Raw genomic sequence first — 271223 nt, forward strand, 5'->3', positions numbered from 1 at the left:
GCTCTCTGATTTTTTTGGTTCAATTAGAAACTAAACAAAAGACTTTCTGCTCTGCCCGACGTGTTGGGAAGTCAGACCTGAATAGAATCTTTTTCTCAGCTGCTGTTAACACTCTGAGCTCTGCATACTTCTTTTCTTCCTGTCCATCAACATCACCATCCAGGTGTGATGCTGATTTTTTACACTAATAATACCTCCACAATATGCTGTTGTTGAGGTGTGATGGAATAGCTTAATTAGCAGAACTGCAGTGTCTTTTGTGGCTGTTATGGAATGAAAAAAGGGCTTCTAATATTTCACATACAGTGCTGCCATTATGTGATGATGCTATGTCTTGGATAGAGGGGATGATACATAGCTGGGCTTTTAGTTCAGATTTATCTTGGAGACAGCTGAAAAGCACCTTATTGAACTATAAGTCTGATCAAGTTAGTCATGCTGCTATGCTTCTGTGAATTTAAAAAATATATAATAGAAAATTGTAAGTATTCTTAAATCTGACATTTTGAAGCTTGGGATGGTTCAATGTCTGACCTATGATTCTAGAAAGTGATATGGAAAAAGGCTTACTGATATTATAATCCAGCCTCATGACACATAAGTGCTTGTTTCCAGAATGAGTGGTGTGCTGATAAAACAGCCAGACTAGTTAACAAGATGAGATATTTGAGTCACATGTCCTCAAAAGGACTCCAGTGTTGAGAGTAAAATTATTTCCCACTTGTCATTTTGCTTTGCTTGATTAATAACGGAGCTTTAGCAAATCATTTTAATGAGGTTTATATCACAGAGAGACGTGTGTGGAGCATGCAGCAGTGTGTATCCAAAACAAACAGGGATTCTGTGTGAAAGAGGAAGAATCAAATGTGCCCCACTGAAGCGAGGATGCAGATTGGTTTTGTTCTTTCCGTTCTTGGCAAATTTTGCAGAGGCATTGATGCAGATGTTACCACTGAAGCCCAGCAAGAACAATGGGCTGTCAACCTGTCCCACCACCACAGCCCCCCCCTGCCCTGAAGTCCCAATCATTAGCCAGTCCTTAGACACACCTGACGCCTGTGTGATGGAGCTCTGTCATCTGAGAGTCAGCTGAAGCCTGTCATCAGCCACGATAATGCTGGGTCTCGTGTCTCGTTTTTCCACAGTCCTTCTTACCACAGTGAGGTTGTTCATCGCTTTGGGAACATGTTTGGTTGCCTCCCTTATATGTCCGCTTGAGGCTTCATCTGATTTAGCTACACAAGCACGTTCCCTTCAAAGCTTGTTAAGATTTTGCATGCACACTAATGAGGTAAATGGATGGCTTTTGTTTTCTCAGTTTCAACTTCCCTCGAAGTGCTCTCATGACTTATACAGGAGCTGTTGTAGAAATCAGCCTTGAGCATTTAATCAAATTTCTAACTCTACAGAGTGATCAATTTTACCTGCAATATTTATCTGCCACACAAGCTTAGACCCTCACATAATCACACACATGGCAGCACAATGAAATAAGTACGGCTGTTGTTTATTTTTTTTTTCAAAAACCAAACAGCTCCCCTAACGTCCTGGCTCCAGCTCCGGAGCCTCATCCAGTCTTGAAATCCTTGTACCACGCATGGAGCTTTAGCTTGGTGTGGACTTAAATACTGCTCAAAAATAAATAAATAAAGGGAACACTAAAATAACACCTCCTAGATCACATTGAATGAAATATTCCAGTTGAAAATCTTCATTCATTACATAGTGGAATACATTGCGAACAACAACAAAAAAAATAAATAAAGATGATCAATGTAAATCAAAACTATCCCATGCAGGTCTACTCAACATAAAAGTAGAAAATCACATTACAGGCTGATCCCCGTTACAACACCTGGGCACGCTCCTGATGAGGTGGTGGACGTTCACCTGAGGGATCTCCTCTGTGGTCAGCACCTGCAGAACCTCTCCTTTATAGGGCTTGTCTTGACAACTGCCTCTCATTTCCACCTGTTGTCTGTTCTATGTGCAACAGCAGCTGAAACTGATTCACAATCAGTGTTGATCCTAATTAGACAGGCTGATTTCACAGACGTGTGACTGACTTGGAGGTTCAGTACAGAGACCTAAATGGATTCACTTTTTCTTTTTAGGCTAAAGTCTGGTTCTCCTGTCTGGTTGGAGAACCAGGAGGCAGACCTAGATGAAACTGATCCTCTGCATCACTATATAGGATGTGAAATTGAAATTGGCATATCACTATATTGTAACACAACAACATGACAGTTACACAACCACATTAAGAAAAGAATATAAACACATTAAAAATGCTAAAAGTCAATTTATTAGTAGACACTCATCAGCCAGAAATAACCGTCTGAAAAATGTCTTCCTGAAATACACCATTTGATTGGCAGTGTAAAATAAGGCAAAGGGCTTAAGATAATCTTTTATACATGTTTGCACCAACAATAAACTGTTATACATTCACTTGTTACTGTAATTATACTTTTGATAAGTCTGTCCGTACACCCACATACCAAGAAAATTTGATTAGCTCGGAGGGTCGGGGGTTGGGTTGGGGGACCGACAGGGTGTTTAATAAGAGGAATACTCATTATAATGCAATAGCTTTGGTCAGATTTTGGCTACACCTACATAGAATCTGACCACAACCCTAAACAAAGGTTAGATTCTGGATTTGCAAAAGCTGACACAATACTGACAAAGGTTCATACAATTACCATCACTGCAAAAAGATAATACCACCAAAATATTAAAGGTCTTTAAATAATAGGAATTTCCCTTTTGTTCCCATTGGCATATGCATCTCTTTATAAATCATTTCACTCAACATAAAAGACAATTCCAGTGAGCTGCAGTGTGAGTGTTTGAACAACAACTCCCATAAATAACTTGTTTTAATTTACATTTCAGCTTGTTTGTTTAGTTTTGGTTGATTGAAGACATAGTTCATGTTGGTTTGCACAAACAGCTTAAACTATGACCCAAGGCAATATGAACAGTTACTTGCAGAGACCAAAATAGCCAATTGAAAATTTACATTACATTAGTCCAACTGATGGCACTGTTTCTTTTGCTTCATAATAAACATATAAACATATAGTATGTTAGACATGTTGAATCATAACAACTTGTATTTGTTTCACATTTAACAATTTATGATTAGGTATATTATGTGGTTTGATCTTCACAAAGCTTCATGGTTTGACAGCTGGCTAGTATAATGTATGTTTAAAGAAAATGCAGGAAAAATCTAATTTTAAACATCTTATTTAGTACCACACGCATGCACATAGCAGACTGGCTATGTGTAAAAATGTTGCCTTTCAGGATGAGTAACTAGATTGAACGCAGCTCATCTGTACAGGGTCTGTTTACCTGTCAGAAGTAATAACAGGTCACGAATAGGTAATCAAAGAGCTAATTTCCAAAATTATATAATTTTTAATTACCACAATCTTTCCATATGTCCAAAGCACCAAGTCTTATCAATCGATCAGTCAAATATTGTGCCTTTTAAGTTTTTGCATTGATTTGTGTGTTTGACTTGAATTCAGCTGGTGGACATTTTGTTTTAGAAAGTAACTCTTGAGTTACACAACACTCTACACTTGTTTTACTGAAAGAACAATATGACATCAAAAAGGAAATTAAAGTACCTTCACTAAGAAGCACTGAATATATATATATATATATATATGTATGTTTTAGAAATACATAAAAAAATATATAGTCATCTGAATGCCCATTATACAATTTTACACAGTAGAAGTCAGCAAAAAGCCTATATAGTGGTGGTGTAGAATAGATGTGATACATACAGGAAAGGGTGTACAATGGTTGCTGATAGTGTGAGAACTGGCAGCTGTTTAGGTAGTGTAGTGAAGTCTGGGCACACTGTATTCTCAACCTTGCTGGAAATAGACAAATCATACACTTTAGAAAACATCACTTTTATAACTAGATTTAGACATGTGTTGTGTTTTTCTTTAGCTTGTTATCATTAGGAGAGAAAGCCATGAAGAGATTTCTGAATGGCTGTAATACCAACAGGCAAGAGAGATACTGGCAGCAACAGTTTGTACCGTGGATGTCCTGCATCTAACAGCTGAAGTAAAGACTTCTAATGATGGGGGGCCTACATCATTAATAATACATCATGTATTAGACCAAAGCACAAACCTACCCGACAAAGTTAGAAGTATAAAAATGCTACAATAAGTGCACACAGCTTCTAGGTGGGCAGCACTTGACACATTTTAAAGAATATTTATAGTGTTTCATTTTGTTATAGTTTGTATTTAGTAAAGCCATTCACATCGAATATCTGTATTAGTATGCACTGATACATAGAGGTATACTGACGCCTAACTGGCTGTAAGTCAAATTGTAAGTGCAAATATTTAAATCAAATATAAAGAAAATCAAATAAAAGAAAAGAGTTCATTCAAACAAACTGAGCTTACTTTTCCTTACTGTAAAGAAAAGTGGTAGGGCTTCATCATACATTTTTATGTTTTTTGCAAAATTTAGGAATGTTATTTTTAATATTGGTGCCAAATTTAAACATAAAACATTTGCAAGTACTACTTGACTCACAGTAAGGCATATTTTAAAGCCTGTTGAACGATAAACTTTTGTAGAAGCATAACTTTTACCATTTTAAATGTTTTGCTCACTATTTCTTAGTGATGGATAACTACTTTGCATTAAGGACAATTTAGATAGTATTTGACACAACAGCACATAAACTGCGATAACCCACAGCAGTCAAAAAATGAATTTCATCCGGTAAAAATGTCATAAAAAGCAGCTTTGTCATGTTCAGAGGAAAGTTTTCTCTTTCCGATCCCAATGCATGTGTGAGTGTGTGAGTGAGCATCTTAAGTTTGTCATAGTAGAGCTATGGATGCTGTGGAATGTGGCTGTGAATCAAGAAGCATGAAAGAGTTATTCAATATAAATCTTTAAAAGGCTTGGAGTAGTTAAACATCAGATAGTCCATGTAGTAGAAGTCATATACTCGTTGCCTTGACACATTGTTGACTTGTGAAAAGTAGTTTTCTGTGATCTGCATAGAGGTTCTCTTGTCTTTTGGGTTCCTATCCTTAAAAGTTGGAACCTTCAGCTTGGGTGGTGCCCCAATCAGTCGCAAGAGAAAGTTGGACTCTTCCTCCATGTTCTCAAACTTGCCAATAAAGTCGTAGTCTATGAGACAAGGGTGGCAAAGCTGGTTTGCTTGCTCCCAGTGGATGTCCATCCCCACGGGCCGGTGGACATCTAATAAGTATTGGACAAATTCATTAAATGTGACGCCATTGCCTGTATTCAAGGATGCAGGTGATGGATTCTTCCTGTATTTGGAGATGATAGGTTTCCCAAACAGGCCATGGTAGTATGGGTTGGGATTTTCAAACTTGTCCCTGTAGGCTGACACTATCCTCTCCAAAGGCTCACGCACAAACATGACTTTGGTGTAGGTTTGCAGACGATGCCTGATTCCCTCTTGGTTAAAGCTATCAAGCGTCTTGATAAGGTTGCTGTAGTGGACTGTGTCATGTTTAATGCTCTCAGTGTTGGAGGCGTGGCCTGCCAGTACAAATAGCGTCCTCTTCCAGTTGGAGCAACCTGCCTTTGGGACCTGACAATACAACAGCTTGTACTTGTCCTCCACATAGAGGTATTTCACATGATGGTGTGTGATGGTCTTTGAGATGTTGCTTTTGTACTTAGTACAGATTTCCTTCATCAGTTTCTTGCGTGCTTCTAAGATACTGGAAAGCCTTCTCCAACTCTCAGGAGAAAAAAAGTGTGAGGCACCAGAAGAGGAATCTGAGGATGTAGAGGAGGATGAAGATGAAGAAGAAACTGGGGATAAGGAAACACTACTTTTGTTGTGATGAACTGGGGGACTAGTTTTCAAAAGTTTGCGTTGTCTCTTGGAGACATGAAGGGATCCCATGTCCTGCTCTGGAGACACAGGGGTCGCTGTCTGTTTGTTCTTTTCAAAGTGTGGGAACTGCATTGGAGGGATCGGGCTGGACAGCATGCCTTTGGTGGTCTGGAGGTCCTGATAATTGTCAGTTTTGCCTCTGTCACGGTCCTGAGTTGAAAGAGTCTGTAAAACAAGCAACAAGACATGTTCAACAAGCGTTTTACTTATAGTAGGTAAATCTGGGCTATGCTACAAAATAACATCACATGTCCTAAATGGGCCACTTGATGGTGCTGTTTCACTGCACCTTAACAAGTTCTAAATGTAAATGTCACACAGTGCCCCGTGCCATCCATGACCTATCAATAAACGGAGCTGTAATACTATAAATGTCCTATAAACACTTAATGGGGAATCTAAATTAGAATCATCTACTTCCTGATTACCATCAGATGATGCCCAGGGCTATCATGCATTCTGACATTTTATTTCAATTAAATGTTGTAATGACATCATAAAGCCAATGGACTGGATGTATAATTTCAATTTTACAACGTACAAGGTGATGAGACCATCATAAATCTTGGTTCACGTCCTTCCTGTCTTAAATTGCTAAATTCTTTCATCTGCAGGGACGTCTGAAGGGGCAAAAAAAGAAAAGAAAAAGGATTGGATCCTCCCTGTCTGTTTAATGTGCGAGGCAAGCGCGCAGCAAAAACCTATACACCAGACATCACGTTCATCAGGGTCTGCAGCAATCTCATTGGTGCTGATTTTCACAGCAGAGGAGGGAGTCAGCAGGGGTCAGTTGGGAGAACATACAGTATGAGTATGTGTCTGACATAATAAGACCTTCACTGCATCTTTTTATTGTAATAATCAGATGTTATTATAATTGTGTATGAGTTCTTCTGTTAATATTTGCTTTAGTAAACTTTACTTTTGAAGGTATGCCTCTGTGTTAGTGAAAATAACAAAGAAAATTCTATTGTTGTCAAATAAAAAACTCACTCTGAGGAAGCTTTCCTGGTTCAACTGGGATAGTTTATACTTACTAAACTAAGCCTCAGTCTGACTGACTGAATGCCCAGTGTGAGGTCACACAGATGCTATCAGACAAGCTGAGAAGTACAAGACTGACAATCAGTTTTTTTGCAATAGATAACAGGTGGAAGAAACCTGCGGCTCTGTGTTTTGGGAGAAATGGAGTAAACACGTACCTCTCTGGACTGCCGTGGAGTGCTTCCCAGCTTCATGCCTGGGGAGAGAGAAAAGAACAGACAAGGAAATCAGCACTAAAGTAAACAACGTGTATTTTTGTTCTTGTTACAAGAGAGTTTGGTGTCTCAGATGCACGGAGGCTCCAATAACTCAATGCTTCCATCACTTAGCATGCCAATTCACCGATACTCTACTAGTTCATAGACGGAGGACAAGTCTATCTGCTCTGTCAGTGTAATGAGCTGCCACTGCAGGAAAAGTTGGTAAATGACTTGTGATGCCAATAGTAAGCACCAGTGATGAGACGGGGTGCAAAGAAACAAAATAAAGTAAGACAGAGCTCACAATCCAGCAAATATTATTAATAGAACCAGAAAACAAAATAATGAAAAACAGAAAGATATAGTTTGTTGAACTTCAAGTATAGCAGGAGTGGTGGAGGATTCAGATTTTTTGGCAACATTGGGGAAAGGTGCTATGTATTGGCAGATGTGCAGCAGCAGGACAGACAATGTGTTTAGTGGTCTGTCTCCTGGTAGACATCTCCTTTCCTTAGGTCGCCCCATCTAGCTGATATGTAATCAGGCTGACAGCTCTGAGTGGGGCTGCATGGCTGCTGATGGGGGGAGCGAAGACACCTCTGCTTGAGTGGCTTGTCACTTCCAATTTAAGGATGGAAGTGATAGGAACCTGCAAAAGGAGGGTGGGGGGTGGGGGGCTGTAGATGCAGGCCACAACCTTCCCTAAGTGATGAGATGCGCAGAGCCCCATCTCACACTTAAACACGCCTCAGTGGGGAGGGAATAAAACATGTTGCCCAGATGCTATGTTGTTTTAGATTAGTATGCGCTAGAGAGCCTCTCTTTTGCTGTCTGTGTCTGTGTGTTGGATCTTTGCCTCCATTCTTTTGAACAAGAGACACTGAAGGAACAAGCAGAGGAGGATGAAGAGAAGAAGAGTGTGCTAAAGAGCTGGCATGTGACATTTTCTAAACCTGTTAGGGTGCTGCTCCGCTCTCTGATCTTCGCCCTAATTATAGCCATCACAACTAAATCCCCCACCCTAACAATCACCCCAACCCTAACCCAAAGCTTTCCTACAAAGATAGCTATGCAAAGCACACACACACACACACAGACACCATGGCCAGAAACATAACCAAGCTTAACAATAGCAAAGGGCTGTGATGAAGCAGGAAAACCCCCTCATAGCCCTAACAGTGTTGGCATGACACATGCTTAGTTATGGATCTTGAAACCTTTACTAAAGTGGTAACTTCAGTAAGAATGCATAAAGTTTTGAAAGATTTAATTAGTTGTTTATAAAAAGTGTTTTGTTTAAGACAGCTGTAAAGTCAATACATCTTCATTAGCACCTTCAAGCTGAGTCAAAGCATTTAATTGTGCTTTTTTGCTGAACAACCGACAAAATCCAGGATTAAAATAGATGATGCGGTAGTGTGTTCAACATTTGATTGTATGTTATGCAGAGGCTTTAGTAACAGTAATAATATACATGGAACAAGCCTTAATGTAAAGCTCTGGGCATTGATCTTGGCACATAGCAAACCCTGTTGTCTTCAGTGTGTCTGTCGTGTAAAAGTTGTTTTAAAATTGAATCTGACATGACTTGATTTGATTTAATAGATCTGAGCTTTAACATCTGTTACAAATAGGGTTCGAATTTTGGCTCTGAAAATGCAATTCTCTTTCAAGTGGGGGAGGCTAAATTACATTTCATGAGAGAAACATTTTTTTTTCCATGACGGTATAAAGTGAAAACAAGTAATATAACAATGTAAACTGAATTTCAGGGGAATTTGTAAACATCATTTATCTCTGTAGTATCTGTTTGGTTGAGGGTAATAGTTGCTGTTTGATTGCAATTTCACACTCAGTCAATTCTGCTCAGTATAAGTATGCTATTGATTTTCAGTGCTGTGCAGTGAAACAGTGATAAATTGTTGAGAATGAAGGTTCATCCTGTATGTTGCAGAAAAATGAAACCTGGTAACTTCACATAACATTTTCCCAAATTAATACAGAATCGGAATACTTCTTATCTGGTATTATTTGGCACTAGTGAAAAAAGGTTTATACTGTATCTAATATGCTGCTCTGTAGCTTTAAACATGTCTGTACAAAAGAGATTAAAGATAATGTAGTAGAAGGATAATAGTCAATAAAGCTGTCTGTTTATTACAAACAGATATTAGATGTCAATTTCTGTACTTTTGCTGTTTAAGTTTTAAAGTGTTCCAGTAAACGAATCAGCATAAAAAAATATACAGATCAAAAGAAAGCAACAGAAGGCTGTTCAGGCTTGCTTTGATTCTCAGGGTTTTCACTCTAATTTTGCTGATGATGGAAGCTGATTTAAAAGCAGAATCTGCTTTTAAGCATTGTCCTCTGATGCCCTCTAAAATAACCTTGAGCAACCACCTCTCTCTCAGACACAAAGCCATTGAATATTCATGCAGACGACCCAGCATTACTGCAAGGATCCACATAAGCAAGGGCCACATCATTAGTGGATCCATTATCCTCCTTCTCTCACAAAGATCCTTGTACAATCTAACCGAGACATACATCAAACATAATTTTTTTCCCTGCCACTGCCACTGAGGAGCAGCAAAGGACAAAAACAATGTGAAATAATGAGCTTGTTAAGTGAAGGATTGTGGCCCAATGTTCTCAGAGAACTTGTTTAATGGCTGTTTTTAACTAGGAGGATGCTAGAAGCCAGACAAGGCGTGTCCTCTTCCAGCCCACTATTCAGACTAGGCAGTCATGCTGCGCCACCATAAACCTTTCATTAGTCATTCAGCACAGTGAGCCAGTGTGACCCCAACCAGCTGCACTCCCCTCTCTCCCAACAAACCACCCACACCTGCACACGCGCTCCTCCTCCTCCTCTTCTTGCCTCTGTGTGGAAATACTAGGCTCTGGCATGCCAGTGTGATTTGTCAGAGGAAAAAACACTTGAGAATGGAGGTATTAGGCTTTGAGCTGTGGTCCATTGATGTTTTAACTTGTTTTGGTATGAGATAAAACAGTGTTTCAGTTGGAAACCCTCCATGACTGGGCTAGAGAGAGAGCAGCTGCTGGAGAGAAGGAGGAGGTGATGGGTGAGCAACCGGTGATTGGATTTGCAGAGACTCAAATGCAGACCATCAATGTGTATTATCATCTAAAGACTTGGCTGTTAAAAGAAAGGCTTAGAAGTCCTAACACATTGGATGTCTACTGAAAGTATATGTTTGGCCAAGATCAAATCAGTTTTGTTTTGGCCAGTGACAATAAGTGAATGAAGCTAAATAAGGACATTAGGAATATGTTTCTTTCATTAAACGTTTTATTAATATTCACAATATAAAAATCTTTTTAACAACTCTTATTCTAGTATGTGCCTCCGAATAGTGCATGTCTGGTGGGATTACAAAAAGAAGTGGTCCTTGGTAGAACTCACACAATACAGTTGACGGTTGACATCTTAAACTCTAAGCTACAATCGAAGAATAACTTCATAGTCATCACACTTCTCTTTAATATGGTACTTGGTATGGTAAGCTGTATTTTATTCAATTTCAAGGAAATGCTTTTGTAGTTTCACTTATACAGGTTAAACTGTTCCTGAAAAGAAAACAGTAAATTTCAGTGCCTGACAGTCAAAAACATTTCCTGAAATTTGGCACAAAGCTTATCTGCTTATAAATCTGTGGATGGAACAGGAGTGTTGGGTGATAAATCTCAGGGTTGTTTGGAGTTGTTACTTCTGTGTGTGAGCAGCCCTTTCCACCCAGGTGAGCTAACATAAATCTCCTGGGTGTGTAATGTATGACTTTGTGTTGTTACTGTTGTTTTTCATATAATGTGGTATTACAGCTTCTACTCTGTTTACAAGTGTATCTATCTAAATATTGCCCTACTTCCAGATGGTCTGTCTGGCATTTCAAATGTTCCCCAGCCCCGTGATGGAGCATAGCGCCATGAGCAAGATGTGCCACCCAAGGGTTCTGCTGTGCCTAAGCCCAAATACCTTCCTTACACAGGCCAACTGACAAAGTCTCAATATTGGTGTTTTCATGGTGATGGCTCTCTAGTCTGTTTGTTTTTTTTTATTTGTTTCAAGCACTGGGTAATTACAGGCTGCTGGTGTAATAGTAGGTCTGCATTGCTGATGACGCCCATTTTAAAGTTGATAAAGCAGACTTGATGATATTATATGAGCCTGAGATGAGTGAAGAGAAATAATGACATACAATGGTGACACATCCATGAGTGCTGCATGTGCAGTTGAATGAGAAAATAGTGAATGGAAGATTTTTTTTTTAGTAAAATAAAAAAGCAGGATGTATTCACTAGCTCTCTGATCTCTCCTCCTAAAGCCCATCATAACAGACTTCTGACCTCTTCAGTGCAATTTCTTTTTATAGAGCCTCAGAGGCAGTGCATGAGGATTTAAGGAGTGAAATCCATAAATTACATGATGTCCATATGGCCACGCGTGGGCTCCCCTTCCACCTTTGACCCTGAGTCAAGGTCAACTGTTGGAAAGGCTTGTAAATCACAAAGGATATGCTTTCTCATTAGTTGAAATTCAAATGAAAAACAGGACACTTGCTGCATTCCCTCGCCACATTAAATCATCGTGCCTTCCTCCATGCACCATAAATAACACATGGTTTGTCTCATAATTGTCTGTGGCAGAGCACAGGCCAAGCATACAAAGACGACATCAACATTCAGCGAGATGAAAACTGAGCTCAGCGGAAGACTATTTATGATGTGAGGCTGTGGTGCTGCATTAACACCTTTGCACTATTTTCGGAGCGTTTCCTGCTCTGAGGCAGTGCAGCTGCTCAGCTCATGTTTTATCACTTTGATCGTCTCTGTTAAGTGTCAGTTTATGAATGGGTTAAATGATCTTTATTGCAAAGTATTATGTTGGATTAAATGTTCATATTTGGCAAGATATAATTTGAAAATGTTTAATTTGCTCATTGATGTATTGGGAACACCTCAAGGCTAAAGTTAAGACAGAATCTACTCTATCATAGAATAACTAAATGATGAAATTAAGGCAATTCTTTATTTGAAATTGACATAAAGTATAGTGCTTTAAGAATGGGCCAAGGAAGTGTGATACTGCACATTATGATAAAGACAAGCTGCCTCTGTGGGACATTAATGTAGGTAGCTATAATAATCTGCCCGATGTTTTAATTTGCTCTAGTCGTTGGCTGCTCTTTCTATGCAATCTTCAAATTCTTCCTCCAGTCTTCTCTCATGCTGGTAACTTTGGCACAGCACACAGCAGGAGGGGAAATAATGAATGAGGCAGAAAGGATGCTGCAGAAACGGGGTATCAAATATGGCACTGATTAGCATTATGACAATTCTTTTTTGACAACAATTTATTCTCTAAGCCAATCCTACTTATAATTTCAAGGTTAGAAGATGCAAAGGCTTCAGAGGCCACATTTCCATGGAAACAGAGAGTCAGTGAGTATGTGGGGGTGTGGTGGGAGGCGGCTTGTTTTTTTATACCACACAGAGGACAGGAGCCTGAATGTGGAGGGCTGTGTAAACAAATGCTACCTGTCAGCTGTGAGCTCAGGGTTAAGTGAATTATCTTGGCTGAGACAAGGTGTGAGAGAGGCTTTAATTGGCACAAATCTTATTTAGATGCTGCAGAGCTCTTGACCTATAGGTGCAGAGTACACACACTGCAGTACTCACTGAGTAAACTCCCTTGCTGATTTCAGTAGAAAGCCTTTCTGATACAAAAAATACACAAGAATAGGAGATTTCGTAAAGCTTTTAGTGAAAATTTGCAGGTGGCACTACTGTGTGCTGGCCTGGGACTGGCATAGACACCGCAGGATTACAAAAAAAAAAGGTTTCAGATGATGACAAGAGGACAGTGATGTGCTCTCATGTATCTGAAGCCTGGTAAGTGAGTGAACTGTTCAAAGGGGGAGAGAAGACACACTGACTGTAAAGAGTGTCAGTTCTAACAAACTTTACAGACAGGTGTATGAACAAAGTGGTCTCTGAAATACATGGATACAGCCAAGATGATCTGACAATGACATACATGTTAGAATAGTTACTATAAAAATGCTGCAATACTAGACAGAATAACACATGGCTCTATAAAAACTGACTATTTTCCCTTACTGCATCTAAGACTGCACACTGTCACAAAGTATTTAAAATGTACATATGACACACCCATTCATGACCTGCTCATTAACTCTCAATTGGCAAATGAAAATTATTATTTTCTTCTTGCACCTCAAGGTCTCAGAAGCAAAAGCAGCTCCTCCACAAGAAAAAAAACAATGTATAGCCTTCATTTATAGTCTACATACCAGTGGCAAGTACTGTCAGTGTCAATTTCACACACGTCATCTGTAAATATAGTACCACAGTACAGCCACAAATGTATCTATGAAAGTGTATTTTCTCTGAGTGCAGTATCACAAACAGAAACAAATATCTAAAATTTGACAAATTGCTCTCTCCACTCATATTTGCTTGAAATAACCTCCTACTGCCCTCACATGGAAAGCAAGCACAATTGTAACAGATTGACACTCTATTGCCACTTTACTCTCCTACTCCCTTTTATAAAGCCCTTACAGCAAGCCCTGCATCAGCAGAAAGCTTTATTTCTCTTAGCCACACCACGTTACACACAAATAAATAAAAAATTCCAAAAGATTTTTTTTTTGAAACTTGCTTTTTTGGCTGATATAAGCAATGTTTCCTACGGTGTAACATGGACAGCTCCTGGTGCTGAAATCAGGGCTAGCAGATGAAAATAAAAGTGACAACATGTGATTAAACAATACAACATCTGTTTGAGTAAAACACAGGTGTTTCTGGACTTGCTCCAAAAAAGCAAACTGCATTATCTTATCATAAAAACACACGATAAACAGAGAAACAAAGTAACAGTATTTTCAGGTATGTGATTTGTAAACACTCCGGGCATTTCTGTCATCCTCCAGTTTTCACAACCTGACACATCTTATTTTATTTTTTTACTTGAGAACAACCTGATGGAGAAAGGGCACTGGCTCTGGCTGTACCGTCTGAACAAAAACTTCAGAGCATAATTGCATATCCCTTATACTGATTTTTTTTTTTTTTTTACAATGCCATTTAAGGATTTGTGCACTGGCCTTTTGGAGGGATTAAAGGAGCTGTTTGATGACCTCCTTTAATTCTTTTTTCCCTCTCAGTTTTTTTTATTTCTTCTACATTAAGGTTATTGCTAAATCCTTTTATCATGACCTGTTGGTACACTGGTGGTGCGCTGAGGTGCCGTGATCAGATGCTGCTATGTCTTCGTTAAGCCTCTGTGCTCCCCTGTTCACCTCCATTTGTGGTGAGATTGGGAAGTGGAATTGGCCCTGTCACTGTTTACTCTGGCCTCTCATTTGAGTTAGCTTCACGTTCTCTTACACACCCCTTGTTTTCCTGTCAAAGCACTACTGATTACAGCTGGGAATGATGAGTCCAGACATGTGAGTAAAGCACAGGGACCGTGCCTGAATACCAAGTGAATAGTTAGGGGACCGCCTTGACACCTTGGTAGATCAACAGCTTCAGCACACACCTTCTGCCTACCGTTCATATCAGTCCTGCACATGGACAGATGAAATCAAAATCGATCTGGAACAACCAAGATGATATTAATTATAGTTTGAGTGTCATATACGGCTGTTATACAGAATATAATAAAATGATATGAATTATAATGTAGCCTGTAGAAAGCTGGGTAGGCTCCAGCCCCCTGTGACTCAAGCGGGTTCAGAAGATGGATGGATAATTATAATATATTCATCTTAATAACCTTATTCTGGGGATTTATTTATGACTATAAACTCAGAAATAGAACCATAACAGCAGTACAACACACAACATACAGGTCACAGGTAGGTCATGACTATTCAAATGTGATCAATAGGCAATGTGGCAATCGGAATAAAAGCCAATACTCCTGTATAATCCAGTCACTGGAGTTGGAGTTTAAATACCTCAGATTGATTAGATGTCATAAGAAAACATACATTATGAGCTGTGAATAACAGGAGCAGCATTTGAGCCGATGCCAACAAAAAAATCCTATTTCTCTGCCGGTGGCCTTGAAACCATGCATTCTTTGCATGCCTGCCAGCTCACCTCTGGGCTCTGGCCACATTCCAGGCCTTCCTATGAACTCCTGGTTAGCCTCAAGCACGTTCCCGTTTTGTTCTTACTAGCCTCTGGTCTCGCCTCTGTTTTCCTCCACATTATCACTCCTGCCCCCTCATGATGGTCCTGTACTCCATCCTTCCCCAAGTATCTTATCTCTTCTGTTCTCTCCCCTCCACTCCGCTCCGCTCTTCTCCGGTGCATCACCTCTGCCCTTCAGTCTCCAACCTATAATTTCCTCCAGCTCTTGTCTGTGCCCTCTGTTTTGCTCCCCAGCTACATTTATAAGCAACCAGCTAAACAACAGAAAATAGCACAGAACAAAACAACATTTGTACTATCACAGCCTCTGTGACTACAGCAGGTTTTTTATGCATTGAGATCTACACAGTAGAAAAGGACAGGATGAAAATAACAACAATAAAGGTTGCTTTCTTGGATGCATTTTTCAGAGAGACCTGTAGTCTCACGGTGCTTCGAACGGCTGGGCTCTGACAGGCAGTGAAGTGTATGTGAACATCTAAACAGAACGACACTTACTGAACCCCTCTACAACCTTGTGCTAATGAGGGGAGTATGTGCGTCTTGGTGTGTGTGCGCGCGAAAGCAACAAAAGGTTGTCACATTGACTGACACTCCCTTATGCCTGAAATAACTCTTACACACGTCAGGTGGCTGTTGCACCAAGGTCCCCCAGGCTCAGGTGTCATTTATGAAACAAAACTTGTTTTTGCTGCAGTTTACATGCTGCTGACTATAAGTGCATTCATATTGCAGAGAAAACTAAACTAGAATAAAGACAAGAATGCTGGATCAATATACTCACAATGGACATGATCAAAAAATTACCTGAAATATACTAAGGACTAGTTTATACTCTGTATACAAGGTCCTGGTATGTTTTCACAATAAGTGAATCATTGTTTTTTGTCACAGAAACACTAAATAATCCACATTTCCAGACACTCACAACACAACACTCAGGTTTGCTTTTCCAGGGGAGGGATCCACAGTTGCAGCATTTCACAACACCTGTCTGAGCATCTGCTTATTGCTGCCTACAGTCTACTGAACCAATAAGCAGAGGTGAAAAGAGCCACCCTGTCATGAGCATGAGTCTGAATTGACAGGAAAACATTGCAGACTAAACCACAAAGGGTGCACAAATTCAGTTTGCAAGCATTTTCATGTATATATTTTTTTTGCCTTGTATATGAAACTCCAGGTCAGGTATTCATAAACTACAGCCCTGGTTAGAAAGGGCTTCAATCCCACAGCTCTCCCGTACTCTGAGTCTGTCTGATTACCTGGCTTCAGCATTTAATATGCTCATTGAGCCCTGGGCCCTCCCTCGTTCTGCTATCTCAGACTCCTTTCTTCTCCCTGTCAGGGAAAATGCCAGAGAGGTGCAGTGAGAGCTGTGCTCTGCTCCCAGCGCTGGTAATTTGACAGTGAGCAGAGAGGGTGCAGAATAATTGGAATAGCATTTATGTGTCAATGTGACACTGACGAAGAGAGCTCAACATTTAACGTGTCCAACTGGAATTGGAGGAAAAGCAGTACGTCACAGATGCCTGGAATAGATTTCACAAGTTGTCTAGCTAAAGAAGCAGCGGGTTAATCAGACAAACTAGACATCTGGCCTTTTGTCAGAGCTGTTTGTGTCTGAGGCTCTGGGAGAGCAGACTGGAGCAATAGCAAATGATTTTTTTGGGCCAAACTGTGGTCTTGTGAACAACAAGCCAATGCTGCCCAGGGCTGAGGCTTGCTGATGGTTTTAATTGGACGCAACTCAGTGGGGCAGATGCATACAGAGACAAATGGTTGATATGACTGGCAGCTTTCGGAGAATGATATTTTTTTAGAGAGCCAATCCCACTGTTATCAGCAGATGTAAGAAGTGTAACAGCAAGCAAAAAGCAGTAAGATGATAAGACTGGCAGGTTTCACACAACTGATTTAATTGGTTCCTTTCATTGAACAGCATAGATTCACAGCTTCCAGAGTGAAAAACAGTGAATCATCCTATTAGTAGATGACACACGAGAAAACAGCAAGAGCCTGTTCCATGGGGGGAAGAAGGGGAACAATGCAGTTTGGACAATAGAGGCTGGCATGTTGAGGAGACGCTGAGACATATTAATCTATCAGAGCTTACGTTTGTGTGCCAGTGACAGTGAGACATCTCTACAGCGAATGCTGACTGTGAGAGAAATCACGTCAAGAGAAAGAAGACACGACTGCTGATGGTGTTGGGTAGCCAGTGAGGACGACTTTTTGTCCCTCCTGTTTGGCTCTCGTACTGGCTGTGGCTGCCAGTCTCAGAACAGAACAGTGTAATGAGCAGGATTACCAAGGGAGACTGGCAGGAATAGTATGGTATCAAAGGAAATCCAGTCAGTGAGGGATATTCAGACAGCCTTCCCATTCTTTTATTCATTGCCTGTGCGCCCAGAGTGACTCAGCTCACTCTCCTGCTGTCAAACCCTGTCATTATCCATTAGTGTGTTTCTGCCTCGCCGGGGACCGCCCACTGCTGCTGCTGGCATGTGTTGCGAGTAGGTGCTCACGCGTTTGTGTGTAAGTGTATGAAACTTCATGAGCAGGTGCATGTGGATATTAAATATCACGTATCAAAACTCATGCATATAATACATATGTATGAGTGCTGATATGTGTTTGTGTGTTCATCGCACTTTTTTGAGATTATAGAGCTTGCCTGGGAGGTTCCTGGCAGTGGGCAGGTTTTCTGCCACGACTGTTGTAGCCATGGTAATGCCTTGTTAAGCAGTGTGAGTTTGATAAGCAGTAACAAAGCCTCCATTAAGATCACTCAGAGAGATAGTAAAGACAGATCGCTTATTGAGCAAGAGGAGAGGATGCGCTGCGTGTGTTTTTATACATGTGTTACTGCCATATACAAGATATATGTATACAAACAAATATGTAGGTTCACTTTACAACCACAGTGCTTATTGGTCATAATAATTTCCCTTTTCCCTTGGAGAGACATCTTTGTCTTACATTATTAACAGTTTGTTTGTTTTTTGTAGGGGAAACAAGCATTTCAAGTAGAAACTTGCAGCTAATAATAATGTTTCATTGTTATTAGAGATGGTATTAGCCATACAAACATTAGTCTTTTTATGAATAAATCTACATCTTTGTATGTTCAGGTAGCCTGATGAGCGCTGCTTGCACAAAAAATTGAAACCAAATGAACTCATTTTTTCAATTTTCTATGTGATTAGTAAGGAAAAACCCACCCCAATCAAATCACAGAGCTGTGAAATAACCAACATCAAATAAAATTTGAAAGCAATTTATCATCATTATTTTCATCATTAGGCATAGCTATTAGAAATTAGCTACATGCAGTCTATATGTGCTTTTCTGAATTCATTAAACTTTCAAAATTTCTTTTAAAGGTCCAGGACAGACCAGACCAGGGGTCGGGAACCTTTTTGGCTGAGAGAGCCATGAACACCGGATATTTTTAAATGTAATTCCGTGAGAGCCATACAATATGTTTAAAACTAAAAATACGTAATAAGTAAATGTGTGTATTTTATGTAATTTCAACACTTTTAAAGTACAATAAGATGATGAGTATTTCTTACCATTAATGCGACTTCTGGCACTGCATGGTTTTGCTGATGGCTTTGTAATCTGGTTGATAAGTGGTGAGATTCAGCTTCATGCAGGCGTTGAGACTTCCATCCGTTAAACGTGATCGTAGGTTGGTCTTAATGTTCTTTAGATGTGAGAAAGACTGCTCACATGCATACGTAGAGCCAAACATTGTCAGCACAGCAATACTCACACGCTGCAGTGCGTGGTATGTGACGGGAAGCGCGTTCCATGTTTTGACAATCAGCTGGTCTGCGGGTTGAAGTTTTTTCATTTCTGACCACCTGTGTTGGCTCGCCAACTCTGCTTGCTGTCGGGCAAGTCTTTCCAAATCTTCATTCAGTGACTTGAACTTATTCACCCACATGTCTGAGGCCTTCAGGTCAGCAGCTTGTAGCTCAAAATCTCTGACGGAGACACCGGGGATGTAACTCAGGTCAGCGCTGTCCACTGCACACTCGTGTGGATGGGTGATGAACTTAAAAAGACGAGTGCGCTCACGAAATTGTCCAAAGCGCGCTTTGAATGACTGCAGGAGATTAGATGTGAAGCCTGCTAGCTGCTGAAGATCAAGATGTTGAGCAGGGTCATTTGCTGTGCATGCATCTTTAAACTCTCCCAGTTTTTCAAAGTGTAGTAAGCGACCAGTTTCAATGTCGGCGATGAAGAGTTCTAGCTTGTTTTCAAATGCAAACACTGCTTGTTGCAGGGATAAGATTGTATTTCCAACGCCTTGCATTTTCACATTGAGCTGGTTTAGATGTTCAGTCATGTCCACGAGATAGTAGAACTTCAGGAGCCACGCAGTGTCAGCTAACTCGGGATGCTCGACATTTTTCAATTCAAGAAAAGTCCGGATTTCGCTCAGACAAGCCGCAAAACGGCTGAGCACCCTCCCCCTTGACAACCAACGCACGTTGCTGTGCAGAAGCAGACCAGGATAATTATTCCCAACTTCATCCAGCAGTGTTTTAAACTGGCGATCATTTAAAGCTCGGGCAACAATAAAGTTGACCACCCGAACGACCAGCGACATCACGTCACCAAGCTGCTCCCCACACATCTGAGCACAAAGCGCCTCCTGATGTAGAATGCAGTGAAAACTTAGGATGCATCTCTTTTCATGTTCACGAAGAAGCGCTACGAATCCTCTGTTTTTCCCCACCATACACGGAGCACCATCAGTACACACCGAAACAAGTTTATCCATCGGTAGATTTTTTTCTTTAACAAACTCAGTGAAGGAGTTGAATAAATCCTCCCCTCTTGTAGTCCCTTTCATAGGCAAAACAGCAAGACTTTCCTCATGAAGTGTGTCACCAACAACATACCTTGCAATCACACTGAACTGGGATAAATTGCTTACGTCTGTTGACTCATCCAAAGCGAGAGAAAAAAACGGTGCCGCATTTATGTCCTTCACTTGCATTGCCTCAATTTGATTAGACATCATGATGGTACGATCATGAACAGTTCTTGCCGACAGAGGCATGTCTTTTATCCGTTTAATTATCTTGTCTTTATTCGAAAAGTCGTCAAAAAGTTCATTGGCAACATCAAGCATGAATGCTTTGGCATACTCCCCATCTGTGAATGGCTTTCCATTTTTCACAATTGCTAAAGCGGCAACAAAGCTAGCCGAATTCCAGTCACCTTGTTGGGTCCAAACACGGAGTTGCTGCTGACTAGCTTGTACTCTTGATAGTAGCTCTTGGCATGCTTTCTTCCTACTGTCCCCCGCAGGATATTTCGATGCAAATGTAGCATGGCGTGTGTCGAAGTGCCGCTTTATATTTGACCGTTTCATAGATGCAATTTTATCATTGCATATTAGACACACCGCAGAACCTGCTCTCTCCACAAAGGCAAATTCCTCTGTCCATTCCTGCTGAAAAGTACGATACTCTTCGTCTTTTTTTCTTTTAGTCATCTTCTCAAAGGGTTTCTAAAATTAGTTAGCTGACAACCTGATTAAAACGAGGGAAATTTACGTCCTGATCTCACGACAGGCCGTTGTGTGGACCCTTTTTGCACATGCGCATATCAGCCGCTATTTTCGACAGCAAAATACGGCAACCCCACTTGAACAGTGTCTCTGCCTCATCTGCGTTGCCTATGCAAATTATAGATAAATAGACACAACAACATGTTTGTTTGCCACGTTCCCACTGAAATTACTGCGAACCGGCCTTCTAGTCGCCGGTTCGCGCATGCGCAAAGGATTTGTCTGCGAGCCAGATGCAGCCATCAAAAGAGCCACATCTGGCTCGCGAGCCATAGGTTCCCGACCTCTGGACCAGACTGTCACAACTTTGTAAGGCAAAGTACGTAAGGACAACACGAGCAAAGAAAAAACAACACAATAGAACAACTAGTATAGTCAGCAGCAACAGAGTGTATGGAGATAGTTGAGTAGTGAATGTGATGGATGGCACAAAGGATACAAAGACATGTGGGAGAGAAGAGCTTCACTCTGACCAAGCCCCAAGGACCAACAACTGTCCTGAAGATCTTTAACCTCCTGCTGCATTGTAGAACTAGTGTAGAGACATGATAAGCAGGCAAGCATCAGACTAGAAACAGGAGCGAAACACAAACAACTTGTAAGTTCTGAGATCATTCAGAGGCTGATCTGGACACAAGCCCACAGGCACTCTCTCATACACATGGCAGTGTTGGTGCATCTGTTTTTTTCTTATTTGCAAATGCTGCAAATGCTCATAATATCATTTGTAGAATGAAAACATCAAAACTTTTTCTTGCTTGTCAGCCAATACAAGGCACAGCTGAAATTCTCCATTGGCGACTGCCATTCAGCAGTTTTTTTTTCATTATAAATGTCACCTTTTGGAGGGTAGCTGTCCACATGCTGAGGAGGGCATATCACTGCCTGCTTTTACCAATGTCACACACACACACACCTTGAGATTTCTGCAAAGTCAGTTTGGTGAAATTGTTCCAGCTTTGCACAATCAAACATTTTATCGTGCTGTAGAGCAAAAAACTGGGATTCATCAGGAAATGCACTTATGAGAGTTCTCATGTTTTCATGTGTAACTTCTGGTGTGAATGTATGGCAGTGTGTGTGTGTGTGTGTGTGTGTACATGATAAGGAGGCTAAGGAGGCTGGTCCTTAGGCGTTGCTCCTCTTTTCTCTCTCCTCAGCTGTGTTCCCTGAGGAGGGCAGGCAACGGGCCAGAACTGCCGAGCTGGTAGAGATTCAGATAAGATGGACAGAGAGGGAGAGGAGGATATGTACACGAGTGCATGTGAGTGCACATGAAAATGAGGGTGGGAGGGCTAACATATATCTTGCGAAGTGCGAAATCAGATGAGTGAAGGACATTAAAAAGATAGAAAACAATATGCATAAGAGAGAAGAAAGGCATGATGTCAAACACTGTAATAATTGTTTCATGCCAGAATTCTTTGGGGCCGTCTGCCAGCTGGGTCCACCTGTAGGGAATGTTTGCTTTGGCCACATGTCAACACCACACCAGAGATGAGGTAATGAAATGAATACTTTTTCAGTGTGATTACTCTTTCTGTAATTTTTAGTCAGCTTGCTTACTTCCAGGAATAAAGTGGGGAGTGTGTCGCCTGCAGAGTTCTTAGCTGAACCTGTCTGATGTTTTTGTCTAACCTGCTGAAAACGTCTGTCTACCATAGGCTAACATTAAACAACTAGACTGATAATTACTGTCATCCCCTAACTGAAATCACCTAAGAGTACATAAAAAGTATGCCAGCTGTGGAATTCCTAGGCATTTGGTATTGTTATTTTATAGAAGCTATTTGTTTCAAAATAGTAACTGTTAAGTTCAGAATTAAAAACTTCATCTTAGAAAAACGACAGAGTAAAATACTATCAGCCTGGCTCCTAATTCCAAACTACAAACATATAAGCAACTACACACAATAGTACAAAAGAATGTCTACACTTGAATAGGCAGAGAAATATTGTAAAGCTTCCTTCAGTGACATTATTAATGTACAGAACCTAAGAGGACAGAGCTGTGACAGTAAAAGAGACCAGCCTAAAAGAGCTGGTGTCAGATTCAGAGTGGGAGGCAATTTACTGAAAATGCTGTATACTATCAAAAAAAAAGGGTACACATCGTCTTATAAAATGATTCAGTGCCTTGCAATTTTGTTTGTCACAGTGTGTCCCCTAAAGAGGCAGAGAAAGAGAAATCTGCCAATTTATACTTCAGCTGTACAAGAAGAAAAGTGTCCTGCGATCACTATCACTTATTATTAATATTATCCATCTGTGTAGACTATATTTAAAACAACAAGCTGCATTGAGGACAATGCAGGCATATCACCTTTAGAATGTAAGAAATTTACAGGCTAACCACAGTAGATGTCTTCAGGATGAGTGTCTGCCTTCACTTCTCAGCTTAAGAGAGGCTTTTCTGCTGGTAAACTGTAAAGGACCGTGGCCGTGATGGACAGCTGAGCTTCACCATGTGTTACTGTGTGTTGTAAAAAGTGTACATTTTAACACTTCAGCTCCATGCCCAGTCATCTTAGGTTAAAACTATGTAGCTTTCTCAGCAGCGGTATTGTGCTGCTTGCTGTTTGATGTTGCTGACCTAAAACTTTAAGCTTATTTTATCATTTCACTCACAGCATCAGTAAAATGATGAAATGAAAAAGTGAAAGTAGCTGTTCCTTCCCCCTGCTGTGGCCGCCTGCCTCTATGCCACACTCTTTGTCTTGTTTTGTAGAGTTGTGCTATGAGACTGTGCTGCAGAACTTTGGTTGGTTTCTATACTCTCAGAGGGTCGATCGACTGACAGCTCTGATGTTGCATGAAAAGCAGGTTCGACTGATGAGGGCTCCGGCCGAGCGGGAGTTTGGCCGGCGGTGCGTTGCAAGAGTGCTGGCACTATGGGAGATCTCTGTTATTGAATGGGACTCACTTTGAACTCAGAGCCTTGCTCAGTGCCTGACAATGGACTTATAACAAATGTACCAGTTCCTCAGTTTGTGCAATGTCGACAGCCAGGACAGAAACCCTGGTGGGCTGTACAGGGGGCGTGGGGCGTAAACAAAAAAAAAAGGAAGACAATGAAATGAGAGAACTAGCAAAAAAAAAACATGACAACAAGAGGCACAGTAAGAGAAACAGAGATGATAAAACAACAAAAGAAAGAAACAAGCACAAGGCATAGAAAGAAAGTGAGTGGATTGCAGCGGTGCAATATGTGACCTAAATATGACAATGAAAAAAAAAACTAGAAGAGTGGGTAGAGATGAGACAATCTCACAGGCCTCTCACTGTAATTATTCATGAACTGTGGTCACTCATTCATATCATGGAGAACCTGTTAACCACATGCTGATCTGTCATCAGTTACACCTGCTTTCTGCTGTTTTAATGATCACTGAACTGATCTCACTCTACATTTGGTTTCACTTTTTATATTGCATCTTACATGTAAAGTTTACAGTATCTATGTTTCAGCATTGCTATTAGAACATATTCAGGTATGTCTCGCGTTGCATCCTCTTATATTGGTATAGTAGATTGCATTCTGGATTGCATGTGTTATTATAATTTTATCAGAGGTATTAGCTGTTGTTTATTTTGTATGTAGTTTATGATTTGTGATATGAAATAAGCTGGAAGTATTACAGCATGGCTTGAAGATTCAGCTCATGCCTATGCATCAGGGATCTCTTATACTATTAATCTGCCTTTAAACTGTGCAGTGCCAGTCTAATAGAGAGCTTTCGGTGTCGTATGTAAGTGAACACCAGAATGTGGATGACATCAGGTACCAAGAAGATGGACTGTCAGCGAGGTGATTGACAGACCTGTAGGAAACAGCAGCTGAAAACCAAAAGGAAACTCACCGAGAAGAGACACGAGGCAGTGAACCACCTTACAAGCCATCCTGCCTAATGATGGCGTCCCACAAACCCACATACCAGGATAGATCAGCCTTGCGTCATGTCTGCACAGCATTATAAACGACAGATACTTAAAAGCTTATTATAGGCCAAGCTGTTGGGCATGCCTTGATGGCTCAGAGGTTCTCCTGGCAGAGATCAGTCATGTAATGAATAAATGACATGCTTAACCAATCCACAGAAATATTACTATGTAGGATTAATACTAGAAAGAAAGGGAGAGGGTTTATAAAAGTGGAACAGCCCTTTGCATATGAAGAACAATGGCAGGCAAGTTACAATAATGGCTGTCAGACAGCAGCAATGAACAGGTGAGATTATGAGCTAATGTGATAATGTTATTCCCCATGGCCAATTTTTATATTCAAAAGAACTTAAGCAGCTAAAGTATGACAGGGCTGTAGCCTTAATTCCTGCCATTAATCATCACAATGCTCCCACAGAAAATGTGGGGGAATTCTATCAGTGTTTCAGTGCAAGGGTCAGCCGAAGCCAGCAGGGCTCCTCAGCTGTCGTTTCCCCTTTCATGCATTGTGTTTCTTAGCTGGCTTAGTAAATACACATTAACAAAAGCGGAATTACTGTGGAAAGGGTCATTAAAGAGACTGATAGGGAGTTATAACAGTGACAGTTAACAGGGGGTTTCAGTGTCTTACAGGCTGTTTGCTTTGGTCATGGTTGGCTGCTTTACCTTTAATTATTTAGGGACAGAAGAGTGTTGTGTTTTAAGAGAATGCAAGTGCTTCACCTTCATTTGGTACAAAATGTATTGGCATATTAACTTAAGGGCTTCTTATCATTAGCATTGCTTCTTTTTTTCCCTTTCTTGCCTTTATTGTTTTATGCACAGTAGAATTGATGATGTTGAAACTATTTAAATTATCTCTAAACTGCGCTATGCCTTTAATTTCCCCTTTGCCATCCATCTCTATCCTTCCTACTATGGAGAGTATCTTCGAACTGAGATAAAACTGGCAGTCAGGGAGGAGACAGGAAGTTTTCAGTGTTATTTGGCCTAGGTTGCACCCTTCAACCCCCCCATAGTGCGGTGTAGTAATTGCACCGCCTGCCAGCATGGAACGAGTGCCTCCTGTTGAGTGTTTCCATCATTTTGAAGGTTATGGCACTTTGATGTAGCACAAGCTGCCTCATTTGAATATGTAATGCCATCTCCTGCTATAAGGTGGCTCTGCACCATGCATGAAACACTGTAATAATAAACCAACATGGAATTCAAGCACGCTATGCCTTATCTAAAGTGGTAAAAAGTGAACTACAATAAGACTTTAACCAAATGCTCTTAGTTTTGCTAAAATTGTAGTGTTGGTGCTTACGCCTACAGCATGGCTACACAGTGACTAAAAAAAAAAATAAAAAAGTAATGGTCCAATATAAACTCCAGCCTTGTGGGTGAAAACCCAATGTGTTTGCAAACTTAAATGAACTTTATTGTCTGCTACAGCAAATGCAATTGATATAGGACATGCATGAAGCTACAGTGAACAGCTATGGAAATAAGTATTATGAAAATAAGCAGCTATAACAGTACCATAAAGTGTATGTGTTCATTGTCACAGTCCATGACTGTGTATCTGTCAGGCATATTATACATCTAGAGCAGTGATACCCCCCATCAAAGGTGCAGCATCACCTTAACAAGTCAGAGAGTCTTACTTTGGAGTAAATGTGAACGTGCAGCACTGAATGACACAAATGATTTGGTTTCACTACACAATCCAGATTCCAAATTCAAACTAATTACTACTGTTGCACATAGCTCACATTCAGCGTGTGTTCAGTGTCAGTCCATAGGGTGTCCTTCTGTCATACAGAGGCCTATAATCCACAAGATTAAAGGCAACTGTACACCTGCTAATTATCCTTAATTGCAAATGAAACCTGCAAGGCATCATTTATTACAACTGGATATACGCTGGAGCTTAATTCAGATGTTTCAGCCTGTGACAAACAATACATGGGGGAGACGCTCTCCTTATTCATCACCTATTCATATTTTAGTTCCAAATCTCCTTGCTCCCAAATTTTATCATTAGAGGTGATCCTGAGAGACTTTTTTCTGTATGCAGGAATAAGGTCATGAATGAAAAAAAATGAAAGCTGCCCAGAAGTTGCTCTAAAACAAGAAATTTAAGATAGACATGGGGAAATCGATCAATTTCCCAACTGCAAATATCTAAGCACTAATCATTTCTTTCTTTCTAGAATTTTCTTGGTTTCCCTTGTATGTCTGTTACCTTTTTTCATTGATAGAGAAGAAAAGTTGATATCCATCTAACTTTTGCCCCACCATCAAAAGAAAAGAGTAATTCCCATGGGAAGAAGCATGGACAGACTGTGTCACTATCAAAAGACACTGAACACATTATGGGCTTCTCTTTATTTTCTCTTTGCTTTGTCTGATGAAATGCGAGACAGATAAGAGGATGATATTACCATTGGCAAGCTGTCTCAAAGTTGATGGACAGCTTTTGATATTGGTGGTTTTGAATAAAATGAATCACTTTATCTTTTTAGGAGACAGCAGTGTGGGCTGTACTGTCCTGATGTCTTCACTGGTCACATGTTCATTGCAATTGCAGTCATTTAGCTGCTGTGCAAGTTAAGAGCACATTACAGTGAGCACAGTAATGAAATAAGCTTCTGTTCCTACATCACCAGTATGACAGTACTGTGTGCCAACATGAGCTTGTTTGAGTTCTGAGTTTGATAGAAGCAGCCAGAAGGAGCCGTGTAGGAGGAGTGATATGGATGAGTTTGTGGAGGGGAGTGACAGGGCAGGCTGCAGCTTTTTGGACGTTTACCAAGGAGTGAAAACCTTTAACAGTCCAACAGTGGACACCAGAGACTTATTCCAGTGTGAAACCACTTTAGTAAGCTACTAACATACATATCAGGAGCAGAAACATATGCGAGGACACAAATTCCAAAATACGCTGAGTGCACTATGGGGACTGAATCTCTCTACAACATGAGAAAGCAATAAAAATCAGTGAGAGTGATGCCAAAACAAGGATCACAGCCCTTTCAGAGTCCATATCCTGCAGCTCCGAGTGCTGGAAAAGGTCAGCTCTGTTTTTACCAGAGGCGGCTGGAACTGGATTGAATCCAAAGCAACTGGTGTGGAGAGTGCTGGTGGAAGGGCGAATCATCCTGACCTGGCAACAACCCCTGCCGTGTGGGCGCCGCTCACAGTTTCTGGCCAGTTTCTTTTCTTCCATTTCTGTGTTTGCTTCTGTTCACAGCTCCTGCTGTTTAATATGCACAAAAATGCACGTGCACGTACACACAAAGGAAGCCATCTGCTGCGAGATGAATCACTAGAGTGATAATTCTGGATTCACCTCCTGGTCATCTTTTTTTTGAATTTCTTGCAAAAAAAAATCATTCATAATAAATAGAGGGAAAAACAGAAGAAGAAAGGATGACTGATCTGCATTGCAACATTGCAGTGGGAGTGGCCGATGGGCCTTTGGGTGATACTGACATTTCGCCACAGTAGAGGATTCACACCGCTGCTCTCACACTCCTGTTGTAAAGGGCTTTTAAGAAGAGGAGCATATTGTGGTGTGGTAGAATAAATGCCACCCACAAAAGCCACTGTTTACCTATTTTCTCTTATGGCAAGTTAAAAGGGCTTTCAAGCATTCATAAACACCCCCTCAATAACAAAAGGCTGAAGTCATCGTCTCCACCACCTCACAGAGGGCCCTAATGGCCGTAAGGCTGGCATATAAACAGGCTGGAAGATGGGCATTGATGAAACCCCATTGAGTGACAAGGTCCATTTTAGTTCTATGCAAACTTCCCTTATTAAGGAAATGTTAATAAATAACTACAGAACAGTCAGACTTGGATCAGCACCACCAAATCAATAGTTCTCACAAGTCAATGAAATCTGACAGATCCTGAATGATAATGAAGCAGCAGTGTTTTGCCTTGAAATACTTTGTCACTACAAAGTAAATGCCATCCCTGTCACAAAGCCAGCAGCCAAGGAAAGAATCTCTGCAGCACATGTTACATTTCTTTCCACTTTAAGCATATTATTGCAGTGTTAATGCAGCTACATGCATTTGTAATTACCCGTAGATAATTGAAGTCTTAAATGTTTTCATTCTGAGGCAAAAATGGAATTTCCAGAGAACACGGTCATGGTGCAGAAAATTAGACATTAATACCAAGATATTAAAGCGAAATTGAATTTCACATAAAATGTATAAAGTTACAGTATATGCCTTCACTTTCTGGGTTACGCCTGTCAAACCCTGATGAAAGGCCACAAAGTTAAAGGATCCACAAAAGAGAGTCTGTCGTCTTCAGAAATAATTTCAGCTCATCCCTCTTTGCCCACACAGGTTTTCAATGAAACTGCTGACAGGCAAATATCAGCATTAGACTGACACAGGAGAGCATTTGATTATACGCAGTCTCAGAGGACCAAGAAGCATGTGGGTTTACTTGTGTCTGTGTGTGTTTGCTTGTATGTGAAGACTCAAGAGGCATGCTGAGGGTCCCGTGCGAGGCAACCCATGCGAAGCCATGCTTCATTTACTCTGCGTCATGCCAAAACCTGGGGCAGATCTGATACAGAGGATAGTGTTTTAGAACCCCAATAGCATGCAATTTATTTGACACCACGGCTAATCTGAATGCTCCATCTTATTCCGAAGTGTTATCTGTTAAAGCACTGCATCTGTTCTTAGCTGTGGTGTGTTAAGGCCTAGTGCGCACGATAAATCGCCACCTTCTGCGAGCAGGAGATGGATTATAGCGCTTTCATGGGGAGAAAATCACCTACATTAGCAAAACGAAAGGCCACCGTCATATACAATGAACCCAGCCCCCCATAAAACGGAACTAATTCCAGAGGGAGCTGTGTGCGTTATATAGTGGAAATAAGAAAGAACAAAGGGAGAAAAGACGGAGCTGATGACTGTAAGATCCCATAAGAATAAAAAATTAATCATCACAGCAAAAATATTTCCTGTCAAGTTCAGGCAAGACACAGCAATGACACTGTAATCTCATCTAAACCTGGTATGGTCATTACTTTGAGCTGGCAGGCTGCAGCAAAACATTGAAAAGAGTCTAAAATAATAAAGCTATTAAATTTAAATAACATACGTTATGGTTACATTAATCTAAAATTAATTTCATTAGAATATCTTTTCATGAAAACAGGCCACTTTCTATCTTTAGCTGTTCATCATGTTTTGTTGTTGGAGACAGAGATTAGAAGTATACAGATGAAAAGATAAGAAAAATAAATGTAAATTCAACATGATGTGATTAAACTGCATGCAAATTACAGGAGGACTGATAGAGTGCCAAGCTCACTGATGAATTAAATGCAATGTAATTAAACTAGTAATATCATCTTTTTAATGATTGCTTACATTTCAAAATCTTTAACACATTCGCATACATGTTCGTGTTTAATCAATGTGTCCGAGTTTGTTTTTTCTCTCCTCTGCAGCAACAAATAATGCTTTTTTTTTGCGTGTTTCCTTGCTGCTCCCGCAGGCATGTGCATGTGAGTGTGGTTGTGCTGTGTGAGAGGTAAAGCCTGTGTTATTGGGCAGCAGCCCTCCAGCTCTCAGCTCTGTGTGTATACAGTCAGAGCAGTGGGACAGACTGAGATTGCCACCACCTGCGGCTCAGCTGGGAGCTGCTGCAGAATGAGAGGTGAGGAAAAAAAGAAGAAGAGATTTGGTATTGGAGAAGAGCTAAGGGGAGGGAGGTGTAAGAGGAGTACATAATTACATGGCAGGGCAGAAGCTCATCTCGACGTACTCAGAGAACCTCCCTCCTTTTTTCTGCAGGGCACACACCCTGGCCAACCCCCCATCCCTGCTTCACCTCCTTTGTGTCTTCATTTAGAAGAAAACAATCCATCAGACAAAGGTCAGTGTACCCCCACATTCACCACACCAGGTACACACAGTAACAAGTCTAAGAAGCAGAAAGAAGGACCAAGCACATTTTTCAACAGAATGAATACATAAAAACTGATAATTGTTACTTCTTATCTAGCCCTGTAGCTCTCAATCTGAAAGAATAGCTGAAATACACACGATTATAAAATAAAAAAGCAGTAAAAAGCAGCATCCAGGTTCTTTCTAATGAAACTGCCTGCCTGCAGACCTGCCCAGGCAAAGTTGGACCTGCCACTGAGCGGCTGCACACAACTTACCAATCAATGGATCCTATCCTGTTTGACAAATGAAATGAGAGTCTGCTGATTCCCAGTCACAGCGAGAAAATTGATTCTATTTGTGTGATTTCCCAAAGCTGTACAACTGCTATCAACAGTCTATTGAGACTGCAACAGGAGTGAAATGAGACAGCCAAACAAAGGAAATTAGTACCTTACAGAACTATCAAGCCAAAATCAGTATTCAGTGCTCACATAAGGTTTTCTACGGTTATATTCTGCTAAGGATTGTGTACGAAAAGCATGACGTGTTCATCGTTTTCTTATAGAATGCTTTTTATGCTGATTTCTCTAATACAAAGAAAATATATTGAAGTAAACAATCAATCTACTACATAAAAGAAGCTCAGTGTATATCGGCTTTTTATGTTAAAAACAGCTATTCTTCGTATTGAAATGGGATCAAGACAAGCTTGGATCTTAAATGTCAATTCGTTGAGCTACTGTGCAGCAGAAACCAATAAATAATCCTCAAAATGAAAGAAAATAACCTGAAAAGATCACACCGTTTTTATTATGAATTTCCAAAGCAATACGTTATTGTTATTAAAATCCACTGGTCCACAGAGAGTACTTCATATCTCTCCAAAGAGCTGTTTTAATATCCCTGTAATTTAATATCCACAGCAGGATTCATTTTTATCTCACAGTGCTCCCTGCAACTCACATTCAGTGCAGCAAATGTAGATGTAGTGCATTAAATGACACTCCTGAATGATAATTTCATGGCAATGATATGAGGATATCTTTCTCTCTCTTACAAGGATGGGTAATGATTCATATTTGCCGTCCAATCTCTGTAAAAATTACATGGGAAAGTAACCATTTGGCATAATAGTTTTATAAGTTCTGCGGATTTTCCCCAACAGAAGGTCAACAACCCATTTGATTTAATGGGGTTTTAATTCCAACTCCAGACTATTTACATCAGGCTTATTTATACATCACTAGTTTTTAGTAAGACTGAGTCTGGAGCAAGCTCTGTCCATGGATTGTAATGCTAATATGTTTTGTGATTACTGAGGTTTAGAATTAGTTACCGACTTGTGTGAAGTTGAGGACGTTTTCAGATGAACACTTGACTTTCACAGTTTTCTGTTTTACTTGTGGTACTCACTCTTATTGAGGAAGACTTTGACAAACTTAGTCATGTTTTCATCACATGACTACTCATTGTATTTATTTCCTGAAGAATTACATGAAGCTCTTTGTGAATAAACACATGCTCCCAGCCATGTTTGTCATGATGGTTGCAAAAAGAGTGGAGAAACTTCAGAGCATTCTATATGTTTTGCCGGTGCATTGAGCACAAACATTTTATAGTATTATAGCTTGTTGTGTACATACAGGAACACTGTGTATAATAATTCTTACATTACTCCAGTTTCCATTTAAACTACTGCTGCTGTTTAATCTCTAATTCAGTGGCAAATGGGAGCTAAAGTCAATTATCTAGTTTTACTATGGATTTCTGTGCAAGGTGAAAGACAGAAAACATTGCTGACTCTCTTTCTCCTCCAACACAGTGCATATTGGTGCAGGGTGTCTTATTAAGAGATGTTTGGGAAAGATGCTTTGGGAGAGTATGTTTCAATTATTGACAGGGAGGGACCAGATACAACTTATAAATGCCAGGAATGAAAGCAGAGCTGAGTGTAAGTCTTTGTGAGCTGTGTTGATTGGCTGATTTTATCAGTGTCATGTATCAGTAAAGAGAGAGTGCTGGGGTAACAGTTATTATATTCAAACACAAAGCTGTATGTAAGGCTTTTTTTATACATGTTGAAGAGAAAAGTGAACTGCTCGACCAATGCTGATCAATTTCTGACAGCTCAGATTTGAGGCTATTGCATGAAAATCTAACAAAGCAACTGAAGTGTAGGACACTGTATATTTTATATGATCTTCATTTCTGCACGATCTGAAAACCCTGGAGGGGCAGTTTGTGAAATTATTTTGTGTGAGACAGTTTCCAAACCAATTCAAAAACAATTAATTACTTTGCATAACTTGCATATAATTACATACAATAAGTAATGCTCTATTTAATCTGTAACCATAACTGTGCTGAAGAAAGTGAGTTATCATCATCCTCTGCCAAACCAGAGGTGGTCAGAATCTTTTCCCTCCCCAGCGGTGCTCATCTCAGCATTAGGAACAGCTCCTTACCCTCACACGGTGATTACCAGGCTGGATATCTCATTAGATCACACAACACAGCACTAAGCAGCTCTCCGCACTGACGGCCCAATAAGGTGCTCAGTCAAGCGGTCTGCATGCCACTCAACTCACATCCCAGATGCTGCCCAACACTGTCAGTCCATTAATGGGAGACAGCAGCATGTTCAGTGATTAGGCTGGGTAATGGGGAGTGACTGCCTCTCGAGCATCGCCATGGTTTGTTGGGGGGTGGCATCGTCGGAGGACACTGACAGACCTGCTTTCTGCATGTGACGAATGGCCCAGGCAGTGGTGGACATGTGCTTCACCTTCTGAAGAATGAAGAGCTGTACAGACTCTCACTTCTCTTATGTGAAGGTGGTGGTGTGGATTAGCATGAGAGTCGGTGAATCATTTCCTGACTTTTGGCATAGCCACTCAGGAGTCTCCGGGGGGACAGCAAAGCCTGTATTATAGTGGAGATGCTCACAGAACCCAGCTGCTAATAAAATAAGAGCTCCTCTGAGCTTATGCTCACTCTGGGTTTAAGTAAAAAGTATTTGCAGACAGACATAAGAAGCAGAGTACCGTATATAGCTTTAGTTTGTGGGCAGCAGAGCATTCTTTAAAATAAACTCTGATTCACTTCCTACTTTCAAACTTGTTTTATAGATAACTTACTGACCAGAGTGTCTAGAAAGGTGGTACATGTAGGAGGCAGACTGAGAGACATATTACTGGGGGATAAAGTAAGGTTTAAATGGTGTGAATTAAAACAGCATGGAGGAGAACTGAGTGGAGTCCTGACCAATTTAACTGCACCTACAAATGAACTGGGCTGGTAATAAATGAAACGTTAACTCAATCAGCATTCTCATTTTATGTAGGCAGCACTATTTCAAATCTGTAAGGATGACTCAAAACAACTGACCTGAAGAGCTATTTATTGTCAGTGGCTGTGTACCACAGTGAGTCTTTTTACATTGCTTGAAGTTTTCTAATAAAGTCTGCTTTATTATTTAATTGAACTTTAATATAAAAATAGTGGAGTACATCTCTCTGGAAACTCAGACAAAGTAAGGTATTGGTAAAAATATTTCATATTTATTTTTCCTTAATATACAATTGGGAATACTTTTATATTGCCCAATGTGGACATGAGCAGAGTGCCACAAGAGCAGATGTTGCCACTTGGACTACACTTATTCTGCATCATGGTTTTTAAAGAAAACATACTTACATTTTGCCCTGTACAGAGTGGAAGTAGTGTCTATCCCAGCTCTGTCATAACCAGTCACCTCTACTGAGTTCTTTATAAGACCTGTCATAACATGGCACACCATGGCCTAGCAGTCATATCTTATCATAGTGTGCAATGGAGCACGCTATGATGATTTAGTGAGCATCCATTAGTTTAGATTACATCTCTACTCCATGAAGTCAGAGCACTTCTCTACAGTCGTACCTGTGCCTTATTATTATCGCCCATTTCCATTATACAGTGCACAGCATTGCATGGCTTATCCTAGAGCCCCATCAGTTACACAGGGCAGCAGCAACATATTAATTTATACATTAATAAAACATTTGCAAAGACTCAGCATTTTTGATGCCAACCTGAGCTGGAGGTTAGACAATGACAATATAATGTGTGATCAATGATGTGATCATGGAACAGACTATAACAGCATCTTTCTATTTTGATGCCATTTTAAATTACAGATCATTTAAAATGTAACTTAATACATTTCAGACACAAGTATAAACAGGGACAGAAATTTTCAGGATGATTAAAAATGTATTTTGAGCCAACATAGAAAGTAGTCTAAACCTACCAGACACTTCACTGAGCCTCCCTAAGGCTGTGCTAGATTTTTTTTCTGTCCATGTGCTTTTTCTTTTCATACTGAAAAAGAACCACTGAATGGATCTGTATGCAGCACTTGTTTCTGAAATGACTCTGCCTTAAAATTCTTTTTTTTGACAAACTATAGACAGCAGCTTTTGTGATGAAGTTGCAGCTAAGGTTTCCAGTTGGTTTGTATTGAAACAGCGGTCACAGCTAAACCTTCCCACAGATCATTTTATACCAGATGGGGGTTTGCCAGCAAATCCTTATACAGGCTGGTTGTTGGATAATATCTATACTTATGATATGACTTCCTCTGTTGTGAATGTCACACTGTCTCACTAGCACATCTAGAGGTCATAACATGAGGTCACAGTCAGATTTAGCATGCAGTAAATGTCTATGTAAAGAAGTTTAGGTAGCATATTTTTACATTCAAATCTTAACTTTTTAGTTTTTTAGGACTTTGTAAAACACACATTTTCCATACAGGGAAAACAGCTTACAATAAAATTTGTGCTAAACATGAGCCTTATGAAGTTCTGTGGAGTATAGGGTTTCAAAATGTTTGGGCAGAGTCTTTTCACTTCAAATGTGCCCATCAGTGCCAAAACATTATCATTTAACTGCATATATTCTCTGAATAACTACAATAATAATCATTTTTCTAGGGCAGGTTTTGAATACACCTCCACAGGTTCTGCTGTGATGCTGTGCTGCCCAGCCCTCCGAGCCGTTACCTCCTCTGAGGGCTTGCCTTCTGTTCACTGGTACTGTTTGTTTCCCACTCCAGGCTCAACGATGAGCTGCCAACTGCTCGTCCTCTGCTTCTCCCTCCCTCCTCAATCTCCTACATTAGCTTCCTGTGCTGGATGAAGGCCCAGTGTTTCCAAGCTTAAATAATGTGCATTTCTCTCTTGCATCCCTGCTTCTGAAACAGGAGCAGGCTCCTCACCTGGAGACTGACGAGTCCTTTCAGTCTGTTCCATCCAGGCAAACTGCAGCCTCGCTGCTGCTTTATTTACCATCCCCTTAAATTATTCAGGACAATTTAGCCTTGCTTCAGTCAGTTGGAGAAAATGACAAGCTATATTATAAGCTAGGATGCCCTCAAAAACCTGATGAATAATACACTGTAAAAGGAATTAATCTCTTTAAATAAACATTTGTGTGATTCATTTGGAGCATGCACGGTGGAGCAAAAAAACAAACATGTCTCACAGTGGCTGTCCTCTCCAAAGCTATTACATCTTTGAGAGCAATCATAGCCCGAGGAGCTAAATTGTTTGGTCAGTGAGGAAGCTAATATCCTGGTGTAAGACAGTAGACTGAGCTGCAAGCTGAAAAATGTGATTCTTAGTTTTTATCACCTATATTAGTCCCTCTGTGTGGCCTCCATGCTAATTAATATTGCATAAGGTGTACACTCTCAGAGAAGCAGCTCATTGTCTTGGATTCATCAGCTTTATATTGCGAGTTCTGACTTAGTTAGAAATGCATGCAATGGGATTAGATGCATAATTCAACCTCATTCATTTTATTATTTCAGGTAAAAGATGAATTCTTTATTACATGCCCTCCAGCTTTGAAACACAAGTCTCCTCCCCAAATAGCTAAAATGTACTGCGTGGTCCCATTTCTTTAAAACCTATCTCCCAGGGAGCTGTTAAAGAGGCAGCACTCTCCATCTGTCACTCAGTGCGAGCAGAGCAGGAAAATTCCTCAGTGTTGATTGTGCCTTGATAAATATGTCATCAGCTGTCCATCCTTTCCTTCCCTGCCATCCAATTTATTTTACTTGTAATTGATTACTTGCTCTTCTGCACCGTATGAGTTTAATATTACAGTTTGGGATTTTCCGCTGCACCCCGTGAAACCCCTATTCACTTTGCATTAACTCACAGCTGTGACTCATAAACAAACTCTCGGAAGCATTCGTAGCGGAAGTAGCGCTGACCTCATTTCCTCACTTCACTAGTGAGAAGTTTTACACTTCTGCCCCCTCCATCGACACCACTAATACCAACTCCAGCACAACCATCTTATCAGGAAGTCGTTAACTCCAGCACCTACTTCTCTAACAAGCCTGAGCTACCAGGACAACTGGTTCAATGGTGCTGTGTTTTTACAGAGTAAATAAAGGGTCTGCTATAAATAGACCTTTAGTCAACCTTGCAGCTTTGTGGGTCACTTGCTGCTTCTATTGATCATAGAAATTACTGGAAATATTTTGCTGGGAAGGACAAGATCCTATACTCATTGTGGAGTGGTGAAGTCCCCTATGTGTTAAACCTGGCAACATAAGACAATGACGACTTCCTAGCCTTCCCAGAATGTCCATACTGTGGGACTCTAAAGGTGAATGGATAGCAGGCCGAAGGACAAAACTGAAATAATCAAATTAAAGCGGACGTGGTAATGTACAACAACCTGACCTTGACAATTTCACAGAATGATAATTCCCCACACAGGTGTGAACTGCTGAGCTGGCTGAACAGCACAGACAGAACAGAACTCAGTGGTCCTTTGTGCCTGGGAGTAATAGGATTGGTTGCACTGCATATATCAAAGTAATCTGACAACAGAAAAAAATATGATTGATGCAATCTTCTTAGGGTCCATTTTCAGGTTGAAAGAAAAGCTCTTTTGGCCATCAAGTACTGAGATGAGCTTTTTCTCATGTTCCTTGCATTTATTTCTCCTGACTGACAAACTTTTTATGGAGATGTAGAACTGGAACCCTGAGTCGCTTCCCTTTAAGCCCTCTGGTAACACAGAAGAGAAAAGCATTTTGTTCTTTTCATTGTTCTCTCAGTGAAGCTCCTGCCTCCTGATGTTGAGCTTTTATTGCTATGTTAACTGTGTGGGTTGGAAGTTTTGGAAGTAGAAACTCTAAAATTACCATGTTGCAATGGGGTTACTTCACCTACAACACCAACCAACAGTGCACGGTGAGTATACAGCCATCATCAAACTGGGCCTTCATTTTAGGTTATCTCCTAATTGCTTTTATCAAAATCGTTTCAGTATAGGGCATTATAATCATCTGCAATCATTCTCACCCATCCACAAACTGCAGATGCAGGCACACTGTTGAAGACCATCTGTTTCAAATCCTTTTTTTTCTCTCTCTCTTCTATTTGCAGGTATCTCTTATCCCTTGTACTGAATTAATGCAGCACTGCACACAGCAGACTGAGGCATGGAGGCCTGTTGGTGAGCCACTGGATTCAAGAATAAGTGAATACAGGCCAGAGGCACCTGCCAATGGATGGCAGTCAAAGAAAAAGACAAACTTTGATTTAAACTTTGTTACTAAATCCACATACGTCCTCAAAGTGTGTTTACCCGAAAATGCCAACAAACACCATATGTTACAGTAGCTTTCCTTCTGTGCACTGATAAAAAAGGAGCTTTTACGATAATAGGGGAAGGAAGTCATAATGTATGAAACTGGCAAATCATATTACAGTTGCCATGGTATATACTGAATGAGGACCTGGGGAAAACTATATAAAAAAGGGTCTGTGGGTGTTGGGTATATCCTTCTGGCACAACTTCAGAAGCTGTATTTTACTTATTGTAATCTGTTATTGGATGCTGCCTGATATTTCACCTTGTGGAGAGGGCTTACTAGACCTATATCATTATATCATTTTTTAACACCAATTTTTTTTTTTTATTTTAAATGCTTCATTTAAGTCTTATGGACAAAGAATTTACAGTTTTTGAGTGGCAGAAGAAGGAATGCATTTATGCACTAATATAAGGTGATGATCACATGTTTTGGATAGACAAAGCCTGCAGACAGTCAGAGGTCAAAACTCTGGAAACCCTTTGGGAATCTTGCACATCATGCTTTTATCCCTGTAGTGCAGAGTCTCACTTCACCCTGCCAGGCAAAAAGCCCTTCACATTGTAGATGACTGGTTGGCATGACGACTTTGTCAATTTGTGCCCTTCAGATCAGACAGAAACATCATGCTGTATATTTTGAGTTGGAAGAGGTTTTTATGCAGTCAGTGGGAGGCGACCTGATTAATGATAGACAGCTGCTTTATCAAACCACTGCCCAAGTATCAAAGTTGTGGGAAAGAAAGAAAGTCAGACTATTTGCAAACTGTACCCAGTGCCTCAGCAACAGGTATGAGGGGCTAAACTTTTAGTGTGTTTTATACTGAAACACACACACTTAATGGGAGCCACTGAAAAAATGATGAAGCTGTCGGTTTAGATACTGTCTCAATTTCATTTAATGCACTTTCATGAACACTGAATTGGACCAATTACGCCAAAATGTTTCTGACAGTAAACACAGTGCACCGTGCAGAAGGTGTTTATTTAGATGAAAACAGACGATGCACCTGCCTCCGCTGCAGGCATTTGGCTGAGACGACAAAAGAAATCCCCGAACTGGGCTTGCAATCCAAATGGAAATGAACCCTCCAAGATGTGTATGATGTGTGCAGCAGCGCGGCATGGGAATCAGAGGAGATTATGAGGGTTGCTTGTCTTATCATCTTCTGTTTACAAGGAGAGAAGCTCTCATTTTGTATGCTGCTGATTGAAGGGCATGAAAACTGACAGAACAGATAGACAAGCCAAGACTCTACTCATGAGCCTCAATTCTCTCAGAAACTGCTGACAAAGAGGCCCTAAAGAACAATATCAGGCTGCAACAATACCTAAATGCAACAGATATTTTATTGAAAAAAGAAGCTTTGTTCTGATAAACCATTTTTCTACAAATTAGAGTCTATTTTATGTCACCGAAGACTTCCTATAGTGACCTTAAAAGGAAGTCTTTTCTCCTTTGTATCCTTTTCTGTTTGTCCCTCTGGCTGTTCGCCTCTTGGGAAGAAAATGCTCAGGAATAAACACAATGGTCTCATGTGCACCCAATTATATCTCATGATTTTTGCATCTTGTGTGCTTTTCTGACAGATCAGTTAAGCTGGGGAAACTATGCCCTGGTTCCTTAGCGACTCCCAATCGGCTGTCCCTGCATCTTATGTGTGTTATGTCTGACACTAAAATAATTACAGAGGCGTAAACTGAAAAGGGCAGTTTGGCCCTCAAGGCACATTGGCCTCATAACAGCCATATTAGATGTGTATCTAATGACATGAACACTTGGCAGTGGGATCAGGGTGTAACTTGCCCTGACAAGTGCATGCATTCCTGTGCTTATTGTAAATGGATCAACCTCAAGCATTAAGACATATGATGCTTTTAAGTGTTAACAGTGATAAAAAGGAGTGGGCAGTTATATGTCTTCATGTTTATCTATTACACATTTATGTCAAAAAAGCTGATTAAAGAACTATGTGGTGACCTTAAAGGCAGAAGCAGTAAACGTGTGAATAAGTGTGTACAACTGAATAAAATGGCTTTTACTGAATCTTTAGAGTAGATATATGCTCCAGAAGAGGACGATGAATTGGTTAGCCTGTTGCCACCTTGACCTAACTATGAATAATATAATAAGAACTCCACATTTAGTGTGAAGGGCAACCTGCAGCGGTACTATCCATCACATCCTCTGTTAAAACACAGACTGTCCCTCATCAAGTCATTGTGTAAATTATTCCTGCTGGCTCACAATTCGAAGCAGATGTGCTGGTCATAGCTGAAGTATTTCCAAAGTAATCCAAAAGATTTTTGACTTTCGCAAACTTGAAAAAAAAAAACATGCAGGAATAATACAGATTTTAGCATATGTCATTGGAAAAAAAGAGGCAGAAAACACACAATGACTGTTAATTAACCTTCATTTTCATAACAGGCTCTAGCCATGCACATACTGAATAATAAAAGCTCCATGTAATGCAAATGATCTCCAGTAAAACCTCTTCAGTTCATCACAGCCACACTAGATGATGCCAAGATCCAATTCACAAGTTGAGAAATGGTGGTAAAACATAACGCTTCCTTCTCTCTGCCTGAAAGTTGAGCTCGAAAGCTGACATGAACACATCCTTTCAAGTTTCTCATGTAAGCAGACCGGGGCTGCTCCAACAAAGCATGCTGTTCTATGAATTTGAATATAAATACACAAGGGAGACAACGCGGCACAAGCCACGATGCCGGGAGAAGAACTAATATGATGTTCTCCAAGGTTTATACAGCCTGACTCTCGATAAAATAGGCGGATCCTACAAGAAATATATATTTTTCCGGATAGCAGTGGAAAGTAACTCTTCTGAAGCCTGTCTGTCCTGTGTTTTAATCCTTTAACTGTGAAGGTAGGGTGCGGTGCAGAGCAGTTTTACAGTTATTTTGTCGTGTTCAACACCACGCTCCTCCTTCACAGAATGAGCTGGTAGTTACCCTGGATTTCCCAAGAGATGCCTGCTGCACAATACATGCTATACATGTGTTTCAATCAGCACAGCTCAGTTGTGAGTTTTGACAGCTGGGGAACCTGGTGTTAGCCTCTTGCTGCTGCCCCTCTGTTATAACCATTAAGTGGTGAGATTAGGGAAATGTAAGTAAGTCCTCAGTGGTTACCAGTGCATGCTGGGGAAGGGTTCTGCATGACCCGAAACATGTTAACTCCCAGCGTGGAATGGTATAGTTCCTGTGTGGTGCTGGTGCCTCATTAGCAAAATAAAAAGCCTTATGACTATCAGGAAGGCCCAAACATTATATTTTTAATAAAAAGTATATACAACTGTATAAGTACATGCATTTTATTTTTATCTACCAAACTAGTGCTGTAACAGTGCTGTTCTGTTAGAACATTCTGAACATTTCTGTAAGCCTCTTGTTGGTATAAGTTTGCACCTCTGACAAAACTTTTGCTGCTTATCACTTTTCTGTCAGACTTGCTGTAATGCAGTTGCAAATTACGATACCTTGAGCGAAATGATATAACAGACACTTGTCGCACAGGCAAGATATTCAACTATTTTTCTTTGCAGGAAAGAGATTCTATTTTCCTCCTCTTCAGTAATTTGTTAATATCTCATCCACAGGCAAGAATTGGCATATTGCATGTCAGTTTTGTGCAGTGTGGCGCCTTGGCGACCCATGATTCACTGGTGAGTCATGCAACATGAGCTGTGAGGCTTATTCAACCATTCCAATGAGATGTGTTATATTTTCTCCTCATTAGTACACACTGTTAAAGGAACTGAAAAGCAGTATCTGAAACATCAGGAGATGAAGATGTCCAAGGGTTACAGCGAGTGGGCTGAAAATAAGTTGTTTACTTTTTCTTAGTTAGGCTAGAGAAAAAAAAATATCTGCAATTTTCCAGAGGCACTATAATGATCCAGGTGCAGAGCGTGTCTGTCCTTTTCCCAATGGCTAAATATTGACTGAGCTTGGTTGCAGCAGATGGGCTGAACGGTGAATGCAGGCTGTGCTGGAAGGATTGAGTGAGTGTACGAGTGACATCTGGTCTTTCCTGTGCCCAGTGGACCTGGTTGCTACATCAAGCTGCCTCATTAGAACTAGCTGGGGCTTTAGGAGCATTCTGCCACTCAAGCCACTGCTCTAGTGCTCCCCATCAAATCCCTCATTTGCCACTGAGCCAAGACTGAAGGACCATATAATATGTTGTGTCGACAAGTTCTGCTCATCCTCTGCTTTCCCTGCATTCTGCCGGGGTCACCTATTCGCACTTCAGGTGATTTCATTTTTCCAGGAGAGAATTATGATGTGGTCGCTGTCCAAAACGTGAGCGTTCAACCTCAGCTCGCAGCTGGCTTTGCAGCAAAGCTTCCTGACCATCAGGATGTGGTATTTCAACTGACACTGAAAATAACAGACCTGCTTGCACACTTGATTTAGCTGTTTTTGTCTTTGTATAATTGAACTTTAACTGCTCATTCATCAAATGGTAACATGCCAAGCACCAATGATGATCCCACATCAATTATAATTTAACCTCACAGGCATGATGCAAATATCTGACTGCCTGTGGAACTATTTTTGCTGGTGTCAGCTTTTCAGGCTGACTTCTTATTTAGGGTCACTCACCTCAAATGCAAATTTTTCCATCTCAAACATTCAGTTAATTTGAAGCTTGTCTTGATAATACTAATCATATCCATTTAAGTGTGTCTAAAATTCACATTTGGCCTTAAAACTCAATGATTTTAACAAACACAAAACAGTTGCATAAATCTGCTTAATTCCACTCTGAGAAAAGTGTCATCTATTTCTCTGGCAGTGGAGAGTGCTCATCTCTGTGGCCCTCTCCTCTGCTGGTGGAGGTGGCTGAACTGGGCTCCGGTTCAGCAGCTCAACTCGCCTCTCCTCAGGGCTGCAATCATCTGTGGCAGCATCTACTTATCACAGAGGGCTGTTTGGATTACAACACCATGTTTAATGGCCAGCTGCCATATGATGAATATCATAATCTACAACACAAGCGGCGCTACACATTCTGTGTGCCCTCACTGAGCAATGTCTTGCTGATTTCTTGCTGAGAGACCTTCCTCTCTGTGGGCACCTCAATCCCACCATACAATACAAATTACCCTGGGAAATACAGAAAAAAGAGAGGAAGAAAAGAAAAGGAGGAACCAAATAACCTGGATACAAATGGTACTATAGTATTTTAGGCTCTTTCCCATACAGCCCGGGCAATCTGCAGTATTACTCAATAAAAAAAGCAAAAAAAAAAGCATTGCTGATGTTCACTGCATTCTACTGAAATACAATATCCCCCAAATCAATCATTAATAACCAATACAATTCACTAGGGGTGTGCTTTATTTGGGGCTTTCTTTGAAATAAATAGAATCATCAAGCTGTGACAGAGCAGGCAAGTCATTTGCAGTAAGCTTCAAAGTAGCTGGAGCAAATGGAAGGTGTGGCACACATCACATTTTCTCATTTCAGCCCCCAGCTTCAATCAGGATGCCGAACTTGTGACACAATGAAAAGGGTTTTTAGGCTCAAAGCAACAATGACACAATATAAATCGATGCAATTCAATAACCCCGCCGTGAATTCCACCTTTGTAAAGTGTATGGTTTTTACTGAGTGTGTCAGAGAGCTGTCAATTCAGCACAGACAGAGCCTTGTTTTTAAGGTGTGTCCCAGTGTCTAGAAAGGTCTTTTAAATGTTTCATCTTGCTCATATGATATTAATGCGTGTATGCAGCCAGACTGACATGGTTTACCTATCACTGGGCTGTACTGACAACAGATCAGGACAGATGCTGATGTTACAGTTAAAAAAAATAAAAACCTTTTCGTGTTTTTTTTTTCAATGTATTTTTGCAAAATTAGTAACATTATATGGCTACTTTCTGGTAGCCGATGGCATATTTTTCATGCATCAGCAGTCTATAGGGATGTCTATGAGAAGCCATTTGATTGCTTGCAGTTAGTGTACGACAGGAAGAAAGATGGCTCATCGCAAAATACACCTGCCAAGTGCCTGCTCTTTTCAAACAGTTTCCAAGGACTTCACTGATGGTTCTGGGTAAACAATGAATTTGACAAGGTTATGTCCATTTACCGTCAGACTCTGCCTCCAGACTCTGCCTCCTAATAGTGCCCGTTAGATATATCTAACGGGCACTATTAGGAGATATAGTTAGATATATCTAACGGGCACTATTAGTCGATTATGCTACACATTTAGGGTCATGTTACAGTGTTAAATGCTAGCTAGATAGTCAGAAATATAGGGCTAAATACAGGCATAAACAGTCCTTCACTGGCACTACACAATGTGAAATAATATTAAACACAAAAGACAAGTGACATGACTTGACATGTTACTAAAGACAGCAATTAACATGTGAATGCAGGTGTTCCTCAGTCAGAGAATCTGTGTCCCTTCACAGTTTCTCTCCTTTCCACTTCCATCTCCTGCTCTCTATCCTTTGCCATCCTTTCAGTGCACTTATTTTATGTCACTCAGGATAAAAGCTAAATAGCTGATATGAATAATTCAGATCTGTTGTTTTGTTTTTGGACATGGCATTCTTCTAAATTCTCAGTGCAAAATGAGTCTTGACTCGTGACCTGAATCTAGCTTTAATTCATTCATTTTTAGCCAATAAACTGATTTTAAAAGATCCCAGTGTATATCATTGTGCTTATGTTTTTATGTTTTCATGATGTCCAATATAGCAATTTTTTTAATATATCACCTTTTACAATCAGAATTGTCTCTAGGTGCTTTACAGAAACCCAGAGCCTGAACCCCGGAGCAAGCAGTGGCAAGAAGAAACTCCCAGGACCTGGCTTATAAGGGGGGACCCTCCTGCTGTTAGCCAGCCGGGTAGAGGAGGAGAGGAAGAGGCAGACAGGACAAAGAGGATGAAAGAGAGAGAGAGAGAGAGGAACAAAGATGCAGCAATCATCCAACATCACAGCACAGACATGGCAGGTTGTTGTAATCCTATTGCTGAAAAACAATGTATTGTATTTATTTCTATTTTAGCCGATATGTTGTTAAATTTAATTATACTAGCACTGTTTTTAATGGTGGGCTGCAGTCCTACAGAAGCAGCAGATCAGCATGTAAGACAGCGACTCTGCCTTCCGGCCTTGACCCTGGGTTGTCAGGGAGTTGGTTGGTTGTCTAATAAACTTGGCCACATTGCTAGAAAAAGGAGCCACACCACCCCAGGTGGGATGAATACTGTCTTTCCTAATAAGACCATGTTTTCCCCAGAAAGTCTCATTTATCTATTAAGGCCACTTCATTTGTTGGACACCACCAGGACAACCAGCAATGGAGCGATGACATGTGGCTAAACATATCATCACACTTCAGGTTGGTGAGGGGGCCAGAAAATGCATGCTGAAGGCTAACTAACACAATGACCCTTCACATGAAGTTCAACATGCTTAAAACAAGTTCAACACGAAGTATAAATCGGTCTCAATGGAAGAAAATAGAATCCTCTTTTCAAGTGGAGCATTGAGACTGTTGTGGTAAAATATGGCAGAGTTTATTTAAATATTAATGATAACACTGAATTATTCTTGTACATATCTTTCTGATATATTTTTATATCTATCTACACATTTGTGGCATGCATGTCAATGTGAAACATCCAGTAACATAACATTTTCTGAGATTTACAAAAAAAAAAAGCTCAGTCGATCAACCGATGAAAAAAAAGAAAAATAACATGGCATGGCCAGTGGCGGTCAATCCATTTAATTCAACACTGTCCCAAGAGCTGCAGGGCAGCTGCTGCTTGAATGCACGATCTTATGGGGTGCTAAGATGTGTCTGGGCACTATATTAACAGGGAGAGGGCTCCTGCCTGATGGAATATTGATAAAATGTTTTTTGTTTGCCGCACATTGCTCAGAGAGTTGACGGCTCACTGCACTAAATCATAAAGCCCACTTGGGCGTAGTGCAGAGTCAATAACCAGTCCTTTTTCTATTCTGGGAACGCACTCAGTTTCTGGGAGGTTGTCCAATGAAGAAACACTGGTGTTGAAAGAGTCTAGGAACAGTTCTACTTAGTGCTGCTCTGTGTTATACAGGTCTGTCTTGATAGTCTGACCTAGCATGACGAATGACTTTGTAAAAAGTGATAGGTAGCCATCATATGTATGCTGTGTTTTCAGAACTTCGTGCACCTGTGGCCTGTGCATCATAAGGTCATGCTCTGTCTGCACTTACTGCTTTCATCTAATGAATCTCTGCACCTCTATACCACCAGGGTGATGCCTGTAAATGTCACTGTATTTACTAAATAAAGTGATCCTGGCTCTGACATTGCTGTATGGTCCTACTTTGAACAGCCGATACGTATATCAGAGAAACCCAAATATATTTTGGTCCAACACTCAGTGATTTGACAGTTATTGTAAATGCTTGTAGTTTTTTTCTACGAGAGCTAGTGACATGTATTTTTGGAGTGAATGAAATGTTTTCCTCTGCATGGTGACAGGTGGGTTGGTAGAGCATGCTGGATCTCTGGCAGGCTGTGCACCAGCAGCAGCAGCGGCAGCGGCAGCTCCAACATCGAGGCTGAGAGCAGGAGATGGCCTGCCAGGGGAGGTGATGATGCCAAGAGCTCTTGTATCATTACAAAGCCTCTGCTTCCACTATGAATTATACACTAGGTGTTTAAATCTTAACTCTGCTGTTTCCACTCGTATCAAAAGCTGCATGAGTGAATTGCCATGCTCATATTCATGGACATTCATCCATTTAGAACATAATATTTTGGCATGATGTGGTAAATTACTAAAATGAATCAATGAAAAGCCTGGAGAATCCTTACATTATTAACGGTGGTATATGCATGGATAATTCTTTAGGTGGGTGTTTATTATGGAGAGATTATGCATGTGTCAGTGAGTAATAAACAAGTGCATAATCTGTATGTATGATGCACAGATGAGATGAATAGCTCCGTTTAGAAACTGCCTCAGAAGGAAAGTTCCAAAACAGCATTACACCATGAAGCAGAGGTGACGCTGAGTATATTTAGACTATTTGCATCGTGATAACTCATAAAGCAGGAGATCATTTCCCTGCCAAACACAGTGAAACAGAGGTCCCTGATCGATGTGAGGTGCGTCTGCCTGTGCACGCTGATTGTTGGACTGGATGTTGAGACAGTGTCTCGAGGGGGGAAGAGCATGTGATAGCTGTGATGTGTTTATTTTTAGAGTACAATGAGTCTAATTGGTAAATTGGTCTAATGATTGATTCACTATGAGTTCGGTGTCGTCTGTCTTGACTCTGTTGTGAGGGATGTCTTGAAATAGCAGAGTTGACAGCAAGGAGAAGGAGCAGCCAATACTTTTCTCTGAGAGCATGATCCTCCGATTAACTGTCCAGAGACTTTAGCCCCACTGTAAGCAATTAGACCCATCAAGGTTATGGCCCAGTCTGGCTGTCACCAGGCTGGGTTAAAACCTGATGATGAAGGTTTTCTATTTCAACACCCACTGATTACAATCTCAGGTTTTTTATTTCATGTTTTTATCACATTTACTTTGATCCATTACCTCATCCGACAGCTGATGTGAGGCTGTTTAACAATGTGGTCCATAATAATAGAAAGTATAATACAATAATATAAAATTATATAAAGTGCACATCCTCGGGGATCCAAAAGTACAGATGGGCCAGATTTATCAAAGCTAGGCCTTGTTCTTTGTTTTTTTATGTCAATGTAATTAAGCATGCCCTTTGCAGCTGATTCAGGTTAGACGTCTAAATTTAATAACCATACATGGCCGATGATCATAGCAATCAAATTTTTCTACACAAGTGTTGTTTCAACAAATGGGGTTATTCCTCTCCATGGCAGAGAGCAGCCCATTACAAGATTTGATGGGCACAAATAAATCAAGACTTTATGCATAACAGTATTCCACCTCATGCAGAGGACCTAGCTCAGGGGTCTATCTGCTTCCTGGCTTCAGGTTTGAAATTCAATTACCCACTGCCCTGGGTAGCTGCTTGCTGGAAGCAAATCATGGATCTGAGGTAAGGTTTAATGGATTTGAAATATAATTTAGCTCTGCCTTGGCTCCTTAGAGACAGGTCACCATTACCTATAACCACATTAGAGGTAATCAAAGATTCTCCTGAATTTGTTACCTTGGCTTCCAGCGAGCACCTTCAGTGTTCTATTTTTGCCCAAGCTCTGATGCATTTAAAGGGCAAGCTACTGCATGCATGGGCATACATCATGGATATGATGTACATTTATTGTCAAAACCCACATTAGTATCTGTCTGTTGTGAGTGTCATATAACACTGCCACATCATCAAGGACCAGATTCATTAATAACAAACATTCAAATAAATGTTTATTTCTTCATAACTAAAACACTTAAAAGCTATTGTGCATGGCTTATATACAACAAGTAAACATAGTCTGGCTCAAGCTGCCTGCTCTTTACTCTAATTGCACATTGTAGCTTATTGCTTGGCCTTTCTTCAAAAAGAACTTTTTTTTCAACAGACAGAGCTTCCCCTCCTCAGACACCTGTTATTAATTCTCTCCTGTTTAATCAGAGACCTGGGAGGTAGCAGCCGCTCCTCAGGCTGTGAGGATGACAAATGAATTGCCAGGTTAGAAAAATGGACTCAAATTCATCCTCGCCTGGAATTTGTGTTCACATCCATGCATTGTTCTTCCTCAAGGATAATGGATGGCATGAAGGAGGATTTTGAAGGTGTGGCACAGAATTACAATAAATAGTTAATGTTGCAAAAAGTCACCCATTACGGGCTCAATGGCAGCTCAGCTGTTTGGAAATAGCTTTCTGCAGCTAGCACCAGAAAAGTAAGGTATAGGAAACAATCTGAAGAATTTATAGGTAAAGTATATATCCTTTTTTTAGGCCATTTAAGGCTTTCTTTTGCATATAAATAGGACTGATCCTAATAAGATTTTCAGTCCTTTTGCTTGGCTGTCTCTCCTCCATCCACAAAGCCACCTGGAAATGTCACTGCTGCTGTCTCCCATACAAATACAATCACTTCTTCATGGAGCATGTAAGGGTAAGAAGCAGGAGGTCACATTTCACATGTACCGCACTGCTGCATGTCTATATGTGATCAACCACTGAGGCTGCCTGCCCTATAATCTGTTGTCAGAGCAATCCAACAGAATGTATTTCATTTATGTAGTCTTGCATCAGTGTTCTTAATTCATTAATCATTAATATTAGTCATTAGTATTACACAGTGGCTGAATGAATATGCATAAAGACAGAACATGCTCCCAAGCTTACATTATAGGCTAAAGAATTGTTCCAGTAGAAAAAAAGTTTTCTAGGGTGCAAAAGTATTTACTCAGCATTGCGTCATCAAAAAGGAGCAGTAGCCCCGCTAAATCCTTGAATGGCTGCTCTTTCAAGTGTCAGAGAAGGGAAGGCATGTTTTTCTCTTGTCAACTGCCATTCGATACAGGGCAGAAAGGAGGTGACCTTGCTCTTGCAAGAAGTACTCCCTACCTTCTTTTAGCTTTAAACAAGCTTTGTGGAATGATGTCAGCTACAGCTGTGATTTTTTTTTAATGTTTTTCTCACGATTTTTCTTTGCTTCTGCAAAGTGTGAACACATAGGGCTTTGTTTTGGTTTATAAAACAAGGGTATGAAAGAGCTTATTATTACTAACTTGCTGGTTTTTTTTTAGATTTTAACAAGCAATTAATTCTTAGCACCAATATGTCTGGTGAAGTTCAATAAAAGTTGCATATGTTATTAAAAGGACACACAGTTGTAGTGTTAAACATTTTTCCAATAAAAAAAGTATAAAAATCTGTTTCCGTTTTGTATTTCAAGGGGTGCATCGTTGGTATTAGTTCATTTGAGACTCAAACAGATCTGAATATTACAACACCCTCTCAGATCATCACATATGAGTGAAGGCAGATTGTTCCATGCTGATTAAGACTGCTCCATGTCACATGACACAGTTGGGGTTAAGTTTGCTATAATAATGGGCATGCAGCACAGTACACCCTGCATATCTATGTTGCTACAATTATGAACCAAACTTTTCAGATGCTTTAAAAATATAGGAAAACATTTAAGGTTCTTAAATAAGATTGACTCACAGATGCCAACGTCCACAGTTTGAGTGTCGTTGATTAGTGTTTAACTGTCTGATAGTTCTGCACCACATGCAGTCATAAATACAGCAATGAGCATTTAAATGGATAAAAACAAAGACAGTCTTGTGAAACTTATGTGGATCCTGCTGTTTGAACATCCAAACAGCTGCTGTTGTCTGTTTATTGACAATACGCTCCTATAATGTAATACAGACAGTGAAATGTGCTGAATTACACATGTTCCAGACGTCATTCAAAGTCCTTGACAGACAGAAAGGACTGCTGTCTAGGATATCCAGTACATAGGCTTAAGAGCATTTTCTAAAAGCATCTGTTAGGGGGACATTTTTAGCAGCGTCATAAAATATTGTATTTCTGAATTAGGCATATGTTTGTCCGTCTTTGCCTGCTTTTCTGGAACAGTAGTCCTGACGAATTGGATTTCTGTCCTCAGAGCTATCAGCCTTTGATGTGACAGTGACCAAAGGAGTCAGTCATCATGTGTACGAATGAAGTGAAAAGCTCTCATGCTGCAGGCCTTAAAGGTTTCAGCCATTCCTCAATGTCTTTCTGGACTTCTAATGCAGCAGTGCGCTTAAGGCACAAGTTAAAGCCTTCAACCCTTGCTCTAGAAAACTGATACCATTATCTCTGTAACTGAAGCTGACGGGAAAAACAGCAAATTAATTGAGTTTTTTTCTTTTAATGAGCTCAAGTGTTAAGTCAGTTTTAAGCATCTGGCTGAAACAAGATAACATTTTGTAACAGAAAGGCTCATTACTTCCCCTTTTAATGAGACTAAGGGTCTAGAAACCTAATTTAAAATATATATATATATATACGATGACTATGTGATGGAAAGGGAATGTTGAAAAAACAGGTGCAAATATGTATTGTGTAGTATGGTGGGATTTGCAGTGATTTCAAAGCGTTTTCATTAGTTTTATAATTTTTTATATTGTGAAGCAGCCCACAGTCAGGTAGTAATCTGACTGCTTTGTGCTATGTCTACACACATTTGTGGATAATCACGATGGGCTAGTGGGCTGGTGAGTAAGGCCTGTGTGGTTGTCTATCCTTTAGCTATTCGATCACTGTGGGAGGGCGGCACTGAGGCAGAACTAATCAATGCCACAAGGCTATAAACAAATAATTAAAGGGGAGGAGAAATGTCTGAATGTCTGTGATTTGAAGAAGGGTCTGCCAGAGAGACAATGAAATAACAGAAAATGAATCAGTGTCTTGGTATCAGACTTTTTTTGTTTAATATCATAAAAACAAAATCGGCAACATTGTATAAGTCACCCAAGACAGGCTCAAGAAAAACAGAAAGTTAAGGGCTGATGTGAAACTGACAAAACTATGAACAGATCCAGGGTCAAGCCACCCTCAGTGACATGTTTCAAATAAGTAGATTCTAACATGGCCTGGCCTGGCCAGTACAATTTCTCCTCCTCAAAGAACAAACTGGAGGCCCAGACTCAGAAACCTTAAATTCTGTTTGAGAAGTCTGGGAGATTGAAACAATTTATCCCAGACTTGTATTGTTTTATGAGGTCACAGCGAGGCCCTGGATTTAGCTCCACACTGATGGGGTCATTGAGGCATTGCAGTAGACAGATAGACATATTCAGCAAGCCACAAATGGAGCTTTTATCCACAGAATTTTTTTTTTCCACAAAAAAGAACAGATGCCCTTTGCACACCTCCAAACCGAATCATGTATTTCTCAGAGTAAGAATAAAAAATGAAGCACTGATGAAGATGGATTTCACAGAACTGAAATTCCATGCAGTAGTGAACAGTAGTGAATGCACTATTCGACTGGCAAAATGATGTGGCACAAGTTAGCTTTTATTGCATATCCACTAATCATGTATCCATGCAACAAATAGATCTTTGATCTCTTAGATCAGTATCTATCTTTTTATGTGCATTTTTCTTATGTCTTGGTCCATTTTACTAAGAGATAGATGTATTAAGAAGTGTGTATGAAGTCTGCTTACATTTTACAAATTCACCCTCCTCTCAAAAAACAATCAATCTTGTTAATACACAAACACAATCCTTTAGCATATTAAAGTTTAATGCTATATCTTTTTGTCTTACCTCATCAAATTCTTCCACAAAGACTCCTATTGACTGCATATAAATCAATTTAAAAGATTAGCTTTCATTAAAAACCTTATGAAGACACTGGTCTGTCACCAGGCATCGATCCTTCAACACAAAGAGCATTGTACTTCAATTCAATTCAGTATCAGCAGTCTGTACTCTGTTCCACACATACCCACAATTGGGTGTGTGTGTAGATGCTGAGGTACACGCTCAAGCTTAGGTCAACATGAGGTGGGGTTGGTAAGAGCCGGATTACACTCAGGTCTTTCTGCATGGCTCTGAGCCGTGGGAGGCTGACCCTGATAAATCACAGACGGTGAGGCAGCGTGGCCGTATATCGTAGAGACAACTCATGGTATGGGCTTCAATTTATGTGGGAAGACTGCTCCAGTTGAGAGTGTGAGATGGAAGCCAAACAGGCGGACCATGCAACCCGCCCGTCTCAGCAGAGCAGCGGCAACAAACAAGCCTGGCGCCTCTCATGTTACAGAGTGATCTCGACAATACACTGGCAGCTGATGTGTCATGTTGCTGCCCTGCAAAAATCAAAGACGGTCTTATGAATGCAATAAACAAGCCGCGGGTGGAGAGGGGGGGTTTGGAGGGAGGTTCAAAAGGATGCCACTGTGACTGGACAGAGATAGGAGTGGGGTTTGTCCCTGCTGAGTTTCTGATGTTCATCTGACTTCAAATAAATCACACAGCAAAAAACAAGTGACTGCTTCAGCTTTCTTTTATCCTCATAGCATGACGGTGTTCAAGCTACAACACCATCCACTGAATTACTCTTGTAGGTTTGCATGAGGAATCATGTTTTATCCATGTTCAATTGTACGGTGGGTGATAGATCATTGTTTTCTTTGTTGTTTTTGTGTAGCACAGGTAATTGCTATAAAAGTCAGACACGGTGAGGTGCGTTATGTTCTTTGCATTTAAATGCATCTTTCTATAACACAAGGAGCAAATAATTGCAGTGTGGAAGATCCAGCTGTCTGTCTTCTATTCAAAGATTCCACTGGAGGTGGTCAAAAATTCGATACAGAGAAGTCTCAGCTCCAACCATCCTCTGAGGGTGTTGGTTAACAGAGTCGATATTCGGCTTCATCATCACAAAGATTTTAGTCAGTTATGCTTTACTTGAAAAGTTCAAATGATTGGTACATACTGTTCCAGATGTGTTGGTGCACAAACTGGATCAGATTACACTCGACAAATCAAAATCAATACAGCCAGTGCAACAAAAAGTAGTGTCTCATTCAAGGGGAGATCTGATCGCTGTCTCCATTCTCAAAGACGAACCTCTCCAATTCCTGTTACAACACTCTGCTGTGGTTTGATTCATAATGTGAATGATTGAGCTTCTAGAGCCAGCCTGCTTCTAAGCAGCCTTTAAATTCCCATGAACCATATATATTTCTAAGGTTACTTTCATGTAGCCGCTCACAAACAGATTCATTACATGTCTTGTGCAACCACCTTAAAATAGAAAACAATTCACAAAAATGTCCTCCTCCAGCAAGCCAAATTCCTCTAGGGGAAAAACAATAGCCTTCATATCTTCAAACAAATGCAAGTATGCAAGCTCTGCTGAAATGTTTTCTGCTATGCTGCACTGTGCATAGGGATGTACTTTGCATATCTATTATGCAGTTTCTCTGTGAACATGCAACCTTGTGGAACTCATCCGAAATCTGCTTCATATTCGTCTTTTGAAATCAATATTCAGCTTGTTGCTGTTTTCAAGTCTGCCAACGACAACTGCCTCCAGGCACCCAAATCATAGGGCACTTGTGTGAGGAAGAGCTTTACTAATACTTGTATTACTAAACTCTTACAAAGAACAATAAGGGACCTCTAAGTTTAGTCTTAGCCAGCTAACCCTTGCTTTGCTTTAAGTGATGCTTGTCTGACTGTGAAATTTTCAAAACACTCATCTGGTTTATCATTAGGTAGTGAATAACGCTACCCTTTTAAAGCGTTCAAAGCATTATAAGTAGGGTGAAAGCACTGGTAGTAATAAAACTTGGGCTTACCTGTCAGGTATCAGCAGAAACAGATGGTTTGGTGGCCGCACATAAAGAGAGGGAACAAACAGGAAACAAGTTAGTCATGTGTTATACAAAATTGACCTTGTTCAGAACAAAGTGTTGCATAATGAGTAGTAGATGGAAATATATTCAGATAGTTGGGTTAGTTTTGGGATATATATATATATTTTTTTTTAACTTTTATGGTCTGGATATAGCTGTAGTGACCAGAAGGTCAGCTTATGTAAGTCCATAGACAGAAAACAGCTGGCTCTGTCAACAGATGATTTAATTCATAGTCATGACCCACTGCATTAATTAGCAACCCAGAAAACATAGCAACCCCAAAAATGTATATCTCTTTATTGAGCAACCAACATGTTCAGGCCAACCTAAAGTAAGCTTTAGATGTACTGGTAAGTAGACTTGAATAAACCATTAGATAAACTCGAGTAGCGCTAAAGTACACCACCCTTAGCTTTGTAATCTAGTCACTCAAACTCGGCGAGGTGGTCTGAAAGGTATTTGACTACATGTGTAGAATAAGCATTGATGTGCGCTGATATAGTCAGAAAATGCATCAACACTTCAGAATGTTGGTTGTTTTAGTGCTACTGTGAGACCATTTTATGAAAAAATGTTTCTAAAAATAGTTAAAAACTTCAAATTACACATTGCAATTCAATGCAATGTCATCATTACAGGCAGTGTTGCATTCTGCCTTTTCTCACACATACATGCATGCGTGCCTGGAATGTGTGGTTTTTCTCTCTCACTCTGTCCATGTGTCTGTAAATGCATGCATATGTGAGCAGAGAGCTTCAACAGAACAGGAAAAATGCATTAAAATCACACTCCAAAGCACATACTGTGCTCTCAGCATCTGGCAGCTGGACACAGCAGAAGGTGAGCAGGAACTTAACCTCGTTCACCATGAAACAGAGAAATCTCCAGGGCCCGTTCAAGAGAATCTCAAGACAATCCCTGCAGACTCGCTTTCATCCCTAAAAGCTATTTCTCAACCCCCTACTGTCTAATTAATGCAAGACCCACATCCTGTGTTCCTCTATTAGCCAGTGTCTCCCTGTTTTGCCCACAGCCTTCAGCCCTGCGGCCTCAGTGCGGACCGCCCTTGGCCTCCAAGCTCCCTCTGAGGGTACGGTTGCCTTCCCCAAGGCAACATCGCCTGTAATCAATGTGGGGAAAAATGAGGGGGACCTGTTTCATAATCATATGAGCTTAGAGAAATTACAAATGTTTTACAAATTGACCAACTGCTGATTGCAGTCAACACAAATGGTGACATTAGAGTTAAATGAACGCTATAGGTCAATAAGAAATAAATAATTTCATTGTTTTAACACAGCTTTCATGTCATTATCCTGTTTAGTCTCAACAGCCTGTGTTGCTGCTTTATAATGAATTGTGGGTGATTTAATTAATTATACAGTAATATTAAATAAAACATTAGGGAAATTATATTTTATTGAATTAAGTCTTCACCTTGGCAATTAATCTACATTTATTATGGCCTGGCCTGTTTAAATTATGAAAATCACTAGTAGTGGATGCACTATAAACCTCTCACACATGTGTACAGTATCCTAGGCGGAAACATTATGCTAATGGGAGAGGATGTTCCTATAATTAACTTTCTTCTGTTAGTATCTCTTAAAAAAAGAGCACAAACATTTAAAGCTTTTGGCGAGAGTAAACAGTAAAGGCTTTAAAAAACTATGGCTAAGGGGTAAAAACTATATTAAGACCTTTCAGGCAAGAACATTGTCTTACACTATTAAAGAAAGACTGCTGTGAAAACACCTGGGGTGCTGTTGCTCACAGCACGTGTTCGTAACCATCATGTTCTCACTCTGATCCTGGTGTCAAATGGTCATTCTATTCCAACCTTGTCACCATTGTTCCCCCAGCTCTGCTTCTGGTCTATAAGGTGTAATGCATTAGCACATCATCAACGAAAATAAAATAGCAAAAAAATAAAAGTTGGACTTTTACAATAGAAGAAAATTGTTAATCAGCTCACATTGACTCATTGCCTTTCACACTGCAAATCAGATACGGCTGCATTTGCTAGAAAATATAATTATTTTTTGAACTGGTAATGAAACAAAGCAGACCATCTATCATCTATAATTACCCACAATCAATGAGGTTTCACCTTAAATATTTAATTACACAGATATTAGCATTGTAGTAATGGATTTCCGGTCTTATATAAACAGATCAGTGCAGGCTGAAATACCATGTGCAAATACCTTTCAGTGCTCGCCTTGAACTGCTGAGAGTAGCACAGGTGGGACTGACAATTCAGATGTCAGATAAGCTGTCGATCACAGAGCAGTGGACTGAATTGAAATGCAAACCTATATGGTAGAAGCGTGTGCAGTGATGTTACGATGAGGCATTTGGAATAAAGGTGTCCATCAAATCACAAATGTTATACAGCGCAGCAAATTTCCAACCTTTCCTGTGGGGTTAAAAAATTAGCATACTGTAATAGCCCATAGACATGTTCTAGTTTAATAGGAAGAGATCATGCTCTGTAATTATTAAAATGCAAAAATTCACTCATTTTTTTGTCTTTGTATAATTCATTTTAACCTCAACAAGCTGATTTGCAGTGTCATCTGGTTGTTTAACAAGAAATATGCATTAGAGCTAAGGTTCATTGATCCTCTGACAGCATAACTGATGCAGGGCATGTCTAAACACAGACACTGGACAAAAGTGGAGACAGGGACAAACAAATATGACCTAATATTTCATGTACAGGGTAAAAGTTTCTGCCTGTTAATCAGCTGAGGATCACAGAAAATCAGAAACCCACTAATTCTCACTATGCCCAATAAGTAATTTCAGCTAATTCTGATATATTCCTCATAGACACAAGAGGCAGTTAATTAATTAGAGCCAATAGTTGCAGTTTATGCTCAGCACAATTAGTCTGGCACTCTTGGTTTATTGTTGAAAATGTGAAATTGGTTTAGGGATGAAGAGTGTTCATGCAAAGATGTGATGAGCCCTTGGCCCCCCAGACACATACATACACACCTGGCTAATATAAATACAGCAGGACTGCTTGTTTTAGTTTGATCAGATTTGCTGGAGTCACTGTCAGACTAACAAATGGTCCACAGAGAAAAGAATTGTTGCACCTGTTGGTGAACCATGTGGGCACAGGTGTTTTCTCATGGGCTGGGATCTATATCACAGTGGACGTTCTACAATTATGCATGTTACAGATGACATGAAGGACCTGATCTGATCTGTTCTTTAATTAAACCATGCAAGTAGTGTAAAACCTGCATTGGATCATATGAGACAAATGTATACAGCTGAGATATTTAAGCTGTGATCAGACCTCCAGTTTCAGAAATGAAATATCTGTCATAAAGACATCATAGACAACAGAGACATGATTACACTATCTCTTATGAAATCGTTTATGGCAGCGAAAGCATTCATTTCATAATGATTGATTCATGTAATAAATTAGTAACAATATCACTCAGAATTCAACATAATATTCATGCAGATGAATTAGGCATGTTCCTATTAAGCAGTCACAGGAACGTGAATCACTGTACATATATCCCTGCAGATATTCAGTTACACATGAACATGAAAAAACAAACAGCTCAGGTATATTTTAAGGCAACAGAGAAGTTCGGTAAGCTTTATATAACAAAACAATCACATCATGTGCTATCTTTGGTGTCATAGGTGAGCATATCACCAGCAATCATAACTTATTGCATATTTAATATTCTCCTAGTTTATCATCTTATTCATCACTGTGCTGTTAACTGTGTGCTAACTGCTAGTTTCAAGAAATGGAGCATTTCTGAGCTGTAATTACAAGATGCCTGCAATTATTAGGACTGCATGCCCACCATGTTTCTGCTTTTATCGTTTATTTGAGAGGCTGTTTATTAACTAAAGAGATCTTTCATACAATTAATGTGTCACAGGTGAACTTTCATTCATTCTGTGTCTGGTTTTTCAGCATCAAGGGCTTAGCTCGGTCAAAGCTCACTACTTCTTATATAGATGATACTTGTAACTTGATTTTCTCATTACAGAAACTACCAACACATTTTCAAACCTTAAAGTGAATATTTATGTTCATCAGGAAATTTATTTTTCTGCATCCACAACAAAATCCATAACCAAAATTGCTTCCTTGTTGCATATCTTTCACCAGCGAATCATGACTTTCAGTCTTTCAGACTTTCAAGCTCCCATTTTTACCAATCTACTGTAACTGTGGCAAAACCTAACAATTCATCTGGGAAGGGCAGAAGTGCAGCTCATTATGTGAATGTTGCCACGCTCCTGATCAGTCAGAAAAAAATAATTAGGCATTATATTAGCCGGTGTCATATCTTGTGAGAGACTGAAGCCATCCAGTTGGGATCGATTGCACTCACTTTGTGTGGAGAAAAGTAATAAACATAATTATGCTTTTTGCTGCTTTTTGAATTGAAACCACACAGTGTGACTGAATGGGCTGTGTATATGCTCTCAAGCAGAACGCCTTGCCAATTACCACAAATCATAGTCAGCTGGCTCTCTTCCTCCTTTAATAAGACTCAAAACTTTCCTCTGCTTAGCATCGTTGAGCATGGCCCCTTCAACACTTCCATCTAATGTCATGCTCATTAGAATATAAATTGGTTTATGATTACTACCTGCAACTTCGTAACTGGACCTACTGATAATGATTTGGCCAGGGACAGAGAAGAAAAAAGGCAGCATAGCCTGTCATTAATACCTTAGCTTTTTCTTGAACCATTTGTGTGTGTGTGTGTGTGTGTCTCTTTTGTGCTAATGAAAAAAATTAATAAACAAACTGTATCAGTTTCCCCTTTAGTTATGAATGAAGGTGTCAAATGTAATCTGCATGTAGAAATACCAGGGCCATGCAGTAACCTAGCTCAGCAAACTGCTCAGTGGTACTGTCACTGGTAATGGTCAATTTCCATTACTATTACAAAGAAATGGATTATAATGTTTTTTCTGTTGTCATTGTAGAAAGCTGCATGGTGACAGATGTGGTGTTTGAATTCAGTCACACACATAGTGGCAATTTTTTACAGTATGTTGTGAATTATACCACATTTGAAGCTCATCTGCACAGAAATGAATGCTGCACGGTGACTGGCAGTATGAGGAGATTGAAATGTATAATTAGCTTTGCAGATAAAGAAACCAAAAGTTTGGGTTCTTTCCTGTTTTATTTTACTTCACCTTCTGTCCTCACATTTTTGTTGTTGTTGTGTCTCCCCTGCTTCGTGTATTCTGTGTTGAGCATTCTTTCTCACATATTTTAGCTAAAATGTCCTGGTAGATTGTTAGAATTTCGTTGTAAATACTAACTATTTAGTTGTATTTCTGGATTTAGTCTTAGCCCTGAGATACCTCTGCTGTTCTTGTATTTTTGTATTTTGTGCTTTGGGTCCTGCTGAGAACAATTAGCCTTAAATTCATCAGTTTGTTTTTACGGGTAAATCCCTTTTCCCCTGCAACAGACCCCACAAATGAACATATAAAACCAGGGATTAGCTGTCACTTTCATTCCACTGAATTTCCGTCAGATATTTGAAAGCTACAAGAAATAAAAAAATCTATGAATTCAATGATGACAACCGAGTGTTAAGTAGCCACAACAAATCCAGTTTTCCAGCTGTGATTCACTGTTCTTAAGAATGATTGGGAGCTATTTTTCAATGGCACGCTTCCGCTCTGGTGTCAGATACATGGAAACACAGCTCCAGATCAGAGGACAGACAGTCTGAGCCTTCAGACCTCCTCCCACTCCCATACATGAGCAGCCAACATGTGACACAGACGTACTGATCCCTGTCACAGGCAGAGGATCCCGCTATATTAAAGCCTGATTGATTTCAATATCCTGCCACACACAGAGCTTGACATTTCTATTGAATTAAAAAGTGGGACTTTAATTAATTCACATACCCGCTCGGCTTAATAATACTCTCTTCCATCTTCAACACATTGAATTTAATCGAGCATGACTCATTGGAAATGTGAAATGGATGTTTGGTTCAAATAAGCATTCTTGGAGAGAACAATAAATCTGCCTAATGGACTTTAACACAACTGCCAGGCTTGTAATGTCTTATTTTGTCTATGTACTATAGAAAGTGGTGTGGTTATAGTTTGAGTTCATCACAATGAAACTACAAATGATGGCTACCGTCATCAATGATTTTGAGTTGTTTTTCATTTATTCAGTATATGTGTTTTGGTTTGCTCTTTGCAGGTGAAAAGTATATTAAATACTGTGCCATTTACAATGCACTCTGAAACAAGGGGTTTCTAAGGATAATCTAAGAGACCATAGGAAACATCTAAGATACAATAAATTTAGGATCATATTGATGTAGCAAATTCCTGTACATTGTGGCTACATTCAAGGAAAAGTTAAAAGGTCACAATATGATAATAACAATAAGGTCATAAATGTAAATTATCTCCAGGTATGAGTGCTACGTCCCCCATTAACCACTCTGCATCCAGATATCACATGATAAGACCAGGACCTGAAAATTACATTACATACAACTGTTCATGACTGCTGTGTATGATAATAACAGATGGCATGAATGTGGACACGTACGCAGATTAAATTACATGTCCATATACATATTACATACCATATACATCATCATTCTCCATAATTCCTGCAAAGTTGAATAAAAAGTCGATTCAATCACTACATTGATTAAACTGCATAAAACAATTTGTTTTATGTAGTTTCCACTATATAAACTTAAAGCCAGCGCTTTCTTATATGTATCCTGATTTAAAGCTCACATTACTGGTTAGGTGACATTTTTTTTTTCTTCAGTGGAAATATGTTTTCTATCAGAGTGTGCATGTTCTGAATAAATAAGAAGGGCATGGCCTGAAAGCCTTCCCCTTGATGAAGATGTGGCCTTCACATATCCAAGGCTGGTAGGAAGCCCACAACTCTTGTGTAGAGCAGAAGTGATGCTGAAAGAAACCTTGAGTGTGTCGTCTACTTAAGGACCGATTCAGCTCTGTTCATACTAAGGGGCCGCTATCACCCCGTTGCTGCAGAACAGATCTACCACGGTACAATTAAACCATGACTTTATCTGCAAAGCCCCGTCACAGCGACACAGAGTGATTGGAGTTTGTTGTCTTGACAACACACCTCATCAGATAATCCTGTCATGCAAGCAGATCATATGTATAAAACATGTGATGTGGAATTATGTAGATTTGTAAGAGTTAGTGTGCAGCAGTGCTCATGGAGAGTAATATACCGTTGTGTCTCAAAGGCTTAAATTTTGTCATTAATAAATCACCATTAAAGACATTTTGACACCTTTCACAGCAGGCAAAATAAGCAAGAAAAATAAAGCGACTGCAAGAGGAAATCATATAATCCATCTTGTGCTTTCAGTTTGGTCTAGCATGGTTCTATAGCTGTCTAACTTAATTTCCAACAAAATCGAAGAAAGCATTTCCAGCAGACTGGCAGGTTACACATCATAAGAAGCGGTATTTGGAGAAAAAAAATATATAAAACACAGCATTCAAATACAGCTATGGTACAGAGGTGTACAGAGGAGGCTTGAGGTGCAGTAAGGTTCAGCCGACCACGATAACGGTTGCCTGAATTAAATGAGCTGCGTCAAACAAACAATGCTGAACTATAAAAGAGAGATTCACCAGCATGAAAAAAATGACCACAGCAAACATACAAGACAGCACTTCATGGCCGTGTGGTGGAATTAATGGTATTGCCCGTGTTTTCTTCTTCTTCTTCTTTTTATTTATTTGAAAAGCCTGTCATAAAATAAACACAGCTTCTGGCTGTGCCTCATAAACCTCCCCTATGGTGATGGCAGACCTTTTGACAGAAATGCCCAATCAAAGCAGCAATGGGTCAATGTGGAGATGTTCCAGGAGTGTGAGTTATGGCTGAGTTCAGAGTGTTACTTTAATGGGGCTGCAAGCAGCAGCTATAAAAGCTTTGGCAGCTTGTTGGCTCTGCGGGCACCATTCATGTGTATCTCTTGGTTGATACAAACCTTATATACGCTCTCTGGATGGTGGCTATATCTGTAACATAGTGTCCTAACTCCAGGGGACTTTTTAATACTGAAGCTGGATAATGACTTCTAGTTCTGCTACTTGTGGCTATAAGACACAGAGAGACAGTTAATTTTTTTGTGGCAGCATTAAGTAATGCTGAAAGACTATGGTTTATATCTCCAAACATGAGGTAGGTAAGTACCAAATGTAGAGGTGTCACAGCCCATAACAAAATGGCACTGCTGTTTTGCCGTGTAGAAAAGGCACATCATTTGGAGTTTGATGAATGAACTCCCTCTCCCAGAGCTCCTCTCACACCCACAACATGCTGCTATGAATTAAACTTGACACCTTTCCCCACGTAATTTCTCTCCAGATGGCACCCTGCCCAACATTTTGAAAGTTAACAAATAAAAAAAAAACTAATGCATTATTTTACTTTGAAAAAGAGTAAGTGGTAATACAGAAGCAGAGTTTGTATAATTAGTTTTCCTTGACCCCCGAAAACAACAGACTATTATCCTCTCAGCGGTTGGCACCTTGCTGCCTTCGTGTTTTACGTTGCAATCACCAGCCAGTCCTGAAACCCACTGCTTAAAGCTTTCAGTATGCACGGACAGTCGGCCTAACATCTTCATCGTGAGATAATGTGCTTCATGTTTATTCCGCCCAGCGTTAAAGCTCATTTGATAATAAATTCATCACCATCATGTTCTCGCACTGCTTCCTTTAGAGGCCTCATTCCATCAGAGTAAAAGCAGCAGTAAATTGGTTTGCAGGTTAACAGAAACTCTGACAGCCTCGAACTGACCACACAAACAGAATGCACGCTTTATGCCTTCACACAGAACATAATGGAAAAAGACAGCCCCATAAACTCAAAAACTCAGAATGGCTGCTTTTATTTTCTCATCCACAGATAAACTCTTCCAGTCATGTCATCACATGTCATTAAATCTTTTAGTTTTCTTCCTGGCACAATAGACACGTTCAGCAGGATTCTAATTACTGAGACGGAGACCCTTTCTTTGCTGAAATATTGGAAGACACACAAGCGCAGGGAGGGTTGATGGGTGTCAATCCACTCAATAGCTGTTACTGTAATAGACTGGTAAAAGAGAGCTGAGGGTGGGGGGTGGGGGGGGGGGGGGGGGGGTGGGGGGCTCCTGAGTCATTTGACATGCAAATTAAATAAAATGTAATAGCTGCAGACTCACAAGAGATCACAATCTGCAGCTCTGTGATGTGAACCAATATCTCAACATACACTGCTATTAGTCTATAGACAAAACTATAATTGATGTGATTTCCCAAATGATTCTTCCACTAGTGTCACTGACGGAAATGAATCAGATGCACTAATAAGGGTCATGTATGGGGTGGCATGGATCCTTGATAGTGTGTAATTGCCTACACTTGTGGTTCAGTTTTATTTTCCTCCTCAGGTTAGAGCTGACATACAACACTCAAAGCAGAATAGTTTGTATAACAGTGTACTTTGGAAAAAAAAAACAAGATGTGAAAATTTCATGTGGTTTGCATGTTTATCTACAGAGTGAGCGCAAACTTAATTTAGCATCAGCAAATGTAAGGAAATAGCTTATTGCTATGCAAAGAGAACTGAGCAGATTCCTAAGAAAACAGGTCAACATCTAAAACTGTCACCATTAAAACACATAAATGAGACAGAAATAAATCAAATATCTCTTAAATTTATCATAATTTTATTCTCTGTAATTAAATATTACATTTATTTTATTCATGTGTCACTCCATATAATAGGCCTCATACACGTCTTTAAATAATGAGCCATTCCTCTAAATACAGAATCTTGACCCAATAATCATAATGGGTCAAGATTCCTCCACCTCCACCTACCCTTACCCCACAGTAAGCAGGGCCAGTTGCCTACAATATGCTTTATTGCTACATTATAGTCATTTGCTTTGGAGCTACAAAACGACACCTTTAAGCTGCAAAGCCTGAAATGTCCAATTGCAGTTTACAAAACACCTCTTGTGTTCACACCTCAATTTTGCAAGCCCAGACAATGCTGCAGAGGAGCAGGTGCACATGTGAACATAAGAGAGTCCCTGTAACCATAGAAACTCTCTTTCTCGCTGCTGACAGACGAGACAGAGAGAGGAGACATTCAGAGCTAAGTGGGCTATGGGCTGATGTTTGCACAGCATATTAAGATTAATGATTCATGGGCAAATAAAGTGCACTTTTATTTATCAGATATGTGGTTATTACCATACAGGACACTTGTTTTATGTTCCTTCCGTGGTATGTAATCCAATATCAGAGCTAACTGCACAAACTTGACTTTTGGCTTATTAATGATTGACCAAATCACACGTATATGAAATTACAGATTTGGACAGAGGAGGTGCCAGGCTGCAGCTGAATGATTACTTTGATGATGATTACTACCCAGGCTCAGTCAAAATTGCCTGTAAGGGGTTAATATTGTAGGTCTTAATTTGTATTATGATAACATGATTGCCCAACGATCATCACACACAATAGCTGCTATAGTCTTTGAAGACTGTGTATGCAAATATTGTTCATCTGCAGCCAACATTTTTGTTATAATAACATTTTAAATGCACCAGAAATGCTTCAAGATTTTGCAGCACGTTAAGGTTGTCACTCCTCTCTCACTCTCTGTTCCAGTGACTTCTCCTTAGGCTTGTTGCGTCTCTTTATCGCAGAGCGCCCCTCTGTTCTTGCTGTCTCTAAGACCTCGCTGTGGAGTTCTCCCTCAGACAACATCACACAGCTGCCAAGATAAACTTGGGGACTGGTAGATAAAAAGGCAACACAAGCTATTTAGGAGTCACAGAAGCCTCGGTTGCACCAGATAAAGTGACGTTACTGTTGCAACATGGGATGTTATATATAAGGGAACTGTGGTGTCACTAGTTGTGTTTCAGTTATGCAGAGCACACAGCTAGCCAGGTTTGTTTAATTTGTATGTAATAGATTAAGTGAATGAAACAGTTTTGGATTCAATTTGATGTGAAAATTGATCTTGAAAAAAAAAATCTTATTGCTCAACTGCTGTCAAGCTGAGCCAAAGCTCTGAATCATTGTGCAGTGTTTAGTTAACTGATTGAGAAATTATTTCTTTGCTAATTTATTTGAATGCTGTGCCTAATTAAAACTGACATTTGATTGAGTACATCGTAAAATTGCTACAATGGGGAAATGCATATTTTTAAATGTATTTGAAAAGGAAAATAAGCTTCAACAGTTCACCTACTAAAATCAACTATGCTGCAATGATAAAAAGATAAATGCACACTATGAATATTACATGGGGTCTATCATAAATCATCAGCAATAAAGACACGTCCAGACCAAAAAAACAATTAGCAGCATGGAGAATAAATGCAGCCTGATCCATGTATTCAAAGTGCATTTGCACAAAGTCACCCGAGGGTTACTGCATATGTACCAGTTGTGAATCCCCAGGCTCATATTTGCTAATCGAGTGAAAAAAAAAGAGAGAAAGGAAAAAAAGTTTGGCTTGTTAGTTGTGGATGATTTGATTAATGGCCACCCTTTCCAGTCCGCTTCTCCCATGATGCATGTCAACCTGGAGGGGATACTTGCTTGTCTCATAACATACTGCTTGGAAATTGTAGGTGTGTGCTAAACTGATATTTGCATTAGCATACTAACAAGCACCATTACAGTGTATGTGCTTGTGGATGGTCACAAACAGTGAAGCACAACGTGTTTTTTGCTGAATCCTGAAGATGAGGGTAATGAATTGTGTTCCGCATATGGCACATTGATAAACTCACTTTATACCATTAATCAGCAGCAGAGGGGAATGGGAGAGTCTTGGGAATGTGCTTTGATTGACAGGCTAATTTAGTCAGAGGAACAGCTTTTCTTGCAATGAATATAGCTCTGCTTACATGGGCTAATTAAAGGTGGCCACTGCGCAGGGGAGACTTTCTCAGAGATTTGAGGGGTTGGATCAGTTTTCATGGAATTACATTTCTGTGGTAGGATCAGGTTTGAAAGGCAGCATGAGCAAGACAAAGGAAGTGGAAGACTTATAGTACAGTCAGATGCTTTCTGGTCAGTGACTGCTGTAGGGCAGCTGCCTTGCTTGAATTGTTTGGCTTGTGAGGGATTATTGCTTGTTATGATAGCCTACATAAAGCTGATGGTACTCTGTGATTATCTCACTCTGAGTCTCTTCCTCCTCTTATATCCGTAGCACTAAGATGGCATTAGACATCAGCCTTGCCTTCTCAAAATATCTTATATGCTGCCTCCACTTTGATTCTTTTTTTTTCTGAGAGCAATTCTTCTTTTCTATTAGCATCTCATCTGGCCTTACACATTGAATTTTCTCACTTCACATTTGTGTGCCAAGCAGCGCTTCTGCTTGAATAGCAGAATAATCCAATCAGCGAGGAGCATTTCAGACCCAAGACATCTGACCTCTGCTGAGGAGGGGATCTTGCCAAAGAGCGTTCTATTTCAGATAATAATTCTCTGCTTTGTTTATAGATCCTCATTTCTGCTCTGTGCTACAATCTCATTTGTTTTTTTTTTGTTTTGTTTTTTTTCAGTAGCAATGTGCAAGACATTGGGGAAATTTAATGGAAAATTCATTGAACCTTCGATATTATTAAATAAACACCTCGAGGTGGAGAGCACTTACATTGTGGGTGTCTGCATGTGGCTGCCAATGCAGGGTATGGCCTCATTCTTGCAAGTTGATTTAACCAATCTAAAAAAAAAAATTAAAAAATGACAAAAAGAAAAGTACAGATGATCATTGTTTATCTTTGTTTATCTATTATATGAATATCATATGGTTGAAATGTCTTCATCTGAAACCTTGTATTTGTTTTTATGTATTTTTAGTTAGTGATTAAAAGAATAATCATTTGAAATTTTATAAAACTGACAAAAAAAAAGAAAAATTAAAATGGATAGGTCAAACTCCCAGATATATGTGTTTTTATGCTGTGGGGGTGTAATACTCCATTGGTGGCAGCATTATCTCTGTTATATTGTGCAATGACTCGAAGCTCTCAGATGTAATCTCAAGGATCCCTCTGCTAGGCTCTCTTAAGAGACTTAGCCAACAGCTGTCTACTGCCGTTTGCCTTTCTGCTGTCTTCCCCAGTCTTTGCTCTTACCTGTCCACACTGAAGCACTCTCTGTGCCTGCCCCTAACCCACGAGTCTTCCCTTTGACATTTATAAAATTAAATGCAACTGTGCAGTAGATTACCACATCTGATGGTGTGTGGCAGGAGCAGACAGACAGAGCAGATAGATAGAGGTGTCGCAGAACATTTTGTACTTTTAGGCAAAATCCAACACAAATAACAGAATACAATTTGGAGCTGAGATTCGGTGTAAAAGACAGAATCAGAATCAGACAGCTTTGTGACTCTTGATAAGCTGATGGCAGAGCCCTCAATGCCTCATGAGGTACTTGGTACTGAAAAAAAAAAACTAATGTGAAACCACATATGGTCTTGTGGCTGTACAGCACCCTTTGATTGTTACATGACATTATGCTTGTGTAACATGTTTTAGGGATCTGCCTATAACAAGAAACCTTGCAGGCAGCACTGCTGTGTATTTGCGTCTTTTGTTGTTAAGTCACATTATGCCCGTACAAAATTATGCAAGTAGTACAAGTCAGAATATTAATGAGGTATTATTTCTGACTGCTGGTAAGGACACTGAAACACACTGTAGGAAAGGCTAATTAGAAGAACATGATAAGTTATGGTTTGATGGGTTTTCAGCCCCCACAGTGCTCATAGTATAAATCTTATTTACCAGTTGTCTCCAGAAGCTTTTTAGCTTTGAGCATATAGTGTGTTTAGTCTACTATCACACAATACAGATGAAGTCCTGTTGAAGTATGTTGAGCAGAATAAATTGCCCATCCTTTATTCTGTAACTGTATTGTTGATGGCAAAGAAGTGTCCTATAGTAGGCAACAAGTAAAGCAGTACTTATGCGTTGGCGTGGTTATGGTAGAGAAAGTGGAGTCAAAGATCTATGACTAAAGATGAAAACAGAGAGTAATATTCATAGCGCTCTACATCATTCAGTAGCTTGAGTGAAACTTCTGCCATAGTAACATAATCCAAGGCCTCCAGATTTAGTAAAAGGACACGACACCTGAATCTTTCATTAAATGAAGGCTTATTTCATTATTTAGGAGGTGTTATTTTCTGCCTCAGTTCACAGGCTAAATGCCAACTGGCAACTCCAAGGCCTTTTAAATGAGTCAAATTTTGGTCCCATCTGCCCCGCTGGTTGCCTTATCCTTCCCTGCAAGTGGGTGGGAAGACTGGATAATGCAGCCTGCCTGCAAGGTGCAGACTGGCTTCTGCTGTGTCATCTGTCTCCCCCCACCCCCCCCTTTAAGCAGCCCAATCACCTGTGCCAATGCCATGGTCTCAGCTGTATGCAGACCTTTACAGCCACAGGTGGGACCATTTTAATTGGAGCACTTGCTGTATTGGTCATAGTGTCATTAGGAAACGTATACGTCCCTGACAGAGATGTATCAGCTGCACTGCTGGGGCTGTCGGAAGTGGTTTATGAGCAGGTATGAGATTGCTACAGTGCTGGACCCAAAGAGATTTTAATTAGAAACAAAAAAGTCCTTTATAAGCTTACAACAGTGCCCTCACCCAGCTGCTTGGGTGGCATGTTATCAGCTTCGTGACTCACGTAATAGTTTGAACTGTTCACATTTGCACAGAATAAATTTACCATGAATGCATGAAGTGGTCTGCACTGGAGTTACTATAGGAAATGAATGTACAGTACACTTTGTGAATAAAGTGATAAACTAAAGAGATAGCCTTAGCAGATAGAATAACCCTGCTCTTTCTAAACGACATGGAAGCACATCATGTACCTCTGTATTTTGGATGTCAGGAGAGTGAGGGGCTGCAGATTCATAAACTCTTAAAATAGAAAGCACCATTACACACATCTCCAACTGCTGAGGGATCATTTGAATAATGTAGCTGGTTACATTATTATCCGTTTCATTCATTATTGACTAGTGGAGTGGTTCTGTTCCTATTACAGAGGGATAACACTTCATCGTATGAAACCCTCCATTTGCAGAGCTGGGCCCTGGCATAACACTGTGCATTGTCTCAGAGGAGGAAACTGTTAAATCTGTAGAGCAGAAATCCTCTCCATAGAAAGTCTGCTTCAAAATAAACAAAAACAGGCATTTTACTTAATTTTTTTTGAATGACTCAGTAAATAGATGTCTGCTGAGGAATGAAGCCACTTCATTACTTATCAGGGGGTTTGAGCATTAAGCAAAGGAATAAGAAAAGGCGCCACAAGCATATAACATAACATCTGTTGACATCCACTGCTGAGTGAAATTTGACCACAGTGTGCATTTACAAAAAATAAATAAATACAAATAAACAGTTTTTGTTGTTTGTGGTCCAATCTGCTAGTCTACAGAGCAAGTTAATGAAGTGATGTAAATTTCTGAATGAATTAAAAAGTTTGGCACCTGCCTGTATTGCTTTCCTCATGGGCAATGTGATCTCTTGTTAAAACTCTCCACTTTGCCAGATGTCCTGTTGTATAGAGCTATGACTTTATTATGCTCTGAAAGTGCAATGAGACCCAGGTGTTCTCTACACATGACATTTACTGATTGGATTGGAGGAATATCACAATTAATGTGTAAGGGTAGGAGAGATCTTAACTTATTATTTCTTGTGATATTGTATTGATTGTTTCCATTGTCAATGAAGGCAAAGTAGGGGGTCAACCATAGGGCAGGAGCCGCCGGAGTTGCATTGTCTTCACTTTATTCAGCACAGGGTCAATATTATATGAATATCTGCACGCCACATGATCCATTATATAAATGGAAGTTTTACACAAGCACTTGTTGGTGGTGAAATACATTTTAGATTGGTGTCAATATTGCCATGAATTACCTCTGCATACAGGTCTGCAGCAGGGCGCAGAATGAAAATGAATCAGGCAAGGCGAGGAGGACAACCACAGAATTAATGACAACTGTGCAGTGGTAGCCTATAGAAACCTGGAGAATGTGTAAGCTGTTGATCCAAAGCAACAAATGTAATGGTTACACAACAAAACACGAAACGCCCTTTAATTTGCTGGGCTTTAATGTTGGTAAGCATGTAAGAGGTACATACAGTATATGTGTGGGGTGTGGAAGTCATAAAGGCAAAAAAAACAAAAAACTAATAGAGTCAATTTTTTTTTATAATAACAGCAAATGAATTGTGTGATGTTTCATTTGCTTAGGCTTAGGACATATTTGTGGGTTAACAGACACTTTCACAACATTACACACATTTTAGAGGGCAAAACTTGTCCATCAGTCTCATCTCCGATTTTCACCTGCCATGGTGGCTACCAAGACACATCCCCCAGCAACATGTTTTACTATAATTCACTATAACTACAACTACAGATGGGCACCAGATACATGCACGCTGGTCAGTGACACTACAAAAATAATTACTGATCTTACTTTGTTTAGAAGAGACATGAAGTTACCTGAAATCAATCTGTATCCACTGGTATAAACACAAACAGCCACAATGAGCTTAAATAAGTCCACATATGAGGTATATCAAGAAATTTATTCCAAAAACTGGCATGTACTTGAAGTGACTAATAATGACAGAAGATAGCAGCACAAAGGTAAAAAAGCAAAACAAAACTCTGATGGGAAAAAAATTCAAATCTCTTTGTTGAATTCTGTTGAGATGTGTACTTGTTATACAAGCGACTAGAAAACATTAGGAATCTCATGATTACTGAGCCTTCTTTGCAACTTCTGCTGTGGACTCACATGTAAGACAGGGTTGCCACAATGTTATTTTATTTTTTTTTCTCTGTGATAGCAGACACCACTCAAATTAAGAAAAACAACAGCATACACCATTTCAAAGTTGGATTTACAGCCTAAACTAAGATGCACGGTATAATTTCACAACCTAAGTGTTAATGGGTAAAGTACTACTCTCATGCCACCTGGCAGCAAACAGTATACATGATTACTTCAAACCTCAAAAGCACAAACAAGCTCCACAAAACTGTAATACAGACACAAGGTCCAAATCTGCATTTGGTCTGCAGTGGCTGCAGAGTCTTTGTAACAGCCTTTTAGAACTTGTTTCAAAGCTTTGCTTGAATCCTGTGTGTGAATTAGTGGGGTCCCTGTCGGCTTTTCTTAGGAAGTAATCAGAAGCAAAATGAATCAGCTGTATAATTAGAGTAATTAAGAAAGCATGGGGCAGGCAGTGTTTTGGATGCCATGAACCACTAAGCACAGTCCCTGGGAGGTAATTACATGTATACAGTACCAATCTGAGCTTTGTTCAAGGTTTTGCTACACTGGCCTTGAATTGTATATGAGTAGCATGTGCATACAGGAGGACATAATGTACTGCAGAAACAAAAACATGACTTCAAAGGCAAGAAATCATAAATCATCAATTGCAGCATGTCTGTAATGAGAAACAGCACAAGTTAAACTGTCTGAAAGGCTTCAATGACAATTTGTTTCGCATGTATTGTTTGGATTTTTTTGTTTTTTGATAGAACAAAATATTTCTGGGTGTGTATGAGCTGAGGGAAGGATTATTTGCTAGAACATAAAAGCTAAATGAAAGAAAAAATATGAATCTACTACTGCATTGAATAGGGCCTTCATCTCATCGAATGACCTTGCTGCATTGTTGTATCAGTGATGTGCCTACCTACACTGTAAAACTGCAGTTTGTAAAAAAGAGAAGTGCTAATTTTTATCTCCACTTGTGAAACCTGTCTACTGGGCTTACACTATCAGGGCTACACCTGGTGACCAGACCTGGCATGACACTGATTAGATGTTTTCCAGATCTCTGCACCAATGATCCAGTTGTGTGTGTAAAAAACACACACACTGGCACTGTCACAAAATCATTGACATTCTGTCCTACAAAGCCCGTCACACACCATCCCATAGATCATAGTCAAAAAAAGGAACATAAACGCACACATTAGAAAAGGAGCCATCCGTTCCTTCCCTGTCAATTAAAGTGTCTTAGCTTGGCACTGCATGTCAGACCTCTGACACATATCAAATTTTAAGTGAAGCTTCCACAAAGTTAATGCCAATTATGGCAGACATTAAATATTACAAATAGTCTCAGAGATACTTTTGAAAAAGCTTTGAGGGAAGAAGGTTAAAAAGTCAGCGCTTGTTTCTTCACAGATTACCCGCTGACTTGTAATACTGCGGTGAATAAGGGCTGCAGTTAATGTTGCACTGCTTGGGCAATTTCATAATGTCTATTCTTTCTCACAAATTACTTTTCAGTGCCTTGCCACGGGAGTCACATCACACTTTGTGTTCCACTGAGTCAATAACAGGAAATATGGTAAACCTTAATTCCTCACTTTATTTCTAAGGCGTGCTTGGCTGCTACAGGCGGGGACATGTTTGATGTGATTTGTGAGCAATTACAATGAAAGCCAATTGCACAATAATGCACAGACATTTATTGATGAATATGTGGATGTCTGACCAGCAAACAGTTAACTTTGGCACTAATTTCCAAAGTGATGTAAGGCAAACCTGGGGAATATCCATCAGGCTCACTGCCCCCAAACTGTATTATGTTTGTACTTGAGAGAAGGAAGAAACACTAAGAATCTAGCTCGGTCCTTCTGCCATGGTTATTAGCATGCTGTATAATATATATATATATATATATATATATATATATATATATTTTTGCAAAATAAACCTCTGATTAGAGGGTACGCTAAGTTGGGTATAATGAGAATTTCATTAAAAAACAATAAAACTATGAAAATCTATCTTCCTTGATACTAGAAATGCCTGTGGCCTTACAGTGTGCTTTAATAACAGCTGTTACCGGACAATGTTCTTAAATATTACCTTGAGAAATCTAATTATTTCCCACTTAATTATCATCACATTCCATTTGGTGGATGACTGGGAGGAAGCTGTGATACAGGGAGATAGTATCAATACTGGAATTGCATTCTAACAGGATCCTCACTCACTTAACAAGCGAATGATCCCAATGCATTTTAGATACTGTAATTAATCATTTACATACTCTAGGTGCCACCTGATAGGTCATCCTGCTGTGCATTCCCTGTGCTCTTCTCATTAAAATGCTAATCTAAACTGCTGACCCACCCCGCTGCTGAGGAAGACTCCTCATAATGACTCTCCTTCTCGTTTCGTCATGCCCCCTTAAGACCTCCATAACAGTAGGTGCCATGGGCCGAAAACAGAGAACTTTCCCACTGAACGAAAACACTCTGAGCCTGTGGTAGATATTCATTTATTCCAATGTGCTCCCTGGTGCTGCTGTGGAAATGCAGGCCTCATTACCCAAATGTGATTTTTAAAATAGCCATTTCCCCTCGCTTCACCTAACTTATATGCTATACAACATAGGTGAGTGATATTGGTTGAGAGGGGTGTAACCCAAGAGATTATGGTTATGAACTGCTGAAGATTCATTTGTCTGTGGGTACAATAACAGACTAGGATGTGTGACGAGGAGAGATGAAGTGAGAAGCACCTGAGGCTCTTTGAGCCAATGTCATTACTCAGGTGGATTTAGAAACCTGGTACGATTAAGGACACAGGGTGTATGACACAGAAATGTGTTAAAGTAGCACACATAGATGATTCTATATAAAAACCGACTGAACAGGTGGGATAGATATACCACACACTGCAGATGTTTTCCTGAAATAGCCACTTGAAACTCCAGAACCAAACTAGCTGACACCTGCTGTTTTACCCACCAATCCGACCTATTGATCATATAATTATAGAAAGCAGCGTCATTATGTTTGCGTAAGGGTAAATTCTCTAAATGACATAACGTGTTGCATGAAGAACTAAACCTAAAAACAAAGGAGTTTGTGTACAATGTGTTGTATTTCCTCCTCCTCCTGTATGTAAATGTATTCATGTTTTAAACAATGAAGTGCATATTTTAGCCTGCTAACTATCACTCTGAATTAAAAAAACATTCTAGCTGATGGATATAAAAGTACATTGTGATAATGGAGTGGTTATTTTCACTAAGCACTGTGCGTAAACAGGGCACATAAGAACACACATGAATGGGCGGCTGCACAGCAAACCATGCATGCTGGCATCACAAGCCAGAGGAAGGCTTCCCTTGACTGGTATGGACACGGCTATATGGACTAAAAATATTCACACACTCACAGTTCACTGCATACCACTTCACTCTGGGTCACATTGGGATGTATGTTTTTTTTTTTTTTTTTTTCAAATGAGAACTGTAATGTATTTTAATTTGTTAGCTTTATAAATAAATAAATAAATTACAAACTGAGTAATTAGCATGCTGTTGATTTCCAAGTGTTTGCAGCAAGCAGTCAATCAGATGGCTGTTTGTATTTTCATGAAACTCATAAACAAACTATAAACAACAACAACAACATCAAAATAATGTTATGTTACATCTCGGAGGTATCAAACACCCTGTCGTCATGTTGATACTAAAATAAAAGCGTGCCTTTTAAAATGTGTGTCCTGCCACACTGAAGGATACCGAGAATGACTGATGACAGTGATGAATAGGACGATGTTACGGGTGACAGACATCAAACTGATGGATACGACTGATGACTCTGCTTAAAGGAACTGATAAATGGTCTGTTTATGTCATGTCAAGTAGAAAAGTGTCCGGCCTCTTTTGTTCTGATTTTGAGCTGTTTACTACTACACTTAAATGTGTTTTCATCTGGGCTGCGTACAATTTCAAACAGCTTCAAGTACATCATCTCAGTTGTACAATGTATTGGAGTTTATTCAACCGTATATGTTTTGGTTTGGTTACAGTACATTTTACCTTCTAAGCAGAATTCACATTTCAGCTTCACAGTAGAATATGTTGTATTGTAACAAATGTATTTTGTGTGATTTTTAGTGCCAGCGCAAAAGCATGAGTAAGGTCAAAATTTGCCCTGAGCAGATTGAGTTCACACTGTGCAGTGCATGTCTGTTACACATCTCAACCTGAGGATGCCTTTTGTTTTCTGTCTGGGAGTCTTAAAGCTACTGCTTGGGGAAAGGAAAACAAGTGTACTGTTCTTTACTTGTATTTTGGATTATACTCACACAAACACACACACAAAATATCTGAACTGCTGGAGAAAGCCCAGACAGCATGATGATAATTAATACATTTCTCAGTTTCATAGAGCCTCAGAAGACACATTTCTCAGTGGCAGCAGACAGCATGAACCAAGAAATACTTTGTGTATTTGCCAAGGAATAAATGTTCATTAAATATGCTAGAATCTTAACGACAGGGGTTCAGAATATTGCAACATCATATAGGAGTAGAATAGGAGACGTACTGATCAGCAGAGCGTAAAACACACAAGCAGAAGATACTGTTTCATGACTACAGAATGTAAAAATAGACACACATATTACTACACGTGTGCTGCCTACTTCATAAAAACTCTCCTATTTGATTGCACTAAGCGCAAAAAGGCCCATTTATTCTTGCATAGGGAAGAGCTCTGCTTCTGCCTGGGATATAAAAATAGACTTTCATTAATACGGTCCATGACAATATTATTCACGTCAAACCTCCTACTGAGTGGAGGAGAGGACTGAAGCAGCTTGTCGTATTCAGAAAACATATTCTACTGTAGCTGCTCTCCGATTGAGCCACTCTCCAGCAAACAAATGGCTGCAATAACTGCAGGCCTCCAACACAATAGTGTCTTTTACAGAGACAGAGAGGAATCAAATAAATGGAGCAAACTGACTGGACATAATATGTCGCTATAAAAACCAATATTAGATGCTGCTATATACACTGTAACCCCTGGCTCTGAATTAGAAAGGGTGTTGGGTCTGTTGTATCTATATCATTACAATCCTGTTTTAAGTTCACAGAGAAACTTAAAAACAGGTTCACAGTAGTTTCAAAATTAGTGTACAGGAAGCTGAAACTGCATTATTGGGAGGATATGTTGGGAAACCTCTGAAAAGCTTCTATGTATGTCCCATAATGCACTTAATTCATGTTTTTTTTTAAACAAGTTCTAAATTCAGCCCACCACAAGTAAAAATGTGACTTTTAAATATAAAAAATAAAAAATGACATTTTTTGTATATACTGGGGGGAAAATAAAAGTTTAAAATAAAGTAAATAAGACCCAATTAAAACCTAAGCACAAAAGAAAGAAGATTCAATAATACAAATGTCAAGAAAGCCCAAAGCGGATCCAAGAAATCCCCTCTATCTCCGCTTGGAAAGAATGAGTATTTATCATTGTCTCTGTGGCACCTTACGTATTGTCCTCTTAACTTCAGGAGGACTGATAATGCAGGCATGATTTATCACTGGTCAGCAGAGAGGCTACTGATCCCTGAAAGAGGTTTGCATTATGCATTATTCAGAACTTTTTTTTTCCTAATCTGCCACTTTAGGATTACAGGGGGAAATGCTCAGTCAGTTTTTCAAAGATTTACTACAAAAGTGCTTTTTGCTTTCCACTTTGTTTAATTTGTGTTATAGAAGTATAGAAGTGGAGATGCCATAAAATATTCTTGCCACAAACAAAGAAAAATAGAATAAAAACAAAGGAAAGTGTCACCTCACACGGTGATGGCTGTTACACATGTGAAAAGATAAACTTATGGCAGAATTATCACGATAACCCGGGCAACGTTTCGTCTCCTGACACATCCTAAGCTCCCATCCCTGAAATCTTTTTTTTTATTGTGCCAATAATGTTAACAGCTGTAACAAGCGCGAGTCCAATCGATCAGGCTGTGTTATGAGAGGCTTGCTGCAGTTGCTCGTGAGCATCCATCGACCAGCAATGGAGTGAGAGGAGCCATGTGTTAATGAGGTGAGTAATTAAAGAGGGGGATATTGAGCCCGCTGACCCTTCTAGCCCTGATGAGCGGGGGGAACACAGAGACCATGAGGCCAAATTATGCTAAGACCACTCATTAGATGAGCTTGGCTACGCAGGGAGGCCTCACCCATTCTTCACGCTCCCTTTGCCCTACATCCAGCACTGACCTCCACAGACTGAGACAATTATTATTTTAGGGTAACCATGTGTTTCTTTCTCTCGAAGAGGCTTGGCTGGGCGTGCAAAAAGTGTCAAGACAGAAGAGAATCATAAGATAAGAGAACAGAAAAAAACAGAGAGGACCACGATTCAGAGGGAGGCAAGCACGGATAACTACTGGAACAAAGAACTCACCCACAACCTCTGCCAAGGGGAGGAAAGAGACTTTGTTAATGTCAGTAAACACCTAATGACTAAGGATAAAGAAAATAAACCTTAGAAGTGAGATATGTAAAGGTCACCAGTTAATAACCAGCGTGTCCCAATTATTTGCTATCAAAAGTCCACTGCTGTGGCCAAAACTACAAAAACACTTTCTGAGCTACAGTGCAGAGGACTATGTAAGAGGAAGAGGCCACCACTACTGAGAATCATGCAGTCAGTGAGGATAGTGGGTGAATTTGTAACGTTATCACAAATCCTTGGCCCACACATGGGCAGGAGAGGGCTGGGTACAAACTCATGGCCTCAAAGCTAAACAAAAAAACAAAACACCAACAGCATATTATAACAAAAACAGTGACTGCTTTGTTATTGACAGCACTGTTACTGTGTGAATACACACATATCATGGAGCTTAGCAAAAGTTTAATCAGAGCTATATGTCTCACTTCCTGGGTCATTCACTCCTCCCTCTTCCCTATTAGCTGTCTCCTTCCCTCCTTTTCATACTTGCTTTTACTCTCTCTCTCTCTCCCTCTCTCTCCCCTATCTATCACTCTAGTCAGCTGGTTAATAGAAGCACCTCAATTCAGGGTAAAATTTAAAACATGTCTTCTCTGATCGTTCTTTTCAGATCGAACCCTCAGCACTCCTCCACCCCAGGCACCACCAGTCAGAAGCCCAGGCCAGGTCGGCTTCGGATCCTCCCTTTCATCTAGCTCCTTTCCACACCACCAGGTCTAGACCCGAATTTGGTTTGTCGGCTTCACCTCCCCTTCTTTCTCCCTTCTCAAATGATGTCACTTCAGCGAAAACGCGAAAAAAAAACACATTTTATTGTACTTAATCGAATAAATTTGCATGTGCTTGTAACTTGGTCTGTCCTGATTGAAATGCATACTAGCACATTGCCTCAGGTTATCTGCATTTAACCTCACTTTGCTTTCTGGGTGTTTGTTTTTTGGCACAAGGAAATATTGCAGCCCCCTTCCTCTGCTTTCTCACCTCCTTATCCTGTCAGCAACAAATTATCACTCCCACGACAGTACCATGCAACACATTTACACAATGCTTGTCTACCACCCAGCTGACCAAAGACTCAGTTTTGGTCAGCACATTTAAACCTATACTCTTGCAGACCTAAGATAACATTTGAAACCTGTAAAGGACCAAAACATGACACATTATAATTGAAACATGGCATAATCACTGGAAATTACCCTCTAATTTGTTGAAGCACTTGTTCAAAATTACCAGTGTAATGTTTTATCAGTCAGCTCTGTTACAGTGATTAAATCACCTGTGGGCAAAAATCTAGACAGGAGTACATGAAAGATGCTTTTTTTTTGTCCTCTAGGCATCACTCTAAAACAAAAGAGCCAAAAGAGCATCCTTTGCTGTAGATAACATTGATAACATTGTCTGCTCGTGGACAGTGACAGATAGGATGGGGTAAAGCTCAATAATATAAAGTGTTGTATTGTTCAGATGGCACCCGGGTGAGGAGAAGAAATATATTTTATATGTTTTGCCTTCATTAACTCTGAGCCATGCTTTTTTAGCACCACATTCATCAAATGACTTTGGGAACTATGCAATTATAACTTGCCACAATGAGTTTGTAATTTGTATTTTTTTTTTTTAATTATTAGGACCTTTTGTCTCACTTTGATGAAATATAAAATGTCGTCTCCAGCTAAAATAAATCTCTCCAATGCCATTTATTCTGTAAACTGGCACAATATCAGTGGATTTACCCTGAGAATAATAATAAAAAAAAATAATGACTCTGACATTTTCATATCACCAAGGTTATTAGTAAGAAGAGCCAGAATAGAGGCGTCTCTGCATATCTTATCCTATGGTCATCACCTGTATTATGGGACAGCATTGTACTCCCTGTTAAAAACGTAAATAGACAAGCCTACCAAATCGGCTGTTCAAATTTGAACATGGTAATCATCTCTCTGATGTGCTAATTGGCACAGAGTCACTCCAAACATGACAGGGGTGTAACTGAAAAGGAGCCAGGTAAACCTTTTTCTTTGAACCAAATGCTGATTTATTCCTGTCTTCAAATATTACAGAATACAAATTAGGAATTCTATAATGGCATCTGGAAAAAAAAGCTTATTACCTGCAGTGTTATTCTTCTTAAATGCACTGAGGCATAAAATCAGGATATTCAGAGTGCATGTGTATTTCTGTATTTCTGTAGGTGTTTGTGTGCTTAAAATCTCATTTTCAGAATATTTTAAGCCTCTGCTAAAAAAATCTATAAAGCCAGTCTATAAATAATGAAGTTAAAAAAAAAAAAATCATCCCCTCCCAAATGTATGATTCCATCATTTGTTAGTAGAAAAAAAAATGCATTAACACCTGACAACACAAGAACATCAACGTGCAGGTTTCCACCCACGCTCGTACTATTTCTGTTAAACATACAATGGGTGTACATCCAGTTAGACGTAGAAATGTCAGGATTCGACACAATTTTCCCTTTATAGTAAAGCAGTATACCAACTGTGAAAGATAAGTTAAATGGTTAAGTTTAATAAGTTATTTTTCTTTTTTTATCACTATAATAATTACTGTATGTGCCTTAGTGCAGGATCAAGGGTCAGGCATTTTTTCCTTCAGCAAATGTTCAAGAAACCACTGGCATTTGTTCAATATGAAATGTTTTGTATTCTATAAATATTGACAAATATTAATCCTTTTTTACTTTTCTGCAGGAGGTTAATAACACTCTAGTGCCAGCGCCGTTTATTTACACTTACCGAGCTAAAAGCTTTGTGAAACAGCTAAAAGTTGAGGTCAGGAGGTGGCAAAATAAATCCATATGAAAACATTGGCACTCTAAAAACTAACCAATTTCATTGTTGGTACTATATCCACAAGGAGGTTTAGTCTTGAATCCTTCAGCACAGCCATTCATCATGTGTCATCCACATTTGTCAGCATGGTGCAAAGCTCAATACAGTCCCTCCAAGGGTGTTACTGTGAAGATGATAGTGGCAGAATCTAGGTGTCCAGATGGAGCAGCTGTTGGAGTTTTCCTGACTTGAGTAGCTCTGATTACACAAATGAATCCAGTGATGCCTCTGAACTTTCCACAGTCAACACATCCCTCTTATTCCTGCACCACACAGTGCTGCTCCATCAAACACCCCCACACAGACACACTCATTGCCGACATCAGGGTCTGCTTTTCTCCCCACCCCATTTTTTTTCTGTTTATAAGATAAGAAGGACAAAGCTCAAACCAGGAGACGCTGCACGGCAGGTCTCTTTCCTCAAACATCCCACGCTTGTCTCCATGCAGAGATGGCCTAAAACTGACATCAACAACAGGAGCCTCATTAATCTTTATAGCAGCTCCAGTCAGACTTTCCTTCTTCTCTTTGTCTGTCTGCTAGGTGGTATATTCTCTTGAGAGCACTATTCAACATCTTGGAGGTGCAGCGCGTTGTCACAGCAAAAAGATTCTGCAAGGGGTGGGGAGCAGATGAAAGGCAAACAGGGCATGCATTTGAATATAACCTATGTGAAGACATTTACGGAATTAACAGCTTAAGCAGCTGTGAAATCTCCTCTTTATATTTGCAACACCTGCTTTCGTGACCCTGCATGCTGCAGTGCAGCTTATGCTGTTAATGCAGAGAGTTTGTGTCCTCAGCCTGCTGTCAACACAGAGACAATGTATGCACGCACCACGAGGGTCTGCCTCGTGTGAATAGCTGGACTTTGTATGAACAGTTAAAAAAAACCCTGCATTTTCTATTGTCACCGTTTTTATTGCAGTAAAATCTGTCTTGTTCCAAAGATATTAAACACACACAAAAGGGCACTGAGAAGGTATAATCGAGGCGATGCCCCAATTCTGTCAAAATGTTGCTTCACTGAGTCCTCCCAGCTTTTTCTGTGGTGCTTTGTTGCCTGGGCTCGCCTGCAAGAATCAATCAGCTCTATGATGGCCCGTGCCACTGTCTGTGTGTTACTGTGGCAGCATTAGCAAAATACTCCTTTTTTTCTAACTAGCTAACAATTTAGCTGATGTGCCCTAACAAATTCAATTACAGAGGTGCTGATAATTAGCCAGACTATAATGACCAGAGTGCTGATGGAAAAATGAAAAGCTCTCATGCAAAAAGTCATACATTTTAATGACATTTTGTGTCATAATACACCTGTTTTAAATAAAATGTTTCCATGTCCAGGCTTAAATTTTCAATATTTATATTTATATATTGTTTAGCCATTTAGCTTTTTCCAAGGTCATCAACTGATCTCCAACTTTTTTTTTTCTCTGAGAATTCATGGGAGTTCTCAATCAGAGAAGACATTAATGTGTGAACTACAACAGCCTGGGGGGTGTGAAAAAAAAAACACAAAACAGAACTTTTTTCCATAAGCGTGAGTAGAATTCTTATTCTTAGTTAAGGTTTACAAGCTGTGACCTGGCTCCAATCTTGGTGGCAGATCCAAATGTCTCCAGGAGCAAAATGACAAAGATTAACTGTCCCTTGGAGCTTGAAGGCTCATAATTAATGCTGCCTCACTTCCCTCTGTGCCTCTGCTGGGAGGAGGATTGACACTGAATTGATAGAGTTGCCATTTAAGGGTCAGTCATACCATGAAGCGGCAGACGGTGCCAGAAACATCTACGTCAAGTTTGAGCCTATATTAATGTTAGCCACATAAAACAACACAAATGTTTCTGTTGAACTTTTTAAACACTGTAAAGAAGATCTAAAATCATCAGTTAATACTTATAATAATACTTATATAAGGCAGCATATTTATGATGAATTACGTAGCTGTTTTTATTCTTATATCTTTTTAGCATTACATTGCAATGAATCAGTCAGTCAGTGCTCGCTTTGACAGGCCTTTGGTAGAGCCTTTGAATGTGGTGTTGGTTCTGCTGGCTGAAGGCTGAAGGAAACCCACTGAGTGGTTCCAGTCTCTGTGTGGAGTACAGTGCAGTAAACAGCCTTAGAAAAAGGGAGGCTTTGAAAGCTCCCTCCTACCTCTGAGTGGGATCTGCAAATCCTTCCATTGAAGTGGGCTTATTTCTTAACAGCGCTCCTACAATTTTGTATGGATCCTCCAGAATCCTCTTTGCACATAAACACCCACAATAGAGTTGACAAAAAAGAGGAAATGTTCCGTCATAAAATATAGTCTGATTCATAATCAATAAAAGGGGGCGTGAAAGGTTGGGTTCTATTTTCTGTGCCAATAAGCCAGTGACCAGTGAGACATGCTGCACAGAAAAATGGGGTAAGTGTATCAATTTCAGTGGAGGTGGACAAATCCCCCCACGACAAAAGAGCAATTGGAAATGAAAGACAATACTGTATCCATGGAGGTTGAGTCCTTTAGCCTCTGCCTAACCTAAGTCGCTCCTCAAACAGGCAGTGTTGTGCTGTTGAAGACAAAAGAGCTCAAAGACTTTTAGAGATATCAGGAAATAAACAGCAGAGGATCTATGTCTAATTCTCTTTTACACCAATCTCTGAGAAAATTGGAAATGGGTAGTGAGCAATTTTTCTTGATGTAATTTAATGGCCTGTACCTGTTATAGGCTCTGTATAGTGCAGTAATACACAATGAACAAAAATGGTTCTCACTCAGGGAAACAGCTTGCAAACTGTCTGGCAGCTGTCTGAAAGCCTTTCAATTTTCTGTAAGAGCTGCATTAAAAGGTCCTAGCACACTGTATAAAGTAGGAAATAGACAACAAAAAAGGGGAGAAAAACACAGATAAACTTATAATTCTTAAAATTTAATTTAAATCAAAATAAATGTTAAAAAAATAGTCTTTTTAACTACAATAGGTTCTAATTTTTTGTACTTAAAATGAAAGTTTTTTTATGTGTCAAATGTAAATGTATATATATATATGCTGAGGGCCATACAACAGACAAAGCTTTGGAACAGAGATAAGGTGGAACTGCTAATGTTATGTATTCATGAGCACTACATTAAATTTTAACTTAATCTTAGACAATATCTGTGTCTAAAAGAGAAGTTGGATTGAGTGAATGAACACATGCAGTGTGAGTGAAACCTAAAATACAAGAATGTAAAATTAATCCAACAAGACAAGCAACAGGAACTTCAGTCTGCATCCATTCCATTCTCTGTCCTATCGGTTTCACTTACGCCACCCATTGACACAGACGCACTTATTAGCAGACCAGCGACATAGCCTGGAGGCAGGAAATTGACTTTTTTTGTTCAAGGCCAGGCTCATTGTGTCAGATATTTGCCAACAGGGCTGCTGCGACTGTTTGATGTAGTGCCACCATGAGTCTGGAATTTTGAATATCTGTTTAATGTAAACCTAATACTTTTTGTACAGACCGCTGTGGTCCCTAGATGTTGAATCATAATGGCTTTAAGGATGCCCTGGAAGTAGTGGATTGGTGGTCAATGTGCCCCTCAGGATGACTTTGGCCAAAATTTCAATTACATGCTTTTATCATTATTAATTAGTTGTTACTTCTACAGAAATGTCCAGCAGCTTGGGTATTCAGGTGACAAATCTCACATGCCATAACAGGCACTAATTCAAAGGTAATATGGGTCAGCATTACTGTAAATCAACATACACATGGTTTGCCAAATCTTGTTTACACCTGCAGTGGTAATATTTCAATAATATTGTGATCCTTTGTGTTCGCAAACATCCTGATAACCGGTGTTGTCAAGTAACAAAGTACAAATGATTTGTAACCTTACTTAAGTAGAATTTTGGGGTATTTCTACTTTACTCCACTATTTATTTTTCTGCATACTATTCATCACATCCTCATGCAAATATCTGTACTTTCTACTAATTTTGAAAACAGTCCTGTTCCCCGGGTGTGGGTTGATCCCGGGCCATTTAGAAAATGCTTTCATGTTCATCTCATCTTTCCTCACAGTGCTCCAAAGATCTTTTGTAACACAGCTGTCCCACTCTCTCATTCCGTGTTTTGTAAAAAGTAGCTCGTCAGCCAAAAAAGTGTGAGCACCCCTTATTTAGACCTGTTTTGGAATTCTGGTTGTTTAAAATAGCACCCAAGCTGTAGCAAACAAACAGGCCTAGAAACAAGAACGACATGCCCACACACAGTGTAGTGACTGACGGCATTAAACAAACCTAGTGGCTAAATTTAGTAACTATTGTATTTTGAGCTGAATAATAAAATACAATGGGAAGGTACTCCAGTGTTCCTGATCAATGTTGTTACATCACTAGTCCTCACAGACTCATGCTACTTAAGCAGCTAAGCTTAGGAAGGCTTTTACATTCAACAAGAGTTTAAAAAGATGCCTTCAATATGTAGTCGTACAGTTGGTCATCATATCTTCACTGTAACATTTGTTGATGGCACACTGTTTTAAAGTAGTTACTTTTATATTTATATTTTGTTCTTTTATACTGTGAAGTATTTTTCAAACCTTCAACTTTTACTGAATTATTAAATTTAAACCTCTGTATCTATACTTCCAGTTGAGTACTTAACCTAGAGAGCGCCACACATTTAACCATATTTGTTAGCATGCATTAGCATATAGCTCGGTTTAAACTCTTACAATCTGTAATATACAAACAAAGCCCTTAAAGTAATTGTCTTTTGTTTGTGCTTCTATAGACATGTGCCACAAGATCCATCAGCTGTTGATAAAACAAAACCAAGCTGCACAGAGTGACTCCAATGTATCCAAAATAGCACCAGGTCAAAGTCATTCCTCTGTCACTCAGCTGGATAGAAAACAACAAAGAGTATCTATTTCGTATCATATGACTTATGTTTCAGGATCAATAGCCCCATATCCCCATGGGAGCCCTACCCAACTCCCACCCTCGCCAGTACTGGTTTGAAATCAACGTGTAAACAGCCTGGAATAGCTCCTGTGTGACTAATTCCTTCCGTCTGCCATAGCTACTGAGATCATAAGTGGCTTTTTGTACGGACCAGAAAATTAGATTCTTTACCCTATTAGAGACACAAACCCCATGCAGATCTGACATACAAAAATCTGGCTTGTCAATATAAATAGCTAATGTGATCAAAGATGGCCCTGCATGTTTTATTAGCCATCTGGCAGCTCCGTTGGGTAATTTAAAAGCAATCTTGGAGTTGTAACATTTGAATGAAACAAACAGAGAGGGGGTGTCGGGGCATAAGGTTGATGGGAGACAGAAAGATACACTAGGTGCAGGCAATTAGCTGCATACCAATCCCCTTGTTAAAAGCCTGGATAATACCCAGTTTGGATTGATTTACTGGCTGCAGCTTGGTGACAGCTCCCATCTCGCAGTCTCACTGCCCACTGAAGTGTGCATTAAGACTTAGTGTTGGCAGCAATATGGCTTTTACATTTAACAATCTGTGCCCAGACAGAGTGGAAGAGCTCAAGAGACATGTTGAGAGAGGGGAACCTCCCATCACTTGTCAGCATTGTCAGGGGCAATTCCTTATTATCCCCAGTCTATTGGCTTCTATTCATGTCATTTATCATTCCCATCATCCATTCCTTGTGGCCCACATGGAGGTCTGGGGGTGTTGGGGGGGTGGTGGTGGTGGTATGTATATAAATACTGTTGCAAATTGGCTCAGTATGGATGCCTTTGCTGCATACCTCTTTGTTTGGTGTTAGACAGAGGTGGCTCTTATGTGTCTGCCAGCAGGGCCACTGCTCTCTCCATCAATGGCATGCCATTCAGGAGATAAGCATCAGCTGGCAGCCCACTCCACTGACACCACCACTTCCTCCAGAAGTCAGCAGATTACATTTTAGAAGTTGACAGCTTGTTATCACTTTGGATAGCAGGAGGGCTTAATCTTTTGTTCTTTTCTGTCTGGGGGAGGGCTGGAGAGTCACCGGCTCAGGCCACTGATTCCACTGACTTCCCTCCTTGTGCCCTCTGCAGTGACACACATAGTGAATAGGCCACTCTCTCCTCAGCTCTTTTCATCTTTCTCTAAGAGTGCCTGCACTTTGTAGAGGGATTACAGTGATGGAAGCCTCAGCAGTGCACAATGATATCCATTCAACATGTCTCCCTGGCAGACAGGGGATGGGTTAAGTCTGATTTGATAATGGGACGCTGGCTTCAGTCTGCAGGGACAGATCACCGCTCCTAAAGCAGGGCTTGTCCTTTGGGAACAATCATGTGGAATCCCTCTCAGAATAATATCTTTGACCGTAATAGGGGAGGAGAACGGCACAATTCTTGTACAATATTATAGCTAGAGTGTTGAAAAGAAGGCTTTTCCTTATTTACAGCAAAGCAATTTTTCTGCAGACAAATTAAGTTTACAGACAAAGGTAAAGGAAGTAGGTTTTTCTGAAACTTTGAGTTCCAAAAGCTCTAATAAAACTAGTTTTTGTCCTCGATATTTTATTTGGTCAACAAGTTTAGACTGCAATCTATTCAATGGTGCAGGTAAAAGACTTAATTTTGGTAGCACAGATGTCTTATTGCCACTTACCTAAGACAAAATACAGGGACAGACACAAGTCCCTTTTCTGTTTAAGGACCTTACACAAAAAATTTGAGTCTTGATGTCTCATTCTATAAAACTTTATTATTATTAGCTGACCTGTTTTAAATGAAAATAAAACATATACAGTCTTGTTGTCTATCTTGCATAGGCTATATATATATACATATTGAATTCACAATAACTTTAGCAACCTTGAACATTGGCATTTATGATCACGGCTTCTCTTTTGAAGCTGCAAGATGTCTCCTTGGTGAGAGCTCTGCGGTTATATAACCTCTGTTTCTCCTCCCACTCTCTCTTTGTATGTCTCTTCCTGTCTATAGCATTCACAGTCTGCTTGCAGGATGGCTACAAAGCTCAAACTTGCAAGCTTTGTTTGGGAGGCTTTTCACTTTTCTGACGTGTTTTCAGGGGTAAAGATGAGCTTTCTGACATGAACATTATGTTTGATATGAACAGACTCATATGGAGGCAGTGGCATTAGAAAAAAATCATTCTGCTTATGCAACACATCAGTGTTGTCTGATAAAATTAACTCTACAGGCCAAGTTTTATACTGCCTGAAGGCAGACAGGCATGGAGGTAGATGGTAACATCACAAAACTTCAGTAAAGATTAAATGTTCTTAAAAAACACTGAAGCATGTACAGAGGATTGGTTAATTATATATTCCACAGACTTGAGTAGGAACTCTAATCACTGAGACTACATGTTAGAAAAAGACAGGTAAGACCTTGAGGGGATGAAAAGTCCTAGTATGTATGATAAATTAACTTAATAACTTCCCTGTTCCCAAATGTCTAAGGGAAAGTGTAAAAAGAGGTATGGTACAGGTATCGCAGTATCTATTGTCGCAATGGTAAATTACACTCAGATTCTAATTTGTGCTCAGTGTCCTCACACTTTTCAACAACAGTCTCTTGACAAAAGCATCATCTCACTCTGCATTTATACTCCAGTAACAGCAGGCCTGCACAGTTTGACAGAGCAATTGTTAAGCCAAGTGATTACATTCTGGGCTCGTGTCTAAAGAAATCACGGTGAGAAGAAGCATTTGATACATTTATATCATCTCCAAACGGGTAATAGTAAAGTTAAGAGTGAAAAGGACACCAGCGGTCTTCTCTTACATCAGCATGAAAACATGTAAGTTTATAATTTCAGAGTGCAGCCTTATAACATCAGAAAAACAAAAGCAGAGGTCGAAATTTGTAACAAAATTCTGTTTTCATAGCTGTCCGGCCTCTTGTGGTTGGTGCATGTAATTTCATTACACAAAAGTACCTAATTAATGAATATGGTTTGACTTGCGGTCACATTTAGCACACAATAATAGCTTAGGTTAGACTACATAAAAATATTTCACAAGGCCCCATCTGTAAACAATGTCCCTGCATGTTTTAGACTTTTCTACTGGAACTGCTAAGTCAGAAGTTTTATTTTCAGTTTGGAAATATGGCCTAACATGATTAACATCAAAACATATATAGCCTGGCCATGTTTAACAAGATACTATAAAAATATTAATGTTTTCATAGGATTCTATAGATGGCTAAAGTATGAAAGTCCATTAAAATGTATGCGTTGTAAAGGTCCGCAGGTCAGATGTTCATCAACATTACAATTAGCTGCAAACACAATCTGTAGGATACTGACAGCAAGGATAAAGTCGGGATGAGCAAGAAGTCACGTGCCGAGTTTAATCAGTGTCAGCATGGCTGAAATCAGGCCGGCCTGTTCGTACGCACAGTTAAAAACATGCATTGTTCAGACAAGGTATCTTGCCAGTGGGTCCTACACTGCCTCCAGTGGGTCAAAACTGCATTTGGGTTCAAAAAAAAATAGAAGAGACCTTCATCCAAAACAGAAAATTGTCAGCTGAAAAATGGATGATGTGCTTCAGACTATAAATATACTGTGAACAGTGCTGCATACAGTGTACAGATGTGAACATGTGGTGTGGGGCTTTGATGTACTACCTGTATAATGCAGAAACTGTCCTCTTAAAGATGAACCCTTTTGTGTTCACAACAACTGAGAGAGCCTTTTCTAGCAGGCACAAGGCAAGGGAAAGACTGACAGTGTCGAGAGGCAACATCTGTGATTACAGTTTTCAAAGGCGTTTTCAAAAATCAGCCTCACTGTTGGAGACACCAGGTGCTCCAGCCTCATTCTGTTTTATTTCCTTTGGAGTTTCTAATGTTACTCAGTGTGGTATTATGGAAAAGGGCAACCTGAAAGCAACACTACCAACAGCAGCACGGCCAATCCATGCTCTGAAGTTCAGCATGGTGCCTAACCCTGTCTGTTTGTCAGTGGCTCAAAAGATGCATCTTTAACTGTGTGTTTACTATTTTTAAAAAATGTCCTCCTTCTTTGTCTCTTGTCTCTCTCCTTTAACACTGTCTGGTTTCTTTTGGATTTGTGTTTCTCATTTTGTGGTTTTTCTGGATAACACACCTGGTTTGAAGTTCGTTTAGTTCACCTCTGCAGTAACATGATGTGTGGCTGTGCGTCCATTTGCGTCCAAGTAACTTTTAGAAAGAAAGTAGTTCAAACGTTTACGTGAACAGATAACAAATCTTTCTTAAACTATCACACAGCATCTGAAAGTGCAGTGTGTTTTTTTTTTACATTGACCTCTGCTATAGGGGAAATGTGGAAAAATAAAATCTATTTGTATGGATTGGCATGTAGAATCCATTGGTGAGTGGGATCAGATGGCAGGGAAAACAGATTATGTTGCAAGGCTCCCTTGGCATAACCCTGGGCATTAATGTTAATGGAAAACCACATGACCTTGCAGTTGCCTCTGAGCAGCTCCATTTTAAATCCAATTGACATGACCCAGGTCTGGAAGAGGCTTGAGAGATGGCGATGTAGGCACCCGATACCCATGTATTAAAATAGCCCGTTTTTCTATTTTTTTCTTTTTCTTTTCAGGAAATCCCAGAAGCCCCCAATAAGGTTTCCTCTGTTCCCTAAGGTGAACAGGAAAAGGCAGGGTTGAATGTGGAACAGTGGCTGCTGTAATAGTTGCCGGGATACCCATGTCCCATGCCAGATGTTATGTGATCCCAACACTGAGCAGGATGGTGAAGCTTGGCTTGCACTGCTTTAAAATTCCAATTAAAGTATGTTGGTTGTACTTGTGCTCGGGAGACAGAGCACCCCTTGTTTTCACCGGGTGTAGTGTACTTAAGGTTGTGTAAAAGTACTGTGATGGGGCTGGGTATTGCGTTCCAATGCTTTTTCAATCTTCCTTCTTTGAGAGGAACAGAGGGGGATAGTGCCAGCACAACACAAACAGGCTTTGTTAAAGGAGCTTTGCACACACAGATGAAAGAATGGAAAAGCAGGGTGAAATAACAGTGAGTTTTTTCCACTCGCAAACATGTAGTGATGGATTTGCTTACAAGTACAGTGCAGTTCCAGGGCTCTGAGGGACATCAGCACAATTTAATTACATTAAGAGACAGCTAAATTGGTCTATGCAAACAGACAAGGCTTAAGGGATTACTGGACCTCTGACAGAGAGATCAAATTTTTCCTTCGAGCGTGAAACAATATGCCTGGCTCCTGGCAGGCTCCATGTGGACAGAGATAGAGGGATGGTGGAGTCGGAGTTGGGCCAATAGTGGACAGCCGTATTAATTTTATTCCTTGTTTTCATTTACTGTATTCTAGACGACCTCCATGATAGCCACTACAGACTCGGACATAGCCAAGACAACAAGTCTGCATGCATGTTTGTCTGGATCATGTTACCTCCTCTGCCCTCCTCATGCTTCCTCTAGGATCACCTAACCTCATGCATTTGCAATGTTTTGTCTGCCTGTCTCCTGACATTTATTAAAACACCTTGAAGGAACATTACTACATTGTTTTACTAAACACTGTTTTTCCACAGCTGCCAACACACTGGCTTTCTGTCTAAATGTTATGAATATGCACTTTTTATTTGTACTTTGTCTTCTTAGAAGAAGCTGTATACATGACTAAGCTGGGTTAGGAAAAAGGATTAAAGTCTTATTGTGTGTGAAGTCTAATTGTGGCATTCAAAGGAAACACGTTTTTTTGTTGTTGTTGTTTCACTTTTGTAATTCATGGTAAGGCAGGCTTTACACACTGACGTCCCACTCTGCAGTAACAGATGTCAGCCACTCAAAAACCAAAGGTATTGATGACATCTTCACTGCTTTCACTGCTAAAAGGTGCATACTTACCTTTTGAAAAGTGATTACATCTTGACTACACTGATAAGGATGTTACATGTGCCATAGTGATAGTTCACTGTGTTCACCACCTGTAGTGGCTGATGCAAGTAAGGATGCATGTTCCTAGTGGCTTAATTATAAATCAGTCCTTTCACATTTCACACATATAGGGATTCTATTACTGCCAGTGCCAGCTACAGCTGATCATTGCTGTAAGGTCTTGGCACATGCATGCTGCAGCTAAAATAGCAACACAGAGTAAAAAAAAAGCAAAACTAATTTATTTAATTATAAGGGTTGTGATTATGCATCAGAATATTAGAACATTTTTCTTATTTTTAACTAACATGTTGTGACAAGCTGCTGCCGTCAAAGTCATGCTGTTTAATTACACATTCATTCTAAGAATACACAACATGATGGAAAAATAAAAACAGTCTGTTACAGAAAAGTGGAAAATCTCTTTTGTATGATGTCAAAAGACCTCTGATCTAAACATGTAGGGTGTACATTTAAAAATGATTCCAACAAACAGCAATATTTTCTTTACTAAATTTACTAAAAGCCTGAAAGCCAGAAATGTGACATGTAAGTCATACTTCCAAGGTGATTAACAGCTGACTCTTGAACAAATGCATGTAAAAACTCATCACAACTAGTGGAGAAGCTGGTTGCCATCATTTACACATGACCTAGAAGTTTTACCGACTAACCTGACCAAACAGCACCTGAATATGAATGCAAAGAGACTTAATGTGATGCAGGACAGAAATGCCTTTCTATTCTGGAAATCAACCTATTATATCATTTAGGTGTAAAGATATGTTGAAATTACAGAAAATAAGTAACAGGATTCCACATTGTGTGTAGTTCAAGCCCAAATCCTCACAGGACTGTTAACAGCATGCACTTGGAGTACTTTTTCAAAATCCCTTTACAAAGGGCATGCTATCATCAAGTACACTGAGACCCAGGCACTGTGTTGGTAAAGTATATTTCCACTGGTGATGGAGCAACAATTCCTCTCCTCCATTTATGGATTGCTAGGTATTGGGGGATTGTGAGGTGACAGACAGTCCAACCCTCCACTCCCCACAGCAGTGAGTCCTCACTGCCACACTCATCTGAAAAATGAGCAGAGGTCACACCCCGAGGTGTAAATTTATGCAGACAATTTATCTGAACAGCTAGCTCTTCAGGTGTCTCCACTCCCTGAGAAACTGGCTACCGTTGCTCCAATTGTCCTTAAACAATTACTTGGAAGAGATCATGGGGTGACTGTTGCCATTTAAAATGCAGTTTTTTTTCAGCTACCATTGTGCGGTCCGTCTAAACCACAGAATACAAAGCTCTCAAGTACACTGCAAGCCAAATAAAGAGGTGGAGAAAGAGGGGGAGGCAGATAAAAGCTGACACCCAATGTATTATAACTCTGCTCTATTAGATATGAGCTTCTGCTGGGGTGAAGCACTATAGCTTAAGGCAAAGATACTGCTTGCTCATTGTGCTTTAGCGAGGGGGCTGGGAAGACTGTGTAGCCACTGTGTTCTGTATACAGCACACAGTCTCTCATGCATGATTTAGTAAAGTGAAACTTTTACTGTATATTCACATAGCAATACAGTAGAAGAGATAAAAGGATATGCTTAGACTGCAAATGCTATAGTGATGTATACACACTATGTCTGCAAAATAGCTAATGATCAAAAGAGAGGTCATCACTGACATGCCGCTCCTGCTTGTTCGCATTCATTCACACTTTTAACAACACCACCCAAATACTATCACATGATGGAGATGTCAGCCTCAATGGCCTGTTCACTTAAAGGTAGGGTCGGAGATTTTGAAAACTCAGTTAGAGTCAGCCAGATTTCGAAAGTAAACACACGCCCTTTCTCTCGGAGCTCACACTGAAGCCACGCCTCCCAATCACATGGACGCACATTGCCTGAAGATGTGACTTCGGCCATCATGCACGTACCTCTCTGGAGCACATAGAGCAGGAAGAGAGTGACAACCAGCCAATACTCTGTGCAGGGTCCACACAGAGGATTGGCTGATGTTTTTAGCATTTTATAGCTTCCACAGCTATGATTAATATTCTTCGTTTTAAAGCGAAACTGCCGAACTAATTGGTTGCTATCAGATTGTAAAGAGAAGTTATACTAATTTAACAAAAAGTGCATCAAAATTAAATTTCCTACCCTACCTTTAAAAAAAAACTCATCAAACTAGTGAGGCCTGTGTGCAGATACGCCGCACTCAGCACATACTCAACAAGAGAAGTTGTTGGGTTTCACTACAGAAAGGTGACTTCACCTCCAGACTGCAAATACTTTCATTAAATTATACTTCTGTAGCCTGAATAGTCTGTTAAACACAGACACAGTGTGACACATTTAAAGTAATGTAAAGTCCACTGGTGTAGAGGATTTGTGTGTAGTACTGTAGGTGTTCTCACACTATGATACCAGTTAGCTCTTTTATGCACAGCTGAGTTCACATTTACCCACAAGGTGACAGGAGTAATTGTAATCATTGTAGCTGAAGAAATAAAATAGGCAGAGACACCGGCTCCAAAGCTGCTGAGGGGCTCAACACACCCAGAAAATAAAAATATGAATCAGATCGGGCATTACAAAAAAAAGATGTCAGAGGGCACAACCTATCATACAGGCCTCAAACATGGATAAGCAATAATGTAATTACCCTAACGGTCTAGTGTAAGCACCTGTCACAGTTCATCTTTGTCCTGCCATAGATTGAAATTTCACATCATCGAGGCTGTGAAAACAAATATAAATATAATACAAAGAGGTACCCTTTCAATTGAAAGCATTGGTTAGCAGAATAGTGAACATACCATTCTGTAAGAGCATTTTAAATGTCAGAGAAAGTGCTTTAATGAAACTGTTTGTCCTTAAAGTGGCATTCATGGGACAGTTTCACACTGGTTTCCTGTAATCCTTCAATGTGTGCACCAATCCATCCTACAAGCTTATGGGTCGTAACGGCAGGTTGTGGTCATTTTGTGTTTTTGTAGTTAATGTGTGTGCTAAGTCTCCCATGTGTTCTTTTGCATGTGTCCTGCTTGTTTTTGTGTGATTGTGAATGGCCTTTTTTTCCACCTGACACCGCGCCTGAAAGCATCTGACAATCAGGGGAATATTAGAGGGTTGGAGAGATTCCACTCTGGCTAAGTGGCTCTTATTGCTGTGGAGTGTGACACCGCTCATATTCATAATGATCCACAGTGCTGTTGACACATGATAGTGCAGACACTCAGTAGATCGCAGCTCCTCTGACTCTCTGAGGTTCTCTGCTAGTGATGATTTTATCTCCAAAGAGCCTGCTTGGCCACTTTATCATTTGATCAGCGCTTTCTTTGATCGCCACAAACACACACACAAAGAGAGGGCTATAAAGTAAATTTACTACACTTGGGTACACATTTCTAACTTGACTTCACCATATTTAGGTGCATCTACAGTACATTTTTCTCTACACATTTTCTGACAGCTGCTGTCCACTGCCCCCTCTCACTCAAGAGTATGGTGTGTATATAATATATACCTAAATTGATCTCTGAGTCATGGACTGGTCCACTGCTGCTCTCATTTGGTTGAAAGTGTAGTACCAGCCAAGGATGTGCATAAGCAAGCAGCTGATCTCTTGTTTCTGAGACATGAAGCAGCTTAGTTTTACACGATCAGGACACTCGTCCATCATGGCTGCTTAAACCCAAATCTCTTTAATGCTGAGTGCTGAGCAGAAGCACACTGCTGGGTGACTTTATGAGGACAAAGGTTTGACTCATTTGAAAATTGGAGGAGAATTGGAAACTGTGACCATGTGCCCTGTGGAGAAAAAGGGCAATATTTTTGCATCTCTGCATCTTGTTAAATATATGACAATGGGTGTAAGATAGACTTAGATTGTCTATGTGTGTGCAGTAGTGTATTATAGCATATACTCAAGGCTTCTGTGTTCCTATGTAATTAGTGAGTTTTGGTTGTTTTTGTTTTTTACAAATATAAAAGTCAATAATTTGATTTATTTATTGCTACTTAATGCTTTATTGCTGGTTACTCCTTGTTTAAATGTAGAGCTTTTTTTAAAGGTTGCATTGATCATGTGTTATGCGGTATAACACTGCAAACATCTGTGTATTTTGAGAAGGCATCATTTCAAGTATCAGCCTTCACAGTGGTTAAACCTTGTGCTGGTAGGTGCAAGTAGAGACTAACCTGGGCCATGTTGCTGGACCATCTCTGACAGATCCTGCTGGTGGATGAAAAGAACCAGACCTCCAGCAGCGAACAGCAGGATGAACCAGACGGAGCAGGGCAGCCTCCTTCTCCGTCCACACAGGGAGTCCATCACCATCTTCATCTTCATCCACAGCATGGTGCAGCACTGTCAGACACTAATGGAAGAAGTTCTGGAAAAAAAGAAAGTAGGAAATAGAAAGAAGGTTTTCAGAATGTTCTTTTCTCTATATAGAAAAATTGCAGTATAAATATCATACTCTGTAGGAAATGGCAGCAAAAATACATTTACACAAATACATCAGCTGGAATCTGAGGCACTCATGCCATACAGTAGTATTATCCATTATATTATTATATCATCTCTAATGGGTACATGGCTAGATGTATGTGATAAACATTTACTTGATACAGTAGCAAATGTTATATAATGTATAAATTAATCAGCACCACCTTCACCATGTACAACAGTACAAGCCCTGTAAAGTTCATGTATCAGTATGTATGCATTAATATACAGTATGTATGTAATAATATTCCTACTAGAAAAGGGCATTTCCTGAAGAAAATGCAAGTTTGATTGCTGCAGCTGAAGCATTGCTTTGAATGCTGATGTGAAGGATTGTATGCCTCTGTGTGTCAGCCTGTCACGAGACCTCAAAAACCACTCCAACTTTGAGAGCCTGGCGTGCGGAAATGATTCGGAATTAAAAAATTCTGAATACAAGTTTGATAGAGCAGCATCTAACGAGCGTTTTAAGACTAAAATGGAGTCTGTAGCTTGAAATTTGTAAGAGGAGATACATTTGGCAGATGACCCTTGTTGAAGGGCTCTCTCCTAGACTCCCATGTTAAAAATGACACAGAAATTGCTTAATATTTGAAAAATTATAATTATACAAGAGTTTGGTTGCTCGGCAACCAAACTAATTATAAAAATATAAATATATAGATATTATATAATAATATATTATAAAAAAACGTACAATAACTTATAAAACCTAGCAACAGCAATCAAACTAAAAACAGTATTTGTGGGGCTGATTATATGTACTTTTATATATAAGTGTAGCTTTACTTACAAATATTTAGACTAATTCTAATTTTTGGAATTATTATTTATTATTTATTTATTCTGTGTCTATAATGAAAGTAACGATCATTATTCATGTTTTTTTATTGTGTCCGTGTACAGTAGTTCTTGCTCTGCACAGAAAAGGCACGACAGGTGGACAGATTTGTTGTTGGTACCCAGTATATCAGCCTATATATATTTAAGTAAAAGAAAAATCCATGAAGTCTGATGAATTGTTCAGAAATTCAACAGGAAGAGCAAACACTTAATTACTCCAAACAAAGCAATCTGTGCTCTGTTTGTAAGGATACAGTTCGGTAAACACAATTCCAGTTGGACTGGCATGAGTGCAGAGCAGCTCTGAGGTCTGTTCATACAGCGGAAAGACCGTGCGGCATCTGTCTTCAAATTAATATGCAAATGAGCTTCAGTTACTCCTCATGCATGTGTTGCCATTGCAGGAAATAAAATTGTTAAACAATGTAACTTTTTAACCCTTTGCTCAAAGCAGAGCTTATAAATAAACCACGACAGAGTAAATGTAAAAAAAACAAATGTGACACGTTCCCAGTGCTGATGCTAGAATGTACAGCCTTTTTCATTTTGATTACACAATGATAAAAAAACAAATGATAATGAAAAAGAGTATAAAGTACAAATGAGCAGATGAAACAGAAACCCAGAGGGACTGATAACAATATCTCGCTGCATAATCAGTGTGACAAACAATCACACACAGTCAAGTCATCAGAATGTCAGAAAAATGAAGAGAGCAAATAATAAATGATATACAACAAGAGAAAGTCAGCTATAGTCTGGATGGATTTAAGCTTCAGTGTTTACAGTATCAGCATTCTCCCAGACACAGAAGGAGTCCGAAGTAATCCAAACAGTGTCCACAAAAACTAGTTGGATGGAAAACTTTCTGGGGCACAACATTGTGTGTTTTAACTCTTTACCCAAAGATCCAAGTGCCCCTGGGCAAATAACAAATCTTATATTTGGAGTGAAAACATTTTCAGGTTTTTGCAGCAGGGATGCCGGGCTAAAACCTGAGGAAGAGATGTGAGTAAGGCAAGCAAGCAGAGAGACACATTCTAAAACCAAAACAACAGCAGGACACAGGTGACTGATTAAACAAAAAAAACTCCAGACAGAAAACAAACAACCTGAGGTTGGATATTACAAAGTGTTTAATCTTGTAATGTTTGTAAGTATTGCAGGAGATGTAGTGCACGGACAAACAAGGAACATGGGCACACAGCTGAACTAACAGAGAACGGAGTGGAACGGACAATAAAAACAAGTGACAATCAGAAAAACAATCAGAAAGGATGAAACAATCAGAGAGGTGGGACCAAAGATCCAGAAGTATACTTCCACATGCATGCCTCCATGAACATATACCAAAGATAGTATAAATATGTAGCCTACTTTCTTGTGTAGTGTGAAAATGCAGCTGATCTTCTGATCTAACACTAGCTGCTGCATTTAGCAGTACAGGGTGATTACAGACTGCTAAATTATTCATTCTGACAACAGAGTGGTGCTATTTGCACTTGTATGAAATAGCATGTATATGGTGAGGCGCTCACCACTCCAACCTGATCAGCAGCAGTTTCCTTGGCTGCCATTTTCACAAGCTAGAAAAAATATTGGTGTGGATCCTCCCCTCCTGCTATATAGCTAAGATGATGATCAATGCAGCTGTAGCAAGTGTAAAAACAGAAGAACGGCAATTTTAAAAAGCTGATACAAACAGACATAAAAACTACGCTGGTAAAGTGGGGTAAAAAAAATATAAAAGCACCAATAGAAATTTATGGGACAGTTATTTAGTCCTAAAAAATTACTCCACACATTAAAATGTATTTACATGCTGCCAGTCATACAATAACTCACAAATACAATGGGACCGTTCACTTTGACAGACGTTAATTGGACGGACATTACAGCACAACATAACAGCATTTGCTTTTGTGGGGATGAAAGTATCCATTCACATGTCAACCCACTAGGCACCCCTAAAACCCATTTATTCTGCTTTTTACTGATATTTCCATATAAATGTTCTCTCGGCAAGGAAAAAAAATGCAAGGAAAGACAAAGTGCAAGACATCTAATAAAAAAGAGAGAAGGGAAGCTTTCTTTACACTTTGATGACTGTGTTCATGCAGCTTTACCAAAGATTAAAACACAAATATGTGTTATGTGTTATGTGTTATGTGTAACTGTTTATAAAAGCCTGTGTGATGTTAGAGGAGATGTTGTTGCTGTATAAAGAGGATGCGCCTCCCTGTGTGCTCAGTCAGAATGAGTGTTGAGTTTTATTTTGTCCGACTGGCTATTTCAGGTTCTCTGTTTATTCTCTCATCTTCACTGCGTGGGCAGTGGGAAGGACCAAGCGATACATGCTTTCATTTCAGTCATATTAATGTACTGCATAATGTTTGGCTGAATATAAAACACTACACAGTAGCCCTAAGTGCAGATTTGCAGTGGCAACCATTTTCCCCAAGAGCACACAGTGAAAGCAAACGTTTTGATTGGTGTGAATGCACCGCTACTGTGTAAAGACCACAATTCTCAAGAATACTGAGCTTACCGCAGGAGCTGGATCTATCACATTGTGCACATCTCCTATGATGCCACTGATACAGCATCAAATTGTTGTTTTTGTATCATTTGTCACACAGTTTGGAAAACTAGCAAACAATTGCTTAGAAATAGGGATCAGGTTTTTCTGCCCTCGAGTCCGAGTCATTTGATTTTGAGTATCTGCTGATACTGAGTACCGATCCGATAGTTTTAGGGTTCTCTACAAAGGCGAATGGCAGGACACTCATTGCGATCATTTGTGCTATCTTGGCTGTGATGTCATGCCCCACGGGGCATATTAGGGCTGTCAAACAATTACAATTTTAATCTGTATAAATGTCAATTTTACCTGTTATTGCTTGCGTTTCTGTTTGCATAAGCAAAACTGGGTTTGTGTGTCCCTAGATTCTACGGGCACAATACTTCGACAAACTGCCAAAACCGCATTGCCACACTATATATACTTCATCCATCCCAAGCTAGCAAATTTCGCAAAGGAAACGATTCATCCGAGTCTTGAACCCAGGACCTCTCAAACCCAAATTGACAATCATACCACTAGACTACAAGCCAGAGAGTCATCCTGCGCTGCAGATGCGTTAAAATTTTTATCAAATTAATCACAAGAACAACCATGAACAACAAAGAACAACTCATCAACAACAACTGGACATGGAATTCACACATTGATATACCACAGGGGCGTTCCCGCCTGCCGGCCCACAGGGGCATCTACTATCCCCCTGCAGACCCTGGGTCATACAGCGAATAGACTATTAGTGTTTATTCCCTAACAAGGTAAAGCTCCAATTCCTTAAATCTCATAGGTTGTGAGGCTGATCTAGGGATGACCATAAACTGGGCACTCAGGAGAAAAACACATTCCTTTAGAATCTGGCTTTTATCAGGTCAGAGGTGCTGCTGTCCTTAGCCTGAATTTATGACCATCTCGTACCAACCGGAGCTCCAGAGAGCAGAAGAACAACTGATCTCATCTGCCACAGCCTGAACTGCAGAAAACAAAGTTATATCACACACTATGAAATTACTTCTTAATACATTCAGTATCCTCGAATTACTTTGATTTTCTATAAAATATTCTAACACATAAACACTTATGAAAATCACATTATTAAGTGATAAACACATTTAAACATGAATACTTATATATCTGAACACACTGCATGTTAACACCGTGCAGAATAAATTCTTTCACCCTACAATTGATGTGACAGTTAACGTTAGCATATAGCATATAGCCTAGCAAATAGTTAGCAAGTAGCCGCCAAATGAATGACAGCTTGATGAGGCAACATGTGACGTCCGTTGCCGTGGAAACCATATATGGTTTATACCGATAGTCTTCTTCCAAACTTTGCAGATATAAATACTATTGTATTATAATATTATCTAAATACTATACATCATAATTAGTTTGGTTGCCCAGCAACCAAACTCTTGTTCTTCTATTTTATCTATTTTTTGGCTCAGCATATCTTCAGAATGCATGGGCCGATTCAAACCATTCAAACATCATCGTCATCATCATCGTTGCTGGGCAACCAAACTAATTATGCTGGATTAATCCATGTTAACACATTAACTTTGCCGGCCCTAAGTACTGATCTGGAGGTAACGTCTGAAACCACGTAGTCGGGCCTGATCGTAATCGGATCACGTGATTGGATCTGAACATCCCTACTTACTGTAGAAATGTAAAGTTTGTTATTACCACCATATTTAATCATCCTGAGTTTAATCAGGTAAACCTACTTTTCTGCTTCTGAGTTGTGGAAGCATTTATTTCAAGTTGGGCTGAAATGTTTAAAGATGTCTGTTCTCAGTTTGACCTTCTGCCTTACATCACAGTGTCATACTGCCACAGCAAGTACTCCTGTGTAATAATATCACAGGGAATCACACCAGGTTTTCACTTCCATTTCCATTTGTTTAGCTCTCACTCAATAGTTGCATCACCTTACTTTTGTATAAGATATTGGGGGTCACATAAACATCCAACTCTTGTTTCTTGCTATTTGAGACGCCAGAATTCTGTTTCATGCCCCCAGGTCCAGTGCATAGAGTTGCAGTTCAGCACAAGGTGTGATGGCATGCATTCCTGTCAGTGCTGATTTTAGTGAATTGAAAAGAGTGTCCTTGATTATTAGCCCTCAAGGAAAGGGCTGGTTTCATCATTCCCTTTACATGGTTAAACTGAGCCTGTCACATAAACCCCTACATGAGAACGATGTTGGTATTACACTTGCAATATTACTGCATGTTAGTGGAATTTCCAACTTATTACCAAACCCAGAGCTGCAGAGAAGCAAATGAAAGCATAAAATGTAGATTTTTAACAACAAAGAAGAGCACACACTACACTCAATAAAACATGCATAACATACATTTTTCCTTTTAAAGACACTTAAAAACATCGTACTGAAGGCTGTTTAATTTTTTGTCATATCACACTCTCAACATAACCCAATCACCATGGGTTCAATACAAGCTAAAAAAGACTGCAGTGACACTGGATTTTTATTCACATAAATAACAAACAAATGGTCTGCCTGTGCTGCAGTTTGCTGACTTGCTGTGAGGGTTCTGTCTGGTTTCTTACTTTTGTGTGACTCTGGACTTGATAGTGCCTTGGACATTGGACATCATGTTTGTGTGAACATCCTGACATTCACTTTAAAATAAACCCCAGCCAGAACTGCAATCTAAACTTGCACAGCATTTAACAATGAGGGAAGAACTGAAAAAACGAGTGTGCATCACCAGCCAATTGATCTGAAAGAACTCAACAAAAAAACATACTAACAAAATCACTGCAACTGCCACAGTTTGACACAAACATCTCATTATGATCAAACAATGCCTCATTTTAAAGACGACGCCTTTATACTCTACTTCCAAACAGATGTATATGCCAAGAAATGACACACGACCCATTTCATGCAGGAAAAAAATATTTCTTCTGTGTCAGTGTTGTAATGTGGATGTACTGTTTGATGTTCATGTATAATACACATCAAAGGATCGTGCTTTTTATTTCCAAGCAAATGCCAGTCAAACATATGAGGTTTATGTACACGTTAAGCAAGTGTTTGGCTGTGGTATCTTTTCAAACTTTGCTGAGAAGGACAGATTATGATGAAATTAAGTGTTTTGTTTAATTTCAAAACAACCAAACTGAAGTGATGAGCTTAGTAAGGTAAAAATCCTGATGGAAAGTGGATGGATCATGTATTAATTAAGGTGATAAATCATTTACAGTAAGCCCTGTCTTGCTCACTCTGTGGTATTGTGTTAAGTGTGCTGCACAAACTGACAGGAGCATCAGGTAAAATAAGATCATCAGTGTTTTTTAAGAGCAGATGATGCTTTATTGTTCATCTCCAACTGAAGATAAAGACAAGACGATTCCTTGGTTCTGTCTTCGACTTGTACAATTCAAATATTTTAGGTGACTGATCCCCTCCTGCTACTTCAAATGTCTCTCACTGTGAGACCTGCTGATACGGGTCTGACTATGTATGAATAATCTCTCTCATGTTCTTGGCAGTTGTACCCCTGCAGTGTGTGTAAGGCACGACAGTCCTATTGATGAATCTATTATTATTATTATTATAAATTATCTAATGCATATGAAACCTTGAAGCTTTTCTTAGTGATATAATTAAGGGTTTGTTTACCTTTGTTGCCATCTATGGTAAATGCTAGCCATTTCAGTTTTACTGTGAGAAAGAATGAAAGAAATAAATATGGAATGTCAGTTCTTGTTTCTTAGTTTCCTTATTTTTTTTTTTCTTGCAGTCAAATATCAAAGTCCGAAGCTTTCCGCTCATATATAGCTAATGAGCATGACTCAAACACCGCATGTGGGCTGAATTCCTCACAACATGCACTGGCAAGACAGCAATCCGTTTTCATTATTTGACTACATATCTAATCACCTGCTCCCTCTTAGTGGATTAGAGCATTTCAGATGTCCTAGAAATTTTTACACCATTCATGTATCTCCTCTCTAGTGTGTCAGTGAGAGTGAACAGTGTTGGCTTGCAAAAAAAAAGAAAGAAAGAAAGGGAGGCTGTTGCCAAGTGTGTTTCATAAATTAATGATTAGATGCGAGGGAATTTGATGAGCTTATAATGGGAGCTGGTATAGGATCATGTTCAAAGCACTGCTAATTGTCTTTATTTATGACAGCTGGTCTCTGGGATGAATAAATGCATTTGTCACACTGTTGTGATGAGCAATCAACCATCAACCCTGCTAGCTATCTCTCACTTCCATTTACCAAAAGGACATATAGAGTTCCTCTGATCAACAGCAAGGAGGTGCATGCAAACAACAGCCTGACTGCACTGTTTGTGTGAATGGGAAGCATCATCATGCAAAGCTGTGAGGGTACAGTGACAGAGCCATATTCAGAATTCTTAATGCCTCAATGTCTTTAAATTTAATTTAGTGGGTGACTACGCATTTGACATCGTGCTGATATATGCTGGTTTTGACTTACAGCATCTACAACTATGTGTGAGACATGCATTTGTTTTACAGCATACTGAAACACAGCTGTTCCTTTGGCTCCATTCCCAACAGCCCCCATACGGCTTGGAATAAAGCCAAATGAACAGTATAGTACAGTATGTAAGGTGCATACACGCGCAGTACAGCAGTAGCCGCAGAAGCACTGCCACACCAAAAACATCTCATCACAGGAGAGAAGGCTGCATGACGGTGACCTGCCATGCTGGCCTCAGGACAGCAGGCTCAGGCAGGGCAGGTGATGACAGCCCCGACACAATCGGACATGCACAGATACAACACATCCTCAACATATCACGTCAGCTCCAATAGCTGCCAAGGGGCACTGCTGTGCTCCACAACTCACCTTTCAGATGAGGTTACAGATTAGTTTCTATTTATATGGAAGAACTCAAAGCTACTCAATGACCAGCAGAGTACAGCAGATAAAATCATGCAATTGGTAGAACCAGCCCTTTCCCCCTTTAAATCAAGCCTTAAGTTAGACATTTTTGTTCATTTTTATGTGACAGTCTAATTCTCATTCTTATATCTCCAATGTTAAAGCTTCATTGCACAGGTGGGAAAAAAGTCATTTTGACAGTCAAAAGGCTTTTTGGTACCAATTTTTAAATTTCTATCAGATTAAAAAAAATTCTCCAGCATGGTCCAAGTCACATCTGCCTTGAAAGCAACACACCTGACCCTGATAACCCAGGAAAACTGTTAGACTGTATTACCTAATGCTTTCATTACCATCTACAAATCAAACATTAATTCTCTGGAATGCTGAAACTCACAAACAACTTCCAGCTAATCAAAAGCTGAGCTGAACGTCATCTCCTCGTCCCTGTACAGGTGAAAATAGCAGTTCTATTTCCTGTTAAAAGTTGGAGAGGAGGTGGTAGACAGAAGAATCCATATGGTTGACATACTGTGAAACAGAGGGTGCAATGCTGGTGCAAAGTTATTTTTACCTAAAATTTTTTTAGCTTCTGGGCCTGTCAGAGGGGGAGCAAGCAGCTCGTTTTTAAAGTATCTGTTCAGACAAAGCCTGAGGTGAATTGAGGGTAAATACACACAGGTGCCCAAGTACACATGCTGTATGTCTCAGTTAACTGAAGGGTTTGAGAACTTTGCATTATTAGAATATGGGTATGACACGTGTGAATGGACAGAGCTACTTGTTCTTTTTCCATTAAAGCTCCAAAGACTCTTTTAACATACTTGTTGCAAACTTCATAGATTAATGCAAAGATCATACTTTCACAGAAGACATTGAAAGGAAGTGAGCAAATGTAAAAGTAAGAGGAAGAAGAAGAATTTGTAAGATTACAGGAACCCTTTGGATCAAACACAGCCTGGTGAAGTTTGTTATAGGTAAGATGCATCAGAAAAATACAGATGAGCTTATTTCATCCAACAGAGTATGGCCGCCGAGCAAGCAGTGAAGGCAACATTGGCAAGGAGAAACTCTAACCCTGTAAGATATACAAATAAATCCCTTTTTCCAGAACAGCTCAGCAAACCACGATCACACACACTAAAGAGGAATATTTCCCACAAGAGCTCACCTGTATGACTCAAAAACAAATTGTACACACTACACTGTCAGTCTGTATGCATTTAGCTGTTTATTAAAGGGATTGTCTCGCCATCTGCTATCTGGTCTTAGTGAGAAGGATGCACAGAAAATGTTATTTCTACAACTACCAGATGGACCAGATGTCACTGCACAACAGGCTGCACAGTAGTATCACTAACAACCAGTTACCAACAACACCAACTGACTTATATGGATCTTCACTGGTTTTACTGAATAAAGTAACAAAATATGTTCACACACTTTGTGTTTGAGTGCGGATGTAGAGTAGTAATGACAACACATCCTCATCATATCATGTCAGCCCAATACCTGCCAAGGGGCACTGCTGTGCTCCACTGCCCACCTCTCAGATGAGGTTACAGATTAGTTTCTATTTATACAGCAGCTCAATGACCAGCAGAGTAGAGTACATAAATTACACATAAGCCTGTCTGGTGGAACAAAAAGGTCTTCTTGCCTTAAAAACAAGTCTTAATATGCAATCTGATTCTAGCAATCTTAGGCATCTGCTGTTGGCAGTTTAAAATCTTAACATTTGTAAGTTTTGTGTAATAAGACAGATAGAAACTCAAGACAAACTCAGTGGTGCATTATGCAAAGAACTATTACTCAATATGTTGGTTTAAAATCCGACAACAAACTATATTAATTAAAGGATTTCCTTCAATATCTAATTTGTAAGTTAACATTTGTGGTCTGAAACAGAGGAATAAACATAATTTTACATGCTGTTGATGTATTTAAGATCTTCTTAAACCTTCAAAACGTCCTCTGGCTTATTCAAACATCCACCACATCTTGACCTACTCTGGATTTTTTTTTTTTTGCCTCAAGCTCTTATCATGTTCCCACCCAAGTCCTCTGCATGGCTAAATATGAATCAATAGTGCAGAATGTGTGGTGATCCCACTCATTTTCCACACCTTATTAATTAGCAAAGAGATTGTTGCATTTTGGCCAGGAGGAAGGTCATGTTACATCCTTGGGATCTTCAGATCTGCATGCTGCTCATCTGCTTTGTTAATTCTACAGATCCTCTTGGCATTTGTGAGCTTGTTATTGTTTGAATATGCAAAGCAATCTTGTGTAATTATTGTCACGAGTATGCAGCAAAATGGTAAAAAGAATACATTTTCTCTCCAGATGTTTCAGCTGTTTAGTGAAGCTATCCTCATGTTATTTTGAGTCAGTGTGGAGAGTCATTGTTTACTGACTCATTATTGTTATTTACTCTGTAAAAATCTTTTTTTTATCATGTTTTGGTGTTTGCTGATTGGTATTTATCACCAACAACAGAAGAAGAAATCTCTTTTGTGCATCAGCATTTTTAACCAGGAACAAGCATTAGCAGTAGCCATCAACTAATTTCATGAAGGAAAGAATGGATCCAACTAATCTTTCTGACACTGACTATATTAATTCACTGTTTTTCTGGCTTCTCTCTGGTAGTGTGGCATGTAAGTGCATCCCTTTGGCTTCTGACTTTATGTGGGAAGCTTCAAAGCAGCACATGAATGAATAAAAGACGGCAGCACAACATCTCGGTCATGGTTAAAACTGCTTGTTTTTCTGTTTTAAATTAATTTACATTTAAACATGTAATTTCTTATTACAAGAGGGTTATGAGAGGATTTTTGACATTGGCCATGATTTGGTCAGTGTGAATGTTGTGTGTGTCCGTTTAAGATGTAGGCCAGGAGGACATGAATGACAAATAGCTTGATGAACAGGAAGAACAAGCCATAAATAATATATTAAATAATGTGTGTATTATATGTAAGGCCTATTTAAAGTTGCTTATAGACCATTGATCCAATACTTGTTTTGTATATAACTAAAAAGCAAAGCTTTACTTCATCTGCTAGCTTAAATTAGTGGGAATTGAAACATTTAATGGAAAGCAAAGCTTGAAAGTGACACATGGCTTCATTCATGCAGAGAGCCCTATAAGCTCTGATTCCCTGAGGACTTGAACATGTGTTGAGTGATATTGATGTACTCTGTCAACATACACCTTTTTTCACATTGTACAAAGGGCTTATCTGAGCCTGTGGGTTACAACAGGCAGAGCTTCATGCTCTGGTAGGACTGAAAGCGCTGGCCTATAAATCCCGCCAGGTATACAATTTAGGAAGACAGCAGGTCCACGTTGTTTGTGAACATGAGAAAGTAAATTCAAACAAAGTAAATTCCATCAACATCTAATATCAGCTACACAGGTCACTATATTATTCTTCCTCAAGGGCTCATTCAGACATGTGGAGCTTAGCCTTCCCTCATGGTTGTCATGTAGATTATCTGCTGTAACTGCATACAACTGAGACTTGGCCTAAAGCATTATATAAAAGGACTGATGTTCAGATTACTGCAAGAGAGCGCATGCACGAACAAGGCTTTACATAGTGGGAGAATGCAAAGATTAGTGGAGGCTCATTCACTGATGAGCCTCCACATAGTCATGTTGCCAAACAGTTCTCACTCAGCTTGTAACCAAATTCAATGATGAGTGACTTCCTGGAGTACAAAAGTGATACATTCTTACAATGTGATCCACTAAAATATTGTGATTGGAAAAGTGTGACCATTCTATTTACAATAGCCTACAGTAAGAACATAATATTTTAATTATAAATTGAAAAAAAAATGCAAAATGTGGTAGAGGAGATAAAACACCATGGACGTCTGCCTGAGCCCAGGATGCTTAAGTAAGCCTTTTCTGAATGAAGTGAATGCTTTTATTACCATATATTATGGTTTCGATTCCATTGATTCATCTGATATGCCTCATTTTTAATCCTCATCAAGCAGCGTTTGCTGTAACTTTAATTAATTTCCAAGCATTCTTTAGAGCAGAGCTTTTCTATTTGTAGCTTTAACAAGTTCGCTGCCAGTAATGGTTTATACTTTTGACCACGAAGAATTTGTGATGGGATAATGAGCGTGAAGACAAAACAGCTGTGTGTCAGAAATCTGTGTATTTGGTTGTAGAGGTATCTATCAATGTTCACATGATATCCAGCTATCTGTCAAGCATACCCTTGTGTAATACTACATTAACACATAGAATGAATCTATGTGGGGGAAGAAGCAGTGGGAACTATGCTCAGCAAAAAAAAAAAACAAACCTCATCCAGCCAGTCTACTCTCTGAAATTCCCCCCTGGAATAAAATAAATTATCTGAACTACATGGTGGTGAAGCTTTGGAGACTGTTGCTGATGTGGGTCAGGGGCAGAATCTAGTATGCCTCCATTCAGCTTGACACGCTCACCGCACTTTGTAGAGGAAGAAATGCAGTTTGCTGCAGTCAGGCTGGTGTGTTTACATCAATTTAGAGCGAGTATTATCATTGCTGGTGGAGCAGTGTCTTTCATTTGTGACAAAATAAATACATACATACATTCTTTTTTTCATCCTACAGTGTTTATAACTGCAGCAGTCATGTAGGATATGTGTGTTAATCTTGAGTGTATTTTTGGTCCTTACATTTTCTGACGAAGGACAAAAACAACATGTATTTCATGTAATATTTCATATTCCAAGGACCCATTGTGCTCAGCCTAGATGGAAAACCAACATGAAAGCAATTAAAACAGGAAAATGCTTTTGAATTTGCCTTTGTTTTGCAGTGTCCTTCCATGGCTCTAATTGCATCCTGATTGAATGCATTTTTAAAGGAAAAACAGTTTTCAAATTAATTATATTCTAATTTGCATTATGATTTGCATTATGATAATGCTGGTCAGATAGTTTCACTGAGAGCTGCGTTATTCACTAAAGGACAGAACCACAGCTTCACAGACATTTTAATAGATCGTACATAGTTATTGTTTATGGTCAGCACCACACTGATAAGCCTGTAAATAGTTGGGATGTACAACATGACTACAAACAATGTAAAGCTCTGAAAATAAAGCGCTGCCAAGATACAACAAGCAGATAAGCATGTACGTACACGGTGCACAGACTGAGGATGGCCATGCCCTTTTTATTATAGATGCCCTTTTCAAGGCTGAAATACCAAGGTAACATTTTCAAACACACTGTCACACACATTGATTATTTGGTGATGTACAGTATATTAAAATATGTCCTCAATGCAAAGGTTTCTTATACCTAAAGTATATGTATATGCTTAGACCTGGCTCAGATACCTTCCTCTTCATGTCAATGTTAAAGATGAGTGCAAATATAAATATTTCATCATTAAACTTCTGTCTTTTTATGCAACATGTGCCCTTTTGGTCTATGCCAAACCAGAACCAGTCAAACTGGTGGATTGAAATACATGCCCACATCAATGCCTCAAGGACACAAAGCTGCTACATCACACACAACGAGACAGGAATAAATGATCTCACACTGATCTTGGTGATGCTGATGCTGGATGTCCTTGTCAAATTCTTGGACAGGGAATGTTTTAGATCCTCTGTGAAGCTGGGGTTTATTACATCGTGGACTGCCTGTGCAGCTGTGACTGTGTTGTTGGTGCCCTCAGTAAATGGTCACAGACTTTTAGTTTTTTAGTGTTAAGACCTTCAGACAGCCAAGGTATGTATGACATACATTTACATAATTTAATCAAGCACCAATGTCTCATTTGGTTTCAGTGTGTTTTACAGTTTGCCACTTTTCATTGGCCTGAAAATGACTGTTTAATTATCACACAACCCTTTAAAGGTTTGGTTTCATATTGTTTTAGTTTGCTTAATTTATTTTTAAGTTTATTTGTAAGGTTGTAAATGGTGTAGTTTGTTTGAGAGGACCATGACATTGACATTCCATGATTCCATAATGACCATGATTTTTGGCATTCTTGCCATTGCAGACAGTGATAAGATAGACAAGAGCACTTCTACCAGGATTTCAGAGGTACCAGAACAAAGATTTCAGGCCTGATTTGCATTGGAGATACTAAATTTACAGATTAAAACAACAATTAATCATATTTGTATTCATCTTCTCAGTTATTAGACATTATAATTAGGCATTATAATCTACACCTTGTCGTTGTAATAGTGTTTCATACCTGCAAACATGCAGGAAAATACAATGAATGCCAATTTATTGCAGCTTTGAATTAAAACAGTGCAGTTACATACTGAGTCAGGCCCAGATTATCCATAGGTGTCCAGGGAATCAAACTCAGAAAAAATAAATTATGTGCATGCATAAATATATTGTCCCATCCCATAACCACTTAAATGAATAAATGTGCAATTCCCTCTTCGGTTAGGTAGGAATACAAATGAAAACAATTCTGTAGGATGTATTCATAGTTGTTCCCACCAGCTGGAGAAAATCTAATGCCAAATATGATTTGATGATGTATATTTCACAATGGTTTTAAAATATGATTCAGATTAAGTGAGGATCCCTGGGTTCATTGGGATTTGAGGAAGAGAGATTCAGCACTTTCTGACTAAAGCCAATTTCATTCCTATCCCTCAGTTTCTCAGATTTGGCAGCTTGTGAATAGGAATAGAGTTTTTAATTTGCCTGGTCAGGAAGATGGTGAAAGTTTACTCATTGTTTGTATGAAAAAAGACCTTACTGATCAGAATGACTATTGCCCACCCCAGTGGCCCACAACATCAGGCATCAAAATATTATTGATGTTTAAATATGCTTCGCCTATGCATATAAGGAATTTCTACAAGTTAAAGTCTACTAAAAAAATGACATTCATAAGCTTCTAGACTTCAGAATAAAAATGTGGAAAAATCAGTCAATGTTTGTTTTCGTCCTCTTGTTGTTTGTGTGTGGTCAGGGTCAGGGTTTTGGATGTGCTTGGCTGAATTACTTAAGACAAAAAAGCTACCTGCTAGTCAGCAAGGCATGAAACACTCCTACCTCCACCCAACTGTGCAATATCTGCTAATATGTTAATATGTTCATCTTATCTTTTAACTGTATTATATCTTTATAGGTAGTTTTATTTATACTGTATCTTTTATCATTCATTTCATTGAGGGACAAATAAAGGTTCTTCTTAATCTTAATCATAATCTTAATCTTAAATGCAATCAGTGACTGGTGTTTGCTTTAAAACTTAAAAAGACCAACATTTTGATTAAAGAGGCTATAGAAGTGAGCAGTGCAGTGAATAAGCTTGGAATTGAAAGGCATAATATTTGTAAAATATGTTGACCAGAACACAGCAGGCTAGGGTGTGTTAAGAGTATACTGATCTAGGTAATAAAGGGCCTTGGGAACTTTACACCCTGGGAACACAAGACACTGTAAACATTGATACACTAAGGTGAAAAAGTCATGAGATTACCAAAGACATCAAGTTTCCTGATGGTATCTCCATCCATCTGTGCATTAGCTATATGGAATCACCAAAGTCAGTAGGATTTCAAGAGTGAGGAAGACTATTTCATGGCATTCTATCTAATTAGACCCCATGTTGTTTCACAGACTAAACCATAAACAACCAAACTTTAGTTAAAAAGAGCTTCAGTACGTAAGAATGATCACCGATAAACTCTCATAAACAAGGCTATGACAGTTACCTAAAACAAAACTAAGCTGCTTGCTGTGAACTTTATTGTGTACAGAAGTAAAGATAAAATATTTTAATGTGACAGCAGTAGGTGGGCGGGGAGTCAAATACCCTGTTGTCTTTTACTCCTATGTTTTATGCAAATCAACAAGACAATCTTTGCTTTCAGCCATATTTTATTTTTAAATTGACTTTAATTTATCTACTGCAGTACCTACAAGCTGCTATCATACCAACATTCATATGAGTCGTACTGGGAGAGAAGTGCACATGCACAACAGCAGTAAGCTTATTAACTATTAATAACTATACAATATATCAACATGATTGAAGAAAAATCACACTCTGTATGTTTCTTCACTTGAGGTCAGCTGTCACACAGAATTTATCAGCTACAGAAAAGTCATTTGTTGCACAGCTGCCATCTTCAAGGTTGATTCTACAACTCCCTCAGCACGGGAAGAACCAATCGATTTAGGTTTAGGTTTATATAATATAAACTACTTAAATGGTCAGTTCACCTAATTGATCATCAAAACAATTCTAATTGTTTTCTTTGAAACCTTTGTTGCTGTGCTGTTCAGATTTCATGCTGGGTGAAAATTGACTACCTACTTAGTTTCAGCACATTTAAAGCCAAGACAACATTGATCAAATTAGACAAAGTTTGCAGCAACAGCAGTGTAAGAGGATGTCTATGCCACAGACTTCTCTGATTTCACACAATACAAAAACACACTATGATTGTGTTTAACTAATTCCAGTTTTTGTCATTTTTTTTAAAGCGTGCACATTTATATCTAACACGGTTATGATTACTTATTGTTTTCTCACCATGTTGTGATAAACATCTAAAGCAGTTAGAAGAACATAACTTTTCCTGTTTGTTTTCTTCAGGTTAAAAAAGGACTTTTATCTTCCCTCCCTTACTGTAATACTTTTTTTATTTCGTTTTTCAAACATACTTGCTTACATACACATATTAGTACTAAATGTAATCAGTACTATGTATTGTAGAAGTTTAAACAGAAGGCCTCATGATATTTACTTTTAATAAATGCTTAGCAAAGGATCAAAGGTATTTTTACATTAAATATAGAGAGAGCGATGGAACATCAAAAATAATATTTGAAAATAAAAAATCGTATTGAAAAAAAAAAGTAGTAAAGTCGGGGGGGTGTGTGATTACAAAGTGAGACTTCACAGGAAACCAAGGCTTTTTGTGAGAGACTGCAGTTATAAATATATAGTGGTATGATCTCACTATCCCAAAATACAATTTTTCCTTTTTCAATTGAATCATGTGTTTCTTGGACAACTCACCAGATTACATCATGGATAGATGCACATGTAGCAAGAACCTGTTTGATTTGTTTTTTTCCCTTTTACCTCTGGTACAGATAAAGTTTTTAGGCATTTAAAGAAAAACTTAAAAAAAGTCATTTTAGAGCAGGATGTTTTATATGTGTAATAGAGTAAATTAGAAGATTACTCTTAAACATTATCACTACATTTTGTTTTGGCAACAGCAAAATTGACTATTGACTTAGTCATTGTTGAAAATAATTGATTCAATGACATAATTATGCAGAAAGCCATGCAAACTATTTCCATCTGCTAGACTCTTTTCTTTAAGTAGTTTAAAGAGACATTAGTATTCATGCATTAGAAAGAGGATATAGCTTCGGCTGTGGCAGTATAATTCAGCTGCAGCAGCGGAACATCTGCTCAGCAGTCTGAACTCAGGGTTACTCAAGTCTCACTTTTGTTGCAAATGAGAAAAACTGAATAAGAAGAAAAGTTCTTAGGAAGATTTCCCATTCAAAGGTGAAAGTTGTATAAATTAAACAGCCACATCCAAGAGCTTAAATTCAACTTTTGTGGTATGTAAAATTTACCACTCAACATCCAGTTGTGAGGAGTGTTTGCTGTGCTGTGAACTAAACTCTTAAAAAAAGACCTCACTGGACCTGGAGCATAACTCGGATTGTTCTGTTTTATCAGACACATTCCTCTCTACATGGCTGACATGGCTATGACGTATTAAACAAAGACCCTGAAGCCCTCAGCAGAGCTCCTGCTTGCATGTTATTAGTGGACATGTGCCACCTTAAAAAAAAAACACTAAACTTGGTTTTTCTTCTTCAGTCAGGGGTTCAAACATGAGCATATGGAACAAGCAGGCAGGTGACAAAAGCAGGCTTGTTATCAAGAAGATATTGGGATGATTTTCTGAAGTAGCTGGGAAGGTTCAGAGAGGGGAAAGGGAATGTGTAATTATGTCTGAACCCTTAGTAGCTACTCACAAGCCAACAGCGGCAGTAGCTGGGCATCTCCCATGCAACATACATCAGTATACCTAAATGAATGATGAGGCAGATGGTGCTATGAGTGCTCATACTACACTCCATATTTTATTTAATGTCAAAAGGTAACATTAACAACCACTAAGATATTTGGTGAGTTAAAAGTTCTGACAATTCATACCAGTAAATTCTGACAAAATTATTATATAAAGTACGTGCTGTTAAGCAGTCAACACTTAACAAAATCCACTGTAATAACATATATCAAAAATATGGAAAGTGCAATTCCTTCATTGGGGACTTCAGACTAGTGTCTCAAGCAATCAGGTGCTGCCCACCTTTACAGCAGAAGTGGTTTATGACAACTACACCAAGTACTTTGAATGGCTATAGTCACGTTTCTCGACTACCATGTGGCCATGGAAGATCCTTTGTAATACCTGCTTTAATACCAGGCTCAAATTGTCAAAGCACAACAGACACAACAGATCTGAGAAGGGATTGAATGGTAAAGTGAATGTTTAATGAGCGCCTCAATGGATCATAATTTATATAAACAACACAATTTACTTATCACAGTCACTCTGAGGACATCGACACTGAGCTTCTTAGTCGGACACCAATGCTTCAATCCTTAATCTTAAATATTAATAGCCAGCCTACATTAATATTGAATGGTAAGCACTTACGTCGAGGGATTCCACTGCTTAATGTGCAACACAGCAGGTGTATACCAAAAACAGACACAAGAAATCGTGCTCTACACAGTAAATAAGTTCTCTGAAAATTAGGGCTGATAAGTATGTACGTGTGTCTCTCTGTATGTATTCTCCTAATGGTAAGGCTGTAGAACCTAAGGGAGCACTCACATTCATCATAACAATAAGCACAGGCATAACAAGTTCCTCTGCCACATTTTGAACCACACATTTAGAATTATTAAATAGCACATTTGACATAAATAAATCTGTAATTAATTCTTAATTAATGTTTCCAAAAGCAAGATGTTTGTATGTGTTTTGTGCAAGTTATGGAGGGAATAAAACCTACAATCACACTATGGCATGCTTTATGTTATTTAAGGAATCACATCATAACATCACAACATTAACCTGACAAGATCTGTTACACAGAATCATGTTTGAAGTTGTCCTTTGTCTCCAACAGTCTGGAACAGAGCAGGCACTTAAAAAACTACTAGACTGAATATAGCATCTGACTATTATGTCTATCAAAGCTCACATCAATCAGATCGCTCCTTCCTGCCGTCACCAGACCTAAATCACATCTGTGACCAGCAGTCGCTCTTCACAGAACTATGGCTGGTTTCAGCCACTGCTGTTCAGGCACGGTCGCGTATCATAAAGTCTGAATAGATGGATTAATATGATTTCACAAATCTCACAGGAACCCAGCTTGAAAACAGCTATATTGATTTAGATACAGTACATTTTGTAGAAAGGTGCAGCAGGTTAAAATTAGAAGGAAACATTACAGCTTATTATGTAACCATGTTTACCTCTTCCTAACAAAGCCAGCTCTTCAGATGAGTTGTGTGTCTCCATGTGTTGGTATCCTGTGTGACAATGTCAGCTTGCTTTATAGCCATAACCAGCGCTTCTGGGGCTGCTGTGTAAATAGCTGGATATATTGTCTTTGCATAAAAGCATTTAAGGGCCTTTCAGAGCTTCCCTATGCAGCAGTCCCCTTGGTTACATGTGCTTGCCCTTCAGGCAGGGTTTAGCTCACTCCCTATGACAAAGGCTGTAGTTTGATATGTCAATGTTGTTATGAATGGAAAGAGGACTGTTCTATTCTTGCAGTTGTACTGTACAGTATGTACTTGTGTCCACATATCATCCACTCCTCTGTTTTTCAGCATTGTATTCAAGGGTGATGGCTGGTTCTCTCCTCCTAAGCACTGACCTCTTTCTCAGCATACATGAGATGAGACCACAGTGGGTGAAAGTAAACTTAGAGGAAAAGAAGTCTGTACCCCTGCCATAACCTTCCTAGTTACTAATATGGCAGTCCAAGTACCTTTATACTGTATTATACTGTATTATACCTGTATTTTGCTCTAAATATGCCACAGTTACTGTGGGGGCATGTAGCTTGTACAGGTTAAAAAACAAAAAACATTTTCAGGGTGCAGGTGTAATACAACACAGTGAAGGTTCTGGGATGGTATGATACTGCGTGTCTACTATATGTACTTCTATTTGCATTAATCATGCAGACTTCTTAGCAAGTTTCTTGCCATGCTTTCACTGTGCATCCATTCTGCATTTTGATTTAAAATGTTACACAGAAGCAACAAATTAAGGCTGCCTGAAGCTTCCCTTGCACACACCAGCTGTGAGTGTGATAAAAGAAACTTTTAGAAACAGCTAACCAGATGTATCAGAGAATAGTGTCTTCGATCAATACAAATGAGGATTTTGTGATCCAAAGGCTAGAGACAGTCTATTTTAAGCTTCAGCACTAAAACAGGTGATGTCCAAAATGTGAGCTGAATATTTTCCATGTGATGCAAGCTGACTACTAAACATAACTAGCTGAGAGCCTCTTTTTTCCTGCCTGTGCAACTGTGCACTTGTTCAACTGGTAAGACTACTTGTGACTCCCACGTGGGCTTTTGCAAGATCAAAGTGTCTGGCTGCAGTGAGGTGGCCAGCTGGAAGCATCACAGGGGCTTTCAGAACTGACTTGAAACCTCTGCCCTGGTCAATACATACTCATCTGCCCCCCCCAAAAAATCCTTTAATCTTCAGTCACCACATATACTGCCTTCCTGTGGGCAGAAGATGGGAAATAGACACTGATGTGATTTCCCAGGCAAGGAAATCAGGTGAGTGCATTCATTAGTCATATGAGTCTTTCCTGCAGGGTCAAAGAGGGCAGAGACTCTGGGTAATTAAATGTGGTAAATGAAACACTAATTGAATGAGCAACCCTCTGCTAGTGGTTCTTGTTTAATCATATGGAGAAAAGAGATAACACAAAAAAATTGGATTCACTTTCTTGATGAGGGTGGATGTAATTATGTCGCTGAACGAATTGATCACTTAACAATAAACGTTAAATAATGATCAAGGTAGATGTGTTTGTATTGACTCAATTAAACTCAGTTTAAGATAAACTACACTGACTAAAGTTATCAGATCCAGATAAAACCTTACATTTTGAATTGTCATTAAATACATTTGGTCAAAAGTGAAACTGCACTATTTGTATAGAAATGCAGTGATAACATAGTATCTTGAAGAAATCACACACACACATATATATATATATATATATATATATGTGTGTGTGTGTGTGTGTGTCTTTATATATATGCACAACCTGCAAAGGAAGATTGATAATTTGTCACTTGGCTTTAGTTCCTGTCTTATTATGTCTTTCACACACAGCCAATGAGCTTCTATTATGGGGCCTGGGCCGTATTTTGTGTGTGAGTGTGTGTGTGTGCTCGCGCGCCTGTGCGTGTGCACGTAAGAGTGTGCGAGCCTGACTGGCAGGCCGTGTGTGTGGGTATATCCTATGATATTTTTTTTTTTTAATTTAAGTGAGACTGTGTGTTCATTTTAACAATAGTCTGAACTCATTGTAAGGTTGCCATTGTTGTAGAATGACGATTGATGATTTACAGAGTTGTGTGAAGTAGCTGCTGATTAGAAGATTTACTGTTGTATTTTTAAATATGCTAAATTGTATGTGAGGGTGGATGGAGAAATCCTTTACTGCAGTTTTCTGTGCATGGGAATTTTTAACTCATTTAACTCACTTCGGTCCTCCTAGTTGCTGCATATGGAAATCTGAAATCCCTGAAAATCTTGCCAAGTATTAAACTAAGTAAATTAGTGTAATTAACATGGGCAACAACAGTAGCCTAATTGATCATCATCCTGGCACCTGGGCATGTAGTGTTCCAGAAGAGTTAACATTTTAAGATCCCTGCTGTGCAGCGAGAATCTGGCAGCACACATATCTGTGTCCTTGGTCCTGGGTCTTCAAGCCTCCATGCTGTTTTTGAACCACGAGCATCTGGTTTGGCATCAGCCTATGATCCAGTCACCTTGTCAGCCTCAGAGAAAAGGCCGCTCCTCACCCTGAGGCTTTATGAGTGCATCCACATTGTCCAAACTTTTACTGATGAAATCTGTTTCTCCTCACCCATTTTTTTTCAGCTCCAAGATAAACGAGTGTTGTCACTTCTCTGCACATAGTGCAGCGGCAATAAGGGCAGTGCTTCTGAGAGAAATACTGATATCACAAGCTAACCACTGAGCACCAGTGTCCCCAAATACCATTCTGTTTCCATTTCCCAATTCATCAACCTAGATCCTGAACTGAGGTCCTGTGTCAGTGAGTGAATTGAATTTTTGTGCACTTCAGACTAAAATACAACATCCTGTAATAAACTGTATCCTAGCCTCCATTAGCATACAAATTTAAATAAAACCATGATCCATGTGTCGCTGTTTACTTTTAATAGTAGCCCAAGGATGTAACTAATAACTGTCCTCAAAATGACAAAACAACAAGTTCAATGTACAAAACAACATTGGATTCAAGGAAAGAATAATCAATGTAGCAGAACACATCTATCCATAATTATTGATTTCCGTATTCTATATATAATTGCAGAACATTTGGAGTCCTGAGGATCTCCTCAAGTGCTACAGTAGAAACAGCAAAAGGATAGTGGTCATAGGAGAATAGGATCATTCTGTTAATTGAATTCACACTGACAAACATGCTTTTATTTGATTTTCTCTGGGCTGCTCGCCACCCATGCTGACAGTCATGTTCTGCATCTATCTGTGTATGTGCTTCACTTATTATTCTAGGATAGTGCAGTTGGCAAGTGCTCTCTCTCTCTCTCTCTCTCTCTCTCTCTCTCTCTCCACACACACACTCCTCACTCATCTGTCCCTCGCTTTCCTTCCTGCCTCTCACATAACAAGATGAACAGTTTCACTTTCTCTCCTCTACTAAGAATCCCTTGCATGCCTCCTCCCTCTAATCCTCCCATGGAAGTGACTCACATTACAGCATTCTTCAGTTTAATGCACTTTAATAGCATTAATATCTGCTTTTGCCTCTTCAGCTGCAATAAACACCCTTTACATCTTAAGAAAGCTGCTTAAGAGCAATTGACATGGCTAGTGTACCAAAACAGAAATGTACCTCGGGTGAAAAGCAAAATAACTCATTGTAAAAAATTTAATCTGCTTTTTTTATACATTGGCACCCGCCCGGCGCAGCATGGCACATAGTGTACTGTAAACAGACACTGGGGGAACTTAGATGAGGAGCAGCCAGCTCCCTGTACTCCTCACTGTATGTAAGAGGCCTGCAGATACGGAATGAACAAGAGTCCCTGCCACCTTCTGTGCCACCCGTGCTGCTGCTCCTGTGACAGCCAAGGTCAGCTCAGGAATGACAGAGGGCTCCTGAACGGAGATAAGACTTTCACAAACATCTAAACCACAGAGCGGCTCTTCGAAGGAAAGATAGCCTGCATCTGAATTATTCATATGGGTCTCCCTCACCCTAAATAACAGCTGGCAAGCATTGTTTGACATCCCGAATGAATAATTAAGGACTGACCTTTTGTTCCCATTAGAGGTGATAGGGTGATAGCTCCATACTTTGTGGGATATGCTGTGAGAGGATCCTGGCAATCCCCTTTTCAAATCTAGCTAAATTCTCAGGCATAAGCAGCTATGCTAAGAAAAGAAACACACCACATCCCTGTGGGGTGCACTGATATACAAAAACAGAGACACAGTCTCTGTTGATTGTTCCTAAAGCACAGCCTGGAGCAACTCTTTGTCACTACCTCAATATCCTCATAAGGATTGTACTCTAGTTTCTTCCTGACACATCAGAGGCATTTGATTATGCCAGTCAAGAGCTTGTAGTCAGCCATGTGAATCAGAAATGATGTATTAACACAAAATCAATCCCAGCTCAGCTGGCTAAGGCCAGTTTGGTGCTATTCCAGTGAGTGATGGTCTATTTCCCAATTTTGTATTTCAATAAGGTAATGAATCAAAGAATGCTGAACATAATCAAATTATATTTTTTTATTTTAAAATGTAAAACTGCCTGAGCATGGCAATAATTCATGGCATCATTTGTGTAATTATGTAGTGTCAGCTTGTTTTTAAACTCTCTAGTATTTAGTGTGTCAGTGAATAGTGTGGTGAGTCAAGGTTTGGTTAGGTCCCCCCCTCCACCTCACTTTTCAGACTACCAAATCTGTCAGTCTAGCAATCCAGTGAAATGTGACCATGTGTCATTTTTTTTGTTTTGAAGAATCTTGAAAAATCCCACTTTAGTGTGTGTAGGACTGGCAGATGTTGGATAAGAATGAGAATGCGTTAGGAAATAACAAAAACCTTTGCTGTTGGTGTTCCTGTTAAAGAAGCTCACTAACAACAGCCCATTTCCCTTTACATTAGCCAATGTCCCCATTGGGACAACACTAATTGTTAACACTGCATGTAGAACAATACATTCTTGATATAGATGCCAGAGAGTGCTCTTCATGTGCAGACATTGTATTGATTGTAGCCCTTTTTAGTGCGTGCCACAGACAGAGATGGGGACTGTGAAAGTGTAATTGGTAGTTTTGGCCTTTTCATGGGGTGTGTTGTAAAAAAGAAATGATATGGAAGAGCAGCAGCTTTAACAATGTCCTTTAGTGGTTTCTCATACAGAACTTTGTGCAAAGAATAGAGCTATTACTGAGTTGGATTTGAGGTTTGAGTTTCTGCTTCCTTCTCAGTATGAGCAAAAAAAAAAAATAAAAAAAATAAAAAAACAGAACTGCAGTAAGTCCGCAGTGACACGTTCAAGGAGAGAGCTACTCTGAGGCCAGCACAGATTCCTAGTTTAAAGAGTGAGTGAGAGAGATTGGGTGTTGTAGACAGACCATATTTATAGCCAGGGATAGGAATAATTCATTGTGATCAAAGTGCAGATCATGCTCCATTCCTTCATGGAGCAGATGTGGCAGAATAAAAAGAGTGTGCTTTCTCTGCTCCTCCTCTCTAGCGGCTTCCCAAATGGAAACAGTGAGGTGAAGTTATCTCTGTGAAGCCGCTGTGCGATTGTCATTATGTGTGCGTTCATTCTCATGTGGTTTCACTTCAAAAAAAAAAGAGTGCAAGAACTCCAGGATGTAACACGCATTAAAAATAAAAAAAAAATGGGGAAGAGGAAGGGGGACTGCTACATGCAACATGTCCTCTCAATCAGAGTGAAGAAAAAATTATGAACTTGCTGCAGGTCATGTGCTTGAGGCCATAAAGCACTCAAAAGGCTGCAGTACCTTCATGAACATATGAAAACATAAAACCACCACCCGGGTCAGAACTGCAAGAACAGCCAAAACATATTATTAAAGGCTTAATTTTCTGCTTAATACTATCAGTGAATACCAATGTCAGCATTAATACAACATGTGTGCAATCTTCTCTCCAGAAACACACCCACAAATGCAAGCATTCCACCAAAGCTTGTTTGTTCTTCATTTATCTCATACAGTGACTTTCCCAGGGATGCACACATTCCCCCTTTTTTCCTCTTCTTTGTTTTTGTTTTCTCTCTCCTGCCTTTTCTCTCTCCCAGTAATGCTTTCTCTGCAATCACACACAAGCCCGTAAACACACACACACATGCCTTCTTCCAGTTTCATTTTCTCTCCCTCCCACACACAGACACACACATGCACCTCTCTCTCTCTCTCTCTCTCTCTCTCTCTCTCTTTCATTTTCTCTGTCTCCAACCCTTTCTGCTTCCCTGTCACTCCGTGCATGCACACACGCACAGAAATACACACACATAGTGCCAAAGCACAGACATGCGAGCGCCTTCATCTTCTCTTTTATTTCTTCTCCCTCCCACACTTTTCCTATCACTACTTCCATGCAAGCGAGCACGCACAGAGGCGCCTGTATCATTCGCTCTCGTTTTCTCTCTCTCTCTCCCTTCCTTTCTCTTGCTATCATTCCGTCAGCGTGCACACACCCTCACACACACACATATTTTCCTCCTTCTTCCACCGTTCCTCTGATACCTTCTGCCTCCCACAATCACGAATCACGCAAACGCACACTACCGGCAGTCCAGCTTCCCGTACTCCCAGCTGGGCTTGGACAGCTCTCTTCCTCTGGCCTCGCTGGGCCATCTGGAGTGCAATGTCCCCGCTCGGCTGGTCCCCTGCCAGCCGCTGAGCCTCCCAGGATGAACGCAGCATCTTCAAGCACAATTTGTACGCGTCAAAGCTCTGCTGTGTGTCCAGTGACCCAGCTGAGTGAAGTCATTGAGTCTCACATTTCCCACCTCAAAGGAGCCTCATTCTGCTTTGATGACACCTGCGCTCCTCGTCTCTCTCTGGATGGAGGATGGCACAGTAATTGATTAAAGCAGCTGAGCAACCTTACTCGCAATTAAGGCTCTGTTTATGATCATGTAGACAGTTGTCTTTGCATGAGTAGTGCATATCAAAATCTGACGCACAGGTCAAGTACCTCTATGACTTTCCAAGTAAAAGTCTGGTTAGAGTAATGTGTCAGATAACAAGAAAATCTATGCAATTCCAATGAAGATGTCCTATATTTTCTACAATCTGTAAGCTCTGTGTAAGGTCCTCCTCGAACCCGCATAGAGTCCTCAGACTTCAGGACCAACTGACACACTGTGTCAAATACAAAACACCAAATGTATTTCGATAACAGCTGTGAAAATGTGCCTTTGAAATTAAGGCATGCCTTTTAAAATTAATCACAACTTAAGTGATTCCACCTCAAAGGCCTTGTTCTGCTTTGATGACACCCACGCTTCCTCTCAGCCCAACAGGGTAATTGATTAAAGCAAGTAAGGCACAGTATTTGCAATTACAACACTGCAGATCTTTCAGATCTCAAAACTTTTTACTGACCACCAACGCACACAGTGCACGCATAAAATCAAAGGGGGAAAAAAAGTAGGGTCACTGCCACAATCTGTAGTAATACTCTAAATCCTCTTATTGGATAATCAGTTTATAACATTTCATTGGTCTGATTTGGCAGCTTTTATTTAGATGATGTGGATAACACAGTGAAAGCTTGTAACATTTTAAAATCACTACAACGCTTAAGATTATGTTCAAGTTGCTGCAAATGTATCCAAGATATAAAAGTGACATAACCTAAAAATACAAGCCTGAGGGCTAGTTAGCATGCAGCGGCTGTTGTTATACACTAGTTAACACAACAATTCTGTGTGGCACCCCAACAACAGCAAACACAGTGGCACATCATGTCTGAGTATTAGTAGTATAACAGAAAAAATAAATGTTAAAAGATTCACTGGTCCCCATCAGCACAACACTAATAAATATGAATTAAGAAAACAAAAAGCTGCACCATGTGTGCTGCATGAAGTTTTTAGGCACCAGCAAGCAGCCAAGTGACAGACCAGCACGAACCATTGGCTTTCTCAATCCCTGCCTTAACGGTCGTTACTGGATGTAATGTTCTCCCACAGCAGTGATGCATAGAAGAGTACATGCTATGTGTTCTCACTTCAGTGACTCATGTTGGAAAGAACAGGTAGATGTGTGATTTTAGCAAATCATAGCATAATAAAAATTAGAAAACAATAGATAAAACATATTGAAAGAAGTATGCCTCAATGTTGAAAGAACTTTTTTGGTGACAGACAGAGTGTATACTTAATAATGGTAAATACTAAGAGGGGCATCAACAGGCAGTATGCATTTCAGTGGATCAATACTTTTCCACAGTTTACTCATAGCAGCCAAAGCATATCAAATGTTTCAGATGTTACCATTACGATCAATCCATAGGGTTAAACTTTAAAATCAAACACATGCAGCAGGACACACCGGGACAACAGATAAAGGCACTTCAGGCACACAGGACTCTTTAGAAGCTGTGATAACAATATGTTGGAGACATGGCTGAAAACCGCTTATCTACATTTCTTTGTCCTACACTGGACATTCCTGGACTTACCTCGCCAAGGCTCCGAAACACCATGAAGCTCAGAAGAAGCAGGTGATGAAGTGTCTTCTTCTTCTTCTTCACTAGTTGATCAGCCGAGTCGTTGGTTTCAGCACCACGGAAAGCGAGTCCGCCTCTTTAGGGGGGAAATGATGCAAGTTCAGTGGTGATGCCGTGAACGCATCGACTGTGCAGACTCAGAACACGTCTCCTTCAAGTTTGATGGCACCTCGTTGATCCTCTTGCTGGAGAAAACATGACTCGCCCGATGCCTGATGCTTTTAGGATGAGTATGTCCAATCACAATGCCTGTACTCTCACATCTTTGCGCATCCCCAAAGAGTCTCCAAGGATCGCTGCCTGTCTGCCTCCGGGCGGGCACCGCTGCAGTGATAGGGACTTTTAAGACTGGCTTCTTCTGCAGCACATCTTCATTTTGCGGTGCTCTCTTTGTCTTCACGCAGATGCAGATACTGATAAAGATGGGGCTACGAAATTTCTCTCCTCGCATCGACTGCTTACGGGAGCGGAGCCGTGGGAACCGGGAGCTGGAGGAGTGTCTTTGACGATATGAGTTCATTAAAGAGTCTTCTAATATGGATGAGCCCCGCGTCTCATCGTTATTATGACCCCTCTTTCCTTATCAAAATTCGGGAACATGGCGCGCTTCAAGTGTATATGCTACTGTAAAATATGCACTGCAATAATAAATGCTTCTGAGCTACAGTAGAGGCGGCATAGAGTTTAAACTAGACGGCTTTTATTAGAGATGCGAGACAGAGATAGCATTTGAATGAACTATGCCACTATTTTATTAAGAAGTATTTATATTAATTATCACGTAGAAACATTCCAACCATGATGGAATGGATTTGTAGGAATTTCTGTCAAAATAACTTTTAACAGTTACTACTGTGTATTTCTATTCCCGGATAGGGAAGATATATTTTATACATGTAGTACTTTTTTCATTCCACTGTTATTCTGTCTCTGGAGCCTCTGGCAAACGTACACATATATTGGATCAGACTCTACCTCTCAGTTGGTAGTTGTTTTAGACATTTTCTCGGATTGGACAGATGTGTTGTCCTGTCAGTCTTTTCAAAGTGCCACCACTTCAGCACATTGACCTATCAAATTAAGCTATAATGTAAAATATTACAGCCCCCAGCCAGTGCACATTATTCAGCCTCAGAAAAATCCACACACAATGAGCTATTTAATCTTGCACTGATTTCAACTAAAAGATTCTGCCCAGTCATTTTCTCTAAAAAAAGAATGCATATAAAAAATAGAATTTTAATGAAAAGAGGAAAAGCCCTGTGGGATGGATATCAAAAGCCAGTGGATGTGCATAATTCATCTCAGACTATTCCATAAAGCCCTGCAAAAAGGACTTTCTTTAACCTGTTTTCTTCATTAGAAAACTCTAAATATTAGCACACAGGAGGAAGACTGTTCGCGTCCCTTTTCTGAGGGTTTTGACTTTTGTTTCCTAATTGACAACTACTACAAGTAAAAACCTCAATACAGAACCCTTGGGAGAAGCAATCATGTTGCTTTGGAGAGGTAATTTCAATCTGAAACTGCCACACATGCTTGTTGTAAATAATCTGTAGCACGCTGTCCCCTGCTTTGCTAGCTCATAGGTGCCAAGTTGTAAAATAAGTGGATGTTTAAATACACATTACACAACATAGTGCTTTTGTTAGTATGTGGTTATGTTTCAGGGTGTGGCTGGATAAAAAACATCTGAGGCGTCTGCCAGCAGAGCTGACACACTCCTCCTGACTTGAGCACACCCCCCTCTGCTGGTGTTAGGCAGCAAAGAAATTGTCTTCTCTTGTCTTGATTTGGCTGCAGGGACTCTGGGTACAAGTCCAAGAACACTAATTCAGACCCACTGGAAGGCTTTGCTATCCACTGCAACACAAGCTGGGTTTATTGTGAAGCTTTTTTGATTCACAAAGCTGCTGCATGTAAGTGGGGCAAAACATCGCCCAAGTCCCGAAGATCTAAGAAGCACCAGCACAGCAGCTGCAGCATGTCTCTGCTGGGACCGAGTGCCGTTCGCTGCGTGTGGTATCTGTAGACCTGAGAGTATGCAGAAAATGATCAGTGGAGCCCAGTTTTATGCCGGTGAGGAGCAAAATCTGCCTGTGGCTTTAAAGGCGTCATTTAGAAATTAGATTTGTTATCATAAATAGGACAGATTAAAGGGTCAGATTACCTCAGAATATCAGTATGATGTGTTTACATGATACTCAACAAAAAGATACATTTTCATTATGTGCTGTTTGGAATTAGGAATTACAATTTTATATATTTTAAGTTTGCTCAAGACAACACATGGAATATGCTTTAATGACCATGTAGTCAGCTGGACAGCTATAGAGTCTGATGGATTCTGAAGGTTGTGAAACTTGACGCAATTCCCTGGCCAAAAGACAAACAGCCTCCTCGTGGCACTCTCATCAGTTCCATCCTCTCACTGCTCATTGCTCATCCAACTCTGGCATCTGGTGTTACTCATAATCAATAGTGTTGGGATCCAAAGTCTGCCCAGAGCAAGCAGTTGCCTATTATATAGCACCCACAGAATATCGCCTCTGTCATGTTAAAAGCTGATTTTTTTTTTAGTTAAAACAACTTGTTTATATCTTGTAGCTAAAATAAAAAGATGCTTGTCATTTAACACACATGGTTAATCTAAAATGTATTCTTCTTCGGTTACACATTTATACATTACAGATCTTAACTAATGAATGATTCATTGCGTTCTGATATAAACGGCACCCCAAGGTCTCGAATTGCCTTATATAATCTTCCTCAAACTTATTACAGACTCAGCATTGGCATAACTGTGCAGTGTTCTAAATTGCTCCTTTGCCCCAGCTACACTTTGATTGATTATGATAAATGTGCAGGAGCAACAGTTTAATGAATTACTCTAGCCAGAATAAATCTAGCATTCTCTAACTGAGCAGGCTATTTTATTCTTTGGTATTGACTGTTACACAGCATACAGACGGCTCCAATTCCAGCACAGGTCAAAGTCTCAAAGGTTCACTGTGTTTTCAGTGTGGTCACTAAGACTTCTTGCAGAGTGGTGATTCATCACAGGGAGGCAGCACAGAAGAACTTGCTGAAAAATTGAGGTCATCAAATGTTTTTCAAAATGAAAAATGAATTCATAAGCTGGATTTCGTAAATGATGGTACTGCAAAAGTCTATGTGGTTGGCTCAGACACTGTACAGAAGCACCATGTAATTAGAGTGAGTGAGAGAAGAGGATGTGCAATAGTTTCATCATGGACACAGCAGTCATTATGTGATGGTGATAGCACTTGAAGCACTGCAAATATCTGGAAAAAAATATCTGGTTTCAGTGGTTTACTCATACAGTGCCATCTCTGCAGCAGAAAAACTCTAATGCTTTATCCTGTGCTCCTCTGATCAAGATGAATGCATTTGTGCTGCACTGTGTTTGAGGTTTTCTGTGAGGGCGCACTAAGCTGGAGTAAGGTCCTGATCAATTGACAGGCAAAAGGCACTATGTGAGCAATCAGTCCCCTAACTGAGTGCTCCTGTATAATGTGGTTGTGTAGGATGAGTAAACCATAGGCTATACATTTAACTCTCTGTGTGCCAATTATCTGTCAGAGTACAGACAGAAAGCTCAGGGTAATGTTTAAAAATGCATGTTGCATGTGCATCTGACTTTGCGGTGGGTAATAAACCATGTCGTTGTCTGTAAAATCTAAGGTTTTTATGCTGTTTTATCTTTTCCTTTTTGTTCCTGCAAAGCTCTGCTTCCTTTTAACTTCAGATATTTCTTCTTTGTCATGGACCAGAAGTAAACGGCCTCAGCGCCTCTAAGCTGTGGTATCTGTTTCAGAGCACCTGCCTGCACACTGGGTGATGTGCTTTGGGATGGCTTTATTTGGGTTAGGAGGATTCATGTTTGTGTCAGGACCACAGGATGACCTGTCTCTTCCAGAGAAGTGTAAAGTGATGAGTTGTGGCTTCACTTGTCCGGCAGTCATATATTTGACTCCAGTATCTGCCACGTTGTGCCTGGCACCCGGCTACCAATTTGCTATAGTTCAGGAGGAGACAGATTTAAAATGAACATTAAATATTGATTTCAGGTTGTGTTGCAGGCAGGGGCATCCTTCAGGTGCTCTATCTTGAGGCTTCATTTGCTGTTACTTCTGGTTGTTACAATAGTTTAGAAGAAAATAAAGATCTAATTTCTCAGCCAACTTTGTAGATTATTAGGAGGATATAATGCTTGATTTGTTGGGCTTTTAATCTATAAAACATTGCAGTAAATTTGAATTGTTATTTCAATCATTCCCTTTTCTTTCTGCTGCATGAAGTGAAGTTAAGTACTTAGGCTGTTAAAGATAGAGACACTGATGATATATTTTAGCAAGGCAAGAAGGAAGATGAGTGATGAGAGATTCTATGAATTGACAGAATGGTGCACTTTACTGCTTCCACCTCCATTAATGGTAATGACTGATTATGTGGCTCTAAATGCACAATTTCCTTTGTGGGTTATAAAAACGCTCTCTCTTTCTGTGTGTGTGTGTTGTAATTCACATTTTTACTCACACAAAACTGCTTCATCTGTTAGTGCCCCATTGTTTCATTGTCCAGAAGTAAACAGCACAGATTATGAGTCACATCCTCTCGAACTCCCTTCAAAGAACAGTGTGCTGAGCTCATATCCACTACTGGGAAAGCAAAAAAAAATACAGCATTTTTGAGTTATTACTAAACCAAACATTGATATATTGGTGTAGGAAGACCTGTAAATATTTCCAGTTCTGCTCATGGTGTCTTTGTGGCCACAAATATTATTCAAGAATGATACATTGAAAAACCTATTCCAATAATTAAAATACAACTTTCTAAGAACACAGGTTCAAAAATAGTCCCTCGCAGTTCTCAAGTATAGATTCTCAAGGTTTAGCTATATTTCTGATGGATTTTGAGCAGAGTAAAAATATCTGAAACAGTGACAAGCCGGCATAAGTGGTGGATTCTAAGCTGGAAGCAACTATGAAGCAACACGTGCTCAATGCCGAAGGGAGCACTTTCATACCGCACTGCAGCAGCCGTCTGCCAGACGAGAATGGCACCTTTGCATATCATTACCTTAAATCACACTCTTCTCTGATCAACCTGAACCCAAGGACCTGAGTGTTAAAAAAAAGAAAAAAAAAGTTTTATTTCTGGAGGAAAATTTCTACCATATAAATATATATAATGTAAGCTTTTTTTCCCCATATACATGTAATGGAAAGGACTTCACAACTACTGTATTTAAAAAGAGATGGTAAAAATAATAATAATAATAATAATAATAGTAATGTACCAACATGAAAAGGAAATGTGGCCAACAAATGTTGGGAATACTGTTCAGACCCTACAATACTGGCTGTGTAAATCTGCTTAAACTTGGTTTTCTTTGTTAATACTTTTTACCTAAATCCAAATGTTATTTTGAAGTATTGTCCTCTACTGCAGAAATCAATAATAATGGAAAAAAAAATTCAATAAGCTTGTATCTGCAAACTAAAGTTTTAGAATATTGAAGCAAAGAAATGGAATACTATTTACTAAAAATAAAGCATGAACTTTGTTTTCTCTCTTCACTCTAAAAACCAAGCTCACCTTAGCTACCTTTTCACTTGGCAAATGGATCCCAGAGAAAGTGCCCTTCAGGATCTCCTACAGGCATTACCTGTAGCACTATTTTTTTTTTCTCCTTTTCAGTCAGTCAAGGGCATTTTCCCCCATGTCACAGCAGGTTGTACAGATGCTTCTGACACAAACCCCAAACTGCTTAATGAACCCAAAGGATCCACAGGGCATGTTAAAAGCACTACACGGCAGCCACAGCACTCGATTCAACTCCTTGGTCTGTCTAAGAGCGTTATTTCAGCTCTTTCTAATGTACTCTGGGGCTCAAACTGCACGACCGACCTGACCCAAATGAAACCATTCTATCCTTTCAACTCTCCCCATGGAACCACAACAGCAAATCCTGCCTGGAAAGTCACGGCTCTCAGTCTTACAACCCATTTGAGTTCACTGACACTGCAGTAAGAGCAGGTATTTATGCTATCTGCTGCAATATTGGTTTTGTTTCTTTGTCACTGGTATATGGTCAGTTGTGTTGATACCTTGTTAAAAAGCTGACAATGCAATTTCAACAGAAACATAGCCAACTATCTTGTGTGGTAAGGCGGCCAATCTTGTAAGTGCATTTCGACAATGCAGTTGTATTGTGTGCACGATGCAGCCAGCCACACCCTGCTATTAAAAACTTGCCTATGAAACCTCCAGGGGATGTGGAAGCATGCTAGATTAAGCAAAGTGTTCACTGCGGTATGTATGTGATTTTCAAAATAGCTTGCTGTCACCTGTGCAGTAAATGAATTCAGTGTTAATTAGAATTAAGTGTATGGTCACAGCTGGAAGTGTGCTTAATACAACTGTGTTAACTTGTGAGCATGTGTATTAATATCTGTTCTCTTTTGGGGAAAGACGCTGGAAACACTTGTCACTGTCACACACTCTGAGTTGTCCTTTCAAGACTACAAATCTACATGGACTTTTTCTGTTAATGTGGTCCCCATTTGTCATAAGGAGCTATTTTTACTGCATAGCAACACAGTATGGCAACACGGTATGTGGCTTCAATGTCTTCGTGACTATAATGTCTCACTGGAAATTAGAGTGTTGGTGTAGCTGTCAAAACATTTAATTAAATACTTGCATTAAAAAGGTTGCCAATAACAAGACCCCACTGTTAATTACAGCTTGTCTATGGCGCAGGAATTCCTGTCAAACAGCCTCTGTTGCCAAGAGTTTCAGTATGGGTCAGCAGCACAATATGATGGGGTGCTCAAAATGAAGGAGTTGTGTGTGCACAAACATTCTGCAGCACACACCAAGCATAACAGTCACCCTGACTCTGGAACATCTTATTGTCATGGTCACAGGTTGTCATTTGCTCTGCTGCTGCCAAATGTCAATAAGTTGGGTCTTACAATAACATAACATGAGCCTGTCAAAGAGCAGAAAACCAGAGAGCCAGGAATGATAAAAGAGATGACTGGAATGCTGCTAATCAGACCATGAAGGAAAGTAAATTATAACCCCCACCCGCCCAAAAATATGAACTGAAACAAAAAACTGGAGTGTGCAGCTGAGTGGCCAGCACCATGGGGGAGCGATTGGTGTTAATGTGGCAAGTGAATCAACCTCAGCAGGGTTGATGTAAGACTTGACAGTAAGAAAAGGCAAGGCATTCAAGTATGTCAGGCATAGCCAGAGGCACCTACGCATTCCCATAGCCCCCAGGCTATGGACATTTTGGAAAATCCTCACCAGTGCAGTTAAAGTCGAGTTAAAGACTGGGATGGACTGATTAATTAGCTGTCATTCCAGATAATACAAGGAAGGGCTTTATCCATTTATCCTCACTGCTCTCCAAGGTCCTGGACAGTGCCCCCTCTGCTCCAAGCAGCAGGATCAGCACCCTGGAGAGCACCAGATTTCAAAAATACACACAACACGCCATGTAATAACCATGTAATAACCATGCAATAGCCTTAGAAAGGCTAAATTACAATGACATGAGAGCACTAAAAAAATCTTTCAATGTCAGCAGGGGATACGCATTCAAAAGCTGTTGTGGCTTGCAGCTCTCAAGGAACAAGGCCTCTCCAATAGTATTAGGAGTAAAATGATTACACTTATTAAGATCAAGTTATTGTTATTTTTGTTACTGTTGCGTGTAATCATCATCACAAAGGTTGGTACATGGTTATTAGTGTCCTCTTTTTCTTTGGTAGTTTAGATTGTCATTGTAAAAAAAAAGAAATGCATTCTGCACTCTAAGTAAAATTATGAGCATGGTTAATTCATGGGCTTATACGAGCCTTTGGCCTCCAACCCCTGTTTTGTTGGGGGCCAAACTGCAACAGGCTTGTCATTACCTCATGACATACTTGCCTCCTTTACTTGTACAGTGGAGTAAATGTTTTAAACAACAATGACTAATAAAAAAGTTAAAATGTTTGTAACTGAAATGAAGATTTACCAATATCGTGTGTGCTATGACACCACCCTGTCACTCAAATTTTGGTGTTACACTGATAAATAGCAGATAATGTAGCCTTGATGTAATACTGTCAAGCTGGAATGAAAAAAAAAATCAGGCTACAGGGGTGGGCTAAACATTTCTCCACATAGATGGAGGTTTTCAAATTTATAGCCCATAGCACCGGTCATCTTTTGTCACAAAGGACATCACTTTGTCATGTATTGCTGAGTAAAAAAGCCAAAATCCCTGCTCATCCTGCTGATATCATACAGTATGCATTCAATACCAGACACAAACAGCAGTAATTTCGACACTACCAATTTCTTTTAAGATTAAGAAAACCTTTATTTGGGAAATTGTGTAAAATAGCAGCTCATCTGCCGTGACATTGTCACGCAATGCCATGACCCGGATTCGAACCGGGGTTGCTGCGGCCACAACGCAGAGTACTAACCACTATACGATCATGGCGCGCTACGATGAGCTTATGTTGGGCTGAGGGCAGTCATAAGCTTATTGGCTACTACTACTACTGGTTCAAAGTGGTCTAACAAAGGTATTGTCTACAGCTTGCTAGTCAGCATCCTAACTTCATATCTCTGCAACACATTACAAAGACATCATTTGGTAAACCCTCAGATCTCCTCATGTGGTACAGAGATAGCAGGCTATTTACACGTACAGGTTGTCCTTTAAATGTCAAACAGGACAAAAAAACTGCAGACACCATGATGCTCCATGAAACTGCTTCCCTGATATTACATACACTGCATGCACTGATGTTTCAAGCAAACATCCTGTGTACCACCCAGACTCCATCCAATGTCTCACCTCTTAAATCCCCCTCCCGTCTGCTCATCTATGACTCTGCCCCTGTTATGCCAGTTGGCCTTAATCTGCCCCCCTCCCCTATCCCCCCTGTCCCCTCCCCTATAGCTCAGTTGACACCTGCATGTTTTAAAAGCAGCCCATTTGGCTGTCTCAGGATTGTATTACTGTTTTATCTTCCTGAATTTTCATATTTCTTCTAAGTGCTATAATAATAAAAACTTTTAGAATATTGACCTATGCTGCTTTTTTTCTACTTACCCGCTCCTGCACATGTAAATGCCGAGCATCATGTACAGAGGCTGTAGAAGACATTTACTCTGAATGTGTTTAACATTATATCTTATTTAGAGCAGATGATTCTCATTAAATATTTATGCTGTGGTTATTATTTTGTATATCACAAGCCCCTCAAAGAGAACTGGATGTGACAAGTGTTCCGTGAGCAGAGGAGGGGAGTAAGTGCAGTGTATCTTTGTGAAGCATGCCCTCTGAGGTATCATCAGCCACCTAATCACCTAGTCTGTCTGAAACATTAACTGATAAAGAAGCTATAAAAAACACTCTCAGGTCTAAGGGTTTCTTTAATCCAGAGATAAGACCTGATTTTTTTTCTTCGTCTCCGCTCTGTGCAGTTCTGCACTCTTTCCCGGCCCACTTGCCCCCATTCTATTAAAGGGCAGAGCAGCAACTGTCCACAGCCAATCATCCATCACTGTATCCTTTGGGTGTGGGCGCAGAAAAAGAGCAATGAACAGCAATCCTACTCATCTGCCTCCAGAAGCAGTGAGGCAAAGTTGAAGATGGTAATGAACAACAGGTTCCTCAACTCACTTATCATTATCATCCTCTAAATTTGAACTTTTTGTTTCACCACAATTCCAATATCTAGTGTTTAATATATGAGGACTATTCCGCACCCAGTTTGTTAAGAGTTTGTCAACTTATAGCACCATTGTTATTGTTAGTCATCCGTTAACTACTACATAAATTATACATGCTGAGCTACTGTATGTAAGAGGGTATGTGAAGACAACCTTAATAATTAATGATACTCATAAATGAATTTGAATTTCAGCTCACATTTGAAGATTTCTGATTCACAAATATTTATTTATCACACATTCAGTTTTTAATGGTATCAGAGCAGCTATGCTAAAGGTTGGCCTGACATCAGAAGCAACGTAAAGTTCAGATGTTTTGTCCAAGGACACATCAGCACAGAAACCATTGTACATTGTATGATTGTACAGCCAACCTGGCAACCAGCCTAACATGCAGTCAACTGCATAATTCATCACTGACTTTAAAAAGAATAGACATTTTGCAATTATAATAATAAAATACCTGATTTGCATGAAAACTTTAAAAGCAACAATGATCTTTCACCATATTTACATATGTATATTGACCAAATTTTACACATCCCTGTCCTGATATACTGTGGCCTACTAGACGTATGAAGACAGGAAAACAGCAGGAGTGTAGGAACTGGAGGAATAGCCATTTTTGGAGAGAGCAGGGTTAGTATTATGCAGCTGTGTGGTTTCAGTGGAAGTTAAAGGGACAGTTCACTTCACAAACACATTTATATTTTTCTATTTATCAATAGATTTTTTGCTGTAAATTGCGGCTGCTTTAGTGTGATTAAACAAGAGTCTCTTATTATTCAACCAAACCACACCAAGCAACCAAAATTGCTTACAAAGTGTGCTTCTTTAGTAGGCAGATCATTATTTGTGGAATATGTATTCTTGCACATGTGGTTGTAAAATTTATTGAGACTTGCCATGTAGACTGAGGTAAAGCAGCCTCTCAGTATGAGAAGCTGGTTGTAGATGCAGCCTGGCCATGACCTTTGGTTTTCTGTTGTGGTTGCACATGAGAGGACATGCATACTCTGATGAAGTCTTATGCATTTATGATGGTCTTCTGCTATGCATTCAGAGTGACTGAAGCTGCCTTAACCTCTTCAGTCAGGAGAAGAGAATCCAGTAGAGAGAGTAAATCATTTACGGAGCCCCAGCTTCATCACACCGGCCTCATTTTTAAATGAAAACATTTTCGCCGTGGATATTTTTTTTATTCATGTAGGCTGCATTCATCCTCTTTGGTGTGCAGGAATATTGCGGTGTTTTGAAACTGATGCCACTGACTTCAGACTAGCATCTTCACAGAAGCTCAGCTGTCAGGAGCCTGCCTGATATGACTTTAATCAGCAAGTTGAATAGGTGTACCCAGCTTATTGGAAAAGAAGCTCTCACACTGTAGAGCTGCTGTAGATGAATGCTTCAGCTTAATGCTGATCACAATAAAAGAAATATTACCATGCTTTTTTCCTCTATTGTGGATTTCTATGTATTTATTCAGCTCTTGGCTCTGAAGCAGCCCTTAAAAGTTCCTCTGTTGGACTAATTAGAGCTGCGCTGGCTTATCCTCTGACTATTGTGGTGGTTATGGAAGCTTGCCTACTGGGACACTCTGTTTCTCACATAGTAAGCATCTTATTTTCCCTAGATATCACTGCTGATATAGCTGTAATGAGAGCAACTGTAAAGTATTAACTGTTATATTCTTAATTGCCTGCAAACAGCTTGTGAGGCATCTTGCCCAATGACATGCTGTGAGAGAGGCTCAAAAAATAAGAGAAAGTATGCCATGGCTGTAGTCATTAACATGAACATGAAAGTTTTAATTCCTGTTGTCAACAAAAAGCCCCTATAGTGACACTTTGAACCCAAACTTTCCTCATGCTTTGACCCAGCCCACACAGCCTTTGCTGTCTTTGTTGCTTCTACTTGCATGTCTTTCAGACAGGCATCTGGAGCACAATGGGTGAAGCCCCCACCAGCAAATGTTAGACTGCTGAAACTCCTCAAAGAAACTAAATGGGACCTGTGTCCTTCTTGCTGTGACAAGGCAGCACTAACCGCTGAGCCACAATGGCTCAGTGGCATTAAGTCACCACAGTCAAGCTGTACCACGCCGTGACGGATGGAGGACAGTGGTGCTCCCTTTCCGCACAGTGAGCCATCCCACCTGACTCATTTGCTTGACCTTGACAACGAAGTCACAGTGACTCTGATAGTGTAGATGTAAGCACCCTGGGGAGACAGTCTAACCACCGCGTTCAGTAATCCACTCTGTAAAGAAAGCCTCTACCACTGCCCCCCTATGGCCTACTCATTAGAAGAGGTTGTGTTTGCTCAGGTGGTCAGGTTCCATAGCATGTGAGCAGGACATTACTTAACACAGAAAGAACACTGACAGGCATAGTGATAAATGAGTGGAGGCTTTTGTTTTTGGTCGAATATTGCCACCCCTATTGTCCTGTTTTCTGTACTGCTACTGATCAAAACGACCTGGCCTAATTATCATCACACAAATGGTTTCAATTATTCTTAGCTTTTATGAAGAAATAAAAAAAAGACAACAATGTATTCTTTATATTTTTGTAAGTGTGATGTCAGGTAGACAATTATAAATGTATCCATTTATGCAGCCTTCATTTTTGCACTATGCAGAGAACAAAGCCCTCAGGATGATATGTCCATGAAAACAGTCTGAGTCCCTGCAGACCTGCATGTTAATGAGCTAGATGTTAGTTGTCTTTCTCCAGCATATGGCACATTAAGATTAAATATGCATGCTCTGACACTTTCCCAAAGTCTCTTAAAATGCAACACCGAACAAAGTCACACAATAAAATTACAGCTACATTCTTGACTTATAACTTGATTATCTCTTTTGCTTTATATAATGTTGTAAACACAGGCTTGTGACAACATCACAAGAAATATACATATATTTCATATATATATATATCACAAGTAAGTAAGTTTGCTGTTTCTTCCCCATATATATATATATTTACTAGGAATACAATCAACTATACATTGATGTGACATTTTTTTAACATTTCATTTCGTGTGATTGTTTTGGAACTATATAAAAACAGCTACACTACCATCCACTTTTGAAGTAAAACTGTGATTGAAATATAAACATATCTTTTCATTTTTATAGTCAAAACTGCTCACATAGGTTGCTCTACACGGAGCTGCTTTATTGTTGTCCAGACAGTAGTTCTGCGGCTCTGTCGCTTAGCAACAAAAACCATGTGTGTTTTTAATTTTCTGTGACATCTTTGGTTTGCATTATTTTAAAGGCTTTTTCTCATTTCATGTGGTGGAGGGGGGCTAAACAGAAGTGTTCAGAAAGAGATTAATTCAATATTGAAGGGTACAGAAGCCTTTTATTGTGCACCCTCTGTGTTTTGTCTGAAAAGAAGATGCACCAGGAATGATGCTGTAAACTAAGAAAAAAAAAACAATAATAAAAAATAATATAATGCAACCCTACCAGCCCTGATCTAAATAATGTGTATTGGTTTGTCGGTAATTCAGTTGACAGCAGGGCATAGTGACTCAGAAGGAAACAATTTAAAGCAGTCTCTAGTATCTTACATGGCTGCATGTTGGGCAAGGTCTTATTTGGATTGTTATGAAGAGAACCTAGCCATTAAAGTCTACAGCTGCATTGTGACAATGCTCTTGTAGCACCACTAAAAAAGAGGTACCACTTGGTATCTTACAAGCATTGTTCGACATCCTGTGCTCCAAGGGAGCCCTGTGCCGGTGATAAAAGTGAAGGTGTTGTCTGCTCTGCCCCCAGGGTGAACACTCCTCTCACAACACAGATCCAGGCATGGTTTGATATCTCCCCTCCACAGCTTTTGATCCTGCTATGTAAGCAGTGTAATATGAGGGGGAAAAGCCCTGCTGTGAATATGAAAACATTGCTGCTGTTTATTAAACATCTGCAGACTGTGGAGAATTTCTAGACTGATAATTACCCTGCGCTTACTCACATTTGGTAAAGAAAAAGCTGCTTTGCATGCTGAACATCTTTTATAACCAAAGTTCAGGATGCTGCAGAACCTGTCTGACTTGTTAGAAAGAGATGTTTAAACTATTTCATATACACACCTCACTGCCATATGCATAGCATTTAAGAGTGGTGAAAGACATTTTTAAAGGTAAAAAAACAAACTGAGAGAAAATAGGAAAGCAAATGCTATCACTTCCGTTGTGTTTTGCCACATGAGTAACTGTAAAAACAAAGGTAGCTCACATCGATGTCCCCTGAGTGGTCTTTGCACAAAACAAAAAAACGAGTGACATGTTTTGTCACAAGTTTTTTCATGACTGCATAATAAATACAGGTGCATAAATGATGTATCCAATCATAAATAAATCTATTACAAGTGGGAAATTAACACAGTCAACAGTCACTGAATTACTGCTATGTTAACAACAACAAAACCAACGACGACAGGACATTTAAGAACATGCACTGTGCTTTTCAAGATTACAAATTAGTGTACAGGAAAATAAATTTTTGACCCATTTTTAAGGGATCGCTGGTGTAACAGGTCTTCCATCTTTATAAAATAGAACAGTAGAGCTGTTAGGTGATCTATTGGGAGGGTAAGTCCTACAAAATAAACACTTTTTTGTCAGAATCATCTGCTATCATTCCAGCATCAAACAGCAAACAGCAACCACTCCAGTTGTGATTTGATTTCAAAGAAGTAAATCTTTTAGGGATAACATTTGGAGAAAAACGGTGATGAAACTAAATATAAAACACAGACATCTAATCTGTTCTGACAGCGTTCAGCAAGGCACAATGACCTGTGAACTGTGGGGCTGAGGTATCACTGAAGTCAACTGTGAATCTTTGTCACACAGACACTTTGTTGTTGTTTGGAAGCAACCTGTCACAGAAAGTTTTAGAGTCTACAGCAATCCTGTCACTTTGATGAAAAGAGTCAGGAGGATAAATATTGTTTCTGGGTGTGTGTTTGCACCCCAGAGCAATCAACACAATGAGGCCTGGTGGTCTCTTTTCAAAGCATCTGATACTGTCAATATGATCCCTGTCAACAATAGCTATCGCCAAGGCAGTATGTATAAGAAAATGCAGAACATATGTCGTATAACTGGATTGTTTGTTAACTGGTGATTGATACGTTTATGGCCTAAAGAAGAAGAACAATTGGAAATTTAAATTTGCATGTGACTATTTAGAATATGGACAAAATAGGTATTTGTGCAGGCAACTTTATCACTCAACAAATTTGACAAAAATATGGTGACAACATATCTTAGATATCTCCTAGAGCCATGCAGCACAACTCGTCAAGGGACAGGTTAACCATTTTAAGGTTAAAGCCATTTGTAACCATAGATCAAACCTGTGTCCACCATTTCCAACCCAAAGAACAGGACAGAGAGAAGAGAGAGATGGGCCACAAACATCTAAATTACTTATATTTTACTTTACTATAAATTACTTATATTTGTAGAAATACAATAACAAACAACTGGTCTTCGGAAAGTTCTAGCAGTAGACCTTGTTCAGATCCTCCTCTTGTAAGGCATGTACACAAAAGCCTCTTCGTCCAAGTGCTATAATTACAGCATTTTTTATCCGCAATATACAAACAAGCCCATCTTGATTGGTTGTAAGGATCATCATTTTCCACTTCACTGATAAACAGCCTTTCTGATGTTTTTCATCCAATGAAAAACTGCTGATTTGAGATCTCACCAGATTTCACATCAGCAAACCAAATAAAAACACAGCATTTTTTCTACTTGTTGAGATAAAAACCATCAGCTCTAAAGATGTGGATATAAGAAGCTTTGTTAATATAAATTCCCTTTAACCTTTTTTGTAGCAAGTAATATAAGTTATACAAAAAGAATGTGTTTTCAGCTATATATAGCAGCACACTGGATGTCCTGCGCTTGGATCCCTGTGGGTTGTTTAAGTGGAATTAAATGGCCATCGCTGCCTTCGTACATCAGCTTAATAGTAGGGATTTTCTCATGTACTTAACCCCTGGTGTGTTTAAGTGTGTTAATAAATAGGAGTCTAGTGCAGTACCTCTGACATGAAGGTCAGCTGTGAGCTTCATTGTTAGATGCTGAGTAAGGTAACTGAAGACCGTACACTGTTCCTTCATGTAATTGCTTTACTTAAGACTCCGGGGATCCCCCTTCTCAGCCAGCAACCAAAGGGGTTAGAGAAGCAGACCTGGCAGACTACACTGGAAAGGTACTACTCCTATATTTGCACACATCTATACAAATAACAAATGTACTTTACAAAATAATGATTGATGGCAGAGGTCTACTTTCAATGAAGTCATCATGCTGTCAATATTGTGCTAAATATGATTTAAAATGGATTAAAAAAGCACATTAGCTTTTTCTCGAAGACTATGGTTTGATTAAAGCAAAGAGGTTTACAACACAGCCTCAACCCTTCGTGCACAGAAGAACAGCTGCCACAGTTGCACGATGGCCACCAACATTTGTGTCATCATTTCACCTACTGATTGACGGACAGCATTACAGGTTTTGGAAAACTGTAAGTTTGGTTTTTTGTCCTAGTCTTACTTTCAAACTGAGTTGGTCTTGCACCCTCTCCTTAAATGTGCTATTATCATTAGCGTTATTTCACTTAGGACATACTCTCCATCCAGGTAATAAATGATGACACAAACACAACCCTGACTCTTAAAAAGCATTTGAAGTGCTTGCACCCCTATGGCAATCTTACATTTTTGTTGAGTAGGCATGTGATGTTAATTAAAGTGAGGGTTCCTTGCTTGGGGCTTGGAGGAGGGGGAGGGGGCATCTGGGCCTGGATGTTGTGTGTTCAAACACTATCCCTTGACTAAATAAAGGTTGAAATAAACAAACCAACTGAATGTAAAGCTCCTTGTGTGCTGTGAGGCCTGAAGTACTGGTACTGATCTCGGCTGAAACTCAATTTGCTTTGACAAATCACCTTTGAGTCAGAGAGGCGCTGTCCTTGCTGCTGCAGGTGAACATGCCCTACATGGAAAATATCAGCGCAAATCTCAAAAACTATCACTTGAAGCTGAATGACATTTTCATGACCTTCAAACTTTGAACTGAAGTTAGACTGCTGAGAGCATTATTTATCACCTGCACAATGACACATTCAGGTAGCTACCCTGAGGAGACTGCACTGATGACTCAAATTTGGCAAAGGAAAAATAGGACCTCTGACAATTAGAGACAGAAAACTGTCTCCCGGAGGTCTGACTGCTTTGGTACCTTTATTGCTTGCAGGCATGATGTACATCCCCTAATCACTCATACCTACAGCAACACAGGAAAGGCTGATTGAGAGCAGGACACCCGTGCAACAGTCCTGTCATAACTGTCTATTTTTATTTTCCACTGCATTTGTCAAACACACAGTCGTATTTGCACCATTTATCTTTTCTCACCAAAATCTGTTCTGACCTTAGACTGTGTTGACCTGACCACAGCTCTGACCACAATTTATTTCACAGTGATGGGATTCTCTAACAGGTGGAGAGATAGCCATCCTGTAATGATCCTGACACAGTTAATGATCATTTCTCTCACACACGGAAGGAAGAAACTTGTGTGGCAGTAAAATATGTGACGGTGACTATTCTGTCCATATACTGTATATCCATCGTTATGGTTTGTCACACTATAAATGTAGTACAGAAATGTATTGTTTTGCCTTCAGTTTAAATAAGACCTTTGCACCACCTAGGTGTTCTTCTCAGGGCTAATTGCCCTCATCTCTCAGTATGCCTGTGAGCATTAGCAACTCAAGGATGTGCTGCTTGACACTTAAGCTGTTTGCAGAAGGGTAATAAAGTGTGCTAAGCTCATTTGAGCCATGCCTTTTAAATGTTCCGCTCTGTGCCAGGGGAGCTATAAAACCGCATCACCGCTCATGTGAGACACGTTCTTGTGCAGCGCCAGAAATCACAGCTTAGTCTTTCCATCAGATTAGTTTGTCCCTGAATGCCTGTAAGATACATTAGAGCATGTAATGCAACGATAGATGGATGGATGGACGGATGGATGGTTGAATGGTTAGAATAAAGGTGAACAAAGCATAAGTACAAAGGGTGGTCTGCTACAAAACCTTGAGAAACTAAACACCCCTTTGTTTGCTTCAGCATTGCACTAGGAGCAGACATAACATTGGGCCAATAATTCCAGTCATCAGACACAACAATGAAAGGATGAATAGGTGGATGGATGGATGCACTTTTGTAGCTCTATATATGTCTCCACACGCAACACTTTGCAGTTGCATACATATATATTTATGGACTGACCTGGACAACAAAGCTTTTAATATAACAAGCAACATGCCAACATTAAAGCTGTTTTTCATGTCATGGATAATGTAATTATGGAGAATAGGCTATTAGTGTTTCTCTAATCAGCTTAGATACATAAATAAATAAGCTCAGCGGGCTACAAAGGAATTAGTACCTTGAAATCTATTTTTCCAAAGAAAATGCTAAGTGCTTTCAAAGCCTTCATCTTCCAAACTGTGACAACTTTTGGAAGTGAGAGCATACATGTAACAGTATGTTGGCCTATAGGTGTAAAAATATCACTCCTCATTTAGTCATAGTTACAATCTAATGTAACGTGTATGTAATGCAATGTACAATGTAATGTAACTTTTAAACAGTTACATAGAAGGTAGAATAATTCATTGTCCATTTTTCATTGTGAAATTAGTTCTGATTTGATTGATAACAAATAACCACAAAAATATGTCTTATGTCATATGACAGTTGTTCCCCAATGCCCCTGTTGTTACATACAATACACATGGCAACTACACACCATCATGGTCAGGTATTTAATCTTGGAACAAGGTAAAAACTCTGGTCAAGCTGTCATATGTGCTACTTTAAAAAAGATTGTTAGCTGCTCTTCATACTTTCTGAGGACAAATATCACAGCAAACCAAGTTTTCATTCTTTTTGACAGAAAATACATCCCCACAGTGACTCCTGGATTGAGCTGAATTGACATAGCACTATTATGTGAACAACACTTTGATTTGCAGAGCTATGTGAAAACTCAATTGTAACTTCAATTTATATGTTATGATAATATGTTAGAATGGCTATGGAAATATATTGTAGTGAACTATATTTAAAATGTAAAGCTTCCTGGTATATGAACATATGATATAATTCAGCCTAAACATATTAGCTCTCTATAGCATCATTGTTTTTGAGCCTCACATGCATGACATCATCTCCTGTCATGAGGTGTATGATCCTACAGTATTAACCTACCTGTAATTCACTAATCAAAGTGACACAGCAAAACCAGTGGGATGGCTTTTCTCACAGGGAGCAAACAATGAATTATAATGCTATTAAATCTGTTGGCTCGATGTTTGAATGAGTCTCTGATGAATCATAAATGGTGTTTAATTCAAGACACTGCATTTACATAATTTGTTTAATACAGCACCAGTCTGATGCAGCAGCTATGTGGTCTGTGGAAAAAAAGCAACATATAATTTGTACTTTACTACATTTTATTACGGGAAGATATGAGGCCAGAACCATTGCTTAGTTACTGAGGACATTATCACTTAACCTTTCACACATGCCCTACAGCCCTAAAATTTACCAGACATCACCCAGTGTGGCCCATAATTAGGACTTCTGTGCATCATGGTTAAGAGTACTTACTTTTGAAAAAGACTGTAGCTACATGTACCTTTGTCTACATCTGAGATATTTTTCTGCAGACACTCAGAGTGTCCAGAGGATTTCCAGAGGCTTTCAGAAGACCAGTTCTTTTGCTAACATTTTTACACTGTCTCTATGTCTAAACAGTACCTGACTCTAGCAGGCAGTTTTGTTAGTACTTCAATGGCAAACTGTAAAGACTGATTTTGATTGAAGTAACTGGATTGTGTGGAGCAGAGAGGCCCATTTTAATCAGAGCTGCTTTGTTCACTACTCTTTGTGAGTATGGGGAATTAATGCTTACATAATACATAACAGTTTGGAACTATAGCACAATGTGTCCTAAAAGGGCCATAAGCAGTATGCTGATGTGTTTTTACAGGGCTCAGTTAAATATTAATTGCATATGTGATAGTGAAGCAGTTGAATTTCACATAGAGCTGTGCCTGAGTCACACTTTTGTAGCCAAACCACTTCAGATTGTATCAGCTTGTTGTGAAGAAACCCTCTGTGTGTGTCTCACCTTCTGTGACCCACACCTAAATATAATCATATTCATCAGAAGAATGACATTTTTTCTAATATCTAAAATGAATTCCAAACCATGAATCTCCAGTTAATGGTATTGGCACAGTGATGACATCTGGTTCAAGGTGCCATTATGCAAACACTTAAAGCATTAAGCAAAAAATTATAAGTAAAAGTAATATAATATATAAGTAAAAAGACTTGTTCTTATAGAGCATAAAAAGTCTGACAAAAGATTAAGCATCACATTACACTAAAAGAGACAGAAAGTAATTTCATCCCTTTAAAGCCGGTGTTTCATGTCAATCAGGACATGCAGCATGTAGAGTATTTATATAGCTAGTGAAGAAACAGTTGATTAGTGTCAACTACAACTCTAATACATGCTAACTTAGGACCAAAGAGAACAAAATGCTATTTTGGCCAAAGGCAAAAAGAGGCGATGTTGAAAGTATTTTTTTCCCTGCCTGGTAAGAAACATGAGGATCCATACATTGCTGGTATCTTTCAGACGGGGGATTGTCTATAGCATACCTCCAAACATATGTCAGTGAAACACACAACCAGTTTAGACTCACTTGCAAATACTGTGAGATATAGTACAGTAAGTATGGGTGCTGTAAAAGTCTAAGCAAATGAAATGCAAAGTTAATGGAACTTCTTAACAAATCGCTGTCTACAAGTTTCCTCTCCAAGCCTCAGTGCTGATTCAAATGGCATTCTGCATCTCATTTTGTGCAAATTATTTTCCTCTATGCTGAAAGATCTCAATGTGATTTTTTATTGCTTTGTATTTCTCTTTCACTTGAACAGCTTCAAAAAAGTCCCAGTAATGGAAAGTTGGTCTGGTTTTTATGTTTTGTGATTCATCAGGTTAAAAAAATGCCTAGGATTTATGTCCACTAGGACAGCTAACATTACACATTGTAACAACTTAAAAAAAGAAGAGAATGAAAGACATGCATTGCAGTATTAACAGATTAAACAATGTTTTAAATGTGAAACTATGACGACATGCTATGGAATGCATGTCGCACCACGAGGAGATATTGGCAGCGACTTCACTAAACAATTGTGTTAGTAGTCAAAAGTGTTTATAGAGTGCATTTATAGAGTGCTAGTGTTTTGAGCTGCCTGGAGAGAGAGCAATAAGAGTTCGGGTAATTATCATTGCAAGTTGGCACTGTGTAAGAAAGAGGTGGACTGCTACACTACAGCTGAGAGAGCCTGGAAATAACCTGCCTTCCTGGGCAGCTGGGCAGTGACCAATCATGGCAGGGTCTTGACACAGCAATGCAACATTGTCACAGAGCTTGGTATCTCCCATGTACTTGTCCATGCAGTTAGCCCCAACAAAAGTTAAATAAAAGATAAAAGAACAAACAAATCACTAGATCACTAGGCTCAGCACCACACATCACAGTACACTGCTGTTTTTTGATGGATTGATGGATTCCTCCAACAGTTTCTGTCTATGGATAAATGTGGGTTCACCACTGTTCCAACCAGAGATGAAAGAGCAAGCAAAAGAATGGAAACATGCAAGTTGTCTAACTCACAATACAGTTCACACTGATCTCCTCAGACAGCTCTGAGGGAGATCTAGAGAATTCAGCCTGTGATGCTGACAAGGGAAGAACCATCAGGTTAGTACCTCCTCCCCAAGGAGCTCAGTGGTCCATTTTGACAGAGTTCATAATGCCATTGATGTGGGCTGTGAAAGCTCATGAGGACTTCTACAGAGAATAGATTTTCCATGACTGTTGAGACAATTAAAAAAACATAAAGCTTCTAGATTCTCTGCAATTGACTCATTCTACCTTAGATCACTTAGAACACATGTTTAAGCTCACTTCTGATATCAGACTATAACATTAATCTAGTCTAGGATGTATTACAAAAGCTGTGTATGAATGATACAAATTAAAATTGACTTCTTAAACCTTAGGCCAAAAAAATCTGATGATGAAGGGCTCTGTAACAGCTGTATAGTCTAAAGCATTGGTACCATGATAAATAGCAAGACAATGATGATATGAGTAACAGGTTCATGGTTTGAAACAACATTGGAAATTTGGTAGAAATTTGTTTCCAAACTTTATACACTCAATCAATATTGACTAACTTGCAAATTGTGTGAGATATAGTACAGTAAGTATGGGTGCTGTCAAAGTCCAAGCAAATTAAATGCAAAGTTAATGGAACTTCTTAACAAATCACTGTCTACAATTTTCCTCTCCAAGCCTCGGTGCTATTTAAGATGATTTTCTGCATCTCATTTTGTGCAAATTATTTTCCTCTGTCCTCAAAGATCAGTATGACGTTTTCTCTTCCATTCTCTTCCCATTTCTCCTCCACTCTTCCATTAATGGAAAGTTGGGGTGGTTTTCGTGTTTTGTGATGCACCAGCTTAGAAAAAGTGTATCAGTTGAAATTACATTACCGTAACAAATTTATTTAAGGAGGGAATAAAAGGCATGCATTAGTATTCACAGGAGCATTAGTAATCATGGAGCAATCATAGTGCTGTGTGTAAAAAAAGTGCATGACATGCTGCTTCTGTCTCTGTGAGGTTTGTCTGTCTACTCTGCCTCTCTTCTCTGTCCTAAAGGACGCTGCACTCACCGCTTCTTCCATTGCAGGAAAGAAAAACAGTCAAATAAATATAATTTCTAACATGTCTTCACCTCTGGAACCACAAGGGGCTATTGGCTGCATCTGGTGGACAATGGACAATGGACAATTGTGTTTGTAGTCAACTCAACAGCTGTTTAAGTTATTTTATTTTCTAGTTTGTTGATGAGGAATAAAGGGTTACTTACACCCACATGGTGAGTGCAGTTCTGAAAAGGTAGTTTCACTGGAATTTAAAGTTTAGTGGCAGAGTTCCTCGGCTGTATTCATGCATGGTAAATCAGAGATTTGATAAATATTCAGCTAACAGGGCAAGTAGCTGATGTAACGATCAGAGAGAGTGAATCTCACACTTCCTTGTTGCTGTCTGTTCTCGCTGCCTCTGATTAAGACAGATAAGGAGCTAGAGGTCCTGCGCTAACAGGATTTTCAGTCAAGCCCGCTAAACTGTAAAACCTTGCAAGGTTGGACAGATGCGCCAGAAGGGGAAAGAGGTCCTTATTCAAACTCATCACATTTTTCAAAAACCCATGATCTGAGCATTTTGGAGTGGGGGAGGTTGACATCCTCTCCGGCACTGTGTTTAGGCTGTTACAGATTGGTGCTGCAAATGTGGGAACTAGATTGGAAGTCAAGCCTGCAGCGAGACAAACAGACATGTCAACAATGCTTCATTTGAACTGTGAGCGCAATGCAGTGTAGTCAACCCGTGGGTTTATGTGTACGGTAGTTATTAGCTTCTACCTATCAAGGAAATACTAGGTAAGTGTACTGTATGTGATAAGAAGTCTTTACATTTGTATTCTTCAATTCACTCCCTTCACTGAGCAGCTCCACCGCAACAAGTGAGATTAGGGTCAACTCAGTTTTCCTAGCTTTTGGCAAATACAGCTTCCTGGGCACATATTCAACTTTAGGCGAGTACATTTCAAACCATCTAACCTGGATCATCAGGACTACATGTCATAGAAAAACATGTCTAATCAGGTATAGCATTCCCTTTTCGTCAAATACTGCTTAAAAAATAAATAAAAATGATTGTATATTATTATTGGTGACACTATTAACATGATTAATAAACAGTATAAATCACAAAAGACCTAATGGGTGTATTTGCAATTTCACTCTTTTTCGTGCATTTCAATCTCTTTGTGAGACACCCCACCTCCTGTTTTCCCACCAAGATACCAGACCCTTTTGTTTTTTTAACTGAAATACGTAGCACCGACACGAAAAGTAGTGAAATTACGTGCAGGCACCACGGAAAACTGTCTCCATAGAAAGTCAATGCGGGGCATTTTCGTAGGGACACCACAGGGTTTAATACGTGTGGACACCACGGACATGAGCGCCAATAGAAATGAATGAGCCGATTTGATTACAGTCATGTCGCTCTGACAATTCACGCATTTCTCTAAGCGATTTGGCCCTTAATAAACCTTTTTAGGAAACGATCACTATTGAAATCCCTATGAAATGACAGGAAATGGGGCGTGTAGAGTAGAGTAACGTGGAGACATTTGTTGAAGTGAGCACGTGGTTATTTCATTTTTGAGAACGACTGGATTGAAAGACGGTGAAAGCTAATGTCGGTTAGCAGTTGCGCTGGACGGAAGCGATCACGTTGCCATGGTAATGCAACTTGCGGGGCCGCTCGTGGTGACGTAAATTGCCTGCGACAACGCATGCATTTCACTAAGCGATTTCACCTAAATAAACGTTTATTTTTTACTTGGTTTCCTCGTTTAATGAATACTTCATCTCCAAAATCTTCCACATATTTATCCGTGTCAATCTTTTGCCTGGTGCACGTTTGTTCATATTGTTTTCTAAGTAGTTGTGTATTAATATTTAAATTGCACTTTATATTGGTAGTAATCACGACGGTAAACATATTAATATTATGATGTATAGTATTTAGATAATATTATAATACAATAGTATTTATATCTGCAAAGTTTGGAAGAAGACTACCGGTATAAACCATATGGTTTCCACGGTAACGGACGTCACGTGTTAGCTGTCAAGCTGTCATTCATTTGGCAGCTACTTGCCAACTATTTGCTAGGCTATATGCTACATGCTAACGTTAACTGTCACATCAAGCCAGCAGATTGACGTCACCGTCAGCTAAATGACGGCCGTTTGCATGGTTATATCTCCACCACCAACATCTGTTTAACTTGTAGTTAATGTCAGTGACTTGTTAATAAAGTGCAAATAGCTGCACACTAGGACTGCTAACTGTCAGCAGACAAAATGTGAGGCATACCTTGGGGGTGTTCTTCAGATATAAGGCCACGTCCACACAGAGGCGAAAATGACCATATCCGCTAAAGTTTTGTATCGTTTCGGCATTTCGTCCACACAGAGCCGGCATTTTACAGGTGCAAAAGTGACAACTTTTGAAAACGGGTCCAACAGCTAACAACAGAACGCATTTGGAAGACACAACTGCAGCAAAGATCTAGTCATTCCAAAACATGATGAACAGCAGAGGCAATGAAACTAGTGCTAAATACAACACTAAATAACGAAATGCAAAAATGAGGCTGAACAACAAACAATAAATGAACAAATCATAAAATAAATTAATTGCCTGTGACTCCTTTAACAACAACATGTATGGACAGGTCACCAGTCTATGTTCAGTTATAAATCAAACTCAATGCCATATCTGTTAGCCCCAACCTAACAACACACGTTAAGTTTTTTGTTGAAAACTTTCAACAAGAGCAGTTAGAATGTAGATTTAAAAAATGAAGCATAGGCTGATTGGACAGGCCAGATTGATGGCATGCACTTTCACCATGAAGATTAATTACTTGCCGCTCTTAAACTGATTAATGAAAGGACTGAGAGACCTTTGTTTGTCATTCTTTACTGATTAAAAAGTGAAGACATTATTTAATTGGGCTGTAAAAAAATAAAAATAAAATCTTATCTACTTCAGAATCAGAATCAGAATTACTTTATTTATCCCCGAGGGGAAATACTTTAAATAGTTCACTAAAAGACTGTGATTGTGAATAATTTTCTAAAGTCTTTGATTTTTACAATGATTTTTACATCTTTCCATCATAAGATGCTGGTCTGCTTTCAGGCAGATTTTGTGGAGATTAAACCGATAACTATAAACTGCACAATTCACAATAAAATAGAGAAATTAAATGAGTCTTGGTTCTTTAATAAATTGTTGCATTTTTGTAAGGTGACCGGTTCTCAGCAGCTGCAGAGGTATCCTTGAAAGACAAGGCCGATTTCTCCTTTTGCCTTCTAGTTAGCCCAGCCTTGAGCTGCCTGAGGCACTAGCTTTGTTCTGCTTCCATTTTATGTTGGTGATGTATATTAAATGACATAGGTCTTCATAAGTGTCATTGTCTCAATGGCCTGATGAAGACTAATATCTGCACTCCCTCCACCAGTTGTGGCTTTCTTTTTTATCTCTGCAGGGATTCTCAGAGACGTGCAGGGCTCTGGGGGGTGAAATGGAGTAAAAACTAATAGATTTCACATGTGGAACAAAAAAATTGAATCTACTGTTTTCAAAACCGTCTAGGGTCAAAGCAAGTGCATTCTGGACAGTGTTGTGTCTGTGCCTGAGCAGATGACTTCGTCAGAGAACAGCGGAGGCCTGGGTGGACTATAAAATGCAGCGTGTCAGTCCGATGGAATAAAATTACTGTCATTAATTCATACAGTCATATACTCTACTATCAATATGCTATGGAATTAGTTCACTTTAATTCTTAATTAAACTGTCATACACTTTTACATGAACATCTTCTGCCTTTAGTGGCCGACGTGTTTAATTGACCACACTTATTTTCTGAAAATGATCTCAGTATTATGTAAAAAGCAGACTTGTGCACTCCTCAGTCAGTGTTACACTATCGCTAATGGATGTTGAAGTTGTTACACTGCGATGTATTTGAGTTGATGAACAAGATTCATCTCCAAAGTCTCCACTGAGGTGCTGAGGTTTTCTGGGCCTCTTCAGAAAACGGGCTGCTTAGGTGCATGTATGCAGGTCACCAAACAGCTTTGACAGCTAACAGCGTTTATCATTCTTTATTTGGTTTTAATATCAGCACGTTTTAATGTGAATCTACAATACTCTCAACACTGTTTTTTGGAGGGGGGGAAAGGGCATTCTTGTTTTTTTTCTGTCAGTGGACCGCATGTTGCTTGACACCAACCAGTCATTTATATTCAGTCTAAATATAATTTTGCATCTATAAAATGGCACAATACACTAAAGGAATTAAAATCCCACATACATAATAATGCAATCTGGTGATAATTATTACTTTGATTTTCAGCTATTTTTGATTTCTCACACCCTAACATCATCTGTCACTGCATTAATCATACCCAGGTTATCCATACACATATTAAACATTATTAACACTGAAATGTTGTAATGTCAGCGTTAATGCAGTTTTGAATGCCCAAAAGAGCTTTATGACTAGTAAATTTGTCATTTCTGATATAATTAACCCTGACAGTTTAATTAAAGATATCTCATAAAATGAAACCCAACGCCCCACGTATAACTGGCCTCATTTCTCCAACCAGAATCGTTTCCTGTGGCACTAAAATATTATTCCTGTAAAGGAAAATTTGTTTTAAACATCTTTAGCACAAACCAGCTGAAATGTGTTATGCTAATACGGCCAAATTATTGATATCAATACACTGTCCAGCAATATAAATACCATTGTGTATATGTAATCACTATCATTAGTAGTAGTATCATAATTTTGGTCAGGAGAAATGCTTTTACAGTTGACTACATTGGCTGCACAGTTTTTAATAGAGTCAGAGGCTGTTCAACTGTCTTAGAAGCACTTTAGATAAGGAATGATGGGTCAGATTTGTTAGCCTGTTTGTTTTTGACAGAATTTCCTTCAAGAAGTTCTACCTTGAACCTTTGACCTCAATCCTTTTGTCCGATGCCAGCAACTGAGGATATAAGCATCTATTCTGAACATCATCCACACCATCACTTTCACAGCTGGTGTTAAAGGGACAAGCATTTTAAAAATGCTGTGTTGCAAATTAGCCTGAACAGTCATAGTTAAAGGTGACAGGCTATACATAATCTATGGTCGACATAATTTTACCTGAGCTAAATTGACACACTGTTACAAGTAGCCCCGTTCAAGAGCAGTGGGATGATGGAGATGCACCTCCCAGGAGAGGCCATTCTCTGTCATTTACTGCGCTGGGAAAATGTAAGATTGTGTCTTAAGGCCTCCTGTATGTTGTAAATCTGACAGGAGGCGGACTGCGCTGCCGTTTGACCCTTGGACCGCTTTGATGAGAGGGTGCTGTGCAGGGTTTGGTCTGGGGAATAGAGACATACACTGTGTAAAGTTGATGTAGTGCATTATAAGAGAAGCCCAATGCGAGGTCGTCTCACTTGCACCCACACTAAGTCAATATAGACGGGGGCGGGGACGTTCCATGACATCTTGGCTCTGTGTCCTTCACCATTGTTTTCAAGCTGACCGCGCCATCTGTCACTGTAAAAAAAAAGGCCTCTACAGCTCAATGACGGAAACACTGTTGCTTGTCTGCTTGGCTTTTGCTCTTTTATTTTTTATTTTACTAGGCTGCCGTAGGACAGGTTTACTCTTTTTGACCCCACATTTTAGCATGTTCGACACCAAACAAAAGCCCATAATCGTCACAGTCCTTCAGTAAACTTTGCCAACTACACTAACACTTTAATGAGGCAGATTATTTTGGTTCATCAAAACGTCAAAGCATGAAAAGGGACAAGCCCATTTACATGTCCTGTGCCCTGGCAAGGTAGCTATCCTTGGCTTTGATTTGACAGGGTCAGCCTGCTTTGGCTTTGTCTTCTCTTGGGACATCATTAAATTTCTGTTTCCAGCACCTGAGCCTCTTTTAGGCATCTGATCACGTTTCTCCCCTATCTCCCTGAGCTATAATGTGATGTCCTCTTTCCATGCCCTGGCTCAATTTTTAAAACATAAAGTTTCTTCCTTTTCCCAAGACTGGTCACTTTTTATTCAGCCATCATGGAGCTCAGGCTGTGTTGGGAGGCCAGTTGAGCAGACCTTTTCTAAATTTTTGCTTGGCCTACTTTGTGCCACATAAGGATAGCTGCGTTAAAATCATCATGATAAAGTAGTCTTCTTCACAGAACCAATCAGACAAAAAAAATGCTGGTTTACTGGTCAAGGTCAGGACTGCTGCCTGGAATTTATTTGAATATAAATTATAGCTGTTAAACAGACTGTTGTTATAACGGGGCAGCAGCTTTCACAGAGATGCTCTAGTGCCAAGAGGTAAAGAATCCCGAAAATATTCAAAAAAAAAAAAAAAATCCATAATGCCAGACAGTCACACAACACACATTATCTCACCACTTTAGTCATGTCTACAATATGATTCAGCATGACTTATGACTGTGCTCTGGTAGAATGACCGATCATTGAAACAAATATTGGTCACATCACGGCATGAGTCTGTTCCATGACACATTATGTCTAGTAGGAGTATAACCAGTGCCATCCTGAGGAAAATCTCCAAACATGGGCAGGCCTATGAGGATTATTTGCCCCCTAAGGGACCATATATATTATTATGTTGCTATATAGTGAAAAAACAAGATTCGTAATACAACATTACATAGATTGTCCATAATATATCAGCCATGTTTTTACAAGTGCATGTGAAAATTCAAGGCCAGAGTATTTGTACAAACAGTAAAAGTCAGCTATAAGATCTTCTGTGTGCCTTTAAAGCTGCTGACAGAAGGGCAACTCTTTCTGTCATATGAAGTTTTGGATTTCATAGAGAGCTGGCTGTCCAGACACTACTTCCACTAACAGAGCCAAAACAATACCTAATATGTGGAGTTTATGGAGTTCTCTTGAAGAAGTGGAGGGGGCATGCTATTTAAATTTTTTACATATGGGTCAAATTTGATTATAATCTATTAGTATAGAGCTCAGTCATATTGTTTTCAAATCCACACACTGCCACCTGAGAAGCTACAAATAATTGGGCTATTTCATTAATTTTGTTCATGCAATATGTGAAAATTACAATTAGCCCTCACAGGGGGTTGTGTAGGGTTATGCGAAGTTGCTAGGCAACATGCTCCTTTTTTTCTTCTGTGGCCAGCACTTCTGGATTAGTTTTCACATTCAGTCCTTTGGCTAAGTTATTTGTTGGCTCCAGCTCTATGGTGACAGTGGCATTGGTATTGTCATCTGTGTTTCACAAAAATATTAGTGTTGGTTAGCGGTATTGTTTTGTTATGAAAAGAAGTTTCCATTATGCCTTTGGAGAGTCCTCACATTCTCAGTTAGCTTTGGAAAGGAAAATCGATCATAGTTGTTGACAGTTCCCTGACCAGCAGTGCATACATATCAATGAGAATGTGTGCTTTGTCTTCAGGGCAACAGCACTGTTGGGAAGATTGAGCTGGGCTAAACCAATAGTGGGATGCAGTAAGTTTCATTTTACAGTTTGTGCTGGTTTGGGGGTGAGCATCACATTGGACATGTGAGCGGAGGGCTGAAGCCTACTATGCATTGTGGAAAGTCAAGGAGATGGGGGGCCTTAATTTCAGCTGTCAGTCATAAACCTGAAAGTTAAGCTTGGCATTTCTCTATGCAAACAAAAATGGCTTCAAAACATGAATGCAGTACAACTATCAATTTACTGCAGATAGATACAGCACAAGGAAATAGTGAACCATAATTCAAATTGATGAGAAATTGTTTTCTCGATTACTTATGTTATTGTAGGTCTAATTTATTTGTTCTCATCTATTGGCCCTGTAATTATAGTTATTCTGAAGTTCATCGACTAAAATGAGGCTACCCTGCAAAGAAAGCAGTGAGGAAACTACCTGCCTTATCATCTTTGCCTGTGTTCTTGATGTCATATCAGGCTTGACTTTAAACGAAATACATTACTCAGGGATTCTGTCCTTTCTCATTTACCCCTACTGGATTCAGAATATGCATTTTTTTAATGCTGAGTGAGGAATTTACCTGTGCCTAGCAAACGCCTGGAATGTGAATGTAAAAAATATACTGTATAGGTGCATCACAATGTACACTTAGTTGACAACATTAAAGCAAGATAAATACTCTACTTTGATGCAGTTTCATTTGTGTTAAAAATGCTCTTAGTGGCTTTTAGAAATGTGGAAAATAGCTGCTGTGTGCTGTTGCATCCTTACAACCTCATTAAGTGTGTACTGCAGTTTTTACCACTGCAGGAACAGTATGTTCCATATCAATGTCACCATTCGTACTGTAGTACATTTATCCTGACACGGACAAGACAACCACAGAGCTTCTCCAGCAGCTTCACAAAATGTATTTTGCCCTACAAAAAAGCCGAGATAAGATTTAGAGCAGGATTTTGTCTCTATTGAAGAGATAGTCCCAGTCAAAATGCCACAGTGTCGCTTGGATAATTGATTCAGCCATTCTGTAGCAGTGTTGTATCTAGAGCCATCTGCTGTGTTAAAACTGCAACTACTGACCGCAGATATGGCTCAGTGCAGCCTGTCTCATCTCACAATCAGATTGATCTTCTCTGATATTGTTGTCAGATCACTCTAATATGTGTTCATCTCATCCTGTTTGTGTACTGGAGCATGATAAAATGGGATTGCACCTGTGATCCTATCCGTTTCTCTTATTGTACTTGTGATGCTGTGGGGATTCAGCAATTGACCAGAGGGCGGATGATTATAAAGGACAAAGCATATCGCCAGCAGAGGGTTCTTAATCTCTCATCAGTTCCATTCAGACAATGAGATATTGTACCAAGCCTTTGAGAAGTCTAATGACTACGTGCTAATTAGAAAGCAGACAGGATGTGGAAGAGCAGGTACAGCTGAAGGGAAAGTACTGTGGACACAGAGGGACTGCAGGGCTCTGTGAAAAGGTCACGCAAGGCAGCTGTGCGCCACTGTGAAGGATAGTACATGACACGAGGACAAAGCCAGTGACCCAACACTCTCAGACTGTCCTGACACACCACGCTCTGCTTAGCACACCTTTCATAAGTCACACCTGGTTTCTGACCTGCTTTCAATTCAAGAACCAACATTTGCTAAAATTATACATTGACTTTCCAATTGCCATCAATGCATGAGAGGCAACGTTTTGAAAATGTGAAACCTAATTGTAGTATAATGTGACTCTGTTCCCTTCATCTGAACTTCTCCTATAGAGTGACTCCACAGGCTCTCACATGGTGGAAAGGAGATGCTTTTCTGTGCTGCAGTCCTAATCTGTGATTCTAGCTGCTATGTTTGCAGTAGTTTTGTAATGGAAACACACTTGGCAAGGCTTCAAAGATTGAAGTGGAAAAAACTAACCACTGCATGTGTACAATAAAAAGTGCATACCGTTTTAAAAGTTGCATGTGGTTACTCACATGTACTCACTACTACATGCATCCTGAGTGCTGGTATAAGCTCAGTGGAAATCAAACCAATAAATCAGGAAGTGTACCCACTGAGCTGTACAAGATGTTGTTTGATTCTATTGTGACAAGGGAAGGAAAAGGGTAGGATATTTATTATCCATGGGGATTCAATATGTCGAGATTAGACGGCGTGTTGTGATTTCATTAATGAGTTTTTTTTTGTATAGAGTGATCACAGTCAGGGTCTCCACCGTCAACAATGCAGGAAAATGTAATTACTCTGAAAGTAATTATTCAATCATGCTCTGTTTGGAGGATGACTCGGAAAGATAGCGGTTGATGCCCTTGCCTCAACTTTTTTCCAGTTTACCATTGAAGAATTGTGTAGTTAAGCAATATTTATTCTGCTCTGGCTCAGCAGGTACAGCATTTCTGAGTGTAAGTCAAGTTTAAAATGAGGAATCTCCTGGTCAGTTTCTCTTCCTGAGCAAGAGAGAAGCAAAAATTGATTTTAATGGAAATTGCTTTTGGGCCAGATTAGTAAGGTTCACTTAGCAAACGTCAAATAGCCTTTACTTCCACTTGAATGCACTTATATTTGAATGCCTGTTAAGGTCTGAAAGGACTTCTTACACAAATGAAAAATTGAAAAAATGAATGCCCAAAAGAAATTTGGATTCTCAATTCTTTGGTGTAAGAAAAAAACAGTTGAAATGAACCTACAGCTAGCTGTAAGTTTTTAAAAGTAAATATCATCTGCGGAGCAGTACTGCCTTATTTATCATCATTCAAGTTATTTTGGGGTTGTGCATAGCAAATTTTTCAGAACTAATTAATTAATCATTGACCACATATATTTGAATAAAGAACTAGACAAGCATGTTACATGTCAAACTTTGCACACCGTTTTTCATGTTTTCTTATTGCAGATTTTGCAAGTAGTGTTTCAGACAAAATCAAAGCAGTGCATAGGCACACATAGCAGATGTTTCACTGACCTTTAATATTTGACCATTACTACATTTTCTGCTGGTTACGTGTATCATATTGTGATTTTTGTTTTTTGTTTTTTTTTGCCTAACATTGTTTTGAAGCAGGAAAAGTGTGTTTGTGTGTTTTGGCAACTGCTATCGCTTCAAACTGAGTTCTCAGCTGATGGTTATTATCTGAGATGGTAAGAGGACACAGAATCTCTGCATGTCAGCTGTGCTCCAGAACCACAGTGATTCCTCTCCACGCTGCATCATACATGTTGAGTTGGATTGGCTTCTGTGATACAAGACACTCTCTGCTCATCCTTATCATCCCCCCACCCCAGCACTCCGTCCCTGTGTGTCTCTGTGTTCATTTAAGGATTACACACTGGGCAGCACATGAACGGAAGCCCAACTATGCTCCAAGGATTCTTTTTTTTTACAGCATGAATTTGGAATATCTCATCTTGGAATATGGTGTTATTTCTGCTTTTACGATTTAATAATGGAAGACTGTACTGAACATTTGCTGCTTCATAATGCAAATACTTTTCATTCCTTCTGACTGCATTCAGTCTGCACTGATTATAAACTTTTTGAACAATTAACCTGGAGGGGTTTTGTAGTGGGGTGGGTGCTTACTTCATTTGATGCCGTTTGATGTGCTAATTTCTTTTTTTTCAAGCTTTCTGGGCTGTTAGCTAAAAATTTGCAGTGCAAATGGATTAAATGTTGATGTGAAGATCTAATAGCTTTGTGTCCTTACCACAGGTTGGTCATATATTATTACTGAGATAAGCTTGGGCAGTATATTCTACCACTGTTTTTCGTTGCCTGTATAAAGTTTATAAAATGGGTGATAGTTATGTTTTCAGCACCATTTGATGTGAACATCAAACACATAATTAATTAAGGGTTATTAGTCTCTTAAGTAGCCTAAACAATAGAAGAGCTAGATGTGTCCTTATAGATACATTTAATATGAATACAAGTCCATCTTCAGAGGCACCTATTTTAGCATTGAATCACATTCACTGCAGATCAGATAAAGTGTATATGGCTGTCCTTTTCATTTAAAAATGTTAGAGTTGTACTGTGCATGGAGTTCAGTGTCACTGACTATTTATTCCTTTATTCCCACAAACTCTAAGCCTTCTCTTTCAGTCCAGCTATAAACATATAAACACACCTTTTTCACCACACAACACAAATGTATTGTTTTGTTACAAGACACTAAATGAATAACTAGCAAGGGTCCTGCCATCACTATGGAAACAGCACTTTCCCTGTTTGTCGACCCCCTGAACATGCCTCAGTAACCCAACTAATATTGTCACATCCCACTTGTTGTCTTTGGATTTAGGAGGGATATGAGCTTTTCCCACACAGTGTCACCTGTGATGCAAGATTAATGGGCAGAATGTCTTCAAAGATAGGAAAGAGAATAACACAGAGTGAGGCTGGGTTCTAAAAGGGTTATTGATTCTTAGGAAATATCTGCATTTGCACATTGTTAAAACAAATAAGGCATACTTTATGAAAGTGCCCTCACACGTAGAAGCTTACGTGTGCTAAGTGTGCTACATGGGGCTATATCTCAGCTTGACAAATGGCTAGTTTGTTTTGAGGGCTTACGTACAGTATGCATGGCTCTCAAAGAAAATAAATCATGTTTACTGGCTTCTACAACTAAAACAATGTTGAATTGATTTTCAGCATGCCCACACTAAGTAATCCTGTTTGTGTAGCTTCCTGTGCTTATTGCTGTAGCAATTCTTCGAGCATTGAGAGGGATGAAATAAAATAAGAAGGAAAGGGGAGATTTTTGGAAGCTGCTCCATTTTAAGCTGACACAGTTTCAAAACAGAGATTATTTACCTGCAGCAGGCAAACAAAGAGCTCAGAGATAAGAAGACAAAGCAGATGCTCAAGCTTTTCCAGAAATACATACTCCATGTTCTTGAAAAGCTTAATTAAATTCAAAACAAGTTCCTTTTCAGGTCTCATTAGACATGTCTGCTTTCATATCACCTGCTTTTTTTAACTCTGTAAATGTAAACAATGCAGTTACTGCCACATTCTCCCTGCAGATTTTGTGAATCCAGAAACATCAAACAAGAAGAGCGGAGAAGCTCACTGTGTGTTTTTATTTATTTATTAATTTGTATTTTTCTAAAGCAGCAGGGGAATAGTACCATCATCACCTTATTTTGGAGGAGATGGTGTAACAGAACCAGCTTATTGCGTGTGTGCACGTGCAGCAGGGTGTAAAACTGTAAAACTATTAGAGCAATAATTCTCAACACTGATGGCCTGAACATGTTATCAGGTGTGTGCACTATTCCCCTGCTGATCCTGATTCCTTCATTTCATGTGGTTACTCCCACACTGTAATAAAGGCCTTTAGAACTACATATTTGTCATTTCACTGCCCTCAAAACTTCAGAAAATGGTGAACAGAAATGATGTGCTGCAGCAAGGCACTGGTTAAATGTTGCACAGGAATGGCTACACATTAGTCCAGCAAAGCATTTGCATGATTTGAGTCCAGTGTATTAGTTAAAAAATGCACATATATCATTATGAAGACTATTCAGATAAAGTACCCAACCTAATTAAACCAAACCAACAAAAGATAATATCACTTTCAACGTAGGCATTATAGTGTTGACTGCATTATGACCTCTGTAAACAGGTTTTGACTGTGCAGTAATGTTAGAGAGTATTTCTCATTTAAAAAGGAAAACACTGTTACAGTTTCAGCGCTAAAAAGTTTTCTGGTCAGATGACATGACCACCTGACCAGGCACAGGGCAGGCAGTTTGTCTGGGGCAAGGCACATTCATTTGATTGACAGATGAGAGGTGATGTAAGGCTGAACCATTTTTCAATGTTCCATACAAGTTCACATGAAAGTAGTGGAGCCTATGTGTAGATGAGAAATATGGATTACAGGTATTGTTCTGTTTATTATGTCATATTTCAGGCCTAATTTAGAGACTCCATCTAAAACGTTCCTTTTATGAGCTAACATGTTGCAACATCATCATCAGCGTGTAAAAAACACAGAAAGTGCTTGAATTGAGCTCAGTATTTAATCATTTCTAAAAGACAGATTGGACTACTAACTGTTCAACCTTGTGCTGGCATTGAAAAGGGACTGAATCGTTATATTTGGTAGAACATTCATTCTGGCCCTTCGGCAGACCAGTCTGTTCCTTAATTTGAGAACTAGAAAGTGACTCATCTCATCATAATCCTTTAAGGCTCTCTAAATTACATTACAAACAAGGTCAGAGCACTTGCAGAAATAATAAGATTTTGAAAATCATTTTTAATCCCTCCCCCCCGCTGTTACACCACGAGACAAACTGTGTTGTTTATTTATTTTTCGTAAGTGCCGTTTCAAATAAACCGTTCTGGTTTCCTCCCTCAGTGTGTGGATTAACGCCTCACTGAGAAGCCTGTGTTGTTGAGTTGATCTGTGATGAGGAGATGAGGAGAATGCACCGTTAGACGGTGGAGACAACCTCACCCATGCCCAACAATGCAGTTGGGTCAGGTTCGCTTAGGTGTGACCACAGGATTGGTCCCTCTGGGAGCAATTAGTTTTCACTAAAGGATCTGGGATTGGTAGGAGCAGCGAGATGTCAAACACTGGCTTCACCCCTCGTCAGCTAAATGCCTGTTACCCACAATTCCTGAGAGGCTGAACTCCCAGCACCCCCCATAACATCCCACCACCACCACCACCACCACCAGAACACACCGTGATTTCAGGATGAGGACCAAAATCTGGTCATCCACTACCACAATATGACAGTTTGATAATCAAACTCTAAAATATGACATGTTTTTTTCCCTTTAAAATACTGACAAAGCAAACATGTTAGATCTAAGTCTGCAAACTAAGCTCTGTGTCTTCAAAACTGATGCAAAGTAGATAAAACTTTTCAGAAAGCAACTTCTATTTTGTTCTTCACAGTCTCATTCATCTATCGCGCTTCAGCACTGACAATTTATTCATCAAGCAGGAACAAAGTGTTGTTCTCAGGATTCTTTAAGATAAAAGTATATATCTCTACTAACAGCTGGTTATCACCATTAACATGTTGTTAGAGTAGCATCTGCATTGACAGCTCTGATGAAGGTTTTAGGATTATTTTCTTTTCATCTGAAGCACAAAGGCACCTAGTGACAGGAATTCTTTTCGTTTGGCAAAGAGAAAAGACCAGTTGTTATGGTTACAAGTTATAAATAGAGCAGGAGTGTAGGTGACAAGGGAACTGAGAGTTTCAGGATGAAAGACACAGATGACATCCACCCCACAATCTCTTGCTGCACATCTCCTAACTTACAGGCAAACATCAGCGCGAGCAGAAGTCGACAAAAATACACCTCAGTTTCTGCAATTGAGGACTGCCTATACGCACCTGCACATCAAATTATTTCTGTTTTCTGATATCTCAGACAAGAACTGTGATGACTTTCGTAATTTTGCAAATTTAAAGTTCAGCCCTAAAGCAGAGAAAGCAGTGATACACACTTTCTTTGGACTGCTGAGATTTCTGTCCCCCGCCACTCCTGTGATTTTTGGCATTTGAATCATACACATTGTTCTCTGCCCCAGTGCCCAACACCAAGGGCCTCCTGATACAGCCCGTAATTAGAGGCAGCTCAAGGATTTAATGAAGAGGCGCTCACTTGATGGCAGCAGCGCTTGAGATGATGCCAATGGCTACGACTTCAAAGCTAGAGATATGGCTTCCCAGCAAGGCCGGGGAAAAGCTGCGACGTGATAACAAGTCATGGCTTTCTTTTGATTTGTGGCATGCCAGGGCACTTACTATATAGGTTTCCAGCCAGCAAGGGCATGCAAACACTTGATCAGTGTGGCATTGCACTTCTGGGCAATGAGTATCTTCAGCAATAGAGCCCAGTAATGATGTGAGTGGGAGGTAAGATAAGATAGGCTGTGTGAATTTCCTCCCCCTGCTGATTCCCAGTCTGCAGCTACCAGGATCACTTCCTATCATCTACTTTAGAGTGAGCTGCCTTCCAGAAACAAACTCTGGAGGAGCCGTGTGATCAACCCAAAAGGTTTAGAGGAGGCGGCTATGTTTCAAAGTAATTTTCAACTCTCTTTGACAGCTGTGAACAAAAAGAACTCTGCAGTTCCTCGGGAAAAGTTAAATGGCATTTGAAAAGTATGAATAAATATTGATGTCAGTTGTCAGTTACTGCCTGATTGAAGGTACGTGTTGTCCATGATGTTGTGTGCCAGCCTGTGAGGACTAATGAAGTAGATGACGTAGGCTACCGGGTTGCATAGCTGAAGGGTTTCCACCCCCACATTCATTTTATATTAACTACAGAGTATTTCTTTGACTTCCTCCCACTGATAAGATACTTTGAGATGCCCTCAGATTGCATTAAGCAGTTTCATATCCCTTTTTACACACTTGCATAAGATCTTTTCATAGGGTACATACAGTACATTTGTATACACTCTGACTTCTGAGCAGTTTAAGAAAAGATTTAAGAGATTAGGACTTTTTTTTCTTAAATTAAAATGACGATCACGAAATGTGTGTCCTACTTCTCTATTTCATGGTTTTCAAACTTGGTTCCGCTACACAGTCATAATTTTTCCCCCCCAAGATTGTCCTTGCATCAAAGAAGGGTCACTCGGGTTTTTAAGTTTAAGAAAAAAAAAACTTTTAACACAAATAGTTGACAGAAAAAAACTGATTTTATATCTTCAAACATGGAGTTACACTGTATCCAGCATGATTAAGTTCAAAGGATGAAAAGTTAATGCAGACTTTTTCAGTGTCTTGCTCTCTGCTCACAGAAGGTCTCAAGGATTTTGTCTGTAAAACCCCTTTGCGAATCCTGCCCGTCACCTTTGATTCTCAGCAGATTTCATCTTTTTATTAAACATAGAGGACTTTTTCTCCCCATAGAGATGCACAAAGGATGATGCATTCATGAGCAGCATTTTATTGATGTTTTTTTTTGTATGGACACGTTTCCCTGTTGAATAGTGTGTAGACCTATGAAAAGTACACTGTTGCAGTGTATTTAAAAAAAAACTAAAAGCAGCAGTTCGTTCCTTACAGGAGGTCGTGAGCTGTAATATTCTGGATAGGACTATTCTGACTCCCTTGGCTGCCTCAAAGCTACTCAGAGCCAAGCTTAAAGTAGAACATAGTGAAAATGGCCTTTAAGCAAAGCCAAGGTTTTATTTTTCCAGAAGATGCAATTATGTCAGGGCAGGTAAAGAATGTGAGGCGCCAAGAATGAACTGGATGAGCATACATACATGCTTAATAGTCACTGCACTACTTCCTACAAATCTACCTATCTATAGCCATACTGTTTTTTTCAGCTTCTTTCAGCCTTAAAGGTACAGCCCAAACTAAGCTAACCAGCTGCAGGCCGTAACACAGACATATGAAAGCAGTATTAATGGTCTCTTAACTAAGCCAAAGGAGAAGAAAGCCATTTGTGGAAACTTCATTGCCTCCATTCAGTCCCAGAGAAGCACATAACCTGTGTGAGTTGTACAAGGTTGAGAATAAAATGTATTTTATATTCCTGACTGCTGATTGTCTGATAAACATGCTGTAGTCTGCCTGACACAACCACTGACCCCTGAGGCTGAGAAATGAAGCCATCACATAGATGTGCCAAAAACAGCAATATCATGTGCTGAGGTTGGCAGGAAAAGCAAAACAATTTAGTATTCCAAGATTTATGTAAATTAAAGTTTAATGTTTTGAATACCTAAGGTTGTGGGTGATGTGACCAAAAGTGCATCATCTCAGATTTTGAGCTTCCCGCCTACATGGGAACCCACCCCGGCGTGGCCCTCTCCCACACTGAAACTATGTCAATGACAGTTTTCTTCACATTTGCTTACAAAAGTTAAACAATATGAAGACTATGTTTGTTTATGTGCAGTTTTCGGCTGAAATACAAGGCTGCAATTTTCATCATTTATCATCATCATGATGATAAACTTTTGCATGCGTTATTATGGCTAAATTATAGTGGTATTTTAATTTCACATTATATCTTGCAGGAGAGGCAATTATTCCGTGGTGATGGAGTGTCACTGCTAAATGAATAACCAGTTGTCACAACACACTGATGAGGACAAGGGGCATCGCTGTGTAGATATAAAGCAGAGTCCACCCACAATTAACTCCTACCCTCCGTTCCCTCCAAAGCGTAAATAACATTTATGTTCCTCGGTTTCTGTCAGCTGAGCGTGTTCTGCAGGGTTAGGCAAATTATCGACTCATTACGATGACACAGTCTCCTCTATTCTCATTAATCTGCCAGTCTGCCCCAACTCTTACCATCTTCACCTAATGAGTATTTATGACGTACTATCCACTAGGATGAGACACTACACATAAATTATATTGATGTTGAATATACAAAAATAAAAATATGGGAATAAAACTACTGTCTACACAGACTACAGCAGCTATAATTCCTTAATATTAGATTAAAAATGCAGAAGCAGTGCTAAACTCCTTAACAGCGTCTGCAATATATTGTATTGTAATACCATCCCTGTAGAGTTGGTATCATCGCCTTGTAACTAATCTCACTATATGTCTGTGATTATGATGTATCAGCCTATCGCAATTCATTTGTGGCATTTCCCAGAGTAAACATATCTCACCCATTTTGTTAATCTGCAAATTACACCCCACTTAATGAACAAAGGCGCTCGGAGAGATTCCCTCTTACCTTTTTCAGTTTTCATTTCAGATCTGACACTGTGTTCACTAATCGATTCAAATTACTGTAATTTTCTCTGCAGCATATCTCATCAAAACTCCAATCGTACACGGCCTTACAGCTGTTCAGTTTCTCAAGCAAACTGAGAAGGATGGACTGCCTCTTTTAATGTCACATTCTTTCCCTTCTTTGGGCCCATAAAGACATAACTGGCCTTCAGACTGCTTTATATATTTGCATAATAGCATTTAGAGTAAGAAGAAATGCAGATTAAAGTCCTGGAAGGCCTCCAGTTTCTTAATTTTAATATTCATAAGCAGAGATAAATTTAAAAAAAAACCTTCAGTAACTTTTGCGAGGAGAGGAGTGTGTGTGTTGGGTTAGAATAACTACCAAGTTCACAAGTGATTTTGTTCAAAAGAAACAAATGCTGACAGCTGCACCAAGTACAACACAAACACTGGTCTCACTTTTTATAACAGCATCCACCCTGCGGAAAAAGTCATGCTGCTTCTGACAAACAAAACTCAAAACTTGCATAATCCTTGAGACCATAGGAGGGCTGATTGACAGGTTTGTGGGCTGAGGTAGAACACTGCTATACTGCTCGCAACATTTACCTATTAAGTGATTATCCACAAAGCTTGAAGTAGAAAAACCTCAATGATATTCTTGTTTTGAGTTATTCAAATGTGTATTTGATTGTGAGTGGAAAATGAGAGGTAACTAGAGGAGGGTGCTCCTTTACAGCGTGGTGAAGTGGTACTCCGACACAAGAGTCCATTACAAGAACCATGAGCTTTGGTAGATCAAATTATGGGATATTGCCACAAAGATGGGAAGATCTCCCAGGAACGTGTCTATGACGTGACTAAAAGTTCACATTTGAATAAGTGACCAATGCTGATTCACAAATTACAGAGTTGGGAACCTGACAGAAGTTGTGAGTCAAGTAGGTGCTGAAAAGTGCTTGTTTGTGTATTACAGCTATAGCACACATTGATGTCTAATTAAGCTGAGTATGAAAAAAGTGCAACATTTGCAGATTAAAGGAATGGAGAATATTAGAAAACAGAGTTTTCTGTTTTAATAATTCTGGTTTGAATTATACATTTGATTTCGACATGGTTTAAGGTGTTATTGGATGAAAAAACCTTGAGCAGTTTTCCCTGGTTGTCTTTGTCAGCCTAATAACATTTCTGACACTACAAATCCACACAGCTGTGGACAATGAAAGGGTCTTTATAGTTCACAGACTCAGGGTCACTCACTCAAGGTGTTTTTTTTTTTTTACTGAAGCCTGTCTATGTTGATTCTGATTGACTGTACGTCCACACGAAACATTTGTGTCAGTTTGAAAATAAAAACAGATGGTCCCTGTTCTGTCTACCCATTGCACTGTTAAACCTGAAGGACATTTGAGGGTAATGATGACTGATCTGCCAAAATCCTGTGATACTGGCACAGCTGACTTCCACTGGAAAGAAGTTGCATAATAATTGAAATGATTTAGCAGCTAAAGTGAGCGGCTTTGGACCAATCCAGTTTTAGAATTTGACAAGGATAAATACTGATGAAATATATTTGCTGTCCCTAATCCTCTTCAATCATAAACAGCTGTCCCGGGTTATGGATGTGACTGTTATTTAACCTGCTGAGAGAGCGCCCTTTGATCTGGATTTGGCACTGCCTACAATAAACTGATCCACCTTTTCCCACCATCTGTCACTCTTTCATCACTCATGTTTTTAAAGTGCATTTGAAAAACTAAATAATACATTAAGATCTGATTTTGAACCCATCTTTGTTATCTAAACTCTGTTCCTTTAACCATACTTCTTTGAGCATGTGTACGTGTGACCTTGTTGTTTTTCTTACACCCGCTAACAAGGGGGTTGGAGAATGCAACTGCAGTCATTACCTTCTTCATGTCAGTTACAGATCAGTGAAATGTATGCTCTCTGGAAAGCATTTTTTTCTGGTTTGAGCTAATTATTTTTGTCAGACACAGTGTTTACATGTGTGAAGGTCAAGGTTGGAATTTACACAGTGGTTTCAATTTACATGCAGGGGATAGAGGGGAAATGAACATTATCTTGCTGTATTTATCCCACTGCTCAAGCACCAACAAAATGTCTCCTAATGCAGTCTGTATTCAGTTTCCACTACTTTACATTCAGCTCAAATAATCCTGCGATTAAACCAGAAGCTTCTCACTGGAATTATGCCGTTTCCTATACCAATCCCAAAGGGCTGCCTAATCTGTTTTTGTATTGTCTCCTGTACAGTTTCTAGAGTACTCACAAATATAAGGCATTGTATTCAAGTGGCAAGCAGGTTTCCACCTTCTGATTTATTAACAATAGGTAGTGCTGTAAAAGATCAGCAACAGATGTACTCAACAATGAAACTACACAGTTTTAAGAGATAGATAAATGAGAAATTCTTCAATATAGAGCTGAATTCTTGGAAATCTAGTTTGATAAATGCAACTCACAGCACTACAAATCATCAACCTTCAAATGTTATGATGTGTATAGCAACTTAACACACATTCAGCAATTCATTATCTCAGTGAAGATACATAAGGTTAATACAGTGCACATAACACTGAATTAAGTGACACAGAGTGATTATGAAAGGAAGCTAATTAATTCTTTACTGTATAGCAGTTACCAATTGGGTGAGACGGTTATTTCTACTTAATTATTTAAAGTGTATTTCTTAGCAATACCTGACTATAGGTTTATGAAATAGCATTATAGAGATTATCTGAGAGACTTGATTTTTAAGTATACTAAACTCTAGATTGCACAGGAATACAAGCACAGAATAAGTTGAACTTGGCTATTTGGCACTGTCCAGCTCCCAGGTGTGAAACCTGCCTTTCGTTTCCCAGCAAATAATCTGCAGCTCTATGAGCATCTTACAAATCTGAGTTACACTGAATAAAAGTTGCATTGAGCAATAATTTTAATATAACCAACCATCATTGTTTTCTTCATTAACTGCAGCAGCTTCCAGTCACCTTCTTCACCATTACTACTACAATACTACTTTACTATTAGTTAGACATTTGTCTTTGTTGATATGCAACTAGTTCCCACTGTGCAAAAAGGGCACCTCAGAACAACTTGTATTTTCCCTCACACAGGGTTATTTACGCTATACTCTGAAGGTCTTTGCATACCTTCTATAGCCAGTTTGTCTTGTTCAGCTCTCTGGAGATCAGCCGCTAGTCAGTCTCTCGACTACTGCATGCCTCTCAGAGGCATATTAACAAGATGAAAACAAGGAGAGCTGACTCTACTGCACCATTCATCACTTGGTCTGTCATCTCAGCAGATGGAAAGGAATTGGCACATCATACTTGTGCCACCAATATTGCACCCATGAGGATGCAAAGCGACGGTCAAACTCTGAAGGATAGAAGCCTTATTGAAAAGCAAAGACGAAAGAGTGCAGTTTCACCAGATTGTATGTGTTATTGTTCACATTTCATAAACTATAATGTTGGTTGGTTTGTCTGTTTGTCTAGCTGCCAGGCTACAAGGTCAATTGGTATTTTTGTGACGAGAATACATGTCAGACTTATAAAAACATAAATGCAATAAATAATTAACAAAAATCCAATGGAGCAGGATAGTCTGTGAACACGAAACACTGACCTTGACCGTGTTCACATGGCTTCAATAGATCAATTCCACCTGCCAAAACAAGATTGATTCAGACCATCACACAAGAGGCCACAAATGTTTCCCCTCACACGGACAGCCTGCATCCATGTGAAGGAAGCACCACATAATAGAGTCTATTGTACAGTCCTGGATTTTAATGCACAACCGCTAAAGCCACATACACTTATTGTTCAGGTCTTTTCAGAACATAAATGCAACTGAGAAATAGTCATCAATAAATAATATTAACACTGACAATAACTCTACTCAGGCTGTCATGTCAAAAAGCAGGGATGATGATTTATGATTTATGATGTATTAGAGCACATATACTGTAATCCTTTAACGTTTAATTAAAAGATTAAAAGATCTAGTTATGTAAATAAATCAAGTGTGTCTTGGAATTATATTCATATTCATACTTTTTACATGTGTACATTCCTAGATTTGTTTTCTATCCTATAGCTTATTGTAGTTTTACTTTCTTACTGTTGTTTTTTTTCCAGAGAAATACAGTTATTTCATCAGTTTGTTGTAATGATTAATAGATAAACTATCACCAGTTTCATCAGTCTTGGTGATTGGTTAAGCTTCACCAGTCAGTTGAGGCCAAAAATACATACAACACCATAACTTCATAAAACTTAGTAAACCAAATAGATCAATAAGCTACAGCTCTTCACTGTGAGGAAGAGTGTGATTTTTCCATGCTGTTTTCTCATATATCAGAATTAGTCAGAACATTTATTCTTTACTGTAGTGGAGGTGTTGCAGTAATTAGTCTATACTTACTCATCTGCCTCAGGAGCTGCTAATCAGCAAAACTCTACCTCACAAGGACCCCCTACTGCGGGGAGCCTTAGCTTGAGTTTGAACACTCTTCTGTTAACTCAGCTCTGCATGTGGTTGTTCAGCAGGTAATCATTTTTTCTTGTAGGCAGGCTTCTGTGTATTATACTGAACAATGTTCAAATCAGCAGCGCTTCTTTTCTTTCATTGTGGAACAGATTCTTGTTCTGAAATTGGAGAACAATAAGGTTGTTAGAGCCATATCAGAAAAAAGAATCTTAATAATTACTCTTGACCTATAAACCCACATTCATATCTTCCCTTCATTGTCCATCAAGCTTTGTAGATTACTGCCAATTACCAAATCTAATAAAGAAGTCCTTTGTCTAGTATGGAAAAGTTCTGCAGTTATACTACTGACACACAGTCCAGACAGGGGCAGTACATCACAGTCCCATTTCGTAGCAGACACGCTAGCGGTGATTTTTTAGCAGTCACGACAGAAAGTGTTTGATGTAGCCATTTGTGCAATGATTTGAAGATACACTATATTAAGCTTCTGCCCAAAAGGAGAGGTATACAGAAAGTGCTTCATATGTCAAAGTTATAAAGGAGCTGCCATTAATATTGTATGTAATCCCACGTGGTATTTTTGATCCCTTGTTTACACAGTTTACTGTAGGCTAAAATAAATCTGATGACAACAACTTTAATTCAAATTTTACATTGAGCCCTGCAATGGACTGGTGACCTGTCTGGTGACCCCTATTCTTGCCAATTGACAGCTGGGATTGGCACCAGCCCCCCTGTGACCCTGTCCAGTGGGTTCAGAAAATGTACCAAGGCTTTGCATTCACTTAGCAGCAGAGCACCATACTTCTGTCCAACAGCTTTTTATTTTAACTAGTTTCCAGGCAATGTGTCTTCAACTATCTGGTGTGACTGATGAAGCTGCTTGGAGGAGCAGCGAAATGTCTTTAAGATAACTCTACAAGTCCAGTGCCTGGCTTTAACCCTTTGAATGAAAATGACCTGGATGACTCTTCATCAACTGTCTGGTCATTACACTGTAACTGAATCTGGGAGATTGGGGGTATGTCCAACTTTGTGACTAAGTGACTAAATGGAGGAAAAGCAATAAAGGTGTATAACTTTGTTCTGAATTGTCTTTACATTAGCGTTCAATTGACCGTTCAGCTGTCCAGCGTGCATTAACTAGTATAGTATCACCTTCATGGAGGTGTGTAAATACAGCAGCAAATTTTAAAATAAAAAAAAATGTTAGCAAAAGGATCCATGTAAGTTGTGGTAATAAAAAATAAAACAAGCTTCTGTTAATAACTTAAATATATTTTTAAGTTTGTGTTTATATGGATGGTTTGATCCCTCTGGCTAAAGTCATGGACACATGAGACACATTCATAGGAGTGTAGCAAGAAAGCACCCAGCAGGATCAATCTGCCTGCAGGCAGCTTTTTGCGTTTTAATTAAACCCTCTTCTGGTCATCTGAAGAGAGTAAATAATCTAGTCAACAGTGCTTGTCGCCACACTCCACTATCTGCCTAATTGACTGAAGCTTTTTGTAAGAGAAGGATTGGTTGGTTTCTAGAAGAAACATGAAGATGTTCCAATCTACCTTTTGGAGTATGATACTGGAAGGTGCCTGTGAAACATATATAGTTTAGTCAGCTGGAAATAGCATTTTTAAGGGGTTTAGTGGTAAAACACAATATGTTTATGGTCATGTTGAGCTAAAGAGCGGCTAAAATACACCACATAGTGAGGACTGCTGTCCTTATGTGCTCTAATATGGACCTGAGGGAAACAGCCTTGAAAACATGTTCAAGGCTTCATTTAATGAGGCAAGAATAGGATATTTGTCCAAATGGTCTGTGCGGGGAGGTGTTATAAGGAAGAGTGAACGTATTTTTGCACCTTGAGCTGCCCTCATCTGTCAAGCTTTGCTTGTTAAGGTTTAAGTACATTCCTCAAGAAAGATAGTTAGTGAGGGAGGCTTTTTTCTGACAACCTAAACAAATCACCTTTGTTAAAATTCTCATTTTTTTTGTATTACCAAAATCAAAAATATATTTTGAGGCACCGTGTTTTATTGCAGACCTTTTTATTTGTTTTTTCATTTCATCTTGAAAGTCTAAGCCTCTTTGATGACACCCCACCTTCCAGTGCAAATGTCCAAAGCCTGTGAGGAGTAAAGTTTTGAGTTCAAAGCCAAGCAGTTCAACAGTATCAGCACAACTTACAGCTGGGTCTAGAGATAAAATTTTGGATGCAGGGGAAGTGGCGCTCAGGGTGCAGCGCCAGTGGTGGCTTGCCGCCTGGTGTCCCAGCGACTTCCTTTGTACTACCAGCAGAAACCCTTCCACACTGCCAGAAGGTCTCTTAGGGGAAAACAACAATACTGAGTGTGTTTCTTGTGGTGTGACAGGACAATATGGGAAACAAGTCAGCGATTGTATGAATTTCTTTAGGTTTGTTGTATTTTGAAAGAAAAACAGTAATAGCTATGCTGTAATTTGATTATACTTTGGCCTTTATACAGTGCCAAATGCGCTGACTTAAATATAATGAGGGCTGGGTGAAATGTTCTCCAATTTGAATTAGACACAACGTATTGGCAATGGCCTCATTTAGTTAAGAGGCCACAGTGGCAGAAAGGGCAGTGGAAAGTTCACCGGTCTTATTATTAATATCAGCGTATATAAATAGGTATTGGGTGTTCATTTTTCAGAGTGAAAACAATCAGTGCACACTCTTTAGTTGAGACGCGAACAAATGACATTTTCAAATATTTATTATTATAATGCCTTGTTGTTTCAACTACTAGGATGAGATAAACTCCATTTCCTGGGATTGTAAAGGTGTGCCAAGCTATTGAATGTTTTTTTAAGGCAGGAGCCGTAATGTCTTGTTATCATATAGCCTGTCATCAGGCACCTACCTTTCGTCAAACTGAAAGCTCCTCATGTTTCATGCTGGGTAAGTCAACCCTCCTGACAGTCTGTCGTTTAAGTCTGGATGATGTCTTTTATGAAACATTGTTTGGAGCTTCCTGCATCATGTATCTACAATCACTCCCTTTCTGCATCGACTTAAAAGAGAGTTGCATCTCCCCCTACTGTTTTTTACTGTAAATACCAAGTCAAATCAAAAAGACAGTCTCTTTCCAATGTGTTATTCTGAGATTTTAAACTTAGCTTTGTTGTCTCCTAGACAGAATAAAATGTGTTTATTTAAAATTTTAAGTGCATTTAAATCAAAGGTTACTCAGGCACTTACAGCTTTCTGGAAAAAAATGTATATTGTTTTATATTTTATCATAAAACTGATGAAGCTTTAGTGTTATTATTCTTTTTGATGGTTTTGTTTTTAATCACAGTGCAATCATTTAAAAGAATATGTGAATGTTTATTGCCCGACAGACTTACAGCAATTTTATTTTATTTGCCACATTTGAATTCCACCTTTGGCAGGTGCTCGGTAACTAAAACCTGTAAGCCGCCTGGGATTAATAACCAATTTTGCATTTTCACAGTTAGTCGAACTAAAAACTATTTTTGTATTCAATTAAAGCTGAAGACAGAAATGGCACAAAAACTTCTTTATTTTTTTGTTGTGGAATTCTACTTCTAATTTTAAGAATGTTACTATAATTCTATGAATATGAATACTGTACCAGTGCAATATCCAGGACTACTAGTAAAATTGTATAAAAGTTAAGTAATCTGAATGTTGAAGTGATTGGTCCTCCTTTCTTCCTGCTCCAATTAAATGTCAGTCAGTCTAACCCTTACTGCACCCTAAAGAACCAGATATTCTGTCACCCTGTCCCTGAGGGTGTCTGCTGCCCTTTTTGCAGAGAACCGTCGTCGCCTGTGCCAGGAGCTTAAAGCCAAAGACGGAGTGGTGTCAAAGTCAGTTGTGGTGCTGCAGGGAGGAGAGCAGAAGCAGAGGCACTGCACAGACACAGACCTTCTCTTCAGACAGGTACGTAGTCTGTAGCTTCACTTGTACTTTTCATTCTATTGTGTCTCTTCAACGTCTCCTGGTCCTGGTCACTATTGACTGTGTAATCACATCTTTTCCTGACTGAACGGCCCACCCATAAAAGCCTCTCACTGTACATCTCCCATGTAATACTCTGACAACATCCGCTCTCTAACACAGCCACTGACTTATAATTCTGCAGGAGTCTTTCTTTCACTGGACGTTTGGAGTGACTGAGCCTGACTGCTATGGAGCCATTGATGTGGACTCTGGGAAATCCATCCTTTTTGTTCCTAAACTGCCTGAAAGCTATGCTACTTGGATGGGAGAGTGAGTCACTAATCCTCAAAGAGCTGTGTACAGCATACAGCCAACAATTATCAGCAATGAGCTTTTACTTCTAGAAAGGATAGGCAGTCATGTTCACCTTTAGACCCTGTTTGTGTTTAACTATTGGCCGTGCAGATGCGTTTGATACAAAACTTTGATTTAGTGGTTCATACACGGGTGAAATAAAATAGAAAATGTATTGCTGAATTGATAGCTTTAAAAATGTAAAAAAAAAAGATTAAAAATTACAAATGAATCATCATCATAATTTTCATCTAGAAACTACCTCTTAAAGCTTTGCTACACTGGACTGATTTGTGGGGAGAGGCAGATGAATGGAAACATTGCAGGGTGTCAGTGACTCTTCATCTTGTCAAGTGTTTGCTCTTTCTTGAACTATAAACCACAAAGATTCTGTTGTCATTTTTTTTTTCCAAATGGCTCTTCACTCCGTCAGGGTTCAACCACCTAAATTCTAGAGGTTCACATCATTTTGTCAGTCTAAAAATACATGTTCAGGCTGGTAATTATTGCTTGTATTGAGAGTGAGAAAACACTTATGAGTATCAGCAATGACAGCAGGTTCCCAGGGGAACTATACTGGTGGGTTGACAGCTCCAGAGCTATTTTGGAGGTGTGCATGTTGACAAATCAATATAATATATTCAGACGAGAACATCAGAGCTCTCACCAGCCTACAAATCATTCAAAATTTATTATTTGAAATGATCATATGTTTCATTTTGGTCTGTATTTTGCATCCTCATGTGTGGCTGAAGATGCAAATTATCAACTAAATCTAAGAATTGACAGCTCGACACTGCAGGATAAAAATGGAAAAAATAAATGGTGTTATTGTCTAGAAGAATCCATTCTGTCATGTGCTCAGACAAAGGAATCAGCATTCAGGTGCCAATGCTTCCCATAGAAGGAGCTAAAACAGAACAATGTTTCTCTCATCAGAACTAGGTCAGGAGCATTTTCTGTTTCAAACACTCTTTGAAGGTGGTGTTGTGTTTTTTCTCAGCTTACCTTCATGATTTACTGGTTTTTTTAGATTATCTCTAAAAATGTGCAATAAGTCATGTTTATCTTCTCATCATGTATGGCTGCACTAAGAGCTTCTAAACATAACAATAAAAGTTAATTTAAGCAACCTGCTTTATGCTTTTAGTCACTGTTCAAGATAATTCATCACTTCAGGCTGCAGTTTTAGTACACACAGTAGTAACAGTGCTGAAATATTACCACAGTGCCTGTGAGCATGGAGTCAGAGATCTGTGATGTGACATTTAGGCTGTTGGCAGAGGAGTAATAAAGTCTCCAGAGTTTTTGTCATTCAGCGAGCTGCTGAGTACAGCAGAGGCCACAGAGGCTCGATGGTGCTTTCCAGAGCGACGTTTATTCTGAATGTGGAAGAAAAACGGTGCTTGTTGCCGTGTGTGCTGCTCTACTGTGTGTGTCACTCTTCTAATTATTGTCTGTCTACAACTCTGCAGATTGTTGACGTCCTGACCAACATGCAACCAGCAGTACTCCTCACACTGGTACACAGCACTCACCTCTACAGTACTTCATTAGGTTTACTAATATACAAGTCAGTTTTATTGAATAGTGCAGATTATATGTCCAATTCTTCAAAAGAAAGAACAAGTCGAAAGACTGCATTTTGCTGAACCAACTTCAGTCCTAATCACTACATATAATATGAGCTGCTAACAAATACAATCCAGAAAGTGACTGAATGCTTTCCTGTTGTGTATTTGCTGCTGCTTAATGTTGGCACAATATATTTGCCATTTAAAAGTGACAGCTGATACTTATGTTATGATCCTCCTCATAGTGACTGACTGTGTTTAGTTTCATACACGGTTAATGTTTACACCTGCTGGTGATGTAATCACTTGTTTGTTGTTGTTTATTTCCTGCAGCGAGGACAGAATACAGATAGTGGGAGCATCTGCCGTGAAGCCTCCTTTGAAGGAATCAGCCGGTACGTTTAATTGGCATCAATTTGCATTAACATAATATGTTGGTTGGAAAGATTGTTTGAGCCTAATTTTGAATATGTACTAGTGTTACTAATGCCCTTAGCACTGGTCTTATAGACACACCAACAGCATTTTACAAGACTTCACTTATTTAACCTTTTGCTTCAAGTTGCATCCATGTGTGATGTTGCTCTTTTTATAACACAGGTTCCAAGTAAACAACACTCTTTTACACCCAGTCATTGTGGAATGGTAAGTAAATAGCATTTCTGTTCAAATATGATTGAGATAATATGATGAAAAATTAAGTATCTTCAGTCAAACCTTAGCATTCACAGCTGCCAGGTCTAAGTCTGTGTCTGTAATTAGACATGGGGGGCCTGTTGTTTTTCCTGTTAGTCAGAAGTCGGTCTGCACAGATGTAATGGACTCCGTGCCTGCCTGGCTGTCCTTGGCATTAGAGACTTCACCCTCTGGATGAATTGACATTTTCTGAAATAAGCAGGAATGTTTTTCAGGCACACCTCCTGAAGAGTGCAGCTTGATTGAACTCTCTTCCCACCTCTCTTCCATATAACTCACCGGGCTCTCTTATAATAGACTGCCTTTTTATTTTCATTACTATTGGGGACCACTGCCTTGCATTATTTAATTATTTAGTTCTATTTTTGTTGAAATATTAGGTGCACAGTTATAGAAGTACTGTCAGTAGCCTTGTAACCATTAAATCTAATAACCTTTTGAAATGTTTATACTCTGAGGTCTGATATCATCAGTGGTACATAATTAGGAAATAAAATTTTATTTCAGCCATTACATTGCAGATGTTGCAATACATTACCCTAATGTAAGAGTGTTGTAAATTATGTCCTGTCACTGATAAGACATGATCAAGATAACTATTTACCTGCTTCTTAATTCTTTCTGTGTTTCAAGCTGTCGCATTAAGACTTGAGCTTGAAGTCCTGCGCTGCACCAAGAGGATTTCAACTTAAAGTAAAACTTTAAATGCTTTTGGTTAAAGGCCATTAGTGTACTAGAGATAGCTGTAACATGAGGGATTTTACTTTATCACGAGGAATGACTGTCCCCTCATCCCTAACTATGAGTGTTCAGGACTGTTTTCCACCAGTTTTTCCAGTAGTGCAATAATTAGGTGCATTTTAGATGCATATTTGGCCACTGTGTCAGTGACAATCTCCATCCACTAAGTTTTTAAACAGAATAGAAATTCAGAGACGAATGAAGGAAGGTGATTTCTCCATTAACACCGTGCTCATCACATACATGAATCAGCCATGCCATGATGACCACCTGACATCATGCCTGTATTGCTTTCTTGTTGCTCCCATGAAAGCCTTGACCTATATACGCACAGAGTGTTTAGTATTTTACCCATTGTCCCTCCATCCTTGTACATGTGCTATTGTATATAGAGGTACGGTGCGTTTTTATTCATTGACACATTGTCTGTTGTGCTTCCTCATCACATAAAATGTGTCAGTAACGGGCAAAATATCATTGCTTACTTAGTTTAACTTTCACTTTAAAATAAGCAACTGCCTAACTAGCAGTTTTATTACACACTGCTGGTTCAGATAGACCAAAATGAAATCCAATGCCTGCACTTATTCCTTCACTAATGTATTATAACCATAGGTGCAGTGAAGTAAGCACTCTACCAAGTCAAATGTCAGTTGAATAAAGAATACCAGGCTATGCCAGTGGATTATTGTAGAATCAATATCTGGGTTATAATTGAGATTCAGACAGTCGGCTGCTTGTTGCTTTTAAAGTCAAGCTGTAGATGCAAAACACAAAAAGTAATGTGTACAGTAATTGAATAATTTTTCCTTGATTACATTGAGAGAAACCATGAGGCTGAGCTGTCCCCCACAATTTCCCATTGCTGACACGAGCCATACAAAGTGTTTGATGTACTTTGACCTTGTGATGATTAAAGACTGTGAGATGAATGAATTCTTAAAGAGCATGGAGTCAAGAAGAAGGAAACAAGTCCTTCAGCTAATTGGGGGGTTCTCTGAGACCTGCTGTGCTGAAATCACTTAACTTTCCTTTTTCCTTTTTCTATCTGGGCTTCTTTAATAAAAGAAAGCTTTTTGTTGCTTTGCAGTCTCTTCCAGCACTACTGCTAAAGCTGCATGACTACATACTGGACACATAAAAAGAAACAGACAAAAATAAAGTGAGAAGTATTACTGTATGTGACAGTGTATTTCTTATGTGATATAACATCTGTAATACACTGCCCCAGGTTGAGATGCATTGAAATGGTAAATAAACTAATTTCAGCTTATCCCAAACACTGAAAATATAGACAATATACAAGAGTATTTTAGCATCCTCTGTTTCGCGTGTTTAGTGACACTGTTGCTAACCATGCTGTGGCCTTTTTAATTAGGGGTATTTGCATTTAGTGCCATCTTAGGTATTAATGGTAAGTTCACATTAAAAAATTAAAACAAAGAAATATAATTCCTTAACATTTATGCTTTTTGTCATTGTTCATAATGTAATGATAATATCTGTTATTTTAATGTATGCATTGTTTTGTCACATCAGAGGAAATAATTCATCTGTCCTGCATTATGGCCATGCTGGGGCTCCTAATGACAAGACAGTCACTGATGGAGACACATGGCATTGTTACTGTAATGCAGTCTGTTTGACATGGGTGGAGAGTACTACATCTACTCCTCAGACATCACCTGAAATGGCAGCTAATGGCAAGTTCACTTCAGACCAGAGGGCCATCTACGAGGCTGTCCTGAAATCCTCCCGCACCGTCATGGCTGCCATCAGACCAGGTGAAATAGATTTGCAGTAATTAAAATATAAACCAGGTTTGAGAAGCTTTGGTATTGCTTTAAATCTGCATGTAAAGTTACATTTTAGGTCCAAATCTGTTGACTTAAAAAAAGGTGTCTGTGTTGAAGGTGTAAAGTCGACCAATATGCATGGAAAAGTAAAAAAATCAAACACATTTTTTGTAATTATTTACAATATCTTGATATGTTTGGCACCTCTGTGTGGCTAATTCTGTTTTGCATGGTATTGTGTATATTACAAACCAAGCAGCAAAAAAGACAACAAAAATGTGTTCTGTGTCATCCTAAAGACAAATAACCCTTTCTCTCAGCCCTTAAAAAACTAATGTAGAATGGCCACCAAATTATTATTATTATTTTACAAAAGAAGTTTTACCTGTTGAATTTACCAGCAGACTGCAGCCTGATTCATAGCAAATGTACACCTTCATGCGTAACAGCCATAAATGCATTGACAATACTGACATCAAGTGGTCTGGAAGTAGTAAATACTTAATATAGATCAAAATCAAATATGTTTATGGTCAGATTGCACCAAATTGCAGCTAAACACACTGAGTTTTGAGACCTGCTGTCCTTATGCGCTCCAATGTGAACTTACTGACATTTTGCCTCTGCACTCAGTAAAGTTAGTCGTTTATTGAGGACAGCAAATTTATACAATTGGTGTGTCTGAAAAGGTTTAATAAGGAAGGAGGGACATATTTTTGCACCTTGAGCTGTCCTCATCTATCATTCTTGCTTGTTAAGGTTTAGGCACCTTCCTCACACAAGGTATAGTCACTGAGGGAGGCTGATAATGCATCTTTTGACTTTTAAAATGTACCACTTCCTATCATCTATGTTAAAAAAAATCTTTTTGTATTATAAAATGTTTTATAGTGTTCTGACACAAACTGTTTTCTTCCAGAACATTCCCAAACATATGTTTATTTGTTCATTCATTTCATCTGGAAAGTCAGCCTGTGAAAACATCCCACCTTCAGGTGCAATTGTTCAAAGCCTACAAGAAGTTTTAAGTTCAAAGCCAAGCAGTTCAACAGTATCAGCATAAGTTGCAGCTGGGACTAGAGATAACATTTTGGATGCAGGGGAAGTGGCGCTCAGTGTACAGTGCCAGTTATGGCTTGATGCCTGGTGTTCCAGAGTCTTCCTTTGTACTACCAGCAGAAACCCTTCCACACTGCCAGAGGGCCTGTAAGGGTGAAATAACTTCCTCCCTAAACAGACAGTGTATGTTTCTTATGGTGTGACAGAACACTGTAACTTGTATTTTAGAAGAAAAACAAGAATAACTGTGCTTTGATTGGATTACACGTAGGCTTCTAAAAAAATGTATGAATAAACATGAATACAATGAGGGCTCCTATCGTTTGTAAGGCACAACTTACTCAGAACTAGCGCCTCCTTTAGTTAAGAGACCACACTGGCAGAAAGAGCAGTGAAACGGTTACTACTGTTATTGAAATATTTGACTCTTCTCTTCTTGTTCTGGCTATGAATGCAACCTAAATGTTGAAGCTGGTATTTCTTACAGACTTGAATGCAGCACAACGCCACGTCAAGAGCAGTACAAAATCACGTGACTGCGGTCGACACGTGACAGTTGGACTTACACCGTCATGGCTGCAGCACCACAGTGAGTTTGGCTTTCTCTATTATTACTCTGCGTTATTTTAAAACAGTATATTTATGGTCAGACTGAGTGATAGTTAATTTTAGTTAATTTACCACTTGTCAATGTCACGTAGAGAAGAGCGCGAGGTTTTGTTTATTTTTATTTATTATGAACGTCCGTGATTAATTTCTTAATTTGTCAAGTCCGAGTTAGCAAGAATATATTATAAATTCAAACTAAGCTACAGATTGGGTGCATAAATTATCCACTGCTTCATTTAAATATTAACAGACATGGTGCACGCAAAATAAAACGCATTTCCATAGCTAGTTGAACTGAACAATGTTATTATTTTCCTAAAACTGAAAGTAAATACACCACATATATAGCTAGCTTCCGGCGTCTGTGGAAAATCAAACTCTTTACTCTTCAGAGCCCACAAAGCTTCTTTTTTACTTTAGAAAAATATAAAGTAAAAAAAGGCCACATTTTTGTAATCTGTTGTTATCATTTCCAATTTCTCTCTGGGTTACATTAGTGGTTAATTACTAACTTAACTTTGGCAAAAACTGTATGATGGGCAGGTGGTCTATAGTACATTAAATGCACTACTAGAGAGGTAATACTACATGTATGAATGTAAATAGAGTAACTCTAAAAAAGAGGATGTGCAGAAAATTGTCCGTCTGAGTCACATGACATAAGAGAGGATACGGGCGGCCTCAGTCCACACAAGAAATGGAGTAAGGGTACCTTGAACTGTGTTTTGAAGAGACCAGGTGCTTTTATCTTGCTGAGCTATAACTGTGTTGATCACAGTTTTCTTGTGATCATGACACATCCAAGATTGTCTTGTGATAGTCAGATAACACAGCCTGAGAATCTGTTGTGGTAATCATTAAAATGTTTCAGCATCCATGAGGAGACCTCTATATCAAAGAGATTGCAGAAAATTGGGACAATATGCTTCACAGTTTTATGTAATCTGTTACATCTGAACACTTTCCCCACCAAATGATGTTTTTTTAATCAGTAACTTGACAATGTTAAATATTTTCCTGACATCTGGACTGTTAGTGCTGGTGGTGGTGATTTTATTTGTCTTGCTCAGTTACCATGAAGTTGATCCATCCTCTGTTGGACCTTTAAACTCATAAAAGTGTGAGATTATATATTAACCTTTGATATAGACTGTGTTCCAATTAGACATGTCATGTTTTTTTTATCTTATCAGGACAGCCACAAGCCAAGGTTTATATCCAAGATATATCTGTTACAAGGCTATGTATCAGTCTATTGTGTCTTAAGTGTTACTGTAGTTCACTCTGCTCTTCTGGCTGAATTCTACCTTCCAGATCATAACGAATACCTCCTGATAGACTGATTCATAACAGGCCTACAGTCCTGCTGAGCAGTGATTGGTCCTCCTTTCTTCCTGCTCCAATTAAGTGTCTGTCTAACCCTTACTGCACCCTAAAGAACCAGATATTCTGTCACCCTGTCCTTTCAGACCTGTCTACTGGCTGGGTAATGACACCCTGAGGGTGTCTGCTGCCCTTTTTGCAGAGAACCGTCGTCGCCTGTGCCAGGAGCTTAAAGCCAAAGACGGAGTGGTGTCAAAGTCAGTTGTGGTGCTGCAGGGAGGAGAGCAGAAGCAGAGGCACTGCACAGACACAGACCTTCTCTTCAGACAGGTACGTAGTCTGTAGCTTCACTTGTACTTTTCATTCTATCATCCCCAACCCAGCAGCGAGATTGTGTCCCTTCAACATGTCCTGGTCCTGGTCACTATCACAGCTGTGAACAAAAATTGCCTGTCCCTCTGCACACTGTGTAATCACATCTTTTCCTGACTGAACGGCCCACCCATAAAAGCCTCTCACTGTACATCTCCCATGTAATACTCTGACAACATCCGCTCTCTAACACAGCCACTGACTTATAATTCTGCAGGAGTCTTTCTTTCACTGGACGTTTGGAGTGACTGAGCCTGACTGCTATGGAGCCATTGATGTGGACTCTGGGAAATCCATCCTTTTTGTTCCTAAACTGCCTGAAAGCTATGCTACTTGGATGGGAGAGTGAGTCACTAATCCACAAAGAGCTGTGTACAGCATACAGCCAACAATTATCAGCAATGAGCTTTTACTTCTAGAAAGGATAGGCAGTCATGTTCACCTTTAGACCCTGTTTGTGTTAATGGCACATATCACATGAATCATCGTCATAATTTTCATATCTAGCAACTACCTCTTAAAGCTGACAACCAGCTGTTTGCTATGCGGGATTTATTTGTGAGGAGAGGCGGATGAATGGAAACAGTGCAGTGTGCCAGCCTCTGGTGTTGTTGGGTGTGTTTTAAGACGGTGACTCTTCTTCTTGTCAAGTGTTTGCTTTTTCACTATACTATAACTATAAACCACAAAGATTCTGTTGTTGTCATTAAGGGGAAAAATCTTTTTACACAGAGAAGTTTTAATGTGCAGGGTTCTTGTCCTGAATGTTCATGTGCTCTCTTTTATCACCTACAACATGTAATAACCATAGGTTTGTATCTGTTAACAGGATCTTTCCTAAGGAGCACTTCAAGAAGAAATATGCTGTGGATGAGGTGCAATACACCTGTGATGTAAGTCTGTCTGTGTTGGTCTTTATAGCCTGTCTGATTTGACCTGACTGCTACAATGTAAAGTCATAGTCATTACAATTATCTAGATAATTGAGTTAAGTGAGTTGAGTTAATTTGACACTGTTGCTATAGTATTCATGACCAAATGGTCAACATTGGTTATAAACTAAAAGCTTCTATAATTTAAAAAATTAAAATTGCATATCTATGAGTAGATGGTAGTCTTGTGTCATTTACATATCTTCAACTAAACATGGAACTAAACATGCAAGAGTTTGATATAATTGTATGCTTTTGAGGGTTTGCATGTGGAAACAGCATGTACCGATATGTCATTTGGACAAATGGCACTTCACTCCGTCAGGGTTCAACTACACAAATTCTAGGGGTTATTTTATCAGTCTAAAAATACACTCATGTTCAGGCTGGTAATTATTGCTTGTATTGAGAGTGAGAAAACACTTATGAGTATCAGCAATGACAGCAGGTTCCCAGGGGAACTATACTGGTGGGTTGACAGCTCCAGAGCTATTTTGGAGGTGTGCATGTTGACAAATCAATATAATATATTCAGACGAGAACATCAGAGCTCTCACCAGCCTACAAATCATTGAAATTTATTATTTGAAATGATCATATGTTTCATTTTGGTCTGTATTTTGCATCCTCATGTGTGCCTGAAGATGCAAATTATCAACTAAATCTAAGAATTGACAGCTCGACACTGCAGGATAAAAATGGAAAAAATAAATGGTGTTATTGTCTAGAAGAATCCATTCTGTCATGTGCTCAGACAAAGGAATCAGCATTCAGGTGCCAATGCTTCCCATAGAAGGAGCTAAAACAGAACAATGTTTCTCTCATCAGAACTAGGTCAGGAACATTTTCTGTTTCAAACACTCTTTGAAGGTGGTGTTGTGTTTTTTCTCAGCTTACCTTCATGATTTACTGTTTTTTTAGATTATCTCTAAAAATGTGCAATAAGTCATGTTTATCTTCTCATCATGTATGGCTGCACTAAGAGCTTCTACTTTGTCATTTAAAACATAACAATAAAAGTTAATTTAGGCAACCTGCTTTATGCTTTTAGTCACTGTTCAAGATAATTCATCACTTCAGTCTGCAGTTTTAGTACACACAATAGTAACAGTGCTGAAATATTACCACAGTGCCTGTGAGCATGGAGTCAGAGATCTGTGATGTGACATTTAGGCTGTTGGCAGAGGAGTAATAAAGTCTCCAGAGTTTTTGTCATTCAGCGAGCTGCTGAGTACAGCAGAGGCCACAGAGGCTCGATGGTGCTTTCCAGAGCGACGTTTATTCTGAATGTGGAAGAAAAACGGTGCTTGTTGCCGTGTGTGCTGCTCTACTGTGTGTGTCACTCTTCTAATTATTGTCTGTCTACAACTCTGCAGATTGTTGACGTCCTGACCAACATGCAACCAGCAGTACTCCTCACACTGGTACACAGCACTCACCTCTACAGTACTTCATTAGGTTTACTAATATACAAGTCAGTTTTATTGAATAGTGCAGATTATATGTCCAATTCTTCAAAAGAAAGAACAAGTCGAAAGACATCGCATTTTGCTGAACCAACTTCAGTCCTAATCACTACATATAATATGAGCTGCTAACAAATACAGTCCAGAAAGTGACTGAATGCTTTCCTGTTGTGTATTTGCTGCTGCTTAATGTTGGCACAATATATTTGCCATTTAAAAGTGACAGCTGATACTTATGTTATGATCCTCCTCATAGTGACTGACTGTGTTTAGTTTCATACACGGTTAATGTTTACACCTGCTGGTGATGTAATCACTTGTTTGTTGTTGTTTATTTCCTGCAGCGAGGACAGAATACAGATAGTGGGAGCATCTGCCGTGAAGCCTCCTTTGAAGGAATCAGCCGGTACGTTTAATTGGCATCAATTTGCATTAACATAATATGTTGGTTGGAAAGATTGTTTGAGCCTAATTTTGAATATATACTAGTGTTACTAATGCCCTTAGCACTGGTCTTATAGACACATCAACAGCATTTTACAAGACTTCACTTATTCAACCTTTTGATTCAAGTTGCATCCATGTGTGATGTTGCTCTCTTTATAACACAGGTTCCAAGTAAACAACACTCTTTTACACCCAGTCATTGTGGAATGGTAAGTAAATAGCATTTCTGTTCAAATATGATTGAGATAATATGATGAAAAATTAAGTATCTTCAGTCAAACCTTAGCATTCACAGCTGCCAGGTCTGAGTCTGTGTCTGTAATTAGACATGGGGGGCCTGTTGTTTTTCCTGTTAGTCAGAAGTCGGTCTGCACAGATGTAATGGACTCCGTGCCTGCCTGGCTGTCCTTGGCATTAGAGACTTCACCCTCTGGATGAACTGACATTTTCTGAAATAAGCAGGAATGTTTTTCAGGCACACCTCCTGAAGAGTGCAGCTTGATTGAACTCTCTTCCCACCTTTTCTCTCTGTAACTCACATGGCTCTCTTTATTTTCATTACTATTGGGGACCACTGCCTTGCATTATTTCTTTAGTTCTATTTTTGTTGAAATATTAGGTGCACAGTTATATAAGAACTGTTAGTAGCTTTGTGACCATTAAATCTAATAACCTTTTTGAAATGTTTATACTCTGACATCTGATATCATCAGTGGTACATAATTAGAGAAATAAAATTTTATTTCAGCCATTACATTGCAGATGTTGCAATACATTACCCTAATGTAAGAGTGTTGTAAATTCTGTCCTGTCACTGATCAGACATTAAAATAACTGTACGCTATACTTCATTTTCTGTTTCTGTGTGTAGCCGCCTCATTAAGACTGATATGGAGCTTGAAGTCCTGCGCTACACCAACAGGATTTCAAGTGAAGCCCACAAAATGGTAAGAGAGAGCTTTCCTCACAGCTACAGAAACCATCTGTAAGGATGTCTAAACTGTTTCATTTAAAGGACAGCAAAAGAAAGGTATAGAAAGAATTGGAGCATAAAGCATAAAATAATGGAATGATGAAAAAGATTTTTAGAATTTAAAACTAGCCTAAAGGACTCAACATTCCAGAGTCCTATGAGGATATAAAAACTTCAAATACTTTTGATTTTAAATGTCCTCCTCGGGCTTAACAGCCAGCACTAGAGATAACCTTTGACCAATACTGTCGCATGCACTGATCACCTGCAACATTATGACCACCTACTGAATATTGTATAGGCCCTTACTATCCCGCCATAACAGCCCTGATGCGTGGAGGCAGATTGTTCAGTATAGATAGATCATAGATCAGCTGTGCAAACAAAGCAAAAACTAAATCCTGCAATATGTTTCTACTAATAGTCTACAACTCACAAGGGTTTCACCTTAAACTGCAGATGACTAAAGCATTTAGTAAACATTTTGCACTGTGAGCAAGAATTATTGAAACTATAATGTCTCTTTCCCTCTGTAGGTCATGAAGAATGTGAAACCTGGACAGAAAGAATATGAAATGGAGAGGTGGGGCATTTTGTTGCATATTGGTTAATGTTTGGAGGTCTAGTACTGAAATAAAATGCTGAAATGTGCTCAAATTACTTGGTACATTGTAGACTTAATAGCAACACAATCTGCTCTTTTGTCTGAAGGAATTTACACCATCCTTGTTTTCCAAATAATCTCACAGCAGTGAGAACAGTTTGAATTACACGCTGCTGGTTCAGATGGACAAAAATGAAAGTGGATTATTGTAGAATCAATATCTGGGTTATAATTGAGATTCAGACAGTTGGCTGCTTGTAGCTTTTAAAGTCAAGCTGTAGATGCAAAACACAAAAAGTAATGTGTACAGTAATTGAATTATTTTTCCTTCGAGGCCGAACTGTCCCCCACAATTTCCCATTGCTGACAAGAGCCATACAAAGTGTTTGATGTACTTTGACCTTGTGATGATTAAAGACTGTGAGACGAATTAATTCTTAAAGAGCATGGAGTCAAGAAGAAGGAAACAAGTCCTTCAGCTAATTGGGGGGTTCTCTGAGACCTGCTGCGCTGAAATCACTTAACTTTCCTTTTTCCTTAATAAAAGTCAGTTTTTTGTTGCTTTGCAGTCTCTTCCAGCACTACTGCTACACTAAAGGAGGGATGCGCCACACCTCGTACACCTGTATCTGTGGAACGTAAGGCTTTATTAGCTAATTCTGTTTTATTCATGATATAAACCAGCTTTACATCATTATTATTGGAATGTGCGCAGTATGTGTGTAAATGCCTTTCACACAGCACAAATCCTGCCTATGATGTAAAAGGCATTGTCCTGCAGGTTACAGTGAGGTTGCTCAAAGAAAACGTCATTGCTTCAGACATCAGGGACTATTTGTATAAGCAAAGTGAATTAATATTATGTAGGATAAAGAGGCCACCCCAGCAGAGACTTGTTTCCATGACTACATACTGTACACATATTAAAAAAAACAGACAAAAATAAAGTGAGCAGGATGTAGCTTGAAACAAAGAAATGGAATTCCTTAACATTTATGCTTTTTCCAGCTTGTCATTGTTCATAATGTAATGATAATATCTGTCATTTAATGTATGCATTGTTTTGCCACATCAGAGGAAATAATTCATCTGTCCTGCATTATGGCCATGCTGGGGCTCCTAATGACAAGACAGTCACTGATGGAGACATGTGGTGAGTAGCTTCTAATGTAGTTGTTTCAAACTTTCAGCGCGACATGTTACTGAAACAGTAACTACTATTACATGGCATTGTTACTGTAACGTTTACAGTGTGATCTTCTAATTGACTTGAGAAACAATCCTAAAACTTAAATTAACCTAATTCCATGTAATATTCTGTCTCCTGCAGTCTGTTCGACATGGGTGGGGAGTACTACTGCTACTCCTCAGACATCACCTGCTCCTTCCCAGCTAATGGCAAGTTTACTCCAGACCAGAGGGCCATCTACGAGGCTGTCCTGAAATCCTCCCGCACCGTCATGGCTGCCATCAGACCAGGTGAAATAGATTTATATTCAAATATAAACCAGTTTTGAGAAGCTTTGGTATTGCTTGAAATCTTGCCATGTAAAGTTACATTTCAGGTCAAATCTGTTGACTTAATTAACTAAACTGTCTGTGTTGAAGGTGTAAAGTGGACCGACATGCACCGTCTGGCTGACAAGGTTCACCTGGAGGAGCTTGTGAAGATCGGCATGCTGCATGGCAGCGTGGAGGGCATGATGAAGGTCCACATGGGCTCTGTCTTCATGCCCCATGGTCTGGGACATTTGCTGGGCATTGATGTGCACGACGTAGGAGGTTATCCTGAGGTACAGCAGAACATTTTAAAAATGCTCAAGTTGCAACCAGCAATCAGTAGACAGGGCTGTTACAGTCAACAGTTAGAGGAATTAGAAGAAAACAATTTTCTTTTTTTCTGGAATATTGGTGAGTTATCAATCATACAAAGAACGTTATAGGAAAAATAAGAGGGGAACAAAAAAAGAGAACAAGCAGCAGTAACAAGTTCAGAATGAGGGCAGGAGGAATGAGGCAGTAAAATGTTGTCTGATGGTGGAGGGATTTTTTACAATGAAGCAATTTTGGCCAGTAAAAGAGGAAGATGGTTAACCTACAGTTCACTAATAGAACTGTAGATGCTGAACCAGCAAAATGTGATAATATAGGGAATACTTAATTGAGTGTGAACACATGACAAACCATACTTTCTGCAAGTTTCACATCAGTTGTCTTCATCACAATTTTGCATGGCTTTTCTAGCCGAGTAGAAACATTGATGAAAAAGAATGTATTAATAATTGTATACTAAGATATATTCACTTGTTTAATAGAGCAAAGAAATGTTAACGTATGTGCAAATTATTTTCATTTGCACATAGTAACAGATTGTATTGACATATTGAAATCTTGCAGTACACATACAGTATTGTGTGTGAAAGAAATAACTTTAAACCCGAGAAGGAGGGAGAGGCCAAAGAAGGTGGCAGTATAATACTGTGGAGACGCTTCAGTGCAACTGGAAGTGGGAATTTTGTTAAGGTTAAAGAAATAATTAATCATCAGAATTTGCAGCAAAACTGGATGTTAGTCATCATTTGCTCTTCCAATGTGACACTGACCTGAAGCATTTATTTCATCTAATGAGCACTATTTCCAGGAGAGCAAAGTTGGTCAGCTTTGGAACGCTCATAATTTTGAGCTTGTTATTTTCACACTTTGGGATTAAAACAAGTATGTTTGGCAAGGTGTTTAATTGCTCTATTAAACAGAAAGTAGGAACTATTCCAAATGAGCCATTTTCATAGGGGTGCAAATAATTAAGATAAGATAAGATAAGATAAGATAAAACTTTATTAATCCCGAAGGAAATTCTTGTGCCAGAGGTATTAAGTTACATTAAATGCAGTTAAGTACAGAGTATAAGTGTCACTATAATCCAAAAAGAGTACAGTACACGGTATGAGCACAATATATGATACATGGATACAATATGGAGATGTAAGGTGCTAAGTAAACATAATATAGGAATGACAGTGATGCCTGACATGATTATCTAGCGCTTCTCCCTACAGAAAGGGGAGGAGTTATACAGTCTGATGGCCACTGGCAGGAAGGACCTCCTGTGGCGTTCTGTGCTGCTCCTCGGTAGTCTCAGTCTACCGCTGAATGTGCTCCTGTAGGACAGCAGTGTGTCGTGCAGGGGGTGAGACGTGTTGTTACGAATACTGAGGAGTTTCCTCAGTATCCTCCTCTCCGTCACCTCCACCACAGACTCCAGCTCCACTCCCAGCACCGAGCCAGCCTTCCTAATGAGCTTGTTGAGTCTGTTGGTGTCGGCCGCCTTCATCCTGCTGCCCCAGCACACTACAGCGTAGAAGATGACGCTGGAGACCACCGAGTGGTAAAACATCTGCAGCATGGTCTGGCAGACGTTAAAGGACCTGAGTCTCCTCAGTAGATACAGGCGACTCTGTCCCTTCCTGTATATTGCCTCTGCGTTTGTGGACCAGTCCAGTTTGTGGTCAATGTGGACACCCAGGTATTTGTAGCTGTCCACAATGTCCACGTTGGTACCCTTGATGCTGACCGGGTTAGGGAGTGTCTGGTGCTTCCTGAAGTCCACCACCAGCTCTCTTGTCTTTGTGACATTCAGCTGCAGGTGGTTCTGTCCGCACCACTCCACAAAGCTGTCCACCACACTCATATACTCCGCCTCCCGACCTCTGCTGGTACAGCCCACAATGGCAGAGTCATCCGAGAACTTCTGCAGGTGGCAGGACTGTGAGCAGTGTCTGAAGTCCGATGTATAGAGTGTGAACAGGAATGGAGACAGTACCGTGCCCTGGGGTGCCCCCGTGCTGCTCACTATCGTGTCCGAGACGGTGTTCCTCAGCCTCACAAATTGTGGTCGACCTGTAAGATAGTTAGTGATCCAGGTGACCAGTGGGGTCTCTACCTGCATGTCCAGGAGCTTCCTATTCAAAAGGGCAGGCTGCACGGTGTTAAACGCACTGGAAAAATCAAAGAACATGATTCTAACAGTGTTACCTGCCTCCTCCAAGTAGGTGTGTGCTCTGTGCAGCAGGTAGATGATGGCGTCCTCCACTCCAATACGGGGCTGGTAAGCAAACTGCAGGGGGTCCAGCGATGGTTCCACAACAGCACGCAGGTGTTTCAGGACCAGCCTCTCCAGAGACTTCATCACATGTGAAGTCAGAGCAACTGGTCTGTAGTCACTGTGTGTGCTTGGATGTTTGGTCTTGGGCACAGGAACAAGGCATGTTGTCTTCCACAGGGCAGGGACAGTCATCAGGCTCAGACTCAGGGAGAAGATGTGCTGGAAGACCCCACACAGCTGTGTGGCGCAGTCCCTGAGTACTCTGGGGCTGAGTCCGTCCGGTCCTGCAGCTTTTCCCGGTCGTAGGCGACTGAACTCCCTCCTCACATCTTCTGTGGTGATGGTAACTGTGGACACAGAAGAGCAGAGAGAGAGATCTGAAGGGGGAGGGTGGGGGGTTGTTAATGGGAGGTGGGGTAAGGGGGGCAGGGTGATGTTATTGATGGGAAGGTGAAACTGGTTAGTGTGGTTAGGGGGAGGGGGAGGAGGAGGAGGTACATTGTTGTTATCGACAGGTGTTAATGGTGCATCACAGGGAGGGGGAGGGTGGTCAGGGAGTGGACTATCAAACCTGTTGAAAAACAGGTTCAGCTGGTTGGCCTCCTGCAGATCTCCATCCATCAGCTGGTCGGAGATCCTATTGTGGCCGGTGATGGTTCGCATACCACTCCATACCTCCCTCAAGTTGTTCCGGGCAAGTTGGCTCTCCAGCTTCCTCCTGTAGCTCTCCTTGCCCTCTCCAATCTTCTCCCTCACCTCTGCCTGGGCCCTCCTCATCTCCTCTCTGTCTCCACTCAAGAAGGCTGTCTTCTTTCTGTTGAGTGATGCCTTGATGTCCTTTGTCACCCATGGTTTATTGTTTGGAAAGCAGCGTATTGACCTGGTGGGGATTAGAGAATCTGTGCAAAAATTAACATATTCTGTGATACAGTCTGTGAGTGTGTCTACATCCTCACCGTGGGTGTCACAGAACACATCCCAGTCAGTCACCTCAAAACATCCCTGCAGGGTCTCCAGGGCTTCCGGTGTCCACCTCCGTACAGTTTTGGTGGTCACCGGCTGCCGCTGTACTGCTGGTATATACTGGGGTTTGAGGTGGACTAGGCTATGGTCTGATCTGCCCAAGGGAGGGAGAGCTATGGAGCTGTATGCCTCTTTAACATTAGCATACAGTAAATCTAGAGTTTTATTTTCTCTTGTTTTACAGTCCACAAACTGCTTGAAAGTGGGCAGAGTTGATTTCAGATTAACATGGTTAAAATCGCCAGAAATCGCTATGAAGGCATTAGGGTGCTGGGTCTGAAGCCTCGCGGTCACAGAGCTGATGACGTCAGTAGCCCGCGACGCCTCAGCCGAGGGAGCAATGTAAACAACGAGTACAATGGCGTGAGAGAACTCTCTGGGCAAATAATACGGACGTAGACTCACCGCTAGCAGTTCAATGTCCGGGCTGCACACACGCTCCTTTACCGTAACGTGTCCCGGGCTGCACCACCGGTTGTTCACGTAGAGCGCCAGTCCCCCTCCTTTCTTCCTGCCGCTCTCGGTGCAGTTCCTGTCCGCCCGTACCAACTGAAAGCCGGCTAAACTCACGGTAGAGTCCGGTATGTTTGCGTGCAGCCACGTCTCTGTAAAGCACATTACAGACGCCTCACGAAACACACACTCGCTCTTTGTGAGAGATGTTAACTCTTCCATCTTATTACCCAGTGATCTAACATTACCCATGACGATAGAAGGAAGATACGGCTTGTATCTTCTTTTCCTCAGCTGTCTTCTAATTGTATATTTAGCTGTATATATAGTTAGACAGTAAGAACTATCACCACCTGTCAACTAGGGAGTCGACCGTGTCAATGAGCCTGGACTGAGGAGCCTTCGAATGGGCCGCCTAGTGCAGGAGCGAATGGTGCTCACTGTGGAGCCTGGCATATACTTCATCAACCACCTGCTGGACCAGGCCCTCGCCAACCCTGCCCAGAGCTGCTTCATCAACAACCAAGTGCTGGCTCGTTTCCGTGGCTTTGGAGGGGTAAGTCTGCTTGGACAGTTTATTCAATTATATTCATTGTGGAAATAATTAAATGCTACACAGCCAGCCAACACTTAAATGAATCCATTTAGAGAGTTCGCAGTGCAACACACTCAGTTTTTTTTTCATGAATTTTAAATAGTCTACCTGTATCTCAGTAAAGGTAAACACCAAAGACAAGACCAAGACCAATAACTGGACTCATAGCATAGATATTTTGCCACTCCCACATGCAGTCAGGACTTCAGAACATCACGGGATTCCACCTGACTGTCTTTTATTGTGTCTGACTATTATGTGCAGGTCCGCATTGAAGATGACATCGCAGTGACAGCAGACGGCATAGAGCTGCTGACCTGCGTTCCTCGGACAGTGGAAGAGATTGAGGCTTTCATGGCGGTTTCTGCCAAACCCTTCAGCCCAGTCAGTCAGTGAGAAAGTCTGAGCTTTATGTTGACGCCTTATTAATTACTGCAGATGATCAACAATTCTCACAACATTGCTCTTGCTTCACATATCTCACTTATGCAAGGATCACTATTACTCAGCAGCATATACATGACAATAAGCAAACAATGAATGAACTGTGACAGATTATTCCTAGATCTTTTATAATGGTTGGAAAATTCTGATAAACATTCATACCACAAAGTGTGTATAATACATTCAAATGTTTGTGCCTCAATTTATAAAAAAAAAATATTCTTATATGTTCTCATCTCTAAGCAGTTACTTCTAAGTAAAAATTGTATAAATGATTGAAATAAATATTCTAACTTTCAACTGTGTACAGCAAATGTGTTGAACAAAGACATACGAAGAATTAATAAAATTAAAAAAGGGAACTTGGTAAATCCAGCTATTGTAATACTGTCTTTAAACCTCTAGACGAGTTACTTAAATCAGAGCTATTACTTCCTTATATTAATATTAAATGATTATGTATTATTACAGGAAAAAGCAAATATTAAAATTAATAGAACAGGCAACAAGTAAACACCTCATCAAAAAGAAGTGTTGGATTGAAGAAGATCAGACTCAGACTCAAATGGAAAAATAAAGTAAAAGGGAAGTACTTCTTTTTTTTAATTCTTTAACCTTTTGTATTTTTGATACCTCAGAAGGGTGCTCCAATCAATCAGGCACTGGTCATAATGGCCCGTGTTGGATCTACTGATCCAGCCCTAACTGACTTTAAGTTTACATAGTCCCAGTTTAGGCTGAAAACACACCGCAATTTGAAAAAAAACTTCACAACACTGCATTGTTTATGTCTATTTCTGACATAGGGGCAGGACTGCTCGCTACAGCGGCCTACTATCACTCTTCTTCTTTCACTGGCCTTACTCTCAAAAGAAAAAACTAAATCTGAGGGAAATTCTGCTGTACAACCTGATATCACTCGAATAAACTATGTGCAGCAAATAAGCAGAAGACTTCACTTCATTACAAACATCTGTAAATCCTGGAGAGGAGGAGGAGGGCTGAAGAGTGAGGAAAAAAGGTAAAGATAATAGTGGTGTGAGGGAACATATGATCCATGATTATTTCTGCAGAAGGTAAAAGAATGGAGGCAAAAGCAGCTTGATCCTTAAAAATTTATATAAAATTAAATCACTGTGCATCCTATTTTACACTATGATGGTTTAATTAAAAACAAATGTCAATAATATTGCAATATTGGATATGTATTGGTATTTCCAACACTAAACAGTGTCCTGCCATCAAACTATATATAATATAAATATTTCTCTGGTATGTGACTGCTGCATCAACATCAAAGAGTGCATTCTGGTTTCAAATTGGCCAGTAATCAATGATTGATAATTGGCTTCTTCAAATCCTTGATCAGGCTGACTAACATCCCATTGTTTCTACTGGACACATGTGACTTGGTGTGAAACTTCCTGGGAGTGGATGGAAGCACTGATTGTATGTGTCACAAACAGACAGAATACCTAACACAGGTAAGTATGGAGACATTTAGAGCTAAATTGTCATGTGAGTTTCACTAAACTACATAACAACTGATGAAGCTGCTCGGAGACAAAGCAAAACATTTAAGAAACGTTACATGTCCAGTTACCTCTCTTCCTCTCTTCAAGCTCTTGAACAAGATGAAGTTAAATATTTTCAAATAACTCAGTGTACTGAAATTTATGGTCTATCAGTAGTCCGTCAGTTAACATGTTGCAGCTCATTTAACTTATTTCACTTGATCCTGTGATAGTTCACTAAACGTTCCAGCAGTCTTCTCTTATTCTGGGAATAAGTCTATAAATCACTACCAGAAATGCTGACAAAGACGTAAAAGGCAAAGTGACACAAATCGAAAATTTCAAAATGTAGTAAATGTGATTCTTATACTTCTGGGCCGCTGGGTGTAAATAACAGCATCCAATACCATACATCTATGATGTTAGCTAAGCTAGGCTAAACTACCACATCATACACTTCAGGTGGCGTATATCTTTTTAACATCATAGAAACCAGGACTAAGAGCAGCTCGGATAAGATATGACTTCTCCTTACCCCAGTGCTGGTAGTGCGTTGTTATAAGACACTGAGACAGTGCCGCTGTGGACGCTGCTAACAGGTGCTTCATGACTGGTACAGACGATGTTAATTTAAAAAATAACTTGGAGTTTTCTTTCTTTCTTTCACTGGAAGACCCGAAGGAAGACCTGAAAGACGCAGCGCCGTACAAATGCATTTCTGATCGTTGTTAGCTCGCCTCTCACTGAATCGATTTTAGCGCCACCTAACTCCCTCACTGTGGGTCATTGGTCAATCTCCAGACCAATCAGAGTACCACTTCCCTAAAATGTGACGTCATGTAAATAGGACGAACGTTGTGTTTTATTATTATCCTTTTTATGTTATTTCATGTCATAATTAACTTGTAATATTATAATAATTAAGTATGCTACTTGATTAACACTAAGAAAACTCTACATTTGTAGCTAAAGGTGTTCCCTGTTGGAGAGTGGGTGGGGCAAAATAAACTGATGCCAACAGGTGAGACCTGAAAATGTTACACTAGCTGGAAAATATCCAAAAGTTCAAAACTTTTAAAACTTTTCATGAGTAGAAGACAGGCCGATGCATTTACACATATATTTTATATATATGATATAAGTTCTGATATAGCAACAGATTTATTTATTTTTAACTTTAAAAAGCTGAATCATTGACATAAACTACACAGTGTTAAAGCATATAAAGCCTGGGCAGACCTACCCATATGGAGCAGTGATGACTCCAAAGCACCATGGGATGCAGGCTTGTGATCCTACGATGCTTTGTGATGCTTTCAAGAGCTACAGAACTGTTTGATGTTCTGGACTATGTGATGATTAAAGATTGAGTGCAGAATGAATTTTTAAAAAGAAAAGAGTCAGAGAGAGGGCAGCAAGAATCCTTCAGCGAATTAATGTTTTCTCTGATCCGTACTGCGCTTAGCTTCATGTGTGGCATTTTGCTTCCCACTCTTCTCCCAGACCACTACACAAAAGGAGCAGCCACACCTTGTAACTATGTATCTGTGGAAGGCCCTCAGTTGCCAGCCGGCAGCATTGTTATGGATGATGTGTTCCTAGACACTGTTGCTAATCATCATCGCTCTGGCTTTGTGTATCAAAGGCCACGTGTAATGGGAACTACCAAGGGATCAGTGTCAGCAAATTATTTTCCTGTTCAACCTAAGTACTCGAAACTTCATTGTGGAAGCTGTGCTAAAAGATTACAGATACAACACTGACAAACCGGAATCCCACATTATTATTTAATTCAAAATGAGCTTAAGATATGCCACATTAAATATAAATGGGTTACATTCTCTCTGTTTTTCATGTTAGCTTTTCAAGATCATTACATAATCAACTAAATAAATAAGTAAATGTGTCCATATGTTTTCTATGCAATGGGTTTATGTTAGCTGTATCCACAATCACATTGCCATGGCTGAGACCCTTCCTGCCTCCAGGTGGCATCAGTCTGCAGCTTTGTATACTTGAGTGTTTGTGTCTTTGTTGTTTTCAAAAGTCTAAAATAACAGTGTTCTCCGACCACCTTGTTTCATTATTTCAACACAACCTTATGATATAGGCAACAGTAAGGTTACTTAAAAGCAGAGGCATCATACGAAGGTGGCATGGCCACCATTAGAACAGGTCAATATCTTGTCATCAACTGACCATTTGAGATGGACTTGAGCCCACATTAAATAAACTTCTCTTTGAAAAAGTTCTCAGTGGACGAACAAGCACATCCATGCTGGTAAGGTTCACCTGGAAGAGCTTGTGAAGATCATCATCTGGTCGACCAGCTGGCCTCTGTCATCATGCGTCATGGGGTGTTTGGAATAACTGGGCATCAAGTTACCCTGGGGTGACAACAGAAAGTTTATATTCTGAGACTGCTCACATCAAAACTGGTTGTGATGTTACAGTCGATATCTTGGGACAGAAGAAGAAGAAAACAGACTCCTGCTCTTGTAAAATTGATGTCTTAAATAATACAGAGTGCTGGTGCAGAAGTGAGAGGGGGAGCAAAAAGAGGCCAAGCAGCTGATACAAGTTCAGGATGAGGGCAGCAGGGAGAGGATGGTTTACTGGAGGATTTTGTAAACACATTAGCAACAGAAGGTGCACTGTATGTCAGATAGAGGAACTACAAAAAAGTCATTTTAAAATGTCCTGTTTTCCAGGAGGTGCAGTCCACATTTACAAGTTTCTAACTGACATGTTAATGTTTTGTGACCCTGCATCTCCAGTATGTTGAAAGGATTTCTGTGATTCTTATTGTCTACAATCAAAATCATTAAGATTCATACAAAAAAACATTAAGTCATTGTGTTTATTTTGGAAAATGTCAAGGACACATCTTGTGAAAATTAGCTGCTGAACACATGACAACAAATACTGATTTTATTAGTTGCAGTCAAAAACGGAAGAATTAAAAACCATGCCATCGTGTTGGCACATTCAGGGGTGTTCTTAGAGACTGCATACTTGATTCATTTGAAATTTAAACATTGACACACATACAGTCAAATGATGACAGACATGGTTCATAGTGCTCAGTAGGGAAACCGTATTCCAAAATTTAAGAGGTGATGGATGCTGTTGTGTATTGTGGTGTTAACCTGGGGTTTCTGACTGTAAAGCTCGCCTGTACCACACCAAATCAAGAGCTGCAAAATACTGTAATGATTAATCTTTACAATCAAATATTAAAAAAATATTTTATGGATAACTCCACATAGGTCAGGAATTGTACGACTGTGGAATGGTTATATCCCACAGAAAGATATATATATATATACATATAGTATATACAGTTTGTTTCAACTCAAAAATACATACAAGGTTTTCGACCATCTGCTTCGACCATCCAGCAGGCTGTGGAATGCCTACATTCAGTTCAGAGGCTGCAATTCGCTACGAGGCAGCAAAAGGGGGCCACCGGTAGCTGATAAACCAGTGTCGTCCCTGGGGACCCACATAAATAAATAAGAAGGAAGCTTTTTTCTTTTCAGCTGCGCCAGGGGGTAGCTCTCTGAAAACCCTTACAAACGTCTTTTACCATTCACTCTGTCATACATACATATATACATAGATGTTACATCGGCTGCTTTTCCCAGTGACTTTTTGTGAACCCCCGCTGTTTAAAGGACACTCCCTCAGCACCATGGAGGGTTTTATGTATTTGTTTCTTATGAAAAATGTGCTAATCTCCCTGTTTGATGAGGTTACATATCTTTGGTCAACAGTGAATATAAAATATAATGAGTACTGCTTTGTAAAGACAACACTTTCTACATAAAGTCCATTTCACACAGTTTAAAGGTGCTGTCCTCTACATGCACCATTGTTGGTATACAGCAAACTGGAAGTTTACATGAGACATGGTACAAGCCCAAAACTGGTTTGGACCTGGTTTGCTGCTGATCTCTTTCACCTCATGAGGGCTCTGTGAATCCAGTGACTGGCCTCCTGTCACTTGCTTTTCTTTTGTGATGAATGCACCAACAAAAATGTTCTTTCTTTAGTTTCTGGCATACAAAACGTGTCCATTTTAAGCCAGTCTGTTCTTGCTGGTTGATTTAGGACCGGAGTGCCTCCAGTTGTTACTGAGTCTGGCACAACATGGAGCTGAGAAAGCCTGGTGGACAGTGCTGCTAGCTGCGGCCTCGATGGATGGACTGTTTGTGGGCCACTCGTGAACATGAGGCGCAGCACGTTGTCCTGTAGTAATCATAAACACAGAGGCGAGCCTGGACCACCACATTGCAGTTGAAGTACTTGTCTCTGCAGTTCTCATCTGAAACAAAGAAGGATTGATTTTATATTGTTAGCTTCCACAAACCACTGTTATACTTATATAAGATAAATGACAAAGGAGCCAAAGTATAGCAGAGGAGTCGGCAGGACATTCCAGTCTCCATAACGACCCTGTGTTCCTAAGGATGCTAAAATCATCAGGAAGCATTCTTCCAGGTCAGCAATATTCCAGACAACATGATAAAAGTCCACTGACCTATGTGAGGTATGCAGGGCTCGGGATTGCAGCCCTCCTTCGCGGCTGGTCTCAGCTGCTCGTCGCAGCCATCACTGGACAGCATGTCATCAGACAGGCAGCGCACCTCGCGCACACGGAAACCTCCCTCACACGTTTTCGAACACTGAAAGAACAGGACAAAATGAAATCTAAACTTCTACACAGTGATAGGAACAGGAGGGTTTTATAGCTTACTCACAGCACTCCAATCAGTGTGGTACCACTTTGCTCCACAGGCCTTGAGGTTGCAGCTCTGCTGGCTGAGAGGCCGCTCCAGGGACGAGCACTCATACGGCGGCATGACAGTGAATCCTTCATCTGACTTCATTAAACACACCACTGACCTCTGCTGGCTGCCTGCTCCACACTCTGCAGAGCACTGGGCCACAAAAAAATGCCTCTGTAAACTCCCACATATTAGACCACTCCCCCTTAAACCCAGCGTAGCCTCCTCATACCTGACTCCAGGGGCCTGTGAACCATTCGATGCGATTCTCACAGGGGCCATTGTTGCAGACCTGAGAGTCAGCAGGTCGATCACTGCCACATACCTCAAGAGGAAGACTGCTGATGTGGTTGGTGAGGCAGAGTACTCCCCGGGTTCGTACACCCATCCCACATTCAGCAGAGCACTGTGGAGGGAAAAAAGGTTTTACACTTGTCAGCAACTTGGCCAACTTAGCTTGCTTTTTCTCTTTTAAGAGACATATATCAGGACTCCACTGAGCACACTAGAAAATACAGATATCACAGCAGGTTCTGTAGTGCTTATGCTTTGAGGCTGCAGGAAAATCTTCAGTTTCAGCTAGTAGAAATTAACATTAAATGATAACATACAATGACTACCTCTGTTGTTAGAAATGAATGAGGGTTACTGTGTCTCACATGGACACCTACCCTGTTGCCCCACTCTGTGTAGAACCAGCTCTTTGCACAGGCTCCCATGTCGCAGTTCTCCACATCGACGGGCCGCAGATTCATGTTACACTCCTCATCAGGAACAAAGTCGCCCACGTTGCTGACACAACGTACCTCTCGTGACCGCTGCCCCAGCCCACATGGAACGGAGCACTATGGAGACACAGGCTGCATGATTAAAACCATATGCCACTGCCAAGACTGAGTATATAAGAAGTGAACACTATTCTGCTAAACAGCAGCTGACACAGCGTCAGGCATCTTCAATACTAGCGCATACATTGCACCTTTATCTAAGCTGTACTGTTTCTGCAGGGAGAGTTCAGACAGGTTGTTAGACACTGTGATTCAGTCACACTATGACTGCCTGCTGCCACTCACAGCGGTCCACTCTGAGCGGATCTGCCACTCACTGCAGATCTTCAGCTGGCAGGTGCTGGTGGTTTCGGGCCGCTCCAGGTGACGACAGCGGCTCGTGTGGACGTTGAGGGTGCGGTTGGCATAAACTTGGCGACACAGGACCTGCCGATGCTGCATACCCAGTCCACAGGTCTTGCTGCACTCTGACCACTCCCCAATGTCCCAGCTGCTCGAGTGAAAATCACACACATACAAAAAATAGAAGTTGGGGATTGTTGCTGGTGATTTCGGTGTGCCTTGTTCTTTTAAAGATGCATTTTGATTCTGTATGACAGTGACGGGGAAATAACATGTATTTTGAGGGCTAAGATCAACTCAGCAGGTTAGTGATGTTTAATCTTTTAAGTTAGCAGTGATCAAGTGTGAGAGCAGAAGAGGGAGAGGAGTCTCACAAAGCTGGGCAGGGCTGCAGGCTGCAGGCCTCTTCCTGTGGAGTGGGTCGGCTGCTGCTGTCACACAGACTGTCTGATACCTGGACATGGTTCATTCGGTGGACACAGTGAAAGACAGAATATCTGAAACCTGAAAAGCAGATATTTTATTTAAACACTGAGCTGATTTTCTATGAAAATAACAGATTAATGTGTTCTACTCATCAATGCGATCCAAACAGGAGATGCTTTTCTCTTAGAGAAATATTTAGGAATCTGCAATAACTACACACCTTTCCCACAGGAAGCACTGCACTCTGTAGCACCAGCCAGTTTCCAGTTGTACTCTCTCTCGCGTCTGGGTGGTTGAACAGCTGGTACCTGGTTGTCAGGGAGACGAGGAGGATACCTCCCACCGCCTGCTGAATTAAAGTTTTCCTGAGTGTTGCTGTGCTGGTCGTACCCATTCACAGCATTTCCTGACACACAGACAGAAAAATGTAAACGAAATTAAAACAATATAAATATACACTTTGTTAGTGTGTTTGTGAATCTGCCCAGACAAAGCTGTGGTGTCATTTACCTTCTGGTCTGTGGTTTGGTTGCTGTGGGCCAACTGGTTTCTCAGAGGGGAGAATGTACTCATAGTGAACACCAGGGTTTGGCTGCTGGAAGATCATCTAAGGGGAAGCCGACGACAATCCAAAAATAAAACTCTTCTACTTCAAATATTTGCCCTCCCAAAATGCGATATCAGCTTTCTCAAGTCAGACTTAAATGTTGAGGTGAAAGCTGATGTGTTACTCACATAAACGTCTAGGACCTCATCGGTGGGCCCTTCAGCCAGAAAGGATTCCCCTGCTGTGCTACTGATCTCATTGGGTCTGCGGTAGGTAAACATGGTTCCTGCACCCTCGTATTTCCCTGGTCGGTCAATAGCCCAGTTTCCATTAATGATTGATCGTCCTGATCGGCTTCGCAGAGCTGCAAGAGATAGAGAGAAAAACACAATCACATTTGACTGACACCCCTGAACTGGAAGGAAAATAAGGAAACAACCTCCTCCACATAATGATTGTTTAATGTAAAAACATTTTGACATAAGATCCGTAGTAAAAAAAAAACAGCTGAAGCAGAGTTTCTCCACCCAAAAATACAATTACAGCTAAATGAATAAATGCTCTCACGTGCACTTTAAAGGAAAAACCTTCTACAAACGTGACAATCTGCTTGTGCTGGCAAATCTTTCATGCAAATCCTGTAACATAATCTCCCAAGATGTTTTCCACTGATTTCATGGATTAAATGCAAGAGGCCATTAGAAAAGCATTAGAAGTGTAACATTAGACAGGCTTGTAAAAGGGTGTTTGGACAACTAAAAGCACTATTAGAGATGCACAGCATAGAACAGAGGCCCATTGATGGAAAGTCAGAGACGTGGTGGTGAGGATCCAGCCGGCAACTCCTACTGCACTTCTTATTCTTTTAAAATACATATGTAGTGCTGCTGCCTGGAATCTGGAAACCTCTTCGTTAATTCCGATGGTAGCATTTTCACACAGTCTGTTTATTTCACTCCTTAGGATGTCTCAGTTTAAAAATATGAGAGGGGCTCTTATCCATGCATGTTTTGTACCTCTGTGTCTAAGTAAGTCAAAGTACATTTTAGTGTGTTTGTGAAAGTGTACATAACTCTGTGTACTTACATATAAACGCTCAGTTATTATCAAAGACAGAAGAGTGTGCTTGGCAAGTAGTTGGAATTTAAAAAGGGAGCCACTCAATCCGTCCCTAGTTGTCTTTTTTTTTTTTTTACAAATTGGTGAAATTCCTCCCTTTAATTAAAAAGGACTGCAAAGCCTGAGGAGTAAGATCCTCTAATGAAAGCATATTTATGCGCTTTCCTTAAGGGAAGAAGCCGTGGGGGGAAAATCTGTGCTGTTTCCCCCTTTTTCTCCCAAACCTACTGCTGAGTTTGGGGCATGACTCTCAGGAAACAATATCGGACATTCCAACAGTCTCTTCTGAAAATACAGAGGCTCCTATGCATGTAGTTTGTTTAACTCCGCAGCTGCACCCTAAAAAAAAAAATCCTGAACAACACCCGAAGTTGAGTTTTTAATCAGATGTAATTAATTCTGCATGCAGCTGCTGGCTGCACAGCTGGATTTAACAGACTTGTCAAACTTATTAAATGACAAACATTTCTTACATTCATCATTGAAGAATTTATTTTTTAACCTCTATTGAACTTTCTTTACTCTGCTGTCAAACATTTAATCAGCAACTGAATACTACAGGTGGTGGATGGAGGTTTTTCTTTCTTTGACGATGCATGTCTTCAGCTGGCATGAAGTCAGAACTCACAGCAGACTGCACCTGATGAAACTGTAAACCAGGATGGAATCTAAAATGCTGTGGCTTTGACATTGAAATCCCTGTTCATATGTAAACTAGCAGATGCCAAAATATTATAGTGATTTTTACACACAGATATTTAACCCACGCTTTCTTCCATTAGCTAGTTCACAATATATGAAGTTAATATTAAGCATCTGGGCTTTAACATGCATCAACAAGTGGACAGTCTTAGTTTTCATGTGTGCCAGCAGACATGCCACAGAACAATGAGGAGCAGCCACTTAAGACTGATTCAAGATGACCACCTGAAAGACCTCATTGTTACTCTTAGTAAAAACAGTTTAACTTAGTTATTTTTAGCAGAAATAACATTCATTATTATGCACATATTAAAACAGGTTTTTCAGGCCATGGCGCAGCATTGAGTGTTTTTACTACTCACCTAAATAATTTCTGCTCTTTACCATCTCTGTGACGTTGATCTTGGTGGCTCCCTCTGGGATTTCCACTATTTTGTGGTATCCCACCTTAGATAAACTATGTTTATACACTCCTGAGACCAGCCTGCAGGTTGTGTTGTCCCCTCCACACACGCCACACTTGTCCATCACCTTTCCTGATCCCACATACTCATCACAGCCAAGACTCTGTGAGGCAGAGAACAAAAAGATGAAGAGTCATGAGAATTAGACAATGGAACAGCTCCTAATATCAAACTGTGCACAGAAGGGGGGCAATAAAATGACTGTTTATAGTCTAACTATTTATAGTCAAATGAAAAAAACACTAATTATACATAAAACAAATTATTTATTCAAAACTAAACTTGGTGGCTGTTGCAAAATGAACTCCATAAACTCACAAATAAATAGAATAACTAATTAGCAGGAATCTTTCCCCCTCGCATCAGGCAACATTTTGGTGTGGTCTTTGAACTGATGCCAGAATTGACTTCTTATTTCTCCAGAGTGTGAGTTTTGTGTGCCATATTGGTGGTTATAAATTACAGGAAACCTGGACTCTGTAAAAATAGAACAGTTAACATCAGCAGTCCATAAATTCACCCAAACTAGCAGTAAAAGTCTCTCACTGTGCAAACAGGTGGTCCAGGAACCAAAAGTGGCTGCAGTGAGCTACCATACAGTAACGACTGGACAGCAGCCAATCTCTGAGCCTTCCAGCCTGTTTGGAGCTCTCACCTGGCTTTTCCTGTAGATCCGCTGATTGCACCTGACATATTCCTGCTGCTCTGTGTTGTAACACAAACACTGCTCCCTCAGAGATAATGCATGTACTGAATACCGACATTATTTAAAAAATAAATATAACCCCTTAGGTAAAGTAGAACAGTGTGTGGCTGTTGAGTACCACATATGAACATGAGGTGCCAAATTATACTGTAAAGACGAATGATACACACAAATTTAACAAGGAAGTGTATAATAGGTCATAAAATGTGGTCGTCTCCATGGATTTTGCAGAGCTATACAGCAGCTATAAATCAGCTGCCGACAAGAGGACAGACAGACAGGAGATACACAGGTGGAGAAAGGTGTAGGAAAGTGATGGAAACAGGGAGAAAGAAGAGGTGGAGGCAGGAATGAAGGCCAAAGGGTGGACTGAGGGAGTTGGGGTGAACTAAATAGGAGTCTGGCTCTCCCCCATCCATAGCAGCAGCTTACTCTGTTTCTTGGCCAAAACACCACCTGAGCCAAGACAAACATGAAGTGCCTCCTTCCACACAGGAAATAAATGATGGGAGAAAAGAACAGCAAACTAGCAGTACTGAAAAAAAAATGTAAAAAATAAAATAAAACTGCCAAAACTGCTTCTGTGGTCAGTGTGGAATTACGCTGCAGTTCAGCATGGAGCTGGATGGACATCACTAAACACAACACGATAACATTCAGAGACACACCGCTGCGTTTCATGATCTCATTTTACACATCAGCGAATATCAAGCAGCTATACAGCACTGCAGAATGTATGATAAAAACTATTGGAGGGCATTTCGACTGGCTCCACTACACCATGGAAAACAAATAAAAATGCACTCATGTAGGCCCGGTTGTTACTATGACTACCAATGAATGAATATCTCCTCCACTTCTCTATTTTTACTGTAAGTCCCTTCAACTTAAAACAACACAATTACAGCAGCTAGGCAGCATTTGCCTAAAAAAGGGAAAAATGTTCCTCTCATAAAACAAAGGCTGACACAGTGAGAGGTTATCTGTGGCCATTTGGAGGAGAAGAAGTCCTGAATCAAAACATGTTGATGTAGGAAAACAGGCAGTGTAATGTATTATTGACCCGAAACCTGAATTGTCAAAGTAATATGTTGTGGCTGTGGATAAAAAAAACACAGAAGACTTTCATTCTTTTGATACGGGAAAAGGATTTTAGTCCTACAGGAAGCATTACAGAGTTAAAGGACTGCTTGATATCTAGCGATTTGGACAGTTGCACTATTAAAAGTCCTGAACTGTCAAGACAAGCTTTTCAGCCTTGCAGTAGGATGTTGAGAAAAATACAAACATCATAATCTGCCCCTGAATAATCTCCCAAATTGTCACATCTGCTCTACAGGCTGTCTCTGACAAATGTGACCTTCACTGTGAACCCATCAGAATGAGGTGTTGCTGCTGTCAGGACACATGCAGGCAGCTAAAGCACAGGGAGAACCTTGCTAGCTCTTCTCAGTAGAGCTCCAAACAGAAATCTCAGCCTGTCTGATGAATATGGAGGCAGCTTTGTGGAGTCTCTGTCTGGTTTCCTCCCTCTGAGACCATATTTTTTTCACCTTCTCTCTGTGGGTGGCTCGTGCCATCTGGTGAGGGAAATGGCCCTGTTTTCAGTGGAACTATAACAGGATTTTTAAAATGTCACTAAAGCTTATTTTCATCTGGAAACGCTTACATGTGTCAGGACGGTGAAGTTGACTCCCAGTCAACTCCTGAACACTGAAAACAAGATCATCTTAAAGTAAATCCTGCTGGTATTTTCCCACACAATGCAGCTGGGTTAAACTCATCATATTGCAGAGTTTTTGTAACAAACTCAACGCACACAGTTTTGCCAAAGGCACTTGTCACTGGAGATTTCTCCTACTTCCAGAAAACGCAGTGAGACATTTAGAATTAGACACAGACGTTGTGAGAGGTGAGTTTTACTCTCTTATTTAACTACAAGTTTGTCCTTTGTGGCCTATAAATCAATTATGGCAGCACCTCTCCTCCCTGCAGCTCTGATGTTGGAAAACTGGAAATAAAGCAGGATCTTGACTTCTGGACAGCCCAGTGCATAGACTCATGGTTATTAGCCACCATGTGAACTGTGCACTGCAGTTTGTAGGGCTAAATGTTAATAGCAACGCATTAAATGACTACGTTGGATCCTTAAATGAATAGAAAAATATGGGTTATGTGAATCTGGGGACATTAATAACAAACAGGAGAGGCCTGCTCGTGTATTTTACTTAACCTCTTCAACCCAAAGCTGTCTTTGAGTCTCTGCACATCAGGGCTTATGGCAGGGTCACTGCATGTCTTCAGGCTATTTCAACAAAAAAGAAAATACAGATACATTTAAAGTCGTTTGTAAAAGTTTTGGTCAGCACTGTAACCACCTATAGATTCATAAATTGACATGGTGAACTTCCATTTGGAAACAATTCATTCATTAGGATTTGTTTAATAAACAAGCTTGCTTCTTTTGCTGGGAAGTTGTTTTTAAAGGGCCAAAATCCTGTTAAATCCTGCCATTTTGCAAACATGCACAATATATAACCAGAAATATGAAGTTTTATAATTAATATATGTAACTTTCAAAATAAGAGAAGTTACAGGGTGTCCAGATAGTGGCCAAAAACAAAGTTGGAAGGGTTTATTGTGGCCTCTTGTACTGAACTTCACATTGATCTGCATGAAAACACCAGTCAGTGCAGCCTGTAACCTGTTAAGTACGGTAAATTGGTAATGGTGAGCAACATGTCACATAGAATCAGATCAGCACTGAGTTTGTGGGCCACAAACTTGACACATGATGAAGCAGATGATGTGATGAACAGAACAGAACAGCTGAGTCTGTAACAGTCAGTTACTGTCTGTAACAGTCAAAAGCCAATATCAAAAAGTAGCAGGAAGGAGTGGCAGATATCAGACTCTGTCACTCTTTAATACTAAACATGCACACTGTCAAGACAAAGAGTTACAATAGAACTACATTTTTTCCACATAACCCTGATGTAATGTTAAAGCTGCTTTGCAAATATCAAGCTTTTATCTATGTAGGAGGCCCGGTTTGTGGCTCCACACCAGGAATGCAAATATGAATATAAAGTTAAAGCTGCTCATAATATCATACTTGAATTAACAGCACTGGTAGCTGCAACAAACTCCTCTCTAAATCAAGTTTAAGATGTGGTGGAAAACAGGCTCCTCTTGCTGCTGGAACTTACCGAGTGTTTGGATTTGTCTCTGTATGAACACTTTTGTGGCAGCTCAGTCGTGCGTGAATTAAATCATCACAGTGCAACAGATGGGGAATCATTTCTACTGAGAAGATACCGTTATTGAGGAGGGTCATGTTTTGTAAAAGCTGTAGCTGGGTTGGTCAAATGTATATAATTGCCAATTATTCTGTATCTGACTGGAATAAAATCAGTGCACGTTTAATAAATGCAAATTAATGCGAAACACAACCCCTGAGAAAGTGTAGGCACTACTTCCTGTGTCTTCGTGTGCATGTTGTCCACCACTACTTAGGCTGCTGATGTGGTGTAATCTGCAACTGACAGACAGATTGAGTCAGCTGGATTACAATTTGCAGATGCTTAAGACTAGACCACACTGGACGTGCTGCTGCAGCACCATCCAGATGTGACCAGCTGTTCTGAACCATATACACAATCTTTACTCACTGCCTGGTGAATTTGATTGTACTTTCTGGCTAATTATACCAGTTTTACACACAACAAAGTATTAGTATTAGTATTAGTATAGCACATTATCAAGACAATACTAAAATCCATTGTAGAGTATTATCAAACAATCCCATCAGAGGTTAAACACTATGTAATTAGAAGTGAAACAGTCTATAAGATAAAGGATGAAAAAATACATGTAGTGCAAACACATTGATCGCTTCCTGTTCCACGTCTAGAAAACAACCTAACAACATCTAATGTGTCTGTGTGACACACTGACACATCAGCTGCTTATTTCCCTGCCTGTCTGCATCACAGCAGTCAACAGTAAAAGTAAAAGTAAAAACTCTCAGGCCTGACTGTCGTACCCATGAACAGCTCAAATGAATATGTGTAGCTGCAGCCAAGTGCTATAAAAAACAATGAAATGGAGGAGGTTATGAATAAAAGGATGTTTTCTTTGTCTGGAGATGGTGGTTAAGCCCCCTCGAAGTCTTAATCCACATGAATCCACATTGGATCCCCACCAGAGCCTCCTAACAGAACCTCCTAACCTGTGTCTTGGCAGTTTTAGTTTTCCTACTGACCGCAAAAAGCAAAACAAAAAGCAGCACTGTGATACATGGACTGCTGTCTCCTACGTGTTTTTCACTATCTTCTGAAAACAAATGCTTCATTACAATAATCAACAGAGAGTGTGTTTCCTTCTTATGGTGAAACTCTGGGGATAAGGGAAGTGTTATGATCTGTACTCCTACTGTAAAAAAAAATGCATCCTTGGGTGGACACAGTGCAGTATTTTAAATATATTTATGAGCGTAAGGTTAAAGGGGGCTGTTTGGTGCACAGATTGGGGATTTCTGCAACTCTTCACACATAGCAGGGCTGTAAAGCTCTTTGACAAACGGCCAATAATGTTATCTTGACTTGCTGTGACACTCAAGCTCATCTGGAAATGCAGTACGGTCATAACTTGGCTTCCAGGCTGAGGATACAGAAGCAACATGGTCCCAACGACAAAGAATTTACAATGGAAGTAACATCAAGACATGATGTTGTGTCTGTAAATGACATTATTAAGATTTCACATCTCATACATGAATAATAACAAATGTTTTAACAAAAGCAAAATGTTTAGGATAAAAAAAAAGCGGATAACTCTGATAAAGAAACCCTCTTTTATGTTCAGTTTGTGGACCAGCATCTGCCTCCCACATGCTGGGATGCTGTGGAACCTTAACTGCTTTTAATGAGGCAGGGGCAGGCGACACTGCTTTTACTTCAGTCAGCACTTCAGACACATCTGCCATCCACAGCACATGGACATTCTTACTGTAACACTGACTAAGCCATGATTAACTGTCTTTCCTTTGTGAAAGATGATTTACCATAGAAACGCGTCAGCTGAGTGAGGATTACAGGACACATTTAAGTAATAAAGGTATTCAGAAATCCCTCGTCAGTGATTGTGCTGCCTGTCATTCTTAAAACTCTCCATGCGTTGATGCCGTGCATGGAGAATATTTGGAAATTAAATGTGAGGGTGTTGTCAGCATAGAGGATTAACCACATTCATCTCACAGCTAAAAAGAAGCTCTGCTAACTGATACCTCATAAATATTTCCCCTCTGCGTGTTGGTAGTCCTTTTACTGAACGCACTAAGCTACACAAAAGCAATGCCTTAATTTCATTTCTACATCTTACACATAAATCAGCTTATGGGAATACTGACATTTGTGCCTGGGGGCATGAAGCTTCTGGTATATCTTTTACCTCTATGTTATGTTTGCATCCACTTAAGAGCCCCTTTATAGGGTTCTCTTTTTAAAATGAGTCAGCTGAGACCACAAAGAAATCAGCCACAGACAGTGTGTTAGCTTAATCAAGTTTCAGCTGTAGCTGGCTGTAAATCAGTCTTACTGTTTAAATTCTGAGAAGCATATTACAGTTGTAACACTACAGGAGGACAGTTAGAAAATGACTTATTGCAACATCTAGAGCAAAATGGGTCAATAAAGTCCAACAAAACATATATGACTGCAAAGTTTACACCAAAAAATTATACAAATAAATAAACACATAGCGACCTTTGAGACAATTTGTCTAATATATGTAAATTTGCCACCACACATCTGATCTGTACAGCGTGGAAGATGTGACTCACAGATGTATTCAAGCTGTTTCTTTCCCTCAGATTTGATTTCTGCCTCTGGTATAATGGCAACACTAACCAGAAGACAAACCATGGTTTGTAACCACAAGCACAGACCCAAGTTATGGTGTTTTAGAGAGTAATCAGCCTTCAACTTCCCACAACACAGTATTTCTTGAAATTAATAGCAACATGTGTTAAACCCAAACAGGAAACAGACAAGCTCGGATTATTTACTGTAATGTATGAGAGCAAACATGTTGTTTCTGCTTCCAACTAATGCACAAATTGCATTACATTCCTGTGCTTTCTTCAAATAAAAGTTTCAAAAATCATTGCATAATCACATCTATATAATATTTTACAAAGCTACCAAAGCAGCAAGTACAAGAATTTGGAGAGAGATGAGTGGCAAGACCTTTGATCCCAACAGTAAAAAAGAGGCCTCATCCGCGCCACAAACTGCCCTCAAAGCCCGAGGCGAAGGGCACAGTGTCTTCGTTAGGGGCTCCCATGCTTGTAAAACACTCAGAAATAGAATAGACTGCGGTGAATCTAGAGCCTTTAAAATGCATAGGGTTTCTCCAAGACATCACTGCTCTAAATTGGATGAATTGTTTTGGGAACAGAATGACAGAGACACCTCTGCTGGGCCTGATTACTTCTGGGAACATACACAAAGAATCTGGTGAACGGGGCTCTCAGGAAATTGGTGCCAGGGATACATGTGTAGAAAAAATAAAAAACACACTTATGCTTAAATAGTATTATTCTGGAGACTCCAGGAGCTCTTTAACAGCTGAAGAACCAAATTGAGCTTTGTTCATGATTTGGCAGACTTTATGGCTTTTTTTTATTGCCATCCACAAGAAATGACCTAATTTCAACTGATGACATAAAAATCATTACTTTGGTTGTATTATGCTTTTAACATGTGTGTTTATGTTGCTCATAAATTTTGCGTAGCGCTCAAAAAACTCTAAGACTGACCACAGTCTCTCTGTAAGGAAAATTATGGTAAATTTGTGTATCTATACATGCATCAGCAAAATTCTCTCTTAAAATAAAAATGAAAGCATATATTTTTAAAAACTTAAAAACTTATACTTTAAGCTGAACCTTTATACGGGGATTTACACTACATGAGTGTCAATGTCAGACACAGTCCGTTGTCTTTAGACTGACCTGCATTGTGTTTAATGGCAGACTTCACTGTTTATATAAACTTGATAGACTTGTAGCCAGAGGTCATATAAAAGTGGCAGAGACATCTTCATCCTGACCTTGGCACTCCAACACTCCACATTAACAACCTCCGGACGCTCACACCAGCCTCATAAATCATCAGCCAGCACAGGTGATCTAAAACCAGCTCAGCTAAACAGCAAGTGGCGACAGGCTAATTCAGGACAACTGTCTATCCCTAACAGAGTTCCAACTACATCTTTATAGTCCCAGGACAGGCCTGACTCACTGAGTCTTCCACTAGGAGGGAAATCTAATCCCAATAGAAGCCAGTGAATGTGCTGTGGAAAAACAAACAGCTCACAGAGCAAGCAGAGCTACAGTGACAACAGCCATACTGTAAATACTTCCACTCAGTAGATGGATCACACTGACGGACACAGGCCAGTTTGTGGCCACACCACAAACTGACTGGAAAGGAGGAACTTGAATTTACATCCACAGATTTAGATGCCAGACAAATTGTAATCACCGCATCATGTGGTGGAATCTCAACAACTTTATAGTGCATCATGCAATGCAGCTCTTACAGCCAGCATCAATGGGGACAGCCGGCTTTCTCCCAGCTTTCCTCCAGGACCCAGCAGAGGTGAAGCATGGTCCCTACCTGTGACCGTGGCTTCCCCTGCACACGCATGTGGAGGCAGACAAGCAGAAGAAGAGCCAGTCCTGGCAGCATTCTCTCATGTGGGCACAGAAATGTTCAAGCAGTCACTCAGGCTTCCACACGAGTCCAGCGGCTGCTCCCGTCAGCCTCTGTAGCTCTGAGAATGCCAAAAGAACCCTCTCACTACAGAACTGATCTCTATGAGCTCCCCTTGTAAACTGAGCTGGGGGAGGTGCAGCTGGGGGAGGTAGGGGGGACCGGGGTTTTTTTAGAGGAGGGAGAAAATGAATTGGAAGGAGAGAGAGGGAAGAGGGAGGGAAAGGAGGTGTGTGGCAGCTACTACTGACAGTAAATTGGAAGTGGGAGAGGAAGTTTGAGGGAATGTTTTTGAAAGTGACGAAAAAAGAGGGAGGAAGGCGTTTCTTCAGGGGCAGAAATGAATGTGTAACCAAATCACTGAAACATGGTGGCAATAACAGGCAGGTGGGCAATTTTAAAGGGATGCCAACAAAAATAAATAGCACACAAGAAAGTTTGTTCAGCTTCACAAACCTGAAAAAAATGTACATCCGAAAGTGAAATTAGTAACATATGAAAAACATATTTTTGACAAGTTGCCCTGTCGGAGCCACATATGCTGGAAGCAAAAATACTGCAGCCAAAAAGATATGATTCATTGTATGGTGTTGTTATTACACCAACATTGTTTCCACAACATTGAATCCTAATTCACCAGGACATACTGAGGTAAGGAGTGCGCTCCTCATCCTCCTATCTGACAGTTGGTTTTCTCATAAAACTGTATAGATGGGTTGAGCACATTGAGGGGACATTGTGGCTGAACCTGGTTCTGCACAAAAGAGACTTCTGCGAGCATGAGCCTGGAAACGGCATAAGATAATTGAAAACGTTCCCGTTCTGAAGTGGCACATGGACACCCCAACAAGCCGCTACACACTCCCCTTCACAAGGCTGTGTCTCTGATGGGCACACATGATGGGAATACAAGGAGAGCAGAGGGTAAGGGGGCAGGCCGGCAGTTTGAAGTGAGATTTTGACTTCTTGCACAAAATCCTCATCGTGTCTTGTTTATACAGTACATTGATTGCAATTAACGTTATAAAAAATACAGATAAAAAGAGCATGGAAACTGTTAACTAACAAGTAAGCTTATAATAAAAAATGAATGGGTGACACACACATGTCGCAGACTGCTGCCTTGTTTTCATCATGAAGGTCAGGGGAACATTTTGACAACATTATCTCCTTGCCTGATCTATTATATTTGTTAGTATAAGTATAATAAGATGCGTTTTAACAAAGAAAAATGCCTATTACATGAGTTTTAGCCTGAACTCAAAGCAATTATAATTTCTGCAATCAGATGTCCACACATGATTTAGGCAAATATATACTTTCAACTCTAATTCAGGTTTTAACGGTAAACTCTGGCCCTCTCAGGGAATGGGAAGACATCAACATGAGATAGGTATTTCAGAATGATGGATGGATACACAGAAGTATGTATAAAGTGTCGAAAGTCTCTTTATCTCGGCACATCCTACTGCAAATGTGCAATGTCTTAAACACCAGCTCCCTGCTCGGCTGCTCCCTGTAAAATTATTAGCTACCACGAAGCTTGGGATTTCAGATTTATGTGTGCACTCACATGTATTAAGTGAACAGAACAGATGGCCAAATAATTGCGATGTAATGATATGTATGTTGGCACTGTTCTTAATAAATCACACCCTTCCACCTTTCCCTAATATTCTTTAAAGCTGTTTCACAGTGAGCAGAGGCACAGAGTGCAATGAGGAGCAGCGAGAAACAAATATCTCTCACACCTGCAACTGGCTTGGCTTATGCTGGAACGGTGTCAGCTTAGACACACACGCACACACACACACCAGGAAACAGCACATACAGCATGCACAATAAGCAACTAACTGACAGCAATCTGTCCACTCAAACACAGCTGCAGATGAAGGGAGTGGCGACTTTTTAGCAGCCCATCCGTCACACTGAGCATGCAGACATCGTCTCCTAATCCCCTGATGTGCCTCTGATCTGGACACATCTCATTATGAAAGCATAGCACCCAGAGGTCGGGTGGGGCCAGACTGACTCTCCAGTGCACCCTGGGGTCTTTGTCTCTATTTACAAATGGGTCAGCACAGAAGCAAACCTTGGCTCCAGGCGCCCGACTCTTTCAGTCCTGCTCTGCAGCAGATGGGCTCAGTGTTACTGTACGCTGACACACGCTCATACAGTTGCTGCTTATCCTCTGTCACACTTCCGGCCTGCTGTTCTGTAGATGTTTAAATCTCAAAATTTTACTCAAATGTGGCCTGTGCCCGTGGGAAAAACACTCCACCTGCAGCAGCAACATCTCTCTCATTACCTTACATCATGCTTCAAAAACTGACAGATAAGAAAAGAGGATGTAGGACACACTGTTATGGCTGACCTATTCAAAACCTCTAACAGAACTTCTGTTCTTTTTTTCACTAAAAGTAGGTAAAAGTAAGGCCAAACGTAGGAGGAAGAGAAAACGCATGCTTTTTGTGCATCTGGGATACATATTAGTCAGCAAGGCCAGACATGTAGGTCCCATGATTGTTCCCTTCAAGCAATGTGGTTGAGTGGAGGAGGCGGGTTAATGAATAAAGCAGGTCGAGCGGGGATGGGAGGGGCAAGGTGTGGCTGAGGGGAGCTGCTGTTTCTATTTGTCTTTGGCCTGTGATCGACAGACTCTGCAGAATACTTAGTATGTATTCTGGGCACATGCCCTGCAGAACCAAGCACTGAGGCACTTGTGCATGTGAGCCTTTACTTCCACTAAACAGCACAGCAGATGATGCTGAACATTATTCCACCATCTTTGCCTGTGCTGTTTGGATCAACTCCAGGAGCATTGATCACTGTAGCTTCCTATTAACATCCACTGTAAATTAAATAGGTTTAACCTGAATGTTACAGCTATTCCTGAGGCCCCAATTGCAACTGTGACTAATGCAAAAAGATCAGTTGAGTTATAAATATAGAAAAAAACATTGATTTTGGCTCCTTGAACACTTTATATCTAAAGGCTAGACCATACTGCAGTACTGAAGTTTCAATGCTTTAATCAATTAAAACATGTTTTGTTGTGCCTCAGGCAAATCCACAAATTCTAATTCAAAGCAGAATAAGTGATCAATATCAGTAAAAAGGTGTAAAAATACATTTTTCAAATCCCTACTACATAACCAATAGGAGTCCTCAAATGATTTTGGTAGCATCTCAGTGCATTTTCTCAGTGCAGCTTCTCAGAATGAGTGTGTTAGGTGTGTAAAAGGAACACTGTTTAATGTTTCCCTTAAGGGGTATGGATTTGTGAGTAATTTCCAGTGATACTGCAGAAGCAGCCTTCAGGGAAAAAGAATACCCTGGTCAGAATGTAAAGAATTGATAATATACGCTACTCTTGTTCTTCTATAGTACCAGGAGGCAATCTGATGCAAGTCTTTTGTTAGAAAGAAAACCAGCCTACATCTACTTTTCAGTTTAAAGCTCTGCTTTCAGTCAGATACTGAAGGAAAGAATTAAACAAATGAAAAAAAAACTGTAACAGCCACAGATGGTTGGTTTTATGGCACACAAAGAAAACATTAAATCACTGCTTTCATGTAAATCCCCTGTGATTTCATAATATAGCTGGTCAATTTTGAACTTCCATTCCAAAACAGTTCACTTTGTGAAAAACATCTCCATGAAATGGGTCAGCGATCTCAGCCAGTTACACACAGTACAAACTCAATCACACAAATCGTTTCTTTTTATGTGACGACTTGCTGCTTGCAGTGTTCAAACGTATTTGCAGGGATGCTAAAAATCTTGGATTTCCAAGTTCTTATAACACAACCAACAACAGTCATTCAGAAGCATATCTACTCCTCGGCAAGCCATTTGAGATGTTTTTTGTTGATACTAGTGTGGATGTCACTCTGCCTTCATCACATACTGCGTTTCTCTGATTGGCTTAGTGTCCATATAAATGTGCTCAGTGTGAGTTTATTCTTCTGCTATGCATCTGTTTGTACTACCCCTGCAATTCCACCTCAAATCCACAGAGACCAGACTAAATCATATACAATGAAATACTTAGGCTGTCCAGACTTTGGGGAAGTCCACAGATGTGAATGACTGAGAAGACAGTGGAATCTGAAAGCTGAATAAACTCTCCCTCAACCTGTTTATTTTGGTGTCTAATGACTTTCTACATTTGCTGAAGCTGTATTGTTAACAGAGCTGTTAGACGCCATCAGATAAGAGTCTAATTTACAATGTGGTTTGACCCTGAGCTGCTGGGAACCACTGACACACATTTACAAGCACACACTCACACAGAAATACACATTTATAAATAGACATTTATAATTCATTAAGACTAGACACATAAACACAAATATACTCTCACACCTAAAATCATAAACAAACTAAATGAAGTGTCCACTCACACACTCGCACCTACGCTTCTTATCTTATTCTCAAATAAGACCCTGAATTCCAGACGAGCAGTGAGCGTTGACCACACACTGAGGCCTGCAGATCGCTGACATTCCAAACAAACCGATGACGCATAAAATGTGCTCAACTGTCTCTTCAATTGACAGCCACCCAGACAGCAGCCAATCACTGTCAACAGCCGTCTGTCGGAGGAAGACCTGTGTGACCACTAAGGGCTAAAAATATAACCCTGGGTCCATATAGTATACCCTCATAAATCTGTATTGGGGACCAGGACACTGGGTCTTACTGCTCTCTGCCCTCAAAACACACCCTTTCTCATTCCACTGCACAACCTGTTGTTTATCGAGTCCTTAATACATCAGCTCTACCCCCCTATCATTCATTGAGCTAGATTCTTGATTCTTGATTCTTTATTCTCCAAAACTGCAGGAAGTTATTGAGAACTGATGTTTGCTTTCTGGTCTCCTGCTTGACCACACAAGATATCACGAGTCAGCTTGACAGAGACTGAGGTGCATGATAAACCCTGCAGAAAAGAGACTCAGTGACACTGGAATGAGAATAGATATCCATAGTTCAGTGGGTACAGTTGAAACAATTACTTGTATATATGTGTGAGTAATTTAATAAAGTCTATACATTTACCTTATCAGAATATTCCCCTTTTTTCTTGTGGTGCCAATTCTATCATTGCACATGTGTGAAGAAAGGTATTTTAAGAGTGGGGCTCTGACCTGTTTGTGCAAATACTTTCTTTACTTTTGCTGACAGCATTGTTTGAAGCTGCTGGCCCAGCTGTTGTTTAGCTGAGCAGCCAGAATATGATCAGGAAATGGAAGTTCAAACACTTTTGCTCTTCCTGTGGTCAAACACTAGGATCCTTTGTAGTATAGTACTACGATAAACCAGACAATGTCCTAACAAGTGTCTACAGTTACTCTACTGTGGCCTTTCTTACAGTGACAGTGATGTCATGCTAAGTTCAACATACCAATTTAAGATGACATGCTCAGTGTCATTACATCTGGTCATCAGAAGCCAGAATCAGAAATACTTTGTTAATCCCAGGGGGAAATTGGTTAAAAACATAAAACATAAAACACAAGACACATTTAATTATTTGTGTCTAACTATTAGCAGGGAATATCTGTCAGCTTGGACCAAAGTGGTGAATGTTTGTGTCTTTACTTGCAAAAAGAGCTTTTAAAGAAGCAACCTCAATGGATAATTCGTGATGATACAACTGTAATTCAAAGAAAATAATCTAGATGTGAAATAAGGGAACAGTGTTAAAAACACATCAAATGGAGATCCCATCAACGGCACATTACTTTCTCACAGCTTGAAGGAGGCCCTGTGCACGTGGTTGAACACCCTCCTGTCTCCTGAAAAAAACAGACTTTATGAGCTTAGCAGCTCCACCAGCTGAGGTGTGGTGGTGCAGAACAAGTGTCTGACCCCTGGACTCGCAGTGCTTGAGACTGCTGGAGTTGTGCAGGTCACACAGAGCCAGTAAAGACCGATCCGGACCATTGATAGCCAGTAGGGGGGACAGCAGAGCTCATTAAGGTCCAGGAAGTGGAGGCCAAACACAGACATCAATCTGTCATCTCCTTAACATCTTCAAATCCATCTGTCTCCAGCTGGAATTCCTGTATTCAAACACCCATCACAGCAACAAGTGCTCTAACAAGTGTCTATATCTCCAGCTATAGAGCAACAGCTGGACCTGACCTTTATCTGTCTACAGAGGGAAGCTAGAGGAATCACTATCTCTATTCCAGGCCGAAACTAAGCCCTACATGTGTGCTTTTCTCTACACTATATCCAAATTAGTCATAAAAATGATATAAATATAGATGTGACAGAGGTATAAATCAACTACAATAACAGCTCCATGCTGTGGTTTGAGCTGAATGCTAGTTTATTCTTCATATTTCTCTAAACCAAATCACACACTCTTCTATTAAATGAGCCTCCCTTGAATCAGTGGGGTCCAACTGAGAATGCCTGGCCAGCCTTTGGACTCTCACGGGTGGTCACATGACACCCACCCTGCAGGCTCATCGATGTGGGGCTGAAGCAAAAACTATAAATTCAGTATGAGCTGAAATTGATACTACGAGCAATAATTTCAGAGACAGCATCTTTCATTCATACTGTATCTGTTACTGTAAGTCAGACAGAAACAAGGTTCTGCTGACATGAACCATCTGCAGTGTGCAATGATGGGGAACACCCTGTGAGTGTGCAGCTGGGGCTAGTCGTGACAGAGATGAGATTGAGGTATCTCCACCAGTCAGTGCCAGGCAGGCTGTATATCAGAGCACTCATCCCCCTTTTAACAAGTCTGCCTGTCCACCACAGCCAGGAATGCATAAAACAGATGCAGCTGTCAAGAGAAGAGGAGTGAGGAGTGGCCTCGGCCGTTGTATGATGAGCTTGGGCCTGAGCCGTGCTCTGGGTGCTGGGAAACATGCCAGTCAGTGAGGAAGGCTAAGGCTGAGACCTTAGCGGTCCTCATTCTGTCTGTCATCTTCATTAGGAGAGAACAATACATCAAAATTCATGCTGAAGTCTGCCAGGTCAATGCTGCAGTGCTTATCAGCAGGAGCCTTAATTAAAAACATTCTGTAGGCTCATGGAGGATATGGCACATTTTTCATCCAAATACATTAACAAGATTTAAACTTCAACCTTCTCAACAACTTCCTCTTATTCCATCATTGCCTCCCTCCTGAGTGTGCTGAACAGTAGGGAGCAGTGTAAACCCACTACAGGGTCTGTGATAGTCCAGGCCAGATAGATTTTTACCTTCAGCTGGGCCCACTACTGCCAGCAGAAAGAGTGTGTGGTCAGTGATCACCCTTTAAAAATACACACACCCTTCTCAAATGCACTTCCTCAGTATAAAAGGAGAAAAGTCACAGCTGACTAGAATTCCCTTCATAAAGGGATCTTTCTTTCACTGTCCATCTGCAATGACTAACCACATTCAAGCAAGCGTCAGTGCCCCAGAGCTGGCCTTTTCCAACATGTAGGCATGTATTCTACACATGTGAATCTTCAGGAAATGTGTTTCCACTTTAAAGCACAAACGGTTATCCTCAAGAAACTGATCAAAAGGCCATCATGTGAACTCAAACACTGGGATCACATTTAAAATGACACTGTGATGTGATCCTTCTTAGTTTATATGGAATATAGGATACTTTGATAACTTCAATCCACGTTAGAGTTTATGCAAGTTACTGAAATGTACGCAGCCAAACTGAGCACAAACAAGACTGAAATATGATATCTGCTTTTACAGTTGACTTCTAATGTTTAATTATAGGTACTTCACATATAAAGATGGGCTTAAACAACAGAGACATATGTTATTCTATTCCCCCTGCATGACACACTGCTGTCCTACAGGAGCAGCGGTAGACTGAGACTACCGAGGAGCAGCACAGCACGCCACAGGAGGTCCTTCCTGCCAGTGGCCATCAGACTGTATAACTCCTCCCCTTTCTGTAGGGAGAGGAGCTAGATAATCATGTCAGGCATCACTGTCATTCCCTCCACTGGTCTATATTTATGTTTACTTAGCACCTTACATCTCCATATTGTATCCATGTATCATATATTGTGCTCATACTGCGAACTGTACTCTTATTTGGATTATAGTGACACTTATACTCTTATACTCTGTACTTAACTGCATTTATTGTAACTTGATACCTCTGGCACAAGAATTTCCTTCGGGATTAATAAAGTTTTATCTTATCTTATCTTATCTTATTCTTTGTTAAACCTGCTAGCAAACACATCTCCAAACTACTACTGTTACATCAGTCTACTCTCTCTTAAGTACGGCTACACTCTTCTGGCCGATTAGTTTGTCTGTACCTGTGATCAGTCCAGATTATCAATAGCTGAATAGTTGCTTTCATCTCTCGTGACAGACAGTTGGAGGTTCAAACTTAATGTAGACTACTAGGTCAAACTTTTTGTAGCTCGATGTGTAGTTGTAGCAGGTTGTAGCCACACAGGTGGCTGCATTTCTATTTTATTATCTATTTTCAAAATATTGAAATTACTCACAAATTTAGTTAATCTGGAGACATTTCCTATTGATTGATTCAAGAGAAGGTACAGCTACAGCCAATCAAGATTTTATTTTTGTTGACAGTCCTACAGTTTAGTACAGGCACTCATGCATAAGCACAGCAGGTGATTTTTATAAGGAGGAAGCAGAGGAAATCCCTCCCTCCCTCCCTACAGGCCGATGCTGAATTATCCTGACAGTGCTACAGCACTGGATTCAGAAATACGAGACAGAGACCTACACTGGCACCAGAGGTCAAAGGTCAACTGGACAGAGCCAAGTTGTTACTCATGCAGCATGGAAGATGTCACAGAGTAGTATCAGAGACCACACAAACTGTGGGCTTCCTCAGTGTCACCACCACATGCACACATCTGTGGTTTGCATATGGAGAGATAAAACAACTGAATAATTGAGACACAGTTCCCTCTGAGGCAAAAGTACAGTCCAAGTGTTTTGAATTAATTTATCATTATTATGATTAAGTATCAATTGACACAGAAAACCACAATGGAGCCGATGAGAAAGCCAAAAGTGAAATTACCTCCAGACACCAGTAAAATCGCTCAGAAAAGACATACCACAGAGCTGCTGCTGTAGCATGTGAGTGTTTAATGCTGGTTTAAACACATCACTGTGTCCCATGTCTCTTTTACTGACCTTTCACCCTGTTGTTGCTGCTACACAATCTAGTTGTGTGATGTGTAAGTGCACTCATACATATGACTAGAATGTATGTGTGTTGCCTTACATGCACGTTTTGCATAAGGGCCCAATCTTCCCATCCGTATAGTACTGATTCTGAATACCTAATCCTTCACTGGTTGTGTATCAGTTTGCAGTTAGTAGTTTCACTTGTTTAAATAGGGTTAATATGATACATTTAAATATATGATTTGGCACAATGCTTTTTTTCCCTCCAGAGAACAGCACACTGTTGGACGAACAGCTTTTTCTTTAGTGCTTCAGGCTTCTGGAAAAATGTACTAAAGTAGCATATCTGGGCTACAGTATGTAATGACAGGTTCTGGCCTGTTGGATTGCCTTAACTGGAATAATTAGATAGAAATGACTGTATGATTTGGCTCTGATCCACATGCATCTGAGTGTCAAGTAGGGATCCAAGAATATATATATAACAATTTCCAGTGTTTACTAGTTTGTACAGTGGTACAGAAAGCAGTGGTAGAGCACTTTAATGTAGGCCTGTTGGAAATAGATGTACAAGCTAATGTATTATATGCTTATCCAGTGACCTAAGTGTAAGATCCACAATTACGGCTTGAATTTTAAAAAAGAATTCTGTGAGCATGCTCGCTTGGCAGCTTTCAAAATACTGACTGCATTATATACTGCCGTAAATTCATACTTGAGACCACGAGACACACATTGGACTTGGTTCTTTTGTAGCACTACTTCCTCATTCAGAGAGCACAGCAGCTGGTCAGCCTCAGGCCTTAAAGCCACAAGGGCCACATCAAAACAGAGCGCTAAATCCACATGGCACCTCTCTGCCGCCGCAGCCGCACTGCAGCCTATAGGTCAACTGCTGACGATTTTCATCTAGGCTGAATGATGTAATAAACATGGCAGCTGTGGTTATGGGGAAGGGTGTAAAAAGCTTTTATAGTAATGTATATATAATATTTACAAAGTTGACCACTTTCTTCTCAGGCTGGTATTTTGATCTGCTGCTGGTACTAAAGAAAATATGACAGGCGATTAAATTTTATTAGGACCTAAATAATTTCACAGCAATCAGGAGCTCTGCCCCTCTTCAAGAAGTAAATCCTCTGAAGGCTACATTTTGAAGACCAAATGCATCACCCCAGCGCAAGGCTGCCCCATTCCAATGGCTCCTTCAAACACAGTAAACCTAAAACAATGGAGGCTGTTCTCCTACTGATATCTAAGTCAGACATGTGGTGGACTAACTGAGCACTGTGGTCTCTTAAAAGCTCATCATGTCAATTTGATTTTGATGTTATTACTTGAATTTTGATTCATCACTTCTTACATTATTTTAACAGGATGTAACATATCATGTTAGGTCAGGCAGAGTGCAGCAAACCAGCTGACTGTCAGTTGATCTGAACAGGCACCAATGATGACTGACACATCAAACAGTGTCTTTGAGCTGCCAGCTCCTCATTTTCCTCACAATTCCTTCCTGCTCCATGCTGCTGCTGCTGCTGCTGCTGCGTCCTGTCGACCAGCCTCCCTCTGTTAGGGTCTTTTTTCTATCAATATACATGCAATGACATCTTTTGCTTTGAGCATTATCTATATTCCATATGTTATGGTATGCATAGGGTCCTCTTACCTCCCGGAGGAGAGGGGGAAAATCCTGCATTTAAAATTCCCACAATAAGTTTAATTGCAATCATGAGAAAGTTTCTGATTAAATTGAATTATCCAGATGTTTTTACATTAAATCTTGGCTCATAGCTGGGAGGATGTCCTGCTCAAATGGCTGGAGCAGCTGAAAAAATCTCAGTGGGGAAGGAGATGAGAAACAATTTCCCCTTTCCTAAACCTATGCTCACAACTTTGAATCTATAAATAATGAGGTTAGAAAATAAATAATCTGCAGATCAATACTTTTTGGTGCAATGGCTTGATTTATACTCATAAAGCATAACTCAATTTCCACAATCACACCATGTGAGGGATGACTGCATCACGTGTCAACAATAAAAATGAGATCAAGGCCAAACTCAGGGATCAGGGGGCTTTTCTATCTTGATTAAATCTTCATGTTTCGAAGATTGTTGCTGGATTACAGTGCATGGGAAACACAGGGAGCAAAGTCTGCATGTCTAACTGGAAAAGAGCTCTTTGTACAGTATATTTCTAAGAGTTAAATCCTGATCAAAAGAACATTAAAGTGAATCCAGCATACTGATTACAAAGCCAACACAACTACACAACTACTCCTGACCTTTGCTTCCCCACAGCACAAAGGTAGAGCTCACCATTGTGCTGTGCTGCCCTCTGCTGCTCACAGCTAACACTGCATCACACCTACTCTGAAGCCTGTAGATGCCTCTATGTCTCATCTCTCAGCCGCAGTCAGTGGCTTTGGTGGAAGATTATGATGAATACAGTGGCAAGAACAATATGAACCTGTTGGAATTACCTATTTTTTTGCATTAATTGGTCATAAATTGTGATCGGATCTACTAAGTCACAATAACAGACAAAGACAATTATGATATTTCATAACTTTTTGAACACACCCATTAAACATTCACAGTGCCGGTGGAAAAAATAAGTGAACTCTTGGACTTAACTACTGGTCAAACCTCCATTGCCAGCACTAACCTCAACCAAGGACTTCCGGTAGGAATTTTGGACTATTCTTCTTTACAGAACTGCTTCAGCTCAGCCATATTCTTAGGCGCCTGATGTGAACACTCCCTTTGGGTCATCCCACTGCATCTCTATTGGATTCAGGTCTGAGCTCTGACTGGGAGACTCTAAAAGGTGGATTTTATTTTTTGAAGCCACTCTGTTGTAGATTTACCTTTATGCTGTAAGATGCCTTGAAAAATTTGGGAATTCATTTTCCTCTCGATGACAGCCAGGCCCCAAGGCAGCAAAGCAGTCCCAAATCATGATGCTCCCTCGACCATACTTCACCGTTGGGATGCTGTTTTATATTGCTATGCAGTGCCATGTTAATGCCATACATAGGATTGTGTGTTCTTTCCAAACAATTCAACCCTTGTTCCATCAATCCACAAAACATGTTCCCAGTGGTGTTGTGGAGTGTCCAGCTGCTCTTTGGCAAACTTCAGACAATGTATCAACCTGTAGAGTGGTGAATAACTAATAAATAAGTTTGAGGTTACTTTGTAACTCTTTCAGGTCTTATGCAGCTCAACAATTGTTGACCATAAGTCATCACAGATCTGTTGCTGTGAGGCGTGGTTCACATCAGCAGATGCTTTTTGTGAATAGCAAACTCAAAAGGTTTGAGAGTTTGAAAGAGTTGTTAGACTAGAGTTCACTTGTTTTTTCCATCAGCATTGAGAATGTTTGGATGTTCAATAAAGACATGAAATATTATATTTGTGTTTGGTTTTGGGTAAAGCACATTGTGTGTGGATTGGATCACATTTTATGACAAATTAATGTGAAAAACGATAATTAAAAAAAAAAAAAAAAAAAAAGAAATCTGTTTGTATCCTACCGAACACTTTCCCGCCACACAGAGAGAGGTTTCATTCTGTCCACATGGCGTCCCATCAATTACCCGCTCCGACAGCCGCACATAGAACCTGAAGCCCATGGCCCGGCAGTTGAGTTCACAATGCTGCTCCCCAGGAACTGAAAGAAGATTTAGGAGCTTCCAGTAACATGCATATGTGTATGATTTTGAACATTTATCGGTTTCACAGTAAAAAAAAAACAGTAACAGAGCAGCAGAGGCAGTGACAGACACATGATGGAGAATAGTGAGTGGAACATAAGTCATAGCTGGAGATTTTTACAGAGCAGGTAATGTTCATTCAATGCACATCAATGCATGTCTGTTATATTATGCTCTCAGACTGCTCTGATAAATTTAATTTGAGTAAGCTCCAATGCAGCACTTGATTAGGCTAAACTGATAAAAAAATGAAAACATTAGAAACATTTAGAGTTTCTGTATCATTAACTGGTATAAAAACATTTTTTATGCTAAAAAAGACTCAGTTTGATCTTACAAAAACACAAAAGACCTCCCTAGTCTTTGCTTCCTATTTAGTTCATATGCTTTATAACTTAAATACACTACAAACCCATAACCCAGGCATTTCTTAAACAGATGTTATGATAGTGTGTTTAAGCACTGTTCAAGATGGGTGTCAAATGATCCAGACTCGACCTCATAAGTTTACCTGGAGATATTTAATCTTTACATCTGCATTACCTGTCAGTCAAGGCTGCAGCATATTCCCAAATACACATGTTTGACAGGATATTAATTTAGAAGCTGCTTTTTCCATTAGCATTCTCAGACAAATGACAGATCATCAGGTGTTTTGACTGTTGCCTGGAGACCTCCGGTGAGTAAGGTCAGTGTGTGTATAAAGGAGCATTCATCTGGGACAGGTAACACACTGCAGTCCTTATATCACAGAATATGTTCATACGGTCATGGGTCAGACAGCTGAATATGTGATACACTGAAACACATTGTGTGTAATGTGTGTGACCATAGGGCTATGTAGATATAAAGGTTTGACTCTGTCAGACATGTGAGGAAATATCTGTCCGCAAGTAGAGCTCACGATGTTGACCTGTTACTGACATATTGTTATTGTTTCCAACAACAGGAATCGCAGTACAAATGGATACAGATGTACATACTGTACATAAATACTGTCAACAGCACCTACCTTCATTAAAAGGCTCCCACTCATACAGTCTGCCCATGAAAGGCTGGTTGTTGTAAGAGGAACACTGAACAGCTCGGATGTGTTTGCTGGATGGGGGACAGGCCTGAGAATGGACCAAAGACACACAAACATGTGTATTTATTTTCCACAAAGACACAGAGTGAAGCAGGCAAATCCTTTTGTAAGTACAAAAGCCGACCCTTTTTATTGTTTTACCTGCTCCCACACCTCCACTTGTAATCTTTTTTTCACAAAAAGTAGTGAGATTCCAGCCTTTATGATGGCTCTCCAGTGAAACCTGACCTCACCGAGGTCTATCCATATATCCTTTGTCTAAACAAGCCTCTGGTCTGCTTTACTTTACTTGAGTATCTGTGTCATCGCACAGCAGAGAGACAATATACAGAACCAGACACTGAATTTATTTTAATGCACAGGATAGAATCCATAACCTCAGATAAGAAAAACAAAGCTCATCCACACACTGGTGCCGATAAATCATGCTACGTCAAAAGCTTTAGCAGTGTTTTTGTCCTGAAAAAGCTAGTGGAAGGTATTCAGAGTTCAACAGCTTTAAATTTTTACTGCTGCAGTAAAAAGAGTTTTTTTACACTATTGTGGATGTAGTTGGATGTACTGGACGAGCTTTTTCCACTAGAATATAATGGCAAACCTAGCTGGCATCAATGTTTCTCCCACACATTCCAAATAGGATTAATGTTTGGATAGATTACAGCATTGTATTTTGTAGCTTATCTGCAGCCTGACACACAAAGAGGTGAGCACTGATGGTGAGTTTTGTTTAAAGTTTGAGCCTTGCTGTTGCTCTGTCATGAAATGGTTTACCCCATACACTCTAACCTGCACATGTACTACAGAGCAAATAGAAATTGCAGACTTTCATACATTACTGTTGCAGATCCTGTAGCGAGAATCCCCGCCTGAGCAGAAAGAGGGTGGCAGGGGGCTGTAAGGTCTCTCTTGATACTGCTGAGAGCCAGGGGACTGGCTGCTGGATGGAACCCCCTGCTGGACGTCAGGCTGGTTGGCTGAACCAGGCTGGTAGAGAGGGGCCCAGACCTGGTGGTTATTTGTGGGATTCTGCGCCCTGGGGTGCATGTAGGGCCTGCTGTAGCGATGGAGGCTGTTGGAGGGGTCCGGGTTGTTTGACCTGTGGCCCACGTGGCCTCTAGCGGTGGGGTGGTGGGAATTAGCTGCAGCAGAGCGTCTGCGCGGGTGATGTATCTCAGAGCCCCGGCCTGTATCCGCCTGTAATGGAGCTCTTCCATAGCCATACCTTCCTGGGGTAATGTGAGTGACCCTCCTGAAAACACAAACATAAAACCATCACATCTAACTACATAAATCTATTGCAGAGCTGAGGGCATCTGGAATGTCTGGATGAATGTTTTTTATTATGGATGTTTTAGCTAAATGCCATCTTTTAGTGAGAAAACTGTCACAGCTCTTCAACTGTGCTACAACTTTTAAGCAGCACTGGGGTCCCAGTAGCAGAATTCTGGGAGCTTTTGTTGTTATTTGGCCCTTTAGATTCCAACTCAAACAACCCCCCATTACTCAGCTGTCAGTGCTATTTGTTTAAAGGCAAGCACAACAGGAAGGAGGTCACAAAGCTGCCAAGCACAAGCCGAGCCTTTGACTCCAGCTATAAAAGACTAGTTTTCCACTGAAGGGCAGTCAGATGGCCCACAGTGATGGCTCCAAAGAGTCACTTTTAATCCTGACTGCTCAGCATGCAGCACAGACATACAGGCTCTTTTAGGACCTGCAGATCTCAACAAAGGAAAGGGCTGCAATGCTCATAAATGACACATATTCTACACTGAACATCATCATAGTGAAGCACAATGCAATGACTCTTACTACTTATCGTAGTTGTTATAAGTATTTCCTCAGATAAATTTCTTGACATGTGGGATTTAACACAAAAACAAAGTACTGACCCACAAGAAATCACCTTAGGCCAGGTTTAGATGAACATTTTTGCCTTTCACTTTGTCAGATTAGAATGATCACTGTGTCATGTTGTTTAGCAGAGACATGGTCAGAGACCGGGCTGACTGCACTTTGTGTACACACCTACACGCAACTTATGTAATGCATGTAGGTGTTAGATGCATTAGACCGTCTTCACAAAACCAACAAACTCAGTTGGAAAAAAAAGGTGTGTGAGTACACACAGTGCATAGAATGAGGCTGCAGGTCTGATTCTTTTGACACAGTAAAAGGTTCACTGAAATAAAATGGAACAGCAATCCTCTTTCACTTTACCGTGTTTAACTTGCAGAGTACTTAGTGCTCCGATGCATCAAGGACATGTCTAACTAGGAGATGAACTACAGGAAGCAATTTTCCTGCTTTTTTCTTCAGCACAGCAGTTTTTTATAAGTCTATTCCCTCACTTGGTATAGTAGCATCTGATTCATCACTCATCTGTTATTCTATCTCTGCCCTCCTCTAAATGAAATCAAATAACAGCCTTGGGGAGTCTTGAAATTCCTTTTGCATATACAGTGATTAGATTGTTTTGTGGCCCAGAACTAATGCTGTCAGTCTGCACAGACTGATACCTGCGTCCACCAGGCCTGGTCTCCTTCTCAGTCCTCAGCTCTCCGCGGCTGCTGCTGTTATATTGTCTGCCTGCGTCACGGTGTAGAGGGACTGTGGGCCGCAGAGCTGAAATTACATGACCAGGTTGCTGGGGCGGAGCGTTAGCTACTCTTGAAGGGTTCTGAGTTGGAGTGTATGCAGGCAGACAGGGCCTGGTCTGCTCTTGTACCCCATTTCCACAGCTCCTAGAACAGGTTGACCAGGGGCCCCAGGAGCCCCAGGAGCCCTGGATTTGCCCACTGAACCTCTGTTGGAGATCTGCCCTCTGAGGAACCTGTATGGAGACAAAACAACCTGGATTAGTGACACCACAAAGTGCTAAGAAGAGGGATAGTGCCACAAGATGTGAATGCCAAAGACTACAGAAGAACTACACAATCAAAATCAACAAGACTCTAATTTCTGCTAGAGCTATAAAAGCTCAAGTCAGTGACCTCATCTCATCACCATGACTATCTTGCTCCTCCGCCTCCCCACTGCTGATCATGAAACAGACCTCTGTTCATGCTTATAAAGCCTGATTTGGCTGGTTATAGGGTGTCTGTTAGTGGCCTGTCCCCTTATTGGCTACCTGAGTTTCTCACTGTTGACTCTATCCCCCTGTGCAACTGTGCCAGGGACGTATTAACAGCAATCACTGCGCTCTCTGTTTGAGCAACCTGCCAGCAGGAGCCCTGTGCCAAGCCGGCTTTATCCATGGAGCCGCGTGGAAATCCTGCTCTTTAAGGAGCACTTTGTCTCCATTCACAGCAGCCTCTCTGGGCAAACACATGGCCGTAGTAAAAGCTCAGCTGCCTTTGACTTTTAGCGGATGGAAAGAGAATACAGAAGCAGAGGGAGAGTTGGCAGCAAGTTCTTCTGCTGTCAATCAGACTGTGCAGCTATTCAGAGACCTTGGACCTCCCCCTACCTCTTCTACTGCTTTAGCTTTTGGAACTCAATACCACTGTCATCTCCGGGTCAGCAGCAGGTCACACAGCTGGGATCTCAGCGGAAACACGTGGAGCCTGCTCGCATTGGCAAAAGGATTATTGATCTGTTGATCGACTTCGACCAGTTCGGCCATCCACAGATCTTGTCTGTGTGGCCCCTGTGGCTGCAGGGTTCAAAAGGTGATTTGGTAACTCACTACAGGTTCACCCTTCTCAGACTCCCCCTCTGTTGGGTGGCATTTAGCTATGCTGACAAGACACAATCATGCATGCCATCTTTACAGACCAGCATTCCAGTTGTTTGTGCCAACCGTGCAATTAGACTGACAGAAAAAAAAACAACAGAGAGAAGAAATCTTGGAAATGGATCTTGAGGGAGGTCTACACCACCATAGGAAAGGCTGATATCAAAACCATCTCATGTTTTTATAGTGGCACTGCAGCTGCTCCTTACCTTCCTGTGCTCGGTTGTGTGCTGGCCATCAAAGGGGTCTGAGTGAAGCAACAGCAGCACAGTCACTCTGTAGACAAGAGACACAGTCACATGGGCTAAATTGCGTATAAAAATACTGACATTACACACATTAAACACACTATATATAGATATTTATACACACATTCATGCACAAGTATTAGATTACCTGGCAATCCAGAAACAGGCTTCCTGCATAGTTCCTGGTTTCTTAAGAGCTGGACACTTAAAGTAAAAAGAGAAAAATTAACATTAGCATACACCTGAGTGGCAGCAACATTTCCTGCACTGATGTCTGTGTGGTCACAGGCCTGAGGCTCCTGGGGGTCCCACTGTCTGATCTCTGTCTATTTACAGAGTAGGATCAACTTTGTCCTGCTTTCTTCTAATGACAAACAGTAATTATTTAGTGCCGTAGACTTTTTTTGTCTCCCTCTCTGCCTTTAAACTCGTACTAAAGAGAGAGGCAAAATAGACTTCAACCCACTTGACCATGTAAATTGACCTCTGACCTCCAGTCTGACCTGCTTGTCTCCTAATGAGGAAGCCTCTCTGCTGTTCTGCACCCCCTCTAGACAGCAGGTTTGGTGTCCAGTTAGGAAAAGACTTTCACCCCTCACCCCTCAACACATAACTCAGCCCTGTTCTGCATCATGTCTGAATTAAGGTCAAGATGGTCAAAAAGTTCTGCAGACAACAACAAACAGGGGGACATGTGTATAAACTCTCTAGAAAATAAAGTTCCATAACACTATATTAATCATTATAAACGTAATAAAAATCTTTCCTGTTTGTTTACACACCTACCTGCAGGTTATTGGTGCGGTATGTGGCACTTGGTTGCACTTTCTAACAGTGGATCCTATCCAAGCGCAGGTATCCTCATGGTCGAAACTTTAATCCCGGTAGAAATGCAGGGTTTCCCTCCAGAAATTTGGGGATGAGCCATGCAAATCAGTTAATCCCTGCCCACAGTTGTAAAGCAAACCCCGGCATGATATGAGCTCCGGACCCTGGTCATCATGGGGATTCCGGAGATTCTGTTTTTACGCACCGAAACGCCAATTGACACAAAGCTGGAAACGGACGCGGAGCAAGAAAACACCCTCTGCTGCGCCCCCTGCTGCAACCACTGCTTCGTTTTACTGTAGTCTGAGTGTCATGTAGAGGTGAGAGTCTCCTCCTTTTCCCAGTCCCAGAGTGCTGGCGGCGGGATTGGATGTGTCTGCGTGTGAAGGAAGAAAGAAAGAGAGAGAGAGAGAGAGAGAGCGCGCTTGTTTTTGAAATGTCCCTGTGAGGTGTCCACACTGGAGCCACAGACAGGTAAAAGGCTCTAAAATATAGAAAAGTGAACTTACAGCTGATGAAACCCACTGAGAAAAACTCCAACACTGCAGGGATCCAATGTTCTGCTGTTGCACAGAGCTTAACTTGAAGGTTATTGCCATGTGATACGGTTTTATCAGAATCCACCACAGTCACAAAAACAAACCTGATACTGCACTGTGGAAAATAACAAATAAAGTATAATAAAAAAGCCAGTTCACCCACGTGTTATCTTTAACCGGCTGGAGGGACAGTACAGGTACAGTAGCCAATATAAATGTATAATCAGGTACTGAGAAACACAACAGTGAAGGGAGAGCAATCATGCCACTTGGACTGGTGTCTGGAAAAACAGAACAAAAAAAACTGAGTGATGATTTAGAAAAGTAGGACACTGTTCTGACAAACATCTCCTAATTTAGGATGGTTGTCACAAAGTTCTGTGCACTTGCTCCAGGCTGACATCACTGACATTCACTTTTTTTCTATTTATATAAACTGAAAAGCCATTGTTCTCTTTCACCCATTTGTTTACTTCCACAGAGGAAAACAGAGCAATGCATAGCTCAGTGGTTTATACCACAGCAGCTCGTTACAGCCATTGTCTGTAAACATGCGTGAATAGTTCCATTATACTGTATAGCCTATATAAACTGTAAATATTCTGAGCACCATCAGGGTCACCGTCCCTGTTAGTACAAAGACTCATCCATCTGCTGTTACACTGTATGTATTACATGTCTCTGTACATTATATATGTGTGCAGGCACCTGGTTCTGTTGTTGGCCCTGCTGACCTTCCTCGGTGGTGCTTAGATGTTGACACTTTTTAGGATTTTGCCTTTAACCTGAATGTTTCCAAACTTTTCACAGACAAACAAGCCTCCAATTAACTCATTGTTAATGAATTACTGTTCCAGATGACACACTGAATGTCTCTCTAAATGAGAGTGGTCACTATTTGGCATAGGATGCAAATATGCAAGGACTCAGCTCTGTAACTACAATACACTGTGAAAGAAACATACAGTACATCCAAGTATAAAATTAGCACTTTAGGATACAGTACACAATCCTTTTTTCACATTATTTGTTGCAAAAACACAAGCATTAATTAGCCGACTCTTGGAAACTGATTTATTGCTAAATAAAGCTGATTCACTTGCAAGTGAAATCAGATTTCAGAAGATCATTTTTTTGCAGTGCATGGCTCACAATAAACAATAGCCTATTCTTGGTTCATTCCAGGAGAAACTAATAGTTGGTCCTGTGAGGTGGAACGAACTGGCGGCCATGTCTCCAGACTACACAAGAGTCTATCAGAGGGCCCAGCACATCAGCACTAACAGGCTGCAAACCGACACTTGGGTTTATTGCCTGTCACTCACCTGGACATAGATTATGCAGATAATATTACATGACTTTAGTCTGCAAAGGTATAATAGTGCAATAATACTCCCTTTTTTGTCTGCATGGAATATTACAGGATTATGATCACAACATAACACTGTATGCTTACAGCTTCATGCAGGGTAGAAATGTTTGTTTGCTTTTTATTACCTGATCTCCTCTTGGCCGTTCTGCCCGTTGTGTATTGACAGCCAGGAGCTACAGTGGTTCTGCTTTGACATGAGAAAACACTGCTTTGAGTTACATCACTTTGAACGGTGATCCAAGTGCAAACTGCGAAAATCAGTCACCGCTCAGCATACAAGCGTCACTTACGTGAGCAGATGAACACTGAGTCACAAAATACGTTAAATAAGTAGTTACATGTGGTTAAATTCATAATAGAATGCACCGACTTTTGAAAAGTCTCATCATTTAAAGCTGAAAATACACATAGCTGAAGACGTGAGAGAGTGATGCTACTTTTATAGCAATAGCTCAGAAAACACAACTTCTAAAAAGAAGAGTTTACAGAGGCTGTTATGGATTAGAGTTATTACTTACACTTCATTTTAATTTGCACTGTCTGTGTACTTAAACTGCTTTTAAATGATGACACTATATTCTCACTATCTGTCTGTGTGCTGTCATAATCATCAGTCCTTTGGGACAAGACTCGTCTCACAATTTTGACAGCGGCGGCCCCATAGAGTGACAAAATGTGTCAGCACAAAGCAATGTTGTTTATCAGCGTTGTTGGAAATAAGCTGTAGTTTAGATCTTAAGGGGTGACCCAAGAACACCTTACCCTCTCACACTTTCTGTTATATATTGTTAGATGTTTGTCATCTGATTCAAAGTAAGAGCATAAACAATTATTTTAGAATCTTGGGCCATCTTTGCATAATAAGAAAGAAAACAACCATGCACAGAAAAACAGAAAAAAAACTTGTGTTTTTAGCTCCTTCAAGTCAAATACCTGTAAGCAAGGCATTGATCTCCAGTGAGGTGGATGACACAGGACAGCAGTACCTGTCAACTCCAAGGTGTGTGTCTGTAGATGTTTGACACTCCATTCCCCTGCAGTGAGTACTCCTCCCGGTTAGATGAAGGTTAAAACATTTTTTTGCAGGCTGGTTTAAGTCAGGGAGCAGACACAGGTGGGGAGAAACCAGTGAAGCCTCTACACCTTCAGGGGCATTCCTGTCTAAATTCACATCACCTAGAGGACCCTTCATAGCTTTTGGACCTCCTAGCATGCACGTAGCTTAATGTGAGACTAGTGGTCTATCCGGTGTTCATTATGCCGTCTTCCAAAATGACTGGACTCCTTCTGTAGAGACATTTCTTGAAAAAAAAACATGCAAACTATATACACACACAATCAGTTTTAATGCAGAATTTTTTAATACTAAGTACAATACAGAAATAAACAGTGGTAAACAAAGAAAAGTCTGTCCATGTTTGTGCCCTTGCTTCTATGTCAGACGGGAGGAGGTGAGAGAGCAACGTAAGTGTTTTAAGACAGAAAAATCATTCTAGTCTCGAGAAAGGAGACACTGGTCATTTTCAGCTGATGTTAATAATGTGGGAGAGGGGTCACTCGAAGGCTTTTAAAGTGCAGAGGATGCCAAGTATGGACCACACTGCACCATAAGTCAGTGAGTCAGGTTAAGTACAGCTCCTGCATTTGAAGAATCAAACTTACATTCAATCATGACACCTGTCATGACAGTTTCAGCAGACATCTTTAACACAGTCCGACTCCAGGAAGAGTTTCTGACACATAGGTGAGATACACGCTTCAGTTTTCAAAGGCTTTAAAAACGAATAAACTCACTAAGTGGTGATGTGTTACAGATGGAGCCTTAAATGAAGCAACAGAGGTGCCCAAGGATGCTACTGTATGTCCACATGTGTGCATGTGTCTGTGTGTGTTCTAAGAGTGAACCTTTGGTCCTTTTCACTTGGTCTCAGAGAGCTTTGCCAGACTGGCTTGGCGGAAGGCCGCTCGGTCCCTCATGTCCAACACACAGTCTCTCACCATCTCTGCAAACATGGCGGGCCAGAGCTTGTGTAAAGCCTCGCCCTTCAGATTAGTGTCTGACGCTCTCTGGACCAACTCCTGAAGGTACTGCTCTATCATGGCTGCACGCTCCGAGGACTCCACAGCGCCCTCCTGTTTAGACAAAATGAGAGTATTTAGAAGGGAGTAAAGATTTGAGTAACACTTGGGACTAGGAGTAAGCCCAAGTGTAATCATGTTTTCTGTATTTAGTTGAGGAAAATAGTTTTCAAATCCCAGAAATCCAGAAATCACTGCTGAATTTTCTGGATGTAATGCAGGGTGTATACACTATGTCAGCCACTGCATAGTTTCAGGTAACAAGGTATAGATGATTCCATTTGTTTGTTACATTGTAGTATCCCAAATGGGCTATTTAATCTACCAGTGGGTTTTGAAGAAAATGTACTTTTGTTTGTTTAAATCTGTTTTGCAAAAGACTGAGAAAACCTGACAAAATACATATAAAGTAGCTGTAATATATAACTGCTTGATTTAACAGTCAGGCTGCATGATGCCTGTGACTTGTCACACAGAAAACCTTCTGTCAGAGGTTTGTTTTTAAAGATCCAGATTCCTGTCTGATGGTGCAGACAGGTTATGAATAATGGAATTATCATGCAGCTTCTTTTGAAACCTGATTCAGGTTGTCTTGTAACAGGTTGGTGCTTAACAAGGCCCTGCTTGTCATTAGTAGAATTAAACAAATTAGAGAAATGTGAAACTGGTGTGAAACAGCTAACCTCAGGGCTCTCTGCATTGCAGTCTCTGCTTGGATAGTTAAACAACGCTCTGCTCAGGCCTTCCCCCAGAAGCTTCCCATTATCTCGCAGCTCCTCTGGACTCAGTCCTGCCCGGCGGCCGCGACCCTCCAACAGGAATTGCAGCTGTCGTTTCCTGCAGGTGACGAAAGAGAAGAGTGTCAGATACAGAGTGAGAGAACAAACACCTGGAGAGAATGTAAGGGCAGCAAGTGAGGGACGCCAAGGTAATAAAGGTTTGTCTATCAAATAATGCATGTCGATACTGTTAAAAATGGAAAAAATAGCCTTCAGAAATACATCATAAGTGAGATACAACATAGACAGCTCAGAGGATGACCCAGCATTCAAAGCAGTGAAAAACACTCACAGTCTCTAGGTTAATGTTGATTTGAACTACTGTCACACAGCTGTAGGATGTGCACATTTAAGTAGTAAAGATGATGTAAAGTACATATGAAATATCACTGTCTATTGGTATGAATTCTGATGGAGAATGTGCTGCACTGACATGTTTCCCAGGTCAGTGCCAGGATGGTGAAAGTGTATTTTTAGAGGAGGCTGGAGGCAAACATTCCATAAGATACTTTGTAAAATGTGTGTAAAAGCCAAAATGCACCAGTGTGTATCATTTACATATCACAGACTAACAAGGTGTAACAAGCTAAAGGAATCCCCACGTGTGTGTGTAATTTGCTGTGTACATTTACAGTTTTTTTGTGTGTGCATGCTTGTAACTGTCAGTGTGAATAACATCAGGAATCCAAAGATCAGTTATGTATGTATGGTAGGGGTGTGTAAAAAATCTACTGAGTGAAAAGGTTGTTGCAAACACCATGTCATCTTGGTTAAAACTTACCAATGTTGTAATGCAACACAAGCCAGAAGTCAACATGGTAATTCCTGACTGTTTTCTAAACAGGGCCATGGGTGCCAGTTTAAAGGTCCAGTATTGTACTGTAGCAGGTGCAACCAATAAAAACAATTTTCATTTTCGATAACTTCACTTCAATGACACATCAAGGGTGTGCGATATGCCAAGTGTTTGTGGAGGAAAAGTGAGGAAAGGCAGGAAATCAGGATGCAAAGCGCTCATAGATACATCAAGAAGCCAAAAATTTGCATGGAATTGAGACATTGGCAACTTACTATGTGTCATGCGGGTCAAAAACATGACACACATGCCATGTTTTTCCTAATTGCTCTGCAACATTTTCATTTTCATCAAGGCAATTTTCACAGAGCTGCTTTTGCTCTAACACAGCTTATTATGTGCACAGTGTAGGTTGGTGTGATTTTCAACTAGAATGTCCATGACAGGCTATAATTGCTGCCATGCGCCGCATAACATCCACACCACATTGCAGTAGCAGCATCCCAGTGGGGACCCTGTAATGTTACAGCCTCCATCTGCTCACATCCTCAGCAGGAAACTTCACACCTTAAAATGTTTTCAACTTTAAGTACACAAGTATGGATAATGGACTTAAGGGGTAAAGATTCAACATGATGATAACAGCACTGTAGATATGAAAATAATCTTAGGCTGTGGGCTGTTGTGTGTTATCTGTCTTTAACAGATAATATAAATTAGAGGTGAGATAGAGGAACAACAAGATGAGAGCCTGAAGTTTACTAATGCATTTTCATTGTAACTTCTGCAGGGGCAACTGAGGACCTGGAGACCACGCACAGGCATCCTGCACACCAAAGGTCCTTTTGTGATTTTGTTAATGTTAAATTTTCTTAAACATTTTTTAGTCCTCAATCACATTTACCAGCAATTCAATTCTGTATTATGGCTGTAACATTGAGGCTGAACAGAGAAGAGCCCCATGTTTAACAGCTTTCTTAACCTGTCTGATGATTCAACCTGATTCATTGCCCAAAAGTAACAGTAATAGTAGCAGCTTTGCCTTTAAACTTTCAGAAATTAGTGTTACGTGTTCAACAGCGCTATTGTGTGTGACAAGTTTAGCAGATTTTTGCCTTGCAGAAAAGGATGTTTTATTTTTTTCGACCTCAGAAGGGGTTGTGGCTGGGGAGAGAGAGGAATGTGTCAACACGCCAAGTACCCACCCTTACCCTGTACAGTCTAATTCTCCTGACTTGCTGGTGCCAGGCTCTGTCTCTCACTCACAGATACATAAACACACGCAAATGTATACACACAAAATGATACACACAGGCATGCACACACATGTACCGAGCCAACTTATTCAGAAGCTGTACCTCACATGAAACAACACATTCTTATCATATTTAAACAAACATACAGGGTCCAAAGACGGAGCGCACACCTGTCATTAAACTGTAGTCAAAGCTATGTTGTGGTGAAGTGATGTTCTCACCTGGACTCCTCTAGCAGGAGGAGGAGTCGGCAACGTGGAGTTTCAGTGGCTGCTATATGTCCCAGCGTCCCGAAGACACGCTCTGCAGCAATTACATCATTCATGGTCACCTGAGGTAGACACACATAGCAAAAATTACATGACTACTGTAATGGGCGTTTACCATGTGCATCTTAATACACTGGGAAGAAATATTGTGGGTTTTACAATTTTGTGAAAAGTTATTGCATCAAAGAATTCTGTTCTGTCTTCTGTGGTTTATTCGCATATTTAACAGATGGAAGCTGGGATGAGACATAAAAACTGCAGCTGACAGCAAAAAGTGGCAACTGATTTAAAGATCATTGATCACAGCAAGTCTCAAAGAAGCTTAAAGGATGAAGCAGTATCCTCCGGTAGGACGTTCCAGCAGATAATAAAAGAAGGCTGATAAAGTTTTGGAAATTATGCTGCATAAGAAAGTCAAAACAACCTTGTGTTTGTCTAGCCCCTTTCAGACATGCACAGCATTCCTAAAATGTTCTCGACATCACCTGGTGCAGATGTACTGTATGTGAGAATGCAAATAGATACAAAGTATTAAAGGAACTTCATCCTGCCAGGTCCCTAATGCCAAAGCTTGCAAATGCTCATTTTTGGTGCACCTCTCACATATTTGTTTTTCGTTAACTATAAATAAATATATTTTGCATACATGGCCATTTGTGATGGTGCTTTTATTCAAAGCGGGAGGGCCACAATAAAAACCAAGCAGGTCCTCACCTCCTGGCCATTGATCCTCTGCAGATTGAAGTGGTAGAGGCGGTAGATGACAAATGAGCGCCACAGAGACAGACTGACCACCGGGTTTCCCTCTGGATGGATAGTCAGCTGGTCCAGACGCCTCACCTGAGCCAGGGCCGCCAGCTGCGGCAGACGACTGATGTTGGTTTCCAGAAAGATTAGGTGCTGCAGGGAAAAGTACCATATTTAGTGAAGGAGGTTCACATTTAAAAAAAATGCTGTCAGTGTCAGATGGTGTTGGATTAGCTTGGGAAAATGTACACTGGGTTATCGAGGCACTCTAGACCTAGAAGTATAAATGCTGAATCTGGCAAAAGTGGACAACAAAGAAGAAATAGCTGGCTATGAAGCAACAGCTATGTTATTGTATATGTACTCTTTGTGTCATGTTGTAGAGGTTTGATGTCCAGAATTTGTATTTCTATTATTCCATTATTTATGTTGCCTCACCGACAGATTTGGAAACTTGACCCTTATTCGCGGCAGTGTTGGTACAATGGCGTCAAAGTTGATGTAGCGAAATGTTATTACAGTGACAGCACCAGCAGTCTGAACGCCCCAGCCTCTCTCCAAGGCCTCCAGGGCTCCGAGTCCAAATAAACGCAGGGTGTCTCCATCCAACTCCGCCAGGTGACTGTCAGACAGGGATAAGCTCTGAACACTGCTGCTTCCTGTCTCCACAAGCCTGCAAAGTATACAAAACACACGAAATGACAGGTTTAATATGCAGAATACGCAGAGGGGTATCTTTTCGGTCAGACCTGCTTTGCATGAATTTGTGTGAAATTTCAGGCGCCGTGGTAATAGAAAGAAGGAGCAAGAGATCATTCAGTGGTCTAGTCAATGTCCTGTTTGTATTGTCCAATTGCTTTCTATTCTCCTGTACGACAGTTGAAGTGACCTGCCCTGATAAGAGAGTCGTGAGAGTGGAGAATCTGGGTGAGTCTCAGGGAGACATAATCTCCCTGCCCAAGCCCATGTGCTTAGCCTTCTGGGTCTGCTGACACTCAGGGGACTTTTCGGCATAGCAGAGCATCAGATGGCTACTGGCTGCACGCTACTCAACACTGATCATTCGGAGTTCAGTCCGCCAACAAACTAATCACCCCATTCATATTTCACACTCACATTATCACACCACAACAGAAACCCACAATGGTTAGAAGACTAATCCTTTGATTACTGAAGTCTAATCCAGGATTCTTGTTGAGACCAATTTTTGGAGAGTGGCCGTTTGAGTTGAAGATTAAAGAAAGAGAGAGAAAGGCAGAAGCAAAAAGCACAGCATATAGAGGGTTACATACCCCAAACTAAGGCTGCACTGTAACTGAAGCTAATTTGAAAAGGCCATCTTTGTTGCAGGTACTTGAGGACTGCCCCTTCAGTGATGACATACACACAGAGAAGGGGCTCTCCAAAACGAGAGGCTAAAGGCACTCAATGACCTCAAATCATCAGATCTGATCTGTCATCTTTAACATAAGAGATATCCATTAACAGTAACAAAAGGATAAGAATGTTCATTATAATTACCAAAGTGCAAGTTAAGTTCAAACAGAAAGAGCACATGAGCTCAATGACAACTAGCTTTAGCAGCCAGAAACTTTTGTAATGGGCCAGTGACTGATAGGGAATGTCCCACTCAATTGTCCAGACACATTATATAGAGAGGGTGATCCTGTGATTTTAAAATACATGGATATGGTATGCCAGAGACACTGCTGGCATTTTTTTACAATAGTGAACCACTGAACTCCTACTACAAAAATCCCCTGAAAATGTAGTAAGCACTTCCCTAGGGACTATATTTACAACACATTCCTTTGTAGAAGTGCTGACAGGGTATCAACCAGCATGCAAGGTCAGTTATTTCACTGGTGCACTACCATCCAAAGAAACAGGCAAAGGGCACTGACAGACATACAGATGGTTCAAAGAGGTCAATTAAGGTGACAAGTGGAAGAATATACACTACTGACTGATGGCGGAAACTGGCAAATTAGAAATTTCAGTCTAAGCGCCTTCTGTTCAAAACATGTGGACAAAATTGGGAGGCCCTCGACAATGAGAGGCAGTTTTAACAGCAGGATATAGCACCCCATCTGTACCTTGCCAAATGCAGTCAATAAAGATAAGTTGGAGAGTGGTGCAGGAGATGGAGTGCAACATGTAGATAAGGGACGTAAGAATAAGAGCAACTTCTGTGCAGGTGGAAGACTGCCACTGTCACACTATGCACGATCACATACCGTCCTCTCATAATCACGGCTGAAGGGTTACCAGGTGGCTCTGAATTCCCTGGTGACGCGAACCCAGTGACAAATGCAGAGAGAAGAAACGGGCAAGACAAAGGAGACGTGAGTGAAGACTCTGCCATAATTATCCTCTTGTAGTCTATTAGACTCTGAATGTAATTCAATTAGATCCATCGCACCTAATCCTGCAGGAGTTTTAAAAAGGACATCTGTCATCTCCCAAAAACTTAATCTCCCCACAGACCTAGCTCTTACATATGTCTGCAAGTGCCAAGACATAGAAAAGCATATGAAACATCACTCTCTGAGGTCTCATTACAACATAGCAAGCCATCATTTCACATCAGCATGAGAAGTTTATTTGTGAGCTTACTGGGTGCTGAGTCCTGCAGACTGATAAAATGTATAGTCTTCAAACCGCATACTGGTTTAGGTTTCATTCAAAGACCCTGCTAAAGTTCTGTTTCACTATTGTTCAGACATCTCACTGATTTATGAGCCTGACATACCACCTGTTCAGGATCGTATTATTAAATAGGTGTATGAACAGCACAAAAGCCTTTCCATCTCTACAATATTGAATTTCTGGGTAATAACTCTTCTACTGCCATACACCGGACATCTATCTCACACTGGAAACAAGGTTAAATAAAGCTAGCAAATAAATAAACTTGGTCAACAAACTGGCTTTGCTATTGTTGACCAGAGATTACGTCATAATCTTTTATTTATAGGAAGACATACATGGTCCCTTCCAGCCAATATATGGTTTGTTCCATTCAAAGAAATAACTGAACCCTGTTAGCACACACTCATTGTATATGGATTTTGCTACTTGTCAGTTAACCAAAAAGAGGGGTTATGCTGTCCTAAAAAGATTATCCACCAAAAATTAAACTGTATTCAGTGAATCATCTGTTAACAGCACATTTTGAGTTAAAGAAATAGAGTGCTCCTGTATCTCAAACTAAGCTGATCCAGATGTGTGTATGCGCCAGGTCTATCCCTGAGTCCAACACAGAAAACAAGAATCTGATGGCAGGAGTAGCAGGATTATGGATGACCTGACGATCCATACATGGTCATGATACATAACAACGACTTTATACATGAACTACTGAAGTAAAACTGTTGATTCACAGGTCTGAAAAAAAACAGACAGACAAGTTCATCCATCATTTGCCCCTTAATAATCTATATGGGGGAGGAAGCTGTAATTTCTTTCAACATGTAGCACTTCAGCAACTATATGAGGTGAACTGGTCTACACTGTGTAGGCATTAGAACTCTTCTATAAACCCACACAATGTTGAACAATGCATTTAAATTCCCCACCTACTGTTTACACATTTCTAAGCCTTTTTTGAAAATGTTGCTCTTTGACCTTTTAGTCACATTCTTGTTTCTCTTTCAAGTTAGCTGTAGTACCTGGGTTTCTAAATTCCCTTGCTGTTTTACTGTACAATACAAAGCAAAGTGATATAACTCTCAAATCATAAGAGAGTGGTAGATTTAATTGCGTGCCTCCTCTTCATCACCCTGTTAACATGTTAAGCCACGTGATTTAAGCTACAATACACCAAGTAAAGGAGAGCTACTGCCACTGAAGGATTTAGCCTCTGGGCTATTTTCATATCCTGGTGCAGGAAGGGAAGGCTGTCTGTAAAGCATGTAATAATAGTCCTTGACACAGCTCCCACTTTCATCTCAGTCTTCCCCCTCATAACTCATCTAGACCTGGGTTACACTCTGTGTACAAGAAAATATCAAAGGTCGACGTTCATATTAGTCTGCACACTGGGCATGCTGTAGATTTCTAATATCATGTTATAAACACAAGCAAACTGTCATGTATTGTATGATGCATGCACTGTTTTTACCAGACTTCCAGCACTCAAGAGGCAGCCAGAGCACACACCCTTGTAGTACTGTAGGTAAAAAGGTCACTGTGTTGCTCAAGAATATACTGCATGACACACCATCTGTTGCAGGCCTAAATATGTTACCCATGCTGTATCTAGGCCATTTTTCTATCCATCAGTTAAAAAGTGTGGTGCATGTGCTAGAAACCCTGCATAGAATAATAATAATAATTATATATATCACAGCTTACTTGGGATCACGAGGGCTGTTTGGACGGCTGTTTGTGCGGAGTCTGCTTTCTGTTCCTGATGGTCGCTCTGGTCCTGAACCAGGGCTTATCCGCCTAAGAAACCATAAACAAACATTCTCTGCATCACAGCAGACACTCAGAAGAAGAAAAGATCTACCAATAATGCCAGCACATGCTTAAGGCATCAAAAAATGCTATATTTTATTCCTTCTATAATACATGCTTCTCTCTCTACTGCACAAACACACATTATACACAATGAACATTTTCAGGCTACATTATGCTGTATCTCTCATTGGCTGTTGTGCTGTCCTGACGTTTCTGCAAGAATTCTAAATGTCATTCGTTTTACTTGATGAAAAGACCAATGTGTTGGAGGACAAAATACCATTCAAGAAGGGATTTATGATTGACTTTAAAAAACTTTAATTCTTTAAATAATCTCATAATTAATATAATTCTCATCTAATAATCTGGACCCATGAGATACATACTCCTATAATTAATTGTAATCTTCTGTGGGTGAGGTGTATACCTTTGATCATCTGGAGAAGGCTCCTGTGCAAGGCCATTGGTCTGTGCAGGGCTGTGAGCCGGGCTGTTCTCTGGACTAACCTCTTCTTTAGCCCCATTTGTTGATGGCAGCTCCAGACAGGCTCTGACGCCTTCCCACTGCTGTGCTGCATTACGGATTGCCAGTCGCCGCTTCTCCTTGATGAACAAAACACACACCCAAACGGGAGAGAGAACAAAGACAGTTTCAGGTGATAATTCTCCTCCACAGGACCCACAGCACTGGTTAATTCAGAAATTCTAGCATTATGTTCACCACCAGGGTCAATTTTATTGTATGTCCAGAATAGTGCAGAACAAGACTACCAGAGTCTGGAATAGAGGTGTAAGAGAAGACAGTCACTAGAATCCTTTTTGGTCACAGAGATGTTGCCTTCTTTTGGAGAAAGGAGCGAGAGGCAAAACATGGTTCCTACATTTTTGTAATTTGAAACTTTCAGGAAGATATTCGTTTCTGTGTACAAGGTAAAATAATTGTAACCTTTTTAAATAATGTTTGTAAATCTTGTAAATGTAAAGTTTCTTTGTTCACTTTGTTCATTGTCTCAAACTGTATGTATTGGTCCAATTTATCTGCTTGTGTTGACACATTAAAGAATTTTGATTTACCAGCATTTGGCTCTCACAGCAGAAGAAAGTGACACCCCACCCTGCACGAAAGATTTCTGCTTCTCTGCTGTAATTCAATTGTTCTTCCTAAGCCAAGCTGTAGTTTCGATATACTGAGCTATGGAATGTGCCACTCCTTGATGCAGGGGTGAGTCAGTATTAATTCATGGTGAGTTCTTCACCCCCATGGCTGTGGCATTAGTTATATAGTAACGTTTTCGTAGAGGATTTAAGAGAGTTAGGTTACTGAGAGACAATGAGTTCTGCAGTGTTTTAGTACACAGCATGAGCTTTGGTACACACAGGGACACATTTACTGCTGAACAGATGCATGTGCAACGCAAAGTACACTTACCAACCCATTTACAGTACCACTGTGGACAGTGTACCCTCCCAAAAGGAGTTGGGCAAACAATTCTAACTAATTCTGAATGACTTTAAAACATCTAACCACACAGTGAATGCTTAGTTAAAGAACAGGGCACTGGTGAGTGAATACTTGTTAATCTAAAATGTAGGAAGTGATTTGCATTTGCAACCACTTAATTCAGGCAGACAAAAAACAACAAGAGAAAACCAGGTCAAAGTGGTACCTTATGAATGGTCTGCTTGTGACTCTCCCTCTTCTTTTCTTCCTCTTTTCGAGCTTGTACACCTGCCATGCGCCGATCCTCGTCCTGCAAGAGATAGCTAGTGCAATCAGAGTGTCGCTCCATTCATGAGTTCTGAATTATTCAAGAGAGAGGGGAACCACAAAAGACACCGTCAGGAAGACTGTTCTATACACTAGAAAGAGACCACTATGTAGGCTGGGAGAAATTCTCACACCAGGCGGCTGCAGCACAGGATTATCCGTCTGATTTTCAGTGTCTAGAACTGAGCCCAGCTGTTAGGGAAAGCCAAAACTCCCAGAATGCAATGCTGCCAAGCACAATCTGAGTGTGCTGGCTAAGAGCAAGGGGATATTCAGCTGTGACGCACCACCACAGACGATGCTCCAATCTCATCAATGGAGGCAAAATGATAACCTCAGTACAGTTGAGGCAATAATGTCAACTAGTAGAGATTAAAATGCTGGCTGTACGCCACAACTTAAAACTAATTTTATGGTAAAACAATTTGTAACACTCATGCATATTATGTTGTCTCATACTAATAACTATATCTTATTGACAAACTTTTTTTAATGAATAACTTTTTGTCCTCCAATGAAATATCATTAAACTGAGCCAACTGTAAAGTATGTGTGTTGATTGAACTTTCACCGTATTTGCAGTATATATAACTCCCATTACATACATAAAGAACAGCCAATCTATTATCAGTCAGGCATACGTAGATTTCGACAGCAGAGCTGACAGCGTTGTGTAGCAGGGGCACGTTATTCCACATCAGTTGGAGGAGAAAATCTTCAGTGGCTACACAGTTCCCCTCCAGCAATATCATGATGTAATCTGAAAAAACTTGGTAACTTCACTCCTTCAGTGCTGACATTTCTGTTGTCACATCACTACTGTGCATCTCCCCAAAGTAAACTCTTTAAAAATAAAACAACAGCCTTGTATCTAGGATTGACAGGTCTAGGCCACCGTTTATTGAAGGGGGTTTGACAGACCCTAAAAGTGAAATAAAACTTGCTAAACCAGAAACACATAAAAATCAAGTAAAAACATGAAAAGAGTTGGAGTTTTCTTTCCATCATATCAGTGCTATGTTTTGAGGGCAAGGTGTGTGGTACTTACAGATTCCTTTACAGTACAAGCTCAGACCTGGGTGCTCCCTGCTTGATGGCTTCTAAAAGCATGCTGATATTTCAATGAAGCATGCTGCTGGCACACTGTATAAATAAATGACTTCATCCTTTATGAAAGTAGTTATTGTTTTGTTAGAGTGCGTATAGGTAATGTTTATTTAAAATGCTTATTGTCTTTTCCGTTACTAGACAGGTTATTTGCATGATCATTTACCTGGAATGGTCTGAATCTGAGGAACAAAATGTGTATTGAGAAGTTCCTAAAGAGGCAGGGCGTCACTGTTAATAGATATTTTGGATTGAAACAGGTAAGTGGTAAATTTAAATTTGAATATGAAGTTTTCAAAAAGTAATGCTTATCATCATAGATTAATCACTGATCTATTTTTTGTCAAAAATGCAAGAGAGCCCATAATAAATGCTGAGACAGTGTCAGATAACAGTTTAGAGGATAGAATCACAAGATGTAAATTATCTTGGAGACGCTTGACTGACAGCAAATGGCAGAGTGTGTTGATAAGTTTGTTTTAAACTGTGAGATCACGATCTCAAGAATCAACATGTACATTGCCTTGAGGAACACATGTTCAGAGATTGACGATAAGGTTTGGCCCCATTATCTAGCTGAACATAAATGTCTGATCATAATATGGCATGGCTTCTGTGTAGCCATGAGTTGTGGACGTTTTACTGTATTGGTTATAACTCAGTGTAACTCATCTTCCTCTTACATTCTTTCTTACATCAATATCAATATTATTTCCTCATTCAGGGCATGTGATTATCTATGAATAACACAGAAAAATGAAACAAAAAATGTATGACTGAAGCTTACACTGGTATATTTAGCAGCTACTGGCAGGTGGCCAGTTCATCTTTTGTAAACACACACAAACATAGTTAAACACAACTCTTACTGTGATGCGCTTCATGTCCAGCTGTCTCAGATGAAGCACACAGCGCAGGACGGCCTGCTTGTACCATGTCTCCAGGGCTACAGGATTCCCATCCAGGGTGAGCTCAGAAAGGGAGCGTGACTCTCCAAGGCAGGCTAGCTGTTCCAAACTACAAGACAAAAAAAGAGGATATCTGGAATGATCTCATGAGTTCAAGCTATGGAACCTTTTGCCTTGGCTTGCATTGACAGAATGAAGCCAAGCTAAAACAAGCCATTGTAAACTGGTAATTTAGCAGACACTCTGGCAGCCTGACATTACTCAGGGGGCAATGAAGAGAGAAAAATCAGCTACACTGTTGATATTACCCTGAGGCCAAAGGAGACATGAAAAAGCAGAGTCATGCTATGTAAGGCAGTGGAGATTCTATCTTTGCTAATTTGTGATAATAACCTTGATGATTCATTTGCCTGGAAATATCCAGGGGCCTACTACACTGCCTGATCCTAGCCAGAGGTTTTCTAAAATGCTAAAGAGGGTCAGATAATGACCTCTGGTGAACTATTAAAGCAAGTCCAAACAACTGGGAATTCTTCCCCAAAATTAAACAAAGCAATTTAAGGCTGATATTGTATTGGACATAACAAGGGAAATGGCAGCAATAGATATGCCTAGGCCATTGTTTTTTTTTCTTTATTACACACACATGCAACTACACTGTGTACTGGTGATATTAGTAACATGACAGCTGGGTGTGGTTGCAAACTGTGTATCTTTCAACTTATGATATACCAATACAACCCCTGCACTTTTTGTTTATTGACCTGTCACTATTATCTTTGATTGGCTCCTATCTAATGTACTGTCTCGCTCAATTCCAGCATTAGTATACACTACTATGGTAAGTTAAATTCATATATGCAACCGGCTATGAGGGATTTTTGGTCCAGCATCCTACTGAATCCACAAAGTAGATGACTGTGCTCTTTCTACCTAGCAACAGAGCACAACTGTTCTCCTATCAGCATTAAACTATTTCAAAGGGGGCATACATCAGGTTTTCTCCTACGGTAAACGTACATTCACATAAGCAGTAACAGAAAAATGAAATAAATAACAAAATATAATATTTACATTTGTTAAATGACATTATATTTGCATCTTAATGTCACTCCGGAAAGTCCTGAAGTGTTCAGTTTGATTATTTGTTGCCTAATACTTTGTCATGATTCTGTCTGTGATAGATAATGAATCACATGCACTAGAACAGCATGGCTTGAAATGTCATGTTAGACCCATCACAGCACAAGGTGACTATTGTCGACGAAGCTAATGGACACTGACCCACCCTGAATCCTGCATACAGGCCCTTCCACTGGGGCAATATTAGTCTTATTCAAGAAGAGGCTAGGCTGCTTTAACATTAGAAGCTGTGACATTTTAATTGCTGGCGTCAGAGAAGAGGAGACACTGTACAATTGTTGGAAAAAATGTGTAAAGCAGAATGACATTTAAGGCAAAACACATCTCTCATTCTGCTTCTCTATTGCCAGAATAACTTTAGAGAATCACACCCATCTAAGTACATTTAAGTAGCAGCATGTTCCCAACAATGAAGAACACATCCAGGTTGTTGTTTTCTAGGTTACAGAAACTGCCCACTACAGCACTACAGTGTGTGAGTGTGTGCGGCTGTGAGAGTTTGTGTGTCTTCTGCCTGTTGGCCAGGAACTGCCAACAGCCATGGGAGGGGACGTGGCACTGTCCAGCCACCATCCCTGTGCCCGGCCTACGGGGAGGAGGGAGTTAAGCGGTCCAAGCGCTTACCTGGTGATGTTGTTGCAGCTGAGAAACAGGCGCTGCAAGCAGGGCAGGCGGTCCACCTCAGTCTAGAAAGAGAAAGAGGGAGAGGGAAGACAGAGAGATGGAGGGATGTGAAGAGGTAAAGCTGCTCAGGAAGAGGGCACTGCATCGTCACTGTCGTCAGAGCTCTGTATCCCTCTCCATTCCCTCAGTCACCTTGCAGCTCTCAGCTCCAGCACACAGCATCCTCATCCACCCTGCGCATGCACACACACACACAGCACGCTGCCTCGTCTGCACACGGAAAGGAGGGGCGAGAGAGTGAGTATGAGGAAAAACGGGGGAGGGGAGGGAGAGCGAGGACTGTGCTGCGCTAATGCAGAGATCCCCTGCTGCATGAGGCTAACTTGAAATATTCACTAGAAAACTAACACATTCAATGGCACACATACTAATCAAATAGCTACAACACAGCACCTCATCGGGCAAGAACAATAGCTGGATTCAATGTAGTGGAAAGTGGATGTAATGAGGGTTCAGCATCAGGCAAGCTCTGCATCAAAATCAATGCAGAATTTAGTGAGGGGGTGGGGTGAAAAGCAGCAGCTGGCCAGCTGGCATGTCGGTTTGGGCAAACCGGGACAAAGGCAATGTCATAATCACTAATCAGGTGGCAGTGTACAGGAAATCATGCTCAGTATTTAAAAGGTCTGGTATACATGTGTGTGTGTGTGTGTGTGTGTGGACAGCCAGTGTTGCACATGCTGGAAGCAAAGAGGACACTCCCAGCAGCAGTCTGAATGAGCTGCGTCAGCATCCACCCATATTGCAGCCAACGCCTCACAGCCTCCTTCTGCTCTGCAGCCGGTTTACATTCAAATAAGGTATTAGCCTAGCATTTAGTTATTAGTCTAGCTCCTTAGCAGTAAAAAGTGTTTAAACAGTGCACTCACCATGTTATACAGTACAGTTATTAATTCTGACGGCTAACAAGCTGACAACATAGCAATATGTACTATAGTATGACACATTTTTTAGACCTGAAACCCCCCTTCAATTAACTAATAATCATTTAACACTTAGCTAACATGTAGAGATTATCTGACACACTGATAAACTAGCTGTTTTCTAGCAGCAAGGCCAATGGATGGACACACAAATCAAAACTCCATCAGGAAAAAGTTCACATCAATCAATATGTTTTGCCAGGTACTGTCAGCATAAATACAGGTCCTCAACAAACTGGAAATTATCACAGTTACTATTCAAGCAGTCACCCATATAATGCTCAACATATAAACAGCCATAATCTGAACCAGACTATTTCAGATTAGTGGTGGTCAGATAGGTGCTTATTAAATATAGACATTTACTTTGTTTTACATCATTTTGTTTTATTACCCGACTAAAACAAAACTCTAAATTAATACAGAAGCAATATTTCTGTTTTTCTTTAAAGAAAACTGACAGTCATGATATCTAGTACTAGCCAATACTGACCATCCTCCACTTTCCCAGAGTCTCTGACTATGCCAGCCTTACCAGCCTCCTGTATGGATGCTAGTGAAGCAGCAACCACTGCTGTCTGAGACTAAATATAGCAGCCCTGTCTCAGACACAATGATGTCATCACTGAGCTGCATAACAATCGCCTACCAATGTGGTCTGTTTTTTCAGAGAACCTAATTGATCGGAGCCAATCAGATGACAGGATCTGCTGTGAAGCTGGGTACAGCTGTGTTGCTGTGTATGCCTCTATGCTCGTGGGTGTGTATTTATGCTTCTATGTGCCCGTGCCTTCACCTTTTTTTCCCCCAGCTCCACCCTCTTTTTACTGACAGCTTGCGTGTCTTCAGTTTTCACACTCACATTAAGCTCTGACAGAGGCATTACTTCACAAACACAGCAAAGCCTCTCATCACAGCTACCTCCTCTTGCATGCAAAAACATACAGCACATAAGCATGAAAGCTGCTCAAATAAACACAGGTATGTGTAGATGCTAAGGGGGGTCATCTAAGTTGATGGGTTTTGTAGCTGTTTTTTTTTTTAAAGTTCATAGTGCAGAGATACACAAACACATCTGGCCTCTTCCATTGTGCGTGAGAATGGCAGATGCCTCAGCTTCCAGTTTAAATTGTTGCTCATACAGAACTCTTCTAAGAGATCACATGTCAATCATTGTGATTTTCTCTTAATTCTCTGGTTAAACTTAAACAAGTTCGACATAAGTCACTCACTTATTTGTCAAAACAGGGAGACACACAGCATAAAAGATAAAACTCATTTACACTGTACATGCTGCTTGGCTAATGAGAGCACAAGCCAATCCTGCTAATCCACAAAGTCTGGTTGAAGTCTTGACGTCAAATATTTGTTCTTGCTGTCAAAAATATGGAATGCATCAATTACTGCCACATGATTTTACACTGGCACTTTACACTTTACACTTTAGGATGAATCATCACAGTGTTATCTGTTATTATGCTTTAAGCATTAGACTATAATAAAATTAACATTTAATAGATTTAAGTAGAAACTGTTTACACCAAGCTGGACTTAGACCGATTCCCCTGTTAGTTGCTGGACAAAAACATACAATATATAATAACAAGAAGTGTCTAATTGCACACCTACACTTTCTAACAGCATTCACATACACAGAGTATCCATGTAACCTACAATAATTACATGTATTGGATGACTGAGCCCGATAAATAGTATAATCAAGTTAAAACTTATTTACAGCCACAGTAATCTTACTGCAGCAGAATTGCACTCTTTGTATGCCTTCTCTTTGCACCTGGAGGACTGATATTTATTTTGTGCTTGGCGGTGAGAAACACTAATGACAGAGACCGGAGAAAGTGCTGAAGGGTAGCATTTTTCTTCTTCGATGTATCAAATAAAACATTACATCCGATAATTAGGACTGGAAGTGTTTCGTGACAGGATTTGGAGGCACAGAGGACAGGGTGAGTGATGGAAAGGGATTCCAGTTGATACACAATGTCGGATTCTGTGTTTGTTCTGTGTTTGTACCCCAAAAAGCAGGGAAGGGTTTAGGGGATTTGCATACAAATGATGTGGCCTGTTTTGGCATGTGCTGTTCTGTTTATCAGATTAAAAACTATAGAAACCTAGGGGAGTGAATTTCCGTGTTTAGAATATCCAGTTTCTCTTTTACTGCGCCAGAGAGTCGGTGGGAGGTTGTGGGTAATGAGCTACGTCTCCCTAGGTAACACAAACAAGATACATTTCACCACAGACTTACAAAGATTCTATTGATGTCATTTATGTTTGTTATTTTATGACAGTAAAAACTGCTACATGTGATACCATAACAGAAGAAACAGTAGCTGTCCAAAGGACCAGGTCCAAATAATCTGACATGAAAGATGAAAGATGCTACTATCACCTTCATCCAGTCAGGGGAACTTTACTAACAGCTGCCAGACTGGATGTTTGCATAGTGTTTGTTTGTTCATGAATAAAAAAAAATAGCTGGAAAAGAGGCCTCTTACCACAACAGAGATGCAGTTGTGCCGTAGGTTAAGTTCAGTCAAAGACTCCAGGCCCTGCAAGTTCTCGACTCTGGAGATGTGGTTTCTTGCTAGATTTAACACTCGTAGTTCACTCAGGTGAGACGTGTTTTCTATCGTGCAGATCTGTATAAAAACCCAGCAAAATAAAAACAATGTGAAACAGCACTCTGCTGTCGCAGAGGGAGGCAGGACGGGCAGACACACTTGCATTCAAGTGAAACTACTGTATTTCACAGCAACAGTTTGTATAACATCTTAAGTTACTGATAATCTGTTGACTCATCTTTGACCAAATCCTAATAACAACCAAGGAGGTGACGGTCAGCCAGTGATGGAATCTTAAACTACCATCTCCACCTCTGTGAATGGGAGAGAATACCTAGGGGGCCCTGTCAAAACGCATGTTAAATACTTCAGTGCATACTGGAAATGTGAGAAAAGGTGAAAAGGACAAGAGTTCAAGCATTTGCCCAAATCACACAACAAAAAATGACTGCAGTTAAAATGTTTAAACACAAATAAAGTCTTAGCCACAGAGTTATCAAATGTACAAATTCTCACAATGCTCCTAAATTGAATAGATTGATTTTTTTGCAATGCAAATACCCCAAAAACAGAGTATTATCTGAATAGGATGAATTCATCGTGTTGCATTAAGACACTTTTAAAATTGTTCTGTGCAGCACAGGACATCTAGAAGGTTAGACAGCCAAGCAGAATGGTGCTGCTAAAAATATCAAAAAGTCAAATTAAGATCAAGATCAACTGTAACAATTAACAAAAAAATGTGCTTTCTCAATTAAACATCAACATATGGCATCTTGAATCTTGAACTTCTATCATCACACAGACAGATCTCTGAAATCAATTTTTGACAATCCCATTATAAAAAAGTTTTAAGAATCTTGCGTTACAAAAATTGGATGGACAGGTACTTTCCAATGGAAAAGGGGAGGATGTAGGATACTGTATGTTGGTTCAGTGATTCACCTGTGCTTAAATGATTATTTTCATCATCATGGCAGAACGTGAAAGTGAGACTGTAACATATTTATCTTGTATACATGCCCAGTGTGGGGTGGGTCATGTCCAGGGTGTCCATCAGTCTTTTGGCATGATTAACCATGTGCTGAAGGTATCATTAATCACAGCAAAGCCTTCAGTATTCTTGTGGGGAGTCCCAACTTCACCCTATCCTAGAATGATATGTCTACCAAACATGACAGACTGAGCCAAACCTGATCATCATGTTGATTTGTAGAAGTGATACTGTTTTCACCACAGACATGAGCTTAGCCAACGTCTCCCCTCACTGGGTGAAAAAACTTTTTGTTTTGTGTAGTTATATTCTGAAAGTATTCAAACCAAAGTGCTCAAGTGGAAAACATCATAGCCTAACTGAAGGGTCGGTTATTCAACAATGTCAGGTCACATTGTTACTTCAACGCTTGGTCACTGAGACTGTGTGTGGGTTGGACACTCACTCCAGAGAGAATATTTGTTTTAGAATAGTTCCAATAAAATGAAAAGGAAGCTGATTCTGAGTGATGGGAGTGTCCCTGCTCAAAGGTGGGATGAAGAAATGATCAAAAAATAAGTATGACAGGTGCACACAAAGAAAAAAAGGACAACAACCTGGTGTTGTATGTGACTAACCAACAACTAGACTTTGCTTGTCTCTCCATTGTGAAAAAGTTCAACTTACATGTGGGTGTTCATATCTCTAATGAGTTTGGAGAATGATGAATAAAAGTGACTTAACAGTTATCTAACAGCACAAAATATGAGCTCATGAGTTCATTGATTGGGAGCCAAACTGGCCTGAAGAGAATAATAGATTTATCATCTGCTTCACAGCAGGCCTCTGCCAACAAATGGCTATTATGAATGTGGTGTGCACTCATTACCAACAAGGACAGTGCACAAGGGTGGTCATTCATTCTAGACCAACTCATTCAAATGTAATACTTATAATAAGTGTTAAAATGAAATGTGGATAGAATGTAGTGCAGCATAGTGTCCGTTGTCAGAAGAAAATAACAAAACACTGGAGCAGTCACTGAAAAGCAGTTGGGATGCCTGCTCATGTAAAGAGCAGCCAACACCAGAACGGGAGGGAGTTTTACCAGAGCTCTGGAGTAGCTCTCTAAGGAGGGTGTGGGCGGCATGCTGGCAAAACACTAGTTTAACCAAGGGAAGCCTTTCTATTTTATCTTCCTTCATCAGGAGCTGTTAAAATCTACACCTGACATCATTTGATTTGGGCTTTATATATCAGTGGGCTGAACAAACAGCTTCCAGTGATAGATGTTGACACAAATTAATTGCAAATTGCTATTATCTATTACAGCTCAAAACCACTACCACTGCAAAAAAAAAAGAACATAGAAAGAGTTGCGCCTGTTAAATAAATTAGGTTTTGGTCACTGAGGGAGTATGTGGGAGTAGACCCTAGACAAGAGGTTGTGGGGTTTGATGGTTTCCAGTTCTTTGTTGTGTAAGCGTGCTGGGAACTAAGATGGATTTCAGTCCCTAAAACACTCAGCAGATTTCTGACCTTAATAACACAAAGGGAAAGAATGTTAGACATTACCTTATTGTTCCTAATATGATTTGGGAAACTTAACTCACAAAACAAGTTCTATTGTTTACAAAATGTTTGCTAGGGATGAACATTTGGTTTGGCTAAAATTGCAGCCCTGGATATGCATCTGTTCTCGCCTGTTCTTCTGCTGCCGTGTCTGATTAAATCTAACATTTAAACAGCTACTGGACACCTCTGAGGAAGGAGAGCTGCCTTGGAGCCTGACATCATGATCCCATTGGCAACAAAATTAAGAATGCAGAATAAACACTGTAAATGGAAGGAGAGTAAAGTAAGCAGTACCTGATTGTCATGCAAGTCCAGGATATCCAGTTTGGACAGGCTTTCCAGACTGCAAATTCTCTGGATCCTGAGAGGAGGGAAGATGTGACAAGAAAGGGAAATGCAACATGAGTTGCACATAAAATACAATTATATATATATATATATATATATAACATTGAAGTACATAAAAGGTTCAAGGCTGTAATGAAAAAAGAAAGTGGGATAAAATGCCAAAGATCATAGCAGCATATACAGAATAAAATGTATGAAGTCATCACACCTTAAACAAGGTTTATTTTTCATTGTGCTAACCACCATCAGCACATTGATGCTGTATTTATATATCTTCAGTAAGGATGTAAGAATAATGAACAATCAAGCCTTTTCTGCTAAATAATTATAAAATGCACAGTTTCTGCCTTTTACCTGTAACAAACATACATGTCATGAGAACTAACCTGTTCTTTCCCAGCATGAGTATTCGCAAAGAACTCAGACCTGCAATACCAGTCATATCTGAAATATGGTTGTCATGCAAGTTCAGGAAAATAAGATGCTGCAGTTGTGACAAATGCTGGATCCTTGCAATAAGATTATGCTGGAGGTTAAGAAATTGCAGTTCCTCTATCATGCCCAACTGAGGGAATTCGTCCAAACACCGCCTGCATAAATAAATAAAAAAAGATTTAGCCTGCATATGGATTACTCATTTTATAAGAAAACAAGTGTTTCATCCTCAGTTACTTCAGTACAGTGTTTCAAATGGCTTATTATTTATATTATATATGTCTGGTCAGTCTGTCCCAAGAAAGAACTGTATAATCTGTCTGCAGAACTTCTTAAATTGGGACAAGCAGTAGGTATATCCAGAGACTTTGCTGCTCCCTGGTGGCTATCTGAAGAATTAATTTAATTGCAGTTGTACCCAACTGCACATACTGTGAACGTCAGACCGAATAAACCTCATGTCCACATGTTAATTCACAGTCAGCTAAATCAGAATGGTTTGTACATATACAGTTCACATCAGTTGAAAAATAAAAGAGAGGATAAGGGCTACCTGTCCAAGTCGATTCTTTTCAAATTAGATGCAAAAGGCAACCGAGTGAAGGAATAACCAGCTGCAGCATTATGACCGTATCCTGCAGAGGCACCTGACAGAAATTCAGGATACACATGAAATCCAAGTTCCTACATGACAATTACTACTATACTCTGTGCAGTATTATACAAGTGTAGCAATAATACAAGTGCATCACTTTCATGCTATAAATATTGTCACACTTACCCTGCTTGGGAAGTTTTGTAGCATTAAGTAGGTAAGGGGCCGCTGCACTATGTGTTGGTCTCCTCAGTTTGTCTCTTTGTGCAGGAGAATCTGTATTGTAGTTGTCACTGACAAACGATGCCACCGGTGGCATCTGTTGCACAAGTGGTTTCAGGCTGCACGCATGTAACCCATAATCTATAACGAAAGAGAAGTTGGCACTATTCACACATCAGCAATTGATGACTATATAATGTGATGTTGAATCACACAAAATTCTCTTGTGTGTTTGGAGTCGTTCACACATACCTGGGGTAGGATGATGAATAGTTTTATTAGTATTCATGTTTGCTTCTGTTACAGAATCTAGAAAGTCAGCCTATAAAATGGTAACACAACACACAGTGAAACCAGTATATATGAAACTGTGAAGTTTTAACAGCAGAGCTGCTCCAGTGTGTTATTATGACTCACCATCACTTGTGCTCTCCCTGGCACCAGTGATTTCACACTTGTAAGGTGCAACTTGCAGCTGTTGATCTACAGAAACGGTTCATCAAGAGGTCAGCTGTGTTGTCTTAAAACGACGCGGGGTCAGACATGAGCATGTAGCTACTACTACTTTTCAACTACTGCAAAATCCAGTTTAAGCTAGTAGCTGGTTTAAGCTAGGTTTTGACAGCTGGTCTTGCTATCCCTTGACCATATACAACCCGGTGTCTCACCTCTAAACCTGCTACAAGAAGTTGGTCTACCAATTGAACACTAAAGCGAACAACCTCCACGAGCTAAATCCAGTTCACGACCAACTAAAGTTGTGAACTACTTCTAGCATGACTTTCAATTGCAGAGACAAACTTTTAATAGTCAGCTTTAGCATATACTGTGTTACCGTGTTAAACAAAGCATTATGCAGTAGTATGATAAAAGTGCTACTTACCATGGGGGCGAGAAATTCCCTTCTATCACTGACACTGTTGGTGTTGTGTTTATGGGAGCGGGTGGTTTTGCCCTCACTCGGCTCCATTGAGCTAACGTTGTTAAAGTTAAGCTCAACCTTGGACGTTCAAAAATGTATCTCACTATTTGTACCAATATCTAAAGTGAAAACGTCAACTGTGTCGATAGAACATTGATATAGCTTGAATGTTAGTGCATCAAAACGGATTGACTTCAGGAGTCACAAACTTCCTCGGAAAAGCACTGTTACCATGGAAACTGCTGGGTTGCTTGGTTACGCTTACTTCCCGTGTCACTAAAAAGCATTCCGTAGGGAAACAAGTACTAGTTTCTATTATAGACCAGTTAAGATTCATTGATTTTGCATTTTTATCAGCCTACTTAATACTGCGGCGTTGCTTGTAGATCTTGGAGAATAATAGATGATTATTATTTTACTTTACATAGTTGCTTCCAATAACGGTTTATGCTCTATTTAAGCCTTTTGGCTTAAATAGAGCCAAAAGGCCTATTTAAGCCTTTTGGCTTAAATAGAGAGAACCAAGGTCAGTAGGGACCTACAACCCCCAGTTGTCAGTCAACCCCCAGTCAGATAAGGCTGTCAATATTTACAAAGAATTAGATCTTGATTATGTCAGATAATTTAGTTAAATGGGTCAAGGGTAAATTTCAGCCAATCATGGTATCCTCCCGGAATACACCTACTAGAGTAAATCAGCAGAAAAACAACATCTCTGACATTGTAGTTTAAGTAAACTTTATTTTAGGCTGTCTGTTTGTCTTTAATTGATAATTGACAATGGAGAGAGACAGGAAGTACTGAGGTAAAGACAAGGGAAGGACAAAGGCCCACAGGGTGGAATCTACGGTGACTTATCTGAACTCCCATGATGCCTAATATATGTTGTTGTTAGTATAAAGATTAATTAGTATTATCCTAAAATTATTCTTCATCTCAATATGACAAAACAAATGTAAATCCTGTATTGTACTATTTTATGTATACACTTAACTATGTACTGTGATTTTAAAAATTCTTAAAATAAAACTTGTTTAAAAAAAATTACTTGCACCTGCTCCAGAACTTGTCTCCAGTTCGTGTTATAAGGCAGAGGATAATAACCACAAGAGCACTGGAAATAGACAGACAGGTGCAGCAAATAACACTGATTACATCTTCCATGTAGGTGTGTCAGTAAACCAGGGCAGTAGGTCAGTAAAGGGGTGGACTGTCTCCATGTGGACAGAGACCATCTTGGTATATTTAAATGAACACTAGGTTAAATAAAAGATCTTTGAATTTCACCAGAACACCGTCAACACAAGAATATAAATTGTCGGCACAGATTGCACATTATGCGTATTGAACAGAAAATAAAAAAAATACAAAGATATAACAAAACGATCAGGAATTTAATATAGGCTATGTTCCACATGCTCACTTCTCTTCTCAAATGCAAGCAACAGTAACATGAGCCACTTTCCCCAGAGAAATGATTCTGATTCTATTTGTGATCTGTAAATTCTTCCTCATATTATAAATATCTGAACCGACTTTGGCACACTTCACTCTAAGGACAATGCAAATCAGGTGACAGTCAACTGTTGGCACTGCACAACACCCGATGCCATCAAATAGATGGTGCAGTGTATTTTCAGCCTTTTTACTCTGGCAGATTTAAACAGTTGCTGAGAGAAGACAAGTCCAGATTCATCAAAGGGGCATCCCACACACTGCCTGTCATAGTCTATTCATGAAGCACAGGATGACACATATTATGGGAGGTGATGATCAACTGTTTGTGTGACAGGCCATATTGACAAAGCACAATGTAAATTCCTGCTGTATAGTCTATAGATAGAACTCAGTAGCCCTGCATCATACAAAGTCTGCTCAAAAGCAGGAGCACATTCAAAGGTGCTAATATTCCAGGACTTGTTGCTTTTTATTTATCTTATGGCTGGTTGCCTTTAACAGTGGCGTGAGTTTGTTAATAATTTATTATAATACTGTCAAGCAGCATAATTTGGAAGCATTCTCTCTTGTTAATACATCATTACGTGTGACTTTTTTGTAGCGGTTCTTTCCTTAAGGCATGACACAGAGACGCTGAAAATGTGAGCACAGTGTAATTGTACTAGCAGTGCTGATTTATTGGATATGTGTGTGTGTGTGTGTGTGTGTCATTCAACACTTAATATACACTTAAATTAGACAATTAGATTTGAGACAGAGAGAGAGACAGTCAGAGGGAGGGTGAGAGAGCACTCTGCTTTTTACTGTCAATCATCCATTTGTTTTAAAAAAAAAATTTTTGTTTTGATTTACCCACAGAAGATTTATGCCACGTGACAGCTTGGGGTTAATTATTTCAAGCATCAAGAATGTATTTAACACCCAGTGTACAGTATGACTTTCTGAGAGTCCTGGATGGTTCCAGCACTGGTTTAACACTCATTAGCATACAGACAGATCTAAACAGTGTATAGTGTGAGAACAAACAGGAGGAAATCAGCTTGGTTACCCAGATTACTTATCTGCAAGAAATATCTAACTCTGCAAAGTTACTTGCAACCCAACTAACCCAACTATTGCATAAATGCCCATCCCAAAATGAAGTTATTCCCACTGAAACTGGAATAATGAACTTAAAATCATATATTATATATTTTTGTTACATGAATTTCTGCTAAAAGTCCTTATCTGCACTGACACATTCACTACAGTAAAGCGATCCTCAGAATTCAGAGATACACAGATACACTCAAAGCCTCAGTCACAGGCACTCAAGAACTAAGAGGTCCTCATTCAGTGTCTAAATGGGTGAAATGCCATAAAAGCAACCCAAGATCTATAAGCATGTTAAGGGCTGCCGACTGGAGAAAAAAAATGAAAAGCTCATAAGATAGGTTGCAGAAGAGGAGGGAGAAGGAGAAAGAAAACAGAGCAGGTGCTATAATAATCCTTCAGAGAAACCATTTCAAGAGAATCTCTTTGAAATGTTTCTATAACAGGTTCTCTGAGGGGTGGCTGGTGCAACTGGTGGGTTATAATTGTTCTTGGTAAACTATTTCATGAATTTTGAACACCCTTCCTTAATCTTATCTTTCTGAGTTTTTGTGAATTGCTTCTTTTGTATGAACTGTCATGCTAATAGTTAGGGTGGACAAATCAAGAAACTGACTTTTCCATACCAATTTCTATAAACCTTTTTTGACAGATGAAGAGATGATTACAGGAAAACTGAAGGAGGACATATGTGTCATACTTAACTGTTAATAGGAGCAGTGTTATTTACTATGTCCTCAGAGTGCTTCATGTATACTCCTGATCAAAATCTTTTGCTCGGGTGGATTGAAACCAGGTTTTAAGTAGGAGCAAAAGACAAGCAGCAAAATCGAAATTTCATGTCATGATCTGTCAGGCAGTCACATTGTAAAGACCTCCTGAAGGCAAAAAGGCTTTGCATGGCAGGATTGTTGACCTGCACAAGAAAGGCCTCTCCCAACGGGCCATCGCTGCTGAGGTTGTAAGACAGTCATTTTAAATTTCTTTAAAGATCCTTTAAAGAACATTTCACCTGCACTGAGCAAGTCCGTGAAAACACAGGCCAATCTTCAACCCAAATTAAAGCCCAGACTGAAGCTGACTGCAGCCCAATAACCATAAGACGGCATCTGCCAGAGAAGGGCTTCTAGAACCAAAAGCATGGCTACTCCCACGCAACACACCTGCCTGTTAGACTTTGCACAGGAGCACCAAACATAGGACAGTGAAAAGTGGAAGAAAGTTTTATTCTCTGATGAAATTTTTTTAACCTAGATGGTCCTAATGGCTTCCAACATAACTGGCAGGACATGGAGATCCCACTGGAGATGTTTTCTACAGGGCACAGCGGAGGAGGCTCCATCATGATCTCACATCAAGCACGCCTAAAGAAATTCTTTGAAGTGATCAACAACAACGGTGAGACTACTCACTACTGAGCTCTGTTTTGACACTTTTTTGGCTTTCAAAGGCTATGGTCCTAACATTTTAATCAGCTGCTGAACAGCTTCTTTCTGTTTCAATGAAAAAAAAACACTAAAAATTGTTTATGTCTTGTTCCTGTTTCTTCGTTTTGCATTTTGAAGCTTCACGTGTTTAACCACAACAAAATTTGAATACTTATCATTTTTTCTCTACTAAGATCTTGATCATTGGTAGACTATTTTTTGCTTCAACAGTGTTACAACTGTCTTTAACTGAACTGCTGCTGTTAATGTAACCAAACAAGACAGAACACGACAGAACACGACATGAGATGTGATGCTAAGAAATTCTTAAACAAGCTGGCATGCAGTCGTTTTGTTGAAGAGAGGGAAATAAGAAACTAAATGTCCTCAGATTAATTTTTGGCCACCTCTCTCCCTCTAACTCCCCATGTTGCATTGTACACAAACTGGAGCACTGTATGGCATGTGGTGCAGAGAATGAGTCAGACTGCCCACCAGCTGTGAGCCTGGCTTGCCAGTGGGGAGGAGTAAAGATATTTCACACAGGGATGGCAACAGCCGACAACATCGGTGTGGGTGATTTACAGAGTTATTAGGAAGAAAGCCAATGGCGAGCTGCAAAAAAAAAGACTCAAAGTACAGCCGACAGGGAAGCAATCAGAAGAATATAATTAGAATTCCCCGGCCTATGGCTGCATGCATTTGTGAAATCAAAGGTTGTGGAAAAAGCCCACCGTTGTTATTTCTAGGTCTCAGTGTAACCTTAAAAAAAGACTTTTACAAACACTGACTGCAGAGAGGCACAGGTGTGTTAATGGAGGTCCTGCTCCTCATGCTGTCTGCTTGACTGCCATGGGCACTAATGGGACTGTGCCACCTGTGCACGCAGCTTGACCAAGAGAGAAAAATGTCCACAAAACTAACCATTGTGTGACAAAACTTCTAACCAAACTGGATATTAGACAGCATTCTTCAATCACTGATTTGACCTCTATTAGTGTGAGTGTTAGTATTTCCTCTGCTGTGCTTCATACAACACACGTCTCGTGCACGCAATTACACTCTGAAAGCCTATCATCCAATTAGCGGCGTTAGAGAAGGGGTCGACCTTGGCGCGGCAATTTCCCCAATTAAGCGGGGAACACGTGAATGTGCTCCCCTATTTAGTGCTTTGGACAGGGACATGCGTGTCTTCAGAGAAGTAGACAACGCACTGTGTGTGTGTGTGTAAAAAAAAAAAGACTAAAAGCGGTAAAATGCACGCCTTGGTGAACGCCTTCCTGCGCTGCCTCTCCTTCCTCTTGCCTCCGTCTTGGCTTTGTGTCAGCTTCTGCATGTGGGTTGGGAATGACTGCGAAGAGACGCCGCCGCGGCCCAATCCCAGAGCTCGTTTCAAAAGCACAAAGCCTCTTACATATGAGGAAGTAGCAGCAGTAGCAGCAGCAGCAGCAGTAGAAGCACAAGGAGGCTCCAGCCCGTCGGTCTCACCAGGTCCAGGCTGCCCTTCACTGGCTGCTACAAGCCCCGCTGCTCCTCAGGGCCCTCCGTCGGGTCGGATCTGGATCGGGGGTCTCTGGCGAGCCGTGGAACGCGTTTTCGGAGCCTCCTGGGTTCTTCGCTGGTGCCCGAAGAAGCGTCGAGCAGCTTTGCGCACCCCGTATCCTGTCTGTGCCTTCGAGTCGAGCAAGATTAAAAGCTTCCAGGGAGGCGCTGCTGCTGCTGCTATAACCGAGGACGGTAAGGGACCGGGTGGAACCACCTTGACTTATTCGAGGAACATGAGTGGATCCGTGGGTATTCCCAGTCTGAAACCGGTGGAGTGCGCCTCAGATGCGTCAGCTGAGCAGGGCATTGATGAGGTAATTACCCTGGACCAGCACACGCAAGAGATGGGGACGGTGACGATAACGGTGGCCATCCAAGCGGCGGAGGACGAGGAACCCGAGGAAGTGTCATGCAATAATGTTGACTTCCTCGGAGGCAGCTGTAGTGAGGACGAAATGGGAAGACATGACAAATCAAGGTATGAGTGTTTTTTTTTTCAAGTTAACTGGTACAGTAGCCGGGTTTACATATGAAGTAACTGATATCTAGCAAGGAGAGAAAAGTTTCTTTTTTGCTGTACAGTAAGTGGGTTACTCAGACATGTGTCAGGACACATACCTGGCCAAGTCAAGATACTAAGGTATGTGTGGAGAAATGAATATAAATCCCTATAAAAAGTCCTCTCTGAATAAATAAATATTATTCCAACTCGTGAACACATGGACAGATTTGGCACAGTTTTTTGTTTATCACTGGAAAAAAATGCCAGTCCTGTAGAAACATACTGTAAAAGTAGAAAAACACAGACAGGTGCATCCGAGTGACAGCAAAAGACAGCAAACATTGCAATGTGCAACAGTGACAATGTGGCAGTGTAATTCACCACAGACAATAGAGAGAAATCATCTTTTTGATGTGTTTGTTTAACCACCTGTTAGGCAGCATCAGCACTGTAAAACCAGACACCTGAGACGGAGAGATAAAGGATGGCACCTTCACTTTAATCTAATTCCCTGCGTCATGGCCTGCTATTTTTATCCTCTGGCCTATAAGGTCCCTACTCGGACTGCCTGTGCAAAGAGTAAGTCAGTGACGGAAAGGCCAAAGAGGAAAATAAATAACTATCAAGTGTTTGTTTACTTGTCGGTCACGCCTTAATGACCTTATGACATAGGGAGCCTCTGTAAAACCCGTGCAGGCGTTTTTTTAAGATCAATGAACATCAGAACATTCTCACTTCCAGTGCAGACTGTCAAATCTCTCATTCAGTATTCCTGCAGCATTCCTGCAGTACCTGCAGTACACTACTCAGTGATTTGTCTGTCCCTTTTAACCCAGTCTGATGCACATGTTGTATATGTGAGGACTTTGACAGTATTGTCCTCTAAATGTTTGTGGTTGTCTTTATCTTGCATCCTGAGGACGATGTGGGCTCATGCCAGCTGCGTGGTCAGCCGGTTGGAAAGCTGTTGAGCGAGGGAGGAGGCTGGAGGAGGTGATGAGTCATCCACAAAATTTCATTCAGACCCTCACTCTCATCTGCAGGGCGACCTGACTGTGCAGCTTCATGGCTTCAGCCAGGTGTCTGCAAGATTGTGCCTAAAAGGCTCAAGCTAAGCACTGTTGATACCAGTTTATGTAAATTGTGTGAAGTTGATGTGGTGAGCCACCATATTCTGTGTGGGAGACAGAGCCTGTGACTCTGTGCCCTTCAGATGGAGAGGTCTTGGCAGCTTCAAGACTGGTGGGACACTGTGGTGTCGAGGTCTGGCACCGCTCGTGGTGACTGTAACTGGGGAGGCAGCTTAACGACTGCTGGAAGGAAAATCTGATGGGACAAAAGCAAACAGTCCTCGTGTTTTCACTCTAGCATGTTGAGAAGAGAAATGGCAGGATAAGAATGCACTGCATCCCTGCCAACAATCTGTAAGCCTCTGGCTTATTGTATTAATGAAGTAAAATGTGTAACAGTTGTAATGTCGGTGGTTTCACTCTACACTAAAGAAGAATCTCTGCTGACCATGATGTGTGTTGTCTTCCCACATAGTGGTGCCGGGACCAGTGGAGGGGAACTGGAGGAGGAGAGCTGGCAGCCCCCAGATTCAGAGCTCATCCAGAAGTTGGTGACTCAGATAGAGTACTACCTGTCTGATGAGAACCTGGAACACGATGCCTTCCTGCTTAAACATGTCAGACGCAACAAACTCGGGTTTGTCAGCGTCAAATTGCTCACCTCATTTAAAAAGGTAACCATGGCTGCAAAACACCTGTGTATAGTCACAGCAGGCAGTCATTTAAAAACCTATTCTGCTTCACAAGGAAATTGCACTAAGCCTTTGCTCTACTAGAGTGTATAGACCACTGGAAACTTAATATGCATTGTACTTATATACATATACAATATATTCCTGCAGCTGAGAACCATGGCAACATTTGAATAGTGACCAAAAATACATGAAAAATATAACTATGCTGAAAAAATGAGTTCTTAAAAAAGTGCCAGGATGAAGCTCAAAGCCATTTTTGCCATTATAACTCCAGCTGACATAGAGCCTCATGAGGATGAAATAGTGATGGCTGGCTCTTTCTAGTGTCGGTATGACTAGGCTGTTGCTGTCCAGTAGAAATTCTCACATTGATTCATAACAGCTGGTGCTACTTTAGGCTCATGCATGTAGATTCGTTGGCTAAAGATGTGTTTACGCCACGAGTGATCCGAGTCCCTCCACACATGCTGATTTTTGATATAAACAAGAATTCAAATGTGAGTGAAACAACACTGAGGTGACAAGCAAATTAAACAGTGATAGATTTGAGTAATACAGCAAAGCTAGAATGTGTGGCTGTATTAGTATGTGCTGAGTTGTAAGTATGATGGAGGGAAAAAAAAGGGGTGCAGACTTGCAACTGAAGCTGGTTTAGTAACGTGTTTTTTTGTTTTGTATATATCTGAAGCAGAAGCTATTGTATCGCAATTGTGATCTAATGGAAGTGGGAAAAGCCCTCTTCAACCACTCAGCATATGACCCTTGTAACACAAGAATTGTCTCTTTGCAGGTGAAGCACTTGACTCGGGACTGGAGAACAACTGCTTACGCTCTGAGACACTCAAAGATACTTGAGCTGAATGACGAGGGGCGTAAGGTGCGTCGTAAATCCGCAGTGCCAGTCTTTGCCAGCGAGTCGTTGCCTAGCCGCATGCTACTGTTAAGTGATTTGCAGAGGTGGCCGGAGCTAGCTGCTCTCACCAAGGAAAATGGAAGTGGTGAGGGAGGAGCCGCTCAGCAGGAGCAGCTGATGAAGCTGTTGCTGAAAGCATTTGGAACATACGGCGCCATCGCCTCTGTCAGAGTCCTGAAGCCAGGGAAGGACCTGCCAGCAGACTTGAAGCGGCTGAGTGGTCGCTACACTCAGCTCGGCACTGAGGAATGTGCCATTGTGGAGTTTGAGGAGGTAGAGGCTGCCGTTAAAGCCAATGAAGCCGTGGGGAGCGAGGATGGAGGGGCCAGTTCACTGGGGCTGAAAGTGGTACTGATTGGAACCAAGCCGCCGAAAAAGAAGGTATCAAAGGAGCGGCCGCGTGAGGAGGGAGGGATGCGCAAAAGCCGCTCTCTCAACAGCAGGGTACGAGAGCTTCAGTACCACGGGGATGACTCGGCCTGCAGCTCCTCAGAGACTGAAAGCAACCCCACATCACCCAGGCTGGCTAGAAAGTCCCTATCCTGCAACAAGCTCAGCCCCACCACTGCAGGCATCAGCTTCCAGAACAATCACCTGAGTCCCGGTATGTCCCCACGTAACAGTCCCTGGTCTAGCCCCCGTGCTAGCCCCTGTCCTCAGCGCAAATCTCCCCATTCCTACAAGTCTCCCTTAGCCAGTGAGGGCAGACTGAGCCCCGAACCGGGGCGCCGCTGGGCAGACTACTCCTCAGACAGTAGCCTCACCCCTTCAGGGAGCCCATGGGTTCAGCGGCGCAAGCAGGTGGCGTCGCAGGAGAGCAGTCCAGTCGGCAGCCCGATGCTGGGTAGAAAGATCCAGAATGCCGACGGCCTGCCACCAGGAGTAGTGAGGCTGCCAAGGGGTCCTGACGGAACTCGTGGCTTTCACTGTGATGCTGTTGGTGAGCGGAGAAAGACTGCTGCCACTCAGACTTGATGTGTGGAGCACCCTTATGCATTCCTTATACCCCAGAGATAAAATTGATACATTGGAAAATTTTGAACTGTCCTCGGGCCGTGTTGCTCAGCCCCTGCCCCACATGTTGAGACTGTGTAGATATATTTTTGTTGAGTGCATCAGTTTTCAGTCTTTGTTATATTTTTATATGATGCTTTGAGTTACGTTGTAACATAAGTGATTTACTAATGGAGATTTGAGTGAAAGTGAAGCGATATTGTTTTGAAAAACTTTACATACTACATGCCACTAAAATGGACCATAAACACCTCCAGTGCATCTAAAATGATTTTGTTTTGGGGCGAGAAGGAATTTCACTTTTTTCCAAGTGTCCTCTGTCTTGCGTGTTAAAATCTCATTATCTCTGTGGATGGTGTATAAATGTGTAAGTGGCATAGGCACATGGTCTTGATAGAGATATCACCATATGCCTTTTCTGTACATGTCTACCATAAATTCCATTTTTACATAATATTTAAACTTGAGGCCATAATTGCTCCACTGCCATAACGGTTGGACAGTTCAACTTGAAAATCTGATTTTCTTTTTAGTTTTTATTTTGCCTTTTTTAGTTTTATTATTTTCAGCTTTTGCACTTAGTTGGTAAGGGTCTCCTCTAGCCCTGCAGATATTCGGCAGGCAGCTGCTTTATTTATTTATTTTTTAGCTTTTTTTTTGCATACTGTTTCAGCAGTCTAAACTCACTATGAGGTTTGAGGGATGTTCAGGTCAGGCAGAATAGATGCTCTTATGTTCTTGCCTTCACATCTGAGCTGGGTTGTTATTTGTACACTGCAATTCCTTATTGTACAAATAAATCACTAAAATTGCAATTGGCCTGACCACTTCTTTTTGTTTGACACATTTTTGGTTGGTCATAATGCTCTGAAAGAACCATGTTTCAGTCTTGTCGTGTTTTTTTCTTTTTTTTTTTTAATTTCAATATGTAGCAATATCAAGTGTGTTATTGTGTCTGTGCCAAGAGTGTTGCAGCAATCCCAGACTTGAAAAGCTGAATTGGCACACTGGTGTGTTTTTAAAATAAATTGCACAGATGGGAGGAAGACGAGAGCTGATGAATTATAAGATGTACCAACCTACCATGAAAAAACAGAAAATTTGACAAAATGTTAAAAGTGATTTCTTTTTTTTTTGTATCTTCTCTACATGTAGCACATAAATGCATTACTGCTTGCAGTGTTCACCTATTCAGTATGTAGCTAAAGCAGCTTTGAGAGCAGTTAAAGGTTTGATTCTGTTTGCTTTTTGTTCTGTCAGGTTTGCACATCTCTATTCATGCAGGGTTCAAGCTCTCTCAGGTTGCATGGCGACTGAATGAACAGCAATTTTCCAGTCTCGCCACAGATTCTTGATTGGATTGAGGTTTGGACAGTCATTGTTGTTTGAGGACATTCCTGTCTAAATTTGGCTTTGTGATTGGACTTGTTGCCTTGCTTGGAAAATGAATGCTCCTCCACAGTTGTTGTGTGTACTGAAGCCGGGTTTTCCTTCAGAACTGATCTGTAATTTACGGCATGTATGTTAATCTCTCCTTTCACACCTTTCCTTGCAGGGTGCTGCACATATGTGTACCCATTTCAGGATATTTCGGTGTGTCCATGGGGGCTTCTGGCTCTCTATTTTGTTTCTGTGAAAATGACTAAACAGTCATCATATATAACAAAGGTAGGTATTTGAAAAAGCATTTGGCACAGTGAGATGATGGCTACCTGCAGTAAAAATTATGTCATGGTAAACCCATGAATTATTTTGCACTTGTCATTATTTTAGACAATGTTAGAGCTTTGTTATCACTTCATCATTTGAAAACAAGTAATTGTTTTAGGGGGTAAAACAATTACTCTTTTGTGATTCTACATTACAAAACACAATCATAAAGTTGATCAGTTGCCAATACTTTTTTTAGGCCTGTATTTGTTGCCATGTCCTCAGGTGGTATCGAATGCTCCATAGCAACTGTTCAAATGTGAGAGAACGGTGCACACAGTTGGATGCTCGTAGAGCCATTAGACTTTTAGATTCATGTGGTTTCAGCCTGAATTAAAAGGTGTTTTGTTGGTGTTTTCGTTTTGGCTACGTGTGTTATCTCCTGCAGGAGAAAGTATAATGGGAGACCACAGTAGGTCAGAGCCTGTGCTCCAAAATTCAGAGATGCGATGGGGCTAAAATGGGATTGCATAAGAGAGGAATGAATAAACTTTTGTTCTCCTCTTAGCATAATTAGCAATTCAAAATAAGGAAGTCGTGATACTGTCTGTCTTTGACGGACATTATTTTGGCTCAACTCCATGTGACTGTTCATTCTAACGGTGTGAATAATGATTAATAATGGTTACCGGGAAATAAAACTCTTATTCTGTGATAAGGTTCTGAGAGAGAGTCTATGTAATTACTTAATTATAATACCTTATTATAAGATAGTTTCATACTCACTGCAGTGGAATAAATGATAGATAATAGCAAAACCAAATACAAGACAGGCCATTATGTGTGATTAGGCAGTAGGTATGCTTGATGAAAAGAAGTGCTTTACTTAAGACTTAATTTTTCTCGGATAATTGAAAAGATGCAGCAGTGAGATTACATGAAAAATAAAAGTCCTGAAAAGCTTTTTGTATGTGCTCAGTATTAGAAGTTAGGTAATGTCAGGTCATTGCGAATCGAGTCCACTAAATTATTCCATCACTGTTACTATTTATTATACATGCTTCTAAAGTAAGTAATAACGTACTCATATAAGCTGCCAGTCACGCCATTGTTCCCTGTCAATTATATGCCTATTGACAGATAAAGTTAAATTCAATCTAAATAAAGCCATTAATGTTACACAGACAAATGAAAGGCATGCTGAGACAGAGCCAGGACAATCGTGAGCTTCTACAGGATGTTGGTGTTAATCACGTAGGCCTATGTGCACAGCAGAAGTCTCCTCCTCGACTCAGAAGCATGACAAACACTTGCATCAGTCTGTGGGAGAGAGCTGTAGTGACTGAGTGGGTGGAGTCACATTTGAGGAACTAGAATTAGGGTGGAGTAAATTTACAAAACTCAACAAAGCAGCCAATTGGAAAACTCAACACAAGAACTCGCTAGAAGGGAGAAGTGTTTTTTTTTTTAAACCATGTTATGTAACAAGAAAGCAATGGTAGCTAGAAATAGTGGAATCACACAGTAATGCTGTAAACAAAACTGGCACAGAGTATCACAACTACAACATCTATGTGCTGCAGTT

At 40.1% G+C, this 271223-nt stretch overlaps 5 protein-coding genes, 1 long non-coding RNA gene and 1 other non-coding gene across 7 annotated transcripts; 3 read left to right on the forward strand and 4 right to left on the reverse strand.

Moving 5' to 3' along the window:
- Positions 1–4781: 4781 nt before the first annotated feature.
- chst8 (carbohydrate (N-acetylgalactosamine 4-0) sulfotransferase 8) lies at positions 4782–125048 on the reverse strand. Its single transcript, XM_028402319.1, has 4 exons — positions 124929–125048; positions 96243–96436; positions 7141–7178; positions 4782–6103 (listed from the first exon to the last, which is right to left on the reverse strand). The coding sequence occupies exons 2-4, from the start codon at positions 96400–96402 to the stop codon at positions 4940–4942; spliced, it is 1362 nt and encodes a 453-aa protein (XP_028258120.1). The 5' UTR covers positions 96403–96436; positions 124929–125048; the 3' UTR covers positions 4782–4939.
- Positions 125049–133440: 8392 nt separating this feature from the next.
- Positions 133441–133512, reverse strand: trnah-gug (transfer RNA histidin (anticodon GUG)). Its single transcript has one exon. It is a non-coding gene; the product is annotated as a tRNA-His (tRNA).
- A 42568-nt stretch (positions 133513–176080) lies between these two features.
- On the forward strand, positions 176081–176837 carry LOC114433951 (uncharacterized). Its single transcript, XR_003670426.1, has 3 exons — positions 176081–176141; positions 176526–176587; positions 176793–176837. It is a non-coding gene; the product is annotated as an uncharacterized LOC114433951 (long non-coding RNA).
- A 4159-nt stretch (positions 176838–180996) lies between these two features.
- On the forward strand, positions 180997–194198 carry pepd (peptidase D). The gene is made up of 15 exons (XM_028402615.1): positions 180997–181073; positions 182563–182746; positions 183006–183133; positions 183618–183681; positions 185097–185144; positions 185531–185592; positions 185798–185842; positions 186505–186580; positions 187143–187189; positions 187780–187848; positions 188286–188363; positions 188541–188689; positions 188819–189003; positions 193153–193344; positions 193648–194198. Exons 1-15 carry the CDS (start codon positions 181057–181059, stop codon positions 193777–193779), a joined length of 1476 nt encoding a protein of 491 aa, XP_028258416.1. The 5' UTR covers positions 180997–181056; the 3' UTR covers positions 193780–194198.
- Positions 194199–199340: 5142 nt separating this feature from the next.
- thsd4 (thrombospondin type 1 domain containing 4) lies at positions 199341–231152 on the reverse strand. Its single transcript, XM_028402089.1, has 17 exons — positions 231107–231152; positions 230920–230986; positions 229494–229807; positions 227809–228226; positions 226903–227005; positions 225711–225847; positions 204418–204622; positions 202423–202598; positions 202198–202294; positions 201908–202093; positions 201636–201765; positions 201205–201409; positions 200803–200976; positions 200364–200537; positions 200105–200284; positions 199885–200029; positions 199341–199668 (listed from the first exon to the last, which is right to left on the reverse strand). The coding sequence occupies exons 1-17, from the start codon at positions 231133–231135 to the stop codon at positions 199526–199528; spliced, it is 2883 nt and encodes a 960-aa protein (XP_028257890.1). The 5' UTR covers positions 231136–231152; the 3' UTR covers positions 199341–199525.
- Positions 231153–235123: 3971 nt separating this feature from the next.
- On the reverse strand, positions 235124–258475 carry lrrc49 (leucine rich repeat containing 49). The gene is made up of 18 exons (XM_028401927.1): positions 258234–258475; positions 257768–257833; positions 257603–257672; positions 257315–257491; positions 257087–257180; positions 256485–256688; positions 256045–256111; positions 253137–253280; positions 249638–249699; positions 247832–247979; positions 245755–245838; positions 244515–244690; positions 243980–244072; positions 240062–240296; positions 239591–239776; positions 238829–238938; positions 236460–236613; positions 235124–235830 (listed from the first exon to the last, which is right to left on the reverse strand). The coding sequence occupies exons 1-18, from the start codon at positions 258318–258320 to the stop codon at positions 235615–235617; spliced, it is 2373 nt and encodes a 790-aa protein (XP_028257728.1). The 5' UTR covers positions 258321–258475; the 3' UTR covers positions 235124–235614.
- Positions 258476–263505: 5030 nt separating this feature from the next.
- Positions 263506–268718, forward strand: larp6a (La ribonucleoprotein 6, translational regulator a). The gene is made up of 3 exons (XM_028402824.1): positions 263506–264272; positions 265842–266040; positions 266852–268718. Exons 1-3 carry the CDS (start codon positions 263506–263508, stop codon positions 267947–267949), a joined length of 2064 nt encoding a protein of 687 aa, XP_028258625.1. The 3' UTR covers positions 267950–268718.
- The last annotated feature ends 2505 nt before the right edge of the window (positions 268719–271223 follow it).

Source organism: Parambassis ranga, chromosome 3 (genome assembly GCF_900634625.1).
Source record: "Parambassis ranga chromosome 3, fParRan2.1, whole genome shotgun sequence".
Lineage (NCBI taxonomy): Eukaryota > Metazoa > Chordata > Actinopteri > Ambassidae > Parambassis > Parambassis ranga.

Excerpts from the sequence above, each read along its gene's own strand:
- chst8 (XM_028402319.1), bottom strand. The coding sequence starts at position 96,402 with ATGCTGTGGATGAAGATGAAGATGGTGATGGACTCCCTGTGTGGACGG. Across the intron at positions 7,179-96,242 it reads GGTCCAGCAACATGGCCCAG|GCATGAAGCTGGGAAGCACT; the intron begins GTTAGTCTCTAC and ends CTCTCTCCCCAG. Across the intron at positions 6,104-7,140 it reads CTCCACGGCAGTCCAGAGAG|ACTCTTTCAACTCAGGACCG; the intron begins GTACGTGTTTAC and ends CTTGTTTTACAG.
- pepd (XM_028402615.1), top strand. Across the intron at positions 182,747-183,005 it reads CAGACCTTCTCTTCAGACAG|GAGTCTTTCTTTCACTGGAC; the intron begins GTACGTAGTCTG and ends ATAATTCTGCAG. Across the intron at positions 183,682-185,096 it reads AGGTGCAATACACCTGTGAT|ATTGTTGACGTCCTGACCAA; the intron begins GTAAGTCTGTCT and ends ACAACTCTGCAG.
- thsd4 (XM_028402089.1), bottom strand. The coding sequence starts at position 231,135 with ATGCAGGAAGCCTGTTTCTGGATTGCCAG. Across the intron at positions 201,766-201,907 it reads CAGTGCTTCCTGTGGGAAAG|GTTTCAGATATTCTGTCTTT; the intron begins GTGTGTAGTTAT and ends TCTGCTTTTCAG. Across the intron at positions 201,410-201,635 it reads CTGCAGCCCTGCCCAGCTTT|CTGGGACATTGGGGAGTGGT; the intron begins GTGAGACTCCTC and ends TCACTCGAGCAG.
- lrrc49 (XM_028401927.1), bottom strand. The coding sequence starts at position 258,320 with ATGGAGCCGAGTGAGGGCAAAACCACCCGCTCCCATAAACACAACACC. Across the intron at positions 257,492-257,602 it reads TATTCATCATCCTACCCCAG|ATTATGGGTTACATGCGTGC; the intron begins GTATGTGTGAAC and ends CTTTCGTTATAG. Across the intron at positions 238,939-239,590 it reads AGAGGATCAATGGCCAGGAG|GTGACCATGAATGATGTAAT; the intron begins GTGAGGACCTGC and ends TGTCTACCTCAG.
- larp6a (XM_028402824.1), top strand. The coding sequence starts at position 263,506 with ATGCACGCCTTGGTGAACGCCTTCCTGCGCTGCCTCTCCTTCCTCTTG. Across the intron at positions 264,273-265,841 it reads GGAAGACATGACAAATCAAG|TGGTGCCGGGACCAGTGGAG; the intron begins GTATGAGTGTTT and ends CTTCCCACATAG. Across the intron at positions 266,041-266,851 it reads TGCTCACCTCATTTAAAAAG|GTGAAGCACTTGACTCGGGA; the intron begins GTAACCATGGCT and ends GTCTCTTTGCAG.